This window comes from Lissotriton vulgaris, chromosome 6 (genome assembly GCF_964263255.1).
Source record: "Lissotriton vulgaris chromosome 6, aLisVul1.2, whole genome shotgun sequence".
In the NCBI taxonomy this organism is placed as follows: Eukaryota; Metazoa; Chordata; class Amphibia; order Caudata; family Salamandridae; genus Lissotriton; species Lissotriton vulgaris.
The window spans coordinates 445,313,839-445,602,196 of NC_141694.1; the positions used below are offsets into that span (position 1 = coordinate 445,313,839).

General features: G+C 44.0%; 1 protein-coding gene across 1 annotated transcript; it reads right to left on the reverse strand.

Annotated features, from left to right (window-relative positions):
* Positions 1 to 86,917: 86,917 nt before the first annotated feature.
* Positions 86,918 to 226,095, reverse strand: LGSN (lengsin, lens protein with glutamine synthetase domain). Its single transcript, XM_086926455.1, has 4 exons — positions 226,040 to 226,095; positions 186,337 to 187,216; positions 109,078 to 109,256; positions 86,918 to 92,526 (listed from the first exon to the last, which is right to left on the reverse strand). The coding sequence occupies exons 1-4, from the start codon at positions 226,067 to 226,069 to the stop codon at positions 91,339 to 91,341; spliced, it is 2,277 nt and encodes a 758-aa protein (XP_086782581.1). The 5' UTR covers positions 226,070 to 226,095; the 3' UTR covers positions 86,918 to 91,338.
* Between the last annotated feature and the right edge of the window lie 62,263 nt (positions 226,096 to 288,358).

The following is a 288,358-nucleotide window of genomic DNA, read 5'->3' on the forward strand; positions in this document are numbered from 1 at the left end:
CCTCTTACAATCCCCCAGTCAATATAGATAGAGTGCTGCATACACTCCTGGGCAGATTTACAAGCATCTTGCCCCTCTTTTTTGTTGTATTCTGTCTCATGTCTGGGTGTAATGCTGGCAAACAAGTAAAGCTGCAAATTGGAAATGAATTTTGAAAATGAGTCAGGTTTCTGCACTGTAATGTAGTGCTCATATACATGGGCTGTGTTATGTCACTCAAACTTTTTACTGTGGTAAATATGTTTTGGTAAAATGTATGGTTTTGTCCTTCCTCACTGTCTACCTCTCTCTGCTTATACTGTCCTCTCTCTTCTGATATTTCCACTCTTTCCATATTTTCACTTGTCTTTCTTGATAGTGCTGCTTCTTTTCAAACTGCTTTCTGTTTTTTTAGTCTCCTTCTATCGTCATTGTCTTTCCTATCCCCTAATGTTCCCCCTTCTTTTTATACTCCCTCTTCTGCCTTCTTAATCCTCTCTGTTTTATCATACCTCCTCTTAACAATGCCCCAGTCAATATAGATAGAGTGCTGCATAAACTCTTGGGCAGATGTACAAGCACCTTGGTCCTCTTGTTGTATTCTGTTTCATGTTTGGATGTACTGCTGGCAAAAAAATTAATACTGAAAATTGGAAATGTATTTAGAAAATGAGTCAGGTTTCTGCACTGCAATGTAGTGCTCATATACATGGGCTGTGTTCTGTCACTTAACCCTTTTACTGAGGTAAATGTGTTTTGGTAAAATGTATCATTTTAAAATTTCTATCCAGAATCACACTGAGTGTCTGTGTAAATTAAAGAATTATATTTGCACCTTTTTCTATTATCTCACCTGTCTCTCCTCACTTTCTACCTCTCTCTGCTTATACTGTTCTCTCTCTTCTGATATTTCCACTCTTTCCTTATTTTCACTTGTCTTTCTTGATAGTGCTGGTTCTTTCCAAACTGCCTTCTGCTTTTTTAGTCTCCTTCTATCATCATTGTCTTTCCTGTCCCCTAATGTTCCCCCTTCTTTTTATACTCCCTCTTCTGCCCTCTTAATTATCTCTGTTGAATCATACCTCCTCTTAACAATGCCCCAGTCAATATAGATAGAGTGCTGCATACACTCATGGGCAGATTTACAAGCACCTTGGGCCTCTTTCTTGTTGTATTCTGTATCATGTTTGAATGTAATGCTGGCAAAAAAGTAATGTTGTAAATTGGAAATGTATTTTGAAAATGAGTCAAGTTTCTGCACTGTAATGTAGTGCTCATATACATGGCTGTGTTCTGTCACTTAAACCTTTTACTGAGGTAAATGTGTTTTGGTAAAATGTATAGTTGTAACATTTCTGTCCAGAATCACACTGAGTGTCTTTGTAAATTAAAGAATTAAATTTGCACCTTCTCCAATAATCTCACCAGTCTTTCCTCACTGTCTACCTCTCTCTGCTTATACTGTCCTCTCTCTTCTGATATTTCCACTCTTTCCATATTTTCGCTCGTCTTTCTTGATAGTGCTGCTTCCTTTCAAACTGCCTTCAGTTTTTTTTAGTCTCCTTCTATCGTCATTGTCTTTCCTGTCCTCTAATGTTCCCCCTTCTTCTTATACTCCCTCTTCTGCCCTCTTAATCCTCTCTGTTTTATCATACATCCTCTTAACAATGATCCAGTCAATATAGATAGAGTGCTGCATACAGTCTTGGGCAGATTTACAAGCACCTTGCCCCTCTTTCTTGTTGTATTCTGTATCATGTTTCGATGTAATGCTCGCAAACAAGTAATGCTGCAAATTGGAACTGTATTTTGAAAATGAGTCCGGTTTCTGCACTGTAATGTAGTGCTCATATACATGGGCTGTGTTCTGTCACTTAACCCTTTTACTGAGGTAAATGTGTTTTGGTAAAATGTACCATTTTAAAATTTCTGTCCAGAATCACACTGAGTGTCTGTATAAATTAAAGAATTATATTTGCACCTTTTTCTATTATCTCACCTGTCTCTCCTCACTTTCTACCTCTCTCTGCTTATACTGTTCTCTCTCTTCTGATATTTCCATTCTTTCCTTATTTTCACTTGTCTTTCTTGATAGTGCTGGTTCTTTTCAAACTGCCTTTAGTTTTTTTGAATCTCCCTGTATCGTCATTGTCAAGTCAAGTCAAGTCAATAAACTTTATTCGGTTGTTCGTATTGACAACCATAAATGTATTTACATTACAATTAATAGAACACATATTCATTAAAAGGAGAGAGTTCAATTGTAATTAAAATCGCAGGAGTAAGAGCACTGGACTACATCAGACATTGAGAACGTTTAAAAATAGAATTCCTTTAACGAAAAATATAAATAACAATTCATATATCAGTGTTATTATCCTTCCATACTGTTTCTGAATTTAACTGCCAATTTTAAAAAACTACATATAAACAAAGTGTATTCACAATTTAACAGCTGGAGAAAATGTTGTGCAGGACGAAATTGTACAAAGTTAAATTTTTTCAAACAGGGTTTCAAATATAGCTTCCTTGGTATGTCATAAAAAGGACAAAAGAACAGAAAGTGTGCCAGGTCTTGCGGAGACTTATCGTCGCAGCCGCAAGCCGGCAACACTTGACCTCGATGAGAACCCCTAGGAACAGCCAACAAGAAATGAAACAGGTTGAACCTGAACCTTGTCAATAGGAAACGGTCATAACTAGACATTTGCCATGTCAGGTAGGGTTCCATGAGCAAAGTGCTTTTAATTAATATATGATTACGTACACTTTCTTTTTTTAATTCGCATGATTCCCTTTCCTGTTGTCTAGAGTCAAAAAAAGCATTCTTGACCGTGATAAGATCCATTTTAGTAATGGATTCCGGAAATAAGAAAAGTTCAGAGCGGCTTAGATCAGTAAAGCACTTATATAAGTACTTTAGCCAGGGAACCTCCTTCCTGTTATCCGATGTAAGTGCTTCTCCTAGAATAAGCTTGGTAAGTGGGATATTGTCATTTAACCAACAATTCATCCAGCATAACAAAGGATTCGCTGCAATTTTGTCACATACGTACGGAACCCCCAATTCCTCATGCACAGAAAAATTTGCTGTACCCCTGGGGACCCTTAAAATCTGTTTCAAAAAGATATTTTCAACTATCTGTAGTGCATCCAGAGGAACATATCCCCATATTTCACTGCCATAACATGCTGTGGTAACACTTTTGGCCTTGTAAAGTTGGAGTAGAGCGGCAACTGGGCTATTTCCCATTTTTCTGGAGAAATCCAATATGGCTGCATTAACCCTAGTAACATCTCCCTTCTTTTTTTGGATCACGGGTCCCCAATTTAGTTGACTATCAAAGAGGACCCCAAGGTAGGAGAATGTATGAGTTACAGGGATTTCTACTCCACCTACATTTTAGCGATTTGATTTTTTAAAGCCTTGACCAACCTTCATTATGTAGGATTTGGTGTTGTTAATACTTAATTCTCTTGACTTCATGAAAGAGTAGAAGGAATCTAATAGGATTTGAAGTCCGTTGGCCGTTCTAGATAAAAGGACTGCGTCATCCGCATATAGTAGAACCGGCAGTCCTTTTCGACCAATATACGGATAGTCTGTGTTAGTGCTTAAAAGGTGCTCTTCCAAGTCATTAATGTAGAGGTTAAAAAGGAACGGGCCAAAATGCACCCTTGTCGGACGCCCCGATACACTCCAAAATCTTTGGTCACTTTTAGGTCCTGGGTGTATCTGACATTCGCTTTAGTATCAGAGTGCATATCTTCTAAAAAATTAACTAGGTTTTTATCCACGCCCATTTTTTCCATGGCGCCCCAGAGCTTCTCCCGACTCACGCAATCGAAAGCCGAGGAAAGGTCCATGAACGCCATGTGAATCGTTCCTCTTCGGGCCTTGGTATACTTCCCAATGATAAGGTACAAATTTAAACATTGAGAAATAATGGAATGTCCAGGCCTGAAACCATACTGGATTGGGGATATTATATTGTTTTCCTCTGACCATCTGACCAATCTGTTTAAAATAACTCCTCCAACAACTTTTGCCACGGAGTTTATTAGTGATATTGGTCTATAGCAGGCAGGGCTGCTACGGTCTCCTTTCTTGAAAATGGGCACAATTGTAGATACCCCCCATGATTGTGGGCATCCACATAACACAGCAGCATTAAGTACTGCTGTAAGGACCGGCGCCCATAGTGCTATACATGATTTAAAGAGGTCAGGCGGAAGTCCGTTAGGTCCTGGGGCCTTGTTATTTGATAGACCATTAATTCCCTTTATTATTTCATCAATTGAGAAGCATAATGAAATTTCTCTACTTTTGATTGAGCTGTGTTCTGCCTGTGACTCAATATTTTTAAAAATAGAGCTGAAGTGGTTTATCCATTCTTCCTCTGGGATATTAGTGCCCACATTTGAAGTACTAGGACAATCGAATATAGGTTTATTGATAATCTCCCAGAACTTCGAGCTATTTTTTAATGTCTCAGGGTCTAACAGTGACTCCCATACACTTTTTTTGACTGCTCGCTTGCGGGCGGCAAGTGACTTCTTATATTCAGCCCGCAAGCCCCTGATGATCAGTGGATCTCGTGGTTTTGTTTTTAAGGCTTTCTTAAGCTCGCGGCTAGCCTTCGAACAATCACTGTCAAACCATTTCGGGTTACTATTTGAATTGATTTTCCCCTTAATAGGTATCGTTAAAAATGACTCCACCTTCTTGGCAATCTCCTTGAAAGATGTCAAGATTTGCAAAGGTGCTGATACAGGAGATGTGCATACCGTCAGTTCGTGATTACATACTACATTAATAGAGGTATAAAATTGATCGCAATCCACCATTGACCATTTTAGGCGACGCTTGCCATTAATGCATTTTATAAGGCCACGATCCTCTCGAGAGTCGCGCTTTCCAAGTAAACTCATGCCCATTGTAATGCATAAAGGGTTATGGTCGCTATAAATGCTCAAAAGGATCGAGAAATCCTCAATAATATTAACAAAGTCAGCCGAAAGAAGAATATGATCTATATAAGATCCTGTAGCATGGCCTTTAAAGGTAGGGGTTAAAAATATAGTTTGGTCAGGTACTGTCGACATTGCTGTAAATAGGTTGTTTTCATTCATTAGATCATTTAAACCTGTACCCCTCCGCGAGTGTTCAAAGTGAATTCCTTCCATACTATTGCAACCCATTTGTCCAACAGGTCTCACGCTAGGGTTCCCACATAAATGTGTATTAAAGTCACCCACTAGTATCTTAAGGCGTGGCAGTGAACTATCATTTGCCCTTAGGAAATCACGCAAGGACTCTATGTTACAATCTCCAGACTGATTCACAGCATTGTAAAAATTGAACAATACAAAATTAGTTTTACCCCTCTTAAGTTCTAGGATCTGGATATTATTGTTACCAGAGTAGTGTTCAGTTTTATGACATATGAGCGACAAGTTAACAAAGATAGCCAAACCCCCTTTAGCTCTTCCACTAGCAGATGGAGCTGCCGGAATTATAAAGCTCTGATATCCTTCAATATGTACGTTTCTCCCTACTACCCAAGTTTCTTGGAGACATATTATGGGATATTTTTTAACAAAGGACAACCAATCTTTGTCTTTCAGTTTGTCAAGGAGTCCAGCTATGTTCCACGATAATAATAATAGCCCCTCTTTACATTTTTGAGATCCACATTGAATTATGTCCATTTTCTCACGTGCAAGTGGGCTAGTAGGTATTAAAACAGAACTGTAACATTCCTGAACTGACCCAGAATTGTCCATGATGTGAGTTGGGAGAAGAGCTAAGTTTATATCATTATGTGGACCAGGATTATCATTTAGAAGGTTCTCAGCACCCAATACCGCAACATTACTACCTTGCGATTTTAAGACTTGGGTAACGTTCCCTAAGCCTGTGTCTTCTGGTAGGCGATCATTGGGGGCAGTGTTGGATAGTGTATCAAGTAGTCATTCTACCCCGTCCAACCCACCCTCAGCAGAAAAGACGTCATACCTATTGGAAGTGGGAATATTAAAGCAGTTATTGAGGTGGTTAGGGTATTGGTGATCTGTGTGGTGTGGTCGTAATGGTCGATCCCATCTGTCCCTACTATAGCCCCAGTTGTTAATTGGTTCGTCAAAACCCCATCCGTTTGTTGTTTCTGGCCATATTGGCCTAGAGTAGGTATGAATAGGCTTAGGATATGTCATGCTCCGTTGTTTTTTGCCAAAGAATTCCAAAGTAAGAGGAATGATGGTGCCTCTCCTGCGTTGCGGCGGTAGAATATTGGGAAGTATATTTGGTAAGACTGCAGAGTTTGCAAAGTTTATAATTATGCAGTCACCTTTAAAATTTTTTGGATTTTGTCCTATCCATGAGACCCTTCTGGCTGATTTGATATCTCTAGCTAGCTGTTGTTTCCCCCATGGGGCCAACCGCATATTACCCGATAGCCAATGCAGGGCTTTACTTGTTAGCGCCGTGGGGGATTCGGATTGATCTGGTGCTAGTGGGGGAGCATTTGCTAATACCAGCACTAAAGGTGCCGCATCTTCAATAAAGTGTAGTGTATCTTCTTCTACACTTGGTAGGGTTGTTTCAGGAGGGTGTGTGGGGTGGATCTCCCTTGGCAGTGAATGATTGGACGCAATAGTTGGGGTCTGTTCTAATTGATTTACCTGTATGGTGTTGGAAGTTGTACCTTCATCTGATCGAAATCCAAAGGCCTCTTTTACAGTAAAACCAAATTTTTAACTGTTCCTGATAAGATTGACACCTCTTCCATTATCTTCTTCTGATCTGCACCTAGCTTTTTTACATCTGCAGATAGCTTATCCAGTTTGGTCACTACTGGTTTAATTAAAGCTTTGAATTTGGTGTCAATTAAATCTGCTATCCTAGATATAAGTTCTTCATCCACATTTGACTTCTCATCATCTTCTACTTTCCTCCTACCTTTTTCCCTACTTCTCACTGGTGACGCGGCCCTCTTCCTCCCAGGACAAACTCCACCACGATGAAGTTGTGTTTTTCTACACTTTCTAATAGCTCGAGGAGCTGGGACTTGAGCAGGAGGGTCAGCATCATTATTTGTCTGCTCACTCTCTTGTACAGTTTGATCTTCTTCAAGATCAACTATCTGAGAGTCCGAGTCATTAACCGTGGCTGTGTCTTGTCCCTGTGCTATATTGATACTCATGTTTGAGGGACCGTTATCAAGTGTATCAGGATCTAAGATTACACTTCCCTCAGCCTGAGAAGGGATATCAATCCACGGTGATTCTGGTGATGGGCTTAAGGGGGATAAATTGGGGGAATGACTAAGACCTAAGGATTGTCTCCTATCGTTATTAATCTTTGACACAACCTGTACCAAGTAGTTTTCTATAGTATTACCCCCCACCACTAAATTCTTTTTTGGCATTCTTATTTAAACTGATATTAAATCCTAGACTTTAGCGGACTGGTGAACAGAGAGGGCACACAATATAACGATACAAAATGTTAAGGTTGAACGTCAATATCAAGGATTATTAGTCTTACTGCAACCATGTAGGTCTGGTTCAACAGGGGCAGAGTAACGTGTCCAGTCCAGTCTCAGCCTGTCTCGGACTGTCTAAGACTGTCCGCCCTTTGTCCGGGCTTCGTCCGGCGTCCCGCACACGCGTCCCGCTGTGCGTCTGTTGTACGTTTTTGTAGGAGGAGTAGGGGGCGGGAAGAGACTCCAGGTGCGCTACGATGCTCCTGCGTGGAACCCTGGGTCTCGCAGTCCCGGCCCCTGTTACAGCAGCCTTCCAAGTGTTTTCAAGGGCAAAATACTCCTTCTCCTGGCACTTTGTCAAAGCGGCTGGCGGACAGGAAGAATCTCACGCAGAGTCACAAACTCCTACACAGCTGCGAGCGGCTCCCGCGAAGCGGGGGCCACGAGCTGTTTTAACAGAGAGTCAGGCAATCAGGGAGGAGCACGGGGCGGGAAGAGACTCCAGGTGCGCTACGATGCTCCTGCGCGGAACCCTGGGTCTCGCAGTCCCGGCCCCTGTTACAGCAGCCTTCCAAGTGTTTTCAAGGGCAAAATACTCCTTCTCCTCGCACTTTGTCAAAGCGGCTGGCGGACAGGAAGAATCCCACGCAGAGTCACGAACTCCTACACAGCTGCGAGCGGCTGCCGCGAAGCGGGGGCCGCAAGCTGTTTTAACAGAGAGTCAGGCAATCAGGGAGGAGCAGGGGGCGGGAAGAGACTCCAGGTGCGCTACGATGCTCCTGCGCGGAACCCTGGGTCTCGCAGTCCCGGCCCCTGTTACAGCAGCCTTCCAAGTGTTTTCAAGGGCAAAATACTCCTTCTCCTCGCACTTTGTCAAAGCGGCTGGCGGACAGGAAGAATCCCACGCAGAGTCACGAACTCCTACACAGCTGCGAGCGGCTCCCGCGAAGCGGGGGCCGCGAGCTGTTTTAACAGAGAGTCAGGCAATCAGGGAGGAGCAGGGGGCGGGAAGAGACTCCAGGTGCGCTACGATGTTCCTGCGCGGAACCCTGGGTCTCGCAGTCCCGGCCCCTGTTACAGCAGCCTTCCAAGTGTTTTCAAGGGCAAAATACTCCTTCTCCTCGCACTTTGTCAAAGCGGCTGGCGGACAGGAAGAATCCCACGCAGAGTCACGAACTCCTACACAGCTGCGAGCGGCTCCCGCGAAGCGGGGGCCGCAAGCTGTTTTAACAGAGAGTCAGGCAATCAGGGAGGAGCAGGGGGCGGGAAGAGACTCCAGGTGCGCTACGATGCTCCTGCGCGGAGCCCTGGGTCTCGCAGTCCCGGCCCCTGTTACAGCAGCCTTCCAAGTGTTTTCAAGGGCAAAATACTCCTTCTCCTCACACTTTGTCAAAGCGGCTGGCGGACAGGAAGAATCCCACGCAGAGTCACGAACTCCTACACAGCTGCGAGCGGCGCCCGCGAAGCGGGGGCCGCGAGCTGTTTTAACAGAGAGTCAGGCAATCAGGGAGGAGCAGGGGGCGGGAAGAGACTCCAGGTGCGCTACGATGCTCCTGCGCGGAACCCAGGGTCTCGCAGTCCCGGCCCCTGTTACAGCAGCCTTCCAAGTGTTTTCAAGGGCAAAATACTCCTTCTCCTCGCACTTTGTCAAAGCGGCTGGCGGACAGGAAGAATCCCACGCAGAGTCGCGAACTCCTACACAGCTGCGAGCGGCACCCCTCCTCGTTAGAGTAATCAGTTCGCGTCGTGGAAAGCCTTCAGTAAGCATATCAGCAGGAGCGTCTCTGAACCCAACTCACGACTCCAGCTCCAAGAGCACCTCACGTCTCGAGTGGGTAATGGACATTTCCCGGTAACCGGTATCGTCATTGTTTTTCCTGTCCCCTAATGTTCCCCCTTCTTTTTATACTCCCTCTTCTGGCCCCTTAATCCTCTCTGTTTGATCAACCCCCTTCTCTTAACAATCCCCCAGTCAATATAGCTAGAGTGCTGCATACACACTTGGGCAGATTTACAAGCACCTTGGGCCTTTTTCTTGTTGTATTCTGTCTCATGTTTGGATGTAATGGTGGCAAAAAAGTAATGCTGCAAATTGGAAATTTATTTTGAAAATGAGTGAGGTTTCTGCACTGTAATGTAGTGCTCATATACATGGCTGTGTTCTGTCCCTTAAAACTTTTACTGAGGTAAATGTGTTTTGGTAAAATGTATAGTTTTACCATTTCTGTCCAGAATCACACTGAGTGTCTGTGTAAATTAATGAATTATATTTGCACCATTTTCTATAATATCACCTGTCTGTCCTTACTGTCTTCCTCTCTCTGCTTATACTGTCCTCTCTCTTCTGAAATGTCCACTCTTTCATTATTTTCAATTGTTTTTCTTGATAGTGCTGCTTCTTTTGAAACTGCCTTCTGTTTTTTTAGTCTCCCTGTATCGTCATTGTGTTTCCTGTCCCCTAATGTTCCCCCTTCTTTTTATACTCCCTCTTCTGCTCTCTTAATCCTCTCTGTTTTATTGTACCTCCTCTTAACAATGCCCCAGTCAATATAGATAGAGTGCTGCATACACTCTTAGGCAGATTTACAAGCACCGTGGGCCTCTTTCTTGTTGTATTCTGGCTCATGTTTGGATGTAATGCTGGCAAAAAAGTAATGCTGCAAATTGGAAATGTATTTTGAAAATGAGTCAGGTTTCTGCACTGTAATGTAGTGCTCATATACATGGCTGTGTTCTGTCACTTAAACCTTTTACTGAGGTAAATGTGTTTTGGTAAAATGTATAGTTTTAACATTTCTGTCCAGAATCACACTGAGTGTCTTTGTAAATTAAAGAATTAAATTTGCACCTTCTTCAATAATCGCACCGGTCTTTCCTCACTGTCTACCTCTCTCTGCTTATACTGTCTTCTCTCTTTTCAGATATTTCCATTCTTTCCATATTTTCGCTTGTCTTTCTTGATAGTGCTGCTTCCTTTCAAACTGCCTTCTGTTTTTTTAGTCTCCTTCTATCGTCATTGTCTTTCCTGTCCCCTAATGTTCCCCCTTCTTCTTGTACTCCCTCTTCTGCCCTCTTAATCCTCTCTGTTTTATCATACATCCTCTTAACAATGATCCAGTCAATATAGATAGAGTGCTGCATACACTCTTGGGCAGATTTACAAGCACCTTGCCCCTCTTTCTTATTGTATTCTGTATCATGTTTGGATGTAATGCTGGCAAACAAGTAATGCTGCAAATTGGAACTGTATTTTGAAAATGAGTCAGGTTTCTGCACTGTAATGTAGTGCTCATATACATGGGCTGTGTTATGTCACTTAAACGTTTTACTGTGGTAAATGCATTTTGGTAAAATGTATGGTTTGAAAATTTCTGTCCAGAATCACACTGAGTGTCTGTGTAAATTAAATAATTATATTTGCACCTTTTTCTATATTCTCTCCTGTATCTCCTCACTGTCTACCTCTCTCTGCTTATACTGTCTTCTCTCTTCTGATTTCCACTCTTTCCTTATTTTCCCTTGTCTTTCTTGATAGTGCTGCTTCTTTTCAAACTGCCTTCTGTTTTTTTTTAGTCTCCCTCTATCGTCATTGTCTTTCCTGTCCCTTAATGTTCCCCCTTCTTTTTATACTACCTGTTCTGCCCTCTTAATCCTCTCTGTTTTATCATACCTCCTCTTACAATCCCCCAGTCAATATAGATAGAGTGCTGCATACACTCTTGGGCAGATTTACAAGCACCTTGGGCCTCTTTCTTGTTGTATTCTGTATCATGTCTGGATGTAATGCTGGCAAACAAGTAATGCTGCAAATTGGAAATGTATTTTGAAAATGAGTCAGGTTTCTGCACTGTAATGTAGTGCTCATATACATGGGCTGTGTTATGTCACTCAAACGTTTTACTGTGGTAAATGTGTTTTGGTAAAATGTATAGTTTTAACATTTCTGTCCAGAATCACACTGAGTGTCTTTGTAAATTAAAGAATCAAATTTGCACCTTCTTCAATAATCTCACTGGTCTTTCCTCACTGTCTACCTCTCTCTGCTTATACTGTCCTCTCTCTTCTGATATTTCCACTCTTTACATATTTTCGATTGTCTTTCTTGATAGTGCTGCTTCCTTTCAAACTGCCTTCTGTTGTTTTTAGTCTCCTTCTATCGTCATTGTCTTTCCTGTCCCCTAATGTTCCCCCTTCTTCTTGTACTCCCTCTTCTGCCCTCTTAATCCTCTCTGTTTTATCATACATCCTCTTAACAATGATCCAGTCAATATAGATAGAGTGCTGCATACACTCTTGGGTAGATTTACAAGCACCTTGCCCCTCTTTCTTGTTGTATTCTGTATTATGTTTGGATGTAATGCTGGCAAACAAGTTATGCTGCAAATTGGAACTGTATTTTGAAAATGAGTCAGGTTTCTGCACTGTAATGTAATGCTCATATACATGGGCGGTGTTATGTCACTTAAACGTTTTACTGTGGTAAATGTGTTTTGGTAAAATGTATGGTTTTAAAATTACTGTCCAGAATCACACTGAGTGTCTGTGTAAATTAAATAATTATATTTGCACCTTTTTCAACAATCTCGCCTGTATCTCCTCACTGTCTACCTCTCTCTGCTTATACTGTCTTCTCTCTTCTGATTTCCACTCTTTCCTTATTTTCCCTTGTCTTTCTTGATAGTGCTGCTTCTTTTAAAACTGCCTTCTGGTTTTTTTAGTCTCCCTCTATCGTCATTGTCTTTCCTGTCCTCTAATGTTTCCCCTTCTTTTTATACTACCTGTTCTGCCCTCTTAATCCTCTCTGTTTTATCATACCTCCTCTTACAATCCCCCAGTCAATATAGATAGAGTGCTGCATACACTCCTGGGCAGATTTACAAGCACCTTGCCCCTCTTTCTTGTTGTATTCTGTCTCATGTCTGGATGTAATGCTGGCAAACAAGTAATGCTGCAAATTGGAAATGTATTTTGAAAATGAGTCAGGTTTCTGCACTGTAATGTAGTGCTCATATACATGGGCTGTGTTATGTCACTCAAACTTTATACAGTGGTAAATATGTTTTGGTCAAATGTATGGTTTTGTCCTTCCTCACTGTCTACCTCTCTCTGCTTATACTGTCCTCTCGCTTCTGATATTTCCACTCTTTCCATATTTTCACTTGTCTTTCTTGATAGTGCTGCTTCTTTTCAAACTGCTTTCTGTTTTTTTAGTCTCCTTCTATCGTCATTGTCTTTCCTGTCCCCTAATGTTCCCCCTTCTTTTTATACTCCCTCTTCTGCCCACTTAATCCTCTCTGTTTTATCATACCTCCTCTTAACAATGTCCCAGTCAATATAGATAGAGTGCTGCATAAACTCTTGGGCAGATGTACAAGCACCTTGGGCCTCTTTCTTGTTGTATTCTGTTTCATGTTTGGATGTACTGCTGGCAAAAAAAAATAATACTGCAAATTGGAAATGTATTTAGAAAATTAGTCAGGTTTCTGCACTGTAATGTAGTGCTCATATACATGGGCTGTGTTCTGTCACTTAACCCTTTTACTGAGGTAAATGTGTTTTGGTAAAATGTATCATTTTAAAATTTCTGTCCAGAATCACACTGAGTGTCTGTGTAAATTAAAGAGTTATATTTGCACCTTTTTCTATTATCTCACCTGTCTCTCCTCACTTTCTACCTCTCTCTGCTTAAACTGTTCTCTCTCTTCTGATATTTCCACTCTTTCCTTATTTTCACTTGTCTTTCTTGATAGTGCTGGTTCTTTTCAAACTGCCTTTTGTTTTTTTAAGTCTCCCTGTATCGTCATTGTCTTTCCTGTCCCCTAATGTTCCCCCTTCTTTTTATACTCCCTCTTCTGGCCTCTTAATCCTCTCTGTTTGATGATCCCCCTTCTCTTAACAATCCCCCAGTCAATATAGCTAGAGTGCTGCATACACACTTGGGCAGATTTACAAGCACCTTGGGCCTTTTTCTTGTTGTATTTTGTCTCATGTTTGGATGTAATGGTGGCAAAAAAAGTAATGCTGCAAATTGTAAATTTATTTTGAAAATGAGTCAGGTTTCTGCACTGTAATGTAGTGCTCATATACATGGCTGTGTTCTGTCACTTAAAACTTTTACTGAGGTAAATGTGTTTTGGTAAAATGTATAGTTTTACCTTTTCTGTCCAGAATCACACTGAGTGTCTTTGTAAATTAAAGAATTAAATTTGAACCTTCTTCAATAATCTCATCTGTCTGTCCTCACTCTCTACCTCTCTCTGCTTATACTGTCCTCTCTCTTCTGATATTTCCATTCTTTCCATATTTTCACTTGTCTTTCTTGATAGTGCTGCCTCCTTTCAAACTGCCTTTTTCTTTAGTCTTCTTCTATCGTCATTGTCTTTCCTGTCCCCTAATGTTCCCCCTTCTTTTTATACTCCCTCTTCTGCCCTCTTAATCATCTCTGTTTTATCATACCTCCTCTTAACAATGCCCCAGTCAATATAGATAGAGTGCTGCATACACTCTTGGGCAGATTTACAAGCACCCTGGGCCTCTTTCTTGTTGTATTCTGTATCATGTTTGGATGTAATGCTGGCAAAAAAGTAATGCTGTAAATTGGAAATGTATTTTGAAAATGAGTCAGGTTTCTGCACTGTAATGTAGTGCTCATATACATGGGCTATGTTCTGTCACTTATATGGCTGAGATACCCGCCACCCCCTCTCAACACAATCCCCAAGAATTGGGAAACCGGAAACAGTTCTTGAACTTTTGGAAGGCGGGAAGGGAGTTACCCTTCCCGGCCGTATTTATTAAAATATGAAACAAAATAAAACATTAAAATATCAGTTTCATATTATGTACAATTTCATTTCCACATTACGATGTTTGGCTAACCTTAACAGATCTCTAATACAAAGGTTCTCCTAGCCGAACTAACATCCTATAAAACATTTGACTTGAAATTGTACATCCTAACGTTAAGGGCCAACGGCAAGGTCGTAACCGGTGTCAGATCCCTAAACCAGAAATACCCCCCTCACTTGTGAGAGGAGGGACCGCACAGAGGCGTACCTCAAGTGCATCTACCAATTTCCCTTTGTACTTGACGGGGGCCCCAATAAACTCGACGCCATTTAACGGTCGTTCGAGGACTCGTGTGAGGTGTCTAAAAGGTAGCGTAAACCCCCTCCCGCACCCCACACAACTTACCCATCTGCCGTCGCAGATGTCCTGGCCCCGGGAAATTCCCCAGGAGGGGCCGTAGCCCCTCCTATCCAGGAAGGGGCCTTGACCACCTTTCCTTTCCTTCCGGCGGCCTCTCCTTAGACAGGACCGCCTCCCCGTTGAGGGGCCAATTGGCCACCTCCCCCGAGCGCTCCCATCCGTAATGGGTGACGCCCCCTCATAGGGATCTTCGAATTACTGCTCACCGATCATGACCTTACCGCCCGACCAAAATAAATACGACAATTCTACCTAAGTTACCAAGATTACAAAGCAAACATCACTTATTACCAAGCGTAAATACTGATCAATCCTTGTTCCAAATTACTTTATTTGCAAAACATACTGAAAATAACCAATCTTTAGTGCATCTTAAGAAATTTCACGATAATCATCACAACCTGTAAGAAAACAGAGAAAACAAAAAGATACTATATCAACTGTATTCACAACGAATCGCTGTCCTCAGGGGCTGGTGGGTGGGTCAAAATTGGCTCTTCGTTCCGTCTCGAGCTCACGTGCAGCGGGGAGGTGCAGCTTCAGAGCACAGGAACAAGAGGATGCTTTCTTGGCTTCCGCTCCTTTTATCCGTCTTCAGGGCGGGCGTAAACCCGCCCCCACCTGCCTCCGAGGGCGTGGCCGGCCGCGTCGGTGTCTAGGCCAGCCCACTCTAGGGCGGGAAAAAGGCGCGCCCCGGCTACGCCGCTTCGGGCATACCAGCCGAGACTCGCCTCACGCCCAAGATGGCTTCCCGGGGGGATCGTGGTACTCCACCATACGTTCGGGGGGACCGAATGGTCGCCCCTTTCCATATGGCTGAGATACCCGCCACCCCCTCTCAACACAATCCCCAAGAATTGGGAAACCGGAAACAGTTCTTGAACTTTTGGAAGGCGGGAAGGGAGTTACCCTTCCCGGCCGTATTTATTAAAATATGAAACAAAATAAAACATTAAAATATCAGTTTCATATTATGTACAATTTCATTTCCACATTACGATGTTTGGCTAACCTTAACAGATCTCTAATACAAAGGTTCTCCTAGCCGAACTAACATCCTATAAAACATTTGACTTGAAATTGTACATCCTAACGTTAAGGGCCAACGGCAAGGTCGTAACCGGTGTCAGATCCCTAAACCAGAAATACCCCCCTCACTTGTGAGAGGAGCGACCGCACAGAGGCGTACCTCAAGTGCATCTACCAATTTCCCTTTGTACTTGACGGGGGCCCCAATAAACTCGACGCCATTTAACGGTCGTTCGAGGACTCGTGTGAGGTGTCTAAAAGGTAGCGTAAACCCCCTCCCGCACCCCACACAACTTACCCATCTGCCGTCGCAGATGTCCTGGCCCTGGGAAATTCCCCAGGAGGGGCCGTAGCCCCTCCTATCCAGGAAGGGGCCTTGACCACCTTTCCTTTCCTTCCGGCGGCCTCTCCTTAGACAGGACCGCCTCCCCGTTGAGGGGCCAATTGGCCACCTCCCCCGAGCGCTCCCATCCGTAATGGGTGACGCCCCCTCATAGGGATCTTCGAATTACTGCTCACCGATCATGACCTTACCGCCACAGGCTGGATAGTTGACCGGCTATCCGGACCCCCCACAAAACACTCCTACCTAAAGGTCATGCTGTAAACTCCTTAACCAGGCTATGAAGTCTCCTATGAGTAACTCGTTCCCCACCCGGGACAAATGAACACCGTCCCCCAAATACATACTGTCCCCCTTGATACAACCATGCGAAACCGAATGCAGTGTATTTGAACGAAACAATCTACTCACTTTGTTATTTATCTTCCTTACTGAATGATTCAATGCAGTAACCGAAATAGCCCCCCGCCACACTTTCCGTGGGATCATATGGGACCATGCAATTGTGCACCCTGGAACTCTTCTTGCCAACCAACTTACTGTGGAAAGCATTGCCTCAAGAAGAAGTCGTCTACCAGTGGCCACCAGATCGTTACCCCCAAGATGGACTATGATTATAGACGGCGGTGACCTCGTCCGCTCTAACAAACCCTCAAAAAAGAACTGAAACTGGTCAATACAGAGCCCGCCCTTTCCGTAGAAGGACACCCTGTACCTGTATTCCCCAGCCACGTGACTCATATCACCTGCTTTGAATACGTCCGTGGCACGCCTCACATATGAGTGGCCCACGACCCACACCTCCTTATTCGCAGACGGTGATTTCTGACCGCTGGTCCCCAGGAGTCGGGTCGACTGTACAGTCCGCCCCGCTTCGTAAGCTTGCGTAACTGAAAATCAAACAGAGACAAGAAGCGTGAGTATATCATTACAGCTTCACAACATGTGCAACCGCACATACCTTTTATAACAGTTAGAGGACCAACGCCCCACACGTTTTACTTGCTCCACACTCAGACCCCTGGCTGTAGCCTCAGTAGCAGCCCCTATCCGAAAGGAATGGGTCCCGAACTCGCCGGGGTTCAAGCCCGCGGCCGAAATAGACATCGCAAGCACCCTCTGGAACTGAAACCTCGTCAGTGGGGTGGCGTCAGCGTGTCTCAAGAAGGTCCCCCCCCATGCTGCAACCCTCTGTGCCAAATATTCCTCTACGCATACCACAGGGCACATGGAAGACCCGGGGATCCTCTGAATGATTACGCAGTCCCCGATTGCTCCTTGATCGGATTTGGACCTAACAAATGAGACCGCCAACGACCCCCCCCTGACCTGAATGTGCTCCCGGCACAATCCCCCCATCGTATCCCGCTTGTTCTTTGCCACTTATTCGCTTATCCGCATAGCCCCATGGAATGCTAGTGCAAATGCGGCTCGGAACAATACCGCTTCATACTGGGATGAGCACGTTGCCGGGAGCACAGACAATAACCGGGTCAGCCTGTCCAAACCTATCGGGTGCCTCTCATCTACTCTGCGACCCTCAAGGCGTTGCCACCCACGTAGCGCTTTCTGCACAACGAAAGACGCTGTCGGGTCCTGGATCCCATGAGCCTTTGCCATAAAGGAAATGGCGGCCCGATGCCTCTGGGCCGTAGCTACTGATTTGCCTGCCTGATGTAAAGAGAGCAGGAATTTCACTACAAACTCTTCCTGACCCCAAAGCTCCCCCCTAGCAGTACCCAAAAAGGCCCAATAGGAACGGAACGCCCCTTCATATGCCTTCCTCGTCCTGGGTGCTAAACTCTCTCCCACGAGGTTTTGTAGTTCGGGGCACCGAGAGACCAGAGAGCTTCGGGAAAGGGTGCCGCCACCGGGTCCGCTGTGGGCAGAAAACCCCAGAAGGCCTGCATACGGAAATGAGAAAGCGCATCAGCCGCTTGGTTCATCACCCCCGGCACATGTCTTGCCCTAAATAGTACATTCAGTTGCATGCATAACAACACAATTTCCTTGAGCAGTCTCAGAATCAATTTGCATCGTGCTGCCTGACTATTGATACACTCCACCACGGTCATGTTATCAGACCAGAACACCACAGAGTGATCACGGAAATCCCCCGGCCACGTTTTCAGGGCCACCAATATAGGAAAAAGTTCGAGAAAAGCAATGTTACTCGTCAACCCGCACTCATGCCACCATGACGGCCATTTTTGAGCCGACCATTGTGTACCAAATATGGCGCCAAAACCCATACTCCCCGCCGAATCTGTCCAAAGCCCCAGCTCCTCGGAGGACACCGCTGGTTTGTTCCAGACAATTCGACCATTGAAATCCGCCAGAAATGCCAACCAAATGCGCATGTCCTGGCGAACCTCTGCCGAGAGTCTCGTGCGGTGATGTCCTTCCTTCAGGCCGACCATGGATTGTGCAATCGAGCGGGAAAAGGGGCGCGCCATCGGTATCACTCTTAGGGCAAAATTCAACTGACCCACCACCTGTTGCAATTGGTGCAGGTTTACTTTTGTTGCACGAATACATGTCTCAAGGGATAATCTGAATTTCAACACTTTTTCCTTGGGTAATCGAAAACAACCTTCCACCGAGTCGAGCTCGATCCCCAGAAACTCGATCAAGGTCGAGGGACCCACAGTCTTACCTGGCGCCAATGGCACACCAAATCTATTCATTAAGACACAAAATTCATGTAAAGCCTGTCCACACTCAGGATCCCCGGCTGCCCCCAAAAACAGAAAGTCATCGAGATAGTGCATAACATGTTGAAAACCTGTCTTCCTTGTGAACACCCACTGCAGAAAACAACTGAACTTCTCGAAATAGGCACATGAAATCGAGCACCCCATTGGCATACATCTATCCATGTAATAGCGACCCTGAAACATGAAACCAAGAAGACGCTGATCGTCTGGATGTACCGGGAGCAACCGGAACGCTGACTCGATGTCTGATTTTGCCATCAGCGCCCCGGGCCCCAGGCGATTCAACATGGCTACGGCCTCATCGAAAGATGCGTACCGCACTGAACACACTTCCGGGTCTATCGCGTCATTCACGGAAAGACCACGTGGGGCTGACAAGTTATGTATCAGCCGAAACTCACCCGGGTCCTTCTTGGGGACCACCCCAAGAGGGGAACAAACCAAGTTAGCAACAGGTGGCAAATCGAATGGACCGGCAACACGACCTCGAGTCACCTCCTTCCCAATCTTTACCTGTACCACCGCCGCGTGCTGCAAGACCGACAGTTGATTCTTACAGTTTGCTACACCCTGAAAATCCCTCACTGGGATGCGGAAACCATATGAGAACCCGTTTCGCAACACCCCAGCGGAAGCATGATCCGGGTATTCGCTGAGCCAAGGAATCATTGCCATGGTATCAATCGGGGTAGGTAAAGGCGCCCCTCGGACTATATCAGACCTGTTTGGCGCCTCCCTTACCACCGTTATCACCCGTTTTGGCTCTGCACAAGGACTCAGGATGGGATGGCTGCCCACACCCCCCACACTCATGTCTGAATTTGCATGACCCCTGGGGCCTCGTACATTTCCCCCTGTTAAAATTCCAACAGATCCCCCTTTTTCCTGTGTTGCCACTCGGCTTCGAGTGGTATTCATTACCTGCACCCGTCCGAAAGGGCGTCCCAGAGTTTTGGCGGGAAGATTCTACTCCGTTACTCCCTACCAATGGTACCTTCAACATTCCTGTACTCTCCATTTTTTGCCATGACACGGAGTCGTAACAATCCCAAGTCAACAAAGGGTTGTGTTCTTTAGCTTTTCTAAAAAGATTGTCATAGCAGAACCACTGATTGCCCCCATATGCCACAAAATACTCCATAATACGTGACTGATAAATGGGTAACTCGGTCAGCAACTCGGGCCTGCGCTCGCCCATGATGGAGGTAAATATGCCCCACGCTCTGCCCCAAGTACCAATGATCTCGTCAACCTTAAAGGCGGCCATTTTTGCGCGCCAAACACTCGGATGCATGAGCTCCTTTTGGCTCTTCACATGCTCTATCCCGTAATGGTCGGTAAGCAATGAAAACATGTTTACATACTTATCCGCCCAAATCAATTCCTTAATTTCTAGTGGGACATGCTGGGCAATCTTCTCCCTTCGAGAAGGTACAGACCCCTCCCCCGCAATCGGCAATGGCCGCTTACCTGAAGTAGACCCCGCGCTTGTCGCCGAACTTGGGCCTGCTGTACTTCCAGCCGCCAGAACCTGTGGGGGAACAGAAGATGTTGCCTTCGCAGCCTCCCTCGATTCCCGCAGTTGCCTCATTACTGCCCGGGCGTCGTCAGCCGTGGCGCCCTCGCTATCTTTTCCCAACCACGCTGCCAATTGTGCCGCTAACTCGGGGGGCATATCCTCCCTGTTCACGGGGGTGACCACCACAGGGATTGGATTCCCCTCTTTCGGCACCGGGATTGGCTCCTCACGTGGGGTATCGGGAACCGGGGTGTCTCCCCCAAGTGCTCCCCTTCTGGGCCTCTTGCTTTTTCCACCGGGGACTGCTCCCTGCAAAAGCAGTTTCGGTCCTCCCTCCCCGTCCTTAGCCTCCACCTTTTTCTTCAGATCGGCTATCTCCTTCATGAGCATGTGGAGCATCTGCTCGGTACCGACCCGCTTTCCGACTTTCTTGGGCATTCTCAGACGGGATATCTGCAAGACAAAAGAAAGATTACAACGCTCAAAATTGGCTCTTCGTTCCGTCTCGAGCTCACGTGCAGCGGGGAGGTGCAGCTTCAGAGCACAGGAACAAGAGGATGCTTTCTTGGCTTCCGCTCCTTTTATCCGTCTTCAGGGCGGGCGTAAACCCGCCCCCGCCTGCCTCCGAGGGCGTGGCCGGCCGCGTCGGTGTCTAGGCCAGCCCACTCTAGGGCGGGAAAAAGGCACGCCCCGGCTACGCCGCTTCGGGCATACCAGCCGAGACTCGCCTCCCGCCCAAGATGGTTTCCCGGGGGGATCGTGGTACTCCACCATACGTTCGGGGGGACCGAATGGTCGCCCCTTTCCAAACGTTTTACTGTGGTAAATGTGTTTTGGTAAAATGTATGGTTTTACAATTTCTGTCCAGAATCACACTGAGTTTCTGTGTAAATTAATTAATTATATTTGCACCATTTTCTATAATCTCACCTGTCTCTCCTTACTGTCTACCTCTCTCTGCTTATACTGTCCTCTCTTTTCTGAAATTTCCACTCTTTCATTATTTTCAATTGTTTTTCTTGACAGTGCTGCTTCTTTTGAAACTGCCTTCTGTTTTTTTTAGTCTCCCTGTATCGTCATTGTCTTTCCTGTCCCCTAATGTTCACCCTTCTTTTTATACTCCCTCTTCTGCCTTCCTAATCCTCTCTTTTTTATCATACCTCTGCTTAACAATTCCCCAGTCAATATAGATAGAGTGCTGCGTACACTCCCGGGCAGATTTACAAGCACCTTGGGCCTCTTTCTTGTTGTATTCTGTCTCATGTTTGGATGTAATGCTGGCAAAAAAGTAATGCTGCAAATTGGAAATGTATTTTGAAAATGAGTCAGGTTTTTGCACTGTAATGTAGTGCTCATATACATGGGCTGTGTTCTGTCGCTTAAACCTTTTACTGAGGTAAATGTGTTTTGGTAAAATGTATGGTTTTACCATTTCTGTCCAGAATCACACTGAGTGTCTGTGTAAATTAAAGAATTATATTTGCACCTTTTTCTATAATCTTACCTGTCTCTCCTCACTGTCTACCTCTCTCTGCTTATACTGTCTTCTCTCTTCTGATTTCCACTCTTTCCTTATTTTCCCTTGTCTTTCTTGATAGTGCTGCTTCTTTTCAAACTGCCTTCTGGTTTTTTAGTCTCCCTGTATCGTCATTGTCTTTCCTGTCCCCTAATGTTCCCCCTTCTTTTTATACTACCTGTTTTGCCCTCTTAATCCTCTCTTTTTTATCATACCTCCTCTTAACAATGCCCCAGTCAATAGAGATAGAGTGCTGCATACACTCTTGGGTAGATTTACAATCACCTTGGGCCTCTTTCTTGTTGTATTTTGTCTCATGTCTGGATGTAATGCTGGCAAACAAGTAATGCTGCAAATTGGAAATGTATTTTGAAAATGAGTCAGGTTTTTGCACTGTAATGTAGTGCTCATATACATGGGCTGTGTTCTGTCACTTAAACGTTTTACTGTGGTAAATGTGTTTTGGTAAAATGTATGGTTTTAAAATTTTTGTCCAGAAGAGTGTCTGTGTAAATTAAAGAAATATATTTACACCTTTTTTCTAATCTCACCTGTTTCTCCTCACTGTGTACCTCTCTCTGCTTAAACTGTCCTCTCTCTTCTGATATTTTCACTCTTTCCATATTTTCACTTGTCTTTCTTGATAGTGCTGCTTCTTTTCAAACAGCCTTCTGATTTTTTTGTCTCCCTCTATCGTCATTGTCTTTCCTGTCCCCTAATGTTCCCCCTTCTTTTTATACTCCCTCTTCTGCCTTCTTAATCCTCTCTGTTTTATCATACCTCCTCTTAACAATGCCTCAGTCAATATAGATAGAGTGCTGCATAAACTCTTGGGCGGATGTACAAGCACCTTGGTCCTCTTGTTGTATTCTGTTGCATGTTTGGATGTAATGCTGGCAAAAAAGTAATGCTGCAAATTGGAAATGTATTTTGGAAAGGGGCGACCACTCGGTCCCCCCGAACGTATGGTGGAGTACCCCGATCTCCCCGGGAAACCATTTTGGGCGGGAGGCGTTTCCCGGCTGGTATGCCCGAAGCGGCGTAGCTGGGGCGCGCCTTTTCCCGCCCAAGAGGGGGTTGTCCTAGACACCGACACCGCCAGCCACGCCCGGGAGGCGGATTGGAGGAGGGTCTACGCCCGCCCGAAGAAGGATAAAAGGAGCGACAAGCCAAGGAAGCATCCTCTTGTTCCTGTGCTCTGAAGCTGCACCTCCTCGTTGCACGTGAGCTCGAGACGGAACGAAGAGCCAATTTTGAAATTTGTAATTTCTCTTTTTTCTCTTTTAGCGCTAGAAGTCTTGTCTAGGACCTTTCATCTATCGTGAGGAAAATGCGGCAAAAGGGTCCCAAAGAAGGTTAGCACTGACCAAATGCTCCGTATGCTGGTGAAAGACATGGCGGAAGTGAAGAGGAAAATGGCGGCCAGGGACGGTACAGGACGGCCTAAAAAGAATCATCCCAGGGGCGGTCCCTGCCGGGAGAAGAAAGAGGGCCAGGAACGGGGCAAATGGAGACGAGGTTCCAGTTCCGGAGGCTCCCCCCGGCGAGCCCTCCCAGACCGGTGGAGGCTCCTGTGCCGGTTCCCGACGCGGGGCAGCCGATCCCTGTTGTAGTTACCCCTGTGAACGAAGGGGATATGCCACCGGAGTTGGCCGCCCAGCTGGCGGCATGGTTGGGCAGAAACAATGAGGGTTCCGTCGCTCCGGGGGTCACGGCCGAGGAGGCCAAACAATTAATGAGGCAGTTGCGGCAATCCCGAGATGCCGCAAAAGCACCTTGTCCTTTTGTTTCCCCGCAGGCTCCCGTGGGTCAACCAGGATCGGGCGTTGGTACGGCGGGATCTACAGTTACGGCGGCAGGTGCAGGTAAGCAGCCATTGCCGATGGTTGGGGAAGGATCGGTACCTTCAAGGAGGGAAAAAATTGTGCAGCAGAGTTTCTACATCCAAGTGTATGGCGAGCCAGGATGGCCGGTTTTAGGGTCGATGAATCGATAGGCAATTGGGGCAGAGCGTTCGGAATGTTCATTGCAATTATGGGGGAACATAGGCCCGAATTGTTGGGGGAATTGGCCGTGTATCAGACACGTATCATGGAATTTTATGAAACTTATGGAGGGAATCAATGGTTTTCTTATGATAATATATTTCGTAAATCCAAGGAACATGATTCATCCCTGACATGGGATTGTTTTGACTCCATTTCATGGCAAAAAATGGAAAAGCCAGGCATGGGGAAGTCACCATCATTGGGGGGTGAGGTGGTCGAGTATTCCCGCCATTCGTCAGGGGCGCCCTTTCGGGCAGGTCCAAGCAATGACCGGAACTCAAGGAATAGTGGCAGCTCAGGAAAAAAAGGGGTCTGCTGGGGTTTTAACAGAGGGAAATGTACTAGGCTACAGGGTTCTTGTAAGTTCAGGCACGAATGTTCGGGGTGTGGGCAGTCCTCCCATCCTGAGAATATGTGCAGAGCCAAGGCTAGTGATACGGGGAGTAGAGGAAGCGCCAAACAGGTCTGAAATAGCCCAAGGGGCGCCTCTACCGACCCCGGTTGATATCATGGCAATGGTCCCTTGGCTAAACGAATACCCAGATCATATCTCCGCTGGGGTGTTGCGAGATGGTTTCTCATATGGTTTCCGCATCCCGGCGGGGGATTTTCAGGGTGCAGCACATTGTAAGAATCAACTATCGGTGCAGCAGAACGCGGCGGTGGTACAAGCAAAGATTGGTAAAGAGGTGGCCCGAGGTCGGGTTGCTGGACCATATGACACCCCGCCAGTTACTAATTTTGTCTGTTCACCCCTGGGTGTAGTCCCCAAAAAAGATCCGGGGAATTCAGGTTGATACATAATTTGTCAGCTCCAAGGGGTCTTTCGGTGAACGATGCGATTGACCCGGGAGTTTGTTCTGTGCGATACGCATCTTTCGATGAGGCCGTCGCCATTTTGAATCGCCTAGGGCCCGGAGCGCTGATGGCTAAATCAGATATCGAGTCAGCGTTCCGGTTGCTCCCGGTACACCCAGATGAACAGCGTCTCCTTGGTTTCATGTTTCAGGGTCGCTATTACATGGATAAATGTATGCCAATGGGTTGCTCCATCTCTTGTGCGTATTTTGAGAGATTCAGTTGTTTTTTGCAATGGGCTTTCACAAGAACAACGGGGTTTACACATGTGATGCATTATCTTGATGATTTTCTATTCCTGGGGGCAGCCGGGGACATAGAGTGTGCACAAGCTTTGAATGAATTTTGTGATCTCATGAGACGCTTTGGCGTGCCATTGGCACCCGGTAAGACAGTGGGGCCGTCTACTTCGCTCGAGTTTCTTGGAATAGAGCTCGATTCCGAAGAGGGGTGCTTCCGCTTGCCCAAGGAAAAGGTGACGAAATTTAGGGCATCGCTTAAAACATGTATTAGCGAGACAAAAGTGAGATTGCATCAGTTACAGCAGGTTGTGGGTCAACTAAATTTTGCCCTGAAAGTAATCCCAATGGCGCGCCCATTTTCCTGCTCTATTGCTCAGGCCATGGTTGGCCTTAAGGAAGGTCACCACCGCACAAGGCTCTCGGCAGAGGTTCGCCAGGACATGCGCATATGGTTGGCATTCCTGGCGGATTTCAACGGTCGAGTGGTGTGGAGCAAGCCCGCGGTTTCCTCTGAGGAACTGGGGTTGTGGACGGACTCGGCAGGGAGTGTTGGATTTGGCGCAATTTTTGGTAATCATTGGTCAGCACAAACCTGGCCGGTATGGTGGCACGTGAATGGGCTCACAGGTAACATTGGGTTTCTAGAGCTGTTCCCTATTCTGGTGGCCCTGACAACATGGCCTGAGGGGTTTCGTGACCGCGCTGTGGTGTTTTGGTCGGATAATATGACCGTTGTTGAGTGTATCAATAGTCAGGCTGCCCGCTGCAGATGGATCTTGAGATTGCTGAAGGAAATTGTTCTGCTGTGTATGATATTTACAACAAGGGGTGGTGAGGGACAGAGTCTCTGAATTAAGCAGAAAGCTCTCACCCAGTCAAGAGATCAGGGCTAGATCCAACACCGTTTTTTAGCTCACTGCACCATCCCAGTTTCAGAACCTGGCTGTATGCAAATGTGTCTGTTCCTGTCCCAGTGCATGATGGAAACAGGGCAAACCAAACTACAAAAGCCAATTCTTACACTGGGAAGGAAACAAGCTCCCGGGGACCGGTTTCTGGCATTACAGCCGTCTTCGGCACTGCTCCATCAGGATTCAAGCAAGCCGGGCCGAAGAAGGCTGAAATGCCAGAAACCGGTCCCCGGTAGCTTGTCTCCTTTCTGGTGAAGAATTGGCTTGGTAGTTTAGTCTGCCCTGTTCCCATGATGCACTGGGCCAGGGACAGACTGATTTGCATATAGCCAGGTTCTGAGCTGGGATGGGGCAGTGAGATAAATAACGGTGATGGATCAAGCCCTGATCTTTGGACTGGGTAAGAGTGGTCTGTTTAACTCAGACACTCTGTTCATCACCACCCCCTTTTCTAAATCGTTTTTGGCCACTATAGGTGTGGCAGGGTATACTCAGACATGAGTCCCTTTCTCACTGCTCCATCAGGATTCAAGCAAGCCGGGCCGAAGAAGGCTGAAATGCCAGAAACCGGTCCCCGGTAGCTTGTCTCCTTTCTGGTGAAGAATTGGCTTGGTAGTTTAGTCTGCCCTGTTCCCATGATGCACTGGGCCAGGGACAGACTGATTTGCATATAGCCAGATTCTGAGCTGGGATGGGGCAGTGAGATAAATAACGGTGATGGGTCAAGCCCTGATCTTTGGACTGGGTAAGAGTGGTCTGTTTAACTCAGACACTCTGTTCATCACCACCCCTTTTTTTAAATCGTTTTTGGCCACTATAGGTGTGGCAGGGTATACTCAGACATGAGTCCCTTTCTCACTGCTCCATCAGGATTCAAGCAAGCCGGGCCGAAGAAGGCTGAAATGCCAGAAACCGGTCCCCGGTAGCTTGTCTCCTTTCTGGTGAAGAATTAGCTTGGTAGTTTAGTCTGCCCTGTTCCCATGATGCACTGGGCCAGGGACAGACTGATTTGCATATAGCCAGGTTCTGAGCTGGGATGGGGCAGTGAGATAAATAACGGTGATGGATCAAGCCCTGATCTTTGGACTGGGTAAGAGTGGTCTGTTTAACTCAGACACTCTGTTCATCACCACCCCCTTTTCTAAATCGTTTTTGGCCACTATAGGTGTGGCAGGGTATACTCAGACATGAGTCCCTTTCTCACTGCTCCATCAGGATTCAAGCAAGCCGGGCCGAAGAAGGCTGAAATGCCAGAAACCGGTCCCCGGTAGCTTGTCTCCTTTCTGGTGAAGAATTGGCTTGGTAGTTTAGTCTGCCCTGTTCCCATGATGCACTGGGCCAGGGACAGACTGATTTGCATATAGCCAGGTTCTGAGCTGGGATGGGGCAGTGAGATAAATAACGGTGATGGATCAAGCCCTGATCTTTGGACTGGGTAAGAGTGGTCTGTTTAACTCAGACACTCTGTTCATCACCACCCCCTTTTCTAAATCGTTTTTGGCCACTATAGGTGTGGCAGGGTATACTCAGACATGAGTCCCTTTCTCACTGCTCCATCAGGATTCAAGCAAGCCGGGCCGAAGAAGGCTGAAATGCCAGAAACCGGTCCCCGGTAGCTTGTCTCCTTTCTGGTGAAGAATTGGCTTGGTAGTTTAGTCTGCCCTGTTCCCATGATGCACTGGGCCAGGGACAGACTGATTTGCATATAGCCAGGTTCTGAGCTGGGATGGGGCAGTGAGATAAATAACGGTGATGGATCAAGCCCTGATCTTTGGACTGGGTAAGAGTGGTCTGTTTAACTCAGACACTCTGTTCATCACCACCCTCTTTTCTAAATCGTTTTTGGCCACTATAGGTGTGGCAGGGTATACTCAGACATGAGTCCCTTTCTCACTGCTCCATCAGGATTCAAGCAAGCCGGGCCGAAGAAGGCTGAAATGCCAGAAACCGGTCCCCGGTAGCTTGTCTCCTTTCTGGTGAAGAATTGGCTTGGTGGTTTAGTCTGCCCTGTTCCCATGATGCACTGGGCCAGGGACAGACTGATTTGCATATAGCCAGGTTCTGAGCTGGGATGGGGCAGTGAGATAAATAACGGTGATGGATCAAGCCCTGATCTTTGGACTGGGTAAGAGTGGTCTGTTTAACTCAGACACTCTGTTCATCACCACCCCCTTTTCTAAATCGTTTTTGGCCACTATAGGTGTGGCAGGGTATACTCAGACATGAGTCCCTTTCTCACTGCTCCATCAGGATTCAAGCAAGCCGGGCCGAAGAAGGCTGAAATGCCAGAAACCGGTCCCCGGTAGCTTGTCTCCTTTCTGGTGAAGAATTGGCTTGGTAGTTTAGTCTGCCCTGTTCCCATGATGCACTGGGCCAGGGACAGACTGATTTGCATATAGCCAGGTTCTGAGCTGGGATGGGGCAGTGAGATAAATAACGGTGATGGATCAAGCCCTGATCTTTGGACTGGGTAAGAGTGGTCTGTTTAACTCAGACACTCTGTTCATCACCACCCCCTTTTCTAAATCGTTTTTGGCCACTATAGGTGTGGCAGGGTATACTCAGACATGAGTCCCTTTCTCACTGCTCCATCAGGATTCAAGCAAGCCGGGCCGAAGAAGGCTGAAATGCCAGAAACCGGTCCCCGGTAGCTTGTCTCCTTTCTGGTGAAGAATTGGCTTGGTAGTTTAGTCTGCCCTGTTCCCATGATGCACTGGGCCAGGGACAGACTGATTTGCATATAGCCAGGTTCTGAGCTGGGATGGGGCAGTGAGATAAATAACGGTGATGGATCAAGCCCTGATCTTTGGACTGGGTAAGAGTGGTCTGTTTAACTCAGACACTCTGTTCATCACCACCCCCTTTTCTAAATCTGCTGTGTATGAGGCTGAACGTCCACTTTAGGGCAAGACATGTGCCAGGGGTGTTGAATCAGGCAGCTGACGCACTTTCTCGTTCCCGTATGCAGGCCTTCTGGGGTTTCCTACCCTCAGCGGACCCGGTGGCGGCACCATTTCCCGAAGCTCTCTGGTCTCTCGGTGCCCCGGACTACAAGACCTCGTGGGAGAGAGTCTAGCGCCCAGGACAAGGAAGGCATACGAAGGGGCATTCCGTTCCTATTGGTCCTTTTTGGGTTCTGCTGGGGGGGAGCTTTGGGGACAGGAGGAGTATGTACTGAAGTTTCTGTTATCCTTACGTCAGACAGGCAAATCAGTAGCCACGGCACAGAGGCACCGGGCCGCCATTTCTTTCATGGCACGGGCTCATGGTATCCAGGACCCCACAGCGTCTTTTGTGGTACAGAAGGCGCTGCGAGGATGGCAACGCCTTGAGGGTCGCAGAGTGGACGACAGGCACCCGATAGGTCTGGAAAGGTTGGCCCTGTTAATGTCCGTACTCCCTGCAACATGTTCATCTCAATCTGAGACAGTACTATTTCGAGCCGCTTTTTCATTAGCATTCCATAGGGCTATGCGGGTAAGCAAGCTGCTAGCAAGGATCAAGCAGGATACGGGGGGGACTGTGCCGAGAGCACATCCAAATCAAGGGGGAGACAATGTTAGTCTCGTTTGCCAGGTCCAAGACCGATCAGGGAGCGAACGGGGACTGTGTAGTAGTCCACCGGATTCCACCGGTCCTCTTGTTGTATTCTGTTTCATGTTTGGATGTAATGCTGGCAAAAAAGTAATGCTGCAAATTGGAAATGTATTTAATGCTGGCAAACAAGTAATGCTGCAAATTGGCAATGTATTTTGAAAATGAGTCAGGTTTCTGCTCTGTAATGTAGTGTTCATCTACATGGGTTTTTTTTCTGTCACTTAAACGTTTTACTGTGGTAAATGTGTTTTGGGAAAATGTATGGTTTTGTCTCTCCTCACTGTCTACCTCTCTCTGCTTATACTGTCCTCTCTCTTCTGATATTTCCACTCTTTCCATATTTTCACTTGTCTTTCTTGATAGTGCTGCTTCTTTTCAAACTGCCTTCTGTTGTTTTTAGTCACTCTCTATCGTCATTGTTTTTCCTGTCCCCAAATGTTCCCCCTTCTTTTTATACTCCCTCTTCTGCCCTCTTAATCCTCTGTATTTTATCATACCACTGCTTAACAATTCCCCAGTCAATATAGATAGAGTGCTGCGTACACTCTTGGGCAGATTTACAAGCACCTTGGGCCTCTTTCTTGTTGTATTCTGTCTCATGTTTGGATGTAATGCTGGCAAAAAAGTAATGCTGCAAATTGGAAATGTATTTTGAAAATGAGTCAGGTTTTTGCACTGTAATGTAGTGCTCATATACATGGGCTGTGTTCTGTCGCTTAAACCTTTTACTGAGGTAAATGTGTTTTGGTAAAATGTATGGTTTTAACATTTCTGTCCAGAATCACACTGAGTGTCTGTGTAAATTAAAGAATTATATTTGCACCTTTTTCTATAATCTTACCTGTCTCTCCTCACTGTCTACCTCTCTCTGCTTATACTGTCTTCTCTCTTCTGATTTCCACTCTTTCCTTATTTTCCCTTGTCTTTCTTGATAGTGCTGCTTCTTTTCAAACTGCCTTCTGGTTTTTTAGTCTCCCTGTATCGTCATTGTCTTTCCTGTCCCCTAATGTTCCCCTTCTTTTTATACTACCTGTTTTGCCCTCTTAATCCTCTCTGTTTTATCAAACCTCCTCTTACAATCCCCCAGTCAATATAGATAGAGTGCTGCATACACTCCTGGGCAGATTTACAAGCACCTTGCCCCTCTTTCTTGTTGTATTCTGTCTCATGTCTGGATGTAATGCTGGCAAACAAGTAAAGCTGCAAATTGGAAATGTATTTTGAAAATGAATCAGGTTTCTGCACTGTAATGTAGTGCTCATATACATGGGCTGTGTTCTGTCACTTAAACGTTTTACTGTGGTAAATTTGTTTTGGTAAAATGTATGGTTTTGTCTCTCCTCACTGTCTACCTCTCTCTGCTTATATGTCCTCTCCCTTCTGATATTTCCACTTTACTTATTTTCGCTTGTCTTTCTTGATCGTGCTGCTTCTTTCCAAACTGCCTTTTGTTTTTTTAGTCTCCCTCTATCGTCATTGTCTTTCTTGTCCCCTATTGTTCACCCTTCTTTTTATACTCCCTCTTCTGCCCTCTTAATCCTCTCTTTTTTATCATACCTCCTCTTAACAATGCCCCAGTCAATAGAGATAGAGTGCTGCATACACTCTTGGGTAGATTTACAATCACCTTGGGCCTCTTTCTTGTTGTATTTTGTCTCATGTCTGGATGTAATGCTGGCAAACAAGTAATGCTGCAAATTGGAAATGTATTTTGAAAATGAGTCAGGTTTTTGCACTGTAATGTAGTGCTCATATACATGGGCTGTGTTCTGTCACTTAAACGTTTTACTGTGATAAATGTGTTTTGGTAAAATGTATGGTTTTAAAATTTTTGTCCAGAATCGCACTGAGTGTCAGTGTAAATTAAAGAAATATATTTACACCTTTTTTCTAATCTCACCTGTTTCTCCTCACTGTGTACCTCTCTCTGCTTAAACTGTCCTCTCTCTTCTGATATTTTCACTCTTTCCATATTTTCACTTGTCTTTCTTGATAGTGCTGCTTCTTTTCAAACAGCCTTCTGATATTTTAGTCTCCCTCTATCGTCATTGTCTTTCCTGTCCCCTAATGTTCCCCCTTCTTTTTATACTCCCTCTTCTGCCTTCTTAATCCTCTCTGTTTTATCATACCTCCTCCTAACAATGCCTCAGTCAATATAGATAGAGTGCTGCATAAACTCTTGGGCGGATGTACAAGCACCTTGGTCCTCTTGTTGTATTCTGTTTCATGTTTGGATGTAATGCTGGCAAAAAAGTAATGCTGCAAATTGGAAATGTATTTAGAAAATTAGTCAGGTTTCTGCACTGTAATGTAGTGCTCATATACATGGGCTGTGTTCTGTCACTTAAACCTTTTACTTAGGTAAATGTGTTCTGGTAAAATGTATCGTTTTAAAATTTCTGTCCTGAATCACACTGAGTGTCTATGTAAATTGAAGAATTATATTTGCACCTTTTTCTATAATCTCACCTGTATCTCCTCACTTTCTACCTCTCTCTGCTTATACTGTCCTCTCTTTTCCGATATTTCCACTTTTTCCTTATTTTCACTTGTCTTTCTTGATTCTGCTAGTTCTTTTCAAACTGCCTTTTGTTTTTTTAGTCTCCCTGTATCGTCATTGTCTTTCCTGTCCCCTAATGTTCCTCCTTCTTTTTATACTCCCGTTCTGCCCTCTTAATCCTCTCTGTTTTATCATACATCCTCTTAACAATGCCTCAGTCAATATAGCTAGAGTGCTGCATACACTCTTGGGCAGATTTACAAGCACCTTGGGCTTCTTTCTTGTTGTATTCTGTCTCATGTTTGGATGTAATGCTGGCAAAAAAGTAATGCTGCAAATTGGAAATGTATTTAGAAAATTAGTCAGGTTTCTGCACTGTAATGAAGTGCTCATATACATGGGCTGTGTTCTTTCACTTAAACCTTTTACTGAGGTAAATGTGTTTTGGTAAAATGTATGGTTTTAACATGTCTGTCCAGAATCACACTGAGTGTCTGTGTAAATTAAAGAATTATATTTGCACCTTTTTCTATAATCTCACATGTCTCTCCTCGCTGTCTACCTCTTTCTGCTTATACTGTCCTCTCTCTTCTGATATTTCCACTTTCCTTATTTTCACCTGTCTTTCTTGATCGTGCTGCTTCTTTTCAAAATGCCTTCTGTTTTTTAGTCTCGTCATTGTCTTTCCTGTCCCCAAATGTTCACCCTTCTTTTTATACTCCCTCTTCTGCCTTCCTAATCCTCTCTTTTTTATCATACCTCCTCTTAACAATGCCCCAGTCAATAGAGATAGAGTGCTGAATTCACTCTTGGGTATATTTACAAGCACCTTGGGCCTCTTTCTTGTTGTATTCTGTCTCATGTCTGGATGTAATGCTGGCAAACAAAGTAATGCTGCAAATTGGCAATGTATTTTGAAAATGAGTCAGGTTTCTGCTCTGTAATGTAGTGTTCATCTACATGGGTTTTTTTTCTGTCACTTAAACGTTTTACTGTGGTAAATGTGTTTTGGGAAAATGTATGGTTTTGTCTCTCCTCACTGTCTACCTCTCTCTGCTTATACTGTCCTCTCTCTTCTGATATTTCCACTCTTTCCATATTTTCACTTGTCTTTCTTGATAGTGCTGCTTCTTTTCAAACTGCCTTCTGTTGTTTTTAGTCACTCTCTATCATCATTGTTTTTCCTGTCCCCAAATGTTCCCCCTTCTTTTTATACTCCCTCTTCTGCCCTCTTAATCCTCTCTATTTTATCATACCTCTGCTTAACAATTCCCCAGTCAATATAGATAGAGTGCTGCGTACACTCTTGGGCAGATTTACAAGCACCTTGGGCCTCTTTCTTGTTGTATTCTGTCTCATGTTTGGATGTAATGCTGGCAAAAAAGTAATGCTGCAAATTGGAAATGTATTTTGAAAATGAGTCAGGTTTTTGCACTGTAATGTAGTGCTCATATAGATGGGCTGTGTTCTGTCACTTAAACGTTTTACTGTGGTAAATGTGTTTTGGTAAAATGTATGGTTTTAAAAATGTTGTCCAGAATCGCACTGAGTGTCTGTATAAATTAAAGAATTATATTTGCACCTTTTCTATAATCTCACCTGTTTCTCCTCACTGTCTACCTCTCTCTGCTTATACTGTCCTCTCTCTTCTGATATTTCCACTCTTTCCATATTTTCACTTTTCTTTCTTGATAGTGCTGCTTCTTTTCAAACTGCCTACTGTTTTTTAGTCTTCCTCTATCGTCATTGTCGTTTTGTCCCTTAATGTTCCCCCTTCTTTTTATACTTCCTCTTCTACCCTGTTAATCCTCTCTGTTTTTTCATTCCTCCTCTTAACAATGCCCCAGTCAATATAGATAGAGTCCTGCATACACTCTTGGGCAGATTTACAAGCACCTTGGGCCTCTTACTTGTTATATTCAGTCTCATGTTTGGATGTAATGCTGGCAAAAAAGTAATGCTGCAAATTGGAAATGTATTTTGAAAATGAGTCATGTTTACGGACTGTAATGTAATGCTCATATACATGGGCTGTGCTTTGCCACTGAAACGATTTACTCTGGTAAATGTATTTTGGTAAAATGTATGGTTTTAAAATATCTGTCTAGAATCACACTAAGTGTCTGTGTAAATTAAAGAATAATATTTTCACCTTTTTCTATAATCTCACCTGTCTCTCCTCACAGTTACCTCTCTATGCTTATACTGTCCTCTCTTTTCTGATATTTTCACTCCTTCCTTATTTTCACTTGTCTTTGTTGATAGTGCAGCTTCTTTTCAAACTGCCTCCTATCTTCTTAGTGTAATCTCTGCTCTCTTTTTTAGAGTAATATAATAGTGTGTTTTATACATTTATTTTTCAAAAGTGATATATTTTTTTTATAGATTTTTTTTATCAATACTGAAAAAAAGTCATCATGCCCAGTAAGGCTAAGAAAACGAAACTACGAAAGAAAGCGGGTTATTTAAAGAGAAGTCATCATCAAGATTTACCACACGAAAAATGTGTTAAGAAGATGCAAAAATGTCCTGGTCAGAAAACTAAAAGTTTTCTACGAAGATTGGTAAACAGTAAGAGTAGTGTGCAGAAAGAAAAAAAAAATCTGTGTTTCTGCAAGCAAGAGAAAAGAGAAGAACCGTGTAGTATTATGTTCTGAAAAAAATGAGTATAGTACAAGGAGGAAAAACCCATACAAGGAAATACGGAAGAAGATGTACTATAATCGAGTTGTTTCAAATTTGACTAAGATTGTAAAGAATTGTAAAAGAAAAAGAGCATTTTACAAAAAGAAGAAATATATTGAACATGTTGTTGAGAAAGCTTTTGAATTGAAAAAAAAACTTTTAGTTTTAGTAATCAATAGAATTCAATCATTAGATAAGACAATCCATTTAATGAAGGCCAAAAGTAAGTGGAAATGACTAATTAACAAAAGTAATTTTTCAGAGTTTTTTGGGGTGAATGGAAACATAGTTCAAGTTCTGATCCTTTTTTAAGGAGGAGAGTTATTTTCAGAGTAATGAGTTGTTGCATGTGGTTGACACAACAGGTCATGCTTATGAGAAAGGGAAAATTGTTCCTAGAAATGAGGAAAAGTTGTTAGCTGATGAAGTTTTAGGGAGAAGTCCTAAAGCTCCAGTGTACACTTGGAATTGCAGTAGTATTTGTAGTGTATGGCAGGAATCTATTTATTTTTCACGCAATTTCTTATGTAACTATACTAAGAAAAGTGTTAAACAAAAGATTAAGTAAGCAAGTAAGTAAATTCTTTATTGCTTGATTAATAAAAATCGTTGCAATAGGTATAAAAGGTGCTTGTCTTGAGCACTGTTGCAAGGTACATAAAAATAGCAAAGGTAAAAGTAGTACATTTCATTACAGTCACATTCGTATAAAAACATTTAAAAATGTAGCAGTGTTGATAAATTTATGAGTAAATGTGAGCTAAAAGAAAGTTGTGATATTTTTAAATAGAGTAAAGTTGAAAGCCCAGGGATTCCTTTTAGGCACTGTCAGTGTGTGATTTCTGTGCTTGCTATAGCAGGAAGAAAGGGCACTGTCAAACATTCGCAAATAAAGGCTCATTTTCATGTTAAAGTTTTTCGCAGGTCAAAGATGTGGCAAAGAAAAAGGACACTGTCAAACATTCCCAGATGAGAGCTCTTTTCATGTTAGGGAATTTTTCGCAGGTCACAGTTATTCCGGATCATGGACTAACGGCTGGATTTAGTGCGGTATTTGCCAGTTTCATGAAACGAACCAGTCTGCAGGCTAGTTGAATGTCCTCCCCATTAAAGCATGCCAGCAATGCCTGTCTAAGAGTTCGCAAACGTCTTTGGTTCCACATCCATGTTACTTTTCTCCTTCGTTCACTGTCAAGGGCTTTGCAGCTGCATACCAAGTGCAAAACATCCTCTTTTGGATCTCCGCAGAGTCTGCACTTTGTGTTGGGTTCTGAGCATTTCCAGGGGGGGAAGATGTTCTTTTGATGGTATTACCCCTATTCTCAATTGCAAGAAGGATTCCTTCACCGCCCTTGAGAAGCCTGTGCCTAAATAGGCCTCCCCTGCTTCAGACCTTTTGTGGTAGTTATTTTTCTTGATAGACAGTTACCTGCCCCCGGTGGTAGTTATTTTTCTTGATAGACAGTTACCTGCCCCCAGTTTTATTTGGATCCAGGTTTCTGAATGCAATAAGATCAGTAAGTTCAACAGTTTGGGATCGGGGTCCCAGCTTGAAAGCTTAGACCAAAGTTTTCTTCTGTCTATGCTGTAGAATGCAGCTGAATAGTCGATGAAGCATAGCTGTTTTTTGTGATGAATTGTAGAGTCTACTAACAAGGAGAGGGCCAAAATGTTTGTTGATGTCCCTGTGTTTTTTTGGAATCCGGTCTGGTTAATGGGGATTAAGTTTTTCTTTGATGCCCAAGCTGTTAGTTCTTCTCGTTAAAGCCCCAAAAAATATTTGGCATCTATGCGAATAAGGGCAATGAGCCTATCATTTTTTGCTTCGCTCCTGTTGCCTTTTTCATGGATCGGGCGATAATTGATCCCATCCAAGAGCTCAGGAGTTGTTCGGCCGCCCAGATTTTAGTGAAGAAAGGGAGCATTTGCTCGGGCCAGTAATTTGGATCTTGCTTGTAGAGGGCGGGGGGAATTCCGTTTGGCCCCGAAGCTCCCTCTTTCCAGCCTTTCGCGATTCTCTTAATCTGTGTTGTTGAGCCCGGGAAATTGGTCTCCTTGGCTGGTGGTTTTTGGTCCTTCGTTTTCTCCTCCAAGATGTCTAGGCTTTGTATTATTTTGTCAGTTTTGTTGTTAAAGTGGTTGGATAGATGTTTTACCCAGGTCTCTTCCGTTATGTGGGAGTTTATTCCAGGGGCTTTAGGGCTCTCAATTTTATTAACTTAAATATCCCAGAATTTTCTGCGATTTTTGTGTGATTTCTTATTTTGCGAATTTCACAAAATAAGAAATCGCAAAAAAACGTTAATCTGATAATGCTGGAACAAAATGATGGAGTCACAGTCAGGAAGTGCACTTGTTTAACAGCACCTGCTGCCTGAACCACACCCAGTGGCAGTTCGAAGCTTGTCAGGCAGCTGAGCAGACCTGTTTCCCTGCAGCATGGAGCCTGAGAATTCACAAGGAGGTGCCTCTGGTGAAAAAAGGAAGAGGAAGGAAACATTTTCTGAGAAGGAGCTTGAACCACTGATTGAAGAAATGGCTTGCAACCATGATTTGGTGTTTGGTAAGCAAGCCTTGAAAGTTCCAGAAGCCAGAAAGAGAAAAAGTTGGCTTGAAGTTCAAGAAAACGTCAATTCTGTAGGAGTGACCCCAAGATCCATCGAAGAACTGAAGAAGCGATGGTATGACATGCGCCTGAGGTCCAAAGAAAAGCTTGCTGAGAGAATCAAAGAAGCAAGCAAGACTGGTGGGGGAACCTCAACTGCAGACCAGCCTACTCCTCATGAAGAGCTGGTTGAGGCAAAACTCTTGCATGAGAGAGTCAGTGGAGTTACAGACATTGACAGTTCTGAGCCTAGACATGGAGAAGTAGGTAAGAAGGATGCATGTTTGTTAGTTCATTTATGGGTCATGCATGTATTGTATGTTAGGAAAGGGTTTACTTACTTTCCCAATGTAGTGAGGATTTTTGTTTCTTTCTTTCTTTTAATTTAGAAATTATCCTCTACAACATTAGCATTTCTAGTCTTATTGAACAATAGATTTGGTTTTTCATATTTCTAAAATTGTAACTCTAAGATACACAGTTAGACTTGGCTGTCTCTAGTTGGTAGAGGTATAAACTTCTGACAAATAGGGACTCACCTCCTCTAGTCAGGGCAAGGGGATCACACACTTAGACAACCCCTGCTCACCCCATCGGTAGCTTGGCAAAGCAGATAGGCTTATCTCAGAGGCAGTGCATTAAGCATGTACAACCACATACAGTAATAAAGTGAAGACACTACAAATGGACACGACACAGTAGTATTATAAAAATACGAATGTTTATATAAGGCTTAGCACAAGACCAAATAGCGACAAAAATATACCACAATCTTAATAAATACTTTTGGAAGGAAAAATAATAGTTTAAGCTTAGTTTCTTCTTAGTACAAAGTCTTTAGTAACAAAAGGCAAGTCTTCTTCTTTAGATCACAGTTCTCGGCAACAATGTAACCCACACAGAAGTCACACGACGTCGAGGCAAAGTTAATCCAAAGGTTCGGCGTCGACTGCGAGGAGCGCTACGTCGAGCCCGGAGTCACACGGACCCCAACAACACAGTACCTTGGAAAAGTGAAGCACACGATGATCAGCGGCGTCAGGCTGTCCGGCGTCGCGTCTTCGGTGTCGATCAGGCCTTAGTCGTCGTCGATGTCGATGATGATGTTGCAAGAGTGAGCAGCGCTCACGGCGTCTAGAGGGCTCGGGGTCGAGGCGTCGGCAGAGGCTTCGCTGCTAGCGTCGATCGAGCCCGGCGGCCGGCGTCGAGGAAACGGGACACTGGAGCTTCCAGAGGTGCTGGATTCTCAGGTTCCAGCAGCAAGCACTTTTTAGCAAACGGTGAAGTCCTTTAGCCCTGTGACTTCAACAGGAGGCTGGCACTCTTCCAGCCCTTGGAGATTTCCTTGGCAAAGTTCGAGAGTACACACTCAGTTCCTCTCTCCTGGTTCCTTGGCAAAAATAAAGAAGCAATTGCAGGATTCCCCCCAGCAAACAGCACTCTGGCAGAAGGGGTAGGCAAGTCCTTGGATCAGCAGGTTTCTTGTCCTTGGTTCAGGGTTCCTTGTCAGAAGTGATCTAAAGTCTTGGTTCAGGGGCCCTTCTCTTATACCCCTTTTCGGCTTTGATCCCTTTGTCCATGCAGGGGAACTCCCCCTCATTCCGGGTCTGTTGTGGGTGTAGCCAGGCAGAGACACCTGGCCGATTCACGGTGCAGGGCTGGGTCCTCAGACGCCCAGCAGGAGGTGGGGCCAGTATTGTCACTGGCAGGAGCAGAGCTATCCGTCGCTCAGCAGGAGGTGGAGCCAGCATTGTATCGGGCAGGGCCGGTTATCAAGAGCTACTCTTCCCCTACTCTCAATGCAGATGTACCACTCACCCCACACTGACTCATTCAGAACTCTGGAGCCACCCAGCTCCTGTCACACACACACCAAACCAGCAGAAACCAGAAATAGTTAGACAAGAAAATAGTCACTTTCTAAAAGTGCTATTTTCAAACCCAGAGTCAAAAAACCATCCACCCAAATGGATGCGTTATCAAACTCTGAGTTCAGGGATACCAAACTCGACATTGCACCATGCTCCCCGAGCCCGCTAGGATCATACCATTAATAATCCCGGCAGCCCATTCTAACTAATGGAGAGCAGGCGACCTTACGATAGTGAAGTACGAATATGGTGGTAGTTCACTATTAGGACATGCCAACTTCGTCAGACTTGTCCTACCTTATACTTCCAACGCACCCTGCCCTCGGGCCTACCATAGGGGTGACTAATATGAAGTTAAGGGAAGGTTTGGAGCACTGGCAAGTAGGCGTACTTGCGCAGTACACGTAGGTCTTGCAATGACAGACCTGTAGACATACTTTTACTGGGCTGCTCGTGTGGGTGGCACAACACGTGCTGCAAGCCCACTAGCTCATTTGTATTTACAAGCCCCGGCACTCTGCGTGCACTAGACTAGGGGCTGACAGTAAACCAAATAAGCCAAGCATGGAATTCAATCAATACAGTAATTTAACATAGGGAGCACTTGCACCGCGGCACTGATCAGCAGTGGCACAGTGCCCAGAACGATATGCCAGCAAAACATCGTAAACAGAGGAGGCAAACAGAAAAAATGGAGGAGAGACTCAAGCCAATGATGTCAGGTCTAACATACACCAAAAAAGGCAAACAGTAATGGTTCAAAGCCATGGAGCATTTATTGAAAATTTACAGATAGGCACACAACAATCTCATATGTCTCTTTCTACATTCACAGCACATGTTGAACATCCAAGTGAGGAATTTGAAGGCCACTCTTCACAAGCACATGACTTTAAACCGGGTGAAGATAATTCAAATGAGGATGAGGATTCCAATCCAATAATGAGGTCCAAAAGAAGACATGTGGCCCCTTTACCACCATTTCAGGATGATGGTGAAGAACCTGAAGGGTCAAGAGAAATTGCCAATGAAACTTTGAATATTGCTGAACATGTTGAGCAAAGAAATGTTACCAGAAGAAAAACCTATACCTTAGATCAGTGGTTCCCAAACTTTTGACTCCTGAGGACCCCCATTGAGCCACAACTGGAAGCCGGGGACCCCCAAGCAATTTGTAGGATTTAAATTTCAAACATTAAAACAGTAATTCAGAAAAAATTAACATACGTGTGCACACAAAGCAAATACTCAAATTACTAATGATTTAGGGGCATATTTACAAGCCCCTATCACCATGGGAACATTACTTTTTGAGATGTACCTGTGGCAATAGGGGCTTTGCCTTATTTACAAGGCAACGTTAAGCCACTTAAAGTGGCTTAACGGTGCCTTGTAAATAAGACCCCCTTTCACCCAATGCTTAGCGTGAAAAGGGTGGGAAGTGGGTGTTGCGATGGGCGTTTCACCTGCAACACCCATTGATTTTGACGCCGCCCCTATTTACAAGGGCAGCATAAATGGGAAGCAGCGCCAACATTAAGATCAGGGAAAACCTGGTCTGAACTTGGCAAAACAACGGGAAATGCTTAATTTCTCTTTGTTTTTGCAAAACGCCTTGGATTGTTTATGTTCAGGAAGGTGATCCTTCCTGAACATCAACAACCTTTAAAAAATGACATTTTGTAACTTCCACGTGTGCTGCATTAAGCAGCACACATAGAAGTGACAAAATTACATTTCAAGATTGTTTATGTGCATGAAGGGGGACCTTCCTGTACATAAACAATCTTCCCCTGTTAAGTGTAGTGCCAGAGCTGGGGAAACACAGGGCTGCACCATATTCTTGTAAATATGGTGCAGCCCTGCGTTTCTGAAGTGGCGAAGTGTGCTGTTAAGCCAAGGAGGCTAGTGACACTATCCGCCACTTCTGTTGTATTTTATATTGAAAGAATTTGCAAGAAAACAAAAAAGGTTAATGGGAAGGTTGGTGCTGCATCTCCGCGACTTTTCAATGGTTGGCTTTATTTCGCAGTACCAGGCTCCTGCTCCTGCCCGGGCCAGACTGGAAATCCAAAGCAGCCCTGGCAAATGATTTCAGACCAGTGCCCATACAGTGCACACCAAGTGCAGTGATTGAGCCTGACCCCTACAAAGGGGTCTTTGGGAGGCTCTCCCCTTAAGAAATGTAGGAAATAATGGTGCATTCTACAACACATTTATCATTATATATTGAATTGTATTAGCTTTTAAAGAATAGTAAATGAAGACCTGACTATGCACAAGAATGCGACAATCTTTCTGGGGGTTCTTCAATGGTTCCCCCACTATCACCCTCCAACAGTGCCTCTCATCGCTCCATAGCCCCTCTGTCATATGTATTTCATTTTTTATAGCATTTCTCATACCATTGTAGGATGTCAGAGCAATTTACATCACACACATATAGAGACAGTGAATCATATGTGTCAATCGGTGTATAGAAAAAGGTACATAAGGCAAAGGGGACTACAAGGTGCAGAATTCACATGTCATTCATACTAGTAGGCATTTTTAAAGAGTGCTGGTCTGGAGAAGCACAAAGTTAGGATTCAGAACATAACACAGGGCTTAGCATTGGCTTTAACAATAAAAATGTATTTCAACACAAATAAACCTTGTTAGAAGCATCAGGATAATGAAAGACTGAGAAAAAACCTAAGTCACTAACTTGTACTTGCAGTTTGCAAGCAGCTGTTTGGTGACAGTTTCCATATAAAATACTGTTTTTGAAAATGCACAATACAAGCTGTTTGCAGTAGGCATATTAACCCTCTGTGCTACATTAGTTCAGTAAAAGCTGCCACTGGACAAAACTCTCATGTCTCTCCAGCAGGGACATTAATCACTGTTGTTATCTTGATGACACTTGTATTGTTCTTTGAACACAACTAATTAAAGAGATAATTTGCAGTGCTTTTAAAACTGCTGCCTGCGGACCCCCTGGGAATGTGTCAGGGACCCCTGGTGGTCCGCGGACCGCAGTTCGGGAAACACTGCCTTAGATTGTGCCAGGCCTAACAGGGGTGTTGTATCAGACATTCCTACTGTTTCTGAAGGTTTAGAGCAAAACATGTCGGTAGTACAGCAGAAGCAACATAAGGCTTTGAGGTCCATCAATAGACAGCTCGTCCAGTTAAATAGAAGCAATGCTGACATGGGGGAAGGGATGAGGCAAATAGCAGCCTCTGTGGATAGACTTCGGTTTGGCAATGGAGAAGTCAGAGGAAAACAGGGTCAGGGCTGCACGCAGACAAAATAGCAGAATGCTTGGGTACTGCACTGCAATAAATAGACTGTGAAGAGTCACAGCACAGTTCAGTAGGCGCAGTGTTTCCATGCAGCGCATGGTTAGTAAATGCACCCGGAATGTTGCAAAAGGGCTTGATAAGGTAACTACTGCTGTTGAATTGCTGAAGACCTCTAACTCTGGGGCACGTGGAATTTTTGAACCATTGGAAACGGAGGACACTACTAGTAGGAGCAGCAGCAACCCTACTCCAACTCCTAACATCAGTGAGCGCAGGAGTGGGAGACATGCCACCCCACATACAGCTGGTCAGAGCATTGCCGCAGGGCAGCGCTCCAGCAATAGACAGTGCCGGCAGTAATTTTGTAAACCTTTGGAAATGCTTCACAGAACATATTTTCAATAATATGTCGTACATTTATATACATGCAATGTCCTGTGCAGTAACAGGTTCTAGTTTGCAAATTGCAATGTCTTTTCAGTGTTTGCTTTCATAAAGTTAAACTTTTGAAATTTAAAAACTGTTGTCATGCTTTTCATTCATACCTAAAAGTAATTGTTTGTGATTTCTGCACGTCTTTCACGTCCTGATGCAGCTCCTACTCCTGCTGCACCTCTTCTTGGGGGTGGTATATCATCATTGTCTGAAGATTCTGGGTCACTTACATCACATTATGTTCCTTTTCTCATGGCCATGTTATGTAACATTGCACAGCTTGTGATAATTTTGCAGCACAATGATGGTTTGTACTGTAAAGATCCACCACTTTTGTGAATCCTACGAAACCTGCTTTTTAAAATTCCAAAAGTCCTTTCTATGACTCCACGTGTAGAACGGTGTGCCTTAATATATCTCCTTTCATGTACATTTGTAGGATTTAGGTAAGCGGTCAAAATGAAATCACGTACAGAATATGCACTATCACCTACATGAAAATATGAAAGAAGGGTTAATTGTAGGAATATTAGTGGTGATATTAGAGAATGAGGACATTTTGAAAGAAATATGCACTTACCAAGTAAAAATCCTTCTCCAAAATGCCCAGCACACAAACATCCATGCAATCCACTGTGCCTGAAGATGTAAGAGTCATGAGTGCTTCCAGGGTACTTTGCCACTATATCAGTGATTATGTACTTGGCATTACACACCATTTGAATATTCAAGGAATGATAACATTTCCTATTTCTATAAACATATTCTGTGGCAGCAGGAAGAGTGATGGCAATATGTGTTCCATCTATGCATCCAATCGCATGTGGAAAATGTGCAATTTGATAAAAATCCAATTTTGAATTTTGAATATCTTGTGGATTGCTGGAGAGGTAAATATAATGGTGAAGCCTGCTCATCATTGCTTCAATAAATACTCTGAAGAAACATGAAAAAGCACTCTGAGACACTCCACCAACCTCTGCAATGACCCTTTGAAATGATCCTGAAACCAGAAGATGCAGGGAGCACAGTACCTGTACATGTGTAGGTACTGAATGTGTTCTGTCCGTTTTATGCTCCAAAAAAGTCTTTAATTCAGCAATTAGGTCCAAAATGGTGTGTGGATGCAGTCTATATTTTTCAAAAATGTCTTCTTCAGTTTGCTGAAACAGCGTTATCCTCAGTCTGAAAATCCTCTCCTGCCTCTGTCTCCTCTGTGCAAGAGCTTGAATGCGCAGCCTCCTAGCAATCAGGTAAAGTCCAGCCATTGTGCTTTGATAAAATGCAGTTGGTACTTTCTTTTATACTTTCAACTTGATTACCACCTGCTTTATGTTAGTGTTATTAGCGATTTCTAAATTTGCGATTTTCAAGAATTCTCTAATTGCGATATTTTTATACATCTTTATGCGAATTCTTAAGTTGCGATTTCTTATTTGCGCTGATCGCTAACTACGAAACATGCAAATTAAGGAATCACAAAAATAATTTGCATACTTCGAGAAATCGCAATTAAGAACTCGCAAAAAGTGTGAATTCTTAATTTGCGATGCGAAAAATTACATACATCATGATTTTCTATTTTCTTGTCGCAAACAGGGAGTTTTTGCGATTCGCACCGTTTGCGACAAATAAAAAGCTTAATACATCTGGGCCCATATTTTTAAACGGAATATTACAGAAAACATCAATAATGGTATATATGCCGTGATTGGTTCTGAAAGATGTCCGGTGAAACAAAGAAAAGGACATTTCATTAATCACCGTAAAATGAGTTGTGAAACACCTGACAAAAGGGAATTTTACTATTTAGCTCTTTTGCAACTTTTCAAGCCATGGCGTTCAGAATTAGAAACACTTGGAGATTTTGAGAGCTATGAAGATTCCTTCAATGCTACTAAAGACACTAAAGAATATCCTGTTTTGCTAATTATTTGAAGATGTTGAATGATGAAATTGAGCAAGAAGCTGCAATTGCAGATGAGATTGCTAGAAACAGTTCTCAGGATAGTCAAACTTCTGCTTCATTAAGTCAGGATCCATTAGGAGAACCAATTATTCAAAATGAAGCAGCAACTGCTTTGGAAGAGGTGGAAACAGCAATGTATCAAGCTCTAGAAGATGTAAGAAACTTAGGAAACTTGGAAGAACAACTAAATGTTGAGCAGAAAGAAATATATGAGCAAGTGAGAGAGCGGATTAACGATGGTTTAATTCATAAGAAGAAAGAGTGCTGTTGCTCATCATTTGAACCTATCCGATTGTACATGAGTGAACAAGCTGGAACAGGAAAAAGTTTTCTTATAAAAGTAATTTCAACTTATCTACACAAAAGAACTGAGTCAATTTGCCTTGTGTTGTCACTGCTCCAACTGGGTTGGCGGACCACAATATTAAAGGAATTACTTTACATCGTTTATTAATGCTACCAGTAGAGCATGAAAACAAATTGGAATACCACAAGCTATCTGGAGAAGCTTGTTTTGAAGTTTCAAGAGTCTTGAAGAAAATTAAACTTCTCATTATTGATGAAGTAAGCATGGTATCAAACTTAATGCTTGCCTTTGTGCATTTAAGAATGCAGCAAGTTCTTAAAACAGAGTATGACGTGTTATTTGGAGGAAAACATGTCATAGTTTTTGGAGATCTACTACAACTTACTCCAGTAAAAGGACAACCAGTGTTTAAAACACTGACACATGAAGATGCCAAAAAGTCTTTGGGGAGTATTGGAAATTTTAACATTTAGTCATATTTTCAATATAAGGAACTTATTACAAATATGAGTCAGGCAAATGATGCAGATTATGGAAAAATTCTTCAAGATATAAGGATTGGAAAACTGACAGAACATAAAAAACAAGCATTACTGAAACAATTACTTCCCAATTTGTTTTCAAATGAAAATATTGTTCCTGAGAAAATATATATGGAAATTGCAGAAAATAACTCTGTAATCTGTTTAATGCCAACACTGCGTGAATGTTCAATATTCAATGAAGAAATGTTAAAGTTGGAAAATTAAGAAATTATAAAATTGGAAGCAATTGATAACATAGAACATAAAAAGGATCACTATTATTTTGACTGAAAAGTTGAAGAGGAAATTGGATTCTTTGGAGAAATCGATAAGTAAAACTGCTGGGTTAGAAAATAATCTATATGCATGTAAAAACTGTAGGATAATTTTACGACGTAATTTGAATGTGAAAAAAGGTTTAGTAAATGGAGCAATGGGTAAAATTGTTGATTTTGTTAATTATGTAAATAGTGATGGAATTGAATTTTGGAAACTCAAATTTGATGAAATTGCCGAAGTACAACTTAGTCGTTGTCCAGCACGTTTTTTGCTTGTAAAAGACTTGTATTTACGCAGAAAAAAGTTTCCAATTTGTTTTGCATCTGCGGTGATGATTCAGAAATCTAAAGGTTTAAGTGTAGATAGTGCTTTAATTAATATTGGAAGTACCGTGTTTAAAGAGGGTATGGCATATGTTGCTTTGTCCCGAGTAAGAACTTTATCTGGATTGTATTTGACTGATTTTGATGAGACAAAGGTTAGTGCAGATGTAAATTGTGTGAAAGAGTATAATAGATTAAGAAGAGAATATACACCCAATTTAGAATAAATATCCAGTGTTTGAAAAGTGTGTAGTAGGTAGAAAAAGAAGATTTGAGAATATCTGTAATGAAACTGTAGAGAAAGGAAAAAAAACAGATGAAGTTGCACCTGCAAGCAAAAAGAAAAAGGATAGTGTTGAAGAAAATGTTGGATATCGGTTTGAAAATAGTTGTGGTGTCAACTGCTATGCTAATGTAGTTGTTAATGTTTTCTTCTTTAAAGTTTGCAACAGCAAAGTGCTGAAAATCAGGAGAAAATATTCTCTTCATTGTTGTATTCTGTTTGTGAGAAATGTAGTAGTGATATAACTAAAAGTGTTTCTGATATTCGAAATGTTTTGGACATATGTTCTTGTTCTACTTAATTTACACAAAATATACAGCAAGATTATCAGGAATATTTTATGTTTATGCTTGGTGTCTTGGAAGAGGAAGGTATAGATATTGAAACCCTTTTTGGCCTTTCTTATATATGGGAACAAGAGTGTCAAAATTGTTTGTTTACATGTACCACTAACATAGACACTGAAACATTAATATATATGACTTTACCAGACTGTGAATCAGTGTCCTTTAATAAATTAGTTAGAGGAGCTATTCAAAACATGGAGTGTAGGCAATGTAAGTCAGAAATGTTATCAACATTATTTATACAAAGCTATGGACAGTATGTAATTTTAATGCTGCAATGTTGTAGAGCTGATGGAAGAAAATTGGAAACTTTATTTAAAAATGTTGTAGCTGCTCAAGTATCAATATCAGGAAGAACTTTTGTAGCTGTTGCAGTTATTTTTCATGATGGACCTTCGACAACATCTGGACACTACACTGTTTATTTAAGATGTCTGAAAGGTTGGACACATTGTAATGATACTCAATTAGTTTTTAAGCAACGTTTCCCTAAAGAGTTACCAAATTCTTACCAAATATTTTTAAAGCCTACATTTTAAGAGCTAAATTTTGGCCTTTCATGATTACTGCTGTTAAGGTACATTAATTTGGTGTTGTAGAGTATTTTCTAAGGGAGGGTGAGGAATTTGAAGGATCTTCCTCATGTTGATGTTGAAGCAGTGTAGGTGTATGAGGTCTTGTGTGATGTGGCTGCAGCAGGGGATATTGAAGATCAGTCAGTTGGAGGTGTTTTGGATTTGTTATAATCGTTGTAGTGGTTTGCTTGAAATTCCTGTGTAGAGTGTTTCAAGTGTGTAGTCTGTTGATAATGAGGGCCTGTGTCACTGTTCTTCTTGTCTTGGTTAAACTCCATTAGTAAATGTTGCAGAGCATGTCTAGTGTGTTATAGTAATATGAGGAGATGCTGTAGACTTGCTTTCACATGCAGAGCGAGGAGTTAAGGATGAATCATAAGTTGTGTACATGGTTAGTAGGTGTTGGAACTGTTTACAGCGTAGTTGTCCAGCAGAAGTCATCTGAAGGTGAATAGGTGGGCTTGAGGATGAGTATCTTCATGTTGTGCAACTTCAGATTTACAGAGCTGCTCCTTATCCACTTTGTGATATCTTTAATTATGTTGTGGAGGTTATTTGTTATGGTATGTGGTTCCTTGGTGAGGAACAGGATGAGCTGGGGATCGTCGACGTAAGAGATGATGTTGTGGTTGAGATGCAGAGCCACTTGTGTAAGGGTGGCTATGAAGATGTTGAATAGCGTTGGGTTGTCGGATCAGCACTGGTGGACGGTGCAAATGATATCAATGGTTTTGGATCAGAATACTGGAAGGCAAATGTTCAGAGTTACTTTTGATCATCTTTCAAAGTAAAAATTACAGACATTCTATTTGGCCATGAGGAAAAGTTTGTGAAACCTTTAACAACTTATTTCAAATTTTATCATGGACTAAAATTAATGATGGTGTTTTGTTATTTCTAGATTGTTTGACATATCTCATAGTTAGGTAAGAAATTGGTCTTAGAAAAAACATTTAAGATATTTTTTATTTCTATTTTTGAAATATTTATTGAGTTAGTTGTTTTTTTTAAGATAATCTTCTTGATTGTATGTTTTTTTGCCCACTGTTATGCGATGAGTACTATTGAACTCACTGTTTGTAGTGAAATTCAATATATTCTGAGAACAGCAAAAAAGACAAATTAAATGCTTTAGAAATGATTTTGTGTTGTATAAGATAAATTGTACCTGTATTTCTTTTTCTTCTTCAGATGGTAAATTTGCATTATTATTTTTTTTAATTTATTATTTTGAAGGTAAGTATAACTAACTATCAAAAATGATTGATGGGATGTACTTTTACAAAAGTAAAGTAACACGATGTCTATGGTGTACAAAAGTTTGTAAAGATGGTTGGAATCTTTGAAACACATTTGAAGAAATTTAAAAAACATATATAGTCAGTGTACTTGTCTTCTTTGTATTTAACTACAGCACATCAACTGCTTTGGAATTGGTAAGCTGAATAGATATTTTTTATTTTTTTTAGTACTGCATTTTTTTATAACATCCTTAGTTTATTTCTAAAATGATAAACAATGATTGGTTTAAAATGGAAGTTTTATAAGTACAAATTCTTATAAACACATTTAATTGATATAATCATATAAAGTACTTGAAAAAGGTTTCTGCATAATAGTTTTTAAAGGGCAAAATAGTTGATAAAGCTAGTTTTGTATTATCTATTAGGGAAAATGTTAAAATGAAGTGTTTATATTTTCCTGCAAGGTACAGCAACATAATCAAATTTATTCTGGATCAACTTCAGAAGAACATCGAAGACACTTTTGAAATTTCTAACAGTCTGATTGAGGACTTAAATGTACCTTTTGTGGACAGTAGCAATGAAGAGCAACCTATTGGTGCAGAAGATATAACCTGCGATTATTTGGATGAAAGTTTGGACAATCACTTCATTGAAGCATTAGATGATATTGACTTTAATGTCACAAGTTTTGAAATTGATGAAGAAGCAAATAAAATTCCTGATGAAATCATGCTAGATGTTCTATTACATTATGAATTGTTACAAGAATAAATTATGATTACAAATAAAAAATGGTTTGAGAGAGTCTTCTTGTACAATTGTAATCTCTGAGCTAGTAGCGAAGTTATTATGGTATAAACTGAGTCTTACAGCATAGAGTGCTTCAAACAAGTGTTTTATAGTTTTTATTTCCAAGTGTATATCCTTTGAGTTCTGGCAAAGTTTCTGTGATTGCTGATTTCGTATTGTACAGAGCTATTCAACAGAATGTCTTTTTGTATGCACTGTGGTAAAAAGGAAGCTATTTAAAATTCAGTAGGCACTCTCCTTGCAGTACTCTAATCATTCAGTCAGTACCCAAGTACTCATGCAGTGACCCAGGCCTTAACACATAGACTGGTACAAACCCCTCTCCAATATGCATGCAGTCCTCTAACGAACTACACACTCGTCTTTCACAATTTCAATTCCCCAGTCAGTATCTAAACACTCCAGCAAACAACCTGTCATTCCTCTTGCACTCCTCTAGTGACCCATTCAGCACCATGTACTAATCCATTCACTGTGCCAAAACCCAAACACTTATAAATTCACCCAGGCACTACCCTTGCAGTACTCTAATCAATCAGTCAGTACCCAAGTACTCATGCAGTGACCCTGGTCTTAGCACATAGACTGCTTCAAAGCCATATCCATTATACATGCAGTCCCCTAACCACCTACACACCTTTCTTTAACACCTTCAATTCTCCAGTCACTATCCATATACTACAGCAAATACCCTGTCACTACCCTTGCACTCCTCTAGTGACCCATTCAGCACATGTACTAATTGATTCACTGCGCCAAACCCCAACCACTTATAAATTCACCCAGGTACTCTTCTTGCAGTACTCTAAACATTCAGTCAGTACCCAAGTACTCATGCAGTGACCCAGGCCTTAGTACATAGATTGCTTCAAACCCCTATACACTATGCATGCAGTCCTCTAACCACCTACACACTTGTATTTCACACCTTCAATTCCCCAGTTAATATCCATAGACTCCAGCAAACACCCTGTCACTCCCTTTGCAATCCTCAAGTGACCCATTCAGCAACATGTACTATTCCATTCACTGCGCCAACACCCATCCACTTAGACTGCTACAAACCCCTCTCCAATACACATGCAGACCTCTAAGCACCTACACATTTGGCTTTCACGCCTTCAATTCCCCAGTCATTATCTAAACAATCCAGCAAACAACCTGGCACTCCTCTTGCACTCCTCTAGTGACCCATTCAGCACCATGTACTAATCCATTCACTGCATCACATCCAACCACTTATACATTCACCCAGGTACTCTCCTTGCAGTACTCTAATAATTCAGCCAGTACCCAAGTACTCATGTAGTGACCCAGGCCTTAGCACATTGACTACTTCAAATGCCTATCCACTACGCTTGCAGACCTCTAACCACCTACACACTTGTTTGTCACACCTTCAATTCCCCAGTCAGCATCCTATCCCAATCCCTTCACGCTCCCAAAAGGCTTTGTTTTTTTTGTCAGAACATTCTGTCCTCTAGTGACAGAATGTTCTAATAGCCTTATAGCCCTTCGAAGATGGGTAAACCACCATTAAAGTCTCTCTCCCTTGTTAAAGGCCCTCACCTTCAGCTCGTGGCCTATAACGGTGGAGAGAGCCTTTAATAGCCGGTATAGCCCTCTATGGTGGACTATAAGGTTACATTCTAACAGTGAAGCTGCTATACATTCAACCAGATAGTTTCCTTGCCGGTTTCTGATAATTGAGGCAGTACCAAAGTACTTATGAGGTAAAGTGGGCTTAGGGCATGGACTGTTTCAAACTCTTTTAGACAGTCTCCTTGCAGAATTTTAATCATTCACGGCCTCATTTATGAGATTTCTTGCGCCATTAGAACGTCACTTTTTGTGATGTTCTGTGGCACAGCTGTCAGCATAATATATTTAAGGTAGCTCTATGGCACTTTTTTTGGTGTACTGTTGCCTGATAAATATGAGACCCTTTAATACAGTGTTATGCGTTAAAGGGGTGTGCAATGGTTGTTGGTGGGGGTGTTTCTAGCAACAACCATGGCCTTTTGATGCTGTCCTACGTTTACAGTACAGAACATTTTGGGCCCTATGCTTATAATGCTGTGTCCATCCTTACAACTGTTTCAAACAGGTGCAGGGTTTTGACGCAGTATAAGCCAAAAAGTGTCTGATTGAAATATTATAAATATCACTTAGTCACTTTTAGGAGACGTTCCTGCACCAGAACATTCCCCATGTATGCAGGAAAGCCTCCTTTTGGCGCACAGCTTTACAATATGATGCAGCTTCCAAGTACATCAGATTGTGAATAGCATACATCATGGTTCATCTTTTGCACCACTGCTGCATCACAAATGTGATTCAACGGCTGTGTAAAAGAGACACAAGGGGGTTGTAAAACCACCCTTAATACATACAAATTCATTCACGCAGTTTCACTAATAGTGCAAATTGAAGCATAGACTTGTAACATATTTATATACATATGTTACATTTCAGTGCTTCGGAGGTAGTACTGTACACTATAGGTAAACACCCTATAGATTTATGCTGTACCACATCGTTATAGTTGTGCACTTTCATATTCATTCATTCATTTATGAACTAGACATTCACTATGACATACTTTTACACACAAACATAGAAATATAGTTCTTTTTTAGACCAGTAGAAGTATTTCTGAAAAGAACTGGGGGTTTTTCTTTTTTGTTTTGTAATTTTTTTATTTTTTTTAAATAAAAATTGTTTTTTTTGTAGCAACAAAAACTAGAAAAAATAGAACTTTTAACAAAAAAAACAGTAGACCTGAAACACAAAATTAAAAATAAAATAATTTTTTGGGGCATTTGTGCTGCTCCTCCCTCCTAACAATAAGGTCCACTGACTGCTACCCATAACATAAAAGTTAATTGCAAAACTTGCAGAGGAACATGATGTTGGCAAATTGAGGAACTGTCATTTGAGTGGGAGTGCTTCCTGATGGTGGTGGCGGTGCACTTGAGGTGCTCGGAACTGCAGGTGGTGGAAAATCCTGCAGACTGCGAGTCTTCTCTCTTGCGTAGTTGTGAGGATGCAAATTTTTAACGTGTTGGTCCATACTGGCCATCCCAAAAGAATATTTTTTATTTGGGTCCCCGCGAGAAAGAGTTGTACTGCAAATTTTGCAGGTCACCACTGGTGCGTTCAGTTTTTTTTGGTGTTCAGGAAAAGTGAAGAATTTCCAAATAAATGCCTCCTTCTTTTTCTTGGGAGGAGGTTCTGCCAGAAAGGTGTTGTTATCTGAAAAATCTTCAGAAGATTGTGGAGATTGTGCAGCCATAATACTCAAATAAACTTTCAGATTAGTTGAGCTACAATGAAAAGGTCCTACTCCTCCAAAAGTCAAAGTAGAATGAACAAAATGGGAGTGGTCCTTCAACAATTGCAGTAGGAAGTATTATGAACCAATGAAATCTCTTCTTTTCATGTCACATGACTGTACGGACTCTTACGGTGCGACGCACTTGCGGCGCACGGTCGTAAGATTTGTAATTACTTTAAAAAATAATATACGGTTCTTAAAAGATTTAAAAAAAACATTTTCTTCATTATCCCAGATAATGTCTACCTTTAAAATTTACAATAAATGCATAAATATATTGTTTTTAACATTATAAAACTTTTGGGATACGCGCACGGGGCGTCGTACGTAGTTGGCATCACGCGGTAGAGCCGATGCGCCACGTAACGTCAATAAGTATGCGTAACGTGTGCGTGGGTACGTGCAGAGAAAAATTTACAGTACAAACAACGGTGCGATTACGGGATGTGTACCGTGCTATTATCCCCCAAAAAAAGGAAGAACATTAAATTTTATTTTTATGTTTGTAAAAAAAAACGAATTAATAAAAAAATATTGTTGTATTTAATTTTGTTATTATTTTACAATTAAATATGAAATATAAATAAAACAAAATAACATGTAAATATTTTATATATAAATGTGGAAAATTAGTTAAAAAAAAAAAATAATACATTTAAGAATTATCATTTACAAAATCTTTGAAATTCACAGAAAAAAACACAGGTTTCGCACATGTTATAGTTACAAATTAGCATTTAAAAAACCTTTAAAATTCACAGAAAAAATCATAGGTTTCACCCATGTTATAGTTAAAAAGTAGCATTTAAAAAACCTTTGAAATTCACTGAAAAAATCATAGGTTTCACCCATGCTATAGTTAAAAATTAGCATTTAAAAAACCATTGAAATTCACTGAAAAAAACATAGGTTTCAGCCACATTATAATTAAAAATGAGCATTTAAAAAACCTTAGAAATTCACTGAAAAAAACCATAGGTTTCACCCGCGTTATAGTTAAAAATTAGCATTTAAAAAACCTTAAAAATTCACAGAAAAAAACATAGATTTCACACACGTTATAGTTAAAAATGAGCATTTAAAAAACCTTAGAAATTCACTGAAAAAAACATAGATTTCACACACGTTATAGGTAAAAATGAGCATTTAAAAAACCTTAGAAATTCACTGAAAAAACCATAGGTTTCAACCACGTTATAGTTAAAAATGAGCATTTAAAAAACCTTAGAAATTTACTGAAAAAACCATAGGTTTCAAACACGTTATAGTTAAAAATTAGCATTTAAAAAACTTAGAAATTCACTGAAAAACCATAGGTTTCACACATGTTATAGTTAGCTGGACATTTCACTCATACAAAACCATTGAAATTCCCCCGTTATAGTTACTATAACTCGCACGCCCGCAATGCACTGCTGCTGATGTCACATATTACATCACTCATGACATGGTCAGTGACATCACTCATGACATCACTGATGGCATCTCAAATGACATCACTGATTTTTAGATTTGTTTTTTTTAAACACGGTATGTTTTTTTTTAAATGATCCCCCTGGGGGACCAAATCGCGGGTGCAGAGTGATAAAGAAGGGTGGGGGGTTCCCAATACCCCCCACATTGCACCAGGGATCGCTGCCCTCCAGGGCAAAGCAACGCAGCCCCCTGGTGCATACTGGAGCCTCTTGATGGGCTAGTTGGCCCCCAGGGACCCCCAGTGTGCAAGGGGAATTAGTTCCCCCTCTGCAAATGCGCCAGGGGGCAGCGTTGCAGAGAGGTGTAAAAAAGGGTGTGGCCTCATTACACCTCTCTGAAATGCAGCCCACTGGCTTATATTGGCGGTTCAAGGTGGGCTAGTTGGCTAGTTGGCCCACAGGGACCTCCAGTATGCAAGGGGAATTAGCCCCTCCTCTGCAAACGCACCAGGGGGCTGCATTGCAGAGAGGTATAAAAAAGGGTGTGGCCTCATTACATCTCTCTGCAATGCAGTCCCCTGGCCTATACTGGAGGTTCCAGGTGGGCAAGTTGGCCCCCAGGGACCCCCAGTATGCAAGGGGAATTAGTTCCCCCTCTGCAAACACACCCGTGGGCTGCGTTGTAGAGAGGTGTAAAAAAGGGTGTGGCCTCATTACACCTCTCTGCAATGCAGCCCACTGGCTTATACTGGAGGTTTCAGGAGGGCAAGTTGGCCCACAGGGACCCCCAGTATGCAAGGGGAATCAGTTCCCCCTCTGCAAACACGCCCCGGGGCTGAGTTGTAGAGAGGTGTAAAAAAGGGTGTGGCCTCATTACACCTCTCTGCAATGCAGCCGACTGGCTTATACTGGAGGTTCCAGGTGGGCTAGTTGGCCCACAGGAACCCCCGGTGCAAGGGGAATTAGTTCCCCCTCTGCAAACGCACCAGGGGGCTGCATTGCAGAGAGGTGTAAAAAAGGGTGTGGCCTCATTACACCTCTCTGCAATGCAGCCCCCTGGCGCATACTGGAGGTTTACGGTGGGCTAGTTGGCCCCCAGAGACCCCCAGTATGCAAGGGGAATTAGTTCCCCCTCTGAAAACACGCCCGGGGGCTGCGTTGCAGAGAGGTGTAAAAAAGGGTGTGGCCTCATTACACCTCTCTGCAATGCAGCCCACTGGTGCATACTAGAGGTTCCAGGTGGGCTAGTTGGCCCCCGGGGACCTCTAGTATGCAAGGGGAATTAGTTCCCACTCTGCAAACGGCCCGGGGGCTGCGTTGCAGAGAGGTGTAAAAAAGGGTGTAACCTCATTACACCTCTCTGCAATGCAGCCCCCTGGCGCATACTGGAGGTTCCAGGTAGGCTAGTTGGCCCCCGAGAACCCCCAGTATGCAAGGGGAATTAGTTCCCCCTCTGCAAACAAGTCAGGGGGCTGCATTGCAGAGAGGTGTAAAAACTGATATCTTTCAATTTATATTAAAAATATGTAATGTAATTTAACAAATAATATATCTAGAAATAAATAATTTATAATAATGTAGTAATCAGTATAAAAAATATAACAAATATTACATTTAAAAATTATCATTTACAAAACCATTGAAATTCACTGAAAAAAACATAGGTTTCAGCCACGTTATAGTTAGGAATTAGCATTTAAAAAACCTTGCAAATTCACTGAAAAAACCATAGGTTTCACACCAGTTATAGTTAGCTGGTCATTTTACTCATACAAAACCTTTGAAATTCCCCCGTTATAATTAGCCCAGCTAATTATAACTCGCACGCCCGCAATGCACGGCTGATGACGTCACATTTTACATCACTCATTACATGGTCAGTGACATCACTCATATGTATATATATATTCTACTAGTGGTGTATAACCTACTGGCGGTCGACAGTAGGTAGTTATAGTTAGGAACTTGTTTCTGTTCAAAAAGTGTTTTTTCTTTTGCCAATATCTTTGACGCTGCTTGACGAATCTTCACGAAGTTTTCCAAAGAAAAGGTCCACTCAGGTCAGCTTCTGTCTTGAAAGTTTTGGGCTGATTTGTCAAGCACTGGATGAGAAAAAAGGGGGTCCCAATATGCGTTTACCCAATGTTAATTCCCATAGGATCTTTAAACACGGCTACAGCCTGGACTGCTGAACGGAATTACACCAAACTTGGGAAAAAGGTAGCTCTTGATCCAGACAGCGACTTTCTTTTAAATGGTGTAAATTTATTCAGTAATTGCTGAGAATTTTTTTTAAAAATGTACATATCTGAATACCGAGGAGGAGTCGTGACTAATCCCGAGCATGAGCTGACTTCTTATTGGCTGCCAACACTCCAAAGCAGAATGTGATGGCAGCCATCTTGTGACTTGGTAACCGAGTCACAAGAAAAAGGGGAAAAAAGGGAAAAATGAAGAAAAGGGACAGGTTAGAAACACCCTAACCCCCTAGCCTGCTTGTGTGGTCCCAAAGTGACTCCCAGGCCCAATAAAAGCATTTTTTTTATAATTTCATCCGAATTCATACTGGGTGAAGGAATCCGGGCAAAATTATTTTAAAAAAGGAACCAAGATCTCCTGCAATTTGGTTGTTTCAAGCCCCTCAGTGGGTCAGGTCCCGGGGGCAACTATCAATTAAGCTGTGGGGGCCCCCACAGCCCTGGGGACCACTACCTCCATGGGGCTTTGTTTATTATATTCAGGGGCATGTGGCCCCACGCAGCCCCAGGGACCGCCACCTCCCAGGGGCTTACATATATCTACATAAGGGTGGGGGGGCTCCTGCCTCACCACACTGCCCCGGGTATCACCACCTCCCTGCTTTGAAAATATAGGCTTTGAAAATGTAGGGAGGGGTGTACCTCCTGGAGCCCTGGGGAGCGCCACCCTCTAGGGCCGGCTCTTGCAAGGTCCCGGGTGACATTGCTGTTTGCTATCGCAGGGGGAGCACGGCTCCCACCCTGTCATAGCAAACTCTGCTTTGCTTCATAGCAGCGAGAGCAGGAAACCTGCTCTTGCTTCAACGAAGCAAAGCAAAATTACTATTGGGCAAGGGGAGCTGCATGTTAGCAGCTCCCCTTGCCCAAAAGCAATGCTGGCTCCCGCAGGAGGCGGGAAGCTGGCTGGGACTCTGGGGGCATTGTATTTTCCCCCACGGTCTCCAACACTATGAGCCGGCCCGAAAGATGGGGTCCCTGGGGCCAGAAGTGGCCTAGCAGGGGGGGCACACATCCCCCTCCCTTTATTTTAAAAATAGAAAGGCTGGGCCGCAGGGGATGGAGTCCCCAGGGCCAAAATTAGCCTAGGGAGAGGGCCCCCGTCATATAAAAATAATTTTAAAAGTGGCCAAACCCCGGGGGATGGGGTCCCTGAGGATAATAGTGGCCCAGGGAAGGGGGGGCCACCCGACTTCAATCCCCATCCCAGAGCACTTCAGGGAGCGCGTTTGCAGAGTGGTGGGCAATGGGAGCGTGGCCTGCTATGAGAACTTAGCAATTGTGCTGTGTGGGACTTACTGGAGGTAATACGAAGGGTATTTGGTCCCTGAAGATGTCCTTGGGGGCCACCTACCCCTCTTGCTACCTCCAGTAAGTCCCACACAGTGGTATTGCCATCTTCGGAGGCCATGGCCCCCTTTCTCCACCACTCTGCAAACGCACCTCCTGGCAGACCTCAGGATGAGGGATGTAGTCCAATTTACTCCTGAGGGAGTTTGGGGGCCAAGAAGACCTCCTGTAAGTTCTACAAAGTGGAATTCCTGAGCACTGGTCAGAGGCCCAGCACCCTTTCTCCACCACTCTGCAAACACGACTACTAGTCAAAGAAGTGTTTGCAATGTAATAGGTTTCACATTTGCGAGAATTAAAGCTATTTAAGTTGTAAATGTAAATGTTTTTTACTAACGTTTTTGGGAGTGGAGTGGATGGATGTACGTTGTGTGTAGTGGAATTATGTGGTATGTTGTGCAGTAAAATTATGTGGATAGAAAGTATGTGGTATTTACTGTATAGGAATTATGTAGAGTGGGATTATGTGTTATGGGGAGAAATTATGTGGAATGGTAGTCTGTGTTGTGGAGTTGTAACGTCAGGTTTAGTCTTCCTCGTTTCCATAGAAGCTCAACTATGAACTCAGTGAGACAAAAAAAGAAGGAATCACTGAGGAGCAGTTGTGGACATAGTCAGAGGTATGAGCAGGGCCACTGGAATTATGCTAATTTGGCTGTACCAACTTTCGAACAAATATACATTTTCTGAACTAGCCACAAAATTCATCATCTGCTCCCTAATCTGCAGATTTGAACAAAAAAAGCCTTGTTTCTAGCTCAAACGGCTCAAACGTTACCAAAAATGCAGCGACAAGTGTTACAGCATGGTGGAAGGCCATTTGCAAACATAGAATGGTCACCTGTTACTTATTGTGAAATGTGGGTGTTATATTGGTACTAATGGTGTGCAAGCCAGTCTTACTTCCTTCTGCGCCTCCTTTGCCTCTTTCTGCATTTCTGTTGCTTCTTTTTGCACATTTCTTCTTTTTCTGTACTTCTCTTGCCTCTTTCTGCATTTCTGTTGCTTCTTTTTGCACATTTCCTCTTTTTCTGTACTTCTCTTGCCTCTCTCTTGCCTCTTTCTGCATGTCTGTTGCCTCTTTCTGCACTTCTTTTGTCTTTTTTTCATTCTGTACCCCTCCTGTTACTTTCTCCTCTCTTTCTGTACCTCTCTTGTCTCTTTCTGTACCCTTTAGTGTCTTTATGCATTCTTTTGGCCTCTTTCTGCACCTCTGTTCCTTCTTTCTGCGCTTCTTTTGTTTCTTTCTGTACCTGTCTTGCTTCTTTCTGTACCCCTCTTGCCTCTCTCTCTACCCCTTCCCTCTTTCTGCACTTCTTTTGCTTCTTTCTGCACTTATCTTGCCTCTTTATGCACCTCTATTGCCTGTTTCTGCACCCCTCTTCCCTCTTTGTGCACCTCGCTTGCCTCTTTCTACACCTCTCTTTCTTCTTTCTGTACCACTTTGCCTCTTTTTGTACCTCTGTTTCTTCTTTCTTCAACATTGGTATATTTATACCTGAAAGGTGCCGAGTTTGACGTAAGTTTTGGACATAAGACGTCATTAAGGATGTCACTAAGAACTGGTTGTTCTTACAGCGCTCGGAGGAGTTCTATTACAAATCAAAACAAAGCAAGCGGGCCTTTCCCAGGTTGCTGGGGGTTTGGTGTGCCGAAAGAACTCGGTGTGCTCTCTAGGACTCTTAGGAAGTAGCTTCTGCTGTGTCATGGACTGCAGAGGCGAGTTACTGAAATATGGCTCTGATTATTATGCCATTATAAGGATTTTTATTGATTATAGCCGTATAGGGGCATAAGGTCACAATATTGATCGGGTTCCTAGATAAAACACATCGCCCACTCCACGGTTTTATGTCCATCAATTACTAAAAACTTAAGCAATAAAGATACATGTGTATTCCAACCCACCCCAAAATACATTTTGCATTTGAAATGGTGTATACGAAATACATGAAATTGATAATAGGTACTGTACGTCTTTAAGCAGTGTAATCATTCAAGAAATGTTGCATATATATTCAGTTGAACGATTTGCGAAAATACTACACATGAAATGTCTCTCAATGCAGAAAAGAAGGGCGAGACTATTTCATCACATATAAATACAGTTGCTGTAAAATGTGCTAGAGGCTGAGGTAATATTTTGTCTCTAGATCTACTAAAAATATAAGCTCTGTTCTTTATGAATAGTTCTACTTTAAGCAAAGTACGTGTGCCAGAAAAAAGGTAAATATTTTGGAATTTTGGAAAAAATAATTTCATGATGAGCGGGAGGAAAAAATAGTTCCAAACGTTTTTCAGTAGCTTTTGTTTATCAAAGCCGAAGGCCAAATTCAGAGTTCATGGGAACGCTGTGTGCTGGATTGTTTTCCAAAAAGTTATTGTTTCTGTTCAGGGGAGAACATCATTTCAGACAGACTTGCAAAGAATTGGTCTACATATTCAGGTGACAGTTCCACCAAGTTTGATAATGCTGTAACGTGGCAGTCGTGAGAATGATTGCTATCATCGATTTCAGGATCAGCAATGCTCACAGAGGGTCGTACCTGGGTGATGTTGCTTTCATTTCTTGCTTCACTGCCACCACCTAATCGTAGCGCAGGAGTCTCAACGAATGCCGTCATCAGGATTGATAACCGCTGGGGACAACACGATGCATGAGCCGTTACTGGACTTAGCAAAGTATCGATATCCATTCCTCTCCGCATAGCATGCATTCAAGCACAGGTAAGATGCATGTCTGCCATATAGGTCTGAATGAAAGAAACCAGGTCATATTCAGATCTCTTAGACGGGCTAGTCCAAGGACTTTAGTTATGCGGTCCCGGTAGCGTATTGCTAGGATCGTTTATTCCATCCTTGCCGGAGTCATGTCTGCGTTTTGGCTTGCCATATCGGAGCAGAAGCGTCAAAAATACAATTCCTGCTACGAGTCCCAAAAGTAGTGGTAGGCCGCCAAAGATCAAATGGACAAAATTGGGAAAGATGCCCAGGACTGCTTCGAAGGGTGTTAACAGTCTTAAATACATTCGAGATACCACTGGAATTCGACATATTTAGGATTTGGCTTAACATTTCTACGAAATGTACGGGGCAATTTGTTGATAAAAGTGTATGTATCTCTGCAGTTGTTCTTGCAACTTGGAGATAATACGTCTCTTTTGATGACGTGATGGGCACTGTTGTCTGTAAAAGCACAGACTTCATTTTGCTTAAAGTATCAATTTGTATAAAAGAGATATTCAACAGAGGCCAAATCGGAGCCTCTGAGTCTCCAGGGCCATTTGGATACAATGCTTGCATACAGCAAGTGACCATGGAACTGACGCTTAAGAGATATGCTTTCCCTGGCACCAAGCCACAACAGCTGTGGTCCGTTATTTGAACGTAACTCCTGTTAGAAAGTTGCCTAAAGAATGGTTCTATCTTTGTTGCAGGTGTGCCGTGCTGGTGGCATGAAAGGTTATTTGAAGTCCCCTTACAGGCCCCATGCAAGTTAATACCTTGGCACAAAAGTATACTGCTTAGTGATTGTTTACACTCATTACCACTAAGAAATACATTTTTGTTATTGTCACTATAACATGTGTGTGTATAAGGTAATTTCCATGATGACTTAATGTATCCTTTACCCAACTTTTCATACTGGCCTGCTGGTATATACTCTAGGCATTTTTTAAATTGGAAAGTTGTTATCGGAATTGTGATAATTCCGTGTATTATCCATTCAATGACAGGTCTTTCTGACATTGTCAATGATAATCTCTCAAGTTTTTCAATGCTCAGAATTGTATAGTCTGCTCCTTTCTGTGCCAAACTGATTTGTTTATCAGTAAGGTTAAAGATAGAAAACAATGACGTTGTGTTGATTAAACGTCATGGCACATAGCCTGAACGCAGGTTTTGCAACGTCCAGCCTAGCTGTACAATAGAACGTAATTGGGAATGGCCATGTTGTAACATTAGAAAGTCCTGGTCTATTATATCTATAGCAGATGATACAATACTGTCCAGTGAATATATTCTGGAGGACAGAGTCATTAACCCATTGTCCACAACAGAAAGTGATTTTTCCAAATTAATACGATCAATTTCTCGTATTTTCTCTGCTGTCTCAATTTGAGTAACTTTCCATGCCTCGTTGTAAGCAGCGTATATACTGGCCGCTATGAAACGTTTTTGACGCTGTTTGCGTGGTCCCATTATGAAATCGCGCAAGTCAGCACCTTCTTTAAGTAAAGATAAGTGTTGCTTAATTTCTGCCAGTGTGGATGTTTGTAGCCAATCAAGGCATAGTTTCCCTACACCTTATGTTGTTACTATCCCTGGATGTTGTTACTCTGGGAGTATCTAGGGTCTGGTCTGGTCATTTTTAACCCCTGTATTTTGTTCAGGAATCTGTCTTGACAGTTATTTGTGTCTGCAGGCCAGATTAACCTTTTTTTCCAATCAGGATGTGTTCTGTTTTCATGTAAAACTTGGGATACATCTATCTCAATATCTGTTGTTGCATTATCAGGTATTGGCTTTGGAATAGACGGTTTGTTAAGGTCTTTAATCTAGGCTAGGCCAAGACAGGTCGTCTGTCGAATTCTGTCATTCAAGAACATTATTTGTTCTGGGATCATGCAGGCTCAAAATAATGCTTCTAGGCCTTGTATCTGCCAATCTTTTGTACCCCAGATGGTTTTTGTTTCAATGTTGTTTTTCCAGAAATCAAAACCAAATATAATCATTTTTTCATAAAATGCTTCTGAATATATCAATTTAGTATTTGTCAGCATGGTTTCTGTCCCTGTTTTATCTAACAGTTTATAATAAAATGTTTCTGCATCACTTGTGTTAAACCCTGAGAAGTATTGGAATTTCTCATAGAATGTTTTTTAACTGCTTTTAGGTGGAGTAGCACAATGGTCCCATTGGTTATATTTAAAAACATTTCTAGGTTGAGCAGATTTATGCAAATAGTGGTCTGCATAATGTGTAAAACAATACATCTGTTCATAATTAGATGAACCTTGCGAATAATCATGTTCTGTAAATTTTGCTGACAAAACTAAATCTGGCATCATATTATTTATGCTTTCAAAGTCCCAATCATCAGAGAATGTACTTGGTTTTACAAAGTCACTTAATGAAACCTTAAACTGATGAGGATATTTCAAGAGTTTGACTGGTCCATATATTTCGTAATCTGTTTTGTCCCAAACTACCCCGCCGGGTATTGGAATGCCTGTGACATTCACTGTTGAGAGTTCTCTTTTCTTGATGTGAGATGACTTGTGTGGCTTCAGAACTAAGTTGATGTTCTGACTTGCTGTGTCCATTGTACTGTAAAAAAATTTCCTAAAATTAAAACTAAATTTAGACATAGTAGGAGTATAAGTACCCCTGATACAATCCAATGTTCAATCAACGGTGCATTTTGATATGCTTCTTTGAGTTGATGAAAGAGTTCTGTTGCTTTGTCTTTAAAAGTCTTTGTTGCTGGCATTACTTCAGGCTCGCTTTGATCTTCAGAAAAGTTATCAAAATTGATGAAGTAGCCAGACGCAGTTCTGTCAATTGTTGGAATTGTTTCTTCAATTTGCCTTTCATTAGCACATTCTGATGCTACATCATTGTAGGCTGGTGTTTCACGACGAACTGTTTCAATTTGGGTTTCAAGAGGCACAAGTTCCATGTCATTTCTGCATAGTCCTTTTTTATTCACTGCAGGTTTATCAAATGTGATTAGTCTTTCAGTTTGAACCTCTTGGATACTAGCAAATTTTGGTATTCTGCTATTTCTTGGGAGTCCACTGGGCCTACTACTTATTATTGGCCACATGATTGTGGTTTTACCAGGTCGATTGATACAACTCGGTTCTCCTTTTTACCAGCAAGGGGCGGTAGTACAACTGATCTTGTTCCGTTGATTGCTAAGACAGGTACTGCTTTTCTGTAAGAAGGCCCAAATTCCTTATTTACCGCTATTTTCTCTCTGACCAGATCCCCAATCTTTGGAATCCAGACAGGTCTTGCTGGGACAGGTGGTGTGTCTTCAGTGGTTGTTGGCTGTTGCTTTAACTTTATGTTGCTCAGGCCTTTTCTTGTTTCATTTAAGTCCTGTAAAACAGTCAAACGATCTTTGATGTCAAAGCATTTTTTCTTGTCTTCTACCACTGAAGCATGACTATCTAAGTCCTGAACATACATTCTAGTTCCGAACAATAGTTTGTACGGGCTGAAACCTTTTAGAGAATTTCTCGGCAAGGTAGTAAGACTACGTTGGACACTTGTTAAATGCTGGACCCACCCATCACCCGAACCTAATACCTTTGCCGTTATAGATTGCTTTATGTCTCGGTTTTTTCTTTCCACACCCCGTTTCCCTCAGGATGGAAGGGACAAGAGAACCGCAACCCAATTCCCATGTTGGTCATGGCCTCCTTATAAGCTCGAGAGCTAAAAGCAGGACCCTGGTCAGAATGAAGCATGGCAATTGCGTATGTGCCGATAAAGACTCGCCAATCTTTTATAACAGTTCTGGTGTCAGCCGAGCGCTGGGGCCACATTTTTAAGTGATTTTAGTCTTAAAAGGAATTAATAGGACGCTGGATTTTATGTATAGATAGCCTTATGCTACCTACAGAAATGGCCATGGCATTACTCCGGTTGGCTCGTTACTGCAGTCTCTGTTGCAGTCTGGACAGCTCTTCGCAAATTTATAATGTTGCAGGCTCATCCCCGGCCACCAGTATTCTGATTGTAATTCTGTCAGAGATTCCTTCATCTGTTTGTGCCTCGGACCCAATCCCATGTGTGCGTCTGCTATTAAAAAGATTCTCTGATTCGTGTTTGGAATTACCCTATCCCCCACTCCAGGCATTCAAGCAAAAGGAACAGAGTTTGCATCAATTATGTATGTATAATTGAGTGGATAGTTCACAGGTAGTGCTGCACAGTTGCCTTTTGAAGATGTTTTTACCGCCAGCATGGTTTCCCCGTCTATGTATTTTTCTGAACGCTTTTTTGTGGCTACGGAAGCCGGTTTACTTGCTTCCGCTGTGGCTGTATCAGCCAATGAATTCCCTGCAACGTGAACGCCATCACGTTGATGACTCAGAGTGTGTATCATATGGCCGAGATACCCGCCACCCCCTCTCAACACAATCCCCAAGAATTGGGAAACCGGAAACAGTTCTTGAACTTTTGGAAGGCGGGAAGGGAGTCACCCTTCCCGGCCGTATTTATTAAAATATGAAACAAAAGAAAACATTAAAATAACAGTTTCATATAATGTACAATTTCATTTCCACATTACGATGTTGGCTAACCTTAACAGATCTCTAATACAAAGGTTCTCCTAGCCGAACTAACATCCTACAAAACATTTGACTTGAAATTGTACATCCTAACGTTAAGGGCCAACGGCAAGGTCGTAACCGGTGTCAGATCCCTAAACCAGAAATACCCCCTCACTTGTGAGAGGGGCGACCGCACAGAGGCGTACCTCAAGTGCATTTACCAATTTCCCTTTGTACTTGACGGGGGCCCAAATAAACTCGACGCCATTTAACGGTCGTTCGAGGACTCGTGTGAGGTGTCTAAAAGGTAGCGTAAACCCCCTCCCGCACCCCACACAACTTACCCATCTGCCGTCGCAGATGTCCTGGCCCCGGGAAATTCCCCAGGAGGGGCCGTAGCCCCTCCTATCCAGGAAGGGGCCTTGACCACCTTTCCTTTCCTTCCGGCGGCCTCTCCTTAGACAGGACCGCCTCCCCGTTGAGGGGCCAATTGGCCACCTCCCCCGCGCACTCCCATCCGTAATGGGTGATGCCCCCTCATAGGGATCTTCCAATTACTGCTCACCGATCATGACCTTACCGCCACAGGCCGGATAGTTGACCGGCTATCCGGACCCCCCACAAAACACTCCTACCTAAAGGTCATGCTGTAAACTCCTTAACCATGCTATGAAGTCTCCTATGAGTAATTCGTTCCCCACCCGGGACAAATGAACACCGTCCCCCAAATACATACTGTCCCCTTTAATACAACCATGCGAAACAGAATGCAGTGTACTTGAACGAAACAATCTACTCATTTTATTATTAATTTTCCTTACTGAATGATTCAGCGCAGAAACAGAAATAGCCCCCCGCCACACTTTTCGTGGGATCATCTGGGACCATGCAATTGTGCACCCTGGAACTCTTCTCGCCAACCAACTTACCGTGGAAAGCATCGCCTCAAGAAGAAGTCGTCTACCAGTGGTCACCAAATCATTGCCCCCAAGATGTACTATGACTACAGACGGCGGTGACCTTGTCCGCCCTAACAAACCCTCGAAAAATGATCGAAACTGGTCAATACAGAGCCCGCCCTTTCCGTAGAAGGACACACTGTACCCGTATTCCCCAGCCACGTGAATCATGTCACCTGCTTTGAATACGTCCGCGGCACGCCTCACGTATGAGTGGCCCACGACCCACACCTCCTTTTTCACAGCCGGTAATGTCTGACCGCTGGCCCCCCGGTGTCGGGTCGACTGGACAGTCCGCCCCGCCTCGTAGGCTTGCGCAACTGAAAAACCAAACAAAAACAAGAAGCGTGAGTACATCGTTACAGCTTTACAACATGTGCAACCGTACATACCTCTTATAACAGTTCGAGGACCAACGCCCCACACGTTTTATTTGTTCAACATTCAGACCCCTGGCTGTAGCTTCCGTAGCAGCCCCTATCCGAAAGGAATGGGTCCCAAAGTCGCCGGGGTTCAAGCCCGCGGCAGAAATCGACATCGCAAGCACCCGCTGAAACTGAAACCTCGTCAGTGGGGTGGCGTCAGCGTGTCTTAACAAGGTCCCCCCCCATGCTGCCACCCTCTGCGCTAAATATGCTTCTACGCACCCAACAGGGCACATGGCAGACCCGGGGATCCTCTGGATGATTACGCAGTCCCCGATTGCATCCTGATCGGATTTGGACTTTACAAACGAGACCGTCATCGTCTCCTCTCTGACCTGAATGTGTTCCCGGCACAGTCCCCCCATCGTATCCTGCTTGTTCTTTGCCACTAATTCGCTTACCCGCATAGCCCCGTGGAATGCTAATGCAAATGCGGCTCGGAACAACACTGCTTCATACTGGGATGAACATGTTACCGGTAGCACGGATAATAACAGGGCCAACCTATCCAAACCTATCGGGTGCCTATCGTCTACTCTGCGACCCTCAAGGCGTTGCCACCCACGTAGCGCTTTCTGCACAACGAAAGACGCTGTTGGGTCCTGGATCCCATGAGCCCTTGCCATGAAGGAAATGGCGGCCCGATGCCTCTGGGCCGTAGCTACTGACTTGCCTGCGTGACGTAAAGAGAGCAGGAATCTTACTACAGACTCTTCCAGACCCCAAAGCTCCCTCCCGGCAGTACCCAAAAAGGCCCAATAGGAACGGAACGCCCCTTCATATGCCTTCCTCGTCCTGGGTGCTAAACTCTCTCCCACGAGGTCTTGTAGTTCGGGGCACCGAGAGACCAGAGAGCTTCGGGAAAGGGTGCCGCCACCGGGTCCGCTGTGGGCAGAAAACCCCAGAAGGCCTGCATACGGAAACGAGAGAGCGCATCAGCCGCTTGGTTCATCACCCCCGGCACGTGTCGCGCCCTAAACAGTACATTTAGTTGCATGCATAACAACACAATTTCCTTGAGTAGTCTCAGAATCAATTTGCAACGTGCTGCCTGACTATTGATACACTCAACCACGGTCATGTTATCAGACCAGAAAACCACAGAGTGACCCCTAAACCCTTCTGGCCATGTTTTCAAGGCCACCAGAATAGGGAACAGTTCGAGAAAAGCAATGTTACTCGTCAACCCGCACTCATGCCACCATGACGGCCATTTTTGAGCCGACCATCGTGTACCCAATATGGCGCCAAAACCCACACTCCCCGCCGAGTCTGTCCATAGCCCCAACTCCTCGGAAGACACTGCTGGTTTATTCCAGACAATTCGACCATTGAAATCCGCCAGGAATGCAATCCAAATGCGCATGTCCTGGCGAACCTCCGCCGAGAGTCTCGTACGATGATGTCCTTCCTTCAAGCCGACCATGGACTGTGCAATCGAGCGGGAAAAGGGGCGTGCCATCGGCATTACTCTTAGGGCAAAATTCAACTGACCTACCACCTGTTGCAATTGATGTAAGTTCACTTTCGTTGCACGAATACATGTCTCAAGGGATAACCTGAATTTTAACACCTTTTCTTTAGGTAAACGAAAACAACCTTCCACTGAGTCGAGCTCGATCCCCAGAAACTCGATCAAGGTCGAGGGACCAACCGTCTTACCTGGCGGCAATGGCACACCAAATTGATTCATTAGGACACAAAATTCATGTAAGGCCTGTCCACACTCAGAATCCCCGGCTGCCCCCAGAAACAGAAAGTCATCGAGATAGTGCATAACATGTTGAAAACCTGTCTTCCTCGTGAATACCCACTGCAGAAAACAACTGAATTTCTCGAAATAGGCACATGAAATCGAGCATCCCATTGGCATACATTTATCCATGTAATAGCGACCCTGAAACTGAAAACCAAGGAGACGCTGATCGTCTGGGTGTACCGGGAGCAACCGGAACGCTGACTCGATGTCCGATTTGGCCATCAGCGTCCCGGGCCCCAGGCGATTCAACATGGCAACGGCCTCATCGAAAGATGCGTACCGCACCGAACATACTTCCGGATCTATCGCGTCATTCACGGAAAGACCATGTGGGGCTGACAAATTGTGTATCAGCCGAAACTCACCCGGGTCCTTCTTGGGAACCACCCCTAGAGGAGAACACACAAAATTAGCAACTGGTGGCAAATCGAATGGACCGGCGACACGACCTCGAGTCACCTCTTTCCCAATCTTTACCTGCACCACCGCCGTGTGCTGTAAGACCGACATTTGATTCTTACAGTCCGGTACCCCCTGAAAATCCCCCACTGGGATGCGGAAACCATATGAAAACCCGTTCCGTAACACCCCAGCGGAAGCATGATCTGGGTATTCGCTGAGCCAAGGAATCATTGCCATGGTATCAATCGGGGTCGGTAAAGGCGCCCCTCGGACTATATTAGACCTGTTTGGCGCCTCCCTTACCACCGTTATCACCCGTTTTGGCTCTGCACATGGACTCAGGATGGGATGGCTGCCCGCACCCCTCACACTCATGTCTAAATTTGCATGACCCCTGGGGCCTGGTACATTTGCCCCTGTTAAAATTCCAACAGATCCCCCTTTTACCTGTGTTGCCACTCGGCTTCGTGTGGAACTCGTTACCTGTACCCGTCCGAAAGGGCGTCCCAGAGTTTTGGCGGGAGGATTCCCCCCCGTTACTCCCTACTAATGGCACCTTCAACATCCCTGTACTCTCCATTTTTTGCCAAGACACAGAGTCGTAACAATCCCAGGACAACAACGGGTCATGCTCTTTAGCTTTTCTAAACAGATTATCATAGCAGAACCACTGATTGCCCCCATATGCCACAGAATACTCCATAATACGTGACTGATAAATGGGTAACTCGGTCAACAACTCAGGTCTGCCCTCCCCCATGATGGAAGTAAAAATTCCCCACGCTCTGCCCCAAGTACCAATGGTCTCGTCGACCTTAAAGGCGGCCATTTTAGCGCGCCAAACACTCGGATGCATGAGCTCCTTTTGACTCTTTACATGCTCGATCTCGTAATGGTCGGTAAGCAATGAAAACATGTTAACATATTTATCCGCCCAAATCAATTCCTTGACTTCTAGTGGGACGTGCTGGGCAATCTTCTCCTTTCGAGAAGGTGCAGACTCCCCCCCCGCAATCGGCAATGGCCGCTTACCTGAAGTAGACCCCACGCTTGTCGCCGAACTTGGGCGTGCCGTACTTCCAACCGCTGGGCCCTGCAGGGGAACAGGAGATGGAGTCTTCGCAGCCTCCCTAGATTCCCGCAGTCGCCTCATCACTGCCCGGGCGTCGTCAGCCGTGGCGCCCTCGCTATCGTTTCCCAACCACGCTGCCAATTGCGCCGCTAACTCGGGGGGCATATCCTCCCTGTTCGCAGGGGTGACCACCACAGGGATTGGGTTCCCCTCCTTTGGCGCCGGGGTTGGCTCCTCTCGTGGCGCTTCGGGAACCGGGGTCTCCCCCCAAGTGCTCCCCTTCTGGGCCTCTTGCTCTTTCCACCGGGAATTGTTCCCTGTAAAGGCCGTTTCGGTCCTCCCTCCCCGTCCTTAGCCTCAACCTTTCTCTTTAGATCGGCTATCTCCTTCATGAGCATGCGGAGCATCTCCTCGGTACCGACCCGCTTTCCGACCTTCTTGGGCATTCTTAGACGGGATATCTGTAAGACAAAAAGAGGGATTACAACGCTCAAAATTGCTCTTCGTTCCGTCTCGAGCTCACGTGCAGCGGGGAGGTGCAGCTTCAGAGCACAGGAACAAGAGGATGCTTTGTTGGCTTCCGCTCCTTATATCCGTCTTCAGGGTGGGCGTGAACCCGCCCCCGCCTGCCTCCAAGGGCGTGGCCGGCCGTGTTGGTGTCTAGGCCAGCCCAATCTAGGGCGGGAAAAAGGCGCACCCCGGCTACGCCGCTTCGGGCATACCAGCCGAGACTCGCCTCCCGCCCAAGATGGCTTCCCGGGGGGATCGTGGTACTCGACCATACGTTCGGGGGGACCGATTGGTCGCCCCTTTCCACGTGAGTCTTTTGAAGTTCCTTCTGTAAAAGAACTACTTGTTTCCAAAGCATTTTATGCTGGATTGTGGCACCTGTGTCATCTTTGTAATCATTTTGAACCCAGTTCTGCAAATCATTATTGTAAGAATTGACGCAAAAATGCGAATCGCACACGATTAGTGTCGGGAATTCACGTTCGGCATTTTCAAGCGCCATCTTTAAAGATCTGGTTTCAGCTCGCTGAGCAGAACATTTTTCTCAGTGATTCAGTTTTTGTTATTTTCGGTCTGAATTTACCGCAGAGCCAGCGACCTTTATCAATCGCGCAGGCTGCATTGTAGGATTTATCATCTACATTGTAATGCTGTACAAATCTGTCTGTATAGATTATACAAGAGTACTGTTGGAGAGGCAGAATTTCGATTGGCAGAGGATATTCTTTTTCATATTTTAAATCATTCAGTTTTTTCATGTTCGGGACAAAATAGTATGTCACGTCTTCTGCAGCAAGAGAATTTTCCCACTGTATCCATTTCGGATCTAGTGCTACTGTTTTTAGATTTACTGGGCTGAATAGTGCCTCGAAGGCTGATTCTGCTGTGAAAACAGTTATTCTTTTGCCTTGGGCTAGGGCTCGTTCTCTTGCTACAGCAGTTTGAACTGCCTTTACAGTGTTTTCTGTAAGACTGAATGTTTTTTCTGCTTGGTGTACAAATGTTATTTATAAGCTATTGGTACCGTTTCTCCCTCATTAGAGGTCAGGTACGTGAATCCGCATCTTCCTGGGATGACCCGGATTACAAGGTTGCGTGTATTGTCACGTGTTTCTAATTTTGTTTTAGCTAACATGTCTGTTTGCAGTGATCTACAAAACTTCTGTGTGTTTTTGAGTCCAGTTGATTGGTTTAAAATCAGGTTTTATTAATTTGTAGAGAGGTTTAACTCTCTCTGCATAGTTTAAAATGTAAGTTCTTCCAAAATTCAGGAAGCCTAGAATCGATTGTAAGTTCTTCAGCGTTTTTGGTGCTTGGAGTACAGCGCATTTCTCTAAGAAGTTGTCTGCTAGGCTTTTGCCTTCACTTGATAATTTGTATCCTAAAAGTAGGACAGTTAGATGGGCAATTCCTGACTTTTTAAAGTTGAATTTGTAACCCTCTGCTGTGAACCCAAGTATTATGGTGTTCACTCTTTTCAAATGAGTATCCAAGTCGTCGTCTGTGAGATAGATGTCATCGACATAAGATAATGCCTCATCATCATACATTTGTAGTAACTCTGTTACTCTGGCTGAGAATAGTCCTGGGCTGTTCTTGAATCCATGTGGGAGCCTACAGAAATTTTTCTGTGACCCCATTATTGAGAAATTGGTCAGGTACCTGCTTTCCGGTGCAATATTTTGACAAAAGAACCCATATAATGTTGTTTTGTATTTTTTGCGAACTATGTTATTCATTAGTGCCGCACTGTGCAAATTTTGTACCGCAAATGTTTTGCAACATGAATTAAAGTGTCTGGAGTCCAAGACTAGACGATACGAATCGTCCGGTTTGGAGACAGGAAACAAAGGATTGTTCTTTTGAGAGATGCATGTTTCAATCACCCATTGGTATTCAAGTTGATCTAAAATCTCCCTGACTTGTTTTTTGCAGTTGGTTGACATTTTAACTGGATTTTGTGAGGAGGAGAGTCCTCATCCCATCCTACATGATTTTTATATAATGCAGGTGCTTGAGCTACTGCCCATTTCCTTGCATATATATATTTAGTGTGAATAGCAATATGATTTGAGAAGGCAGGCATAATCATATCTCCGCCATGAGGGCACTCCCTGACAAACTCTGGGGGCCAATCTTTCTTGGCTAACAGGATGTCATAGCCCTTTGAGAGGTTATCCCAAAACAGACCCCTTATTTTCCTATTCTTATCTCCCTCTACACGCAATGTTATTTTGTATTTTTTATGAGGTTCGCTAACTCTGGTATCTGTTTCTTCTTGAATGTATTCATTCGTGTCCACTGTCTCCAGATGACTCATCAGGATCTTGCGAGCTATGCTGATTTCTGCTGCGCTGTCTAGCATTGTCTGTGCCCACTCTCCGTTTTTCAGCTGTGTCCTCAGTATTCTCTGCATGTTCGATTACTCTAATACTGGCTACCTTCTTTCTTGGAAATTGTAATTTTTTACTTTGAGCAGGTTCCTTGTCTTTGGACTTGGTGTGCTCTTCCCTTGGTTGTGACCGTCCTCTTCTTTCCGATTTCTGCGAAAAAGATCGAGAGGGACGAGTATCAATACTTTGATATATATCAGGCTTTTTCAAGTTATCCCTATTTCTAAGGTTATATCTTTTCTCAGAGTGCTCCCTCTGGGGAGACTGGTGTTCTCGATTCAGAGTTCTTTCTCTCCGCCGAGGAGACCTTCCTCAGGACTGGAAAACTTTTTCTTTGGGAGTGGATTGTTTATTTCCATTCCAGCTCTTTTTAGGAGTGTTTAGATTATTTTTAATAAATACTTTTTCTGGAGTTTCAATTAATTGGGGTTTCACTGGTTTCCCACCCAAACTATCTCTACCTAATTCTTCATAGCATTTTTCTATGATTCTGGCAAGTTCAATTGGTTGATCTGTTATATCTGTTTCTTTCAATTTCTGACGGATCGCCACAGATGCTGCTTCTACTTTTATGTTGGTTAATAATATAGCCGAGACCTGCTTGAAGTCTTTCAGTAATTTCATACCAAGAGTTAAAGCAGGTTCTGGACCGTATTCATTCTGAATTTGTTTTAGCACATCCGGTATTACTGCCATGGACGGAACACCATGTGTTTTTGTGTAAATGGAAGCAAAGACTGTGCCCCAAGTGTCACAGTCCTCCACATGTGGTGCGACCCCCATTGAAAGGCAGATGGTCAGAATTCTGTGTTGCTCAATAGGGGTAGTATTTGGGAATACTGCCTCTATCTGAGTTATTTTTTGTGCTAGCCAGAATGGAATTTGTTCCCGTTTTGCGGGTGTTTTACCAAGACATGATTGTATGTTCTGTGGTGTAATTTTATTTGTGTTTCCCTGATGAGGGGTCAGCTGTTGAATGTTAACTGCTGGTTGGACTGTTGCAGTGCTCATTACATATTGGACTAACTGTCTGTGAATTTTAATTAGTACTTTTAGCTGTGCTAAAAGTTATTCTCTTGACATTTTATCAATGTCTGGATGTGGTGTGTAGCTGGCTAGAACCGGCCACGTTGCTCCTGGTCTACCTAGTGGACGGAGCCTGGTGATGTGATCATTATGTTTTAGGGCGCCTTTAAACCAGAGCAGGTGCTCTTGGTATTTGAATGGAATTTCAATCTCCTCGAAAGGAGCGTATTCATCCGGTGGTTCCTCTATTTTGTAATAGTGGAGCTCGTGTGTTGTAGCATTTGCCGCTGGAAAGTTTATCCATGAATAGAATACCTCGGTCTGCCGATACTCGTGTGCCTCTATCACGAAAATGACTGTACCACCTTGTGATGTCAGTCCGTTTTCTATAAGTTTTATAGTTATAGTTTGTCTTATGTTTGCCGGGATGACAATTGCACCTGATTCATTAATCCCTGTAACATCGAAACCCTGTTGATTCGCATCTACTGCGGTTTCATCGGTTTCTTTGTTTTCGCCATGTTCTGACATTTTTTAATGAAGGTTTGCAGAGCAGTTTTCAAGGAAACAAAGATTAGGTGCACAATATTTTGGAACACTGTATCCTTCAACATTGACTAAACCAAAAACTCTACTTAGGAATCTCTTCCTACTAAGTTCCGGCAGATTTTAACCTTTCACCCACTCCAGACGTCTATGGGAGTATTTACGGGAGAAAGGGTCTTTGTGAAAAAGCACGACTGAGTTACTCTAACGTCTTGCGTTAGTTTTATCGCCTTACCAAACGTTGGGCGCCATGTAGTGTAGTTCCTATTTTCCCTATAGGCCCTGCGCATTGGAATAACATAAAAAGCAGTGTAGACGTAGGACTGAGGCCTTCTAGGTCTCTACTGACTATGTTAGAATTAATTTAGGTTTGCGCCAGCTAGCTCAGAGGTCACTGGAAACTTTCTTGACTGAATAGGAAGTGATCAGCTTCCCTGGCTCAGACAAGAAGGGATTCACCTTCCGACAACCGCATAAACATGACAACTTTGCTCCCCAGAATAAGAGTCAATCTCTAGAGTCGTGTGAAAACAATAGACAATTATTTCACTCAGTCAGACGTGCGTTCTTAGTTTCACCAGAGTGCAGAGAAGTGAGAGAGTCAGGGTTTTCAATTAAGGGTATGATTTATTGAACAGTCTTCCTTCTCATGCAAGAGAAATGGATTGCCACAATTGAAATACTTAATATAAAGAAAATTATGTACAGTAAAAGGAGTATTATGAAATAATACTGTAAAAGCATTGATATGGTTTCTTAGCCATAAGATTGTTAAAATGAATAAAATATATACAATATATACATTCATATATACATTGGCTAATGACCTCAACTGGTGCTTCTAACTACGCCTACCCCGGTGTACCTGACCTACGCCTAATACGTGGGAGGGAGTAAGTAAGTAGTAGTTTAAGTTAAGTTGGTTTTGCCAAGAGTTTGATCCAAGAATTCTCTCTAAGGGTTTAGTCAGCACCGTACCTTTGGAGTAGAATGTAGGAGGTCTGGTATCTCCCTCTCAGGACCCGATATCCCAGTTACCCGCAAGGGTAGGCTGGAAACGCCAGAGCTGGATTTTCTCGGCAGTGGAAAAGACAGCGTCTTTCTCAGCGCGTCAAAAGAGGAGGGGCAGCGTCCGTGGGCTTCTCGCGTCTGCTAGGCTCTCTGCAAGGGGACAGCTGTTCTACTCCAGTATTCACCACCATGTGTTTGCTTAAGGCAATGTTGGTATATTTATACCTGAAAGGTGCCTAGTTTGACGTACGTTTTGGACATAAGACGTCAATAAGGATGTCACTAAGAACTGGTCGTTCTTACAGCGCTCGCAGGAGTTCTATTACAAATCAAAACAAAGCAAGCGGGGCTTTCCCAGGTTTCTGGGGGTTTGGTGTGTCGAAAGAACTTGGTGTGCTCTCTAGGAATCTTAGGAAGTAGCTTCTGCTGTGTCATGGACTGCAGAGGCGAGTTAATGAAATATGGCTCTGATTATTATGCCATTATAGGGATTTTTATTGATTATAGCCATATAGGGGCATAAGGTCACAATATTGATCGGGTTCCTAGATAAAACACATCGCCCACTCCACGGTTTTATGTCCATCAATTACTAAAAACTCAAGCAATAAAGATACATGAGTATTCCAACCCACCCCAAAATACATTTTGCATTTGAAATGGTGTATACGAAATACATGAAAATGATAATAGGTACTGTACGTCTTTAAGCAGTGTAATCATTCAAATAATTTTGCATATGTATTCAGTTGAACGATTTGCGAAAAGAAATTACACATGAAATGTCTCTCAATACAGAAAAGAAGGGTGAGACTATTTCATCACATATAAATACAGTTGCTGTAAAATGTGCTAGAGGCTGAGGTAATATTTTGTCTCTAGATCTACTAAAAATATAAGCTGGGGGTTTGGTGTGTCGAAAGAACTCGGTGTGCTCTCTAGGAATCTTAGGAAGTAGCTTCTGCTGTGTCATGGACTGCAGAGGCGAGTAACTGAAATATGGCTCTGATTATTCTGCCATTATAGGGATATTTATTGATTTTAGCCGTATAGGGGCATAAGGTCACAATATTGATCGGGTTCCTAGATAAAACACATCAGCTTCTTTGTACATCTCTCCTCCCCCTTTCTGCACCCCTCTTGTCTCTTTTTCCACCTCTGTTGGTTCTTTCTGCACCTCTTTTGCTTCGTTCTGTACTTCACTTGCCTATGTCTATACCCCTCTTGCCTCTTTCTGCACTTCTGTTGTTTCTTTCTGCACTTCTCTTGCCTCTTTCTGAACCTGTTGCTTCATTCTGCACTTTCTATGCTTCTTTTTGCATCTGCCTTGCTTCTTTCTGCATCGCTGTGGTCTCTTTCTGCACTTTTCTTCCCCCTTTCTGTATCTTTCTTGCCTATTTCTGCAACTCACTTCCCTGTTTCTGCAACACTCTTGACTCTTTCTGCACCCCTATTTTCTCTTTCTGCACCTCTCTTGCCTCTTTCTGCATCCCTGTTCCCTCTTTCTGCACTTTTCCTGCCTGTTTCTACACCTCTCTTCCCTCTTTTTGCACCACTCTTGCCTCTTTCTGCACCCTTCGTGCCTCTTTCAGCACTTCTGTTGCTTCTTTTTGCACGTCATTTGGTTCTGTCTGCACTGCTCTTGCCTCTTTCTGCATCCCTCTTGCCTCTTTGGGCACCTATTTTGCTTCCATCTTCACTCTTCTCTCCTCTTTCTGTATCACTCTTGCCTCTTTCTGCACTTCTGATGCTTCTTTCTGCACCTCTCTTGCTTCTTTCTGCAACTGACTTGCCTCTTTCAGCACCTCTGTTGCTTTTTTTCTGCAGATCTCTTGCCTGTTTCTACACCTCACTTGCCTGTTTCAGCACTGCTGTTGCTTTTTGCTGTAGATCTCTTGCCTCTTTCTGCACCCCTCTTGCTTCTTTCTGCATCCCTGTTCCCTCTTTCTGTACCTCTCTTGCCTCTTACTGTACCACTTTGCTTGCTCATTCTGCACCCTTTGCGCCTCCTACAGCACCTCTGTTACTTCTTTCTGCACTTCTTTTCCTTCTTTATGCACCCCTCCTGCCTCTTTCTGTATCTCTCTTGCCTCTTTGTGCACCCCTCCTACCTTTTTCTGTACCCTTCGTGCCTCTTTTTACACCTCTGTTGGTTCTTTTTGCACTGCTCTTGCTTCTTTCTGCACCTTACTTGCCTCTTTCTGCACTTCTCTTCATTCTTTCTGCACCCTTCCTGCCTCTTTCTGTACCTCTCTTGCCTCTTTGTGCACCTCTCCTACCTCTTTCTGCACCCGAATGCCTCTTTTTGCACTTCTGTTGGTTCTTTCTGCACCCCTTGAAATGGTACAAAAAGTTGGTGTAGCTGCCACCGTTTTCTACCGTTTGATGGCAGTAATCAGGCCTAACAAAGAATTCGACCACCTTCCCTGGTCTTTTTCTATCGGGTCTGGCCAGATCAGAAACAGCCTCATGCGCCAAAAAGTTGTTTAACAAGATCAGTATAGCACTTGGATGGGTTCTAAGACCCCTTTTACAAATCTATTCTGCCCAATCTATACCAGTAGCTACTTAAGGGGCAGGAATATGGGGTGTGGTTGACCCGATCACTCTTCAAAGAGAAGAGACTCATTTTTGTTGGAAAATTCTGTTGGCCCCTGACACAACATCCAGCTTTATCTGCCACAATGAATTAGGATGCAAATTTGCGAGTGATCTTATCCATACCTGCTGGCTCTTCTGTTGTTGTCCATCTGAAACTAACAAGATATAATTTTGGGTTGTCTGACATGTGAAAAGGGACCTTGTATTTCTTGGATAGTGTATATTAAAAAAGCCCTGGAATCAATTGGCATAGCAGATTTAGGAGAATGCCATGGGAGGGTGTTGGCAGAAAGCAAGTGCTAGTCCTACTGATAGAACAAGCTTAAGAAGAGAGGTAAAGAGCTGAAGACCAGAAATCTATTGTCAAGTTTTATTTATATCCTAATCCTGGGATTATCACCACTGATTATTTGCCGAAAAACCAAAAGATGGAAAAGATCCTTATTGTTAAGTTTTCGGGCTCGTACTGTGAAATATTCACTTTGTTTCCCAGCAGGACATCAATCCAAACTTGATACAAGAGTATGTCCGTGTGGCAAATTGCACAAACAAACAATGTTACACTTTCTCTTTTTCTGTGAATATTATGTAATGTATAGATAAACACACCAGTTTTTTAGGTCTAGGAATTTGTGGCTTTGCTTACAAACTTATCACTGCTTATTAGCCTTGTCAGGTAGTGAAACATGCTATCACATGACCCAATTTCTTCAAGCAGCCGCTCAGTTCAGAAGATCGATGCTTTTAGACTAATTTATATAGACTAATTTATATATCGCTTTTCAGCTTGATGTATGCGTGATTTAATGCATTTTATTAACTGTCTTTTATGATGCTATATGTATTTTATTGCTATTTGCACTTGTTTTGTATGAACAATGATGAATCTGAATCACTCAGGATCTCCTATATCTTATAAAAACATGGATAATTTCTGAAATGGCATCCAGCATTGCCACAGCTATCCCAGTAGGATACAGAGATGCACACTGAGGCCACCTGCACTGACCAGGAGAAGGACTTGCAATCATATGCAAAGAACATCTGCACTGCAATCATCCAAAAAGCAACAGGTTACATGAAGTACTTGCACTTCAAGCTACAGACATCAGCAACATACACTCAAAATGGAACCCTAGCATACTGACCACTGGGACCCAGAGCGACTTTCACAGACAACATTGCCGGCTTGCTGCCTTCATAATTGACTCCTGTAATTATATACTACTAGGACACTTCAACTTCCATGTTGAAGACAAGAGCAACCCCAAAACTACCGAACTCCTTGAGAGCCTAGAGAACCTGGGACTGACACAAAATATAACTGGATCAACATTCTCCGCTGGACACACCCTTGACCCAATCTTCACCACCTTTAACAACATTGGAATTACAACAACCAGGCCGCTCACCTGGACTGACCATGCCATCATCCAATTCCTCATCTGCATTCCCCACACAACGAGACCTGCCACCACAAATAGTCAATCAAAGCTGGAGCAGCATCCAGGACTCCAGCAGGTTAGACACCCTGTGCCTAAATCAACCAATCTCCACCAACAACCTAAAAAGTGACGTCAAATACCTGGATGATTGGATCACAAAATGTGCAGATAAAAAACAGAAGCAGGCTTGCTGGTACACTCCACGTGACAAAACAACACTGCAAACAACTGTAAAAAAAAAGTGGATACTAAGCCATATGGAAAATTACAAAATGCTGTAAAAAACAGTCCTCAGACGTTTCCACCAACAAATCACTAAAAGAAAGCCCTAATAGAGCACACAGACAGCAGGCCAAAGTTGGAAAAAAAATCTTCATGATCATCAAAGACTTCACTTCACACTCCGTCATAGCTAACTGATTTATCCTCTCACGACAACTATGTGACAACCACTAAGAATTCTTCAGTGACAAAGTGAAAGCCATATACAACAACTTCGACCCACAATTGAACTCCTACATCCTCACCTCCAGCCTACCCAAAAGCCTCCATGGGATAGCCCTGACAGCTTGGAAAATACTCACCACTGAGGAAACAGCCAGTTTCATGTTAACCATCCCCTCCGTGGCACCTATAGACCCCTCTCCACACTACATCTATAACATGGGAGCAGCCCCATCAGCAAAGTCCTCAACTGCATCATGAACATCTCCATAGCTTCTGAGAGGTTCCCAGAGGCATAGACACATATGATGGTCAAACCACTGCTAAAGAAGCCCTTTCCAGACTCTTTGTAATGTGCAAACTACCGCCCAACCTCCATTCTACCCTACTTGGCCAAAGCAATGGAAAGAGACATATACAAGCAACTCTCTCACCAACTCAACTCACACCAGCCCCTAGACTAAACAAAATCAGTTTTTCAGCCAAACCACAGCACCAAGACTGCTCTTATCACAGCAACCAACGATGATCCTAGAACTGTAGAAACAAAGCAGCCTTTTACTACTCAATCTCTCTGGAGCCTCAACAACTGGATCAGTTCCTTTGTCGGAGTAAGAACACACAGAGTCAACGTGCCACCCTAAATATCAAAAGCCAAGGAACTCATATGTGGAGTCCCCCAAGGATCATCCCTAAGCCTTATAGTATTCAACATCTACATGATTGCACAAGCGGACCTCATCAGATCCTACAACATCATCATGCTCTCCTATGCAGACAATACACAACTGATGCTCTACCTGTCAGACAAGACCTCTACAACAAAAAATAACTTTGCAACATGCATGACTGCGGTAACCACATGGCTGAAGACCAACTGCCTCAAACTGAACATGGACAAATCTGAAGTGGTGATCTTCATAGGGAAAGCTATGGGGGTGGGCCGTGGGCGAGGAGGGCGAGGACTACCATTACCAGCGGCCTTAGCGGCTGGAAGCCGCCGATGGTTAAAGCGCGCCAGGAGGCGCATAAATTTCAGCGTCACCCCCGCGTCGCGGGAGAAGCCCGGGACAAGGGCGGGACCGTTTTTCGACCGTTAGTGACCGGGAGAGGCCGGGACACCCCTCTTGGTTTGTGAACTTGTGCTTTTCAAGTCCGTAATGCAATATAGATTTTAAATAGTTATCAGTGTAATTCAAATTTATAGCAATCTTTGTATTTAGGATATAGAGTATCTTTTATTAGTACTTCTTTTTTGTGTATTTTTTAAGTATTGTATTCTTTGGCGTCTGGTGACATTATAGTACTGGTGTCCATAACACTTACAATACTTACTCCTGTAACCATAGTGGTAAATAATGGGGAAGAATAATCCTGCGATATCTGCTCGTGTCCCAAAACAAAGAGTAGCTTTAAATCCTCCGCTACCCAGTCCGACAGCAATCGACCGATGCAGAAACCATCGGGGTGGTGGCTTGTGCCATTGAAAATACAGAACGGCGCCTTTCGCTACCTGCTGGTTCCCTTACCCCCCTGCCTCCTACCAATACATCAATGTTTACTATTAACTCCCAGGACTCGATATTGGCCCCATCCTTTGCTGCTCTCCCAGGGGTTCATCATATTTCAACAATTCAGGATATTGCTCCCACGATAGGCAATGTATCTCCTGAACCCTTGCCCTTCTTAACAAGGTTATCATTGACCCCCACTATTTTCCTAAACGAGGTTATTCCTGACCCTCCACTTCAGGCAGACGATCTTATAGGAAATGTGGGTTGTTCAATCTCTGTCTCTGCTTCACCGTTGAGTGTAAACAGTGATAGTCCGCGTGTAACAACCAGAGGGCAGAAGGCTAGGCGCAAATCTAAACATATTAATAAGGAAGGCCTAACTGCAAAAAGTGCTAAAGGGAATGCAGGTGGCAATAAACAAAAGAAAGCTGCTGTTAAATCCAATGCAACGAAAGGGAAGAAAGTTAACAATAATCAATCAGAGATTGTATCCACTTTAACTAGTGTTAGAGGCCCACCAGCTGATGCATGCTTTTGGGAAAGAATGGAGACTCTCTTAATGACACTCCTAGAACCCATTAGCATAAAGGTTACGAATATTGAGATAAGGATGACCAATCTGGAGGAGAAATTATTAGGAACCAGCAGCCTAATCAGGACAAAATAACTCCTATAGTACCCCAAACTATTCTCACTGTCGCTAATGGAAATCCAAATAATACTTCAAGGGTGCTAGTAAATCAGAGTCAAACTAAAAAATAAGTGGTTAAGGGGCGATTGGAATCCAATAAACATAGGGGGGAATCCGGAAATAATGTACCTGGCTCGTCTAGCAAAATCCCACCGGTTGCCAAGGAAATTCCAATCCTAAATAGAGGAGCTGAGGACAAAAGAGAGGCCAACATAAACTCAAACCTCCCTATTTTAAACTTGCCTCCTGAAGCGACGCCTTATACAGTGGTCTTAGCTAATGTCCCTTCTCTAGCTTCCAATGTCTTTGAACATTGGTCTACTTTAAGGAACAAATCTCTCCACTATCTATCAGCTAAAACTGGGTTTAACAACTCCCTCTTCTCGGAATTCAAAATGGTTAGAAGGGTGAGCTGGCTGGATACATCAAATAAATCTGTAAGTGGGGACTGTGTAATTCTTACATTCTGGTCACCACTATTGTTTCGTAAAATAATTGAGAGGGGTTGGTCTGGGTCAATTGACCCCAACTTTGTTAACATTCTCCCTCTCTGCTTTTTCTACCGTCCACCCCGATTAAGTGGGTGCCTACTTCCCCCCTGCCCATCCCTAATACAGGATGGATTATGGGCTGGAAGATATAGCATCCCAACTTCTAATCCTTTTGACATCTTAAACGGACTAGAAAGTAATGATTGACTACGGCCAGATACCCCAATGCCAAGACTTTTAGCTGCTAAAACGGACACTATCTATCCTATTACCAATGGGGAAAGGGCAATGATAGATGGGGGAAATACTCCAATAAAAACATCAATATGGTAGAGTGTGTGGATCATATAGGAAGTCAAGAGGTCATAGAAGCAGGATTAGAGGCTGAAGGGGAGATCAGGATTACTCCTTCAATAGTTGCCCCAGTTACCTCTTCGGTAGTGCCGTTGATATTTAAATTTTCCTTGTGGAATGTTGCTGGCATTAGATATAAACTTTTGAACCCAGTGTGGGGGGATTTTGTCGAGACCCAAGATGTGCTCTGTCTCCAAGAAACATGGAGTCTAGAACTGGTCCATCTAAACGGTTTCCAGACCTTCCATACTTCAGCTGTCAACGTTCTCCATGGAAGAGCTAAGGGTGGACTGAGTATGCATCTGTCAAATAAATTGAAAATAACAAGAGTAATAGAGCCGGTAGCAGATATTTATTTCCAGCTTCTGATATTGGTTCTTGCTCCGGATACCCTGTTAGCTCTTCTGAACTTTTACAATAATATCCCCATTAGTGAAGTATCTAGTGTTTTAAGTAAATTGGCGAAAACACTGTCTTTGCATGATAAAACGTTTAGACATGATCTGATGATCCTCTTTTTTGGGGATTTTAATTGTACTTTGTGTAGCATGTCAGAGGATGTTAGGTGTGGAATGTCTTGGGATGATGCTTTGTCCCATATGCACTTAAATCACTCTTTTCAGGGGGATCAGTTTAATAACTTACTCGCTAAGTTTGATTTGGGATTTGCTAATGAAGTTTGCACTATCCCATCTTCTCCGCATCCTACCTTCCACGGAAGGGGTTGTGCATCTACTATCGATTACGCTATAGTATCAAATAAGTATTTTAAAAGAATTTATTCCTACAAGGTTTCCGATGTTGCATTAAGTGACCATTTCCCGCTCTGTGTGGCCATCTTGCTCCCAAAATCGTCCATCTAAAAGAACACTAAAATAATGGATGGTATAGATAAAGAACTTACTATTGGTAGTACAAACGGTTACTCATTGAAATGGGCTATGGTGGACCAGCCGGTAATACTTGAATTAGTGGTTGGCAAATTTAGATCTGAGTTAGCAACTTGCCTAAGGGAAGATTCTACTCTTGAGATGCTTCTTGCCTCCTTCCTGACTATCTCTAATGAAAATAGGACCTCCCTTAAAAGACAGATTAAAAACAGTACACAAAAAGGAGTTTGGTTTGACTCTAGTTGCACTAGAGCTTATTCACTTCTAAAAAAGTAATTACATAATAAACCTAGATGTGTTGAGGAAGTTAGCAGACTTACAAAAGAGTACAAAACAGCTTTAAGAGATAGAAAGAATTCTTTGAAAAAGAAGCTTGGGAAGCCCTGCACCTAGCCTCCTCCAGGAATTATAGTGCAGGTTTCTGGAAGGCTATTAGAACTCCCTTTCTTAGGGAAGAGGTTGGCCCGAGGTTGGAAATAGCCATTCCCGAATCAGACTGGTGTAGCCACTTCTCTAAAGTATACGAGGGCAAGGGAGGGCCAAGTTCCTAAACCATTGTTACTGCACAGTCCGCATCAAGGAACTTGTCGTTCACTCTGGAGGAAGTAGAAAAAGCACTGCATGCAAGCCAGGGTGGAAAGGCCCCTGGTCCGGACGGTGTTCCTATAGACATTTTTAGGGCTACCCCCGGCCTGTGGGGCCCCCTCCTCGTTCCGGTGCTTAATGCTAGCTGTATTTCGGAATTTTTACCTACCTGGGTAGAGTCTGTAATAGTGCCCATTTATAAAAAAGGGGATAGGCACGACCCGGGCTGTTATAGACCCATCTCTCTTTTAGATTCTTTTACAAAAATAGCGGGTCGGATATTTTTGGATCAGCTCCTGGATTGTAGATCCCCCATATGTTGCCGGCCGCCCAATCCCTGCACTTTTGTACGCTGACGACGCTGTGCTAATGTCACGTACTCACGTGGGACTCCAATGTGTGGTGGATAGTTTTTTCCTCTTCAATAAGGAGTTGGGTTTGAGAGTTAATACATCTAAAACTTTTACAATGCACTGCGGCAAGTGCTATAAACCTAAGAAAGCCATTTTTATTGCAGGCCAGAAGCTGGAATCAACTAAGCCATTCTCATACCTGGGTATACTGTTCACTCAGAGTGACTCTTGAACGCAGGCAGTGATGGTGAAAAAACTTGCGTTGGTTCGCTCGACTGCGGCCCTCAGAGTTTCTCAAAGAAACTGGGCACCAGACCCCCAGTGGAGCTAATTAAGATCTACCAAGCTAAATGTGTGTCTGGTGCAACCTATGGTAGTGGAGTGTGGGGCTTTGCTGACCCTACACCTATCCAGGTGGTGGAAAAATCCTTCCTAAAGTTTATCCTTGCAGTTCCCAAGAGCACCCCGAACTATAACTGCCATGCAGAATTGGGTCTTGCTTTTATATCTGACCTAATCAAGCTAGAGCCAGTGCTATTATGGCATACGCTATGGACAAAAGACGAAACTAAGCTTAACAGGGTTATTTTGACAGATATCTTAAAACTAGAGGGAGCTATGAGGATACCATGGCTGAATTATGTACGAACATTTTTAACAGATATGGGAAAGTTAGAGTATTTCCAAAATCCGCCTACCTTTTCAGCCATCTCACGTAAGGAACTTAGGAGGGAGGGACAGATTTTTTGGATTCTTTAAGAGTTACATCTGAGTTTTTAAAACCCACTGTCCTGCATCACTAAATGATTTTATCAACTTTTAATATACAGCCCTATTTGATGTATGTCCCAAATAAATATGATAGATTTCTTTTGTCCTGCTTTAGATCTGGAATTTTCCACAGACTTGTTAGATATCCGACAGTAAATAACTGGTTGCATGAATTATCTCCCTGTCCATGTGATAATGTATCCCCCCACAGTACATTACATGTAGTCCTTTTCTGTAAATTTTACGACGTAATTAGACATAATATTTTATTGCCTTTATTGAGAGATATGGGCCATTGGCAGTGTCCTGCGGCTATGATTAGCCTTCAATACTTGGACAACCATCTATGTGTTGCGACAATGACTCTGTATCTGAGAAATGTGATGTGCACTAGAAAGAGTATGCTCTTATGGTGCACTGTGCAAATTCTGATATCATGGATGTTGAAGCACCTTATTTTTTGTACATCACTGCCTCTGTACGCCATTGTGATTATATAATGAATTAATGATTCTTTTTTAAATGGAATGTTTTTTATGTACACTTTTATGATTGCTTTTTAACAATCGAATCAAGTTTAATTTGATTTGATTTGATTTGAGTACAAAAATGTAAAGCAATTGTAAACAGGGCAACCCAAAGTCTTCCTGGGGCCCAAAAAATCCTTAAAATAGCCCTGTCATCAAGTTTGAATCTTGTCTAGAAATACCAAATATTCTTATTTACCAGTATCTTTGTATGTTCAAAATGAATTTGGTGAGCATCCTTGCTAATCTACCTTGACTACTGGGAGTTTTGCTACTTGTCCTATAGACCTTTGTGTTTCTTTTCTAATGAAAAACAAATGAAATATTAGTGGATTTGCTAAATCTTAGTTAACATTTGCATTCCAGTCTACTGTTCCTAAATAATCCTGTTTGTCGTTCCTTACGAAAGACGAAAAGCATGTCATATATTTGAGAATAGTGCCTGAATTGAGAGTATCAAGATGTGGAGATAAATGTAAATGTAATCATGCTGGCATTGACACACAAAATGTTTATTTGGAAGGCAAGATATTAATAGGGACAAAGGAGAAACACTATCACATCTGTGGGCAACGTCCCTCCCCTTCCTGGAACTAAATCCTACCATGAAAACAATACGATTGGAATCTTTGGGTCTTTTTTTTTTTTTAAAAAGACACAGCTTATATATTTATATATAAGCTTATAAGCACTGCTTATATATTTTATAGTGGTGATAAAAATAAACATATAAATAACACCTATAAATTAAAACAATACTTCTTTAGTTACGATTCATGAATATTCATGTGTTTTTGCAATAAGGAATAAAAACGTTTGTAAACATTAAGCACAGAGTAAGACCTATTTAAAAGGTAGCATAGAATTCGCTATATTTTCTAATTATTCCAATCTGGCAAAACGTGTTCGCATTACATTATTTGTAATCGTTGGATATTTGGTATACCTTTTATTGTTGTTGTTTTTTCAACCATATCTATTTTCAGCGACTTACATAGCCGTGTGTCATAAAGCTCAACTCTTTAAAACACCTCAAAATAACTTTTATAAACTTTCCACAAATAGCATTTTAAACATGTTTTTATTTGCATTTCTGGGCAAGATATTTATCCACTCTCCAAGCAAAGGTTTCTCTTATGTTTTATCAGTGGCGTAGCTAGGAGGTTCCCCCGGGCAGCACGAGTTTTGGGGGCAGAGGCCACCCCTTGCTCTTACCTACCGTCTCAGGGTGGCAATAGCAAACGCTCCTCAATGCGTTTGCCGCAGGGTGGCAAACTGAGAAATCTCTCGCCAGCAGGGGCGGCAAACGCAGCGAACGTCACGGGCGGCCAGGGGGCTAGCTACGCCACTGTGTTTAATTTCAGAAACACCACACGCATCGTTAAAATAAACAAAAAAATGCAATCTTGTTAACATAATGAATACCATAGTTTTAAACTCAAACTAACATTTTCAAAATTAACTTTACCTCCAAACATGCATTTTCGAAAATCTCCATGTTTAAATCCTGAATATAAGTGACTTCACTGGTGTATCTATTTTCATATCATTTGCATGAAATCTTCTTTGACAGGCATGCTATAATTGCATATCTCTATTTCTCTTCTTTAGTTTTATAGCATTCCTTCTTTCCAGACAATCCTTGGGTATAGACGAAAGTACTCATTCAAGTTGCAAACTAAAACCGTTTACATACATGATTTCTATAAATATAAATTAAATACCATTTCTTACTTCCCGAAAGTAATTATGAATTGTTTTCAAAATGCTTCGTGATTTTGTCGGCACTGGTATGGTCTACCTGTTTCATGATTTAATATAACTTCCCTTTGGTGTTAATGATGGCAATTTGCTTGGAAATAATGCATAGTCATCAGAGTAGAATTAAGTGACAAGAAAATTATGCAGTTTAATATGTCTCTTCATTTTGGCATACATTATGTATGGTCTCCTGTTCCACACTTTAAAAATCAGACGTAAATTCCATGTGTATAACATTCTGCCTGCCAAAATTGGCAAAACTTTGTAAACCAGCCCTCCTATTGACTACCTAAAATTCCAGTAAATTGGATTTGCAGAGTGGCAAATCACTGAAAAATAGAAATGCATGCGAAGAGCCACTAGGTTAACATTCTCAAATAAATGTTTCTAAATGCCATTTTTCCATCAGTATTTTCCCTCATTATGAGTGACCTATTAATCCAGACGGGGCAGGTAACATTAGTTACCGGCCAATTGGAAGTACATTTGTTGAAACACAACAAATCTCTTAACTTTCATCCAGAAATGTCTGCAGCTAGAAGCAGGGTGAACGCCCGGCCAAAAAAGAGGAATTACCACGGGAACTGGACCCAGAATTACTGATTCCCCCATAATTCTTCATTTGTGCAACTCTTAATGAGCTGGATTTTGCTCAACCCTCCAGGGTTACGGGTACCCACGGTATCTGTCCGTATGACATAGCGGAAAATCCAGCTCATTTACCTGGCCACTCATAATGAGGGCCTATGTTGTCATGAGGGACAATAAACAAGTTGCACGAAACTGTCAATAGATGTAGTGTTAGTTAGATAGATAGAACTATGCACACTTGAAAATGTAAGATTTGCTGAACTTCCTGGTGTAAGCAAGTTTCTCCTAAACGGATCTTTAAACTGCAGATAATCTGAGTTTTTCCTTTTTTTTCATATGAAAAAAACATGTTTCTTATGCAAATTTCCCTTCCTACACGCATTGAGGAAAAATATGGATTCTCCATTCACTTTGCTCACTTTCCGCACTATTATGCTTGATTCATTCAACTGTAACTTCGAAAGCCCAATAATTGAGGGGGAAAGTTACATATTTTAGAGAATGCCCATTAAGCTTTAAAGTGTGGGCATTCACCTTATTTGATGCCATCTATGATGGTAAACCATCCTCAGGCGTGGCAGAATGTCTGTTCTAAATGCTTAAGTGACAGAGCCACATGCAAGAATTGCGTTGCGATTCAATAGTCAATTTTCCACTTGCAGTAGCTGACCCACGCTAGGAAACCCTTTATACATAAAGGAATACGGAGAGAGACCCATGAGTTCCTTTCTCTTGTATTTAGTACCGTCATAGAAGATTTCTCAATAGAGAATGCACTCCATATACTCCTAGAATGTAATTAAGAACATAGGTTTATGGAGAGAGGTGGGTGGTGCTCTTGCCTCTAAAGTTAAACATTGAGTTTTGAAAATAAGGTTATGTCACAGTAATTGGTTTTACAGCAATGCACACTTAAGTGGTTCAGTTCTGACTAACCGCTATAGGCATCTTTAGAATTGGTGAAGGAATGTGTTAAATTTGATGACGTTGAGTGAGTTTAAGTCTAATTATAATGTCGTCAAATTATTTGGCCTCCTCTTATGATCTTTGTTACCGTCAACTGACCATAAATCTTTAATGCTGGAAGAATAACAAGAAATAATGTTATAGGGGCTGAAGAGATACACATTATTTAACAGCGCCCAGCACTGACCAGTTGCATATGTTCAACGCTCCTTTTGATAGCATTGTGCTCTGGTTATGTCACCTGTAGAAAATCTCAGACCTGGGACCTGATTTAGAGGTTTGGCGGACATGACACACTGTCACAAATATGACATATATTAGGTCTGCCACATGACAAGTGCATTATATACTATGGCACTTGTAATATGGCGGACTGGATATCGGTCACATTGTGACGAATAACCCTTCCAACACACTCTCAATCAGGCCCTTCAGTCCCATCATTCATTTGTGCTGTGGTTTAGTTCGTTGAAGTGTTCAGACTCCATCACATCCACCGTCCTGCCCCACAATTAAGACAAAGTGGTCTCTGTTTTTGTGCTAAATCGTACTCAAGGCTGGCCACTAGACCAGGGAACCATTTGATAATTATGTTAAACAACAAAGTAAACAAAGTCAGTTAATGTGATACTAAGGGGGTGATTTGGGTGGCAGGCAGATGGTGGTGATCTGCCAGCCATCGTACAGTGATTTACCCCCATCATATAATAATGGCGGGGGTTTTGCGGTGGACGCAAAGTGTGTCCACCGCTTTTCTGGCAGTCGGCAATCATTCTGATTGCCGGTTGGGCAGACTTGGGCCACAATATGTTGGCAGTGCCTAGCAGACACCGCCATCCATGTTATGATGAGTGCGGTGGAAGGCCTTCCATGGAAAGGCTGGCGGGGGTGTGCTTTGGGGCCCGTTGCGGGCCCCCGGTGGGTGTGGTGTGTTATTGGGGGTACCCATGACACCCCCTCCATTTTCATGCACAAGGTGGCAGATATCACGCTGTGACTGCCACCTTGTGCATGGAAATTCACACCATGGCACTTTGGCACGGCGGCGGGTGCTGCTTACAGCAGCACCTGCTGCAATGTCAAATATGCGGAATGCGACTGCTAGGGTGGCAGTCACATCCTAATTAGCAGTGCAGGACTGCCGTACGTCTCGCGGCCGGTCTCGGCACCACGAGGAGGGCGGGCGGACTAAAGTCCGCCCGCCATCCTAATCACCCCCTCAGTTGTGAAAGAAATTGCTGGACTATGAGGTCAACCCTATGTTTTGCATTACCTTCTACCTGCACAACTCTCTATAACTCAGAGACTAGAACCTGGTAGTTCAACGACTTGGCGGCTGAAACCAAATAAAAAAGAATTTTAAAAAACAACATTGTCCAGTCAGCGTTGTTTTCAAATATGGATCTTTGGCTTTGGCTTCTGAAAGGATATTCCCTGCAACTCCAGGTATGGAAAATCAGCTTCCTAAACTGAATGCCATATTCATTATGAAGTTGATTGAAGCTTTTCATGTAACGTCTCTACAATTGGAAGCTTAGGGAAAGGCTTGAATATTTATAGCACATTTAGGTCAAGGTAGGTTTATTAATTATCTGTGTCAAGATGCTTTGAGCTGAGTGTACCTTTTTCTCAGTGTTGTTACCTCAGTTATATTGACTTCACTATTAGTTTGGTATTTCGTCCTCTTTAATTTTAGAGATTGATTGGCATATTTAGATTAACTTTGTGATTATTGGTCTATTTACCTCGATCTTTTAAAAAGATTATGTCATGACTTGTAGTTTTTGAGATGGAGATATGGTTGATAGCTATATTAGTTACAGAGTACGGAATGTGAGCAATGAAAAAGTGCTGCTTTGTTAACTGCCACTGCATTCCACGACAACACATACAATCCTTAACAAATCGTTTTCATTGCACAATATGCATTTTTACTTTTGCCTTTTAGGTATGTATTAGGTGTGGGGCTCCACATCAAGAAAGCGTTCCTCAAACGAACGTGCTATTCTCACATAGCAGGCATCTTATCTAAAAATGTGAGGGTACCTGCTCAATATTTTTCAAATGAAAAACTATAAATAAAATACATGAAAATTGTAAAAATTAAATGAAATACTCAAGGAACTTATTCCTTTCTGTGTCTGATTCCTCCGTCTCCAGTTCATACTGCTTCATGGCAATAAAGTAGCTGACAAAACCCTCACCAAAAGCTTCTTTTATACAAGTGTCTTCCTTTAGAGCAACAAGGGCATCTTCAAGACTCAATGGAATGGTAGGAGATTTCAACTCTGTCGGGACAGGGCTTGCACCATCAAAGGCATTAAGCCCTTTTCTGATTCCATCCAAACCTGCAGCGATGGTGGCAGCAAGCACCAAATAGGGGTTAGCTGTTGCTGAACCCAAATTATTGTCTATATGAGGGCCATTAGATCCATGAAATTTAATATTGTATGAGGAGCTGTTGTCATTGGTTCCCCACTTTACATGTGCAACCTCTTGGGACTCCTTTCCATCTTTGGAAAAACGCTTTCGGCAACTGACACCAGGAGCCACTAAGCAACTTAAAGCTGGTGAATGCAGTAATAACCCAGACAGCCAATTCTTTCCAATGTCTGTCAGCTCTAGGGTCCCACTGTGGAATAGATTTCTCCTCCCACTTCTGTCCCACAGGCTGTGCGACAGAACGCCAGAATTATAGAAACCCGTCTCAGTAAAAAAGCTTGCAATGTAACCATTTTTCTTGGCCAGCTCTTTAACACCTGTCCTGAAACTGAAGGCATTATCTGCCACTCGTAAGCCAAACTCTGGTCTAAAGGAGATTTCCACCTGGCCTGGTCCAGTTGAGGAAGAAAAACTCTCAATGTTAGCACCAATGTGATACATGCCATCAATTAGCTGCTGGATATAAGGTTGGTCATGATCATTTAATAAGGTAGCAGCAGGTAAGAAAATGGTTTTCGAATTTATAACCTCAGCAACACCATAAATGCAGAATTCGTAGCTGAAGGCTGAGTATAGTGATAACCCACTCTCCTGAAGTTGGCTCAGCTGCCTCTTGACGATGTGCCGGGGTGAGGTCAAAAGAGGGTTACCAGAGATGGAATAGGAATCACATATCACTCTGGCCATTTTCTCAGCCCACGGGATCACTCTGAAAGTTGACAAATCAGGCAGCAGGACGATATCACTGTTGTAGTTTGTTGCACTTATGTAGTCAACTTCATTATCCTTGGGATTCAAGGTTAGTTCCAGATAGCTTCGAGGCATGAAAACTCCATGAAATACTTTTTCCTAAACAAAGCATAAAAGTAATGAATGCAGATAAATATTTGATGGTAGGCCTTCACTCTCTGATATGTTAACTGAATACAAATAGTTCATCAACATCACCATTTCAATAGAAAGATGTACAACTCTCTTTAAGACAGATAATTATATAAACCATTTAAAAATATTGTAGAGGTCCTAACACACTCCTCCACTTCCTTGGGGCATACATTCTGTTGTCAACTAGGAACCCAACACATAATTGAGTGAACAAACATAAGGTCAATTAAGAAGGGATTGTAAAACTATGAGGAAGATTATTAGTACGTTTCTGATGCCTTGCCCATTCGTCCTGTATCATTAATTGAAATGATGATGCACCAAAATCAATTGAATCAATTAACACCAAAATAAAACACGTTACACACCACATGACTAGGAAAAAATCTTCAGCTCCCGTCTAGGGAGCTGCAAAAGGAGGTCATCACCTGCATATCATCATGAATTGATTATTGCAATGGGCTACGCAGGAAACTGCCCTATCACATCTTCAAAGGATTCAAAACATTGTTATACATAAACGTGCTGGCTTAAATAATGTGGTGAGATTTAAATGTTTGCAAACATTTACACAAACGTGTGGATAAACACATGATCAGTGTTCTATAGTCTTTACAACTCCTATTTGATAGAGTATTTCTACTCATATAATACCTTGGAATAACTAAAGTCAGACTGCGTTTTTTTTTTACAAGTACTGTGTAGCTCCTTAAGATTCTTAGATCCCAAACTCTTGATTGACTTCCCTATGCCACTTCGTTGATTTGCAAGCCACCTGGGGCCATGTTTCCCAAAGGGTCGGGTCACTTTTGCACCACGCAATTGGGTGCCGAAGCGACGCAACCCTTAAAATGTGATTTATCAAGCCATGCAAGGCCACCTTATGTGGCTCTGAGCGGCTCGATAAATTCAGAGTAACGCAATGCAAATCGCTGCATTGCATTACTCTGCCGGTGTCGAAAGCCGCTGAAAAATCAAGCAAAACCAGTACCGCCTTGCCTTTATCAAGTGTCTCCTTAACAGCGTCCGAAATCTCCAGGAATGCTGTCTCCGCACTAAGGTTCTGGCAGAAGCCTGATTGGCTAGAGTGGAAGAGGTTATTAGTTTCCGCAAAATTGTAGATTACTGAGTGGACATGTTTCTCAATGGTTTTGGCAAAAAAGGGCAACAGAGAAATAGGTCTGTAGTTGGTGAGCAAGGTAGGATCAGCCATTGGTTTTTTTAATGAAGGAATGATTTTAGCACAATTCCAAACGGCCGGGACCTTACCGCACAAAAGTGACGTATTCATCACCCTGTTGGCTGTAGGATTCAAAATCTCAGCCTTCTCTGCTAAAAATTTAGCCGGACAAGGATCGACCGGCGATCCTGATTTCAAGCCCTTCATGATTGTCAAAGAAGCCTCCAGAGACAGAGGGGGAAAGGAGAGAAGGGAAGCCTTGTCTTTGCCATACTGAGGGAAAATCCGAGGGGAAGTCGTGGAATCGGTCACCTCAAGGGTGTCAAAAAAGGATTGAATGGTTATTATCTTGGAGTAGAAGAAGTTAGCTAATTTATTCGTCCAATCCAAGGACGGGGGGATACCCTCATCATGGCCTTTGGGGAGGAAATCGTTTAACTATTTTAAAAATTGCTTTAGCCTGGTTTCCTGCGGACTCAATCTTGAATGCAAAAAAGCTCTTTTTGGCTGACTGTATCTTTTTAGGATGAAGTCTGATGGCCTCTTTATAGCTCTTTATATCCTTTGTGTCAAAGTCCCTCCTCCAGACTCACTCCAGATGCTTACAGTCCTTACAGCACTGGCGCAAAGTGTCATTGAACCACAGGGCTGAGGATCTGGTATTTTTTGAAAGGCTCAGTATCGGTGGTGCAAGGGCCATAGCTGCTTGCGCAATCCAAATTCCAAGGGCCTCAGCATTCTCATCAACATTGCCTGATAAAGATAACGGGTGAAGATCAAGTTCGTGTTTAAGGGCAGTTGAGGATATCTTGGTAAAAGGTATGGAGGTGCAGGCTGGTCGCTTAACCGAAGCAGAGGGCACATTTGTATTTTTTAACAATTTAAAACCCAACAGGTAGTGATCAGACCACGGGAGTGGAAGGGGCGTTTCTGTCAAAATTGTACAGTTAGAAAAAATGTGGTCAAGAGTATGACCTCTTTTGTGGGTGTGGGCAAAGACCTGCGGAGTGAGATTAAGCGCATCCAAGGCTTCTCTCAGTAGGATAGACTCCGAAATTTCCTGTTTGTCCATGTATATATTAAAATCGCCTAATACCAAAAATTGTTGAAACCTAGAGGCCACTGGTGCAATAGCCTCACATAGGGAATTCAGAAAGGCCCCTGTATGCCCAGGGTGTCTATGCACTAGAACTTCTGCTAGACATTGGTGAGGAGACAGAGTAGCTTTAAAACAAAGACATTCTGCTCCGCCAATTCCTTCTAGAGGGATACAAGAAGTCACTATAGCAGTTTTGCAAATGATGGCTATCCCCCCTTCTCTAGTTCAAGGACGATCTTTCCAAAGGATCGAGTAACCCTGGGGGAGTGCTGTAGCAATGGTGGGATTTCTGGTGTCCGTCAACCAGGTTTCTGTTAAAAAAGGATGTCAGGATGCGACTCATCTAGCAAGTCATAAATATGCAGGTCGTTTTTATTTCATGAGCGGCAGTTTAATAGTGAAGCTTTAATGAATTTTTAATTTAGTGGCAGATGGGCCTGCTGCGGCCCGGCCTTCTCATGACTGTAAGAAAAAGAGCATCCAGTCGGGGACAGGTCAGCAGCTTCCCAATGGCAAACCTGACACCGCAAAGGACCCCTATGCGACTCAAGATCTAACCTATTATCGCACTTTTGACTGTGGCCCAGGCCCCAAAGCGTCTCCCTATCGTAGGCCAGTACCTTGTTAAAATGTAGTGCGAAACTGGTAGAGTTCCCAGCCCCAGTCACCTCCGGGTCGCGGACGGGCGCAGACGGGCTTGCCTTTGGCGCGCCCGCTGCGCAGACGGATCTCCATCTATTTAAAGGGCTGTCCCGAGGCGGAAATGGCGTGGCGGGGGGGGGAGCTGCATCCCTCCACAACAATCGTCGCTAAGAGACCGCGGTGGACCGGGGACCGGCTGGGGGAATCATGGACACAAAAGGCAAGTGCAGCATAACACTAAATAAAAATATATCAAGTTTTAAAATCACACAGAGAGACCCTCACTCTAACAGCAGCCTGTAATGTCAAGCAGCTTAGTTACTCTTACTCTCACTCAAACTCACTCCCTTTGGCACACTCATACTCACTTACTGATACTCAAGCGCACATGTTATCACTGATGACCTTTCACTGACATTCACTGTCATACATATGCTTATGCATACAATCAAACATATAAAAGCTCCCTGCCACTGTTAGACCTGACATCCTTGGTGTGGTTCCCCTGACTTTTTGCCTCAACCTCCTGTTTTTTTGATGCTGTGCCGGATTTCATTTCTGATGGCTTAAATGCTTTGAGCACTTTGCCACTACTGATCAGTGTCAAAGTGCAAGGGCTTCCTGTGTAAATTGTTAAAATGATTAGCTATATTAATTTACTGATAAACCCCAAGTAAAGTGCACTGAATGTGCAAGGGCCCGGAAATCAAATGCTACTAGTGGGCCTGCAGGACTATTTGTGCCACCTACATGAGTAGCCCTGAAAAGATGTCTCATGTCTGCCACTGCAGTGCCTGTGCACAGTTTGTTAACCTCGATGTCGACCTGGCAAGTGCACCCACTTGACAGGCCATAACGTTCCCTTTACATACATGTTAGTCACCCCTAAGGTAGGACCAAGGTACCTCTGTGGGCAGGGTGCAGTGTGTGTGAAAGGTAGAACATGCCCTGATGTGTGTGGCATGTCCTAATAGTGAATTACTCCCAATTTTATTTTCACTATTGTAAGGCGATCTATTACCATAGGATAGAATGGGAAGATTGCTTATAACATCTTATAAGCATCACTGTCCCTGGGAGCCAGATAGGAAAATAACGTTTAGTATGCCTGAACTCAGAATGTTAAAATGCATGTTTTAGTGAGGGTGATTTGTACATTCTATGTTTAAAAATACCACGTTAAGAAAGTAGGTATTTTCTTGCTTAGCCATCCAGTGTGCCCCTGCTAGGATGTGTATTGACTGTCTGGCTTTAGAGTGACAGGGTCTGGGGATGTGCAGTGGCTCTAGAACGTCTGAATGAGTCAGTGCTAGGCTGAATAGGCCTGGTCTACATTTGGAGTGGTGGGAGAAGTAACACCTGCACCTGAATAGGGCCGTGCCTGCCTTCCACAATGATGGCTCTGCCTCCCTGTGGTGTGTCTGGAGCCATGGCTCACACTGACAATGGAGGTTGTTGTACACTTGCATAGTGGCCCTCAGAACCTTTTTGGACTGGGCTCAGAGCCCTGTGCTAGGAGAGGACAAAGAGAGTTACTATAAAAAAAGATAGGCCCAGACCCCAGGCTTTTAGATCATCCCTGGATTCAAGAGGACCCTTTTCCAAGGAGAACTGTTTGAGAGACTGAGGAGAAGTACTGCCCCTTTGCTGTGCGCTGTGTGGGGTTGGCCTGCAGGTGCTGTTTCTGCCAGGGAAATGAGAAGGTCTTTGCAGTGTACTATGTCCCCTACTTGAAGAAGATCTCCAAGGGCCTGTGTGTGCTGGCCTCCTGTTCTGAAGTCTCAGGGACACAAAGACCTCACCCAGCTCCCCTGAACTTTGCTGCTGTGAGATCTGACCTGCCAGGAGGTACCTGTGCCAGTATTAGACCTCAGTAGGTTGTTGCTGCTGTTTGGGAGCTGAAAGAGAGAGGAATTTGAAGAACTACAAAAATAATGCATCAATCTTCTTGTGGGTGTTTTTCTGACGCATTTCCACGGCACGAGAAGAATTTCCAGGTATTGCTGTGCTGCTATAAAAACCGATGCAGTACTTGTTGCCACTTTCAGAATCGCTGCATCGAGGTGTCGCGACAGAAGAAAACCGACGCAGCTCCTCTCGCCGAATCGATTACGGAAGCATCCCAGATTTCTATGCATCACACCTGTGCAACAAGTTTTCCCGACGCCTCACCTGCGAACTGGAGCCATCACAAAGAATCGACGCATCATTTCCCCCTACAGACCGGATTTGACACATCACTTCGCCTGCGTGCAGCAGAACCGTCGCATCACCTCCCCAAGGTCTCAGGAACCTACGTATCCCTTTGTTTTTGACGCTTCTTCACTCTGCAGCTGTTTGGCCTTGTGAATTTTGACACAACTAGAGGTACTTTGTGTAAAAGTCACGCATCCATAGTTTTCTACGGTACAAGTTCTTGAAACATTTTGAGAGTCATATTATTAACTGTGTATGTTGGATTTTTGCAGTTTTGGTCTTCTTAAGTTTGGATATATATTTTAATTTTCTAAACTGGCGTAGTGTCCATTTGTGGTGTTATCACTATGTAACTGTGAGTGTTGGTACAAACACTTTACACATTGCCTTTGGGATAACCCTGTCTGCTCGTGCCAAGCTACCAAGGGGGTGAGCAGGTGTTATCTAAAATGTGTATCCCCCTTACCCTGACTAGAAGCTATGGTCCCTATTTGAACAAAGGTAACTACTCTACCAACTAGAGACCTCCATTTTTAACAGCCACATAAACACACTCACCCACAACCATGCCATTCCAACCGAGGGGTTAATTACGATGTTGTTAGGAAAGCATTCCAACCTAATCAGTTCCGGTATGCTTTCAGAATGATTTGGATAAGAGGAGTCCAACTGAACAATTTTGATGCATCTAGATGCTTCTGGATGCAATTTGGTCGGCCTCCCATTGACTTCAATGGGAGCCTGTGTTCCGAATGAGAATACAGGCTCCCATTGCCAAAAGGGGTGGTTGGGAGTACCTTGTACCCTGTGGTGGGTACCCCATGGTGCCTGCCGCAATGTGACTGTGCATGCATGGGTGGGGGGGTCCCTTGGGTACATCCACAGGCCGGATTCGGAAGGCCTCGTGTGATGGGGGGTCTGCTACGAGCCCCCAAAGGCAGATTACAACAGTTGAAATATTTTGGAGCAACCGATTCGGAAAGTCTGTCCGAATCTGACACCGTAGTCGCTTGGCTGGAAAGGCGCTCCGTAGACCGCTATAATTGTGCTCCCTCCGACTCAGTTACTTCCAATTCCTTTCGGAATGGCGTCCGACAGTTTGATTGCTTCCAAACCATCATAAGCGCTCATTGGGAAAAGTGTCCATGTCTGTCGGAAAGGTGGGTTCCGAATCGGATTCAGACTAATCGAATGCCATTCGGAGCCTTTCCGAATGACATCAAAATCGACCCCTAAATGTACTCTATTTCTATTACACTAATGGTGAAAAATATAACACTATTCACTATTGGTATAATAAAAATTGTCAGCAAAGAATTAGAGTAGAGCCACAACCAAGACTCAAAGAGACGAGTTGCCCATTGGCTCCTGGCACTGATTTTGCCACCTCTGAATTCAGGGAGCACACAGGCACTACCAAGGGTCGCAAGGGGCAAGTCATGGGTTGCAACGGCAGCCTCTGGTGACCTGTAAATGACGTCAGTGGTTACGGAGCATGCTTTTGGAGCTAAGAAGTGCTCAAATGTAGGAGGTCTTGACTAGAGTCAGACTGGGACAGAAAATAGGCTCGGCACTAAATTAAAGTGGTCTTGATTAGCGAATCAGATAGAAAAAAAATTGCTGCAGTTGCAGATCATGGTCATTTTGTACATGTAGTGGCATGCTGTCCATGCGTTCTACAAAGTACGGGAGACAGCATGCATTTGCTCTTGCTGCAGGCAATATTTGTGGGTAGGGAAATCAACTGTAAAAATGGACCCACCAGAAAAAATACATGCTCACAAACAGCCAAAAACCAGCCCATACACTATCATGTCAGGCCAGCCATTCAGGCACTGCCAGATTGTCCTATTAGCCAGTCCAACCTTGGTCTTAACAGAGAAGCCTGAGTTCCACTTTGAGAGCTCAAATTGCCTGCTTGATTGAAATACTAAAAAGACTTTCAGACCAAATAAGCATAGTGTGAGAGCCCCACTGAGCCTGTGAGCAGGTAAAACATGCAAAAACAGTACTACCGCTTTTTAATTACTTTCATGGAAGGGTTTTTTGTGGAGTTTTAATTGCAAGATGAGAGGACCATGCAGAACCCATATTTGTATTTGTACTTATATAGCGCATAAATCTCCCGTGGATCTCAGAGTGCTTGCAGATGCACAGAAGAAGGAACAGGTAGCCAGACAACTAGAAAATCCAGGTTTTTAGGTTTCTTCAGAACCTCTGGTGGTTGAGTTCAGTCCTGATGTGTGGGGGCAATGCGTTCCAAGTTTCTGGGGCTATTTTAGAGAAAGACCTGTCGTCGTTTCTAACTACATTTTGGGAACAGTTAGAAGAAACTTGCTAGTGGATCGGAGGGTTCTGATCGGACAATAGTTTATGAGTTTTTTTCTAGGTCTTTTGGTCCTTGTCCATTGATGGTTTGGTGGACTAGGCAGTATAGTTTGAAGTTAATGCGTTTCTTTATAGGGAGTAAGTGCAATGCCCCAAGGCTGGGCACAGAGATGGTGCGGGGGGAGCTCAAGTACCATTCTGGCCACGGTGTTTTGCAGAACCTGAAGTTTTGCCAGGAGACTGTTGTTGATGGAAGCAAGTAATGCATCGTCATAGTCCATACGGCTTACAATTAGACCTTGGACTAAGGGCATGCGGGCCGGAAGGGGGATCCATTTAAAAATCTTCTTAAGGCTGCGCATCAGTCCAAAGCTGGTGTGCACTATCTTGTTGACATGGTCAGCCATGGACAGTTTGTTGTCAATTGTCACCCCCAGGTTCTGAACTGAGGTATTGGGAGAGGGGCATGGTCCCAATGTTGTTGGCCACTATCCGTCTGTCCAGTGTTTATTGAACGTTTCCAAAAAGCATGATCTTTGTTTTACCAGCATTAAGCATCGAAAAGTTGTTGGTCATCCAGTCCTTAATTGAGATCATGCACTTTTGGAATCTCAGTTTAGCATCCCTGGGGTCTGGGCCTAGGGTAATCAGTAGCTGTGTGTTGTCTGCATAGGACACGGTTTCAAAACCGTGTGCCCTGATTACCCGTGCCAGAGGGGATACGTATAAGTTAAAGAGTGTGGGGCTCAGCTCAGTATTGAGCCCTGGGGTACACCTTTATCGTTTTCTTGGTTATTCGAGTTGAAAGCGCAGATTTGGACCTTTGAGCGCTGATTAGGGAGGTAGCTTTTGATTCAGAGTAAGGCTGGACCTTTGACACCAATCTCATTCAGGCGTTCTAAGAGAATATGGTGTGAGATGGTGTCAAAGGCAGCTGACAGGTCAGACAAGATCAGTAAGGCGGTGTGTTTTGTATTGAGGGTCATCCTGATGTTGTCCACGATCTCGAGTAGAGCTGTTTCAGTACTATGAAACGCTCTGAATCCCAATTGGGATGGATCAAGCAGCTGGTTTGCCTCTAGATGTTTGCATAATTGCTTATTTATTAATGATTCAGTGATCTTACCGAACATTGGGAGAAGTGAGATTGGGCAGTAGTTGGAAAGTTGTTTGGGATCGGCAGAGAGTTTTTTTAGGATTGGTCTATTAATGGCCTCCTTCCAGTGGGGGGGAACAGAGGAATGGGACAATGAAAGATTAAGAATTTTCGTGAGGTTGGGGATCAGGACACGAGCAATTTTTGCTAGAATTTGAGAAGAGGCTGGGTATACAAAAGTTCTCATTTATCTGTATTGGAATGTATCTTTATTCAGTTGTTGAAAATTGAAAATTAATTCTGTAAAATATGCCCAGTACAAGCTATAACCTACTAATTTGGAAACCACATTGCGCTCTATTGGATACAAGTCATGGGCAAGACACGCTTTTGTGAGAAGGGCAGAGGACCCTTGCAAAACTATAATTATCCAACATAAGGGCAAAAGGTAATCACATGCAGAAAACATACTTCTAGTATCAGCCATTGAAAGGCACCTTGTCCGAGATGGAGCTTTTCATCTCGACTGCTTGGTTCACCAAGGATCATCTGCTGGATGGAGGTTTGGCCCATCGACAGATGCTCTCCTCAATATGCACTCTAAATACAAAAAAAACTGTCCTTCTTCAAATTGCAATGGTTACTTGTGAGCTACCCATAGTGAGTATTGGCTCCCAATTTGTCTTCTGGTCCAGTTTCTGCTCCCTGTCCGTCAGTTCCAAGACAGCCATAACCAAACTAAGAAAATAAAAAGCCTAGAAAAACTAAAAAGGCACAATTCCCAAATGGCACAGCTTCTTGGTGGTTGAAATCCACATTCTCTGCAATTACGTACCCTGTCCACATTTTCTATCACTTCCTTAGGTGGCCTACTCAGACGAGATTTGCATAACATAAAATATTATTAAAGGCTTAAATGCCCATGTCAATTTTCTCATTTGTTGTTCTTTATGCACCTTTTAAGTCTATTACACATTGATGAGGCATACTCAAACCAAGATTCTCATAAAACAAAATATTCCTAATGTTATGCATGGAATTGATGGCCTGCCAATTTGTCTTTTTTTTCCCCTGCAACAGCTATCCCTTTATTGATATTTCCCCATTCGGCTGTTGGTTGTGTATATTGTTGGAGAAAGTCATATAGAAGGCAGCAATAAATAAAACTTGAAATCTTAAATGAGTTTTAAAAACTCCAGGTCATACTTATGGCCAAGTCAGCCAGTGCAGGGCGGCAAGTCATCTTATTGTGCTGCACTGCATGACAGGGAAAGGGCAAAATGCACCATATTTAAAATAATGCATCAATCACTGTCCTTTTACATGCACTAGTGCCTTTTTGGCAGCCTAGATCCAATGCAGGCACCCTTACACCATGGTATGAGTGTGCCTGCATTGCATGTAGGATTGTTTTTGTGAAGGAAGGGGTACCTTACTGCACAAACACACTCCTGGGAGGCATATTCCTCTTTCTTTGTGTGCTGCTAAATGCAGCACACATAGAAAAAGAAAGAAAGGAGGAGAAATAGAGATATTTCTCCTGGTTACTCCTTCCCTACGAAGGTTTAAAATTTGGCTCATGCCCAGGTTTACTGGTTCTTGTAAATATGGGGATGCTTCAAAATCCAAGAGAGTTGCATGGGAACACCCACGCAACGCTCATGGAATGCCTTGCCAGGACAGTGTAACGCAACCCAGCAATTTGCACTGTGTTGCATTACTCCAGATTTTTGAAGCCACTCAGAGCCACGCAAAGTGGCTTTGAGTGGCTTAAAAAATCTGACTTAGAGGCTTGACTTAGGCGTGTACTATCTTGTGTGGTGCAAATTGGATGCAATCCGCACATAGATATGCCCCGCTTTTTTTGTAGAATACTACAACATACTGGAAATCACATGAAGAGATGGATCGCTGGATTTAATCACCGGGTCAACTTAAAAGGGGTACCCGATCCCACAATGGGAATTCCTCGCCTTCACACTGTCGCGCTGTGCTGCAGCCATTTGCACCCCCGGCTCACAGACACCAGTGAACTCCTCTCCCAGACCAGCTGAGCCAAACGGAGAACGTGGGCAGAACGGAGGACTCTACACAGCCGGGTCCCAGCACAATTTTGGGGATTACTTGAGGTTTCGCCGCCATAGGCAGAGACATCAGAGCTTTCACGTATGGTGGCCGAGGAGTGATCAGAGCGGGAAGCGCTTTGCACCGGAACCCCGGAGGACCCCTGATTACCTGTAGCCGGCAGTAATGGACTGGGCGGGTGTTCTAAGGCCCGCGACAAAGCATGACCGTCCCGTAGAGGGAGCAGAGCCCGGAGATGCACCTCTCCTGGAGCCCCTGCTCCCTGGTCCTGTAATGGCTTCCACCCCAGAGCGCTCTCCATTAAACACCCCGCCCAGCTGACTAGAGCTAACCCCCCAAGAACCTGCAGCCTCCACAACAGGTCATCTGTGACCTACAACATTAAGCTGGGTGCCCTGATTCAGAAAAAGGGCCCTGGGATGCAACACGCATGGAGCCCCGGCTGCCTTACTCTGTAATGGCAGCCAAATTCAGATGCCTGACCAGAAGTTGGCAAGGAAACACACAGCCCAACTAACTACAGTTAACCCCCCAAGAACCTGAAACCGCTGCAACAGGTCATCTGTGACCTACAACATTAAGCTGGGAGCCTTGAATCTGATCTAGGGCCCTGGGATGCTGCATACATGGAGCCCCGGCTGCCTGACCCCAGAATGGCCGCCAAATTCAGTCGCCCGACCAGAAGCTGGCAACTCTACTCCACCAGAAGTCCTCTGGTTACCGAAGCCCCCTGTAGGGGGGCGGCTGAGACCCCAGATGTCAATGAGGCTGTACTGAATCAAAAGTTAAGCCCCTGAGAGGCAGCACTCTAGGATCCTCTGCTGCCTGACCCCTCAATGGCCGGCAATTTCTGTTACACCATAGGAATGCAGACAGCTTTCTAGAAACCAAAGTCCCCCAGCAGCCTGGACCCTCCTATCATCGGAAGTAGTGTCTTTTGCGTCTCTCAACAACAACTAGGCGGCCCTGAGGAGGGAGAGGAACCCTGAGACCTGACTCCACCTAAGCCTTCGCTGCCTGATTCAGCAATGACCAACAGGATTTTCACCTTCGGCTAATCCCATTAATCTCTCACGACTAACTCTGGGAATCCTCAAAGATCTAGCTTGAGGGCTCTGATCCAAAGCCCCTCCAATGAGCTAAACACTGCAACAAAGACTCTCAGGTTAGTGTAAACAGCCTCTAAGATACCAGACTATCGCCGTCGCTCTAACCGGGTTCTCGGAGAAGCCGTACTCCACCTGACCTCCACTCCCCTCTCTGGTCTCCCCCCACTGGAGGGTAACTCTTTGAGCTCCCCATCCCCCTCCCCCCACCTGGTCTCTTCACACTAGAAACTTACCTTTGAGCTCCTCAACTCCCCCAGTCTAGTTCACACTCTCCCCTTCACTCGACAGCCTCTCCTTCACACCCTTGAAAGTGTAACCCCCCTCATAACCCGGACATAATGTCAAAGGCCTCGCATATGGCTATCGCCCCTCGATCACCAAAGTATCTGACACCCCACGGTCCGAGCTCATTCGCGATCTCCTTCCCCCTACCTCTCTGGCAAAGCAAATAGACACTTCAAACCTAGACTGATTAGACAGCACCCCGAAACACTTTTAGTAGACTCCTTCTACTGCTCATCTAAAGGGCAGATCAAAACGGACCTCATCTTCCACACTGAAAGACCTGACCCCTGGGTCAACATCCTGAACAAACATCTTCACATCTCCAAAACCACCATCACATCCCATAGCTGCAAACTGACGTCCTCTCTCCCGAATCACAAGACGCTGAATAGTAATATCTCCTTAACCATTTACTCAAATGGCACTGTCCTGATACAAGCTAACAATGATAACCTCAAGGTTTATGATGCCCTATTCCTATCGCTAAAAAAGGCTCCCTTGCACAACACGCGATCAGACTGGTCTCCTCCTACCTACCAGCGAGTCCTCCATGGCAGATGAGACACCAGAACCATCTCACACCCCTCCTGAGATCCCCATCCCCACCCTATAGTGACTCCGCCCACAATGCTGCACCTCTGACCATGAATACCCTCCCCACGGGAAGACGACCCCCCACCTCTGCCCCCATTCGCCTCCCAACCTGCCAGCCAGGAGCGAGCCGCACTCCCAAGCCCAATCTCCCTCCAGCTCCCCCATACCCCCAAGCCAATGGAGGCCTAACCCTCATCATGAGCCATTACTACCCCTGCTCAGAACTCCTTCCAGAGTCATACCAGACACCTTCCCCCCCAATAGCCAGCATGTTTGCGACCCTCCGCCCTCGTGCCACAGCCGCCCATAGAACACCCTACTCTTACCTATCCCGAGCACACCAAGGCATCGCCTTCTAATGGGGCCCATGCCCCGCCCTGGCCTTCAACCAACAGATCGGTCACAGAAAATCACTCTGATAGACCAAGAAGAGCAAAAAATGCACTTTCCTTTCAAGCAGCGGCACACCTAGCCTCAACCTATGACTCTCCACCTAACTCCTCCCCCAAATCTTTGATCCAAGTAATCACGGGAGTCAGAAGAGATCACCTTCCCCCGAAAATCCCTAGACCCCCAGCCCACCTAACCTCTCTTCCCAGAGCCCCATCTAATAAGAATCCAAACATAGAAGGGTCCCCCATTAACTGCATACTTCTAAACTGCAGATCGGCCTCTAAACACGCAGCTGAATTAGCAGAAGCCATCCTCTCCCATGACATAGACATTGCATTCATCACAGATACCTGGCTCAACAATCTCTTTTACCCCAACATGGACATGCTGGTGCCTCTGAGATTCACTATGATCAACAAAGACCGACAAGAGCAAATGGGAGGGGGTATAGCTATCATTCACAAAAACAGCATCTCCATCACAGAAATTACATCCTGCCTATATAGCACCTTTGAGTGTCTCTCAGTCAATATCAAGACATGTGAAAACAGGCCAGCAATCTCCCATCTCCTTTACCATCCCCCTTGCAATTCCTCTGAATTCAGGGAACACCTCTCTGACTTAATTGCACATTGTGCTCTCGGTAACTCAAATAAAATAATTCTAGGTGACCTCAATCTAAGATGGAATGAATCTAAAAACCCACTCATTGAATCCCTAAACAACGTCCTACTAGAAAACAATTTGACCCAACACTGCTCAGAAGAAACTCACCACAGACGAAGCAACAAAATCACCATTGACCATATCCTTCCCGTAGACTGGTCCGACCATCACCTCATCCTTTTCGGCAGTATCCAAATGATTGCCATCTTTTTCAATGACAAAATTGCCAAGATCAACCTTGCATTTGGCCCAAATCTCATCCCCTCCGCCGTGACCAAGGTGTCTGAATCAAACAACTGCGCCTCCTTAAACCCCCGAAACAATGGTCCTCCTTCACTCTCATTCAGGAAGCAGAGATAATCAACCTAATCTCCATGGCTAAACCCTCATCCCACGCCCTGGATCAACTTCCCCCTCAAGTGACCAAGGACATGAAGCTCGTCCTAGCTCCGCTATGGTGCAAGATCATCAACAGCTCACTGAGCTCAGAAGTCCTTCCGGATTGCCTCAAAGTTGGCCAAGTCACACCACTGCTGTAAAAGACTGGGCTAGACACTGATGATTTTAACAACGTTAAACCGGTATCAAACTTACCCCTTCTGTCCAAAATCCTGGAAAGATGTGTACTCCCTCAGCTAACCCAACACCTGGACAACATCAATTTCCTAGACCCCCACCAATCTGGCTTCAGAAAGGGCTGCAGCACTGAAACTGCAATACTTAATGTCATAGACGATCTTCACAAATCACTGGACTCGGACCAATGCTGCCTTCTCATCCTCCTAGACCTATCGGCTGCATTCGATACCGTCGATCACAAATTGCTCATCAAGACTCTACAAGAAAGGGCAGGTTTAGAAAGCACAGTACTCCACTGGTTCTCTTCCTTTCTCCACAGCAGCTCACTAAGAATAAAAATTAAAACATTTGAGTCCGACCTCCACCCCGTTAACAGGGGTGTTCCAAGGATCAGTGCTCTCCCCTCAGCTTTTCAACATCTACATCGAACCCCTTACCTCCCTACTCAGGAAATCCAACATCCCTTTCCACCTAAATGCGGATGACACACAACTCTATCTGGAAACCTCTTCCATTGCTGACATCCAGAGACTCAACGCCACGCTCAGAGAGGTACAAGACTGTCTCTCAAACAATCACCTAAAACTCAACCAAGAGAAAACGGAAATACTCCTCATCTCCAATAAAGATGAAAACCCACAAATTGCGGAATGGCTCAAAGCTATCGACGCCCTCAATGGCAACTTCATCCTGGCGGATTCGGTAAAATCTCTAGGTATCACCTTTGACCCGCAACTAAACATGAAAAAACATATCTCAAAATCCGCAAAAAGTACCTTCCTCAATCTGAAATTACTGTACACAATCAAACCCTTCCTCCCACCCAAAGACCTTCAACAAGCCACCCAAGCACTAGTGCTCTCCAGAATTGATTACGGGATTGCAGCCCTGACTGGGACATCAAAATCTCACCTCACCCTCCTGAAAACAACTTTAAATGCAGCAGCTAGAATGGTCACTGGGACTAAGAAATTTGATCACATCTCCCCTGCACTCAAAGAACTCAAATGGCTCCCAATTGAATTGAGAGCCAACTTCAGAACAGCCTGCCTCACCCACAAAGCCCTGCACACAGGCAAACGGGAATACCTGGCTGCCAATCTCAAAAAGGCTGGCCAGTCCAGAAACCTCAGGAGCTCCAATACTAGTCATCCCACTGAAATCTCGTAAGTAGATTACCGCGACAAAATCGTTTGCCGGAAGCGCCCCCAAAATCTGGGACTCCATCCCCCCCACATCAGAACAATACCCTTATTTCCCAAATTCAAAAATCTGCTCAAAATCTTCTTCCTCAACGGCTCTCGAGCGAACCGATAGAAGCCAAGGATGCACTCCAGCTTGCACTCTTTCTAACTTTATATTTTGACCAGTGACACTGACTCAGATCAAGAAAATCTTCCTGGACTCTTGTCCGGTGTGAACAAAGCAGCCTTTGGGGGCGCCCTGTTTGGACTTCATCCCCCTCGCCCGCCCTCACAACTGCACCTTTGTTCGTCCTATTCTCTGCTTGATCCACTTGTTTGACTACACTCTGTACTGCATACTTGCTCACAATTTACTTGTTGTAAAGCGCTCTGATACCCTCGGGTCCAGCTAGCGCTATATAAAACGCCTAAAATAAAAAATAAATAAATAGTCATTCCAATATTGGTGCAATTTTTCTCACCAATTTCCCTGTGACCTGTTCAAAAGCAATATCTGACTAGCGCAAAAACACAATTTTCACTGAATAGCATGTTTATGTATTAATGTATTTCATTTATTTATTTACCCTCAGGGGACACTTCCACCAAGAATACCATGGGTTAGCAAATGAGAGCAATAGAGGCCAATGTCTGTCCGAATTTGATTGCACCTGGACCAGTGAAATGCGATTTAATTTGCTCCCTAAAATGTAATAAATATTTGATCAATATTAACCCCTTCGATGCTCGAGACGGAACGGTTCCGTCATGAGCCCGTTGGCTCATTAGAACCTTCAGCACAGCACGAGAATTCGCGCCGCGCTGAAGGTGTTAAGAGGACGTATGAAAACTATTTTATACCAATGTAGTTAGAGTAAGAATTGTATAACTATGCAGCTTATACTTTATGTAATATGGTAGTTATTTTTTCCAACAATTTCTAATACAATGGCTGCGGTGCACAGTAATAATGCAAATGATCAATCTACGCAATTCAACATGTTTAACATGCTTAGTAGTGATTAGCTCATTTTCTCTCCAGGCAACAAGTTACACAATACAATAAACTAGAATCTTACTTGGAAAAAACGTGCAGGAATGGTCTTAGATCTCGAAACGCCATGAAGATCTGTTGCTTCAAATCGAACAAAATTTATATCTTCTTTAGCAATCTGCTGCTTGATGTGTTCAATCTGTGGTATTAGATGAATTGACTGTTGAAATCCAGGGATGTTTCCAATTGTGTTTTTGCCACTGTCTGTAAATTGATAAAGAGTTGGTAAGAGCTGAGGGACTTTCCTTTGGAATGTACAATATATTGTTTGAACTGTTCTTACCATCACCAGGGCTGCTTCTCCATTAGGGCAAAAGGGCCTTTCCTTTCTCCCTGCTATTAGCCATGAATCCCATATTTCAAATATAAGTAAACTCACTAGTTTATTCTGTTCCCAATGCCCTGACCATGGAAACTCTTTCTGTTGTTCCGGGTCAGGTGGTGTCTTTCAGGGTGGACCAATGCTGAATTGTATTGACTATATTGAACATGGAAAATGCATTTGAAGTGCACTTGTCTGGGTGGATGGTTGTTATGGTATGTCCAGTTGGGCATGCGCATTTTAAGCCTCTCAAGTCCACGCTGTATGAGGAGATGAGGAGAACACAGATGCAGCTCCCCAGTCTCCTATGGAACTTAGGATTTGCCAAACCAATCTTGGTGCTGCTCTCGTGATGTTTACTATTATAAACAGCATGACCGCAGCATACGAATTGGCTTTAGAGGTTATCCTCTACTCCCATGGCCCGGGCTCAAACAGCAATGCGGGGGCAGGAGAATTGCACAACTTGTCCAATAACTATGTGGCTTTGTTTTGGAGCCACACAGTGATTGGCCATTTGCCTGTGACAGTCTCCTCTCTCTGGCCGAGTGCTCCCACCCTTTGCACTGCACAGCTGACAACACTGTGCGAGTAGTGAGGGAGTGAAAAATGAGAGCACTGCTGTCGAGAGAAACACCTAATGACAACTGTATGCGTGGGGCATGCATAATTAGTTATACAGAATGTCCGGACTGACTGCAGCATGTAAGTTAAGAGTGTTTGGCAACATCCGAAGCAGTTAACATTGTTTGTTTTCCTGGGTGACCATTCTGTCTCCTACGTTAATTTTACTCAGCTACTGGTCAATAAAGCAAAATAAACAAAAATACTGGCACTAGAAGACAAGAAAGAAAGGAAATGCTTCTTGCCTGTCTTCTAGTGGCAATGTTTTTGTTAATTTTGCTTTATTGATGAGAGACAGTTCACTCCACAGACAGGCACTTTTTATGTCCCGCCACTTTCAAAAATCACCATCCGCCAATTACTGTCACCCCATAAAACAGAACCGGAGTGTGCATGCTGGGTTCTTGCAGAGCTATGAGAAGTCATGATACACAATAGCTTATGAATACCTATTTTTAACATAATGTTAAAATGATTTGTTTGAATGAATATATAAATTCACAAAAAAAACTAAGGTTATAGGGATGTTATAGTTAGAAAACAGAATTAAAAAAGCCTTAGAAATTCACTGAGAAAACCCAAAGGTTACAGGGAAATTATAGTTAGGCTCATATTTCGCTCGTACAAAACCAGTAAAATTCAGCAATTATAGTTACCTGAGCTAAAAATTACTTATGTCTCCACAATGCACTGCTTATGACTCACATATTACATCACTTATGACATGGTAATGACATCACTCATGACATTACTGAAGACATATCAAATGACATCCAGTGAGTGTTTCTAAAATGTGTCTGAGACTTAAAGATATTACTAAGCGGGGCGTGGTCTGTCGAGCAGCGGAATGGCCGCTCTCTGAGTGCGCTCCGCCGGCTGAGTTTGTAATCCTTTCATCATCCTTGCACACTGTGTCGCAGCGAAACCATAGAAGACATCCCTAACTGGCAGACCTGCTGAGGACCAAAGCAGGTGAAAATCCGAATCCAGTACGTGCACTGAGGCGGTAGAAATGGAGGAGCTGTCTGCTGTCTGCGTGGCCCATATTCGCTGTAAGAGTAGTGGGCGGCCACTCTGCAAATCGAGCCCGAGGCTGCTGTGGAGATACGGGCCTTGCGGCAGAAGCGCAAGAGCCCTGCAGGACTAACCTCGCCACTGCAGCTGAGTGCGACGTGGCAGAAACACAGTGAGGTGGTTGATCTTTGTGGTGCTGCATTCACTCGCCACTGGTGTACGATCTTCACCACGGAGAGGGAGACCTTCGGTGCAACTGAGTCGGCCTGCCACCGTCATTTTCAGAAATCTGTCGTCGGAGGAGAGGTGGCGGCCGGTACACAGCGGGGGCTTTTCTAGGCACCCTTGACTCCTGCTCCTCGCTGATGAGCCTTGCAGAGGGCTTTATGGAGCTGCGGAGCACGCTGCAGTAAGTGCGTGTCTGTCATCCCACCCGATCCCCTGACTGCGGGAGTACTATTGTAGCTGCTGTGAGAGCGGAGCCATCTTGGGAGGTCTGCATAAGGAGTGAGGCACGCGGAGGCATATCCCCGGGGAGTCCCTTGGTGCCCCTGGCCGTTCCCTTTGAACACTGTGATCTGACTAGCGTTTTGGGTTGCCAAGGCACTGCGGTCTCAGGAGTGGCGGATGTGTGATTGCCCTACCGCCTGATTCTTTTCATTGATGGGTTTTGGTCACTACTGGTGCAAGCACAGGGCTACACTGTACGGACCTTGACGCACCTTGCCAGTGAAACCTCCAGAGGAGATAGGGCGCTTATGGGATCTCTTGGTTGCTTGAGTGGTGCTGGCTGCACCTCCCTGCGCTACTGCTTCTGTTCCCTGGTGCGACCTTGTCGGAGCCCCCCTTGGAGCCCTGAGCTGTGCAACTTCTTGCTGACCTGCCTCCCATACTATGCCTGGTTGGCACTAGTGCTCTAGAAAATCGTGGGCAGACAAGTGGGTACAGATAAAAAGAGGCACTGGAGAGTGGAGAAGATCCTGAGCTGGGCCTAAGCTGCACTGCACGTCTCAAGTTGTGATAATTGCAGGGAGAGAGATCTGTGGCTAGGACTCCCATCGACTTAGTTGAGGCCGAGAGGCCTGTTTAAGCCTCTGCAACATATTATTTGATCATTTCGACATGGGCAAAGAAGATGCCAAACAACCGAAGCTCAATTTTGATAAACGCTCCACGTGTCAAACTGAGCCAACCACTGACACACAGGTAGATGAGCAGTCAGAGATGCACTCTGAAAACTGGGGTGAGGACTTGCGCACCCTCATGCTGGAAATGCGCTCCAGCTTAAGAAATATCAATTCCAAATTGGACACCCTGACTACGCAGTAGGACTCAGTCAAGGTCCAAGTCACTGTACATGAAACTCGCCTGGATGTCCTGGAAAACCAGCAAACCAAATTTCACGAATTTCAAGTGGAGACTAATGAACAGCTGTTGCATATAGATAAACTTCCAGGAGTCATCCGTGCCAAGAATGACGATTTGGAAGCGAGGTAACGTAGAAATAACTTGCGCATAACTGGCATTCGGGAGACCACTGCCATTTCCAAGATGGAAACCTATGTCACAGACCTTCTACATGCACCATTTGACCCTCATCTGTCTCCTGTCTTCGTGGTGGAAAGAGCCCACAGGTCTCTAGGTCAGAAACCTCGGTGGGGCACCGCCTAGACCGATATTAGCCAAACTGCTGAATTATCAAGACCGGGATAATATTTTGGGAATGGCGAGGGACAAAGGTCAGCTGTCCCATCGGGGTAACAGCATATCGTTGTATCCCGACTTTACCCCGGCTGTACAGGCAGCGAGGTACAATTTCCTACCAGCCAAGCGGATACTTCTACAGGTGCAAATCCCCCACTCCTTGCTATACGCTGCCAAACTGAAAGTTTCATATGATGGTACTGCGCACTACTTCACTAATGCCAAATCTGCCCTGAAATTCGCCAAAGACATCGGGGGAAGGAAAGGCAGGATCCCAGTGGAACAACAACCTCGGCGACTGGCCAGCTTAGCGATAATGACTGATTAATGATGCAGACTATACCGCCTTGAGTGCCCCTACAACTAGAAGACAAACTGTATGGTAATTCATATCTATGTGGCGATAGGTTGTTGAAATATACATCATCCAGTTAGTTGATCTGCCTGGGGATGTTGGGGTGGATTTGCAACGTACACTGCAGAACTCCCAGCCACCCTGTTAACCCAGGGGTGATTGCTAGTGCCACTACGCCCCTATAGGAAGTTTCCCTTTCATTTCAAGAAGACTGTTATGTTTTAGTTTACATGGTGGGGATATTCTGCAACCTGATTGGGGGGTTGGAGTGGGTGGTAGGTGGTGGTGAGGGTTGTTTGTTTGTTTGATGCTAGTACACATATAGGATGCTTGTCACAGTACACACCATGTCCTTTGATATTTATGCTCACCGAGTGCCTAATCCACACTGAAGAATTTTGTATAGACACGCACACGCAAAACCACTGAACTTGCTAACTTGGAACATCAGAGGGTTAAATGATGGCCGTAAGTCAAGGCTTGTACACGCTTATTTATCCAGACATAACATTGACGTTTGTTTGTTGCAGGAAACACATTTAAACGCTGCACCGTCTCAGAGGTTACGACATCACAGATGGGGGCACATATACTCGTCCATTTACTCTAATTATGCCAGAGGGGTAGCTGTGCTAGTTCATCAGGGGATAGACTGGCCCGAGAGGGAAGTGCATAGAGACCCTGATGGGAGGTTTGTCATTATATGTGGAATGTTGGGGGACTTTCCCTGGTGATTGCAGTGATTTATGGTCCACATACTGACTCCCCTATTTCTTCCAGGATGTATGGTCCAGAATTAAGGCAACAGGTTATGACACTGTACTGTGGGGTGGAGATATTAATGCTATACTGGATGACACCATGGACAGGAAGGGGGTGGCTCGCTCCTTACACCCGGCTCCGGGCGCAGCTTTGCCTTCCATGGTTGCAGATGGGAACCAAGTAGTCATATGGTGCAACAGGCATCCCTCGGTGAGGGAAGGTACGTGTATACATATCATCACTGTGCGTGATCCCACCTGGACTTTTGGTTGGTCTCTAGGGACGCTGCATCCTGGACTATAGACATCTCGCACTTGCCGCGCACACTGTCAGACCACACCCCATGCTTGCTGCAAATATCACTCCTGGGGTCACTCCCCCATGCGTTTACCTGGCGACTCCCGCCATACGCTATGTTGGATGAGGCCTTTAAGGAGGAGATAAGGGGGGATATCACTGACTACTTTGTTAACAATGTGGGATCTGTGGATACTGAAGCATCCCTTTGGGAAGCTTTTAAGGTGGTGATTAGGGGTCAGTGCATTGTGAGGCAGGCAGGGGTGCTGAAGGCAATTCGGGGCACGCTCTACTCCTTGGGGACTTAGATTAAGATACTAGAAGACACTTTTTACTCCACAAACGATCCCCATACTGCGCAGAAATTGAAATCTCTACTGTTAGACTATGATTAGGATGCACAGAGCGAAACGAAAGTCCTAGGCAAATATGCTGAGGCCCGTAGATATGGCGAGGGGCAACATTTGTCCACGAGAGACGTAATCCTTAGGGCTACATGGTTAGAGGTCACGTGGGAGTGTTTGACGAGTTCTCAGCATTCTATAGTTGTACATGACCACTCAGGGGGCATGTACGGAGGAGCTGACATCGTTCCTCGACTCACTGGCACTGGTCTGGTTTAACAATGCCCATAGAGAATATATGGACCTCCCATTTACAGTGGAGGATGTAGCTCAGGTTATTAAAATCCTGCCCTTGGGTAAGGCTCCTGGACCTGATGGCCTGACTATGTCATTCTATAAAACCTATGTTGAGGAGTTGGCACCTAGGTTACTTGCAGTTTATGACGAGGCGCTGAAGGATGGGGTGCTGCCTCAGTCTTCTCACTCTTTTAAAAACTGGGAAACGAGAGGAGAAGCTGGACTCCTACCATCCACTCTCTATGATCAATGTAGATGTTAAAATCTTGGCAACACTGATTGCTAATAGATTGCAGGCACTCCTGCCAAAAATAGCGCTACCGGATCAGTCGAGATTTATTCCGGGGAGATCGACGTCTCACAATTTACGCACAATCTTTTCAGTACTGCACTACTTACACCCGGATGAAAAGGCTGCAGTGGTGTTTTTGGATGCCACCAAGGCATTTGACACGCTTGAGTGGCTCTACCTCTTTTCCATTCTTGGGCACATGGGACTCAGTCCGCTTTTTATAAACCGCATCAAACTGCTGTACACTTCACCCACGGCGCATGTTCTTACGGGGCACTAGAAAGGGGTGCCCACTGTCCCCCCTGCTATTTGCGATTATGATGGAGCCCCTGGCTGCCCGTGTCCGTCAAATGTAAATGTAAATGTATTGGCATTTATATAGCGCACTACTTACCCGTAGGGTCCCAAGGCGCTTCGACCGCTGCGAAACCCTTCCTGGCTTCCCTGAGAGATGGTCCCTTAATGGGTATCTCCAGGGTGAGACCAGGCATCCCCGGCGGTCTGGTGGGGCCGTTAGTGAAGATGAGGCAAGCTAATGCCCAGAGTTGCCGAGTGTGATCGCTGATCAGAGTGGGCACCGAGGCGAGAGAATTATCGAGTCCGCTGACCCTGGTCCAGAAACCTGCCGCGCCGGGAATCGAACCCTGGTCCCGGGCCGTCCTCTGCTCTCGGGTCTGCCGCCTCTAACCAGTGAGCCACACTACTTCACTTCACTATGTCAACACCTTACTGCACAGGGTATTGGTTTCAGCTCTCGCAGTTTGCTCATTTCTTTATATCCAGTCGATGTCACGCTATACATTATAAACCCTGAAGAAAATTTGGATTCGCTGCTGAGGGAGTTCATACGTTTAGGTGGACTTTGGGGTGTATTTATAAATTGGGCTAAGTCTGTAATATTCCCATTAACAGATGGTTTCCCCGCAGGTGATGTCGGAATTCCCCTTGAGCTGGAAGGCTGTTGAGGTCAAATATTTGGGGGTCTGGATCAGTCGAGATACGCAGGAGGTGTGGAGATTAAACTATGGCCGAACTATTGTGTGGCTGGAAGACAAGATGAAAGTGTGGGCCAAGCTGCCACTGTCGGTAGCTGGCAGGATTGCACTGGCCAAAATGGTTATTTTGCCCAAATGTTTATATTTGTTTGTTAGTATACTGATCCCACTCACCAGACACTTTTTCAGTACCCTTAAATCACACCTGATCACACTGGTGTGGGCTGGGAAACAGGTTAGAGCTTCTTGGGATCTACTGACTCTCCCATTGCGACAGGGTGGACTGGGAGCCCCTGACATGCAGCTCTATGCTCTATGTGCTCAAGCACAATTTTTGCACTACTGGGTGCACCCTACCCCCTTCCAGCCGCATGTGGCAGTCGAGACAGACTTAATGGCCCCCATCCCATTTAAAGTTGCGCTGTACCAAAAGGCATGCTGCCCTGGAAGTGACATAGACTCAGCTGGAACCCTGTGCTGGTCATGGGATGAACTGCGAAAAAGGACGGGGATCCCGTTGTTATATGCCCCTTCCGTTCCCCTCTCACAAAATCCAATGATGCCTTGCATACAAGACAGTATGAGTAAGACCTTAGCTCAGAAAATGAGTCTACAGACATTTGAGGACCTATACCCTGGAGGTGAATTTAGACCCCCTCCTGTGGCACCCGAGGGACAAGTGCTGCCGTTTACTGAAATCTTTTTATTTCATAAAATACGCACGGCGTGCCGTGGCCTCTGGGATGGGTTCCCGAAGGCGCCTCCAACCCTGCCTGCTTTAGAAAACATGTTGAAATTCCCCTCTTTCCGTAAGCTAGTTACACGCCTTTACACCCGTAAGCAAGACACTGCTGCAATTGTAAAGCCAAATTCATTTAAGTATTGGAATGACAAACTAGACACGCCGCAGACTGAAGCCCAATGGGAATATTGTTGTGTTACTGTCTGAATTGGTCTGTGAGTGGACGCGTGAGATTCTGAGTGGGCTGTGTGTGGGTGCATGAGTGGGTTACCAGCTGAGCAGTGAAGTGTGTGCTTTTTAAAGGGGGATAACACAGGCCCAAGCACCAAAGCGGCAGAAGGGGCTTGTGTTACGTGCCTAACTATTCTCCACTGCTCCAACCAGGATTCAAATCGGTGGCTCCCTGGTTACAGATACTGATCTCTGCAGTGCTTTAACTAACAGAGGTTTCACAAAGTACAATAGTGCAATTCCTACTGATTAATTTAACTTGCATTGGTTTTACTTTTAAACTGTATTATTTTATACGTACATACCTGAAGGTGAAAGACCTCCAAAAGTTACAGATTATTTTTTGCCATGCCTTTTACCCTGCCCCCATTGTGCACAGCATCACAGTCCCCTTAATTTTTTAATGCACTTTGACAGCTGGGAGGGGGCCCATGTAGGCCAACCCTACAGGCTGATTCAGCCCTAGGGACGCCATCCCCTAGGGCCAAGGCATGTCTCTTGAGTACCCCCCAGGGAACTCGTGTGTAACATGGGGACTGCAGGGTGGAGTCTCAAGGCCCCTGAGTCTCATCGGGCTCCCTGCCTCCTGCGGGAGCCGGCATTGCTATCACACAAAGGGAGCTGTTGAAAATGTATTTCCCTGTATGCAAGAGCAAAAGTCTTATCTCCTTCCCTGCCCACATGTCTGAGGGCAGGGAATGAGGTGAAACCTCCACTTTCAGTGGACAGGAGCACTTTGGCAGCTCCCACCCACTGCAAACTGAGTGTTTGCTTTTCCTTAGTGGAAACTGTTAGCCCCACCAAGCAAAATCAAACAGCTAAGTCTTGGGGGTGGACACTCCAGGACATATCATGAGTCTGCCCTGGGGGATGATGGTCTCCAGGGTCATATCTGGCTCCAGGAGGGGGACTGCTTGTCCCCCCTCCTTTCTTGTTCACAGGCCAGCCTGGAGTGGCAGTGTATCCCGGGCCATATATAGCCCCTCCCATTCTTTACACTTTTTTGGCCCTGGGGAGGTGAGGGTCCCTGGGGCCCAGGGAGGTCTACGGGCCCCCAATTTTGTTCTATTTAGGCCCAGAGAGGTGGTGGTCCCTAGGGCTCAGTGATGTCTGCCTGGCTCCTCAACAATATTTCTTTAGCCCCGGGCAGGTGGTGGTCCTGGCAGCTTATACAGCCTCAGAAGGGGAAGCCTGTGCAGCCTCCTTCTTTTTTATAAATAATGCCCTGGGGAGTTGGTGGTCCCCAGGGCTTCAAGAGCCTAAGGGGGGGCCCATGCACCCCCTCATTTTTTAAACAAAATGCCCCAGTTCTTGGCCCCCAGGAGCTCTATTCAAAACTAGCGTGGGAGCCCATGCTTGTTTTTGGGTGTTTTTTTGCTGTGGATTTACATCTATATCACACTTTCATGGGCAAAAATCATAATCCTTGTTTGCCTTGCTGGGGTTCCAATGGGACTCCATGACCAGAGCTAAGGTGTTAGGGCATAATCTACCCTGCCCCTTTTTCTTTTTTAAACATTTTTTGTGGTACTCAGATAAAGTCAAGTCCCAAGATGGCTGCCAACACTTTCTGGTTGAAGTGTTGCCAACCAATCAAATTTGAGCACAGAGACTGTTGGATCCTAAAAGAATCCATATCCCTATATATACAAATTTAGATTTCTTTTTAATAAGTCAAGAACTAATGAACTGATTTACACCAAATAGCAAAAAAAGGGTTCTTTCAAGACCAAGAGCACCCTTTCTGCCAAATGTGGTGTAATTCCATCCAGATTGTAGTTGTGTCTAAATCTCTTCGAAATGAACATAGGAAAAACACTTTTTTTACTTCAAATTTTTCTTGGCCCCCGCTTGACAGATCTCCCTGAAACTCTCCATGCACAGCAAGAGTCAACATGGAGTTTTATTGGAACATTTCATGAAGATTTGTCACACTGTGCCAAAGATACGGGCAAGCCAAAACAACTTTTCATGTGGAAAGATGGTCCTAACTATAACTACCTACTATATATATATAGCGGACTGCGTTTCCGCCAGTGAACAAGGGTACTTGGTATCCGAAAAGCGTCTGACGGTGGTGGTTAATCTAATAAATCTGATATAGACCTGCTAAACCACAGTATCTTTGTTGTCCATTTCCCGCTTTTGTTTGCGAGTACGGCCGGGAGCGCAGATAATAGTGCGGGGGTACTACAAGCCTATATATATATATATATATATATATATATATATATTTATATATATAAACAGCTTCTGAACACCAACCAGCTGCACACACGAGTGGGTGCACACAAAACGGGGGTGTGCCCGTGTCTTTAAATTACGCTCCAAATATCCCAGGATTATCGGTCCTGGGACAAAGGTTTTAATGCAAGAACCAACAGTTGCTGTTGGTTCTTGCATTAAAACCTTTGTGGAACCTCCCCTGTGTGTGCTACTTTCCTAAAGGACCGATAATCCTGGGATATTTGGAGCATAATATAATATATATATATATATATATATATATATATATATATATATATATATATATATATATATATTCACTGAAAAAAACATAGGTTTCAGGGACATTATAGATAGTTGGACATTTCACTTATACAAAACCATAGAAATGTTGCCGTTATAGTTAGTTGAGCTAACTAGAACTCGCTCCCCCACAACGCACTGCTGATGATGTCACATATTACATCATTCATGACATGGTCAGTGACATCACTGATGACATCAACGATGACATCTCAAATGACATCACTGATGACATCACTGATGACATCATCCAGTGACTGTGTGTTTCAGTAAAGTTTAAATATGTTTTATATATATATATATATGCCGAGATGTATTAAAGAATGAGTGGGTGTATAAGTGTCTGGATGGAGGATTTAGTAGGTGCGTGACTGACTGTACTAGTGAATGATTAAATGTATCTTACTGAATGCATGGGTTATTGACTAAACTTTGTGAATGTCTGTATCAGTCTATCTATTTCTGTGTAAGCTGCTGCATTGGTTGGTGAGTAGAGACATGAGTTTCTATATGGGTTATTGATTGGTTGCGTGAGTATTTGTATGTATGCCTGAGTGTGTGTATGGGTGGATCGGAGGTGTGTGACTCTGTGCATTGGCGTGTGAGTGCTTCATTCACTTGGTGTATGGGTTCAAGAGTGCATGTGGAAACAGCTGTATGAGTGGGTGAGTGTACGTATAGGGTGTGTTGGTGAGTGAATGCATATCTCAGTGTTACATGTTCAAGTAACTACATATGTAAAACACAGTGCATGTGAGAGTTTGAGTATATATATGACTATATATGAGAGCCAGTGATTGTGAGAGTAGCTGTATTTGATCAGTGTGTCCTGCATCAGTGATTATATAAGAGAGTAATTATATGTTAGTATCTGCATGAATAAGTGAGGTTGTGTGTGTATAACTGTATAGGTGAGTAAATAGAAGTGTGATTAAATCTTTGCATGACTGACTAGGTGTTTGAGTAACTCTAGATGAGTGGTGGTGTGTAAGTGTTTGTATAGCTGTATGAGTGCCTATTATAGTGTTGTATTGATGAGTCACTGCATCTATGAGTGATTGTATCGGTAAATGAGTAGATGTGTGTGTAGACCTAGGAATCAGTGAGTGCGTACGTAGTAACTGTCATTGGTGTCTCAATTTTTTTCAAAAATGGTAGTCTGTATTTTAGAGTGGATGTATCAAAGGATTTATTAAGGTATGAGGAGATGCATCAGATTTTCACCTGGATGATGTCATCAGTGATGTCATCAGTGATGTCACTGATCATGTCATGAATGATGTAATATGTGACATCATCAGAAGTGTATTGCGGGGGCGCAAGTTATAATTAGCTCAACTAACTATAACGGTGGAATGGCTTTGGTTTTGTATGAGTGAAATGTCCAACTAACTATAACGTCCCTGAAACCTATGTTTTTTTCAGTGAATTTCAAACGTTTTTTAAATGCTAATTTCTAACTATAAAGTCCCTGAAACCTATGTTTTTTTTCAGTGAATTTCAATGTTTTTTTAAATGCTAATTTCTAATTATAATCTTCTTTAAACCTATAGTTTTTACAGTGATTTTAAATTATCACCCTATTCTCAACCTAATGAAAACAGGCGATATTCCCAGTTTTGCAGCAATGGCTTCCGCAAAAAAAATGTAGCCACAAATGAGAGCAACAACTAACGGTAATAATATGCAGAGTAGACGTTCCCGTGCAAAAATGACACAAAAACACCACTTCCCAATACTTTCAATGAGCAGCCAAATCTGGGGGGCGATCCAAAAACTAGCAATAAGCTGCGTTAGCAGTAGGAATCTAACATTAGCCTTTTACTGGTGTAAACCAGGACGACTACCTACAGGGTGAAAGGGAGCCCAGCCCAGAATTACATCTGAAGACCAACACTTGTCATAGAGTTACTGATCATGCAGCGCCGACACCCATGAAGTTCACAGCACCCACTCAGGATGTCCCCCCCCCCCGGACCACCCCCCTCCCTACTACCACCGAAGCAGCACAGAACAGGACAGCGGACCTTCCAAAAACAGCATGGACCCTCAGCAACACAATACTTGAATGTTGGCAGATGTGGCAACCAAGTATGTGCGAAGCACGCAAGTCACCCATCAATAATAAGGCACGCAATACCAAGTGTAGCGTTGATGTGCTGGACATACCTCACTATGCAGAGCACAAACCTCTCCATGTGTACATATACTGCTGGTGCTTGTAGTGTTGTGGACAATAGACGCAACCATGTTACCTCAGGTAGAGGGGAAGATCTCGGTCATGTAGCTGTGGTGTCCCCCCTGGAAGCGGAAGCGGAGTGGGCTGGTCCAACGTACGCCACTCTAGCATAGGAGTATAAATAAACAAGCTGGGGTTCTGGGCGTGGTTCACTTGTGTGAACATCAACGAGTCTGCCAGAGCAACGACCCTCACCTTGCCATGTGGCTGCTGCCATGACCCTGGGCCACCTCAACACAAGCCCCCTGCGAACCCAGCGGCACAGCACTGCAGATTTATGTCTGTACAGACTACTACCTTCGATGTACACTGCGGGCAGCAGGCCTCACAATTCAGATAGCGTGGCGATTGCAGATGATGCAGTCCAGTACCAAGACACATTGCTCCTAGTGCGGCCCCCTGGACCACGCATCATTGCAGGGTGCACACACGCTGAGTGCTTCAGGTGTCACTAACTCAGTGCACCATAAGTCATCACCACGTGGCCTTATTAAGGCAGAATTCAATAGACAAAAGACATTGCTCCTAGTGCGTCCCACCCCCGACCACGCATCATCGCAGGGTACGTACAAGCTGAGCGCCAAAGGTACCTCTAGCTCAGTGGGCCAGAAGTCAGAGCCACGTGGCCTTATTAAGGCAGTATTCATTAGACAAAAGACATTGCTCACAGTGGGGCCCACCCGAACGACGCATCAACACAGGGTACGCACACGCTGAGTGCTTGAAGTGTCCCTAACTCACTGCACCATAAGTCATCGCCACATGGCCTTATTAAGGCAGAATTCAATAGACAAAAGGCATTGCTCCCAGTGTAGCTCGCCTAGACCACGCATCATCGCAGGGTGCCCATAAGCTTGTTGCTTCAGGTGCCACTAACTCAGTGTACCACTTATCATCACTGGCTGCACACATGCTGAATTGTCAATACTGTGCAGCTCTACTCAACGCCACATGGCTGTGGGCCCTTGCTCCCCACTGCCTTCTGTCTACACTGCAGTCATCAGAGCTCATAATTAAAATTGACTTTTCATTCAGTAATTACAGAGTGGAGTAGGCAACTACATACAACGGTCCTAAAACCTACATAATATCATTTTAGTATCCTTGCTTCAAGAACTTTTTTTATAACAATTATAGCATAATCACAGGGTGCACACACACTGAGTGCTTCAGGAGCCACTAACTCAGTGTAGCACAACACATGGACCCTTTATGATACACTATTTTGTTATTTTCAACAAAATAGATTACTGCATGCACTTGAAAAAGAAAAGATAATTCCTAGAAATTTTGAACAAGTAATAGCTGAACTTCAAGTGAGAGGGACCCAGGCTCCAGTGTTTAAATGGATTGTAGCAGTATTTGTAGTATACGTCAACAATCTATTGATATTTTACTAAATTTCTTAAGACAATATGGAAAAAAAGTAAAACAGAAGATTAAGCTATTACTAGAACCAGATCCTTCCAAAGTGAGAAAACATACAGTGTTGCAAGGTCATTCTCTGGCTTGTCTTTCTAGGAAAGACCGGGCGTACGTGCTCTATGCATTTTGAGCGTTGCGCGCACCTCATGCACTGTGGCCGGCACAGTCACACCGCCATAGTGATGGCCCGTCCACACACCTCATGTTTTGTATGCCCTGCTGCACTTCAGTGTAGGCCTGAGCCATGCAACAGTGGGGGCCTACCGCCACATGCGTGGCCTCACTGATCACTGAGTTAGTAGCTCAATTAAATATAACAGCCAAATTTCTCTGGTGTTGTACGAGTGAAATGTCCAACTAACTATAACATCCCTGAAACCTAAATTTTTTTTAGTGAATTTCTATGGTTTTATAAATGCTAATTTCTAACTACAATGCTCTTCAAACCTATATTGTTTTAAAGTAAATTTTAAAAAGACGTGCATACTTTTTGTAGTGAAATATTTACTGTAACAGTAGTCTGTTATAAGTTATAATTTAACAATGTTTAACACTAAGGGAGGAGCTTCGCGGGCAACCAAGATGGCCGCGTAAGCTCGGAGCTCCGCGGACCTTCCGATCCTCCGCAACTATCCTGCCCGTAATCCTGATCCACGAGGGTGGATACTCGTTGCTGAGGGCCCCCTGAGGCGAGCACCGTTTTCAGATCTCAAATCGGTGTCTCCTACGCGGAGCTACGTCGAGTGGGACTCCGTGCCAGCTCGGTGCCATTGTCTCTGCGGACTCCGCCGCTACGCCTTGCCGATCTGTGGAGTGCCAGCCTGCTTTCGTCAACGGAGAAGTGTACTGGACAGTGGTGCTATTTGGACGGAGGGGCACACCTGGTTCGGTTTCCCATTGCCGTCCCGTAGATCACTTCGGGTCTCTGGGCTTGGACTTGCCTGGCATAGCCCTTTGTTCTCTGGGTCCTAACATGGCGGGCAAGGGGGACCTCGACAAGCCATCTAACAGAGGAGTGCACAGTAAATCGCAACAACAGCAGCAGAATCGGATTGAGCGCTACACTCAGCCGAAAACACCGCCTGTTACTGGTCCCTCTGCCAAGGGCATTCCACACTCGGGCTCGCCAGACGGCTCTGAGCCCACTTTGACCGACATTTTGGGAGCCATTACAAGTTTCCGGGCGGACATGCAGCAACAACATGAAGTCCTCACGCACAAGGTGGATGGCATGGCCGTTGATCTGTCCCTCATCAGAGCCGATTTGGGCAAAACCAATGACAGGGTTAAGAATCTGGACATCAAGACGGCCAGTCTTACGGAAGACGTTTCGGATTTGCAAACGGAGGTCCGGAACCTGCAGAGGACAGCGGAGCACTTCGCGAGGCGGCTGGATGATTTCGAAAGCCGGGCCAGGCGGCAGAACGTCCGTATTGTCGGCGTACCGGAGGGTTCGGAGGAGGCGGCGACGGACCTCCTCGTTGAAGAATTGATCAGGACTCATCTGGCCCCGCCTGGCCTCAGCAACTTTTTCTCGGTGGAACGTGCCCACCGGGTACCGGGTGGCCCGCCGAAGACTGGCGTGGCACCTAGACCCATCGTGGCCCGGCTGCTTAACTTCCGCGACAGGGATGCTGTCCTGCAGGCTTCCAGGCGATACGGACCACTTAAATTTCAAAACGCTGATGTCCATTTCTACCCAGATTTCACTAGGACGGTTCAGCGACAGCGCTAAAGCTATTCTGGGGTGAAGCGACGACTACGGGACCTAGGCCTCAAGTACTCTATGATGTTCCCCGCTAAGCTCCGGATCGAATACGAGGGCCGTGCCCTGTTCTTCGACTTCGCTGAGAACGTCAGTGACTGGCTGGACACTCTACCACCGCGCCGAGAAGCACAGGAGTACCATGAGGGTGGCGCTGCTGGCGGCTCGGACCTATGAGACTTGGTTCTGTAACGGGTGACTAATTGATTCTCTTGCTTGCCTCAGTGGCTGTCTAATGCTGCTTTTAGATGCCGTACTATCTTTCCTGTCAGTACATGGAGGGTGGCGGGAGGTGTTCGCGGAGATTCCTTACTCCTCTGGGTGTCTTTTTGTAGAGTAGTTATGGGGCGACAGGCACACTGCTGGTTGGGGGGGCTTTTTAGTCATATGCAGGGGTGCAGGGTGGGGGGTGCAATTTTGCGAGTTTTGTTGATTGTTTGTTCTATCTCTTTTTCTTCCTTGAGGCAATGGACTGTGTGTTCTACTGTACAATGGACGTTTGGGTTGGATGGAGTCGGGTGGGGCGGGTGGTTCGGGGATGGGGGGTAGGAAATTAAAAGTGCTTAGCTGGAATGTCAATGGATTAGGTGATCGGGTTAAGAGAGGGGTGGTGCTCCAGTTGATAAAAAGGAACATGCCTGATATAGTGTTACTGCAGGAAACGCACTTAGTGGGTCACTCTTGTAGGGCCCTGAATCGCAAGGGTTACAAAATGGTCGCCCACTCTGGGTTCTCCTCGGGCTCCCGGGGGGCGGGCATCCTTGTACGTGCGTCCCTTCCTCTTGAGATAGACGTCACCCTGCTAGATGATAGGGGACGCTACGCAGCTGTGGCGGGAAGGTGGGAGGGGCGTTCCCTGGCCCTGCTATCGGTTTATGTTCCCCCTGGCCTCCAATCTAGCACCTTCCGGGACCTTGGTGGCGCCATTTTGTCCCTGCCTTCGGGCCTGTTGATCCTAGGGGGTGATTTCAATTCAGTCTGCTCCGGCGCTCTAGACCGTCAGCCACCGAGAGACCTCCCGGGTTCCCAAACGTGGCTGCCGACCTTCCTTGACTCTATGGGTCTGGTGGATTGTTGGCGGCTATTACATCCGGCGCTTCGCCAGTTTTCATTCCTCTCCGGTGCCCATGGAAGCCTGTCCCGCCTGGATTATGTCCTCACCCTGGCGGCGCAATCGCCTGCCGTCTCTGAGGCGCGTTTTTTGGCGAGGGGCGTTTCCGATCACTCGCCGCTGTGGATCTCATTTGATTTTGGTGTCCTTTTGTCCAGCCGCCCGGCGGCGGTAAATCCCTGGTATTTCCGCAACCATAACACGCGAGCACTTTTGGCCAAGGCCATCGACCTATATTTTACAGAAAATACTGGCTCAGTGGGCTCTGCGGTCACCCTTTGGGAGGCCTTCAAAACGGTGTTGCGGGGTGAAGCCCTGGCTCTCATCGCGGCGGCTAAACGGACTCGAGATGCGGATCTCCTGCAGGTTGAGGAGGAGGTCTTGGATCTCGAGTCCCGTCTGGGGCCCGAGCCCGAACCCTCTCTCCTGCATGAACTCTCTCTGAAACAATCGGAGTACCACGATCTCGCCACGAACGCAGCTCTGATTTTAGCGAAGGAGCAGCAAGGCCGCATCTATGATGTCGGGGACAAGGCCGGTAAATTGCTGGCCTGGCTGGACAGGCGGGAAATGGCAAGCCGGGTGGTCCCGGAGATCCTGTGTGAGGACGGAGTGGTGGTTACTGATCCGAGTGCCATCGCCGAGTCTTTTGCTGACTATTTCCGGGGGGTCTATACCTCCGGCTCGGATCGCTCCGAGGCTGACTCAGCTGAATTCCTCTCGGCGATAGACCTTCCTTGCCTCTCTGAGGAGGATAGGGTAGACATTGACCGGGATATCACGGCCGACGAGATCGCCCTGGCGATCCGCGCACTGCGTGCGGGCAAAGCAACCGGACCCAATGGTATACCGGTTGAACTATACAAGATCCGGCCGGACGTGATCTCCCCTCACTTGAAGGATATGTTCCTCCGTGCCCGTGAGGATGGTGTCTTCCCCCTGGACCAGCGACTGGCCACTATAGTGGTTATTCACAAGGATGGCAAGCCGCGGGATGTTTGTAGGTCCTACCGCCCTATTTCTCTCCTCAATGCTGAACCCAAGATCCTGGCCAAACTGTTGGCTAATCGATTGATCGGGGTTATTAGTGACCTGGTGCACCCGGACCAGTCCGGTTTTATACCCCGCCGCAATACTGCCCTTAACCTGAGACGCTTGCACGGGGTTATGGCCAGAGTTCACGCCATTACGGAACCGGCGGTGCTGGCCTCCCTTGATGCCACAATGGCCTTTGATTCCTTGGAATGGAATTATTTGTGGGCAGTGTTGACGAAACTTGGATTTGGACCGGGTTTCCTGGGCTGGGTGCAACTCCTTTATGCCAGCCCCCTGGCTGCTGTTACGGTGAACGGTCGTATGTCTGCCCCCTTCGCGCTTCAACGCGGCACCAGACAGGGCTGTCCCTTGTCTCCGCTCCTGTTTGCGCTGGCTCTAGAGCCCCTCGCGGCGATGCTGCGCTCGCACCCTGACTTGCATGGGATCTCCTGGTCCCCGGGCTTTGAGGACAGGGTCTCCCTGTATGCAGACGACATCCTGCTCTACCTCACCTCCCCTTGCAAGTCGCTTATTGTGGCGTGTGATGTGCTCAGGCTGTTTGGGCGCTACTCCGGCCTGATTATTAACTGGGCCAAATCCTCCCTTTACATCCTCAAGGGTGACACGCCGCGCCTCCCTAGAGGTTGCAACATCCAACTGGCGGGACAAGGCTTTAAGTACTTGGGGATTTACATTTCACACAACCCTAAGGCAAGGTACGACCACAACTTGCTCCCCCCGCTCCACCGACTGCGGCGGGATGTGGAGAGTTGGCGTAAGCTCCCTCTCTCGTTGCTGGGCCGTGCGGCGTTATTTAAAATGATGTCCCTGCCCAGGTTCCTGTATGCCTTGCAGAACACTCAGGACCTTGTCCCGGCCCGCTACTTCAGGGAGGTTGAGAGCCTGCAGCGTGCCCTTCTTTGGGATGGACGACCTCGTGTCGCTGTCCGGAAGCTTACCATCCCATGGTATGATGGGGGCATTGCGTTACCAGACGTGCGGAGATACTACTGGGCCTCTCAACTCACCGCTATTAATCATGGTTTTTACGGTCCCGTGGACAGCCCTGGCTATGCCATGGACCGCTGGCTTTTACACGGAGGCAATTACTATCGCGCCCTGTATTCTAGATCCTTCGATCGGAACCTCACGGGCCCGACCAAGGCGGCGGTCCATACGTGGCGAACGGTCACTAAGATACAGGGCTGGCAGGGCAGACTGACGAGATTTACCCCTCTCTTTGATTCCGACATTTTGGGCAAGCTTTGGCACACCAAGGGCTTTGAGAAGTGGGACCTCATAGGCATCTCGAGGGTTGAGGACATGCTTTCCAGGGGGGTGGTTAAGACTTTCCCACAGCTGCAGGCGGAGTATAAAGTAAGTGGAACGGAGTTCTTCCGCTACGCCCAGCTGCAACACGCAATAACCGCCGCCAGGCCGGAGGAGGGTGACATCCCCGAGAGCTCGCCTTTGGAGGACAGGGTGCTGGACGGGCATATGCCGGATAGTGCCATCTCTCTGTCCTACAAGAAGCTGATAAACGTTCAGGTGGACCTCCTCCAGCACTTGCGGGAGCAGTGGGTGGCCGATGGGTTGGAACTGGACGATGAGGACTGGCAGAGTGCTGTGTCCTCCCCTAAGGAGGTCGCCATTTCCTCACGTCTGAGGCTGGTCCAGTTTAAAATTCTTCACCGAGTATATGTCACCGGCCCCAGGCTTGTGCATATGGGCTTCTCGCCGGATGGCCTCTGTCGTCGTGGCTGCGGAGCCCTTGCCACCTTTCTGCATATATTGTGGGAGTGTCCCGTTATTGCCCCTTACTGGGAGAAGGTCCATAGAGTGATGCGGGAGGTGACTGGAGTTGAGTTAGCTGCGGAGGCGCGCAGGTGCCTCCTAAATGTTTGGGAGCCTAATGACTATGATACGGCGCAGACCCGATGGGCTACACTGGGCAATATGGTCGCTAAACGGGACATAGCACAGAGGTGGGGTTCCAATATGGCCCCCCTGGTGGTACAATGGAAGGCCAACATGGACTGGTGTATGTTGCGCGAAAAGACTGTGTATACTGCCAGGGGGCGGCCTCAGACATGGAACAAGGTATGGGGAGCCTGGAACGCCTACAGAGGGGACTTGTGCCTACCACCTGCACCGTTGCCACGGGATGAACGCTTGTCGCCATAGACGTTGACAACAGCTGTGTTACTCTTGTACTGATTCTCCTGTTCTTCCTCCCCCCCCCGCTCTTTGCTACATTCTGTCTCAGTTCTTTCTACAGCTTTACTAGCCTCTGCCGCCTCCTACCGACTCATGGTCTTTTCCTTCCATTGCCTTTTCCGCGCCCTCGGGCGCTTTCGTTTATGTTACTGTGTGTAAAAATAAAAAACAACCTGCATTGTTCTGACATGAATCGCTAGGCACTATGACCGTTCTGATACTTTGCTGCCTTGCCTCCGGGATGTTAGGCTGAATAGCTGTGTGCTTTCTTACAATAAAGGTTTTAAAAAATTAAAAAAAAAAAAAAAACAATGTTTAACACTTAATTAGCAGTAATTAACATATTAGTGTGGAAAAAGTGTGACGCAGCAGCTATGATACCTGATATCGAACTACAGCATTCACAGTTCGATTCCTGCCTCCAGCGGCATGTTAGCACGCCACTATGTCACTGTGGGCAACACCTTGCTTAATCTTCGCGACACCCCCGAGTGCCAACACACCTTTCCGGGGGTAGCTGTACACTTTACAAATGCTAGCATTTTCAAATTTAAAACCATAGTGATGACAAATATTAGCACATATTTTTTTTCTTCTATTGTGAACAATATTTTTTTTCATGTCTTCTTTTACAATTATGACAATTAATGGCTGTTTTTAGTCATAAGAATGGAAATGACATGGTTTGCCAGGTAACAGTTTTAAAGCTAACCAACGTATGTACCTATTAAGGACCTTATACGTGTTAGGATCGAAATCAAAACCTTAACCGCTTCACATTTTATAACTTTTCCCAACATGTGCACAAGAACTTTAAACGTGACATCTAAATGGGCGGAGCCGCATCTTCCTTCCACAGACTACTTAATAACCAAAAAGTATATAAACCACACCTGTTGTTCGATTAGTTTTGTTTTTGTGAGTTATTTACCTGTGTCGATTCTGTGATGCAGGTTCCCTTTTCTAGCGTCGGATTCTTGTTTTGCAGCAACAGAGCATATTCCAGAGTTGTAAGTTGTTTGATTATGGCATAGTAGATATTTATAATACATAGCTATTTGTCAATATTTAAACATTTGTATTTAGAAAAAAGTGTTATTTTCTGTAACGTCAGCACCAATGTTCCCTCTAATTTTTTTCCTCTGTGTGCGCTAGTGTAAGGTCTTTGTGCGCTGCAACCGAGGCTATGTGCGCCAGTAACCAGACCGCGCATTTGGGTGCAGCGCCAAATATCACTCCAAACTTTTGCATAAAAAAATGAAAAACAGTGCATTTCCTCACATACAGATCAACGTGAACGGTGTTAAGGCCTGTTTGAAACCGTCCCACATAGCAATTTGAAAACTTGGCAGGTATGTTGCTGCATTACTTTTCTTGATAGAGCTGAGCTGTGGGGTGATTGTTTGCATTTGTTCAAGTTTTCATGTTAGTTTCAGCTCATGATGGGTGCTGCAATTAACATGAAAACTTTAAAAAATGCAGGAAAAATAAAATTATAATAAAGTTATAATAATTTTACTTTTCGCAGTTCAGGGCTGGGTTAGGGTAGGACCGCATCAAGCTTTCGATTAACGCATTTTAATGCTGGTGTCCGCATCACTGTATTAAAATGCATTAGTCACGTATTCTAGCGCCCCTCTGACAATACTGCACACTGCTAGGGAGATGCGATCGCACCGGGAGCTGACTTCGAGTGGGGTGACATGCTTGCAAGTATATTATGTTTCTAAAAGCACTTGCTACCTCCTTTCTGGTCTCCAGAACTTTTAGGCAACAATAAAAATGTCGTGATAACTCCGGTGATTAATGTCCTAGAGAGAGATGGAGTTTTGTCAAGTGGAAATTGCGACTCATGGAAAGGTTTCCCTCTCGATTGCTGGCGGTATTGGTGGTGGTATCACGGATGTGCAGGATAGGAATTGGATAGGAATTTTGTGTTTGAGTATATTGGAATTATGTGGAGAGGGATTATGTGATTGTGTCAAGCTGTAGGATTATGTGGAATTGTATTTTTTGTTGTTGGGTGTTATGTAGTGGAGTTTAATTTTGCATTGTGCTGTTGAGTTTTGTGGTATAATGTTGCATTTTATGTTGTGTTTTGGATATATGTGGTGTGTTGCGGAATTGTGTGGAATTTATTTGTGTGAAGTTGAATAGTGTGGCATTTAACAGGGTGGCATTGAGTGAAATGTTGTTGGGTGGAATTATGTGGCTTGGTGTGGAGTGCATTTATGTGGGTTGTTGTGTGGCATAGAGTGTATTATCTGGGGTGTGTTTATGTGGTATTGAGTATGGTGTAATTAGGTGGAGTTGAATTATGTGGTGTTAAGTGGTAATATGTGGAGTGTAAGTGTGGCGTGAGCATTGTGCCTGTGTGAATGCATGGGTGAGCATTGTGCCTGTATGAGTGCAGAGTGAACATTTTGCTTGTGTGAATGCCTGTGTGGTGCAGGGGGAGCATTGTTCCTGTGTGGATGCCTGGTGGGCATTGTGCCTGGTTGAGTGCAGGATCAGAGATGAGCCTGTGGGATTGCAGGGTGAGAGACATGCCTGTGAGTGTAATGTGAGAGGTGTGCCTGTGACTGCAGAATAAGGTGTGCTTGGTTGAGTGCAAGCTGAATAGAAGCTTTGCTGTATCTTTGTGAGTTTGTTGTGAGAAGGGTGTTTATGCGTGAATGTCTGCTGTAGTTGTCAGTGTTGAATAAATAGGTATTTTTGCAAGGCTTACAATACATGCACTCTTAAATGCTCAGAGTGCTGGCATGAAAACACAAATCAGATGTCATTACTCAGCCTGTATAACTGTGCACTTGGGAGAATGGTTAGTGTAGGAGAGTAGGGTCTGCTATCCTATGGTCACCCCAAATTTTTGCTTTTTGCTTCACTGGTTTCTGACTTAATGTGGCTGTGGGCCTGCTAATCAGACCCACAGCCTGTTGTTCTCTCTCTAAATTACTGCCAATGCACTCTAGGTGCATTACGAATTGGAACTGGTTCACCTTATGAGCCCCTGTAATAGTGCACCCTAGGTGCCCAGGGCATAGGTGTATCCAAGGCCTACCAGGGGCTGCAGCACGTATTGTGCCACCCCTGGCCTGGCCTCCATATTTGACACAACTGGCTGATCACTCAGCTGGGGTAAGTCGGTGTAACCACCTCTTACTTAGGTACAGTATGTCTGTGCCTAACCCTAAACTGGACACATATGTTCCTATCAGCCACTCCTATGGAAGGCCTCATCAATCCTGGAGGCAGAGTGCTTGGAAATATGTGAGATGGTGCTCTGGCATGAGCTGAGCCTGTCTGCAGCTGTCGGGAACCACTCCCTAAGCTGTTCCGGGATATTGCCATACCATATACTCTTAAGTGCATTATAATCCTCGCGGTTAAATGCTATCTTTGGTTTGGCTTTATCAAAACATGTCGAGTAAGGTGTCATACGAATTGGAATACTATCCCCTCGCCAATTCTGGCGACGGGGATAGCATTCCACCCTTCTAGAGGGATACGACATGTGTGTAACCCTAACCCCGGTTAAAGTTAAACAGAGCCTCAGCTTCACAAAATGGACGCTGCCACCACAGACACAAGTCTGGCCTCCTGCTGCTGACCGAAACTCGGCAGATGGTGGCCTGGACAAAGGGTTTCCTGCCTTGGGAGGTGCGAGCACCACCCCAGACAGGATTTTGTGTATTGGGTAGGACAGGGCTGAATAGAATCAGACATGCCCGGGGCACACAAGGTGTCCCCGTGCATAGGCCAGCCCAAACCGGTTCTGGGGCCTTCCAGCCCCAGTCCTGGCGCGGAGCTGGACAAAGGAAAGGGGGTGTAACCGCCCCCCTTCCTGGTTCCTCCCAGAGGAGGGACCTAGTAGGTGATCCACCCCCTAGATTGGAATAAGAGGGGGAGCAGTGCCATTGCACAGCAGATCATCCCGAAATCAACTTAAAACTAAGAAGAAGACTGGACTTCGACATTCTGCTGCACAGAAGACTGAAGAAGAATCTCCCTTGTGGCCAAGGAGTGACCACCCTGTGAACACAGGTACCAACCAGCAACTCGACGTCTGCTTTGCCGCCGCCTCCCGCCGGAGACCGAGCCCAGAGCCCGACAAGAACCAGACTCCCAGACCTCTCAGAGCCCGATCCACAGTCCCTGCGAAGAAGGGACCCGTGGAGGCACCGAGTGACGTGGGACCGGACCTCTTGAAAGACACCCGAAAAGCTGACTGCGCAGCTTCTGAGGCATCCTCGACGTTGTGCTTTGGGGATTGAGAACCCCCACCACCGAGCAGCCCTTGCACCGAAGATCAGCCCTCCAGCATCTCCACGATCTGCGTGGGGCCCTTTTGCATTGTGCCACTCGACGCGCCATCCCGGCCACTAGCCACGCGGCCAGCGGCCATCTTGGCGACGAACCCGAAGATTTAAACAGCAGGTCTGGTTGCTCCAGACCTACCCAAGCTCCTGTGAAAAGGAGCACCCGCTCTGACCTTGCTGGTCCGAGTGAACAGCATCTTTCAACTTCTGCGTGGCTTGCATTTGCCAAGGCCTGTTTGCTCCGGTCAGGTCGCCGACACCGCCAACAGCGAGAAGCCTACGTGGGACAGCTCGTGACCGACTCCTGGACGTCCTCGACCCCGGGTATCCACGTGGCTGCAGGAAGAAGCTACCCGACAACGCCTGTTTGCACCCGACATCACCTGGTTCCACTCTGGTTCCACGGCAGTCACTGGCTAGTGACTTTGAACACTGTCCCCTCTGCTTTCAGGTCTTCACATCTATAGATCCACCCTTGGATCCACCGGAACTCTTCTCATCGAGCCGCCTGCAGCATCTCCTGCTCCAAGCACCATCGACCAGCGTGACGAAACCCGACACATCTTCGACCCTGTGCACCCGCTTCCTGTGGGTGAGGTAACTCAGCTCCGCCGGTGCTCCTGCACTGGTACACATCCCAAGGGCCTGTGTTTTAAGTTTCAGCTCCGTAGGTCACTCGGAAGGTTCCTAACTTTCTAACTTTGTGCTTTTTACGCACCATAGACTTTGTATTGAGAAGTGCGTGCACTTTGAACACTGCACCCGAGTCCCGTGGGCCTTTCCCGACTTAGTTAACTCCAGTCTCGAATAGCTCCAGCGATTCCCAAGGCCCTAGGCCTCTTCACTTTCCTCCTGGTATCTCTTATACCACTTTCTTAGTATATGGTTTAGGTGGCCCCTAGGGCTCATCCATATTGTGCAACTTTTGTGTATTTTAAACTGTCTTGTGATTTAACGCTTGTGCTTCTGTGCTCATAAAGAGTCCAGGGGATTTTAATAGTTAATAAATCAATATATATTTTCAATATATATCTGTGTGGTGTCCCTTTCATTTGGTATTCAAGGGGGTTGTGTATGGTATAACAGCTGGCTTCACATGCCTTTCAGAGTTTAGCCTAAGACTGCTTTGTCCACGTTACCACTAGGATAACTGGTCTACAAGGTTGAATTACAACCATCATCATAAGGGTTGCTTGGCATGATACAAAGTGATCACTAAGAAGTTAGTGAGCATTATATATCAGGCCAACTTCTCACATTGGTGAGCAGCGGATTGGGATCTGAGCTTGCTGTTGTTTTACCATTACAATCTTTGAGATTATCATTTGAAAGATCATACAGGTACCTGCTAGGTACATATAAAACAAGACTAGTATACTTAAGTTCTACTGAACTTAGTTGTTGTAGAGCAAAGGGAGTAGCACACCCTAGCTACAACTACTAGATAGGTTTAGTAGGTAAACACCAGTGTAGGTAGATTGCAACACATCCACCCACACTAGAGCAATGTCTGGAGCAGAGGGGTCCAGTGGACTTACTCCTGTTGAGAGTGACCCTCCAAGGGCACCATCCAAATTTGCTATTTTTTCCTTTAAGGAATTAAGACAGCTTTGTGTCTTAAGGGGTCTGAAGACAGGGCCTTCCCCTACTACAGACCACCTAAGAGAGCTCTTAGATCAGTCTGAGACTCTAAAGCCCTCTAAAGCAAACCCCACAGGGGATGCTGAAGGAGGCCATCCTTCAGAGGATGACACTGTAGACACCCCTGCCCCTATCATCCTGGTAGATGAGGAGGCCTCCACCACTGGAGCTCCTCAGGTAGATGTAGAGGAAGAAGAAGAGGAGGAGGAGGTGGAGAGCAGTGAGTCAGATGATGACAGAGATAGTCAGGTGCTGGTCAGTAGACTGAACCAGGCTAACTTAAGTCAACTTGGGAATGAATCAGGTAACAACCCATTCAGACCCTCAGGTGGACTTAACCAGAGCCATAGGAGGAGGAGGCATCACTCAGGTGAATCCAATACCTCCCATGTCTCTAGAGGCTCTCATGGTCACTCCAGAAAGGAGATGACTAGCCCTCAGAGAAGGGAACATGAGGCCAAGATGAGAGAGGCTGAGCTTAGGATCCAGAGGCAAGAATTAGAGGTTGCCCTGGCTAAGGAGAAACTTGCTAGAGCAAGACAGCCTAGAGAGAGTGGGGTAATAGAACCCACTGGTGGCAGCAATATCCACAAGGATAAAGACAGGTCTTTTGATAATAGAAACCTGAGTAAGATTGTGCCCCCCTACAAAGCTGGGGATGACATCCATAAATGGATTACTGCAATGGAGAGAGCCTGCAGAGTACAGCAGATCCCTCAGGAGCAGTGGGCAGCAATCTTGTGGCTCTCCTTTGAAGGTAGAGGCCGAGACAGACTCCTCACAGTTAGTGATGGGGATTCTAGAAACTACCTGGTCCTGAAGAGTGCTCTGATTGATGGGTTAGGCTTAACCACTGAACAGTACAGGTTAATGTTCAGAGATACCCAGAAGACACAGACTCAGGACTGGTCTGAATTTGTTGAGTGTGCCACTAAGGCTCTGGAGGGATGGTTGCTGGGAAGCAAGGTTACAGACTATGAAGGATTGTATAATTTGCTGATGAGAGAACAAATTTTAAATAATTGTCAGAACCAGCAGTTGCATCAACATTTGGTTGACTCAGATTTGACCTCTCCCCAAGAATTGGGAAAGAGGGCAGATAAATGGGTAAGAACCAGAGTTAAGCAAAAGAACCAGAACCAGAACCAGGGTGGTGACCAGAAGAAAACAGACCAGAAGGGTGGGGAGCAGAAAACTAAAGACCAGAAGTCTTCAACAGGGCCCCAAACTGAGACAGAGGGTGGGTCCCAAACTTCCAAGAAGAAGAAGAAAGAAGGTCAGAAGAAACCCTGGTGTAAAACTTGTAAGAACACCTCTCACTGGACAAGTGAGTGTAAAAAGGGTGGAGCCCCCAGCACTGCAGCCCCTAAGGCACCTGCACCCACTAGTACAGTTAGCAGTGTTGGTCCTCAAGCCAAGGGTTTAGTGGGAATCACTTTGGGAACTGAAGGAGATTCTGACCTAGTCAGAACTCTTACACAGGCTGTTCTGGTTTGTGAAGGGGACCTGGATTTGGTCCCTGACATAAGTCCCAGTAATCTGGGCAAATACAGACAGACGCCTTTGATTAACAACAAAGTGGCTCAAGCTTACAGGGACACATGTGCCAGTGTCACTATGGTGACACCTAACTTTGTGGACCCTGGACAATACATGCCAGGCGATGATTACCTGGTGACCAATGCCAGCAATGTCACTACTACACATAGTGTGGCACTTGTTAACTTTTCCTGGGGAGGGGTAACTGGCCTAAAGAAAGTTGTGGTTAGTGCTGATCTCCCAGTAGAATGTTTGTTGGGCAATGACCTGGAGAACTCTCTATGGTCAGAAGTTGAGTACAGGACTCATGCAGAGATGTTAGGGATATCATCACATGTCCTTGCTGTGACCAGGTCACAGGCCAAAAAGTGCCTCTCTGAACCTCAGGTCTTGGATCCTGGAACAATGGACCAAGTACCTCCCAAGAAGAAGAACAGGAGGGTTAAGGCTGCGCCTTCCCAACTGCCTACAAGTGAGGATCAGGCTTCACAGGAAACTGATCTTGAGACCCCTGAAGGAACTGTCCCTGAAGAACTTGAACCTGATCAGGTTGAGTTTCTGGGGACAGGGGGACCTTCTAGGGCAGACTTGGGGCAGGCTCAGTTAACCTGTCCTTCTCTTGAACCCCTCAGACAGCAGGCTGCTGCTGAGGCTGCTGGGAATGCTCAAGGTGCCCATAAAGTATATTGGGACGATGGACTCCTTTATTCAGAGGCTAGAGACCCCAAGCCTGGTGCTACCAGGAGGTTGGTTATACCTCTGCAATTTAGGGGCTTCCTACTCACCTTGGCCCATGATATTCCTTTAGCAGGACACCTAGGCCAGAACAAGACTTGGGACAGGCTTGTCCCTCACTTTCACTGGCCTCACATGTCTGAAGACACCAAGGAGTTTTGTCGCTCCTGTGAAACCTGCCAAGCCAGTGGTAAAGCAGGTGGAACAACAAAGGCCCCCCTGATACCACTACCGGTGGTGGGGGTTCCCTTTGAAAGAGTGGGGATTGATATTGTTGGACCAATGGATCCCCCTACAGCATCTGGGCACAGATTCATACTGGTGGTAGTGGATCATGCCACCAGGTACCCAGAGGCAATTCCCCTTAGGACCACAACAGCTCCTGTTGTGGCCAGGGCCCTACTTGGAGTTTTCTCCAGAGTGGGGTTTCCTAAGGAGGTAATATCAGATAGAGGTACCAACTTCATGTCTGGATATTTGACAGCTATGTGGAAGGAATGTGGTGTCAACTACAAGTTCACCACTCCTTATCACCCACAATGCAATGGGCTTGTTGAAAGATTTAACAAGACCCTAAAGGGCATGATTAAAGGATTACCTGAAAAGCTCAGGCGAAGATGGGACATCCTTCTGCCCTGCCTTTTGTTCGCTTACAGAGAGGTCCCTCAAAAGGGGGTTGGCTTCAGCCCCTTTGAATTGTTGTTTGGGCACCCTGTAAGAGGACCCCTGTGTCTTGTGAAGGAAGGATGGGAGTTACCTCTCAAAAAGCCTAAACAGGACATAGTGGACTATGTACTTGGTCTCCGCTCCAGGATGGCAGAGTACATGGAAAAGGCATCTAAAAACCTTGAGGCTAGCCAAGAATTACAAAAAGCTTGGCATGACCAAAAGGCTGTCCTTGTTGAATTTCAGCCTGGACAGAAGGTATGGGTGTTGGAGCCAGTGGCCCCAGCAGCACTCCAAGACAAGTGGTCTGGACCCCATACAATTCTGGAAAAGAAGGGAGAGGTTACCTACTTGGTGGACCTAGGAACTCCCAGGAGCCCCCACAGGGTGCTCCATGTGAACAGATTGAAGGCATATGTCAGCAGGGCAGACATGGGCTTGCTCATGGCTACAGATGAGGGACAGGAGGAAGAGAGTGACCCTCTCCCAGACCTGCTCACTCAGAACCCTGAGGATGGCTCAGTTGATGGTGTGGCCTTAGGTGGCAGCCTCACTGAACATCAACAACATGACTGCAGACAAGTTCTACAGGCATACAGGCATATGTTCTCATTGACACCCAGTCAGACTAACTGGTGTACACATGTGGTGGACACTGGTGACAGTCTTCCTGTAAAAAGCAAAATTTACAGGCAACCTGACCACGTCAGGGACTGTATAAAGACTGAGGTGCAAAAGATGCTGGAATTAGGTGTCATTGAGCCTTCAGAGAGCCCCTGGGCTAGCCCAGTGGTTCTGGTCCCCAAACCTCACACCAAAGATGGCAAGAGAGAGATGAGGTTCTGTGTGGATTACAGAGGACTCAATGCTGTCACCAGGACAGATGCACACCCTATTCCGAGGGCAGATGAGCTCATTGACAAGTTGGCTTCTGCCAAATATTTGAGCACATTTGACTTAACAGCTGGCTACTGGCAAATCAGGTTAGCTGAGGAGTCTAAAGCCAAGACAGCATTTTCTACCCCTAGTGGGCATTATCAGTTTGTGGTGATGCCCTTTGGTTTGAAAAATGCACCTGCCACCTTCCAAAGGTTGGTGAACCAAGTCCTCACTGGGTTGGATGACTTTTGTGCAGCTTATCTGGACGATATTGCTGTCTTTAGCTCCACCTGGGAGGATCACCTGATCCACCTGAAGGAAGTGCTTGAGGCTCTGCAGAAGGCAGGCCTCACTATCAAGGCAACAAAGTGCCAGATAGGGCAGAGCAAGGTTGTATACCTGGGCCACCTTGTAGGTGGAGGCCAAGTTCAACCACTGGAGAGTAAGATCCAGACCATCAAGGACTGGTCCCCTCCAACTACCCAGACTCAGGTCAGAGCTTTCTTGGGCCTGACTGGGTACTACAGGAAGTTTGTTAAGAACTATGGGTCCATTGTGACTCCTCTTAATGATCTGACATCCAAGAAGATGCCCAAAAAGGTTCAGTGGACAGAAATCTGTCAAAAGGCATTTGATGACCTGAAGAAGGCCATGTGCTCTGCACCTATCCTGAAGAGTCCTGACTACTCAAGAGAGTTCATTGTCCAAACAGATGCTTCTGAGTTGGGAGTGGGAGCAGTGCTTTCACAGCTTAATGTAGATGGCCAGGACCAGCCCATTGCTTTCATTAGCAGAAGGCTGACCCCCAGAGAGAAACGTTGGTCAGCTATAGAGAGGGAGGCCTTTGCTGTGGTGTGGGCCCTGAAGAAGTTGAGACCATACTTATTTGGCACTCACTTCAAGATTCAGACCGACCATAAGCCCCTCCTATGGCTTAATCAGATGAAGGGTGAAAACCCCAAACTACTCAGGTGGTCCATTTCCCTACAGGGGATGGACTTTACAGTGGAGCACCGCCCAGGGACTGACCATGGCAACGCAGATGGTCTCTCCAGGTACTTCCACTTAGAACATGAAGACACAACTGGTCAAGGTTAGTCTAATGTCCCTGCGTTTGGGGGGGGGTTATGTAGGAGAGTAGGGTCTGCTATCCTATGGTCACCCCAAATTTTTGCTTTTTGCTTCACTGGTTTCTGACTTAATGTGGCTGTGGGCCTGCTAATCAGACCCACAGCCTGTTGTTCTCTCTCTAAATTACTGCCAATGCACTCTAGGTGCATTACGAATTGGAACTGGTTCACCTTATGAGCCCCTGTAATAGTGCACCCTAGGTGCCCAGGGCATAGGTGTATCCAAGGCCTACCAGGGGCTGCAGCACGTATTGTGCCACCCCTGGCCTGGCCTCCATATTTGACACAACTGGCTGATCACTCAGCTGGGGTAAGTCGGTGTAACCACCTCTTACTTAGGTACAGTATGTCTGTGCCTAACCCTAAACTGGACACATATGTTCCTATCAGCCACTCCTATGGAAGGCCTCATCAATCCTGGAGGCAGAGTGCTTGGAAATATGTGAGATGGTGCTCTGGCATGAGCTGAGCCTGTCTGCAGCTGTCGGGAACCACTCCCTAAGCTGTTCCGGGATATTGCCATACCATATACTCTTAAGTGCATTATAATCCTCGCGGTTAAATGCTATCTTTGGTTTGGCTTTATCAAAACATGTCGAGTAAGGTGTCATACGAATTGGAATACTATCCCCTCGCCAATTCTGGCGACGGGGATAGCATTCCACCCTTCTAGAGGGATACGACATGTGTGTAACCCTAACCCCGGTTAAAGTTAAACAGAGCCTCAGCTTCACAAAATGGACGCTGCCACCACAGACACAAGTCTGGCCTCCTGCTGCTGACCGAAACTCGGCAGATGGTGGCCTGGACAAAGGGTTTCCTGCCTTGGGAGGTGCGAGCACCACCCCAGACAGGATTTTGTGTATTGGGTAGGACAGGGCTGAATAGAATCAGACATGCCCGGGGCACACAAGGTGTCCCCGTGCATAGGCCAGCCCAAACCGGTTCTGGGGCCTTCCAGCCCCAGTCCTGGCGCGGAGCTGGACAAAGGAAAGGGGGTGTAACCGCCCCCCTTCCTGGTTCCTCCCAGAGGAGGGACCTAGTAGGTGATCCACCCCCTAGATTGGAATAAGAGGGGGAGCAGTGCCATTGCACAGCAGATCATCCCGAAATCAACTTAAAACTAAGAAGAAGACTGGACTTCGACATTCTGCTGCACAGAAGACTGAAGAAGAATCTCCCTTGTGGCCAAGGAGTGACCACCCTGTGAACACAGGTACCAACCAGCAACTCGACGTCTGCTTTGCCGCCGCCTCCCGCCGGAGACCGAGCCCAGAGCCCGACAAGAACCAGACTCCCAGACCTCTCAGAGCCCGATCCACAGTCCCTGCGAAGAAGGGACCCGTGGAGGCACCGAGTGACGTGGGACCGGACCTCTTGAAAGACACCCGAAAAGCTGACTGCGCAGCTTCTGAGGCATCCTCGACGTTGTGCTTTGGGGATTGAGAACCCCCACCACCGAGCAGCCCTTGCACCGAATATCAGCCCTCCAGCATCTCCACGATCTGCGTGGGGCCCTTTTGCATTGTGCCACTCGACGCGCCATCCCGGCCACTAGCCACGCGGCCAGCGGCCATCTTGGCGACGAACCCGAAGATTTAAACAGCAGGTCTGGTTGCTCCAGACCTACCCAAGCTCCTGTGAAAAGGAGCACCCGCTCTGACCTTGCTGGTCCGAGTGAACAGCATCTTTCAACTTCTGCGTGGCTTGCATTTGCCAAGGCCTGTTTGCTCCGGTCAGGTCGCCGACACCGCCAACAGCGAGAAGCCTACGTGGGACAGCTCGTGACCGACTCCTGGACGTCCTCGACCCCGGGTATCCACGTGGCTGCAGGAAGAAGCTACCCGACAACGCCTGTTTGCACCCGACATCACCTGGTTCCACTCTGGTTCCACGGCAGTCACTGGCTAGTGACTTTGAACACTGTCCCCTCTGCTTTCAGGTCTTCACATCTATAGATCCACCCTTGGATCCACCGGAACTCTTCTCATCGAGCCGCCTGCAGCATCTCCTGCTCCAAGCACCATCGACCAGCGTGACGAAACCCGACACATCTTCGACCCTGTGCACCCGCTTCCTGTGGGTGAGGTAACTCAGCTCCGCCGGTGCTCCTGCACTGGTACACATCCCAAGGGCCTGTGTTTTAAGTTTCAGCTCCGTAGGTCACTCGGAAGGTTCCTAACTTTCTAACTTTGTGCTTTTTACGCACCATAGACTTTGTATTGAGAAGTGCGTGCACTTTGAACACTGCACCCGAGTCCCGTGGGCCTTTCCCGACTTAGTTAACTCCAGTCTCGAATAGCTCCAGCGATTCCCAAGGCCCTAGGCCTCTTCACTTTCCTCCTGGTATCTCTTATACCACTTTCTTAGTATATGGTTTAGGTGGCCCCTAGGGCTCATCCATATTGTGCAACTTTTGTGTATTTTAAACTGTCTTGTGATTTAACGCTTGTGCTTCTGTGCTCATAAAGAGTCCAGGGGATTTTAATAGTTAATAAATCAATATATATTTTCAATATATATCTGTGTGGTGTCCCTTTCATTTGGTATTCAAGGGGGTTGTGTATGGTATAACAGCTGGCTTCACATGCCTTTCAGAGTTTAGCCTAAGACTGCTTTGTCCACGTTACCACTAGGATAACTGGTCTACAAGGTTGAATTACAACCATCATCATAAGGGTTGCTTGGCATGATACAAAGTGATCACTAAGAAGTTAGTGAGCATTATATATCAGGCCAACTTCTCACAGTTAGGTTCTCATTACCACTAAGAATAAAGCACAGATGCAGTAAACTTCTATCTTGAAACTAGGCTTTTATTATGCTGGGGAAGCAGCACTGCAGATCTGCATTAATTAGGCTATGTTTTGCATTTCTTAGCCTTTCGCCTTCCCACAGCTCGATGACTCCCCTGCATGTGTTAGATTTCCCAGCTTTCAAAGACTGCTCCATGATGCCCTTTCGCGAGATACCTGTTGATAAGCCGATTTGGGACTAGCCAGTAAACTTGGAGCCATTGACCAAGATGCCAGCCTTCGCTCCGCCCCTGTCTCTCGAGCCTGCCCGGGGTACAATTCCACAGCAACGGTGCTAGTCATAAAATTATCTGCAATTAAGAATGCTTCTGGTTTCTTAACAGCGCCAAATGCAAAGGGCCCCCGTCGCCGTGCGCATTATTACAGAATTATCTGCAATGGAATAATGGAATATATAATGTGATGGTTCTAGTGATTTAGGCTTGGTGGCCCTTACGAACAGCAAAAGCAAATGTTGCTGTTTATAACGTCTTCGTTGTTAACCCGTGTGCTTTAAAAACAATTCTCAGCTGCACATACCGCTTAAGGCAGATAACCGTTCTTTTGACCTGCCCTCATTTATAATGCACAAGATCACTCACTGATGAATGGGGCGACCTAGAACTAGAACCATTTCCCATCATCACTAAAATTGTGAATATATGTTCAAATGTTATTTTCCAGTGACTTGGATTGAGATCATTGATTAAGCAGGCTAATTGCTTGGACACCACTTGGGTGAAGAAACGCTATATTAAACTAATAAAGAGTTCAGTGAAACCAAAATGTGCAGTAGCCTATGTTCGCAGCAGCAGCATTTCAATAGAAAAGCAACACCACAATTAAAAATACAGATAAAAAAAAGTCGGTAATATATATTTCCTAGATGTTGTTTGGCATTCGGAATAGTCATCTGGCATTCGGAACAGTCTTCATTGCTGCATATGTAGAAGCGGAAAACATTGTATCCAACAGTTGGGTTAAAACGCCTTCAGAATAACGAAGGAGTGAAGAGCGCCTTTCTTAATGTTTTCATGTTAATGGCAGCGCCCTTCATTAGCTGCCATTAACATGAACACTTTAAAAAAAAAAAAGACGCACAATCACCTGGCAACTCAGCTCAATTGAGAGAAGAAATGCAGCAAGTCTAGAAACACAGCGTGTGTTTAGGTGATTCTAAAAGCACACGCTGGGTTTGGTGCTGCATTTCTTTCGTTTTCTAGACTGTGACTGTGAGGCACATTGGTTGCTTTTCTTTGAAGCATTCATGTTAATCGCAGCTTCTGAAGGACTCTGCCATTAACACAAATACTTAAACAAAAGCAAACAATGAGCCCCACAGTCGCACTCTAGAAAACAAAAGAAATTTAGCAAGTGCTCGCTCCGTGGGAGGGAGCACTTGCTAAATTGCTCTTCCTCTGAAAGTTTGTAAATGCCCGTTTTTCACGCTGCAGTGGCGGCGCTAATGGTCTCAGGGATGTGTGTGCGCGCCACACACACAGCACTGCGCGCTCGGGGGCACTGGTGTGCGCGCCCGCTCAGGCGCGCGGGTTCGAGGGAACACTGGTCAGCACCTTATTTTTAGAAACAGACAGAATACAGCAAACATTGCTCCTTTTATAGCTCCTTTGAGCTCATATACTAAGACTTTGTATATTATAATATTGACACTATACTTGACCTCAGAGGTGTTGCTGATTCGTCTGCGCAAAGACTAAACATTTATATGTAACGTCACCAGCTTCTGGTTGTTAGTCTGTATAATATTAACAGTCATTATGATCTCAGAGGAGTTTATGACCCGTCGTCGCGAGATGAAAGATCCTGGAGAAAAGAAGCTCTGAACATATTCACCATAGGAAAGTATTTTGTTATTGATCTTGTTTTGTATTCATAACTTTATTTTCATTTTCCTTTTTGTGTGACAACAGAGTCATTCTTTATTGTGTAATTGAGTGTCAGATTGTCACAGAACAGGAATTGGAGATTTGTTGGCACCAGGACTAAACCATCTGAAATACAGCTTACTGACCTTTATAACTTACTTGATCAGATTTTTTTTCAGTGAGAATATTTTTCAAAATTGCACTCTAAACAAAGGTAGTTAGCATAGATATTTTCTTAGTGAATACCTTTGATAAACCCTACATTTCTGTATGATATTTTGCAATTTCTATTTTACTCAGTTGCCGTTCCTATTCACCCTCTCCCATTAGGATATATAGGACCAGTAGTGTATATTATTATAGAACTATCCTACATATTCTTAAAAGAGTATGTGATTTGTTAGCGGAGCAGTGAGCGACCTCTAAGCACTTCGACAGAACGTTTCTGAATTCTACAGAATAGAAATTGCACAAAATGATAAAACGTTCATTTCTATTTAATATGAAGTCATTTGTGTTTAACTGTTTTTTACTTGTTATTGTTCTTCGGACATGAGATGATGCAGTGCGGGAGTGTTTCTTGTAGCACTTCTTTTCTCTTTTATCTAAAAGTAATTCATGCCTTTTTATATTATCAAGAATATGGGGAAAAACTTTTACAAACTATAGCAGAAAAAAAGGGAGGGTGTGCCCATGCTTCAGTGATATTTTATGAATTGCGTTTTTATTTGCCACCCCTTTGATATATACAGCGTCAGTTTCTGAAGAAATTGTATTTGTAACTGCTTAACAAACACTGTTTGACACCTAGACTAAAGTTTTTGCTGCGCAACCACACCCCGTCAGAAAATTAAACACCACATTATAAGTAAATAGTGCTCCTGGAAAGTATCCCACCCGCAAACTTGATAAAAAGAAGACCGCAAGACACTCTGTTATTTTTCCGCTATGATTTGTACACCCGTCGCCAACTATATAAATGGCCCTTAAAATATGTAAAAAACTATTTTTACCTTCACAATCCCTGTCCACCACCTTGTGACCACTGTATAGAGTTAATAGTGTTGCTACCTTCCCCTCTACTACTTTGTTTTCCCATAATCCTTTGAAATGCATCACAAAATGGCTCACAACAGTGAACCGTTCCCACCCAATGAGGAGCAAACTTGTACTCCGAACACTTTATTCAATAAAATGTCCATGGTGTTCTGCAAAAGGGGAGGGAATAGCTGCCATCACTTCTACTTTTTATGCTTCACAGCCAATGAACATTAAGCTTAGGAAGGTCCTGCATGGAACACGTTACCCGATGAGATGTCCCTAATACTCCATGGAGGGGGAAAGAATCGCTGACAATACTTCTACTTTCAATGGTTTAAAGCCAATCAACATTAAGCTTGGGAAGGTCCGACTTGGAACACGTCAGATAATCAGATGTCTCTCCTACTCCGCGAAGGGGAAGGGAATGGCTGGCAACAGTTCTTATTTCAATGGTTTGCAGCCAATAAACATTAAGCTCGTTGTTGGAACACCTCAGCCAATTAAACATTATTTTTTTTCCACGCAAAGGGACAGAACACGCTCTCCCACATAACATTAAATTTCCTGTAACAAAGTGACACTATCCGTGATAAAAGTGAACACCGCATTATAAGAAAACATTACTCCGCATTATATTAAAGGAAGGCCGCTATACGGTGCATTGTTGCTTTCCCGATATGATTTCCACAGCCTACTGAAAATTGCAGCAATATAGCGCATCGTTGTTTTGCGGAAGTGATTTCCACAGCCTACGCAACATTCACACTACCTGTGGGTGCACCCTACAAACTGCTTGTCGCAATGTGGCTCATTGTTTTCCCAACAGGCTTTCTAGAGCCTACGCAACCTTGCCGCAATACCACGCACCGTTGTTCTGCGAACGTGATTGCCATGGCCAATGCAACATTCAAACTCCCTCCCTCTGCACCTGTACAGACTGCTTAAAGTAACTCCACGGTGTTCCTACTATACCCTCTTGAACACCTTTTCTCTTTCTTTCCCCTACTCCTTTCAACGGAGTCACAAAATGGCTGCCAACACTTCCTAGTTTCAACTCTTCACAGCCAATGTGCCGCAAGCTCGTGTTCGTAACCCCTCAGCCAAACAGATGCCAGAATTCTCAAATATCGATATCTGTAAAATGTAATTTTTCTCAAAAACTACTGAACAGATTTACACCATTTAAACAAAAGCTTGCTTTTTGGACCAAGAACTTTCTCCCTGCCAAATTTGGCGTAATTCCATTCAGCAGTTTGACCTGTAGCCTTGTCTAAAGTTTCCTATGGCAATTGCATTGAGAAAACACATTTTGAGACCCCCCTTTTTTCTCAGCCCCCGCTTGACCACTCACCCCCAAACTTTCAAGCTAGGAGCTGATCGAAAAAGGGAAACTTTTTGGAACATTTTGTAAAGATGGTGACCACCAGTAGGTAATATATATATATATATATATATACTATCAGCCCGCCCCAGCGTTGCCTGGGGCAGAAGGGGGCTGGGGGCTGCATTTTTACCCCGGGGCAGAAGGTGGCTGGGGCAGCATGTTCTCCGTTTCCCCCCCCCCGCCGCCGCCGCCGCCCGCCCCGCCTCCCGCCTCCCGCCCGGACTTGAATTAATTTAAGAAGTAGCAGCCCCCCCACCCCGTCTCGCCTCCCGCCTCCCGCCCGGACTCCTTAAATATTAAAGGCCGTGCTGGGCACCCGCCGACTCCCTCCCCCCTCCTGCCTCCCGCCCGGACTCCTTAAACATTAAAGGCCGCGCTGGGCACCCGCCGACTCCCTCCCGCCTCCCGCCTCAGCAACGTACCTCTCACTGCCACTGCTCCTCAGGTTCTCGCAGCTCCTACCGGCGCTGTTCTCTTCCTGGTTCTGGTCAACGCAGCTCCTCCCCTCATTTCGTCTGCTCTTCCTGGTTTGGGGAAACGCCGCTCCTCCCCTCACGCAGACGTTGCGGCCGGCGCTAGTTGCAAGGGACTACTTTTTTAAATTTATTAATATTTTAAAAAACGTTTTATTTTTATTTTTATGTAGCCTATGTCCTTCTGCTTGCCCTGAGGTTTTCTAAGATGTCTTGGGTGTGTGGATTGGCGCTGTAGTTCCCGAGTTTACCTTGCCTAAAGGTGCAAGTTCTCTCTTTATAATGGTAGTATATATATATATATATATATATATATATATATATATATATATATATATATATATATATATATATATATATATATATATATATATATATATGCGACAATCCCTGCTTTCTCTCGCCTGGAGCCCAGTCCCGGATACCCTCGGCGCAGAAGAAGAAGAGAGGAGACCCAAATGCAGGTGAGCAGTGTGTTTATTCAGTAAGGAAAGCGGTACACCTCAGCATAACGTTTCGGCCTTCCCAGAGGCCTTGGTCACATGACGCATGCAAGGGAGGAGGCAACATTTAAAGTGCAAATGCCAATTAAGATGTGAAACCATTGGTTGAATGTGGTCACATGAAAGGTGCTCTCAGTAATAGACAAAGAAAACATTTTAGCGTTTGCTTCTATTTACATCACAGGATAATCCCTTATGTGATTCAAAAATGAAACTTTTTGAAATTCTGCAAACCATAAATTATGTCAACAAAGTGAAAATGCAAAGTGCTATCAACCTTATACGTTGTAAAATTTCTAATCATGGGATAATCCCCTGATTTAAGAAGTGCAGACTCGATAATGTGCAAAAGGTCACATAAAGTGCAAATAGTGTCATGTAAACAACATGGGATTTTCAATAAATAACAATTATTCCTCATCAACATCACAATGTTAAAATCAGAAAAAATATTATAAAAATATTGAACTCATATATATACACATTAATAATTAATATATATACACTCATTATACACTATATGCACTGGATGAGAAATCAGGAAATCCATACATTTGAATGCATAAATGCATTAACTGGTCCCTGAATTCGCAGCATCCTGACTCAAAAATATTGCACATGCCCGCACTAAAAATGGTTAGACCTAAATCTCTTACTGAAAGTGCTTGGCATCTGCACTTATGTTCTTATAATTAACCACTTAAAGCTAGGATAAGTTACGTGGTTATGCCTGTGATGTCAGGGACGTGGAGATTATCCAAGCATTCATCGATGAACATAAGCAGGAGCCATTTATTTGGTTAGGAGTTGGATTGAGCTGTATTCTGCCAAGTGAGTGTCATGAGTGTGTGCTTTGGGGGCGTGGCTTGGCACCCGACGAGTATGGCGGCGTCCTGGTGAGGCTCTCTGGACTGGAGTGGAGGTTTTGTGCATATGTACTCTCCATCGTGAAACCACACATCATAATACTTTCCGGAAGACCTGCTGACCATGATGAGACACATCTTGTATTATTTCAACTTTCCCAAACGCTGAAATAGCCAAGTAAGCTTCTCCACAGGACGCGGAGATATTGCGGCCGCCATTTTGTTTCCCAGAACGAGCCCATAAATTGTGATTATGGTTCTTACTCCTCCTTTACATGAATAGCCCGTCCTCTAATCCTGTTTCTTTTCATCAATTTGAGAATTTTGGTAGTGATGTGATTATGACCGCCATTTTGAAAAGCGCGCTAAGCTAAAAATGGTGAGCATTTGAATTTCCTCCCAAAATAAACCTATATTTCTTGTTCTGCACACATCCGTTCAATGCTCAATGCCCTGTTATGGACTTTCTTTGTCTTCGACTCCCATTATCTTCCATGCTATTTTTCTTTTTGCTCCACTAGCATGAAGTAAGTGACTTTTTGAGAATTGTACTATTACAATGCTACAGTGACTCCCAAAGCTAACACTCTCATAGGTTAAATGATCATATTTTAATACAATCATCATCTAGGCTGCACAGTCGTGCTTAAGCTTCATTCTTCCTTCTGGCTTGAATTTGCTCCTTGGTCTGCTGCATACTTTTTCAAGGCTGCCCAGATCATCTCTCAGGACTCCTTTCCCCACACTGACTCCAAGTTGATGGGAAGATCAAAAGATTCCCTTTACACAGCGTGTAAGCCAAAACACTCTCTTATCAAGAATTAAAAGCTTTTTACTGAATTTTCTAAACTGGAGGATTTAGGACTAATCCCTAACATAACCATGGATCTTGCTCAAGCACCCCCAGGGAAGTCCAACGTGAAACATCTAAAAAAGGACCCACCTTCGTCACCCAAACCAGCCTCACCTGTTTCAATGGAACTGTTACTACAGGAAATAAGAGCTCTTAGACCCTTTGTTGAGGAAACCAACTCTGAATTACAGACCCTCTTGGACAGCTGGTCTCAACTTTAAACAAGACTTAAAGTAGTAGAGCAAAATATCTCTTCAATTAAAAATACCACTAACAATGTTCATCTTCTCCAATCTCAAGTATCAGTACTTCAAAAGCAGGTTGAAGACCTCAAAAATTGAAATAGGGGAAACAACAAATGTATTTATGGCTTGGTGGAAGGGGCGGAAGGTACAGACTCCCTCAGTTTCTTTAAATCTTTCCTTACTAAAATTCTGCATATGCCAGAGGACGCTGTGCTTGACATACAATGCGCACTGGGGTGCCTCCCTTACAATATTTCACTCTAGCAGCGACCAAGAGGAGTCATCCTTTCTTTTCTAGAATATACCGATCTGTTAAAAGTATTGACAGCAGTCAAAGCTATTCAAAGGATTTCTTGGTCAGGTTCAACATTGTTTTTCACACAAGATTATGCCAAAGCCACTGAAGCCAGACGTAAAGCCTTCCTAAATATGAGACCGGATCTCTGCTCAATGGGAGCTAGATATAGTCTTTTCCACCCTTGTTTATTCAAAGTCACATACAATAATAGAACAACAACTTACAAGGATCCAATACGACTACAAAGTTTCATTAACATGCATAAGACAGATCATATGGACTCTTCAGGATCTTCTTTCGCATGTCACTTGACTTTTACAAATTCTTTATATGAGTTTTCATTACTTTCTTTATTGCAGGTTACATGATGTTATTCTCACTCATATGATGGTTTTTGATATTTTGCAGGTCTAGAGTTTAATGTTGTTTTTGTAAGTTCCTGTTTGTTTTACGTTATTTAAATTTTCTCTTGCTCATTATTTAATTCATTTCTTAACATTAAACATGTTATTCTTCACTTCCAAAGCTAACTTTACGTTGTGGAGTAATCCTCCCCCGGTATCCGTCTAGTCACTCTTGGATGTTTCGTCTGCTCCATGTGGCTCCATCCCTCCCCACATTTATGTTCTTTCTATGTAGGTATGTTTTTTGTATTTTTTTTCTGTTTCTCCTTACACTTTCTTACCTTTTCCTCTCTTGGTGTCTCTAATATGTCCATTTTTTCCTATTCATTTATCTTTATAAATATTACTGTCATTACATATATGACCTCCCTTATTCCTCTTTTCATTCACATTTTGTCTAATACGTTATCTCTTTTAGATATCTTCCTGCTTTGTCCTTATTCTTGGCATAGAGTAATAGCTTCCTTTATTTCTTCTTTATCTCATGTTTGGCTTGTTCACTTATTTGTTATTACTGCTTATTCATACTTTTTGCTGTTATCTAAATGAATTGGATTTTTGTTTAATATTTTTATGCTTTCTTACTCTCTTTGATATTTTATGCCATTAAAACTAGTCTCCTGGAACGTTAGGGGTTTAAATTCTCCTATCAAAAGACAGAGAGTTTTAACTCATCTAGCTAAATTGGATGCTGATATTGTATTTCTTTAAGAAACCTATCTCACAGATGTTGAGTCAATAAAATTGAAAAGGGGCTGTGTGGGGGAAGTATAATTTTCTCAGGGTGATAGTACACGTAATGTTGTAATGATACTCTGTCGTAAATCGCTTCCAGTTAAATTTATATCACAGGATTCGAATGCAGATGGGCGATGGCTTAATGTTAGACTATTATTGAAAGATGCTCCAGTCTCTTTGCCTAATGTCTATGCTCCCACTGGTGGTGATTCATTTTTTTGGCCCGCATTTGCTAAACAAATTGCTCTTTGTATCGAAGAAAATTTTATACTAGCGGGTGATTGTAATCAGATTTTAGACTTGTTCATAGATAGAAATTCCAAGGTTTATTTTGTCCCTAATAAGCCCCACAAGCCTTTTGTCCATACTATCACTCAACATTAACTTTTAGCTGCATGGAGGTTATGTAATCCCACGACCAGGAAATACACTTTTTATTCCCCAGCTCACCACACTCAATCACGTATAGATTACATTTTTGTCTCTCAAAATATTTTGCTGGCCCTTACAACAGCAGAATTTGGTCCTATTCTGTTGTCTGATCATGTCCCTGTTTCAATTATCCTCAATATGATATGCAAGGCAGATGCTCCTAGAAAATGGCATTTTAATAACACTCTTCTTTAAGATCCGGTATTTACCTTTTCCTTCACCACCTTTTTAATGATTATTTTATGTTAAACCAAAATGAGTCCTTGTCTTTTTCAAATTTGTGGGATACTTTCAAGGCCTCAGCAAGGGATTTCATTATTGGATTTATAGCCAAAAAAATTAAAAATGCATGTAAACATATCAACAATCTCTTCCAAGACATAAAGAGACTGGAGCACTCATATTATACCTCTCACTCGAAAGATTATCTAACAGCTCTCATGGATGCTAAACTTCAATTTAACAAAAATTCAACAGATAATGCTTCACTTTACTTATTAAAATTTAGTACAACATTTTATGGAGCCCAAAATAAAGCAGGGAAAATTTTGGCTAACTGCTTAAAAGTATGGCACAACACACCTAGGGGGTCATTAGGATGACGGGCGGACTTTGTCCGCCTGCCATCCTATCGTAACTGGGGACCGCCCGCCATAAGGACGGGGGTCCCGTGACTGGTATTAGGATGTGCCCACCACAGTGGCGGGCACATCCTGCATTGTCAGCATTGTGGTGGGTGGAGCACTCAGCACCGCCCGCCACAATGCTAAAAATGGAATGCAGCATTTGCATATACAAAGCGGCAGGCACCGTGCGGTGCCTGCCGCCTTGTATATACAAAGGCAGGGGTGTACCACAGGTACCCCCCGTGTGCACCCCTCACATCACCTTCACTATGGGGGTCCGCAGGGGGCCTTCAGAGTGAAATCTGCATGCCTTTCTGTGGCGGCATCGCCGCCGCGGAAAGGCATTCCAAAATGCCCATCATAATATGGCTGGCGGTGTCTATTAGACACCACCACCATATTAAACTTTTTCCACCCCGGCCGCAAGGTGACCGGGGTGGAAAAGCGGAGGTCGGTCTTTCCGTCCGCCTAGGTCCCCTCCGCCATACTAATATGGCGGTGGGGAATATAAGTGTGGATGTCGGGCGGATTGTCCCTGCCAGGCTGGCGGTGGCTACCACCAGCCAGGTGGGGGCAATCCGGTCGACATCGTAATGGGCCCCTAAATATTGAATCTATCTATGATGACCATTCCGTCTAAAATTCAAAGACGCAGTGATTTTAAATTAATTTTCTCTTTTTTACAAATCCCTGTATATTTTCGAAACACATTCTTCAGATCATTCCTTGTCACAATTTATCTCTAATATCCAAAAACCCCAACATGGCCTTCCAGATTCGTCTTCCTTAGAATCGGAGTTAACACAGCAGGAACTCCTAGGTGCTCTTCAACATCTTAAAAAAGATAAACCACCAGGTCAAGACGGTTTCACCATTGAATTCTATCTTCATTTTTCCGACCTTTTACTACCCAAATTAAATTCCCTGTTACATTCGTTTTGCTCCACAAATGGATCTGATGGCCCTTTTTCAAAAGTGCACATCTGCCTCATTCCCAAGAACAGTAAAGACTCAAATTACTGTGAAAACTACAGACCCATTTCCATGTTACATTGATTATAAAATCTTTTCCAAAGCGCTCGCCCTTTGCTTGGATTCTTACCTACCAAATGTATTAGGTAAAGAGCAATCAGGCTTTGTTAAGTGGGACTTATAACAGATAACACACAACTCTTTTTTAACGTTTTATCAAAATCTTCCCATTTAAAACAACCCCTTGCAGCTATAGCACTAGACGTGGAAAAAGTGTTTGATAGAGCGGAGTGGCCTTACTTATTTATACCCTTAGATGGTTTAGATTTGGCCCTAAATGTTTCTCTTTAATCTCTCTCCTTTATTCCAATACTCGCGCTGCTGTTGGCGCCAATGGATTAATTTCCACATTCTATGATTTGGGAAGAGGTGTACATCAGGGTTGTCCCTTGTCACCCTTCCTTGTTAATCTGGCTTTCATTTCTCTCCAAATTACGCCACAATCCAAATATACATGGTTTCCAAACATCAACCTCTCACATTAAACATGCAGCTTATGCTGACGACATTTTGCTTTTTATGTCAAGACCAGAACATTAAATTCTGGCTTTTTTAGCAGAAGTGTAGTCTTTTTCTCTTATCTCTGTATTACAAATTAAATAATGATAAATGTGAGATATTGCCCTTAACCAAGTACACTTTTAAATCGGACTTTACCCAATCCAATTTCAAGTGGAGCCCTAATCATATTAGGTTTTTAGGATTACACTTTACTTCTTCAATTTCGGATACCATAACAATATGTATGAACAATTATATCCAAAAGATTTCAGAATTAGCAACCAAATGGCATCCTCCTTATTTATCCTGGTGGGGTCGTTTAGACACTATAAAGATGATGTTTTCCCCTATAGTAATATATACAATTTCCAATATTCCAGTCCCTATTCCTGCTAAATTATTTAAAAAGATCAATTCTATTTTCTCTTCCTTTTTGTGGAATAATAAAAAAAAACGAATTTCTATATCAAAATTATCCCACCCTAAAAAGTGAAGGAGGGGTCAACTTTAATAACTTCCCGGCATATCAAAAATCATTCCTTTTACGTCAAGCTTCATTTTGGCTGCTTGATTCCACAGAGGATTATCCCTTATGGACCGCTATTGAACATTCATACATATCTCCCTTTTCCTTTCATGAATATCTTTCCTTTTCACGTAAACCACAATCACTTTCCACTCCCATAATCAATTTTACCTCCAAACTTTTGGAGTCTAACTCTTTTTCAGCACAGGGTCATTTGTATTCCTTCCTTAATTAAAGAATTTGGCACAACAAAAATCTGCTTGTTCGTAATAAACCTTTTTTTTGGGAGACCTGAAGACAAAAGGAACTAATTTGGGTTCATCAACTATTCTCGCAAAAGGAATTTTTATCATTTTCTTTACTTCGTCAGTCATTTGGTTTGCCTGCCTCTTTCATTCATAAATATAACCTCCTTAAAAAAGCTGTTAGATGCGTATACTAACACCAATACCGTACATGTTAACACTAACATTCCTGACACTTCTCAACGTTTCCACACTTTGTTACGCACCAGGGCCAAAGCATCCACCATATATAGCTAAGTCTAAAATTGAGGAAGCTTGGGAACATTATCTCATAATCTCTTGGCCACTAACACGCTGGAATTGCATCTGGACTAAAATCAATGTCTTTCAGAGCAGCTAACTCAACGCAAACATTGTTTTTTGTATATAATAGACTCCTATTTACCCTGAATACCTTAAGCAAAAGGTTTTCGGCTGTATTGGATATTTGCTGGACATGTTCATCCCCAAATGCTGATTTATATCATATGCTCTTCTCCTGTTCACATGTACATAATTTCTGGAAACAAGTATGATCCCAAATTAATCTAATTTTCAGAACTAAATTCCCTTGCTCTTTCATCCATATATTTTTTGTAAGTCTCTCATCTATTTGGAAAATAGTTACCTCTAATGTCAGAATTATTGATTTGTTACTAGGGGTTGCTTTTCAGCAAATTACTATAAACTGGAAAAACTTCACAAAAATTTCTCTACAAGGCATTGTGGTACGCTGTGTGCCATAATCATAGGTTAAATGTGTACAAAAAAATTGCCAACTTCACCTTACTTGACACCTCTCAATTGAGGAAAACAAACCAGTATTACTGTATGGTCTGTTTGGTATATTTACTTAATACCTTTTTGCTTTTTATTTCATTATATTCAAAAAAGTTTAGGTACAAAAAAGACACTTAAATACATTCAACAATTCCAACATAAATTTTCAAAGCAAATTACATTCCACATTGCATATATAAACAACACATTAATTACATTACATATATAGACACCATATTCATTTGGATCAACAATTAGACTCACATAAATGATATCTAACTAAACAGAGGACAAAGTGAACATTTAGATACTATTATTCAACAAGTAGCAAATTAGTGCATATTAAATTTGTCAAAGTCATTAAATGTACTGCAAATTAATGCATTCCTGTTTCAAAATCCGACGTGTTTCGAACCCATTCCTGTCATTTTAAGGGTTCTCATCAGGGCTCTGTCTCTTTTATTTATCTACAGGATATATGTAAAAAAGAAAAAATGAGATTCTATTTTAGTATTTGGATAGAATTCTTGTCAATCACCTCTCTACCATTCGCGGAATGACGAAACCAGTACCTGAATAGTTGCTGGTCGTATGCTCTAGTATTCACTTTCTAGATCGTGTGTTTCTTTATCTATAATGTAAAGTATCATTATCAGGATTTTTATTTTCTTTGAGAGCTCGGGAGTTCGTATGCAAAAGCATTGCTACACAGCCTACCTTTTACAATCTTTGTCTTCGTGTTTGCATCCTTATCGATTTTTTCCTAATATTTACGATTACTGTGAAGAAATGGAAGCATTTAGTTTAATAGAAGTTTTTCCATTAAGTTTGTTTGTCTGCTAGTTCTCCTATAAAGGCGATTTTAAAGGCATACCTCTTTTTGCTTCAGCGCCTTCATGCTCGGGGTGCTGCACGTCTCAAATTTATTTTATACAATGGAAGGAGTGGTCCTCGTGTTCCTACAAATTATTCAAAGACAAACGGGGGAGAGTTCTATCACCCGTGTGCACTCATTTTATATAAGTGTTTCCGCATTGCTTCTAAATCGGTTAGGCATACCTGCTTTCTTTAGATGCGCGGACCCGCGCTGTATTTAAAAAAACATCTTGTTTTACTTCGCAATTGCAGTGTTCCCCTCCATCGCTGGTCTCCTGTGATTACACGGAAACACAAATTAAGGGGGTCATTATGATTGCGGATTTTCCGCATCCTCGGGGCCGGCGGAAGCCACCGCCGGCCCCGAGGATGCGGAAAATCCGCAGCGGACTGACCAAAGACCCACCGCCAGATTAGGATGGCTGGTGGGTCCTGGTTTCCGTCCGCAGCTTTTCCGCCGCGGTCGGATTACAACCGCGGCGGAAAAGCTCTAATATGGTGATGGTGTCTTCCAGACACCGTCCACCATATTAGGATGGCTAGTAAAGTATGCTTTTCCGCGGCAGGTTTTCCGCCGCGGAAAAGCATACGGAACTTCACTGCGGGGGCCCGTTGCGGGCCCCCTAGGTGAAGGGGGGGGTGGGGGGTGCACATGGGGGGTACCTATGGTACCCCCCTGCATTTGCATGCAGAAAGCGGTAGGCACCGCGCGGTGCCTGCCTCTTTCTGCATGCAAATGCAATGCGTGCATTTTTAACATTGCCGCTGGTGCAGCTTGAAGCTGCACCCGCGGCAATGTTAAAAATAGAGGATGTGACCGCCAAGGTGGCGGTCACATCCTAATTGCACAGGAGGGAACTCCGCATGCCATGCGGAGGTTCCCTCCTGCTCTGGGGTCGCGGACGGACGCAAGTCCGTCCGCGATCCTAATCGACCCCATAGTGTTTGATGCATGTAACTTAGTATCTATTCGCATAAATGTATTGCGCATCTTACCTCTTTGTTGTGTATGCCGAGTATAAATCTGCTGTGTCCATTGACCTCGCGGCCATCTTGTAACGTGTTATTTATATGCATGCCTACAATGGATGGGAGCCATCTTGGAACGGACTAGTTTCTAAGTTTGATGGGGGCCATCTTGGAACGGACTAATTTCCAAGTTTGCTTGTGTGTTGTATTGCTGTACCCACGTTTTATTATTCAGTATTCCAGTAATACCCCATACTTTTCAATGTACATATGGCAGTCTACAGAAGTTGATTTATCAGATTAGTTCGGGGGTCAGTCATTCATTATAATCGCGAAACCTCAGACAATGTATTCAGCCCGGTTAAAGCGCTGTTATCATAGGTTAGACACATCCTTTGTTTACCCTCTTCATATGGCAACGAAACGCTTAGAATTATGGTTGCCTGTTACATTGTTTATTGATGCAAGTGCCTAAAATGTTTTTCAGTTACAACCGTCCCAACAAGAAGTTTCTAAACCACCTTGAACCCCCCAACTGTTCCTACAGTTTGATCCCTCAATGAAAACTATGTATTCTTTATATTGCTTTACCTTCTGTAGCTTTATAAATTAATAAAATTCATGTAAAAGTGTTATAGTAAAATTTGCAATGTAATGACTTGAACATGGGGGGGTCATTAGGATGGCGGGTGGACTTTGTCCACCCACCATCCTATTGTGAAATGGGACCATCCGCCATAAGGATGGGGGTCCCTTGGGGGCCATTAGGATGCGCCCCCCACAGTGGGGTGCATCCTGCATTCCTGACATTGTGGCGTGCGGTGCACTCAGCACCGCCTGCCAAAATGCCAGGAAGGCATGTTGTGCACTTCCATGCTCAATATGGCCGGCACCGCACGGTGCCTGCTATGTTGTGCAAGGAACTGCCCCCATGTGTACCCCCCAGCCCCCCAGAGTCCAGGGTCTTTACGTCCACCGTGGGAAAATGGTGGCGGGTGGGGACGGATCTCGGGCGGATTGCCACCACCATGCGGGCGGTGGCGATCTGCCCGAGATCCTAATGGGCCCCTAAATATCTAGTACTGTATAATGACATCTCCTTTCTCTTCAATACATTTTTTTTCTTAAACTGAAAAAAAATTAGTGTATGTTTTGGATCTGAGTGTTGAAATAAAGTGTGATGCATGGTTTGGGAGATATGTAACTTAAGAGTAATTTGCTTCATTCGAAAGCCATGGGACCCTGAGCAGACACAATCAACATAAGCAACTTAAATTGATCTCACTACTGCTACGGCTATGGAGAGCCTCAATTTCTTAATTTAACAGCAGAAATGGCAGGTTGTTTTGCATACTAAGCAATATGTTTTAGTACCACTTCAAAGTTTTTAAGCACCACAATGGAATATTCGGACATGGAAACCTTTCTTCCTTCTGAGGAAATAAAGTCATATAAACCGGTGTTAAAAATTGCAAAAGTGCTATATAAGTTAACATTGACATAAAACTTTGTTATCAAATTCTTATGCCATTTATTTAACGGCTCTCTCAGATATTTTCATGGCCTAATATCCGGCAAATGGAAAATATAGGCACATGATTTCATGCTGCACAATTATTTGCCGTCTGTGCATTAAGTGTATTGGTCACATAATTTTCCTAAAGGCAGATGCAAGATTTGCTGATGCAAAAGAACACTTCTGGAAGATTCTCCGGTACTGAAATGTTCCATTGTTCCCGTTCAGCACACTTGTAAAATCTGAATATTAACTAATTACTTTTAAAAACCTTGTTATAATTCGCGGTTTGGTACCCTTTGCCCCAAATTGTATGGAGCTTCTGGCCCCACATTCTCCTGAAAGAGTTTGACTCCAGTTAAAATAGTTGGTGGTATTTATGTCTCAACTGCAAACTAAATCACCTCTAGGCACTCACAGTTCAGGAAGAGTTTCAGTGACCTGCTTAATATCACACAGGTTAAGGAACAGGGGTGCATGGATTTAAAGTGAGATCTCCTTCTTATTATAACTACTAGGCAACTTACACTAGACCTCATCTGAATGAGACAGTACTTGTTTACCATGTAATTATATGAGTGCAACACACCATGTGGACTGTTGTTCTATTAACTATAGGATATCTGTATTTTTCTGCTAGGTCACCCCCCAAATTTGACCTTAAGCTGGCCCCAATTTTATTCGTGGGTTTTAGACTCCTGTATATGTGCTCTGACCCCGAACCATGGAGAAATTTGTTAATCCATGATTGTCATATTTACATTTCCGATAGAACCTTAGTATGTGTTGCAGAATAACACCCATGGCATGAATTGTTAACTGTCACCTGTGGACTTCAGCACATCTTGTGCCATCCACTAGTTTGGCAAAAGAAAAGAGGGCTTCATGTCTCCCCTGTGTAGATAGACTGCTGCAGTGTACACCTGCAAAGTGACCTGTTAAACTATCTAAGTTTAACAGGTAAAAAACTCTCTTTTAAATAGTAATCTGTGACCGCTGTGTCAGCCGTCTACCCGACAAGGTAAGGTGCATGGAATTTAATATTGGGATATGTAGAAGATTAATGTTACCATGTCCCTAGAAGGATAAGGCCCTAAAAGCTAATTTCACTGTGGCAGACCTAACTGTCCTATGAAAATGCTAATGCTGTATCTCGGGAATGGGACCATCTAGAAAAATATTGAACCCCCTATTTTTAATAGTGAATACAAATTCAATGGTTCAGTCACATTTTTAATAAATAATAAAGAAAATAAATGTATAATTAAAAAAAACCTTTTCCCAGCTTGGAGTTCCAGTAAGATAGTTTGCATTTGCTCTCCAGCTTCTCCCAGCCTGTGTGCGGCCTTGAATAGCTGTGAAATGTGACCCAGTAGCAAACAATTAGCCTACTTGAGTGGGGAGAAATGACTCCTCTGAACTTCGTAGGATATTCAGAGTTGAGGCTGTGGGCATTCTGTAACACCACACTGTGAAATCCTGCTTGACAAGTCTGTTGAGCCCCATGTAACACTTGGGGCACATGTGAAAGGGACAACACAGAATGCCAGGACAATTCTTGTGGTACACCTATCTGATTTCTAAAGAGCCCTTCTTTTGTCCTAACAGACTTCTGTCTTTGGGTTTGTTGTGGGTACAGTGTCTATGTCAAACTGGATTTTATTGCCAGGTGTGGGAGGACACAGGTGATTTCCTTATGACACTCTCCTGCACAAACCTCCAGCCCTAAGAGATCACGTTTAGTGTGGCCGAAGATTTTCACCATCTTGAAAATGCCCTGACACATGGCTATTTGGTCCTGTTTGCAGCAAGGGCAACAGGAACTAGTGAATGAATGGGTAAGCTTTTACCCCATTTGTTAGGGAGTGCCCAGATGGAGAATGTAATTAACTAAATAAAACCAAAGTGTGAAAAGTCCAAAAAGGGAAACTGAAGAGATAAGTTTTAAAAGTTTTAAGTAGAAATTGCAGCAAGAAAAAGTTAAGTGCAAGTGGTAGTCAATCGTAATGGCAGACTTGGACCAAGGAGCAACTTCAGGTTGATCATGATGAAGAGCAGGTCATATAAACCAACCAGGATCACCCTGGTCAAAGAACTTACCTTCTGACTTAGTCTGTTAAGTCCCTGTCCACTACAGCGGAATACTTCTAAAACCCCTCACGACCTCAGGGAGGCTCTTAGAGACTCACAGGTTGTCAGGCACAGGCCAACATCATGGTCAAGTCCAGGAATCTTCCAGCTTGTTGTGTCCCTGTATCCACACAGGAGATCAGCCAGATGACACTTTGATTCTACTTATTTGTCCTGGGTACAAGAGGGAAGAAGTCTAGTCCTTCAGGACTGCTCTCAGGTCACAGACATCAGACCCAGTCCTCTTTTGATCTTCTTCAGGACCAAAAAGAGTTCTGAAGAGGGTGGGTGGAGGTGGCACATTTATGTCTAGCACCAGTTAGTGGGTGGGGTTGCTCCTGGGAACACCCTAACCGATGGAGTCAACCCTACCCACCTTTTCAGTAGTTCTTATTTGCCTTACTGCATACAGGCCCTAAATGCCATGTGTCTGTCAACCACTAACTTCTTCGATCCTGCAGGGATGAGGTGGACATCTGAGATGAGCAATGGAGTATTAGGGCCATGCAAAGTAGGCTTGCAGGCCCTATATTGTTAGGGTACATGGTGGAAGTCCTCGGAGTCACTAAACTTGGGCTCCGAGGCCTGGGAGTGTGTGTAGGGGAGTGTTTTAAGGAAATTGCCAGAACCCTTCTACATCTATTACCACAATCCAGGCACTGAACTCACGACAAACCCAAAGACAGAAGTCTAATGGGACAAAAGCAGGACCCTTCAGCTACCAGCTAGGGAGTATACAAGGTTACTTTGGCATCAGTCCTCTTCCATTCAAGTGTGCCAAAGGGTAACAGGTGGCTCAACATACCTGTCGGATAGGATTTTACACTCTAGGGTCACAAATGATGCCTGCAGACTCCATCCTGCGCATTCTTTTGAGCTCAGAGGAATATGTTCTGCCCATTCATGTCAGACTACTGGTTGTCAGAGGATGCATGTCATACCTTGCTCATACCTACTCAAGCCTACGCACAGACTGAGGGTTGGCAGAGGTGTATGCTAACTACATTTTTGGCAGCTCAGGCAGGTAAAAGGTAACTTTCTGAAATGTACTTTTTATTAGTATCTATAGAAAATCAAAGTTCACCATTGCACTGGATTTTTTATACCAGTTAAAATAGTTTCTTTATTTTTTTACTGGTCCCATTCCTAAGATACATAATCATTATTTTAATTTGTCACTTGGTATTCTACATAGAAAAGCAAGGCCTGCCACAGTGAAAACAGCTTTTAGGGCCTTGTCACTGCAGATTCATGGTAACATGAAATTTCTACATATCCCACTTTTAAATACCATGCACACTACTTTGTGGCTTATATGGCTTACCCAGGGATGACTGACTAATATATAATAAGGAGGATTAAAGAGGCTTTTATGTATCAGAAGAAACGGTTATTTTAAAAGGCCACATTGCAGGTTTTACATTGCAGCAGTCATGCTACACATGGGTAGGTGTGTAGCCTTGTTTGCAACACCACATAAAAGGACTGCACAATGCGTGCTGCAGTCCACAAGTGGCATTTTACTTCCAGTCACTGGGCATATTTTCTATACTATATACTACGGATTTACAGGCAAGTTAAATGTGCCAATTAGGAATTGTCCAATTCTACCATTTTTAAAGGGGAAACACATGCATTCTACTCTTAGGGGCCCATTAGGATGGGGGGCGGATTGCCCCCGCCAGGCTGGCGGTAGATTTTCCGCCCCGGTCACCTTGCGACCCGGGCGGAAAAGGTCCAATATGGTAGTGGTGTCTAATAGACACAGCCAGCCATATTAACAAGGGCTTTTTCAGATGCATTTCCGTCTAGTCCTTCAGGACTGCTGCAGTGTACACCTGCAAAGTGACCTGTTAAACTATCTAAGTTTAACAGGTAAAAAACTCTCTTTTAAATAGTAATCTGTGACCGCTGTGTCAGCCGTCTACCCGACAAGGTAAGGTGCATGGAATTTAATATTGGGATATGTAGAAGATTAATGTTACCATGTCCCTACAAGGATAAGGCCCTAAAAGCAAATTTCACTGTGGCAGACCTAACTGTCCTATGAAAATGCTAATGCTGTATCTCGGGAATGGGACCATCTAGAAAAATATTGAACCCCCTTATTTTTAATAGTGAATACAAATTCAATGGTTCAGTCACATTTTTAATAAATAATAAAGAAAATAAATGTATAATTAAAAAAAACCTTTTCCCAGCTTGGAGTTCCAGTAAGATAGTTTGCATTTGCTCTCCAGCTTCTCCCAGCCTGTGTGCAGGCTTGAATAGCTGTGAAATGTGACCCAGTAGCAAACAATTAGCCTACTTGAGTGGGGAGAAATGACTCCTCTGAACTTCGTAGGATATTCAGAGTTGAGGCTGTGGGCATTCTGTAACACCACACTGTGAAATCCTGCTTGACAAGTCTGTTGAGCCCCATGTAACACTTGGGGTACATGTGAAAGGGACAACACAGAATGCCAGGACAATTCTTGTGGTACACCTATCTGATTTCTAAAGAGCCCTTCTTTTGTCCTAACAGACTTCTGTCTTTGGGTTTGTTGTGGGTACAGTGTCTATGTCAAACTGGATTTTATTGCCAGGTGTGGGAGGACACAGGTGATTTCCTTATGACACTCTCCTGCACAAACCTCCAGCCCTAAGAGATCACGTTTAGTGTGGCCGAAGATTTTCACCATCTTGAAAATGCCCTGACACATGGCTATTTGGTCCTGTTTGCAGCAAGGGCAACAGGAACTAGTGAATGAATGGGTAAGCTTTTACCCCATTTGTTAGGGAGTGCCCAGATGGAGAATGTAATTAACTAAATAAAACCAAAGTGTGAAAAGTCCAAAAAGGGAAACTGAAGAGATAAGTTTTAAAAGTTTTAAGTAGAAATTGCAGCAAGAAAAAGTTAAGTGCAAGTGGTAGTCAATCGTAATGGCAGACTTGGACCAAGGAGCAACTTCAGGTTGATCATGATGAAGAGCAGGTCATATAAACCAACCAGGATCACCCTGGTCAAAGAACTTACCTTCTGACTTAGTCTGTTAAGTCCCTATCCACTACAGCGGAATACTTCTAAAACCCCTCACGACCTCAGGGAGGCTCTTAGAGACTCACAGGTTGTCAGGCACAGGCCAACATCATGGTCAAGTCCAGGAATCTTCCAGCTTGTTGTGTCCCTGTATCCACACAGGAGATCAGCCAGATGACACTTTGATTCTACTTATTTGTCCTGGGTACAAGAGGGAAGAAGTCTAGTCCTTCAGGACTGCTCTCAGGTCACAGACATCAGACCCAGTCCTCTTTTGATCTTCTTCAGGACCAAAAAGAGTTCTGAAGAGGGTGGGTGGAGGTGGCACATTTATGTCTAGCACCAGTTAGTGGGTGGGGTTGCTCCTGGGAACACCCTAACCAATGGAGTCAACCCTACCCACCTTTTCAGTAGTTCTTATTTGCCTTACTGCATACAGGCCCTAAATGCCATGTGTCTGTCAACCACTAACTTCTTCGATCCTGCAGGGATGAGGTGGACATCTGAGATGAGCAATGGAGTATTAGGGCCATGCAAAGTAGGCTTGCAGGCCCTATATTGTTAGGGTACATGGTGGAAGTCCTCGGAGTCACTAAACTTGGGCTCCGAGGCCTGGAAGTGTGTGTAGGGGAGTGTTTTAAGGAAATTGCCAGAACCCTTCTACATCTATTACCAAAATCCAGGCACTGAACTCACGACAAACCAAAAGACAGAAGTCTATTGGGACAAAAGCAGGACCCTTCAGCTACCAGCTAGGGAGTATACAAGGTTACTTTGGCATCAGTCCTCTTCCATTCAAGTGTGCCAAAGGGTAACAGGTGGCTCAACATACCTGTCGGATAGGATTTTACACTCTAGGGTCACAAATGATGCCTGCAGACTCCATCCTGCGCATTCTTTTGAGCTCAGAGGAATATGTTCTGCCCATTCATGTCAGACTATTGGTTGTCAGAGGATGCATGTCATACCTTGCTCATACCTACTTAAGCCTACGCACAGACTGAGGGTTGGCAGAGGTGTATGCTAACTACATTTTTGGCAGCTCAGGCAGGTAAAAGGTAACTTTCTGAAATGTACTTTTTATTAGTATCTATAGAAAATCAAAGTTCACCATTGCACTGGATTTTTTATACCAGTTAAAATAGTTTCTTTATTTTTTTACTGGTCCCATTCCTAAGATACATAATCATTATTTTAATTTGTCACTTGGTATTCTACATAGAAAAGCAAGGCCTGCCACAGTGAAAACAGCTTTTAGGGCCTTGTCACTGCAGATTCATGGTAACATGAAATTTCTACATATCCCACTTTTAAATACCATGCACACTACTTTGTGGCTTATATGGCTTACCCAGGGATGACTGACTAATATATAATAAGGAGGATTAAAGAGGCTTTTATGTATTAGAAACGGTTATTTTAAAAGGCCACATTGCAGGTTTTACATTGCAGCAGTCATGCTACACATGGGTAGGTGTGTAGCCTTGTTTACAACACCACATAAAAGGACTGCACAATGCGTGCTGCAGTCCACAAGTGGCATTTAACTTCCAGTCACTGGGCATATTTTCTATACTATATACTACGGATTTACAGGCAAGTTAAATGTGCCAATTAGGAATTGTCCAATTCTACAATTTTTAAAGGGGAAACACATGCATTCTACTCTTAGGGGCCCATTAGGATGGGGGGCGGATTGCCCCCGCCAGGCTGGCGGTAGATTTTCCGCCCCGGTCACCTTGCGACCCGGGCGGAAAAGGTCCAGTATGGTAGCGGTGTCTAATAGACACAGCCAGCCATATTAACAAGGGCTTTTTCAGATGCCTTTCCGTGGCGGCATGCGATCTTCACTTTGGGGATCCCGGTGAGATGGGTAGGCTTGACTGGCCCTAACAGGAGCAGTAGAAACCTCAAACTTTATGGATTCTCCCTTGATGTCAGACCCACCGGGTACTGTTGACACCCTATAACCCTAACCCTTAGGCAAGAGCAGTGTCATACAGGTAGTACAACTTATGTGCTGTATTTAAACTGATACTAATCATTAGGTCATGTTTTGTAGATTGTAGTTTTTTACTAGGTCCTGAAGAATCGCAGTCAATGTACTAGAAGCGAGAAACATGTTGACCACATCATTTGCACTTTAGCCAAGGTCCACTCTGGGAAACCAAAGTCCCCATGAGCACCGTCTATCCTTGATTTTACTTGTGGCAGAGGACCACCAGAATAAAATTGCTTTCCGGTACCTTGTGCCACATTTTATCCTCGCCCACACTATTTACTCTGTCCTGGCCCCTCAGCCCCACTTAACCCATAGGCAGTTGGATAAAAGATCTCCGATAAAGAGCCCCTCTTTGAGGTGAGCCCGTTGGGCATTGCACCTCCTGCCCAACAAGGAGCATTGCCGATGATGAAGCATGATGCTCGCAAGGGTGTGTGAGGCCATTATATCCAACCAATTGGATACCCAGGGGTTGTCTTCCATTGAGCACTAACCCTTTTTCCCTAGTGACCCTTTCCTTCTTCCTTCCCTAAAGAACAGCCCGGTCATCTCTTTTGTTGTCCCCTGTGGGCCCCCAGAATGAAGAGGTGGGGGTGCACACGGGGGGTACCTGTGGTATCCCCCTGCATTTGCTTAAACAAACCGACAGGCAACGCGCGGTGCCTGCCGCTTTGTTTATGCAAATAAATACGAACATTTTTAGCATTGTGGCGGGCGGTGCCGAGAGCACCGCCCGCCACAATGCTAAAAATGTAGGATGCGCCCGCCACAGTGGCGGGTGCATCCTAATACCCCCACGGGACCCCCGCTCTTATGGCGGGCGGTTCCAATAACCAATAGGATGGTGGGAGGACTAAGTTCGCCCGTCATCCTAATGAGCCCGTTAGTTCGCATGGGTAAAGAACACACAGTTTTAAACTCAGCAAGGTAGATAGGTAAACATCTGGGGTGACCACCAGGCAGAAAAAGGCATATTTCCTAAACCTGTCAATCTTAGAAAAAAGTCCACAGTGTACCCAGTCGGTGCTGTTTGAACACTTTACATCCGTTTAAAATGTGCCTCATCTTGACCGCTTGTAGTGTGGTTTTATGCACCCTCTAGCACTCTAGGGCCCCACTATTTCAAGGTCTTCAAAGTCTTTAGTGATTAAGCACAAGTTATACTTTTGTGTGCCAAATTATGGCAATTAACTTTACCAACTCTTGCCCTGCGACAAATATATTGAAAGCTACTTGAGGGAAATAACATGTAATATAATGCAGGGATTTCTTCTCTTGTTAATGCAATCCGACCCAGAAATATTATGGGCAGCTAGTATAGTTTTATTGTGGAAATATGTTACTGGTGTTGTTAAGGAAAGTCCTATTTATGGTAATGGGCATGCACCCCTGCCATGAGTTAACAACTGTACTGATGTCTGGATCCCTAATCCTGATTTTTGTTGTCATAGACAAACAGGGATCATTTTTGTGTGCCTTGGCATAGGCGTGTTTCACGGATTGCGGTCTTGTTTGACCAGGAAGGGTGCCCAAAGTGCTACCCTCATAGTGGTGGAAGATTACTTCCTTCTCCAGATGTTACACAGCACGGACAAAGTGGCAGCAGCATACCTTGTAGTGATCAGAAGTAGTGAACAGGATCTTTTTAACCTCTGTCATTGGAGGGAGGCCTACAGGCTTCCTTGGCCTACAACAGGTTGAAACGAAGGGCTGCACTGTGCAGGAGTGGTGCACTTGTGCTGGAGGTATGTTTGCCTGAGGAGGGTGCCATACAGAGATAATGCAGTACTGGTTAATGTATGCATGATGGTGTTGAGACAGAATATCGAGTAGGAAATGTCGAGTTACACAAATATCGAGTTGGAAATATTGTTATTCAGAAATATTGACAGTAAGAATATCGTGGTCAAGAATATCGAATTTAAGGTAAGAAATATAGTTTTTAAAAATATAGATGTCATTATTATTGTTTGCAAAAATAAAGTTGTTTAAGATATTGTTTTTTTAATTAGTGTTATGTATTTTAGTTTATGTTTCAACTGTATGTGATGTATTTTTTTGGTATAAGCATTGTTTATATTTTTTAACATAGGTTTTATATTTTTAGTAGTTATCAATTTTAATTTAATTAAGTTTAGCATTTTTTAGCTCTGTGGCGAGTTTTGGGTTTATAAGGGAATAGGGTGGGTAGTATTTTAATTATAATAAATTAATGATTAATTTTTATGTATTGAATTTAGATTTTCTGTGTATTTGTAATTAATTATTAATAGGTTGTTCATTTATTTTAGTTAATTCGTTGATCATTAATTATGGAAATTGTGTAACTTTTTTAGGTGCAGGTTGTGGGGTTTATAGCGGTAACGAGTAGGAAGTAATATATTTTTGATAGTTTCATAAGTAGTTGGTAATTCATATTAATTAAATGATTAAAAATTAATTGTGTAATTATTTTAGGTGCAGGTTTTGGGGTTTATATGGGTAAAGGGTGGGAAAGGTGGAAAGTAATTTATCTTCAATTAATTAATAATTAGTTGTTAATTTATATTAACTAATTAATTGATCATTAATTATGGTAATTGTGTAATTTGTTTAACTGTGGGTTGTGGGGTGTATGGGGTAAAGGGTGGGAAATAATTTATTTGTAATTATTAATGATTAGTATTTAATTAATATTGATTAATTAATTGAAAATTAAATATGGAATTTGTGTAATTAATTTAAGGTGTGGGTTATTGGGTTTAAAGGGGCAAAGTGTGGCATGTAATGTATATTTAATTAATTAATAATTGTTTGATCATTAATGCTCATTAATTAATTGATATGTAATTTTTTTGTGTGTGCGTTTTAAATTTTTTAAGGATAAAGGGTAGGGAGTAAATTCATTTTACTTACTTTATAATTAGGTATTACAAAGTATTCGGGTTTTAATTGAAAAGACATTTTAATTATGTATTTTTTTTTACATTTTAATTTTACCAGTGGTTTGTGGGGATTATAGGAGTAAAGAGCAGGAAGCTTATAGATTTTTATGAGTTTTAATTTGTTTTTTAATTAATAATATTTCTTTAATTGGTAATTAATTATGATAATTATGTAAGTACATTTTTAATAAAACTATGTGGTGTTAAAGGGTAGGAAAAAAAGTAAATTTATGTAATAATTAATGATTTTGATTCTAAATAATTTCTAATTAAAAATGTTTATTTTATTTAATTTTCTATTTATAGGCATTTGTCATATGCATTTAACATTATAATATATTATTTAATTTGTGATATTAAATATATTAGCATTTTTTGTTCTATTTCTTTAGTTTTAAAAATATTTTTGTTGTTAATATTTTGTTTTTTTTTACTTTTGAACTGAATGGAGTGAGAATATTAATTGTTACCCCTTTGCAATCCAACATTTTCTGTACTGTTGCACTGATTGAAGTGGGGATAGTACATTTTATCCTGCAACTATCCAACATTTTCCCTACTGTTGAATTCACTGGAATGGGAATAGTAAGTTTTACCCCTACGCAATTCAGTACTTTCCCTACTGTTGCACTTACTGGAGTGGAATTAATAAGTTTTACCCCTCGGCTATATAGCCCTTTCCCTACTGTGTTACTCATTGAAGTAGAAATAGTAATTTTTACCTATAAGCAATCCAACACTTTCCCTTCAGTTGCACTGACTGGAGTGGGAATAGTAAGTTTTACCTCTCTTCTACCCAACACTTTCCCTACTGTTGCACTGACTGAAGTGGTATATTTAAGTTTAAAGATTTTAAAATAGTTTAATGTTTTAATCTTATAACAGAATTTTTTTAAGTAGATTTAATGTTATTGAATATAAATATTTACATATAATATATATGTGTATATTTAAATTTGTGTTTATTAATTGTTTTAAAGTTAATATGTATATACATATATTGATTATTAAGTGTGTGTTTAATTTTATTTGAATTAAGTTGACTTGTTATATTTGTTAACATTTATATTAAAACCACTTTATTTTATTGTTATTAATTTTATTATTTAATATATTTATTATTTATTATTTTCTTGTGTGTGTATATATATATATATATATATTCACTGAAAAAACCATAGGTTTCACACCAGTTATAGTTAGGAATTAGCATTTAAAAAACCTATTAAATTCACTGAAAAAACCAGAGGTTTCACACCAGTTATAGTTAGCTGGAAATTTTACTGTCATAAAACCATTGAAATTCCCACGTTATAGTTAGTCGGACTCACTATAACTTGCGCGTACAATGCACTGCTGATGACATCACATATTACATCACTCATGACATGGTCAGTGACATCACTCATGACATCACTGATGACACCATCCTTGTGACACAGTGACAGACCTCCTTTCAGTGTAATGTAACCCTTGAAACACATTTTCAAAAATAGAAACTAATATTTTAAAAAAAGTGAATATACCCATACCAGTTACAACAACCAATTCAGTAATTTTACTATCTATATACAAATTCACACATTCACCAACAATTTTATGTATTCACTCATACATATACTCACTCATCATATGTAGTGATACCCCTATTCATCCTGTTACACACCGACAGTCATCAAAAAGTTACTCACACACATACTCACACATGCAAATAAACTAATAAACATCCATTTATTTGCATATACAGATTTACACACACTACCACCTTACTTCTAAGGAAACTTACACATATTTACCTTCTTAAACAATCACTTATAGAAACACATACTTATTTAAACAGGAATTCTTTCAATCTCTCACTCTAACATATACTTACTTATATACATTAATGCTCATATATACAAGTTTAAAACATATGTAGTTACTCATAAAGACACTAGTGAGACAGGCATTCACTCACTAACACACATATACACACTCATCCACCCATACAGTCCTGCACATATGCTGTCTTCAAAACACATACAAACAGTAAGTCAGTCATCAACCCATGCAGCCACTTATACACAAAGTGAAACACTGATACATATATTACAAAATTAAAAAATTACTCGTTAATATATGTATTCACTAAGATACAGTTAATAAGGCAGTTAACCAATCAATTCTTTTAAAAAAACATCCATTTACACACTTATTTAACCATTTATTCTTCCATCGTCCTTTACAAATACATATATAAAACATATTTATTTTTCAAAAAGACACACATTCACTGGATGGTGTCATCAGTGATGTCATGAGTGATGTCACTGACCATGTCATGAGTGATGTAATATGTGATGTCATCAGCAGTGCATTGTACGCGCAAGTTATAGTGAGTTCGACTAACTATAACGTGGGAATTTCAATGGTTTTATGACAGTAAAATTTCAAGCTAACTATAACTGGTGTGAAACCTCTGGTTTTTTCAGTGAATTTAATAGGTTTTTTAAATGCTAATTCCTAACTATAACTGGTGTGAAACCTATGGTTTTTTCAGTGAATTTCATAGGTTTTTTTAATGCTGGTACATTCTGTCATTGGGCTACAGTCTGCTACATCTGGCTGATATTTGGGCAATTTTTTTTTGTCTCTGGTGGCCATCTTTTGGCTACATTGGGCTATATTTGGCTACATTGGGCTACGTTTGGGCACTAACATATATATAGCCCAATGTATCCCAATATATATTTTTTCAAAGTTAATTTTCGTAAAAACAACTTAAAAATAGGGCTTCCAGTCCATACAATTTTTCCCATTTTTTTTTATTTATTCATTTTTTTTTTTTTGGGGGGGGGGGGAGGGGAGCGCTCCCGGAGCGCGCCCTGGGGAGCGCCCCGGAAAGCGCAATTGTATGAAGCGCCCCGGGGCGTGCACCGGGGAGCGTCCCGTAAGCGCCAATATCGCGAACGAAAACATAATCGTGACGTATCGCGTAGCTGCGTATGTGTGAAACGCACGACGTAAGCGCACCGACGCGCTTACGCTACGCGACCCGGGGCACGCCCCAGGGCGCGTAGCGTAAGCGCGTCGGGTCATGTGCCCTAAAAATAACACTTTTGATTGGTTCATAACAGTTTTGGTTTCATAATGATAAAACCCCTAGTCATGTGACCTAAAATTAACACTTCTCATTGGTTCAGGATATTTTTTTTTTCCAAATGAGGAAAGCCCCCACCTTTTTTCCTTATTCTACCTTTTTGCTTTGAGAGAGGAAGACCTTTACTTTTATCTATAGAAAATGGCTACATTAGCTGCAGCTGCTGGATCTTCTGGACCACCACCACCACCACCACCACCACCACCACAAGGACCTCCTCAACTTCACAGTGGTGGAGATCCAGAACAGGAGGAGGATGAGGACGAAGAGGACAGTAGATTCGTCCCAGAGGACAACATAACATACAAACCAAAAGAGCACATCATTTGGCAATTTTTTTCTATCCCGAGTGACAAAAAAAAAGTGAATGCACCTAAAGCAACCTGCCTTATCTGTCATCAGGAGATGTCAAGGGGGAATCCCAACAAGAAGTACTCCTTTGGCAACCACACAATGATTAGGCATATGCTAAGAAAACATCCCAACAACTATTCTAGGGCAGAGGTCAGGGAACTGGCCAAAAACCCTGTACAATCTTCTGCCAGCACCTCCAAAACTACTGTTCCCACCCCATCAGGACCGGAAGTTAGGGAGACATGCTCCATCATACAAACCAACTTTTCAAATTTTAAAATGGTTTGTAAATTTTGTGGTCAAACGATTTGCTATGGTGAGCAATGCATCAAATGCCCTTTTATGGCCCCCAAATTAAACCTAGGGGGTCAGGGGGGGTCTACCCTGCCCCCTTATGGTCAATTCCCCCCTTTGTTTTTGACACCTCTTGTGTCTCGATTTTACCGAGACACAAGATGGCGGCCGCTCCGGTCTGTTTCGAATGTTTTCAGACACCCGACAGCCAATCAGCTTTCCGTGCGCACCTCACGTGGCGCGACCGGAGCGCTCGCCGGTGCGCGCACCGGGGCGCGCTTACGGATATATATATTTTTTTAAACTTAAATTACTCAAATTCTACTGGAGCACATATCTTGAGACATAGCAAAGGCACATCGGGCTACCAGTCCCTACAATTTTGCCAAGTTTGGTGGAAATCCATTCATCTGTTCGGGCTAAAAGTGAAATCGACCGCCCTATGGAAATTAACATGGAGAAAACGCGTTTTGGGACCCCCCTTTTATCTCGGCCCCCGCTTGACGAATCCCCCCCAAACTTTCTGGGAAGGACCGGAGCTCGACGAGGCCATTTTCAGGAAATTTTCAGGCAGATTCGTCAACCGGCTCCAAAGTTATTCCAAATAGAATTTTGAGATTTAACATTGAAAAAAATCCTAACTATAACTACCTACTGGCGACCGCCAGTAGGTAATATATATATATATATATATATATATATATATATATACATATATATATATATACACAAGAATATATACTATACCGCAATTGTCCTTGGAGTAATCATGTATTATGGTATATACGGGTACTACACGGTAATTATGGACCCTGCTAAATTTCACTGCTGAACGGAGTCTCTCCTCTAAAAAAAGAGCTGGTTGTGCTATTTTGTATCTTATCTAAAAGGGGTATTTTCTCTTTTTTTCACTTTGTTCACATTTAGAAAATTTGTATAAATTTCTGCCAGTGACATTAACTGATACAGAAGCCAAAACGTTGCTCTGAGCTTTAAAGAGAAATGTTGTTTATGTCTATGATTTATTGTGTTTACACCTTTAAATAGTGGGTTGAGAAAAAACGCGGGTCATGTGACCAAGAACAACTTGTTGTTCGAAACGCGTTATCTCTTGACTTTTGTGCCAGCCGAATAAAGAACTTTTCGGATGAACTGCGGGCTTGTCTGGATTCATTGAAGTGGATTCTGTCTTTGCATATATATATATATATATATATATATATATATATATATATATACACATGAATTGTACGATAATCCGCTTTTCGGATCATAGATGAAGTGCACGCAAGGAGGATATATTTTCAGTATTTATTCCGCAACAAAAACACCCGACAGACGCATTTCGGCTACACGCCTTTGTCAATGTCGGTGGAGAAAAGTTTCAAACCATATTTATAAACAAAACACTTCATGCCGTGAAAAAAATGCGTGTTGCTAGATCAGTGGTGGAAATCGTTGAGGGACAAACTTGTAGTTACCTTAATGGTGCAAACACGGGGGCCCTTTTGTAGTTCATGGTAAGTGTACTAAAATTCAATTATGCTCCACATTGAATTCATTAGGTTAGTTTCTATATACATATGTACAGTTGCTATTTACATATATATACATCTTGTAAACAATAATAGACCACATTGATAACGGTGAGTTGAATATTGCAATATAGCGTATCCCATTATCTAAATGAGTGCAAACATCTTGTTATGAATATTAATTAATGCACACAAATAGGTGGGAGCCCTAAATACAACTCATGTCAATCAAGCCCTGGATGGGCATTGGCTTTGTCTCTATGCCTCCTCACTAGCCTCCTTGTTCTATATTCGGCACCCGCTAGAGTCATGTATATCTGTTTCCCTATGTCCTCATCTTCCACCTGTGCAGACTGTTCTTGGAAGTACAAAGTTAGTGGATGTATCTCAACTTAACTTATGTGTACCCAAAGTTCTTCTTCGTTGTTTAGTCCTGTGGGGCTCTTGGACTGCATCTGTATAATATATTAAGACTCCAACTTCCGTATTTGTTTTACTCTATCCCCTCCTCTTTCATCTTTGGGGATGCAGTCCATACAGAAGTATCTTAGTAGTTCAGGATTGGACTTGTGATGTTCCTGAAAATGTCGTGCTACGGGATATACCATATCACGATTTTTTATAGCTCCCCTATGCTCGAGTACTCTCTTTTTAGCTTGATGGATTGTGCTCCCTATATAGTTCAACCCACAGGGGCAGGTAAGGCAGTACACTGCGAACTCGGTGTTACAGTTCATCAGTTTATTTATTTTTCTTTTTGTTGTTCTGCCAGGGATCGTGTACTCCTTTACCTTTTGCCCATTCCTACATGCTTTGCAATTCATGCATGGGAAATATCCTGTTATCACGTCCTTCTTTTTGGGAAACTTAGGGAAGTGGCTTCTCACTAGATGGGTACCTATTGCCAGCCCTCTCCTATAGGTAATCAGGGGCACTTCTGGGAGTTCTTTTCCTATGATCTAATCTAACTTTAAAACTCTATAGTTTTTACGAAAGATCTGAGTAATCTCTGGGTATTGTGCTGAGTAGTCCGTAATCATTCTCAGCTCATCTTTGGACTTGTTTTCCTTGCTCTTTGTCTCCCCTAAGATTAAGTTCCTCCTCTCTAATTGTTCACTTTTCCTTTCGGTAGCTTTGAGTGTGCCTTCTTTGTAGCCCCTCTCTCTGAGTCTTTGGAAAGTTTCGCCCTTTGCTTTTAGAAACTTGCTATTTACTGTGCAGTTTCTTTTCATACGTACTAGTTCACCAAATGGAATCCCTTTAATTACATTCTCTGGATGGAAACTTTTCGCATGGAGCGTGCTATTCCCTGCTGTAGGTTTACGGTATAGGGCTGTCTGCAGATTCCCATCCTCGATATATACTCTTAAATCCAAATAGGATACCTCTCTATCACTTATACATTCAGTGAATTGCAGCTTGCAGTCATTGTTGTTAAGGGCCACTAAATAGTTTTCAACATCTTTCCGAGATCCTTTCCAAATAATAAAAAGATCGTCAATGTACCGCGCCCACAGCATAATGTGCTCCAGCCATTTTTCATTCTCGCCTGCCCATACCACGTGCTTCTCCCACCAGCCCACGAACAAGTTCGCATAACTGGGGGAGAAGCACAATCCCATTGATGTCCCCTGTTCCTGTCTAAAGAGCTCTCCTGAAAACAAGAAAATGTTATTTTTGAGGCAAAATGCAATGTGTTCCATTAACATGCAGTTCTGTTCATAATACTTTGCTTCACGTTTCATTAGAAAAAATTCTGTTGCCTGGAGGCCCTTATCATGTTGGATACTAGTATATAGGCTTGTGACGTCTAGCGTCACGAGAAGCATGTCTGGTTCCCACTCGATGCCAGCTATTAGCTTAAAAAAATCCTTGGTGTCTGGAACTAAGGTCTCGGACCCATGGGTTCAGAAAGCAATCGATGTATAATGATGCTTTTTCAAATAGACTAAAAAATATATATATATGTCACGAAGGATTCCTTGTTAAAGAGAACCGGAGGCACACAGCGGGGAATGCCGGAAGGAATTTATTAGAACAGGAGCAATGGCATGACGGGTTTCGGTCTGTGCCTTCATCAGATGCCTACTCCATCACAACAAGTCTCGCCAAATCACCAGCAAATATGGTTTCAATCGTTCCTCCATTGGTGGATGTTCAGGTGGGCGAAGGAAAAGTCACAAACAGCAGTGCAGTCGCGAGTGCAGACTGCAAGTACCAGCATGCACCTCTCACGGCTTGCAGGTAAGTCACTCCCCTCCAGTCTCTGTATTCTTGAACGGGCCCTGAACAGAATATGAACGTGGTTTGCAGTCCTTGGCAGGCTTGTGCTAGTGAATTAACTAACCCTCCTGGGTCCCCAACGCTTCAACCGCATATGTCCAAAGTCAGTATTTAGCCTGGAAAAGTGAATTGAATAATCACAGTTCTTACGTGAAGTCACAAACTGCCTTGTGTGCAGCGGCGCCTTGCTGAATTTGGATGCGGTGGATTTGAGCCTTTCCAATACCTTGGATTGCGAAAAGAAGTTGCCGAAGCTGTCCTTGTGGCTCTCACCCTAATTGAAGCGGGTACCTCCAACGCGCCCAGGACTAGCGCAGAATATTTGTCACAAAGGATTCCTTGTTAAAGAGAACTGGGGGCACACAGCGGGGAATGCCGGAAGAAATTTATTAGCACAGGAGCAATGGCATGACGCGTTTCGGTCTTTGCCTTCACCAGATGCCTACTCCATCACAACAAGTCTCGCCAAATCACCAGCAAATATGGTTTCAATCATTCCTCCATTGGTGGATGTTCAGGTGGGCGGAGGAAAAGTCACAAACAGCACTACAGTCGCGTGTGCAGACTGCAAGTACCAGCATGCACCTCTCATGGCTTGCAGGTAAGTCACTCCCCTCCAGTCTCTGTATCCTTGAACGGTCCCTGAACAGAATATGAACGTGGTTTGCAGTCCTTGGCAGGCTTGTGCTAGTGAATTAACTAACCCTTCCGGGTCCCCAACGCTTCAACCACATATGTCCAAAGTCAGTATTTAGCCTGGAAAAGTGAATTGAATAATCACAGTTCTTACGTGAAGTCACAAACTGCCTTGTGTGCAGCGGCGCCTTGCTGAATTTGGATGCGGTGGATTCGAGCCTTTCCAATACCGTGGATTGCGAAAAGAAGTTGCCAAAGCTGTCCTTGTGGCTCTCACCCTAATTGAAGCGGGTACCTCCAACGCGCCCAGGACTAGCGCAGAATATTTATCACGAAGGGTTCCTTGTTAAAGAGAACCGGAGGCACACAGTGGGGAATGCCGGAAGGTATTTATTAGCACAGGAGCAATGGCATATAGAAAAACTAAAGGGGGTGATGGACGGAGCATTGACAATACAAACACTCAGCCCCAGTCGACTGATCTGAGTTTAATCCATCACCGTTCTTTAGCTCACTCCACCACCCCAGTTCAGACATGGCCATATGCAAATCAGTCTGACCCAGTGCCTCATGGGAACAGTCCAGCCCAAACTGCCAAGCCATGTCTTCCCTGGACCGGTTTCTGGCATTCCAGCCATCTTCAGCCGGGCTTGCTTGAATCCAGTGGCAAAGTGAGCAAGGCACTCCCGTCTGAGCATACCCTGCCAACTTAGGGCAAACAAAGAAAAACCAAAGGGGGTGATGGACGGAGCGTTGACAATACAAACACTCACCCCCAGTAAACTGATCTGGGTTTAATCCATCACTGTTCTTTAGCTCACTCCACCACCCCAGTTCAGACATGGCCATATGCAAATCAGTCTGACCCTGTGCCTCATGGGAACAGTACAGCCCGAACTGCCAAGCCATGTCTTCCCTGGACCGGAATCAAGCTTCCCAGGACCGGTTTCTGGCATTCCAGCCGTCTTCAGCCGGGCTTGCTTGAATCCAGTGGCAAAGTGAGCAAGGGACTCGCGTCTGAGCATACCCTGCCAACTTAGGGCGAACAAAGAAAAACCAAAGGGGGTAATGGACGGAGAGTTGACAATACAAACACTCACCCCCAGTCAACTGATCTTGCCAAGTTTCATAGAAATCCATTCAGCCGTTCGAGCTAAAAGTGAGTCCAACCGCCCTATGGAAAACTCAATGCTAAAAACACGTTTTGGGACCCCCCTTTTTTCTCGGCCCCCGCTTGACGAAACCCTCCCAAACTTTCAGGGGACGCTCAGAAACACAATGTGCCATTTTCCTGAAAATTTCAGCCAATTCCATCCATCAACGCCAAAGTTATTCAACATAGAATTTTCAGAAATCCCTATTCAAAAAAATCCTAACTATATATACCTACTGGCGACCGCCAGTAGGTTATATATGTATATATATATATATATATATATATATATATATATATATATATATATATATATATATATATATACATTTCTATGGCAAAATGAAACCCCTCATTTTGTTCCTTTTCAAATTAAATGTATTAAGTGTTACCACTTTATTCCAATCAAGATGACTTCAGGTGTGCCATACTTTTGTCATAAGTAAGACTGTTAGCGTTCTAGTTGTTCTTTAGAACACTCTGGGACATTCTGTCATTGGGCTATAGTTGGGCTACATCTGGCTGATATTTGGGCTACATGTGGGCTCTTTTGTCTCTGGTGGCCATCTTGGGAGACTGCATATCAGAATTTTTTTAATGAAATATAAGAGGATTTGAGAAGTCACTCAAAATGTGCCCTAATTTTTCTTTCTTCAGCACTAATCATAATTTCTATGGCAAAATGAACCCCCTCATTTTGTTCCTTTGAAAATTAGATGTTTTAAGTGTTAACACTTTATTCCAATCAAGATGACTTCAGGTGTGCCATACTTTTGTCATAAGTAAGACTGTTAGTGCTCTAGTTGTTCTTTAGAACACTCTGGGACATTCTGTCACTGGGCTATAGTTGGGCTACATCTGGCTGATATTTGGGCTACATTTGTTTTTTTTTGTCTCTGGTGGCCATCTTTGGGCTACATTGGGCTACATTGGGCTACATTGGGCTACATTTGGGCTCTAACATATATATAGCCCAATGTAGCTCAATATATATTTTTCAAAGTTAATTTTCGTAAAAACCACTGGAGCATATATCTTGAGATATAGCAAAGGCGCATCGGGCTACCAGTCCCTACAATTTTGCCAAGTTTTGTGGAAATCCATTCAGCCGTTCGAGCTAAAAGTGAGTCCAACCGCCCTATGGAAAACTCAATGTTAAAAACACGTTTTGGGACCCCCCTTTTTTCTCAGCCCCCGCTTGACGAAACCCCTCTCAAACTTTCAGGGGACGCTCAGGAAACAAAATGTGCCATTTTCCTGAAAATTTCAGCCAATTCTGTCCATCAACGCCAATGTTATTCAACATAGAATTTTCAGAAATCCCTATTCAAAAAAATCCTAACTATATATACCTACTGGCGACTGCCAGTAGGATGGATATATATATATATATATATATATATATATATATATATATATATATATATATATATATATATATATATATATATATATATATATATATATATATATATATTTATATATATATATATATATGTGTGTGTATATATATATATATATATATATATATATATCCACCGGAAGCAGGGTTGCACATTCGAAGGATGCCACTCGAGGAAAATCATTCTTATAAATTTATTGTCAGCCTGCAAGCAGAGAATACATCAGCCACTATCATCCAAGTTCATATGCCGGACGCGTTTCGGGAACTTCCTCTCCCTTCTTCTGCAGCGTTTAAATGGCAGAAACTGTAAGCACAGTATATATATATATAAATCGACATTTTGTACAACTATATTTTTAACATCAATATTCTTTTCCAATATTTTTTAACTTTCCTGTTTAAGTATAGAGAGTCAATATTTTTGCATTATATATTTTTTCAGTGATATTTTTTACTTCTAGATTTTGTAAATCAATATTTTGTCGGTGAACTGAGTGTGCAGAATAAGTGCATTTGCTGGTTGTATGTGCACCATTTTAGTTGTAGGCATGTTAAATGTACATGCTGAATGTATGTGTACCTCTGAGTGGTATAGTAAATGAAGTATGCAGTGCACGCATATGTTGTATGCATGCACTGGGCGTATGTGTGTGTTTGTGGATGGTGCAATACATGAAAGACCATGAGTTCTGTTTTGGGACACCCAAGCCTGCATAGTGAAACTTAGAGTGAAGGTAGAGAGATCTCCCAAATAGATTTATAGATTGCTGCATTGCTGTAAGCTGGGGGGTAACACATTGGGGAGGGGAGGACCAGGCCTTCCCTCTACACTTCAAAAGATGCTCTTTGATTAAGTGAGAGGTCACAAGGAATGGGCCTGGGCACATCTCAGGAAGGAGATGGAGCTGATAAGAGAATCATAAAGAGTAGGGCTGGGAGCTCTCGGAAAACCGTTTGAAATACATATCACTATGGCTGACATCCAGTGTGAACTCTAGTCATTCCCAAGACCTGTGTTGTGGGACTAAGCTTCAGAGACACTCCTGCTGTGACAGACTGCTTTTGAAGAGGAAGAGGGAACAAAGAAGTAAATACTTCAAAAGAAGCAGCACCCAACAAAAAACTTGAAAGCCTCATTCCCTAATTCACTTTTGAGTCAGAAAATGGGCTATAAATTGGGGAGTTGAGATCCCAAATTTATAATCTGCCCAGCACCAGACAGTCAGTGTGAGGAGGGGAAGCTCTGTAAGACTACTGCCTCTGGCCAGGACTGCTAGTCTCCCTGCTCAGTGAGGGGACATCACCCGGGGATTCTAAAATCACCTGCCCTGGAGCCTGAGCACTAGCGCCTGCCTGCATGCCAGGACCAGTGTGCCCTGTGAGGAAGAGCAGAGCTTTGGAGGGAGCAAGGTCCAATGGAGAGCTCTGTCAAGTGGACTCCCTGTACGAGATATAAGGAGGCAGCTGCTTCACTGATTGGGTTGCTTTCCATGTGCCGATCTGAGTCAGTGACCTATGTATGCCAGGAGAGGGCCGCAATGAAGACAGCTGTGGAAAAGACTTTGGTGCAGTACGGACTGAAGTCTTGTGCAGTAAAGTTGCATTGAGCCCGTATGTCAGGAGAAGCCACCGTGGAAAAGACTGCTGTGCAGTAAGGGCTGAAACCTGCGATGTAATGTTGTTGAAAGCCTGTATTCCAGGAAGGGCTGCAGTGGTACAGACTTTTGTGCAGTAAGTGCCAAAGCCTTGTACTGCAGTTGTGCAGCAACCCTGTGTGCCAGAAGGGTCTGCCGGCGAAGCAAGTGCCATGTTGAACAGGCCAGAGCCTCTAGACTGCAAGCATTGGTGACCCGTAGGTTACAAGGACCAACAAGGATTGCAACTGGTTGACCCCCCATTGAAGAAGTGAGAACACCATGGGACCATCATCACCCTAGTTCAGGATCAAGGACTAGAACATCAAAATCACCCTTCCCATCAGGAGTTTGGAGACACTCACCCCGCAAGAGGAGTGCAAAAAACCTCTGATTGCTGCCAGAGCATGATTGCTTGGGAGAGAGAGCCTGCTCCTGCTGCTAGGTCCACGTGCAGCTGACTCATCTGACCGGAACCTGAGCTGATGCAAGCCCTTGCTGGATGGGGTGAACTACCCACTGCATGAGGTGTGAGCTACACTCCTACCAGACCGAGTAAGACTTGTTTTGAGCCTATCGGCCCAATGGGAACTCGCTTCTGCGAGCGCTGTGGTGCTAGGACACTTTTGACTTGAATTTAAGACTTGCGTGGACTCTTGAGACAAGGACTGCTAGTAGGGCATTCCTTGGGTGTGAAAGGGAAATAACCTTTATCGCTAACACAAGGAGGGAGTGGGGCAGGGAATTGCCACTAAAACACTAGAGCCCCGACCTCAAGGGGAATTGTGTTACTGTTTGTGAATGTTATATTTTTCGTTTGTGTGGTTAATAGAAAAAAAATAATATTTATTTTTATTCATAAAATTGAGTATTTATCTAGACATTGATTTATTAGTGTGGTTGTAGGCATTTTTAGTTGGGAGCCCATGTTCACTAATCTGTGTGCCTCCCTAGAAAGCATTGGATTACTCATCCATATTTACCACTGAAAGTCAAATCCAGAAGGTGGTACTTGGCCCAGTTGCTCAGATTTCATAGCAGACATGCCTTGGGACATCAGGAGTTAAAGTCCTCAACCGTACCATTGGCCCCAGTAGCCTCTGTGTTTCATGTGGATCTCTGAAATGGGTTCTGACAGGTGTGATTGAACAATCCTTAAAAATATTCCTCAAGGGTTCCTTTGATATGCTGGATAACTTAGGCTTCCTTATGTTTCTGATTATGGCAGAGGAAAGCCAATGGTTAGATACAGCCTGTTGAAATAATTACTATTCCTTGGAAATTCAGTATTTAAGATGAATTGAGAAACAATGTAAACTGACTTTGAATTTTCTAATTCTCTATTTTATATTAGAAATATGTAAATTATTTTGTGATTCTTGTCATTATCAGAGGTTTAATAATACTTTTATGAAGTGTATGGAAATATCTCATTGGGTTATGTATGGATTAATATAGATAAATCACTAAGAGGTTGATTACTATGTCTGTCAGAGTTGCCTCCGACCGATAGCGTCTCAGTCTTGGGACAGACCGACCTCCGGTTCCGACTGCTTGATTACAATGTGACTGAACACTTTTCAGTTGGATACTCGCTTTTCTCTGAGGGAGTTTGTGTCACAGCCGTTTACTGGCTGTAATGCAAGCTCTTATAGAGAAATGGGGTGTATGTAAAACACTGCATCCTGTGGCAGGCACTGCATGGTGCCAGCCACACAGTGCATGGTTTTACAGGGGAAACCCTGGGTTCCCGCTCGACCAGCAACCATAAGACGCAGAGGTGATGGGGCCCAGCTAGGAGCCACCTAAGTGGCTTTCTGGCATCCTTTCTGTGTCAGACAGGCTGGCACGGAACGGCTAAGAGAAACTGATATCGTAATCTCAAAGGTAGAAACCCCCTCCATAGTGGATTAAGGTGTAGTTCCAAGTGACAAGAAGACTCCAAGAGCCGGTCGGAAGCGAGTCATAATGACTGGCCAATTTACATTCTGGCCACTGACATCGTAATCGGGCGGTTGCACTGCAAACCGACCATGTCGGTCAGAAAGCCTCCAATTGCGTTTGGAAAGCTTCCAACTATCGGTCGGAGGCTTTCTGACCAACATCATAATTGGCCCCTAAATATGTTTCATTTGCATGAACATGCATTTCACTAGTATTATTGCAAATGCTGCCAAGGTGTTCAGGTGATTTGGCACATGTTCTTTACAAGTACAGTGCTTTAAAGGTGGCATTGAGATTGGATAAAGTCATATTAAAATGTCAGGGATAGATGTCAAATTCTTTGAAAGGCCTACAGATTAGTTTAGTTTTGTACATGAATATATGGATGGAACTCTTTTTAAATATAAAAATCTGAAAAGGGATGCTTTTCATTTTGATTTTGATAGGGTGACATGTCTCATTTTGCAAATGAAGCACATTTATTAGTAAAGTACAATATATAATGTTAAATAACATGTGCACACATAACGCAAAAACTTGACGAAAGAGATTATAATGAATTAAGTTAGCTTAAATATGAATGCCTTTTAAAATCTCACCTTTACAAGTAAGGTTAAGAGACCTGTTCACGCATTTATGCAGTTGCTTTGCACAAGATTTTTTTTTCCCACTGAAGACTCTGCATTTTTCCAAATGCCTACTGTTAACTAGTGAGTAGGTATTTGTTGTGTATTAGACAACTGATAGTGAGGTTGTTATAAGATAAAATGATGAGTAGAAGACGAGGTGTAGCATATGTAGAATGCTTTATTCTTTAGATGGTAGATATCAAGGGGGGACCCCACCAGGAGCAGCTCACTTGCTGCTCAGCCCGCCTCTAACTGATCCTCACACTCACACACAAGCATTCCAACACTCCATTCTCACGCACACCAACATTCCACTAACATTCTACATATGGCTGAGCAGCAAGACCTACAAGAAGTCAACTACAGAGGTTCTCACTGAGAGGAAAGTAAGATACCAGGAAGCACAACTTGTGGGAAAAGCTGTCAGAACCACAAGATTCTGTCCATTAACAAACCAAGGACCTAGCCATCGTAAAGATGTGTGAAACTGGGGAGTTTACATGTGACAGGGTCCACCATGCGAGCGCAGAGAATTCCAAGATGGCTGACAGTGCAAAACCAAATGTACAAGAGTACAAGAAGGCAGTGCACTAGATGGTGGAGGTGATTCACACATGTTTCACGTATCAGCGGTCGAAGGAAGGGACAGTCAACCTGAAGAGACCACAGAACGGCTGTGGACGGGGGAGATGCGGGGGGGCAGAAGGAAAGAATCTGCAACATGAGGCCATCAGTGAGGAATCTCAATCCAGGAGAGCAGATCCAGTTCCAGTAGGAAGGCCCAATATCCAAGAGGAAGAAGTTGGTGTGGAGATCCTAGTGAGGCTTTGGGAGAGGAGCCATGGATCAACCTTCGAGCCGCAGCTTAAGGCAACTGCTTCACTCCCTTATCTTTGCATGTCTAAGGGTCTGGATGGTGGGCTGAAGGAGAAAAGGGTATCATCCTCTCCATATCTGGGTTTTCCACCGGTGAGCGCTGAAAGTGAAGCACAGTTCAAAGCACAACCTTCTTATATTGAATCACGAAGTAAATCATGATGGTGTTGGTGACAGGTTTATTTTGCCCTGATATAGAGTAGTCATATCAGGTTCTTCTTTATCTTCCCAAGGGCCCACTGGTAATTCTTGCGAAGAAAAGAAGGCAAGCACAGCAAATGGGAGGCGTGATAAACAGACCGGAGACGACCTCCCATGGGACGATAGTTTGTTTGTGTGAACCATTGATACTCTTTAAGCAAAGATCCTGGAATTAAGGAGAAATAAAAGACATACTTACCATATACATTGGGTGTCTTCTGCTGCCTGTCTATCCCAATTTACAGTGGTGTTAGAAGTGGGATAGACAGCCTTAATGGTGTCCCAGCAGACAATGATAGAAGACAATGTGAAACAACTTGCTGAGGGTCATGAAAGAACAGACCACATGCATTACAGTGAACCAACAAGCCCAGGACCCAGCCATCCTGAAACTCAGTGATGCTCTCGTAAGTGCAAAGGTACATCCCAATGTTACCAGCTCAGTACTGCAAAAATACAACCAGGCGAGGATCATGACTTCTTTACCAATTGTGAACGGATTGCCTCCACAGAAGCATGTCCGAGGAACATTCTTTTGAGTGATATGTAAAGGCCAACTTAATACGGCTAACAATCAGTTTCAACTAGGAATACTTATACCAAGATAATAATGTATAACCAGGTATCCATTTGTAAGTAATAATTTTTGTGAAAAATTAACTTTTGCATTATTCTGCACTATAAATATATAGTAAAATGCTGTACACTGTTTCTTCATAATTGGTTTTCAGCTACACCTAAAATTTGAAAAATAGTGTACATTATTGTTTCCTATTTATCTTAGAAATTGCATTATAACCATCATTCTCTGCTTTCTATTACCATCAAGCGTGATCCTTCAAAAAGTTAACATGCATTGCAAGAACTTATCATTGAAAATAATTACCAGCTTGGCCTGTGGATGGAGTCGTTGGAGAGTCATATTTCACATGTACTGCAGAACCTGGTTTGTCACTAGGAGCTGGTTGCTTCTCAAACGAAGGTTTAATGCATGTGCCCTCTGGGGATTGCATTAGCTCGGATCCAGCACATGTCTGGCTGGGGATGGACTTGCTTTGATGCTTTTCATCTTGGTCTCGTGTAGTCTGGATTTTCTGCTGCTCTCCTTCACGATGTGGCCGGAAGGTCTCGAAGGATCCAACGGTTTTATTAATATGTTTTCCATTTGTCTTTGGCAGCAGTATGACGGTGGATGGCACGCTGGATCTGTTGCTGTCTCTGCTCTGAGTTGCAATCATAGAGCTTTCTCGAAAATGGTCTTTAAGCTCCGCTATCGTTTGTTTTGAAATTCCAGGGCCAATTGGCTGTACTTTTTCATGCATTTCTCTTTGCAATGTTTGATTGTTGTCTTTGCTGTCTTTTTCATTTTTGTGAGAATCACCCTGCACAATGCATTTTAAGTCCCATGATGTATCATCTTTGCTGTGCGCCTGAATGCCACTGAGTTTATTTTTATCACTTTCTATTTCCTCCCCGGTACTAGACATCACTTTGTTTGGGCTGGTGGTTACGACAATGATGTGCTTTCCTTTTTGCTCTTGATTAGAGTTGTTCTGGGTTTTCTGAAGAGCAACGTCCTCTTTGCTGTCTAAAGTATATGTTCTTTGATTGTAAGACTGGTCTAATGTGCTAGGCAGATTATTCCATTCAATTTGCTCCCATTCAAACAAAGGTAGATTCTTTCCAGTAACCTTAACTCCTCTTCTCCTTTTTCTTACTGATATCCAGCCTCCGTCTGTTTCATCATAGGTACTCTCAGGTATTTTCTGTAATCATTAAGGAAAAAACTGTATTAACTATTACATCAAAGAACATTGCAGAGCGTAGGTCTGTTATTATGTAAAACAAAGTTTTTATGAGTGGTGCCATCGAAAGTGCCTTTCAGGTGAAAATGTGAAAAATGAATAAAACAAATCAATTCATGTATTGACTGCAATACATGGTATTTTGAATTAGAAAGATCAAATGTCATGCTAAAGTGATGTTATTAACATAAAATTAAATATCTCCTTTGATCTGTTCTTAAAAGTGTTATACCCTTGAGCCCATCATGCTAGAATTCTGTTTAACAGAAAATGCATCTCTACATGGGGGGAATCATATGAAGCCTACGGAAGCTATTTCCAGGAAGTAGAATGGGCATAAATAATGATAAAGATCGGGATTTTGAACATGCACTGTGCCTGGTATCAGTTTTATGGTCCCCAAGAGAGGTGGGGTATGTTTTTGCTAGGGATCATTGGATCCAGTTTTATATTGGTTCAGCTACGCCTCGGGGGACAGAGCTGAAATTTAGCTCTGCTGTTGCACAGGTTGCGCTGCATAATTCACAACTACTATTAGACGTGTTGGTTCCCACTCTCGCGCATTTTGCGAGTCCCAGAGACAGACACAGAGGGCAGACTGGAAATAACTTGTAGACATCCATATTTAACCTACATTATCCTGGAACAGTGAGCCAGAGGACAGAGAGTCTTGGCGGCTAGGGAACATGAGAACCAACAGAATTTCTGTTATGACTAATGTAGCCAGTGCTTAGTGGGGAAATGGTAAATATTGACACTGACACTGAAAAACAGTGTGAAGAGGAGGAAACATCCCTTTTCAGCTTAACAGCAAGCCAGAAATCATCAAATACAGGAGAATGGGACCATTGATTGTCTTAAAGAGAACAAATTATTGTCTTAAAAGCTTCCCCTTTCCCAGGGGCATCCTCAAGGGAGCCCAAATCAAGGTGATAACGACAACAGGAGACTGCCAATGTGCAGTCAACAATATTCTGCAACTTAACATCAAGCACAGACTCCTACACAGAAGCAGATTCTTGGGCAATATTTCCTCAACTGAAATCTTATCATCCAGACTTTGAATATGAAATCTGAATCTATGATGTCCTCACCGATGACTTGCCCCCTAAATAGCTGATGCTGGAGAACCTGAAATAAAAGCCATAGTCAGGAAAATGGAATCCAGTTTAGCTACAATCAATGGCAAAATCATCTCTCTATCTCAGTGTTTAAATCTCATCAAAGGCAGGACAGATAGTTATGTAGTCTGAACTTATATCGATAAAAGGTGGATCTTGAATTGAGACAATGACAATAAACCAATCAGTGAGAAATTGATGAAGATGGAAAAGGTGATTGGGATCAAACGAGCCAAGAATGGACACCTGGAAATGTGATTAGCAATTGGGAAGATGGAACTTTTCATTTAAGAGCTACTAACATCTAGGGTCAGGCACAAAAAACTCTATTTTGTTTGTGTTGGAATAAGCACAGTGCAAAGCAATCCAGGCCAGTCTCTAAGCCCGACTATCACCAGGTTGTTGAATTAATAAGACAGATAAATAGCACTAAAACTGGTGAGGAAAATGATAATTTGGAATATGAAGGGCATACAATCTCTTTGTAGCTTGACTTTATCGCAACAGTGCAGGAAGCAAAGTTCTCTTTTGCTTGCAAAAAGTGTTTTTGAAAGCTAAAGATTAAACATGCATTATTTGTTTATTTTCACACAAGCCTCTGCACATCCACCTCATAGAAACTGACGAAGGACTATATTAGCCTATTAGTCACCTAAAATAGAAAAGGGACTTCTCTACTTCTCTATACAGTAGCCGCATTTCTGCTTCCAATAGGCCAGCTATCTTGGAAGAGGTCCCCACTGTAGATACTCCTGATTTACATGACTTCTTCACCCGCATGGATAATCCCAAGACAACAAGATCAACGTCATTTTGTCCTCTGGAGGAAACAATTTGTTCAGAATAAGCTATCCTCCTAACCTATCCATAAATGCCATAAAAAATCTCAAACATAGAATCCTCTACCTAAATAAAGAAACTCTCATCACAGACCCCTACTTCTGCCACAACTAGGGCATTGCATTGAATGACCTCATTATCATGACCAATTGGCGTGTGCATTGGAGGAAAGTGTTTACCGCTCTACTCAATACCACTACCATGAAGAAAGTACCACACAGAAACTCACTATCGTACATTGTCCTCTGTACAATGTGGAAGCCACCATCTCCATCTACAACAATGGCACTGTGCTCAGTCAATCTTCAGATCACAACCTAGAACTCTTTGTTATTATTTTCTCCCACCTCAAGAACAAATTAGACTCAGCCACTGCGCTGCCCTCCCCCTCACATCTCCCCACTGACTCTTCCACATGTGACATCATCATCTCCAGAACATCCATGGGTTTAATTTGCATACATCAAACCCCTTCCTCAACTGATACAATTGGCAGTGAGTTACTACAAAAACACTAATTCAACACCCCCTCCCATCCCTCTCAGTAACCCTGTACCAAAACCCCTATTACACAGAATAGTACATGGTCCACTCCCTATCAACCAGCCAATACCAAGACTCCAACAGAGGTTATCACCTACAACTGCCCCCCCAATCAGTCTGAATTTACTAGTTCTCCCGATCTAAGAGCTTCCATCAGTCAGGAACTCTTTAAGAGCCATGCCACTCATTTTATGCTTGAGACCATACAATCAGAATTACTGCAATTAGGGCTTATATCCTTAAACTAGTGCATATCACTTCCAACCTGGATTATTCTAGGTCCTTACAGGTGACTCACTGCCACAATCACATCATCCTTATGCCCAGTTGCCACTCTGGTCCCTGCCCTGACAATACCTGGGTCTCAAAATCCAGATGGAGTCACAAACTGAACCATGCCCTCAACTCCTGACCCAATAGACTAGTCAGGCAGCCATTGAATACTGATATCCTCTACCTCCTTGCCACCTATAACCATGCTATGACTGTCCAAGCGATACCTACTGGTAAATTATAGACTATTACCTCTCACCCTCCTAGGAATCCCACCCTAGCTCTAGATACATTCATAACATGAACATCAAACAAGTTTCAATCTCACATAACTGGGAAGGGTTCACCAACAGCACCTGGCCACTTTCCTCTTCGCCGCTGACCTTTTGGGAGTCTCCAAGTGGACTTCATTAATATGGCCCAGACGGAGAAGTACAAGCATGTGCTGGTAATAGTGTGTATGTTCAGCAAATAGACTGAGGCATATCTAGCAAAAAACTGTGATGCACCAACTATTGACAAATGCGTTTTTAAAGAACTTATCTTGTGTTTTGGGCTATCAGCACTTTTGAGCTCAGACAATGGACCGGCATTCATTTCCCATTTGATAGGGGGAATATGCAAAGGGCTGGGGTTACACAAAAACTGCTTTGTGCCTACCACCCACTGGCAGCAGGAGCCGTGGAGAATAAAAATGGGGTGTTGAAAAACAAAATAGGGAACATTTGTGCATCCACTGAACTATCATGGGTATACACGCTTCCATTGGCTCTGTTGGCAATGAGGAGTACCACAGACAGAGTGACCAAGTTGAGCCCCCATGAAATTTTTTTAGGCCGCCCAATGAACATTCCAGGCCACATATCCACTGCTGCACTGTCAATATCAGATGATTTACTTTTGTTCTATTGTAAGAAATTAACAGAGAGATTGTGTTATCTTCATCTCCAGGTCCTGCAGGCTCTTCCAGAAGCAGCAACACCACCAGCCCATGACCTGCAGCCAGGCGACTGGGTTTGGTTAAAAGCCAACACCAGATGACACTGCCTTCAGCCAAGGTTCAAAGGCCCTTACCGGGTTCTCCTGACAACAGCAACTGCAATCAAGTGTGAGGGGCTGACCTCCTGGATCGACAGCTCCCACATCAAGAAAGCACCAGGGCCGGAGCAAGAATGACAGGCCCCAACAGCACCACCAGCTGCATCAGAGGAACAACCTTCGCTACAGCAACACAGCAACAGCAAGTAACTCCTAAAAGAGGCAGATCCCTGCTGCGTGTCATCGCTGGACCAGGAAAAAGTAGCATACCAGGCCTCTTGATATCGTATTTTCAAGGATCTTCATGTTTTCTTCAAGTGACTGGTGACATCACGTACTGATGACCTCTGACGGTACTCCACAGGAGCACCAATGGTTTCTATAGAAAATGGTGCTGGTGCCTGCCTCAATAGGAGTGCAGGACCTGCTAGTTAGATACAAAGACTAACTGCTTTGCCCTGGTACTTCAAAGTTTTCCAATTCAAAGAACTTCTGGCAATGGCTAAGACAATGCCAAGAACAAGGAAAGTGGCCAGCTGTGCTGACAGCAATACTGTCCCCAGTCCCAGGAATAATAATACCAGCACTTGTTTTAATATTTGCAAAAGACATTGAAATACGGTTACTTAATGGCAAGGTGGGAGATGGGAACAACTCAAAGATAATAGTTGGGGAGCTTAAAATGAACACCACAAAGCAAGACATCATGATATAGGTTGAAGTTAAAGGAGAAGGGGAAGGAGAAAGAGAAGTATGGGATGAGTACCAGAGAAATACATATGTGGAAATGCTCAAAATGTATGTAAGCATTATGAACATATCTGGGTGTTATATTTGTACACATTTTCCAACAGATACAGGAGATAGCATGAGATACCATGCGATACCCTTCTATAAGTATGTGGAATGTGTTTTGATGAAGAACATGTTCCTTAGACAGCACAACATGTCCATAGTGGTGGGACCTCGTAGGAACGGTGAAGTTTCTACTGGGCAAAAAAAAGCAATTCCTAGGACAAAGAGGGTACCATGCATGAACATGCAACCAACAAAAAGGTACCAGCTGATGCTAGAACTTTTGACACAACATCTAAGAATAAGTAGTGGAAGGATAGGGCAGAGTGGGACAACTTGGGAAAGGAAAAGATAAAAGATAGCAAGGTTCAGGACAGAGCAACAGCTTACTGCCCCATCCTACGTCCAGAATGACAAGGCAAGGCCCCTTAAGCAACAAGCTGTACATGTAGGGTTACCCAGAGAACCAGGCACAAAACAACAGTTAGTAAAGGAAAGGAAGAATGGAAGAAGAAATGCATGTTTGGGTGCAGTTTAAAGGAATTGGCAGGGATTGAACAAGGACAAAAGGAATGTGACAGGAGGAACAATGAACCCCTAGGAAGTTCCGACTAAACAAACAGTTAAGAAAGTACACCTCTTTTTGTAGGTGAAAGGAACTGCTTGCATGTCGCTAAGATTTGACGGGGCAGGGAACGTCTCAGCGGTCATCACCTAGGTTAGTGGGATATATAGAGGATTGTTCTTTGTTTGTGGTCAGTAGGCATATTTCTATCTGCCCCAGGATGGTACAGCAGCTCCTACCTTGCTTCCATCCTGCCCCGAATTACCCATTTCATAAACCTAATACAGGTTGAACACCAGGGGCACTGCCCATGAAGAGCTAGAAGGACAGCAGAATGGGAAGATGACATAATGACAAGATTTGGAGTGATGGTACCTGGTGCAGGCATAGTATACACAACATTGAGGATATATCAGCTAGCAAGGATGATTGAGAATTTGGCAGACTCAATAGCAGCAGCCTTAGGAAAGATCGCTGAGGAGCTTACCGCCATGAGGGCTGTGGTATAACAGAAAAGGTTTTTGTTAGACATCATCCAGACAAAGGAGGGTGGAGTTTGTCACATCATTTACCAAACTTGCTGTTCTTATATCCTTGATAATAGCCATAACATTAACAATGATCAATAAAATAAATAAAGTTAAGGATGAAGCACACAACATACACACAGGAAGCATGGCATGATTATAGAGCTGGGGATCATGGATATTGGAGGTGAATATAGTGGGGATAGTAGCAGTGATCACCCTTTGCATAATGATCCAAGTTTGCCCTGCACTTTTTTCAGCTTTGGCATTCAGCTGCGCACGCTGTGTGCCAAAACATAAAAATATGAACACCACAAATTCAGGACTGACCGAATAGGATGTAGTGATTTGGTATAAGATGGGGAATTGTGGAAACCATCTTTGTGAATTGATACCAAAGGTCTAATCTACAGGCCTGCAAAACGTTGACATAAAATCATTAGACGAATGCTTGTACTTTTTCATGGCGCAGAAAGAGAGATGCTCTCCCTGCGCAAGGTTTGATCAAGAACCACATTCAAAAAGTACAAGATGCTAGCTTAGCCACAAGCTCTTCAACATACCATATTTAGAAGAAACACTGCTACGTGCTAGATATTGTAATCATTTCTATGGAAAAACACTAAGCCTGGTACATTTCATTAGACTGGACAGTCCCAAAAGTATCACGTACTCAGAACACATGTGCAGCAACGGTTTATTTCAGACCATAAAAGGTATCATGCAGCTTAGGCCTCCTCTGACTGGATAAATATTTAATTCTTAATCTGTATTACATGAATTATGATGTTTCTTTCCTTCTGCAGTTTTTATTGATGAAAGCTTTCAGAAACTTACCATCTTCAGACACTCAGTGGCTTTGTTGACTGTCTCTGTGCTGCACGTATTGCGTTATCTTATTGACCTATAATACATTCTATTCATCTTATGTGCTGACAGAGAGTTGGTATTATCTGTTTAATTTTTTGTTTTAGGCTTCTACACTTCTACTATCCCCATCAAAATATCCCTTAAATGCATGTTACTCAATCGAGGCTTAGCTGTGAATCACACGGCTAACATAGCTGATCTTATACTTAACCTTGACCTTGATATCCTTATACTCACTGAAACGTGGCTGAATGAATCCTCATCCCAGATTTATGACATAATAGTCCCATCCAGTCATGACATCATCAGACTAGACCACTCAGGACGCTCTGGGGGTTGACTAAGTCCATAATATCCATGAAATACACACATTCTCTATCACTGCCCTCCTGTGAACACCTTAGAATCAACTTCCAGATCAATGAAAACTTTATGTGCTCTCTTCACACAATTTACCACCCGCCTGGCAATAACCACATATTCATGGAACAGATCATGAAGACCAGCTCCTCAAATTATGAATAGTGTAACAACTAAAGTTCCCTTGGCAAATTTAACATTAATTTGAACAATTCCCGTGACCCTCTGGTGAACAGTTTAAAATCATTCCTCCAAGACCTCAACTTTATCCAATCATGCAACAGCCCTACCCATAATAAAGGTGCCCTTGTTATATGTTGTGTTATGATTCTTTAATGTTTTATATATCACTCGTGTCCTCAAAGGTGTCTTGCGCTGCAATGCGGGATGGTGGTCAGTAAACAAGCAAGATACAATGTGGCATCTGGATGAAAAGAGAAACGTTTTCAATGCTTTTCTGAAATGTAAAAGGGGCTGGGAGTTTTTCAATTCAAAAGAAAGAGAGTTCCTTAATTTTTCTGTACGAGTTTCAAAGCTTTTTCCACCCCAACGGGCAAGTCTCAATTTTGGCACCTCAATATTTTTTAAACCTGACGAAGGTAAGGGTCTGGGAGGTGTGTATCAGTGAAAGGACTGCCTAAGGGCAACTGGTCCAATGTTATGTAGTGTCTTAAAGGTGGTGCACAAAGCCTTGACCTTTGGTTCAAGGCCATCACTCCCCCCAGCAGATCCGCCTTTCAGCTGGACCAATCCAGCACTGAGCCCTCTCCTGAGCAGGGTGCGGGCCAACAGCCCGTCTCTGCACCGCAAGTCTCACCTTGCCTGCAGTTCTTCCATTTTGAAGGGTATTATTTTCCCCTTGTTCCTCATTGTTGCTCCTCTCTGTTTGCCTCTGTATTTTATGGTATTCTGTGTGTGTTTTGTTTTTCCCCACGTTTCCCGCTTCACCTGGTCAGTTTCTTCCCACTGATGCTGCCTCTGTGGCCCCACCCCCAATGCAGCCCACTTCCACCTCCCCACCTCTGCTCCCGCCCCCTCCTCTACATATGACTACTGCTGAGTGGGCGTGTAGCGGACACGTGCAGCGGGCGCACATAAGGCAAGCCCATCTGCACCCATCCATAACCCAACCGCAACCAGCGCCAGGAACCCTGGTTCTCCCAGAACCCACACCTACGACTCAACCACCCTCCATGCACTCAATCCCGGAAAATACACCGACTGCGCAAGATCCTCGCTGACCACCACCCATGGGCAGTTCTCGTGCAGACCCTGCCGCAGATCCTTCACCATCAAAAAAGTTCCAACAGCCGCCGAAGGACCTCCTGCCGCATGCAACACTGAAACCCCGACCTGCATGCTCCTCAGCATATGCTCCCTGCACCGACACTCCATCAAAATCTGGGACTTAATTGACACCCTCTCGCCCAATGTTGCCTTCCTCACGGAAACCTGGACCAACGCCGCCACCGGCCCCGACATCACCACGGCCATCCCCAGCGGCTACAAGATACAGAGAAAGGAACACCTCCACTGCCCAAAAGGAGGACTTACCATCTCACACAAGACCCCCCTCCAACTCTCCACATGCAACACGAGTGATCCCTACTCCAACACTGAACACCTCCACTTCCATATCCAGACCAGACCCAGGACCGCGCTGCACTGCACACTCATCTACAGACCACCAGGACCTCGCACACAGCCAGCCACTACCATTGCCGAGCTCGCCGCTTCCCACACCAATACCTCCATGGACTACATTCTACTCAGGGACCTGAACTTTCACCTAAAAAACAGGAATAACCGAGACTCCACCACTCTCCTCGACAACCTCCCAATCTAGGACTGAAACAGCTCATCAAAACGCCCACCCAAAGAGCAGGTCACACCCTCGACCCCATCTTCGTAGGAGGAAAAAAACATCCGCTTCAGCCACACCACCCAGCCCATCTGGACAGACCACCACTGCATCCACTTCACCTTCAACACCACCAACACACCCAAGCCTGCCCGATGCCCACCACGACAGAATTGGACCACGGTCACAGAGGAGCACTTCGTCATCACCCTCCGCCAAGACCCCCCCAGCGCCACGACCGACACCAACTCCGCAGCCAGGTAATTTCACTGCTGGGTCTCCTGCTGCGCTAACAAGCTGGCACCCCTCCGCCACCCCACTAATCTACACACTCTCAAGGCCACCTGGTTCACCACAGAACTTCAAGAAGCTAGACGATCCTGCAGACGCCTAGAGAAAACGTAACAAGACTAAAAAATCACGGAAGCACAGAAGCACAGAACGACCACAAGAGTGCCCTGAAGGAATACCACCATAAGAGACATCAAACAGACCTTCATAAGAGACAAATTCCATTCCAACGCAACCAACATCAAGGAGCTGTTCAACAGCATACAGCAGTTCACAAAACCCACCTGCGAAGCCACGGACGTCACACCTTCCCAGGAACTTTGCAACAAGCTCGGCTCCTACTTCCATTTGAAGATAAAGGCCCTCTATGACAACTTCAGCGAAAAAGCACTGGACACCAGCCCCCTACCCACCGACGCTGATAATCCGACCATCATGTCCTGGGATCTTGCGACCGTCGATCGCATCACCACAACCATGAAGAAAACTCACTCAGTAGCCCCAATGGATCCCTGCCCACCACACATCTTCCACAGGTCCACTGCGGCCATCGCATCCAAACTTGCACGGACAATCATTCAACGCCTCCCTCAGATCCGGCATCTGCCAAGACAACTGGAAACGGGCAGAAGGTGAAACCCCTCCTCAAAAAACCAACGGCCGACCCAACTGACCTGAAAAACCACTGGCCCATTTCTCTCCTCCCCTTCATGGCCAAAGTTACAGAGAGACTTGTGAACGCCCAGCTAACTGCCTTCATTGAAGAGAACTCCATCCTAGATGCCTCCTAGTCTGGATTCCGCAGCAACCACAGCACCAAGACCGCCCTCCTTGCCGCCACAGATGACATCAGCAAATTGCTAGACCAAGGACACACTGCGGCCCTAATCCTTCTAGACCTCTCAGCAGCCTTCGACACCATCTCACATCGCAGGCTCGCAGCCAGAATCCATGACACAGGACACAAGGAGCCGCCTTCAACTGGATCCAATCCTTTCTCACCAGCAGAACCAAGAGGATTCGACTCCCTCCCTTCATCTCTGAACCCACGGAAATCAAGTGTGGAGTACCCCAAGGATCGTCACTCAGTCCCACGCTCTTCAACATCTACATGGCCCATCTCGCCGTCTTCGTCAGACAGCATGGGCGTAGCATCGTATCCTACGCCGATGATACCCAGCTCATCCTTTCGCTCGCGAAGAATCCCGAAGACACCAGACTCTGCATTCATGAAGGAATGAAGGAATGAAGAGCGTGGCCACCTAGATGAAAGACAACTGCTTGAAGCTCAACTCAGAGAAGACCAAGGCCCTCATCCACGGGACCCTGCACCTCCACCTGGGACAACACCTGGTGGCCATTCACCCTCGGGAACCCATCCACGCCTAGAGACCACGCTCAGAACCTCTGCATCATCCTTGACTTCTCTGTGGACCTTCGCAGTGGACCTGTGGAAGATGTGTGGTGGGCAGGGATCATGAACCACCAGATCAACGCCATTGTTCCACTAACTTCAACTGCTTTCGCATCCTCCGAAAGACCTTCAAATGGATCCCCCCAGACTGCAGAAGAACCATCACCCATGCACTCATAACCAGCCGACTGGACTAAGGCAACTCCCTCTATGCTGGAATCAAGAGGAATCTTCTACACAAACTCCAAACCATCCAGAATGCCGCAGCCAGACTCGTTCTCACGACACCATGCCATGAGCACATGACCCACCATCTACAAAACCTCCACTGGCTCCCCGTCGAGAAGAGGGTCACCTTCAAACTCCTCACCTCTGCCTACAAGTCCCTCAACAACATCGGACCCAAATACCTCAACCACAGAGGATCCTTGCACATACCCAAGAGGAACCTCTGTGCCGCTGAACTCGCCCTGGCAGAGGTGCCCTGCATTAGTGTAATCTCCTGGTTCCTCAGGATCGGGTACTTAACGCACACCTCCCTAATAACCTTGTTAGTGCAATGAAACAGTACAGACCTGTTGGGTTGCTTAAACCAGGTTTAATAACTCAAAGTACTGCCAGAGCGTAACAGCACCGCAGTGGTCCATGCAGAGTTGAGTTCACCCCGTGTAGGTCCGAGACCTATCCGTCAAACCGTCCTCTGCACGAATGCCGGTCCCGGCATTCACCAACAGAGGGTACAGTGCTAAGCAGTGGCCGACAATGCCACTCGAACACTCTTGTAGGGCGTTAACTTGACTTAGGTTTCTACTCCTTATATCCTCCTCCGCATTAGTGTCGGTCCTGACAATCTCCAACGGAGGGCAAGATATGTAAACAAAAGGGCTCGCTCTGTTCCTGCTCGTTTACCCTCGAGCGGGGACGGTAACAACCAACGTAAAACAATTAAGGTGTCAGCACGCTCAGTAAACCTTCGAGCAGGGACTGGTGCAAACTAGGCAGTACTGTTCTGTGACCTGCACACTCGATATCCTCGAGCGGGGACTGGTGCCACTTATGCAGCACAGTTCTGAGTTCTGCTCGCTCGATAACCCTCGAGCGGGGACTGGTGCCACTTATGCAGCACGGTAACCCTCGAGCAGGGACTGGGGCAGCTTGGAGACAAAGAGCGCAATGCTCGCTCGATTACCCTCGAGCGGGGACTGCAGCTCCAAGCGCTGGGTCCAAACAACGGATAACCGGACCCGTAGCCTGTAGGTCGCGGCCGCTTCTCTTACTTAGCTACTCCGGGTAACAACGAAGAAAATCCAGAAATCAAGGTCTCACCTTGTCAGAGGCTCAGGCGCTGTGTTCCGAAACCACGAACACTGAATATCCGACGCCGTACTCGGCGTCCATGGTCCGTTTTATGTCGGCGAGAACTGCGCATGCTCCATACGTTGCCCTCTGGGTATTGTAGTTCTTGGCGAAGCTTTCTTGGGGTTTGTAGTTTTTTATGAACGGAACGCTCGCACAGGTTCCTAACACGTAGTGTGGACGATCCGGTTTGTGTCCTAACAATTAGCAGGAACTGAACCTGCGGGAAAGCTCTCTCCTACATCGCAGCCAAGACTTGGAACGAGCTCCCTGCGAACATCAGATGTTCCCCAACCCTGCCCACCTTCAGGAAGGACCTCAATACCTGGCTCTTCCACTGATCGGGAGCCGCTCCCCCCCCCAAGTGACTTGAGTCCCTCACCAGTGAGTATCGGCTTTACAAACCCCTGATTGATTGATTGATTGATTGATTGATTGAATGCAATCCTTTTCCTCACAAGCAGCGAGTGCAATTGGTTCAGTGCTACGGATGCTGAATGAGATTTGGGGAAGCTGAAAATGTGATGGACCGCAGCATTTAGTTCTAATAATCACAAAAGAAAACACCATTGAAATAGTATCCATCCTACCTTGTTACTGAACTGACCAACCTTGCATCACCTTCTTTATATCTGAAAGACCTGTTAACTCTAGGGTCCAACCTTTGAAAGCCAAATGCTGTGTGAGAGACACATGTAACATCAACCCAATCACAATGTCTGCTATTAATAAACACACCCTGCTCCTTATCTCTAACATGCATGACGCTCATGACTTTACTGATCACTACATTACTTCCACGTAAAAAATCATGGATTCCCTTGATCCTAAACATTTAAGAGAGAGGCCCATCCAAAGGATCCAACCGCAACCTTAAAGAGGAATGCTGATGGCTTAGACATGCTGAAAGAGCACCTTCTCAAACCTAAAAACTGATATGATAAAAATGGGGAAAAGCAACAGGAGTAGTGTTTCCCGCAGATCCAGATCTACTCAACAGATCCCTGACCACCCTCTGACCGCCGGACTTAGATGGCACTCAGTCGATTCCTTCATGGTGCCCTTACTGGGAGAAGACAGTGGATCCCCCGACCCTGCCTATTTTAATCACCTAACCAGCCGAAACGGGGCTCCGTGCCCGCGTTTTCCAACGACCCGCCGAGCGCACCAAATCACTTGGAAAAGCCATTGGAGCGGCTCCTCCATACTTTTCCAGCCTCCGCCTTGCCTTGACCTAGACGAAGCTGCATCCTCGCACTAATTCCGACCCTCACACGATACCCATCTCCGGACCTAGCTACCGAACCATCCCTACATATCCCTCTGATCATTGTTGTCTTCCTGGCCTCAACAGGGCTCTGTTTTTGCACCTGTACCCCTCTTCAAAATCCTTTGGATCCTGCAACTAGATACTCTACACTACACGACGAATCAACCTACGTCCCTTACCATAACAGGGATCCGTTTCTGGGCCAGCATCATCACTCACTTCTGTTAATCGGCAACCCGGTCCTGATGAAGATCCTAAATCAATAGGATCGAAACGCCGTCGACCCGCAATACAGCGCAACTTATGGCGCATTACCTTCTCCGATTCTCAAACTAACAGCAATTACCCATTCATCAAAGAGGAACCAACTTTTTTTGTATATAGTGTTTTCATTTTTTCTTTCTGCGCCTATCGTTCTCACCCATATGTCACTCGCGCCGTCACCGTTTGTCTCACTATCACGTAGTGCACAAAGCCCCCTTGGGTTGCCACCGCATTATATGCCTCAAGTGCGGTTCTCCAAACTATTGTTTTGACTGTTTTGCAAATATTGCCTTTTAATATATGATGCTATATGCACTTTTAAAAACTAAAAAATGTGAGTCTCTCTTCCTTTATGTCCAGATCCTTTGTAATGTCTTGTACATGCAAATATATCTGTTGTTTAAGTGAATCCAATTGAGATATTGTTGTTTTATACATATGATAAAAATGGAGCACCTACAATAGGCACATTATGTAAATGTGTGGCGTATTTGTATAGCCCAAACAGTGACCCGGAGGCATCCCGGTGCTTGTACTCCTACCACAAGGGAACCCCTCCTGGCTTTTCCTTGTGGGGTGTCCACTCCTGGGTATCCCATGGTGAAACCAGGCATCCCTTGTGTATCAGGGGGCCTTTGTGGAGACTAAGCAAGCTATTGCCCAGAGTTGCAGCTTGGGACCCATGCTTAGAATCGGCACTGAGGCGAGAATATCCGGTCAGAGGAATTTAAGCCCGAAACCCGCCGAGGCGGGAATCGAACCCTGGTCCCTGGCCAGCGTTCTGCATCAAGGTCTGCCGCTCTAAGCATTGAGCCACACTTCTCCACTTCACATTAGAAATTCCAAAGCTGCTTTCTTTCATAACCAACTTGATATGGCAATCAATTTCCCCCAAAAACGGTTTGGAATTGTCAAAAACTAAATAATCTGGAAAAAGAATGCAGCCTCTGAAAATCCAACCTAAATGTGAAACGTTTGCCTCCTTTCTTGCTGAGAAAACTATGCTAATCACCACTGAGATACAGAATGCCTTAGAACTCCTACTGTGTCTAGCCCCCTCAAACCCTTTCCCTCATGTTCAGGAATATTGCCCAGATACCTCTCCCCGGGAACCTAAAAACAATGCTAAAAACCACTTTAAAGCCTTTGAGGAAACTTACATCTAACTTCTCTGAAATACTACAACCACTTCAATGAACCCCTTTCTTCCAAACTCCTCAATGAGTACATTCCCCTCCTACTCCCATTATGGACTAGGATTATAAATGCCTCACTTACCCAAAACTTCTTACCTGACTGCCTAAAAAGTGGTCAGGTTACTCCTATCTTATAAAAACCCAAGTCAGACCAGTCTGACCCCAACAACTATCGCCCCCATCTCCAACATCTCAACTTTGGCCAAACTTTTAGACACATCTGTGCACCTATCTTCACAATCACATTGAGAAATTTCAACTACTCAAGCAATGTCAACATGGTTGAAGACCAGGCCATAGCATAAAAACCGCCCTGGTCCACATTGTTGATGATGCTCTATGATCACTCGGTCAGATTGAATTCTGCTATTAATACTATTAGACCTGTCAGCAGCGTTTGACAATCATGAAACCCTTCTGAATTTATTAGAACTCAGATGGGTCTCTCCGGTGCCATCTTAAAATAGTTTTAAAATGGTTTGCCTCATTTCTACACAACAGATCTCAGCCGATTCTAATTAACTACACTGTCAGATCAGTCGCCAGTCAGGCTATGCATCTCCAAAGGCTCCAGTCTCTCTCCGACACTGTTCAACCTGTACATGGAGCTCCTGGCCAAACTTCTCAAACTCTCTCACATCTCCTACCACATTTATGCAGATAATACTCAACTCTACATGAAAATCGCTTCTCCCAATTGGCATCAGCATCCTCAATATCACCTTTACTAAAACTCAACATTGGCTGACTTCTAACCACTTACCGCCTTAACGCCTTCACAGCGGAATTTCTTCTAATATCATCACCCAGGATCGCACCTAGCATCAAGACTGGCTCCCATATCTTACTGCTTTGCACTGTACCCCATGCATCATTTAATCAGCCAAACACCTAGGAATAATCTTGGACAATGCCCTTGCCATGCAAAATCACATCAGTGTCGCAACCAGAGGAACTAACCACTAACTTTAAGCATTAAGGAAATTAAAACCTTTCCTTCCCATCTCAAAACTGTGGTCTAAGCATATGTGTTATCTAAATGAGGCTATGGTAGTGCCACCCTAATGGGCTTCCCGAAAAGCAAACTTGCACCACTGAAGGCTACCTTGAACACAGCTGCTTCTCTTCTTCTATTCTTCCTGCCACTCCAGTCAATTACAACCTCCATCAATCTACACTTCCATCACCATCAAAACCTGTAATCCCCTACCCTAGAGATGCAAATTACTTCAAATGAAATCCAGGTAATCCTTGGTCTTGCCTGCTACTGCCCTCCCACTGACTTTTCCACAAAGCTCACTTTCCCCACCTTCCTCTTCCACCACCCTACAGGCAGGTCTGCACCAAAATAAACTCTGCCAAGCTTAACAAACCATTGCTTTCCTATTCTCGTCCAACATGCAAATGTGCCTTTTTTCACTAGCATTCAAGAAGCAATTGCCCACTGGGACCCTCTTCCATCACTAGTCACACTCACCCTTAATACCACTATAACTCAATATACTCCCTGAAACATACCACTCCAAACTTTCATTCAACTTCTTCAAGTTCTCATTAACTCCTTCAACCTCCCACTACATCCAGATTCCAAGATCATTAGCCTTTTGCCTTTCTCCACCTAAACATCCCAATTGCAGTTTCGTCACATTGCATCAAAATGTCACCCTCTGACACCATACACCTCCAATCAAAAATCATCCTATACCACTGATCCTCTAGCATAACCCTTTCAACTTACCTGAAACACACAAAAAATCATTAAAGAGAGTTTCAAGCCCCATTCTTGGCCCTTTCTTCTTAATTGAGCATATCAGCATTTAGATATCACCCACATGAATAGACGTACCCACTGTCTGTTACGCAGACATTGTTCTATCCAAGCAAATCGCTAAAGTGAAAGAGAGAAGAATTTGAGATGAAGAATGCCAAGGATCGTGCATAATAATGGTTAAAATTGTTGGAGGAATCAACTCAAAAGAAGCAGAAAGGAATGCAGACAGTGCTATAAGTGCTGACTAATTTAATTCACTTGATTTGTGTTTTAGTAATTATAGAATAACAGGGGGGAAGATGTTAAATGTTTTTATACCTATAAATTCTTGTGCATCATTATCAATGTACGGGGTCAATTTTTATCCTCAATTACACATATGTATACTAATTAAGTACTGCTGCTTTTGGAACCAAATCTCTATGATGTGTAGAAAGGCATGTTTTTGACTTTGCTTCAGAGAGAGATTAAGACGGCCGGGCTCTGCTCGGCTGAGGCATTCACCACCAATTCCTTTTGCCTGTTTGTTTGTTGTGGGTAACGGCCGGGCCTCGCTCTGCCGAGCGATTTACCCTCGCTGCTTTTCTGTCTGGCCGGGCTCAGCTCCGCTGGGCAGGACTACGACTCCCAGCTGCCCCAGCCAGGACGCTGCCACAGCTGTAATCATCGTGCGCTAGGTGGCGCTTAAAGCTCAGCGAGCACTCGAGGACCCTGGGCTGCTTCAGAGAGGGATTACGCTGGCCGGGCTCTGCTCCACTGAGGAGTTCACCACCAATTCCTTTTGCCTGTTTGTTTGTTGTGGGTAACGGCCGGGCCTCGCTCCGCCGAGCGATTTACCCTCACTGCTTTTCTGTCTGGCCGGGCTCAGCTCCGCCGGGCAGGACTACGACTCCCAGCTGCCCCAGCCAGGACGCTGCCACACCTGTAATCATCGTGCGCCAGGAGGGGCTTAAAGCTCAGCGAGCACTCGAGGACCCTGGGCTGCTTCAGAGAGGGATTACGCCGGCCAGGCTCTGCTCCGCTGAGGCGTTCACCACCAATTCCTTTTGCCTGTTTGTTTGTTGTGGGTAACGGCTGGGCTTCGCTCCGCCGACCGATTTACCCTCACTGCTTTTCTGTCTGGCCAGGCTCAGCCCTGCCGGGCAGGACTAAGACTCCCAGCTGCCCCAGCCAGGACGCTGCCACACCTGTAATCATCGTGCGCCAGGAGGCGCTTAAAGCTCAGCGAGTAATCTCGTCCTGCCTGGCTAAGCCCGGGCAAAGGGCGGGCTGGTTGTGGCCAGAGGAGGCCGGGCTGGGCCACCCCCCTTGACCCCCCTGAAAAGGTACTTTGTATTGACCTTATCCTACTGAATTGATATCATGACCCCACCATTTGCTGATTTGACGGTCTAGGACGACCCGAATACTAGACTACAAACTTGTATGTACTGATGAGAAGGGAAGGAACTAATTTACTTGTATACTGTGATCCACAACAGGAAGAGCACATATACTAGCTTCCCCGTGGAAGGCCAGCACCAGTGGATAGTGTAGCAAGTGTAAATACTTGCATCCCCTCTGATTTTTACAATGTCTAAACCACCGAAAACGCGCTCGGCCACAAGTAAAGCACACTTACCTTGTACACCTGATTCAGCAGGCTTAGAGCCAAATGTAGTCCTGTTTCGTAAGTTAAAACCCACTGCCATTGACTTGATGCTGAGGAAAGTCTCAGGGGAGATTGAGCGTATGGAGAGGAGCCTGCCCACCTCCCCAATACCTATCCTAGTTACACCCACACAACCTAGGGATCTAAATACATCAGAAATTTTTCACATTGAGATACTGGGAGACTCATCTAAGGGTATCCCCTGTGCCCAGTTGGTAGCAGAGACAGGGACAGACACCACCAGGGACAGTAATAAAGGCACACGCAAAACACCCAAGCAACGGGGCGGTAGAAAGGGCCAACCTAGAAAAAACAAACCAAATGCACATCGTCTAAAAGATAATAAGGATGTGACTACTGTGGAAGTAGCACCATCCCACTCAGGCCCACCTGTATGGATGGAGAAGTAATTGGAGACCTAAACAAACACCTCGAATCCCTTATTATAAGCCAGCTAAAACTAATCATCAGCAGGATTGATAAAATCGCAAATGAACTGAGTAAACAGGGAAAGTTAAAGGGTCCCACAAGTAGTAATGTAATCCCAGACTCTACTCAATCAACCGCTACGCCAGTTGGTCAAATGGTGGGTAAAAACAATTGTGTCAGTAATATGCAATGTACCATTGCACAAGTACATGATCTTCCAGAAGGGGGAATAATCAAAAGGAGAACAACAAGAACATAGATAAGGCTCAACAACACATATGTACGCAAACGGGGCAAACAGGGATTTCCATAACCCAGATCTATCTCAAATAAATCAAATAGGTTACCCACCGAATGATAGACCAGAAAACTTCCGACCACACATAAACCTGCCCCCTGAAGCATGCCCTTACGTTATTGTCTTAGCTGGGGTACCTGAACTTAGGGCTGCTGAGAAAGAATCACACTCAGAACTGAAAAACAAGATCATCAAATGGCTGAATATACATAGGCCTTAAAAAGATGGGGAATGTGGGGAGATTCTTCACGTAAGACGAGCTAATTGGCTAAGTGGGAGAAGAAAAGACATTACAGGGGATTGTATTGTGGTGAATTTTAGGGACACCAATTTAGTGGAATATATCAGTGTAACCCTAACAGGAATCAGACCAGTACCATATGCACCTTACCATTGGGATATTTCTATCCAAGGAGACGGTTCTTTCATACTCAGACCTATTCTAACCGTCGCATAGGAAGGGCACCAGCCAGACAAGGGGACAGAGTGCATGACCAAATAGGTCATTTTTTACCAAACCTAGATTACCCACAGTGGTCAAACAGATTCAGTCCGCTACAATCTCTCGAGGAAAACAACTGACTACCCCCACTAGGAAATAGCCCAGAAAGGGTGGGCACAAGTGATGGAACTGAACACAATGAAAAGGGGACTAGGGAAAGTCACGAAGCAGAGAGACCGGAAGAACCCCAAATAACAACTGGAGGATAGGGTGACTATGGGGTGACGCAGCTAAGAAAGTCTGAACTTAAGCTAAATGACCAGGATCTCAATGTAGGAAAATCAACTAGGGCAGGGCTTCTTCTACTGTCTTGGAATATAGCGGAACTGGGGGGTAAATTTGAAAATGAGGATTGGAGGAAGTACATCTGCGGCTTCCACATAATAGCTCTACAGGAGATGTGGGCGATTGATTGCTCACCCTACCAGTTAGAGGGTTATAAATGTTTTTTTGTCCCAGCCCAAGAGGGCAGACCGGGCAGAGCAAAGGGAGGGTTAGCCTTGTATGTAGATCTTGATTTAAAAGACACATGGACACAACCACCCTGGACCTCACATACTCTCCAGGCAGCGCTATTCCAAGGGCAAGGACTGAGGTTGTTGATATTAGATTTCTACAACTCAGGGCCTGTAGGTGGGAATAATATAGTTATTCAGGACTAAACCAGGAAACTGAGCAAAGGAAAGGCGGTGGGGAACCAATTGTCCTGGTTATGGGGGATTTTAACTGTCACCTCTGTCCAAAACTTTTCCCTGTAAGCCCGGACTGGTCATCCTGCCCGATAGAAAGCTGACCGCATTTTGACCATAATAAGGAGGGCACTTCATTTATGAAACTACTAGACACCTATGCCCTCACACATACAATAGATTTGGTGATTCCGGGACAAGATGGTACTCTTGTACCTACATTTAAAGGCAGAGGTTGTTCATCTATTATTGATTTTATGATAATATCTACCTTTGCTAAGGAACAGGTTAAAGAGGTGAGAACGGACTGGAGTCCTTTTAGTGACCACAACCCCCTAATTCTCAAAATTATTTACAATGGTCTCTCAGTAAGGAATGATCTGGCAGACACCGAGGTGCGGCCAACGGATCAGGGGAGACGATTAAAGTGGTCAAAAATCAATGCCCAAAATCAATATTACTTAGAACCCACAGTGCAGGGAAGTGAGGTGGTCTTAGCGTTTGAGTCCTTAACCACTCTGGTTGATACTTTACTGAAAACTAAAGGACCCATAAAGGAGTCAACTCAACCACGATGGTTCGACACCAGTTGCTCTCAGGCAACTGAGAGACCTAAAATGCTGTCTTAAAACTGTTCCGAGAGACAAACATAAAATAGCCCTCTGCAGACATATTTACAAAACTAAGGTCAAACAAAGGAAGACCACGCTTCAAACAGAAGTATGGGCTGACCTGAGGGAAGCAGGCGAAAACAGGGATTACAATGAATTTTGGAAAATTATCAATAGGCCGTGCTTTCAAGACAGTAGTGCACCTGTAATTAGTACCAATATACATGTGACTGTTTGCACACAGTTTAAAAGTTTACTTGTGAAATGCCTGATGTGGCCCTGAATATAATTTAAATAAATAACTATTAACTAGTTACAGAATTACCCATCAATTTAATCATTAATTAACAACTGAAAACTAATTAACAATATGTTTTTAATTATTTATAACTGAATTAATGTCCCATCCTACACCCCTACAAATGCAATAACGCACAACAAAAAAATAAAGTAATATTACTAATAAACACACTACAATAAAATTTTAACCCTCAAATAATTTACATAATTAATAATGAACTAAAAAAATGATTAAAAATAATAAACAAATTAATATTAAATAAAAAATATTTCTAATTTAATTAACATCCCACTCTATCCCCCTAAAAACCCAACAACACACTATGACACTATAAAATACTAATAACATTTTAAAAAAAGCTACATTAATTAAAATTATAAACTATATTTCTAACATTATTGACAATTATACCAACAATACAAACAACTAAAATTAACATTTTAATTAAAACATATTAAAATAATTACAATTTATATTGTTTACAATTATATTACTGAAAAGAAATATTAAAAACAATCATATTCTTGAAAACAATATTATTTAGCAAAAACAATTTTGACAAAGATATTCTATAACACAATATTTTGTAATCACTATTAATTTTTAACAATATTTATCTTTTCCAATCTTTCAAATTTGATATTTTCTCTAAAGACCTGATCTGAGAGACTCCAAGGGTCAGTTGGCTGACCTCCTGACTGAGCTACAGGGACACAATAAGCTCCCGAGGTACCTTTGAAACTGCCCAATCGACCTGCTGCACTGGACCCACTTGGACTTGCAACTAACCTTACTGAGCACTGTTGCCTTCTGTTGGAGTGAGTTCCTGATCCCCAAAAAGTGCTTCCCCAGGTCCTGGAACTTTGCCTGGTATCAGTTGATCTCCTCCTAGGAAGAAAGGTGAAATATTGAAGTATTGAGCTCTTCTCAACCAGGTACAGGCCCATTCGCACCGAGACTCTGTTGTCCATGAAGACCGCCTATGTAAAGGTCTGGTGAACCTGATTTTCTGCACTACAGAGATGCCAGCAATGAAGGCAATGCGAGAGCTGAACTTTGTGCTACAGCAATAACAGCCTGTGGTGACCAACAACACAAAGCTTAAGCGACAACCAGCTGTGATGCCCAACCAGCTCTTTGGGGTACAGCGATGACAGCCCGTGATGCCTAGCCTGCTCTTTGCACCACAGCGGTGATCATCTGTGATGCTCTCTCTGCTCTGCATGACCCCATCCATAGCAAACTGAACTCTTTTGGCCAGACTTTGAATAGGTAATTTTTTTCAAGTGGACTAAGATGGTTCCTAAATTTGGCCCACACTTCACACTTCATCACGGTCAGCCTAAACTTGTGCCTTTCCCCCTGGTCTAGCATGACCAGATGACCACGAGGGGCACTTTTTGCCTTTATACGCTATACCTAACTAAAACTTTGAAATTAAATATCTCTGGGTCTAATAATTGGATTTTTGTCATTTAATGTATTAAGTTATACTCTATTTTCTAAATTGGTTAAGGATTTTATTGTGTTGTATTTTCACTTCATTTCTGTTTGTGTACACTAAATACTTTACACATTACCTCTAAGTTAAGCCTGACTGTTTTTGTGCCAAGCTACCAGAAGGTTAAGCACAGGTTAATTTAGCGGATTTTGTAGTACACACTAACAAGTATTGTGCTTGCTGCTTGTGTAGGGTTTCCATCCCCATCTCAACCAATAACCCAATTTCCTACAAGAATCAAAACCCTTCACTCGCAAAATGAGGATTACACCTAGTGGAATAGATACCCCCACATGAAATAACAAACGGGCCCACTGTTCTCATCCTACGTTCAGTAAAATATGCATTTTCCACATTACCAAGAACCAGGACATGCTGTTACAATCCCACCTGTACTGACGGAGCCACCCGGTCCATCCAGACATGCATGCATGCATGCACGCACGGACCCTGGGGGCGGGACTGTCCTCAGGGATAAATAAACGGGCGCAAGACCGCTCGTGGTCTTCGGCCCCTAACTGACAGATAGTCTCTGCGTGTCTCTGTGGTAACAAGTTAGGCCCCACTCTGCAGCCTAGGTTGACCCTCCCCTCCTGTCTTCTACAGTACATTGGCGACGAGGGTGGGATCTCCCATGCCTCGCCCCCTGCAGAGAGGATGAGCACAGCCGTGCCCGTCCCACACCTGCTGAGTTTGCGCCCCCGGCGCTCAAGCTCGCGGCAGGAGGAGAGTCGCTGCGGGTGCTCACCCCGCTGCTCCTACCTGGCGGCTTACCTACCACCGTGGTACTGTCTCCACCCCTGCCTGGCGCTAAGGTGGGCCACCCCCTCCCTTGAGGGAGTATTTTGGCGTGAAAATTATCAACGGTCGGCGCTTGCGGCGCCTCAACGCATGCCCACGTGGTAAAAAAAAAATACCTCAGAGGCCGCTCGCTCCACACCGTAGACCTTCACGGTGCCTCTAACACGTCAGAGCACCACGCCTGCCGCACACCTTGTCCCTCGGGGGGACAGGTCGGCCACCACGGTATCAGAGGCACGGGGCTTCCATTCAGGCCTAGTGCGCAAACCTGCCCTCACCACAGCGCGTTGCCAGCCGACCCACTCACCAAACTGCAGCGACAGCGTCTCGTGGCCAGCCTCGCCACATGGGCAAACAAGGAAAATCGAACGTCGCGCAACGCGGCCCCATCCTCTAAGGGCCAGCCACTCCTTGCATGTTCCACAGCGGCCAACCCCCAGCCACTAAGGGTACAGAACCAGATCAGAGCACATAAAGGACCCAGCTCACGTCCAGCCACCCTCATGCAGCCTACCTCACGCTGCACGTGTGTCTAAACAGGAGATCAACAGGTGCATCACTACGCCAGCCTTGAAGGATTGCCTTGGAAGGACCCACTAGACACTCTGTGGCCGAACATCAAGCGTATCAACATGGGAAAATACTCCCACGGATGGCGGACCAGCGCACTCAGGGCTACCTCGCATAACCACGTGCAAGAGCACCAAGCAGGATGAACCAAACACCGGCCACAGAAGACGGCGGTGCCCACCGTACAGCCAGCCAGACCACTGAACGTCGGGGCAGCAGAGCTCGGCATGCCTGCACCTGGTCTAGATGCAATCAACGCGCCTGTCGCCCCCCCCCCCCCCCCCCCCGGTCATGGCATGGCTGCCCCTCTCCGGCCTTTCAGTGAACTGTCAGACCCTTTTACGGTGGCGGCGAGATGGCGCCTGTGGATCGGTCGTCTCAATCACTATTTCGTGGGTGTCAGATAGACGGACGGGAACGTTAAACTTTCACTTCTGATGTGCTATGGGGGCGATGAGCTCTACCAGCTTTCTGAGACACTGCCGGACAGGGGAGATGCCAACGATTATGATGCCATAGTTGCTGCCCTAAATCACCCCTTTGACCCCCGCTTCCATCCTGATTATGAATGGTTCAAGCTGCGTCAAGCACGCCAGGGAGAGACGGAATCCATCGACTCCTTCTACGCGAGACTCAGGAAGCTTGCGATGGCCTGCGAATTGCCGGATCAACAGCTGGAAATACGTGCGCAGCTTATACAATGGTGCAGATCAGTACAGCTCAGACGCCTCATACTCAGACAGCCGCGCATCACACTTGATGAGATACTTGTTCTAGCAAGATCGCACAAGCTCTCCAATGCATGAGCCGACGAAATGCAGGCTGCCCTGAACCGACCTGGAGTAACAGCTCAGACCCGGTCATTAAGGAGGAACAGGTTGATGTAATTCGCAGGCGGCCACAAATGCCGAGAAGGAGCACCACGACAAAGCCAACCCCGTGTGTGGCAACTGCGGGATTGAACACTCAGTCGGTGGAGGTGCTTCGCAAAAGGCAAAACATGCTCAAACTGTGGAAAGCTTAACCACTTCGCAAAAGTGTGCCGCAGCAGTGGCAATCGCCGGCTTGGGTATAGCATGAGAGGCGCAACCCAAGCTGTACATCAACTGTCGCTCGAAGATCCTGGACCCTGCAGTGACACATCGTGGTCCGCATTTCACCTGGAAGATGACGATGATGATGTCTTCTTCGTCTCATTCGTGGGCAGGGAAGGCTCAGGAAGACGACCACCGCCGATGTGCCAAGTCACCATTGCTAGCTCTCCAATTCAGGCGCTGATCAACACAGGAGCATAGTGAATGTGATGGACAGAATCCAGTATGACAAGCTCTCTCAACGTCCACCCCTTGCTCCATCAAAGGCCAAGATATACACATATGACAGCGATGACCCGCTTCCCCTCCGAGGAGTCATGGAAGAGGTGGTTGCCTGCAACGGCCAGGAAGTGAAGACAAGGTTCCATGTGAGCGGAGGGAAGTGCGGAACCCTACTCAGCTGCCACATGGCAGAAGACCTCCAATTGTTTTTTTTTTTGCAAATCAAGTACACAAACTTCACGCCAACATAATGTTAAAGGACTTTCCCGCACTCTACAAGGGGCTCGGACTTCTAAATGGAAAAACCTTCAAACTCCATATAGACCACACGGTACGACGAACAGCGCTATGGCACAGGAGGGTGCCATTCCACCTGCGGCCACAAGTGGAAGAAGAGTTGCGGAAACTCGAAGAACTCGGCGTCATTGAAAGTGTCAGGACCGACGCCGTGGGTCTCCCCTCTTGTCGTCTCGCCCAAACCAAAGTAACCTGGTGCCATACGTCTATGTGTAGACATGCGCCTCCGAAACAAGGCAATCAAGAGAGAAAGGCATTTAACGCCCACGATGGACGATATCGTAGCGTACTTGAATGGGGCTCTGTGGTTTTCAAAGTTGGACCTTCATGCAGGCTACCACCAGCTCAAGCTGCATCCCGACAGCAGAAATATCACCACCTTTTCGACACATGTCGGGCTCCGACGCTACAAACGCTTGAGCTTTGGCATATCCTCAGCTGCAGAGGTTTTTCAGAATGCCATAAAGGAAACACTTTCTGGGCTGCCAGGAGTCATAAATCTAAGCAACGACATTTTCATCTTCTCCAAGACTCTCGAGGAGCACCACGTCCACCTCCGGGCCACCTTGCATCGCCTAGCTGATCATGGGCTCACACTTCATCGAGCAAAATGCTCTTTTTACCAAGAATTATTAGAGTTCTTTGGGTATATCTTTTCGAGGGACGGACTGCAGGTCGATCCGAAGAAAGCAGAGGCGATCAGATTCTCACCGAAGCCAACATCAGCAACTGAGGTCAGAAGCTTCCTTGGAATGGCCACATATTGTGGCCTCTTCATCCAGAACCTGGCGTCCCTTTCTGAGCCCCTGCGCGTCCGGACCAAGACAGGATACCCATGGATGTGGTCGGAGAAAGAAGACGAAGCGTTTATGGCTGTCAAGGATGCGTTGATCGATGACAAGATCATGGCCTACTTTAGACCCCACCGACGCACCAAAGTTGTCGTGGATGCAAGCCCAGTAGGGCTTGGGGCCATCCTCATGCAGGAAACGGAAGCACATGAATGGGTGCCCACAACTTACGCCAGTCGGGCACTGACCGCCACAGAAATGAGATATGCCCAGATCGAAAGGGAGGCTCTGGCCATTAAATGGGTATGCCAGCATTTTCATTTATACTTATACGGCCATGAATTCAAAGTCGTCATGGACCACAAACCCCTGGTGCCGCTGTTCGCAGGGACGACGAGACTTGCCCCGCCGCGCATAGAGAAGTGGGCCATCCAGCTACAAACATACCGATTTGAGGTCATTTTCCGCCCCGGAGCCGAAAACCCAGCGGACTTCCTGTCAAGCCACCCAAGAGCAATGTCCCACACTCCGGACCGAGAAGAGTTGGAGGAGGTCGAGGAATTTGTTAAAATGATATCGTAAGAGGTGTGCCCAGCAGCCCACACGCTAGAAGACATCGGGAAAGCCACTGAGGAAGTGAAATGTCTCAGCCGGGTGAAGACCACACTAGTGAACCGCAGCTGGAGAAACTTCCTTGATGGGGCTAGCGCCCTCACGACTGCTGAACAGGTGTTCAGGCAGCAATCTGGAGGGCCCAAAGTGAACTTAGCATAGGACCCCATGGTGTAGTCCTCCGCTGCGCAGCCATCGTGATCCCGTCAAGCCTCCAAGAAGAAGTTGTGCGGCTTGCCCATCAAGGCCACCAAGGAGCAACTGAAACAAAGGCACGTTTGCACAGGAAGGTGTGGTTCCCCGGCCTCGACTCTGCTGTGGAAGATGAAGTTCGCAACTGCCACTCATGCACAATTACAAGTCAAGACCCCGCGACACATCCAGCTATCACCGAAGACCCCTGCCACATCCCGTGGTCCAAACTGAGCATTGACTTCAGTTCTTTCTCGGATGGACGACACACCCTAGTGATAATTGATTCCCATTCGCGCTTCCCGGTGGTGGCGGTGGTACTCTCAACAGCTTTCGCACATGTCAAAGTGGCGCCGGAGAAAGTATTTGCAATGATGGGCCTCCCTGATGAAATACGGTCAGACAATGGCCCACCCTTTCAGGGCAAGGACTTCCAAACTTTCCTGGCGGCAAGAGGCATCCGCCGCAGAAAAATCGCCCCACAGTGGCTTTAGGCAAATGGTGAGGTCGAGAGATTCATGCGAACAATGAACATAGCCCTGCAGATCGGAGTTGGAAAAGGGGAAGGGGCGGAGGAGTGCCTGTCTCAGTTCCTGGGCGCGTACAGACAAACGCCTCATTGCACCACGAAGTGCACTCCAGCGCATCTGCTTTTTCGAACGGTACCAAGAGACTGCGTGCCAACAGGCCCCTCGTGGCGCCCACTAGTACACAGCCAACATGCCACTCAAGAAAGGAGACGACGCCCCAATGAAAGAGCCAGTCGGGCCCGAAGATCTCAGCCAAGGTCCTTGGTGGTCGGAGATAAAGTTGTTCTCAAGACCAGACACCCCAACTGGAAATATCATACCGTCTATGAACCCGAGATATGGGAAATCGTGAACGTCCAAGGTACCATGATATCTGCGACCCGTGGCACGAGAGGAGTGACAAGAAATGTGTCATGGTTCAAACGTGTACCAAAAGAAGGGAGTGCCGCACAGCAGATGTCAGAGGAGGTGGAGTGTGAAGACTGGGACAGAAGGAACAACGAGACACCGACAAGCCAGCGCACAGAGGAAGTACCCCTGCCGAGACCTGAAGCAGAGCAGAATATCCACCGGGATAGGCCCCCCGAAGAGACCGGAAATCCACCAAGCCAGTCTGAAGAGGCGGGACCGGCCAAGAGGCCCCGGTGCCAGAAGTACAACCTCCGACCCAACCTAACTCCCAATCAGAGACTAAAAGACTATGAGTGGGGTCTCTGCGCAACAGCTGAATCCCCGTAGGTTGGACTGTTGATCCGTGAGTTTGGAGGGATGAACTGACGGAGCCACCCGGCTCGTCCAGACACGCATACATGCATGCACGCACCCTGGGGGCGGGACCGCCCTCAGGGATAAATAAGCGGCCGCGAGTCCGCTCGTGGTCTTCGGACCCTAACTGACAGATAGTCTCTGCGTGTCTCTGTGGTATCAAGTTAGCCCCACTCTGTGGCCTAGGTTGACCCTCCACACCTGTCTTCTGCAGCACACCACCCAGCTGAGTACACACCTGGCACATATTCTCACTGATTCCTCATAACCAAGGCCAAACACATTTTATGCAAAGTAGCTCACGTTTACACAACGCACATAGCAAAATACGCAAACCATCACTTTTAACCCCTTCGATGCTCATGACGGAATGGTTCCGTCATGAGCATCGGTGCTCCTGTGCTCAAGACGGAACCATTCCGTCATGAGGAGTGGGGCACGAATTCCCTCTGATACAGGCACCAGAGATTTATTTTCCTCTGCCAATGCCTCTGGAGCTGGGGAAGAGCTTCCCCAGCTCCCAAGGCACCCCCCCCCCCTGTTTCCGTGAAATGACGATAAAAACGCATGTCGCGCTGACATCATTTCACATAAACCGTAACTGAAATGAGCCTTTAGGCTCATTTCAGTTTCACTTTCTACGTGCTCAGGGGGCTATCTCAGCCCCCTGAGCTCGTAGAAAGACTGGAGGGATATCATTGGAAAGGGGAGAATCTCCCCTTTCCAATGGTACCTCTCTCCTGTTCATCCATGCTTGGGGATCTCTCCAGGAGGGTGTTTCCCAAGCAGGGTTCCACCCACTAAGACAGAAGGAAGGGAAGGGCGGTCCCTTGAGCACGGGTTTTTTGCCATATTTGTTTAGGGTGGGGACTGCCCAGAACGGGCACATGCATGCCCCCACCACCCACCACAATTAAAGCCTTTCAGCCCTCCTGGGGGGCGGATGGGGCAGTAGCCCCCAATCTGCCCCCCAAGGGGGCAAAAAGCCCACTAGAAGCAAGGAATTTTTCTGGGGGCAATTTGAATTAGGGTGAGGGCTGCCCAAAACGGGCATGCCCATGCCCACCCCCACACAAATTACAGTCTTTATGCCCCCCTGGGAGGCAGATAGGAGCTCCAGCTCCCAATCTGCCCCCCCCATGGAGGGCAGAAAGCCAACTTGAAACCAGGGATTTTTTTGGGCAATTACACTTAGGGGTGAAGGCTGCCGAAAAGAGGAATGCCAATGCCCCCACCCTCCCCTGCAAAAATGACAGCATTTCTGTCTCCCCTGGTGGGCAGATGGGGGCAGTAGCCCCCAATCTGCCCCCCAGAGGGGCAAAAAGCCCACTAGATGCTGGGGATTTTTTTTGCCAATTTCAATCAGGGGTGGGGGGTGCCCAAAACAGGCACACCAATGCCCCACCTTGCCCACAAAAATGTCAGTCTTTCTGCCCCTCTGGGGGGCATATGTGAGCAATCAACCCCAATCAGCCACCCGGGGGTGGCAAAAAGCCCACTAGAAACCAGGGATTTCTTTATTCGTGTAGGGGTGGGGGCCTGCCCAAAATGGGTATGACAATACCCCCATCACCCATTCTGAGAAATTCCAGTCTTTTCCCCCCCCCAGGGGGACAGATGGGGCAGTGGCCCCTGATGTGCCCCCTTTGGGGGGCTGAAAGCCGACTAGGCGCCTGCGATTACGCCGGCTTTTTTATGGGTGGGGGGGTTGCCCAGAATGGACATACCAATGTCCCCACTCCCACAAAAATAGCCACAGTCTTTCTTCCCGCATCTTGGGGGCATACCGTCGGCAACCACCCCCTGATTTCCCACCAGGGCGACAGAAAGCCCACTAGGCACAGATTATTTTTTAGCAATGTGCCTACCTGTGGAATTTGGGTCCTAGCACAGCTGGCACATGGGAAACCTAGCAAACCTGAACATTTTTGAAAACTAGACACCGAGGGGAATCCAGGGTGGGGCAATTTGGCTAGCTCTCACCAGGTTTGTTACCCAGAATCCCAGAACTTCAAATGTTGTCCCAAAACTGACCATTTTTTTGCAAAGTGCCTAGCTGTAGAATTTAAACCCTTGCTCTGCTGGCACCTAAGGAAACTTAGCAAACTTATATATATTTGAAAACTAGAAACCCAGGGAAATATAGGATGGGGTGACTTGTCTGGATCTCACCATGTTCCGTTACCCAGAATCCCTTGCAAACCTAAACATTTGTCAAAACAAACACATTTTTCTCATATTTCTGTGGTGGAAAGTTCTGGAATCTGAGTGGATCCACAAAATTCCACTCAACCCGCACTCCCCAAAGCCTTCCAAGAAAAATAACACCTCACTTGTGTGGGTGGGTCAGGTACCCGAGACAAGTAAGTGCCCAAAACCTATTGAGGCGACATCAAAATTACTTATCACAGACAACCTGGTTTTGCAAGTAGAGTCCCATGAGTTTTTGGCCCCGAAGTCGACAGCTATCTAGGGAAACCTACAAAACCCACACATTTCTGAAAACTAGACAACCAGGGGAGTTCAGCAAGATATGGCTTGCGTGGGTCGCAAAACATTTCCCTACCCAGAATTTCCTGCAAACCTGAAATTTAGCTAAAGAAAATTCTTTTTTCTTAAATTTCTGTGTGGGAAAGAATCTGCGAGGATCCACAAATTTTCTACCACCCAGCATTCCACTAGGTCTCCTGATAAAAATAATACCTTACTGGCGTAGGTGGATCAAGTACCCGCGACAGGCAAAGGCCTAAAACCTATTGAGGTGACATCAAAATTACCTATCCCAAAACAACCTGGTTTTGCACTGGAGTCTCCTGAATTTTTGGCCCCGGGCTCAGCGGCCATCTAGGGAAACCGACCAAACCCACACATTTCTGAAAACTAGATACCCGGGGAGTCCAGCAAGGTATGGCTTGCAAGGGTCACCTAACATTTTCCTACCCAGAATCCCCTGCAAACCTCCAATGTATCTGAAAAAAATCTATATTTTGTTCCCATTTCAGAAATACATAGGTTTCTTTCATACAGATTTTTCCATGTATACATTTTCCTAGAATAATTGCTATATACCCAGTACATAATAACAAGCACTGGCGTTGCCAATAGGTCTCGCAGTAGGAAAGTTGGAGCTATTGGTTTTGTAAATGACATTTTATATTTATGTTTTGTGATTTACAATGCCAATACTTTTAACTTTAGCAAATGTGACACTTTTAGCATTTGTAATGCCACATGTTTTGTATTGACGTGACTTAGATGTATTGATATTACAAATAAAAATGGCTTTTAATTTTTTTAAATAATTAATACTTAAATAAAAGTGATTGTAATTTATAATGGCAGGAGGCAACATATTTTTGCGACTCAACTCCGCCTACACAGTTAGTCCAATTCAGCTCTTAACTCCACCCTTGGTACCTGGACTTACATAATCATCATCATGTACTCACTATAAAGCACTCCAGAGAAATCCTCAAAAACGACCTATGACATAGGGAGCGACTGAAGAGAGGGTCGTAAGTAGAGAGAAAGGGAAGAGACAGTGACAGGACGGGGACACATAGCCTGCATGTGTGAGAGGGCACAGGAATAGTAGAAGAGAGAAGGGAACACAACAGAAAAGGGGCCCATGAGAGTGTAAAAAGCAGTAACGAGTTGCTGGAGGAGAAAGGGTGCACCATTGCCTGATGGAGAAGGCTGACATCACATGCCATAAGTCGAACTAGCCTTGAACAAGACCGACCTACATCTTCACCCTCCCCAGGTCATGAAACGAGTACCAACGGCTTACTCGATGCTTATGCACAAAGAGAGTAATTGCTGAATGTATTTGATATTTATTTCAAGTGGTTAGTTTTAACTCCATGGGCGTTTAAAAAAACAACAAAAAAACACAATAGTGTACGTAGCTTTTCGTGCCACTTTGCTGTGCTGAATTAACGAGTTGCCCTTTTCAGGAGGCAGCGCTATAAACTTTTTTAGTGCACATGAGTTATGCGTGTGTGACAGAGAGTTTCCTCGGTTTGCGCCGGCTGTCAGTCTGAGGTTCCTACCGCTTCCTGGGAAGGTACAACTAGATTTACACATTTTTAATAAACTTGACATTTTTATATGAAACAGTGTCCAGTGTCAAGACTGTGGGGTGCATGGAAGGGAAGGTTGAGATTTTCTTTACTCTAACATGAGTTATACAGTGTCGGATGGTTTTTGACAGAGAGTGAGTGATACAAAAGGGATCCGATCCGTTCTTGTTTCAAAATATAAATACCATCTATCTACCTCACCACACCTGACTGTCTATATACGGTTCAGTGACCATTCATCCTCTAATTCATCTAGGGAGCCTCGAGGACAGGGAACGTGGGAACAAGTTCCATCAGTCACGTGGGTTAGTTTGGAGGGCCGCAAGATCTGCAGATAGGGAGCATTGCCTTCAGAGAGTACCATTGCCCTAGAATACACATCACCCACACCTTCTCCTGCCAGGTGCCACAGAAACCCCTTTTTGGATTACCTGACAGAGACCTCTCTCTGTCCCCAAAATCTGAATGCACCAAGGCCTGTGGATTGATCGTGCACTGCAACAGCACAGAGGGAAGAGTGTTTGTTGAGGCAGATTGTGGCTTCCGGACAGTTCCCTGAGTACTTCAGAGAAGGGAATGTTTGTTCAGGTTTCACCCCCCTCTGGCCTGGGCGTTCCTGTAAAGTCTTGAGAGAAGAAGGAGACGCAAGTTGGGCGGGAGTTGGGGTTTTGAGAAGGTAATTAACAGGCTGAAGCTGGTGAAAATATACAGCGGGTGTAGTTGCCATTTGTAAAGTATGGAAATGCCTGCTGGGCAGTGGCAGGCGGGTGCAGCGAAGGCCAGCAACAAACGACAGGGGAAAAAGCTGATGACCCAAAATAGTGGTCAAGGTATTGAAAACGCAGCCCCCCTGCTACCACCCTGGAACAATTGGCCTAACCGAGAGCACGGCTTGCAGTTATTTAGCGTATACGGCCATCCTTTCCACCACCCAAAATTTTAATTTTATAAATTATTCAGACTCTCACCTTTGTCACACAACTTTCACGTAGATCCTGCCTGTTTAGGGCTCATTTTACTCGCGCAGACCTCGTCGAAACGACAAGGGAAAACATTACTTTACCCACTGGTATTTATATTGCGATGCTATAGGTACCCGACAAATCACTTTTCATTACAAGAGCGCCAGGAGAAGTAAAAAAAAAAAACGTACAAGTGGGGATTTACATTACACAATAATTACATTTTACTTAAGTACAATGGCATTTTACTTATTAAGGCACAGGGAGGGTTATATACCTAGAATCACGCAAATTTTCACACAAGTGCCAACAAGGCTGGGATTGGATCCTAAATCCTTGTGTTCCAAATTAAGCAGTTCAGCTGCGATAGCAGCAGGAGTTTCACAATTGTGCTTTGTGTGATGTCTGCCTGTGGCCTTGTCCACTTTATCACTGCTTTAAGAAAAGAGTTATTTTCCACTCTTTTGACGAACAGGGTGAGCCTGTGAGTGCATTTTATTGAGTAGTTTTACAAAGTGTTAAACTTCACCTCGGAGTGATGGAAGAGAAACAAAAAAAAATTAAGTCATGAAAGTTGGAAACGCAATGAGAGTTCAGCCTGGTGGTTAGGATGGGCCCAGATCTGAAATACTTCTGTCGCTTCCTCGATAGTTTTAGTAAGTGTTAGACTTAATTAAAAGCTTGTGTTAAAAGCTGAAAGGAAAGGGGGAGATGTGGCCAGAGCTGACTTCTTGCGACTTGGGGAGCGAGGTTCGAGTCCTAGCGTCATATCAACATTATGTGATCCTGGGCACATCCCGATGCCTAACAAAACAAGACAGAGGGAAGGCAGAGAAGGGGAGGGGGGAGGAGAAATGCGACACGGCGGGCAGGGGAGCGGGCCGAGCGGGGAGAGCGGCGATGAGGGTGTGAAGCAGCAGGGGCCTATGAAGTGAAGCTAAGCTTCACTTCAAAGGTGTGGGAGGAGTGCTGCTACGGCCTGGGGGAAGCTGGCTGGGGAGGGGGAGTTTATGGCCCAAAAGCGCGTGCCTGTGCCACGTGAACTCGAAGAAAACCGCATGGAAAAAAAAATGTGGTTTCACAAGTATTTTGAGCACTTGAATTCTCGCCATTTCCCATTCCTTCGGAATGGAAAAGGCGAGACCTAAAAAACTATTGCAAGACGCTGCTCAGTTATTGGCTCTGGGTTTGTCGGGTTTTAGGTGAACCTACAAGTCCTATGTATCCTCACAACCAGAAAGGTCCACCTGATGTAACGGTATATTGCTTTCAAACAGCTGGCATAATTAGGTGAAAACGTTGTCACAAATGGCTGTTTTTTTCAACTAATTTTCAATATTTCTTGTAGTTAACTGTTAGTTTCTAAAAGAAACCTTGAAGAATCTACACAAATGACCCCTTGCTGAATCGAAAATGTTTTATACATTTCAAAAATGTATAGCTTTCCAGGATCCATTATTGCTTTCATGCCCATTTCTACCACTAACTGGAAGGAGGTTGAAAGCACAAAAAAATAGCAAAAACAGGCTATGTCACAAAAAATGCCAAACCTGTGTCAAACATTTTGGTTTTCTGACAAAAGTCTGTTTGTCCCTGAAAGCTGGAAAGGTGGTGATTTCAGCACCATAACCCCTTTTTTGATACCATTTGCAGGGAAAAAAACAGACGCTTTCATCTGTAGTTTTTTGGCATTTTTTCCAAAAAAACTAAATGTAGCTGTATTTATTTCTGGGTCCACTCCAGGGAATCCAAAAACCCTGGGTACCTTTAGAATCCCTATGATGTTGGGAAAAAGAACGTAAATTTGACTTGGATACCTTATGTGGTCAAAAAGTTACAGGGGCCTAAGCGCAAACTACCCCAAATAGCCCAAAAAAAGGCTTATCACAGGTTGAGGGGGGGAGGCCTAGCAGCGAAGGGGTTACATTTTCAATATAGCATCCATGTAGCACAACTGACCACACCAATCACACAGCTGCCAGAACCGGAGCACCATAAGCACCACACTCATGAAAGAATGCAAATATCATAAAACGAACAGCCTATGCAGAAGCACGCCCATTTTTGTCTATAATCTGAGAACGTTTGTCAAGAAATTGCGGGGCATGTACACAGCAATAACTGTCAATAAAATAATATCTGTCGAACAATGATCTCCAAAAATACGCTACAACATTCAGAATGAGAGGCATAAGCACACAACTTTTCGAAGCTGTATGTCAGATGGCAGGGATAGTAAAAGCTGTAATACTGATTGTAGAAACAATCGCTGAAATAGCACAATTTCTTCAATTTCATGAAAAGTCCGAGAATAACAAGTAAAATCGCAGCTATAAACAGAACTTTCCTCTGTCCCTGCCCTGCACGCACCATCCTCAGAATTCGCTTCAGAATGTGCGCTTTAAAGCATGCGTGTCACCCAACCCAACAAAGCGTGCACCATTTGAGTCGGTCTAGCCCCATGACCGACAGCGAGACTTGAGAGCTATGATGTGGAATAGAGCTAACAAATCCTTTGCCATGAACCAACGCTGACAGTGGCTTTTCTTTTTCGACATGTCACAGACGCTTGAGGAAGATAACCTTTCTTTGGTACCGCAGAAATATACCGAAGAAGGGTGGCAGGTGTCAAGTACTCAGTCTTACACATGGTCTTGACAGCACAGCCAGACAGGAAGGACACAGAGCACAGAGTACTCAGGACATCTAGTGAGTATGCATCAGATGAAAAATTGCTGAACAGGTGGAAACCAAACTACATGCATAGCTGTCTAACTAATTTTAAACAAATGTTCGTACCCTCACTGTTAAGGTATAAAAATGCACTGCTTATGTGTCTAACTCATAGCACAAAACAAAGTTCCCTAAAACATAGCAGGCCATAATGTTCTGGGGCCGCTTTTCTATTACAAAGCAGACAGTCAGACAGGCCATTCTCCCTTGAGGGACGTAGGCAGTCTCAGTTCCTGACGTGGTCTCCCTCCAGGAAGAGAAGATAGCTCATACTCGTGGCTCGACACTCACAAGTGTTACAACCCCACCATACCTGCACATTCTACACAGAGGAAAGTTCTGTCTCTCGCTGAAAACTTCCACAAATGCTCATTTCGTGAATCAGGGTTCGCCCTTTGGGCACAAAGAAAGCTCATTTTGCTAACTTAAATTGAATTTAGAGCTCAAGTGGATTGTGACTGGTTCATAATCTCTGCTGTTTAGTAATAAATAACTAAGAATATAGGCAGTCTTGTGAGTTAAGTCAGACTCCTTCTGTCTTCAGAGACTGCACTCATAACATTTGAGCGTAAACAGGTCCAATATAAAAGTCTACCACAATGACTGCAGTCTTTGTTTTGTTCCAAGGTCGCTCAATATTGCATAATACAGATGATGGGGTAAGAAGTTGCTTTAGATGTGACATCATTTAAGGATGCTTTAGGAAGAGAACCAAGGGGCAAATTTACAAGCCCCATTCGCCGCGAGTGCATCACGTTGCGTGACGCACCGGTGGCGCAGCCTTCTAAGGAATATTTACAAGCACAGGTAAAGTCACACCCTGCGTGACTTAACCTGTGCTTGTAAATATCACCCCTGTTCAAGCAACACTTTGCGTGTTAGGGGCGGGACATGGGTGTTGCTGTGAATGTTCCCACACAACAACCATGTCCACTGATGCATTTCCAGATTTACGAGAATTCGTAAACCTGGAAATGCGTCAATTTGCTGCGCCACCGTAGGGGGGGAGTAGCCAAGCGAAACGAGGAGAAATTTTTAATTTCTCCTCGTTTTTTTCTCTTTCAATGCATGCTGCATTCTACAGCATACATTGAAGGAGAAAAATGCCTGCAGTGATTGCTTTTGTGCAGGAAGGGGCCCCTTCCTTCACAAAAACAATCTCCCCATGGCGCAGGCATCCTTGCACCATGGTGCAAGTGTGCCTGCGCCGACGCATGGCATCTGTTTCTGCACCAGCGCAGGGGAGAGCACAGGAATGCGACATATCATTGTAGATATGTTGCATTCCTGTGCTCTGAAAGTGCCGCAGCGTGGCGCAGCCAAAGGGCTTGCGGTGCCACACTGCTGCACTTTCTTGTAGATCTGCCCCAAGTGCATAAAAACTTAAGGGGCAGATCTACAAAAAAGTGCCGCAGCTTGGCACCGCAAGCCCTTTGGCTGCGCCACGCAGCGGCACTTTCAGAGCACAGGAATGCGACATATCTACAATGATATGTCGCATTCCTGTGTTCTCCCCTGCACTTGCGCAGAAACAGCTGCCATGCGTTGGCACAGGCACCCTTGCACCATTGTTCAAGGATGCCTGCGCCATGGGGAGATTGTTTTTGTGAAGGAAGGGGCCCCTTCCTGTACAAAATCAATCACTGCAGGCATTTTCCTCTTTCAATGTGTGCTGTCTAATTCAGCACGCATTGAAATAGGAAAAAAACGAGGAGAAATAAAAAAATTCTCCTCTTTTGCTTGGCTACGCCACCCCTATGGTGGTGCAGCAAACTGACGCATTTCGAGGTTAGCGATTTCTCATAAATCTGGAAATGCATCAGTGGACGTGGGTGTTTCGTGGGATCACCCACAGCAAAACCCATGTCCCGCCCTACACGCAAAGTGTTGCAATATGTACAAGCACAGGTTAAGTCACGCAGGGTGCTTATAAATATCACTTAGCAGGCTGCGCCACCGGTGTGTCGCGCAACGTGAGTCACCAGCGGCGAATGGGGCTTGTAAATCTGCCCCTAAGTGTATGAACTATCCTGAAAACGAACCATCCTTCTGGTATGGAACAGCTATATGAAACCTTAACAGAGTTTAGCCAGATCTATTTTTAGCAAGCAGCGCTATACACAAGCCAGAAATAAATTAAATAGAAACTTGATCACTACCCATGAAAGATCGAATTGGGTTTCTCCAAAAATATATAGAATAATTTTGTAATCTATAAATATTCATTCAAATAAAACGTGCATTATGCTACCTCGTGGTGGTCTATGTTCTCAATTTCCAAACTGACTTCTAAACCTGTTTCTATAAATAGCATAGCAGAATGAACAGAAAATCGTCCACCGTGGTATTCGGTTCTATCCATGCTAAAACCGTCAACCTCATGTTGCTTTAGCCTTTCCCGCGCCTGCCTATCAGGCTCTCGACAGCATTCTGACCTGCCGAGGACTTTTAATTCTCTTAGATTCTTTAGAATAGTAACTAAAGGCGCTCCCTGGGCGAGGGCCAGTGGATAAAATCCCACGAAGCTTTCAGGGCGGTAAATCAAAGCAAAGTCTCATTTTGCAAGAAGCAGTGATTATTGAACAGCATTACATAGGATTGCCCTGTCCTACACTCTGGAAGCCTCCTTATCTCTCACTCACCAGCCCGTTACTCACTGCTGGCTCTGGGGTATGCATGCACTGTCTAGATACGAGTCTTAATCAGCGTCACAGAAACACAAGACTTAAAACGCGGAAGCCACCAGCTGAGCTACGATCCGTCGGGAGTAATAGGAGAAGCTGCAGCCGCTCTCACCTGAGCTGCACTGTCCTTCACACTGTCCATCACCGGAACATGTCGCTTCAGGATAATTTTCGATTGGCAGAAATAAAGAAGGTCGAATATTTATAAGTCTCATCTACAATAATGATGAGTTCGAAATCGGCCGATATTTTCCAGAAGCTCCTGCTGGGGGCGAGCGTTCGAAATGGCATTCAATGTGTTTTGTCCGTGGGCAAAAAGTTCAGCAATGAAAGGGCCGCGCGAAATCTGCCCATGCAGGGTTCACGCCGACTGCCGGGCACCAAGAACAAAAGAACGGAGAATGCTTCTGCTCTTACATAAAAGGATCTGCTTTGTTTCCTAATCAATGAGTTGTATCTAGAAAAAAAAGACAGCTGTTGTTTGCATTTTCAACGAGCACTTGATGTGTTGATGTGACAGATATTACTAATAGCCATTTGTGAGACACAAAGAGGGATTGCGACCGACAGTGTCTTTTAAAAGCATTATATGTGGATGCCAAAATGGCGCGTTTGAGTAATAAACAGCTCGGCTGTTAGACACACAGGCATAGCTGCTATTGAATATCATATTTCACAGTTGTGAGTCTTAAACCTCCTATTTCCAATTTGGACTGTTCTCGGTGCCTTTTAGCACATCTCACCCTGACTTATTCCAGTAGTAGTTGCTTGCTGACAATAGTTAATATAGCTGACTTTATTTCAACCTTTCTTGATGTGCCAGAGTATGTGATGGGTTTTCCTCAAACAATACGTGAGACTTTAATGTCTGTTTATTAAATCAGTGAGTTTTTTATTTCAGTTTGTCTACATTTAGTGTTTCTTGTGAGCTGTATCCTCTATGGTGAAATTATTATTTACTGATCGCGAGAGAAGTGTGCTGAGCTGCCCAGCTGCCGAGTTGCCTAGGGTGTCTAAGGCAGGGGCGGCTGGTGACATTTGAAAGTGGTGAGGCGTAAACTAATTTGCATATTGCACTGCAGCGATCGAGCGCAGCGAGCGAGCCCGAACCACCTTGCATCCATCCATACATCATTCATGCATCCACCCATCTATCCACCCACCCACCCTGCATCCATACATCATTCATTCATGCATCCACCCATCCATCCATCATGCATCCACCCATCATGCATGCATGCATCCATACATCATTCATACATCCACCCACCCATCTTGCATCCATACATCATTCATTCATGCACCCACCCATCCACCCATCCATCCTTCATGCATCCACCCATCATGCATGCATCCATGCATCCACCCATCCATCCACCCACCCACCCTGCATACATCATTCATTCATGCATCCACCCATCCATCCATCATGCATCCGCCCATCATGCATGTATGCATCCATACATCATTCATGCATCCACCCATCCATCCACCCAACCATCCTGCATCCATACATCATTCATTCATGCACCCACCCATCCATCATGCATCCACCCATCATGCATGCATCCATCCATACATCATTCATGCATCCACCCATCCATCCACCCACCCATCCTGCATCCATACATCATTCATTCATGCACCCATCCATCCATCCATCCACCCATCCATCCATCCATCATGCATCCACCCATCATGCAAGCATCCATCCATACATCATTCATGCATCCATCCATCCATCCACCCATCCATCCATCATTCATGCACCCACCCATCCACCCATCCATCCATCATGCATCCACCCATCATGCATGCATCCATGCATCCATCCATACATCATTCATGCATCCATCCATCCATCCACCCATCCATCCATCATGCATCCACCCATCATGCATGCATCCACCCATCCATCCACCCAGCCTGCACCCATACATCATTCATTCATGCATCCACCCATCCACCCACCCATCCATCCTGCATCCATCATTCATGCATCCATCCACCCATCATGCATGCATCCATCCATGCACCCATCCACCCACCCATCCACCGAACAATCATTAATGCACCCACCCTGCATCCATCCATCATTCATGTATTTTTATGACCATATAAACATAAATTATGGACTCTAACAAGCCTTTAGGATCGACGTTGAAGGATGTGCCAGTTTACATATTACATCACCCCTACCTTTTTATGCTGGAAACCTTCTACCGCCCATGTATTTGCCATCCTGTAAGCCTTAGGTATGTACTATACAAATTCACATACAAACATACGCCAACATGCATGCAATAATAAATGCATATATCATGCTATTCCGCCTCTACCGTTTGTTAACATTTTGAAATTTTATAACCTTAGTTCAAAGAGTACATTATATTTGTGGTGACAGACGTTAACTCATTTTCTGGAAAAATGTTTATAAAATGAAATCTGTTGAAGGCTGTTGTTGCAACTATCAAAAAAGAAATTCTGAGAATTTTTACATTTCCAAAACCCCATGCCGTGAAATAAACGGGTGACCTGGAATAGACGCATACATTTCTGCAGCAGATGCTTTAACACACTGAACTATCTCAAGTCATTTGTGCAAGCTAGTTTACTGGAACACCGAAAAACACACACTCTTACCTTTACCTTGCTGCCGGTCCCGCACATGTCACAGGCTCACAGCGCCCCTGGCCAATCCTGGCGCCAGGGGCACAGGTACCCTCTCGCCCATAGCACGCCCATTAGGGCTCCTGATGGGCATGCGCAACGCCGCCAAAACACAAGTGTGCATGCGTGGGCACGGGTAAAAATTCACCCTCCGTCCCCACGCATGCGTACTTGTGTTGCCGTCTGTACAATCATGTCAATGAATCAACATGACGCCCGCCCGGCGGTCTGACGTCTTGTTGATTCATTGACATGATTGTCATGAGGGAGCTGCGGGCGGTGTCGGGCAGGGGGGGCTACGCCCCCACGCCCCAATGGACGAACCGCGCCTGGTCTAAGGTGCCGCGTACTGCGAGCTGGGGGAAAGGCGGGGGTACAACCAGAGCCAGGGGGGGTGTGCGGTGAGCCTGCAGCAAGTCCGCCGGTGAACCTGCCTGCTCGTGACCCTGTCTGCCGTGATCCTGCCTGCCCGCTTCCGAGGAGACGGAAGACGCTAGGCGCAGGAGCCGCGGGAGATTCAAACCTGCCACGTGTAACACACAGGGCAGCGGGCGGTAGCGGCAGCAGCATCAGCGGCAGCGGCAGTGAGGAGCCGAGAGCCACGTGGAGTCGCGGGAGACACAAGACACGGGAGATACAAGCCAGGGCCGTGGGATCACACCCAGCCGCTTTCCTGCTTTGTTGCGAGGAGACGAGAGCAGCGGGAGACACTAGCCAACAGCGTGTGGAGGTGAGCGGGGCAGGCGGCTGTAGCAGCGAACAGCCGCGAGTGATACAAGCCGGAGTGGTGTAAACAGCGAGGCTCCATTTGCAGCTTTTGCTTCGTGGGAAATAATTCCTCCGAGCCCTCACAAGAAACGGTGAGGCTTGATCACTTTGCTTACTTTTTCAGTGCCACGCGCAGTTTAAAGTGCTTTATTGCTGTGACTTCTCCTTACCATATTGCAATGGTGTGAGCCAAAAAGCCAGATTAGAAGCACACCCCACTACCAACTCGACATAAATGTTGCCACTATTACAACACAAAAAAAAACCAGGCACGTTGAAAAATAAAAGACCAACACTGAATTTTCTAGGTCTGTTAAATACGCCAATCTTCCCCTGGTGTTCTTGACAGTAACTTTAGTTACTCCCTCCCATTATTGGGTGAGTGCATGGTCACTCAGATACAGTTTTCCATCAAGAGCAAGAAGATCAACTTATGTTCACGGCTAGAAGTATATGCGTGACCGAAGGAGTGCTAATACATAAAACTTGAAATGAGATCAGGAAAAGTTCATCAAGTGTTGGCAGGCAAAAACAAAAAAAACCTAAAAAAGCACTCGAGGAAGGCTCTCCGACAAACCAAACAAGGAAGCCTCCCAGCTCAAGAGAGAGGCTGGTCTCAGCACCGACCCCTGAAACAACAACACTGAGTCCAAGAAGGAAAACCGGAATATATAAATTCCTTTATTTAAAGGATCGTATGGCGGTGATTTATGCACCAACAGCCGAGGCCTCCAAATTGCCAAGCCCCATCATTCCAGTTAGCTCAGTTGTTCCATTGGCACAAGTCCCGTCTAAAACCAATGACGTCTAACAGGGACTCAACTCCCACAGAACCAAATGACACATCAACGTCTGAATAAGTCGGTAACAGTAACAGCACAAGTGCGCCAAACAAACACAAGGGAAACAACAAGAAACACAGCAAACAAGGGAAGTACAGAGGACTGCTTGCTAAAGTCAAAACAAAGGAACTCAAGCAGTAGTATAAAACCCGGGGACATAGCAACGGAGGGAATTACAACCGTAAAGGATCCCTCAAAGGAAGTAATGGAGAAAATATTAAAACTCAGTAAATCATCCAAGCCGCTAGTACAAGAGGAGGAACCCTGGCTAAAATCATTTTCCTTATCTAATGATCCCAACTTTTTAGAAATCATGGAAACACTAACCCAGAAAAAAGAACACCAAGGGAACGCCGTACTAGCAGCGTCTGGTAATAAAGCTCAACAGAGTAGCCTGGGAATGGTGGTTTCTACTCCACGAAGCCCCTTGGCTAATAAAGACCAACAACGACTTGTACTATACTATAGCGGAGGTACTCCAACTAAATTGAATCACTCGAATCTCTCAGCACCTATAACAATTTCCTCCGTTAGTACGATGGACCACGAACCAGAGGATTTACGAAAGACCCAAGAACAACAGCCAAGCCCTCAATGGAGCCAGTCCTTGCTAGGCACCCTAGATCAAGCGATAAGGGTGCTGAATTATCAATCCGACAAAATGGAGGTCCAAATAGACCTCATAAACCTAATCGCTGGCCGCATCTCAGGCAATAATTCCAAGATGGACTTACAAACGTCACTTCTAACCAACAGGGGGAAATCGGAGCTTCATAATTATAAAGACAAACAACAGTCTAACTGCGGCTGTGGGAGCATAATCGAGAAATTGACAAGTCTTCCGGACATTTTAAATGACAAGGAAACGCAAAACAATCTGGACTCGCCGGTAATTTTAAAATGCAATAACTTAATAACAAATTTAATAAGCAAAGCAAAAGACGCCTTAGAGCAAGCGGTACCTGATGAGCAAATGGAAATAATAGATAATTCAATGAAAGTAACACAGTCCTCCAGCAAGTCCATGACCGACGTAAAACCAACAAAAAGGCAAAGATATGGGCAAGGAAGGCTAAGCTCAAATACAAAAAGCAACAAAGCATAGACTCAGGGAAAAACTTTTCAATATTTAAAATGAAAACTCCCCGTGGGGACAAAAGCAAAACACTGAATACGTCTCTACGTGGAGAGGTACTAATCAACGCATTACAACGGAAGTATACTTCAGACTCCATCCCAATGGAAGGAAGCCCTGTCTCTGGTGTAACCATTATCCCTCCCCTTCAAAAAAGCAAGACGATCCAACCCTCCCCCATAGATCAAGGTCGTTGAGAGACAAAAGAAACAATTTAAAAGTAGGCAGGAAACGCGACATGATAAAACTGAGAAATCCGAACCAACTAAAGGTTAGACCATACAGGATCATGTCAAACGATAGAGACACTCACCCCCGGGGATAACATGCATCAAAAAAGCGCAACAGGAGAGGATTCCCCACACGGGACAAAGGGTAGCAAAACACAGTATACAACCAGAACACAGGAAGATTTAAAAAATAAAAGGCACCAGGAAAAAATAACATCCGAAACCTAAACCGAGCTAAGTCCCTTGAAAGTTACAATAATTGGCAAGGACCGCAGATGCACGCTACCTTTCAGGGAAGCAGTCCTCTAACCAACAAGGATAAGGAAAACCAGCACTCGAGGAATAACAGAGGAAAAAAACGAGGAGGTGAACGAAGAACGAGAGCAACTAGAAGCACATGATAGGTGCAACTTATTCAGAATTCAGAATTCTGCAGCCTTTAAAGATGATATTTCACAATCGCCTGAAGGCCAGCCTTTTCGGACAGAGGTATTTGAATCAAAATTGACATTTGTGCCCGAATATCCCACAAAAGGAAGGCAGGATATCCTTAATTGAGGGAACCTGTTAAAATTGCTCAAGGAAATTCCAGAACTAAAAGGGATAACCTCCCAGGACTTAATAGCCATTGAATTTCAACAAAAAAGACAAAATCTGGAAACTGAGGAATCCGTGACAACCTGGGCTCCAAAGGACCTGGTGGACAAGATATATTCTGCAAGACCAAGATTTGGAGCATGGAAAATTACTTTGATGCTACATAAACGTCCAAGGTATCCCTATCCCCTACTAGACAGTCTAAGAAATCAAAAAAGGAAGATAAAGACGGGAAATGCCAGAGCACATGTTCTCGAGGTACTCGCGCCTCCACACCAGCATCTTCAATCAGTGGGAATAGGGTTAACACATTAGTAAGTACGCAACACATGGGACGTCGTACAATGGACAGGATGGATTGGTCATGGGTACCAATGACATTAAGCAAAAAACATACCCAACGAAGATCCAAATATTCCTACGGTAGCGGAGACGCAGGACCAAACTCAGAAGGAAAAAAGGCCGCACAGTGTCTCGTTTTGTTCTTGGAATGTTCATGGTTTTCAAGAAATGGCCCAGGACCATGAAAAACAAACCTTTTTTCAGCAACAAGATATAATCCTGCTCCAGGAAACATGGAAATTGACGCCCACTTCTATCCCAGGATTTAAAGAACATCACATTTTCGCAGAAAGATTTTCACCTTTTGGGCATCCACGAGGCGGATTATCAATATAAGTAGCCCAAAAGTACGATTGGCAAACAGAAGAACAGCACGCGGGGGTTAACTGGGCTCGAGTGATTAAAATTTGCGATAGGTCCCCATCAAAGATTCAAAAGTGTCAGCTTCTAGTGATTAATGTCTACATCCACCCAGAGAGGAAGACCCAGAAAGAAAATTATTCAACCTTAATGTCCCTGATAAAAGCAATGCAAAGATCCTATGCGCAATGCCCAACGTTCATCTCCGGAGACTTCAATTGCAACCTCAAAATTAAAAACCAGGTTGAAGGGAGGTCGCAAGCGATCAGTGGTGGACGAAAAATAACAAATATATTAGGAGACTTGGGATTGACAATTTTGAATGGCGAAACAAAGGGCGACATACCAGCAGCAGTCACATATTCAAGTGGCAAGGCTCACTCAACAATAGACTTCACAATTAATAGTAATGAGTTACTTTCCAGTATTGAAACATTTCAAATCGATCAACGCATAGAAAGCGATCACTTTCCCCAAATAACAAGAGTGAACATTTCTCTCACTTTGGCTCAAAGAATGAACTCTCTTATACAACACGCCGATAAGTTCAACCTAAAAAAACTAAAATGGCGAGGAGGTGGGTTGAAAAGTATCCAGAACACATCAAGGGATCACATGAGTAAGTTAGGGCCTCAGTTAGAGGAAGATTGCGTAATCAACTGGGAACAGTTGGCCCAGGTCCTTATTCATAAATTTCCAGCAGTGTCGGGTAATCAAAGAAGATGTAACACCAGGAAGGAACCATAGTTCAACTTTGACCTACGAAATCAAAAGAGAAGGGTCGCAAGAGCAGTTAGATCACAGGGGCGGGCAAAAAGAATTGGAAAAAGCCCAAATAATAGCAAACTAACAGAAGAAAGGAATGTATACAGGAAGATGTTGAGGATCTCCAAGACTGCACATAAGGAAACCATCTGGAATACATTATTGTGCGCAGGTAAATTGCCAAATAGTAGGGACTTCTGGGGCATTACAAACAACTTGACTAAAGGAGCAAGTCTCCAACAAGAGGCAGGAATTGGAGAAGAAACGTGGGTTCAACATGTGCGAAACTTGTACTGCAACACAGACTTAAGCACCATTGAAGGTCCCCGGGGGATGGAGTCAGAAGTGGGAAAAAGAAAAAGAAACCTGAGTTTTGATAACAGAGAAAACGAAGAACGTGAACAAGAGATTGGAGGCAACGAACTAAATCCATTAATCACCAAAAAACAACTGTGGGGCATAATATTAAAATTAAAGATAGAAGAAGCAGCAGGTCCAAATGGGCTGCCGAACGCGCTTTTTAAGAACGACCCAGACTTTTGGTCAGAGATCTTAACGCCTCTTTTCAATTACATATGCATACATACAGATGTCCCTGTCTCTTGGAAAGGGAATATAATACACCCGATATTTAAACAGGAAGACCATCGCAACCCAGCAAATTATAGGTTGATATCCTTAATTGATGTTGAGGCCAAACTTTATTCTTCTTGTCTTCTAGTACAGCTGCGAGACTGGATTGACGACAAAAATCGAATTCCTAAGTTCCAAACAGGATTCAGGCAAAGGATGGGAACCAAAACAAATGTGGCTATTTTGTCTCTCTTAACGGAAAAAGCAGTAAATAAGGGAACACGGTTGTACGCATGTTTCATTGACATAAAAGCAGCTTTTGACCGAGTGAGCAGAGAGTACTTGTGGGCAAAGTTAAACACATGGGGACTGCCCAGTCAACTACTAAAGGCAATAGTTGCCCTTCATAACGACACATGGTCAAGAGTGAAATTAGGCGATGGATGTAGTACAACTTCGAGTATTACAAGGCTTAAAACAAGGATGCGTGTTAGCACTAAGCCTATTTAATCTGTTCCTCTCAGATATCGGCAAAGTTATGGAAGCTGCTGATTGTCATCCACCGATTATGGGCCAAGAAGCCAGCCAACACATTACAATACGCGGATGACATAGTAGTGCTAAGCCAAACACCAGTAGGCCTACAAAGAGCAATAAATAAATTATCGTCCTATTTGAACCGGGAAAAATTAGAATTAAATAAAGCAAAAACAAAAGTTGTTTGCTTAGTTGATCCAAAAAAAACCAAGTTTAAATGGACGGCGAATGGGGCAACAGTGGAAGAGCAAGGGTCCTATAAATACCTCGGTATAACAATAGGGCAAGGCTTAACATGTAAGGAGCACCACATAAGGAGCACAAATCGGCAATAAAAGCCAAAGCGCAATCGCAAATTTTTGCATATCGATTATTAAAATCAAAACTGGATTGCCCGAATTACAACCACCTACTAAAGGTGATGGCTGCTCAAATTTTTCCCACCCTGTCTTATGGTTTAGTTACCCGGTGCAGCAAGGAGGATGACTTACTAAATGACCTTCAGACAAAGATCTACAAGGACATTTTTAACCTGCCAAAATCTGCCTCCCCATCGCAAGTGCGGCTCGAATTTGGCCTTCAACATCAAAAATTCCGGAGCATGAGCGCCTTCGTGAAGCTTTGCCAAAACTTTTGTTCCGCGAACCCAGGCACCATGGACAGCCTATGCTGGGATGAAATCACGTACCAGGTGGACAATGAAATACAGAGCACCTGGGGAAAATACTTGAAAACCTGTTTGGCAGACCTTGATTTGGAAACAGTATGGGAAACCAGGGCAGACAAAGCAAGTATTAGTAGAGCAGCCAATTAGGAAGCAAAAAGGAAATCCTTTCTGGAGGACAAAAATACAATCTCAAAACGTTGGCACGGGTGGACCATCATTACCTCCTATAAATCACTTAAACAGCAAGTATATTTATTATCACATTTTAGTGGGTATTTAAAAAAGAGTTATACAGACTATTGAATGGGCCAGCAGGTCTCAAAAGATTTACTGCCACTCTGGAAACACAAACACCGAACAGAGCAGTGTCGACTATGTGGATATAAAACTGAATCTTTACCCCACCTATTATGCGCATGCCCAGCAGTCACGGACCTGAGGAGACAGTATTTAAAACACATCTTCAATGAACTGAATATTCGTACATGCAGACACGCAGTGACAAGTTGTTTGGGAGGCTCCTCTGTAATTCTGGCCTGCCGGGGATTAAAATTCCTAGCAGAGGCAAGAAAACGCATATGGCAAGCCGAGCAGGAGGAAAACAGAGGAGAATGTTCCCACACGCCCGGTCCCCACGGGCCGACTATGCCACACATGGACTGAATGTAAAACTGATTAAGAGCTCGCTTAGACGGCAGGATCACAGTAGCCGGCCTAGTTCCAAATGTTAACTGTTTTATTTATAACATTTTATATGTTAGACATTTACATGGACCAAAGTTATAAAACTAATGGGTCATTTTAATGTTGCCTGATATTAATTGTCTTTGTACAGTCATTTTTTTATTTTATGGGAAGATTGTAAAGATTTTAATTAATCATACAATAAACTTAATTATTATTTACTTTAACATACTTTGCAAGAAAATGTCAAATAATATAGTGCATTACACTTTTCACGGCCTAAGACAGTGGACAGGCTCGAAAGAAAACAGAAAGAAGCACTGGCAAATTCAGTAGGCTTGGCTTTCTTATGGTACATGCACACCTGCCAACATATAGCGCTAAGCAGTCAGCACTACAGAAAAATGCATAAGTAATATCACCTCATCATTAGTCAACAAGACATTACTACCAAGTCTGCTATTTTATTAGGATGTTGCACTTAGTATAAGAAAATTCATTTTTGTGTATGTTCATCCCCACAGTTTTTGACTTATGCTGCAGTTTTTTTTAACTCCGAGAGTGCACTGAGGCATGCTAACCATACCTCTGTACCAGTGTTCTGACCCTTACAAAGTGTTTGCTGAATTGGCTATACCTAATTGGCAAGTACTGACTTGCTTATAAGTACCTAGTATGTGGTACCCTGGGCATTTAAGGCAGAGTGTCCACCTAGGGCTGCAGCACTGTTTGTGCCACCCTGAAGGTGACAAAAGACAAAATGGCTCACAGCCTGCCACTGTAGATGAGAAGAACAGTGTTTAAGATTCTAGCTTGACTTTGCCATTTAAAACCAATGGCAAAGCCATCACTCCCTTAACCCTAAATTCAAGTCTCCCCTAAGAAAGGTCTAAGGAGCTCTATGTCAGGGAGCTATATATTTTGTTTAGGGAGCCATATATAGTTCCATATATCTTAAGAGCAACACTTTGAAATTGTAGTTTTGCTGGGGAAGAGTTAGTAGCCCAATTGGCTAACAGAGGCGTATCAATTGGCACCCCAATCTGGCTAACTTCTGAATGGGCTACCTAAATGGGTACAGCTTCAAACTAGTGTTTACAGATTTAATTCTACTTGTCTCTTACTGCCTTGTGTTGTGATTAGTAGACTTGTTAAATGAAATAATTGCATTTTATCCATTATTTTTAGATTTATTCAATTAAATGCTTACGTTTTATCCATGAATATTAGATTTGTTATATGAAATGATTATGTTTTATTCATGATAGATGAAGGTGTCTGGCGGACACATCACGCACCGTTTCTTTTGTAACACTTTTAATTAAATGAAACAATAAACCATTTATTCAACAGGGTACTGTAAGATATCAAATTAGTTGTGGCAAAGAAACCCAACCTGATGCCCAGGTTGAGGTTATTGTGACAATTAAGGTTAAGTAACTTTTAGAAAGTTGCCACTTTGTTCCTAGTTAGTCCAGCGGCCTCACAAAGGCCCAAGCACACAGACAACATTTTGCCTGAATGGGGAGACATGTGAATGACTTTGTGGCTAAGAAACAAAGGCAGTTGCACAGAGTGAAGTTTTACCTCCTCAACCAGGAAAGCCACTTGGTATGTTAGCTCAAAAGGCTAGCTTCAAAGGGAAGCTGCATTTGAAGGTCATTTGTGTCAACACTCCTGAGCAAGATGCCTTTTTTTCCTGAAGACAAGTTGAAGACCGGGACAGAGAGGGAACGCCCATCCACAAATTGGTTTCCAGTGGGCATGTAGCTCACAGGTAGTCACACTTCTACGATTGGCTACAAAGCTACGGATTATCAGGAAATGGTCTAGGCATTTTGAGAGTGTCTTGAATAGTGTTCTCTGGAACAGCCAGATGCCACATATTGCAGGAAACATGTCACTAGAAGGTAAGGTACCCAGTATCTCATTGGCTAGTGACTGCATTGGACCCTCAGGGCACTTTCCTGGGATAAATAGGGGACGCTTGGCGCCCTGCTTGCCAGATCACTTTGGATTTAAAGAAAAATCTGAAGAAGGACTGCCCTGTTGTGCTTGAAACTGCAGGAAGAGAGGTTGCACCTTTGGGAGAGCTGTACCTGCTGCATTTTATACTAGTAAAGTTTGGAATATGCCTGCAGGTCCTGACCCAGGGAAAAGTGGATTGCCAACTCCAGAGCAAAGCAGTGACTCCAAGGATCAGGTGGACGATCCCCCGGAACCAGCTCCAGGGACACAAGAGCTGAAGAAGCACAAACTGGCAAGTTGGTAGCCACTGCAGAAGTGTTGTCACTACCTGTCTCTGGGTGCACAAAGTGACCAATCCTCAATGGGCAAAAGTTGCACCTGAACCTGCTAGACCCAGTAGTGCCATTAAAGCCCGTATTTGTCAACCAAGAGGGACGCAGGCCCCCACCATAGGATTTTGCCCCAACTGTGATCCAAGGAGACCAGTAGCCCTGCATCAGCTTGCCAGCTACTGCAACAAAGACTGAGTACACCCCTGTCAACCGCACCTTAACCAGAGCATCCTTGAGCATCATTTCACCTGTATCCTCTTATAAGGACCACTCCATTACAGGTTATGGCAGTCATCCTGTAAAGATGGGAACTTGCCGTAAAAATGCTCTGGTGGCCAGGTAACTGTCCAAAGTATCTCTTCTGGCCCTTAGACCGCCATCCTGTTGGGTTGGAGTGTCATACTAACTCTTTCAAATGTTTCAAAAGTTTACAAACTTTTTGTTGGCAATGCATGTTTCTGGTTGCATTTAAAAGTATTTATATCCTAAACAATCTGTATCTCTGGCACGCTCCAGTGAATTTTGATGATCAAGGTCTCTAAAAATGTATAAAAATAGGCATTATTTGTATAAATTGTTGTGATGTCTCTTTCTTGTTGTGTGACTCTCTAATTACATTGCTTGTTTTTGTTAAATCTTTTACGCTAAGGTCCTTTGTCAAGCCTTTCTGCTCAAAGCCACAGCTACCCAGGGTTGTGCAAAGAGGATACAAACATGCCTGACTGGACCCATGACAGTTTTGCCACTGTGTTCCATTATAAGGCGCCACCTCTTATAATATACCCAAATCTTTCCACTTAGCATGTTCCTGTTCTACTTGGAACTATGCATGCACATTTAGGTATTCAATATTAACACAAGAGAATGTTCATTCATCTTACTATAATCATTTCATTAATTTTCAGGTGTTTGTTTAGGTTTTTTCAACATTCTTTAATTCATATTCTTGAAACATGTCTAATTATTCTATTGTCTTACCCTTTACTCTATGATTTTATTACAAGAGCAGAGGCCTATATTATGTTTTTATAGCTTTCTACTTTTATAATAGTAAGCCATGAACCACAAAAAACTATACTACCCAGCGAACCCGGGGGTCACAAGCTATAGGTTGAGGGGAAGTGAAGCCAGCAGTCAGTTATAAGATTAGCCTGTATGCATCAGTCACAAAGATCTAAAAGCCTCTTTTCTGGCTGCTTAGCGATGAGTTAAGTACTCCATGATATGTTTGTTATTGAACATCTAATGGTGTTTGGGCTTAAATGAGCTGTTTCCCATGGTTTTAGGTCCCACGTCCTTTGTTTCTGCATATTTATATAGATTATTGGGCATTGTTTTTGCTTTCCTACTCCTTGAGCTCCCACTACTGGCACAACATATTTCATGCACCGATATTGGACTATGACATGCAGAATACAATCAGGGCATGGCATAAACAGGAAAAATGAAAATGACAAATTACATGAAGTGGAAATTCTGATTTCTAAAACTTGAATTTCAGTATTCATACACATATATGTTGTATTTCGTTTTCATGTACATTGAGTTTGAGCTGCTATTTTTCATGTGATTCTGAAGTTGAAGGGGAAATATTGGTAAAACAAACCTATATTCTTTCCTCAATACTTCTGTTTTAAAGTTCATGGTTTAACATATTGGCTCATGGGCTTGCGCAACCGTCGCAAACCTGACCCTCACTTGCAGGTAGTAGCAAACCGCAAACATTCCATTCTGAAGGTGCACTCTCTTTTGGTGAGAATCTCTATCGTCAGAAAAAAATCAGAATTGAACTGAAAGAGGTAAATGTTTTTTAAATCTAAACATTTATTTTCATAAGGTCCAGGAGACCCCTACAGAATGAATTTCTGACTCTATCGGTGAAGTGATTAGCGGTTCTAACCACCCTAAGACATTGCCATTCAGTCAATATTTTGACCCTCAGTAGTATAGAGGTAATATCATCTTCATATATTTTCTATTTTAGATACCCCTTTTTGGATTATACGTGATCATTTATTTGAATACACCTCTTGAATGCAGGTGCATAAATGACAATGTCATCAACGTATTTATATTCACAAAGGCACTGGGTTTTATATTGACAGGGAATACTTGCGCTCTGCATAAGTTTCTGACAGCTTGTCAGGTTAGAAAAAACGTTAACGGTGGTGCCACAGGAAAAGGGAAACCCTCTGAACCCTTTACAAGGTATCGTAAACAACACCTAGACTATATGCAAACAATTTCCTATGCACACAACATATCAATTCAGGTACAAAGTATTATGAACAGGCATCTATTAGGCTGAGTCCTAGAAAATAATATTTCACTTCTTCTTTTTGAGCAATTTTTGTCGTTTATTGCTCAAGAGACCTTACGCCAGCCGACACGTGTTTCGTCAGAGTGCAGATTGCTCTGACTCTTCAGGGCTGGAAATAAAACAAAATATACAAAGTGTTGTGATTCTTGTCACACAGTTCACTATACTATGTGGCTTGACATCTACAAGGCAACATTTAAAAAGAGAAATCTCCTTGTAATCATACAAACAAAATTGTGAATATATGTCCATTGAATTTGCGAAAGTAGAGGTTTGAAGAACACAACGGGTCCTATTAGTTAAGAAAACATACACACATGAACCCCATTTCGTCACTTAGTTATGTATTACAGGATTATCCTGATTGCACATTGCACTCTTATATGTGACATGCACATGCTTGGAAAAGTGAAAGAAACGTGACTGCAAACACGACGCATCGCTGTACAACAAAAATTTTGGTATTGTCCAAAATTTCATTTTTATTTTATACATACATTGAAGAGAGAAAGGAAAACGCATTGGAGATTGCTACGGACAGTTCTTATAGTCGATTGGTCTTAAGATGTTTTTGAAAAAATTGATAAACATTGTGCTCGGTGAGGGTAAAATTTACAGGTGAGTGTGAAATTCATTGCTTTCGCCATGAGAAGCCGTAAAGAAAAGTCCCTCCACCTCTATAGTTGTGCGCAAAGAATAGGCATGTTAAAAAAGTCCGAATGTCCCTGGACCTGGAATAGAGACAATGTATGATAGAGACTATACCTGCGCACTCTATTTCCGGTTGAGCACAGATGGGAAAACCGGAAAGAAATTATTCAAAGTACCGCATACGCGGGAACACTTCCTCTTCCGCATTCGACAATGCACCTTTGAAACAAGAAAGCCGGACTCGCAGCTGGGCAAAACACAAGGTATTTATCTAAGATTCTGGGACAAACACACGGGGACGAACGTTCGGAGGACCTTGGATACTGTTCATTACATTGTCTCTATTCCAGGTCCAGGGACATTCGTACTTTTTTTGGGACACACAAACACGGCTTCAGATGATCCTCTCGCTCACATTGGAGCGGTCTTAAATAGTAAGCACTTAACTCAATTTTAAACATTTGCCACGTTACAGTCAATTTTACAAGCGTGAAACCATGGTTATTATATCGGTGGAAATATTTACATGTTCTTGCAGAAACTGACGAATGGATCTTATCGATCATTTCTATTCTGCTCATGCGTCCCTAGATACGGCAACTCTTTGATTATTACGGACCTACAAAGGTGAGCTGCATTTTAAACAATTGTTTTTTAACCCCTTTCACGGGTTCAAAGTGTGATACTTTCTATAAATTGTAAGCTCGGTACAAATATTGATTGGGCTAAACCAGATCTGTCAGACACTCAAGACTTTTTAGAAGTAGGTCTCTCATGCGACTTTAAACCCTAACATGATGCAGTATCAGATAGGCTTTTGTTAGTAGAATGAAGGCATAGACATCGTCCTGTTTCACAGGGGAGCATCACAATAATAGAGACAATGTTCCGAAATAGTTAATCACTGTCTTTCTGTACCATTATTGTTACCATACAATCTTTATAATTTCAATGAGAACTAGTTCTATAGTTTCTTAACAGATTCGACCAATAACTGGTTTGGCGGCTAAGTATTTTCCAGATGTATATGCACTCAATCACATTGACTCTTTAAATTCCACTCTTCCCTTCTTTTATATTTCTCTGCTATTCTGGTACACGTGACTGCGGGTCTCTGTTCACGTTACTGAAGATACGAGGGAAGAATAGCTACAACTATTGAACGTACAAGATACCCTTACCGGGTTGGAATTATCACCGGTCAAGTGGTAAATGGAGTAGCAAACACTTCATAAACTCATAAAACGACTGTATCAGCTCCAAATCTCAACCATTACAAAAATTCAAGCCTACCATCATATATTTTTTTATTAGGAATTACAACATACGCCATCATTTCAAGAAAGGTATGTGTTGGCATGAATACTGGCATTAACATGCCTATTCTTTGCGCACAACTATAGAGGTGGAGGGACTTTTCTTTACGGCTTCTCACGGCGAAAGCAATTAATTTCACACTCACCTGTAAATTTTACCCTCACGGAGCACAATGTTTATCAATTTTTTCAAAAACATCTTAAGACCAATAGACTATAAGAACTGTCCGTAGCAATCTCCAATGCGTTTTCCTTTCTCTCTTCAATGTATGTATAAAATAAAAATGACATTTTGGACAATACCAAAATCTTTGTTGTACGGCGATGCGTCGTGTTTGCAGTCACGTTTCTTTCACTTTTCCAAGCATGTGCATGTCACATATAAGAGTGCAATGTGCAATCAGGATAATCCTGTAATACATAACTAAGTGACAAAATGGGGTTCATGTGTGTATGTTTTCTTAACTAATAGGACCCGTTGTGTTCTTCAAACCTCTACTTTCGCAAATTCAATGGACATATATTCACAATTTTGTTTGTATGATTACAAGGAGATTTCTCTTCTTAAATGTTGCCTTGTAGATGTCAAGCCACATAGTATAGTGAACTGTGCGACAAGAATCACAACACTTTGTATATTTTGTTTTATTTCCAGCCCTGAAGAGTCAGAGCCATCTGCACTCTGACAAAACACGTGTCGGCTGGCGTAAGGTCTCTTGAGCAATAAACGACAAAAATTGCTCAAAAAGAAGAAGTGAAATATTATTTTCTAGGACTCAACCTAATAGATGCCTGTTCATAATACTTTGTACCTGAATTGATATGTTGTGTGCATAGGAAATTGTTTGTCATCAAAGCATTTGTTTCATTGCAACATGATAATTCAGCATTCTCAATTATATTCATGTTTTATTGTAGCACAGCTTGAATTACTTTTCCAGATATTGTTTATAAATAATAAAAAAGTCTTAATAATTTTTCAGTTATTGTTTTTAAATAGTAAACGATGTTTCACATAATATAATTTGGTGAAAGGTTAGAGAGGCTTCATTATTGTTTATTCTGAAGACATTCAACAATGTGCAGACAGGGGATTTGATTCACAACAACTCAGTATAAAGTATAACAATATATTTGAGGAGTTCTCATTCACAACTGCAGAGTCTCCACACTTGTACTACAGATTTTAGTGCTAAATGTGGGATGGTCATAAGGGAGTGGGTAAAAAAAAGTGGCAAAGGTGGTCTGATTAGGACAGAGTAAGTGGAGTGCAAGGAGGGTCAAGAAGTTCGTTTAGGGTGGGGCGTCACCCACCCAAACAAGACTAAGTAAATTGCATTACTGGCGCTTTTGTAGTAGGTTTACACTCAGAGTTCATAAATCCCAAAATTAATAAACTTACTACGAAGTGCAAACTTACTTGAAAGTATAACTTACCTATGTGAATCAGGCATTTTGTAACCTGGAAGAAAGCATTATTAAATAGAGAAGAAATTTGATCCAGGAATTGAGACTGAGTGTCATCTAGGTGTCAACTTCTGTCCTTGCTGAAGGCTACAAGGAAGGGTTGTATGACGCGATATCGCAGACATAGATATCGCGCGCATTTACATCGGGGCTTTTAAATCGAAACAGCGACAACATCGGCAATTTAAACATTGCGCGTTGTTGCGCCGCTAATGCGGCCTTTTAATTGGGTCGTGTGTTACATTGCCGACATTACATCGCACGACATAACAACGCGATGTTTGTGCCCTACAGCTGTCCCACTGTAAACACATAGTTAAAAAAAAAAAAGATCATTAAAACGACAACTTTGCTTTTATTTTAAACAGTACACTTTATGAGCCATATCGTCACTGGTCTGAGGGCTCATAAACTGCTTCAAGAAAAGGTATTTCTGCTTAACAAAGGTGTAAACGCCTGTGAAAGTGTTCTAGAAAATAATTGGGAACAGCCTTCCGAGGCGCTTTGTGCCAAGGGCTGATGTGTCTGCACCTCTGTGTCAAAGCGCTGCAGGGTGCTTCACCATGCTTTGCCTCGCTGACACCTGGAAGGAATTGCGATGTCATTTACAAGTGGGTCTGAAAATGTGAAAATGGGTGTACATGTGTGCTCTATATCCTCGGTGCCACTGCGGGTATGCAGAACCCGTCGTTTGGACCCCGTTTTGGAGCCCGTTTGGCGTGACACTCTGCATTATGAATAAATCCTTGTTTCTGCTTTTATTGTTGGGAAAGCCCGTTTTGAACCCGTTTCTGTAGCGTTCAAATGCCACCTTAACATCGCATGCGTTGTAATTGCATGCGATGTTAATGGCCTCGCAGCGTCATAGAATGCATGGTAATGTGGCAGTAATCCTGCTTTTGGCAATTTCAAAGGTGTCCAATACCAATCATGCAAAGTTTTGAAAAGGCAACATTTCAAACATGCATTTTGACTACTCTTGTCAACAGCTTTCAATACAGCGGACCAGACATCTTCTTTAATAGTATTGAGTACACGTTCCTGCCATTTCTCACGAGGAGCTTCAAGTAATGGTTACGAATATAAATGATCAGGTAGAATACCATACAGACCTAACATCACTCCTTTATTTCATCTCCAAATAAGAAGATATTCCAATATTGACAAGGAATCTAATACCCAGGGTAGAGGACCCTCACAGAGCCTAAGGCAGTGCTGTAGTTGCAAGTGTTGTGAAGTCTGGTGTAATGGGAGACCAAACTCCTCACGTGTTTTAATATCTCTCGACTTCCAACTGGAGCAATGAAACGCATGATCATTTTTCTGAATACTCTTATTACCTCAAAGGGGAGTTTTCCTAGTGAAAATGATGAGCAACTCATAAAAGATGATGTGCTCAATGCCATGATTGGTATGTGGCTTGTATCAGCGGGTGCGGAGGGGAAGATCGTGGTTTACGAGTTCATACAGAAAATCAAGGCCATTATTTCAATAAAGTAGAAAATGCGGATTTGCAAAATTGTGGAGGGTCAATCGTACCTGGAAGTAGATAAATTAATTATGAGAGATGTAGGGCTAAAGAATACTGTTCCAAAGATGGTAAAACCAGACCGCCGTGGGAGCAGGGAGCCATTAATTTGGAAGCACCTACACAAGGACGCATAGATCCCCAGACAAAAGAACAAATACGGGCACCTACTCGATGCAGTATAGATAAAGGAAATACAATCTGAATCATTCCAAGTACAGAAGTAAAGCAGGATAAAGTGACCATCCTAACGGACTGCACTTTTCCCCAAATGGAAAAACCTAAGAGAGACCATTTAGCAAAATCGGTTTCAATTTGTGTTATAAGGGAAAAGAGGTTGTCTGTGAGGATCCCTAACAGACCCCGATTGATAGAAATTTCCCAGATATTTTAATTCAACAATTTCCAGCAGAAAAGGTATCCATCAATTGATGCCTTTGCAAAACCAGAAGAAAGCGGGAGAGTCTCACTTTTATCCCAGTTAACTTTATAACTGGAATGGACTGCAAAGCCATCAATAATCTCAAGTAAAGCAGATAAAGAGTGAGGCAGATCTTTTAAAGTAAGGAGAATATCATCAGCATATAATAATAATTTAGATTCACCTCCCGCTATAGATATACCCTGAATCCGAGGTGAGTGGTGAATAAGTGAGGCAAGGGGTTCTATGGCAAGAAGAAATAAAAGAGGAGAAAGGGGACAACCTTGGTGAGTACCCCTTTGGATTGGAAAAGAGTCTGAAAGGAATCCACCACAATTGACCTGAGCTACTAGGTTATCATATAGAAGGTGATCCTTGGAAATTAAATGATCCCCTTGAGAGTGCCTCAAGGACAGACAGGCACACGAGGGCCCCTTAGAGCAGGCCAGCTACAGGATCTCTCAGCCTGATATGTCAGGAGCCCTAGTGAGCAAGATTTTATGAATTTTGCTGTAAGAGGAGTAGTGGGATCTCCCGGAGCTGAGAGGATCGTTTGGGTTAAAGAGGAACATTGAACCTGGTTCCCTGGGAGTGACCTTCTGGTGAGGTCCTGAAACTATGGTAATGCTATCTGGTGTGGGAGCGGGATGCTCCACAGCATGAATGGTGTGGCGAGTATGCCAATAGTTCCCCTGCGCTGCACTGCTAGGGTTCTACCTGGACCCTGAATGGGGTTCAAGGACGGGTCATGAGAGATACACCTGGTATTGTTACCCATGGATAGTGTTGCTAACACTAACTGGCTTTCTGATAACAGTGGATACATCCAGCTGACTGGTAGAGAGGACCACCATTGGGGGTTTCCCCGTAGTGAGCCCTTTCTGTTACCACTTAGTGCTCTGTGCAGGGATCCTTACGGACCCTCACGATGGTAAAAGACAAAGGGAATTGATTAACCCAGACAAATACAATTCTTAACTATGCACATCCGGTACCCCCCCGGGGGCTGGAGCCCAGGGGTCCCCTCAAGATGGCAGCGGTGAATCACTTGTACAAGTGGGGGAGTCAACACCTTCCTTAATAGATGTGATGGCGGCGATTCAGAACTCAAGAGACAAAATGGTTCATAAAATTGACTCTGTCGGCATAGACATCAATTTATTGTAAGCAGACTTTTAAAAAGTCTCTGAACCTGTGACTGCCAGGAACAAGATGTATGTGCTTTACGGACTAAGGTTGATACCCTCTGTGGTGCCCTCCTTCATCTCCAGCAACAGGTAGGCTTCTTAGATAATCGTATTGAGGATTCAGAGGGGAGGTCCTGCAGAAACAATCTGCTGGATTTCCATACCAGGCGGAGCGGCCATCAGCCAAACTTTTCCTGGAGGACTAGATTACCAATACACTGACCCCTAAGAGTCTGTCAAAATTTGTCAATGTTGAATGGGCTCACAGGAACCTTGTAATGCCACCCAGGTGTCCTACTTAAACATAATCTGAAATGTAGTCTCCTTTTTCCAGCAAAACTGTGAGTAGAGTGCCAGGGAAACTTGTTCTTTTTCTCGGTAGAAGAGGGTAGCAATTGCTTGGACTCCATGGGGGTGGTCTTGCGATCAGCTGGTATCCTCAACTGAATCGACCCAACCATCTGTAGTCGTCCATTCAGGCCGAGGCCAGCGCTGACAGGGACAATGGAGGGACGGGATGCTAAGGAGGGGAATGAGAGGATTAGAGTTTGTCCTGATGGAACTTTGCAAGTCACAGAGGTGATCCCTTACACTGATGAGGCCTCAGAGGAGCAACAGGATGACAAGGTTCTCACTGAATGTTATTTAGCAGGGCCCTGATAGCTGGCTGTATACTGTGTGGTAATGCCCACCTTATGGCTAAAGGAGTAGTGGGATATGAGCCAGGAAGTGGCTACTGGCGCAGCAGATGGTGATGTAGCACTTTTCTCTTGTTACATCATGTGATGCGTTCCCAATGAATTCACAAATGTTTTGAAATTGTTCTATATAAGTGATTTTTATATTTCTAGGTGTTTGCCTGATGTTGACAGGGTTGTTCACCCCTAGGGGTGGATAGCTGTGAGATGGGATTGGAGAGCTTCAGCCTCGCTTCCCTCCCGGAGATTTTGCTGCTTGCTTAACACAAGTTTGGGAGGATGTGGGAAGGGTGGTTTCAGGTTATCTTGTTGTTCTATTCCAATATTATTGGGTTATGGAGCGGAAGTCGCTGATTCCCAGCAGACTTGCCATGTGGTGGATCCAGGCGGGTGATATATAATTTTACTTGGGACGCTGGAGTTTTGGGACTTTTTTCATTAGTCTATGCTTCTATTCTAGGTTGTCGAGGGCAGCATCCCCCTATATGGGTGCCATGGTAGTCTTGGCAGAGGACTTTAACTGTGTGATGGATGGACTGTTAGATCGTGAGCCTCCCCCAAGCCCATACAAAACCTCGACTGACTGGGGCACTTCGAGATATGATTGAGGGTTTGAGTGACACCCTTGGCATTGCCAATTTTCCTGCCATACTCCGGCAAAGGGTACATTTAGCTGAATAGATTATTGTTCACTCACTGTGGACATGCTGCCCATGGTTGTGGATGTTACTTAAGGAAGGGGATAGAACGGGCACTTTATCGGTGCAATTGATTTGATGTGAAGCACCTGAGACTCCTTCCTGCAGTTATATATGGATACAGGGGAACTGGCACATATGCAACACGCGAGTAATGGAATATTCTGTACCCACCTTAGTAAGGTATACACTGAACGACTGCTTCTCCAACCCAACAGAAGACAAGAGTTTTTAGCAGCTTTTGAACTTCAGGGCCTTGATTCAGACACAGCAAAAACCGTAGATGCTCCAATCTATAAATATGAGATTATTTCAGTTATCTGCAACTTACAACCCACAAAACCCTAGGCGCGGACGGATTGCCTGCAGAATGTTATCATAAATTTGCAGAAACGGTGGCTGATAAGCTACTGGAGATTTATAATGGAGCTCAGGACATCAGATCTGTGCTGGCCTCTATGCGGGAGGCTCTTGTGGTCATCATATCCAAGCCAGGTAATTACCCTAAATCTGCTTCTTTGTATAGACCCATATCTCTTCAAAATATAGATATAAAGATTCTAAGTGGTGTATTGGCAGCTCGTCTTCTTCCCCTCTTACCTTGCATTATCCATTCAGACGAGTCAGGATTTATTCCAAGCAGTAGCACAGATCATAGTTTAAGGTGCCTGACCCATGTGTTCCACAGCTTCTGACAGGCAATTTTGCTTTGGCACACTAGAATATATAGCAAGCCTTTGACTCTATGAACTGGTCTTATTTATGGCAAGTGCTTCGGAAAATAGGGCTATGTTATGTTATATTAATTACCTCTTATAACGTGCATGACTCACCCAGGGGCATCTCAGCGTTTACTTAGGCGATAAACTGAGGAGGAAAAATCAGGTACCAGAGCTGAAGCAATATTTTAAAAAAGGAAAGCCTTCAGTAATTTCCTAAATACAAGATAGGAGGTGGACTTTAGCAGAGCTTCTGGTAGGGAGTTCCAGTACTTCGGGGCGATGTATGAAAAGGCTTTGCCCCCTGAACGCGTCCGCCAGATACGCATATTCATCAGCAGGGCCTTTCAATTAGATCTCAAATTACGGCAGGAGGACTGCTTGCAAAGTTTGTTTTGCAAGTATTCCGGGCCTGTTCCGTTGATGGCTTTAAAGGTGAAACAGCAAATCTTAAAAAAAGACCTCTTCTTCACTGGAAGCCAGTGGAGCTCTTTTAACAAGGGGAGTGATGGCGAGCCCGGGGGATGGTTTAAAACCATCCTTACTGCCGTATTTTGGATGACGTGGAGTTTTGCTATCGGGGTCTCACCAACTTCGACCAGTAAAGCATTCCCATAGTCCAGTCGGCTCACCACCATCGCCTGGACTACCGTAATAATAGCAAGAGCCCATGATGTTTCTGACATTATCCTTCATAGACAGTTTGTCATCCAATTGTATTCCCAGGCTCTTTACTGATGTTGAGGGGGTAGGAGCCATCCCTAACTGGGCAGGCCACCAATCGGCCAGATTCAGATCCTGCGCTTTTCCCAGAAACATCAGCTCTGTTTTTTCTCGATTAAGTTGGAGGCAGGATTCTGCCATCCAATTTGAGATAGCCAACATTCCCGGCGAGAAGCGCGCTCTCTCCTTCTCTAGATTTGCTCCGATGGGGAAGACCAATTGAATGTCGTCCGCATATGAAACACATAATGTCGAACGATCTTGGCCAACGGGGCCATGTACACATTAAAGAGGGTAGGGCTCAGACATGAGCCCTGCGGGACTCCCTTATCTAGCTGGAATTTTTTAGACCTAAAAGGGCCCATCATGACCAATTGCTTCCTGTCGGCCAGAAAACTTGTTAGCCATTTCAACGCAAGGTCCCCAACACCACATTCCTGTAGCATCTCCACAAGCAGGCGATGGGAGACAGTATTGAATGCTGCGTAGAGGTCCAAGAGAATGAGCATTGCGGATCCTCCCTTGTCAAGGGTCAATCTTATTGAGTCTGTGACTGCCAGTAAGGCAGTCTCGGTACTAAAGCCTGGTCGAAAGCCTGACTGTGAAGGTTCCAAGATGTTATTTGTCTCCAAATAGTGGCTCAATTGTTTGTTTATGTGGGTTTCCAGTATCTTGCTCAACAAAGGTAACAGAGATATCGGTCTGTAGTTGTTCAAGACCTTTGGGTCTGCTGTCTGTTTTTTAAGAATTGGGCGGACATGGGCTTCCTTCCACGCTGTTGGGATAAAGCCCTTAGAAATAGAGGAGTTAAAAATCTCCTGAATTGGAGGGGCACAGATGGTTGCAAGCAAAGCCATAGTGTTTGGAGGACAAATGTCACTCGGGGACTCTGATTTTGATGCTTGAAGTTTGCGACTTTATTCAGTGGGTTCGCTTGCTCTACTCTGCACCCTATGCTAGGGTACTATAAGAAAGAGTAGTCGTCGAACCATTTTGATTGTATCGAGGCATGCTTCAAGGATGTCCCCTGTCACAGCTCTTATTTGCAGAAGCCATGGAGCCCTAGCAGAGACCATGAGGTGCAAGATGCGTCCATGGGGTATATCACTAGGAGATACTAATAACTAAGTTTCCCTATACGCTGGCTACATCTTGGTCTATCTTCAGCCACCAATATTCTCAGTACCCCTTCTAATAAGGAAAATGCAAATGCTCTGGGAAATCTTGTGTCTCCGTATTAGTCCTGATAAATCAAAAATGTTTCCCCAGGGGATACTGATCTGTATACCATTGGACAGGCTGCCACGAGTGACTTCTGATTTTCATTATTTGGGAGTTCGGCTGGCCCACCCTGCCCAGACATTTCTTGCTCTCAATATTGAAAGAGTGGTGGAGGGGATACATGCCTCAATTAGATTTTAGAAGGCATTTCCCTTATCTCTGATGGGCAGAATAGCAATTTTTAAAATGATAATATTGCTGTGCTATCTGTATGCCTTACTGAATACATTATTTGCAAACCCCAGACACTACTTTCATACCCGGGATAGTTTAAGAGTAGAAGGGTAAAACTGGCTAGCTTTCAGAGACATTGGTGTCAGGGGGGACTAGAGATCGTTTATTTAGAATCATATTATATGGCAGCCCAACTGCAACACACAGTTCATTGGATTGATGACGCAGATAATTGGGAGAAATGGTTTTGAATGGGTACTCATGGGGTACAGTCCTTACCAGCCCTCCTGATGTCAGGACTCCGTGTCTCACCATCATTCCCCTATATTATACAACAGGTGAGCCTGTGTGGGAGGGTGTTTTTCCAAAGGGTTATCGGAAAGAGCCGCATACATGCATGACATGCCCATATGGGTGGTAAAGCCCCACTCAAGCATAGCTGATTCTATGTCGGTGCAGCAGTGGAGAGATGGGGGCTGTAATGTTATAGGGGATCTCTATGTTAGTCAGCGCTTTATTACCCGAAAGGAGGCAAGTACTTTTTTCTCTTTGGGAATGGATCAATATCTTCAATATATGAGGTTCTCCAGAACAGCTAGGAAGGTGAGGCCATCCTTCCCAGAGGAACAGATGTGGCCAAAACTCTAGTGGCTCTGTTAGAAATGGCTCAGGGCCATTGAATAATATCTCACTTTTATCAGGCCCTTCGATTTACTGCAGGGGAGTTCAGTGTGCAAGCCAGACGAGATTTTCTTTGAGGAGAACCCTTATCAGCAAGGGAGTGGGTGAAGAGCCATGAGGGAGCTTGGAAAATATGTTCTAATGTACATCTCAAGTTGCTACAATATAATATCGTACATCAGACTTATCTCACTCCGCCAATGTTCCATGCTACTTATGGTACTCGCCCAGTTAGTTGTACACATTGGGGGACTCCGGCGGCAGATTTTTTGCATGTTGTGTGGTCCTGTTCCTCTCTGATCTCCTACTGCGATCCATTACTGCTTTTGTTGGGGGTGGCCAGGGGCTGGGACATCCTGCTAGTAATCAAGTAAGTAAACAAAAGAAGGGGGTTCCCCGTGGGTAGCTTTAGGATATGGGCAGGTCGTAGGGGGAAGAAACCAATGTGAATAGAAAAAAAGGACACCCTGCCTCGGGATATAAAGGCCCTAACTAGAGGGTCCAACAAATATATATGAAGGGGTGATTAACCTAGGAGTTGACACTACACTCAACAATCACATGGTCAAACCAAATAGACTCTACAGATCATGTTAGAAATATATATATTTTTATTTTTTTTGGGATAACAAGGATATAAAAGGTAAATATAACTTTCGTATCATAAATACATTTAGATCATAAAAAAGACATACATAGATATGGGGGCAACAACGAAAGGGAAGATAGGGCTACATTAAGACCTACCCAGTACCAGCCACACTTCAAACACACTATCTCACTTACTTCAATCTCTTCTCACTCTATCTCATCTTATACCATTCACCATTCATTCTTCCATTCATTCTTCTAATCCTGGCGAGTACAACACATAGGTGGTTAATGTGTTGTAAGGATCGGGGTGTTGGTCCAGGTAGATGGTTTTAACTACGGGTAGTTAGGACAATGACCGTATTCCTGGAGACACAAGCCGACGCGCGTTTCGGTGACAGGCCAATGAGGCCACACCTTCGTCAGGGCTAGGGGCACTATACTGGGAGGGATACAAGGGTAAAATCTGAAAGATAGAGAGCAGAACAAATTTCATTTTACTTTTATATATATACATATAGTGCACATTGGACAGTTCTGTGTTACCAACATATACTTATCATGGTTCTGGTCCAATATAACATTTCAGACATATATAAGAGATTAATGTGATTCTAGTACAACATTTTATCCATATATTGGATATTGGAACGATGTTCCTACTGTTGACCTTTTGATTGCTGTGCAATGTCAAAACTCTCTAGAGACACTCCCTGAAATAGATTCCCTATTGCGTGGAATCTAGATAGGCATAATGATAACCTAGACTGAATGAACCATCGAGCATAATTCATACCACAATTAATCTCCACTTACATGCAGGTATATAAACCTCTTTTTTGTACATGTTCTTTTTGTACATGTTCTATACCCGCATTTCTCTCTCTTGCACACACATGACCATATAGTTAAAATGAAGCCCAAGGTCCTAGACAGGCAAGTTGTTATGCTTATCATTGGTTAATTAGTGTGGGTCTCAGCTAGAGACCAAACCACTCATTTTTTGTCATATATAGGGAGAGTTATTAGCTTATTTTGTCAGACATATATCCTAATATTTTACCTGTATGGGTATTTATCTCTGTTGTTTAGAGATAACAGGCGTCTGATGGCAGCGTGTTACACAGGAGCGCCACTGTTTCTAGTTTTCATAGACAGGACTCCAGAGCGATACGGATCCTGTAGTGGGGGTAGATCAACATCCTTATACATCAAAACACTAGCAGGATAGGGTCAAATCTAATGAGATCAGTTTTCAAGTGTTCGCCTATACCATTGTCGGTCTCTGGGCTGATCTCAATTAGTTATTGTTTAGATATCAAATACAATTTTCTAAACTTCCGATGCTCTTAGGAGGGTTCGTGGCTATCCGGCAAGGTCTCTAAAAGGGAATTAGATGGTCGACACCTTCCTGATAGATTTTTTTATAAATAAGACACAGTAAAACGCTGTAAATGTCTAAAATACATACCGGAATAACCGGCACGTCAGCGCTGTGTTTTTTTCAATGCCAAGGGGTCACATGGGTTCATAATAATGGTTGGCAGATAGCGAGCCTGTGGGCGGAAGAGGAATTTGGTCATTACTAATGTACCCGGCCCTTTTCGATATAACCATACACGCACTTCAAAGCAATTACCTTCTATGAGTCAGACAAATTTTTCTCAACGGGGTTCCAATGGCTTCTCTACTTTATTAACTTCTACTGTGGAACACGGGCCGATGCAGTGCCTTCTCTACTCGGTAAACTGCCACCGCGGAAGACGGGCTGAGGCAGAGCCTAAATGCGGGATAGTAAGGAAAAGGGGGTAGTTTATGTTTATCTAATAAGTGCAAACTTCCTGATCTCCAAAGGTCTCTATCTACGGAACTTACCTTTTTCTTGAGGACTGTCTCGTTCGGATGGGGTTCCGCCGACCGCGTCTGCCGGCCTACTGCTGGAGACTGGATTCTCACCTGTTGATTTCAGCGTCCTGTTTAAATAGCGCCATATTCGCGCCTCCCGAGGTGCTGGGCCAGCTGTGTAGGAAATGCATGGTCATAGATGACGGACTGTCCCTCCCTTCTCGGACTTAGTCGCCATCTTGTGTAAACCAGTGGGGCGCTGGTGCACTGCTATTCGGCCCTTCTTTTTAAAATAAAGCGTTCGAGGTAATGTGGCAGCCATTTTTGTTAAACCGGCAATAGGCTGTCGTCATCTTATGAGATCCTCTTGTGAAAACTGGTTGTAATTAACTTATATTCGCTATGCGGCAATATTGCAGTCATATTGTGTAAAATTGGCTACAGGCTCTCAGGTGTTATCGATGTACCAGAAGGTTATTCTGGCATATTAATGATCCATCTTCTGTATACAGACCCAGATTCAGTCTCATCAAACGACTAGGAAGCCAACTTCATTTCTCTGAGGTCCCTAGTGGTGCTACCCTAATTGCTCCCATATTATAGGTAAGGCCATGCTCATATCTGTAGGAAGTATGACAATTTTGCTAACTATTCTCATTCTATATATATTTTTTTTACATTAGATATGCCACAGTATTATTACAGAAATGCCTGATGCCAAGGACACTCCTCATTAAGTCCTTTTACCACAGCATTCAGGTAAAAAATCCAAAAAACCTCCAGTTTTTTTCGGAGGCATATCGGGTCAGTTCATGGGTTGGCTTTTATCTTTTCCAAGATAAACCAGCGGATTTCCACATCTTTATGGTCCTTTTCAAGCCAGTGAGCCACTATAGGGGCTGCCATTTTTCGATTTCTGATGTTGGACTTATGCTCCCCTATCCGTACCCGGCATTCTCTACCTGTTTCTCCCACATATGGGAGATTGCACGGGCACAATATTAAGTAAACGATGTTGCTGGTGCGACAATTAGTCAAGGTGGCATTGCGGATGACCGAAATCGTGCGGGTGTTGGTATTCACAGTGTCACCCACAATGGCCTGAGGGAAAATATGGCATGTCCCACATTTGTGGTTGCCATATATTGGGTCCATTCCTGTTATTGTGGTCTGTTTGTTCACCGGTGTTTCTTGTATCTTTCCCCTTACTAGATGGTTTTTTAGGTTAGGGTTTTTTTTTAAGGCAAAAATGGGGCGCTTTAGGTGTGTTTTCTCATTTTCCAGATTTAAAATATGCCAGCTCGAGTTTATGGCTTGCCTGATCTTATGGTTCATTTCGGAGTGACAAGTCACGCATACTAATTGATTTAGTTTCTCCGATTCTTTTTCCATGAACATAGCTTCCCTGTTGGTATATCTGGCTCGTTTGAAGGACTCTTTAATCAGTCTCGGTGGGTACCCCCGGACTCGTAGTTTTTCTTGAAGTATGTCTGCTTGGGTCAGGAAATCCTGTAGGTCGGTGCAGTTCCTTCTAATACGAAGGAACTGACTATAAGGGATACTATCCCTCTGACTGCGTGGATGGAAGCTAGCATATTGAAGCAAGGTGTTTTGAGCTGTCGGTTTAGTATACAGAGATACTTTGATGATGTTATCCTGATGTTCGATCCAAATGTCTAGAAATTCTATTCTAGACCTGCTAATGTGACTGGTAAATTTCAAATTGGTGTCCGCCACATTCAGCCACTCAATGAATTCACCGAGTTGGTCTTCTGCCCCCCTCCAGATGAAAAAGATGTCGTCAATGAACCGTTTCCAGCTCATGACGTTTTCGAAGAAGGGGGCCATCTCATTGAAGACATTCGTTCTTTCAAATTCCTCCATATACAGCCAGGCTATGCTAGGGACACAACTCGCTCCCATACTGACACCAGAGGCCTGTCTATATAGGGTGTTGTCAAATTCAAAGTAGTTCTCAAATAGGACTACTTTGAGGCATTGTAGGATGAATTCAGAGTTGGTTATGTTGGTATTCCTGGAGAGTACAGTTTCAATAGCCTCATATGCTCCTCTTTGAGGGATATTAGAGTATAATGCTTCCACGTCGAGAGTGACCATTATTTCAGAATTTTCGTGGAATGGGATGCCTTCCACTTGCTGGATAAAGTGTCCTGTGTCCCGTACGTACGATTCCAATTCTGTCACCATTGGATTTAGAAATATATCGATGTACTTTGATAATGGCTCGGTGGCAGAGCCAATGGTAGAGACTATTGGTCGCATGGGGGGATCTATACTATTCTTATGGGTTTTTGGTAACCCATATATGATAGGTATTTTGGTGTTGGATGGAGTGAGATACTCAGCCTCGGCTTCACAGATGTGATTTTGGTTGACCGCTTTTTGAACCATTGTCAATATACGTTTTTTCAGAACGTTTTCGGGGTTCCGAGTGACCCGGATGTAGTGGCCTGAGGAAGAAAGCAATTCATTCATTCTTCGTTTGTAGTCAGTGGTATCAAGTAATGTGATCCCACCACCTTTATCACAAGGTTTAATTGTGATATTTTTGTTTGATTCCAATTCCTTCAGAGCTTTATTTTCTGAGATGGATAGGTTTGCTTTCGGTATGGGCACATATTTGGTCATTTTGTTGATTTTATGCATGACGGTTTTTTCAAAAATGTTTACCTCTGGTCCCACCATTTCCAAAGAGGGTGTAAATGAGGATGGGGGTTTGCAACCAGATCTATTGTTTTCATTGTTGGTGGGAGGTGCTTCCAGGAAAAACTTCTGGAGGCGGACTTTCCTGAAAAATAGCTGTAAATCTCTGTTCAATTCGAACTTGTTAAAGTTGGTGGACGGTACGAATGATAGGCCCCTAGATAAAAGTTGGATGGCCTTGGGATCTATGGTTTCATTGGATAAATTGAACACAGGGAGACCCCTTATGTTCGCCTGTACTGATGATGGCGGGTCTGCACATACATCTGCGGTTGTCCGCGACCCTGATGGTAATTCCTCGTTTGTGGGGTTCTCGATGGGGGACGGGTGTTGCCCCGGCGATTCCCTAAAAAACGATTTTGTTGGTAATTGCGGTCATATCCTCCATTTCTATTTCCCCTGTTGGAGTTATGCCCTTGGTTGGGATTGTGTCCCTGCTCATAGCTGGGGTCATATTCTTCGGGGGTATCCCCTTCGGAGTCGGTCGTTTCAGAGAAGGTGGTGACTTTCCTTCCTTGGCCCCATCTGGGTGCCTGTCCTCGGGGGGCATTTTCTTCTTGGGTGGTATAGAAATTGGTCCCCAGGTAGGGGTAGGCCCTTTCCTGTGAGAACATTCGAATGTCCTTTCTTAGTTTTTCGGTTTTTCTTTTAAGCAGGTAATCAGAAAAGGATTCCAACTCAAATTGGATTTCTTCAAGCTTCCTTTTCCCCTCATCTACTGAATCCCCCTCTTTAAGTTTGTCTCTTCTAATTCTCGAATTTCTTTTTCAAGGATCTCCATTACGGTCCGAGCCGTTTCCACAATCAACATCATCCAGTCCCTGGAGCAACGGTTGGAAATAAGGGCCCATCGCTCCAGGAACTGTCTGATTTCAATGAACATCCCAGGGATATTTCGGACTCTGAGTCCGATGGGGATAGTACCCGCTCGTAGATAGTCGAGCATGAATTTTGCATGTAGTTCTGTTCTTTTTGATTTTTTGCGGAGATTCAGCAATTTGTTCCAATCTCCGTTAAGTCCTTTTGGTACAGAAAAATCTTGATTGCCATCCGCTGGGAGACCAAGCATTTTAGCAAAATCATCATCCGTAAAGCCGAATGTTTTTATAGTGTCCATTCAATAAGGACTAAGTATCGGTCAAGTGTGCATCACTTTCAAACAACCATTCATACTATCTTTACACTCTCTGTTGGTCCATTCAGCCAAAGAACCCGAACAACCCCCACAGCTCAAGGCTGTGAGTCAAGTAAACAAAAGAAGGGGGTTCCCCGTGGGTAGCTTTAGGATATGGGCAGGTCGTAGGGGGAAGAAACCAATGTGAATAGAAAAAAAGGACACCCTGCCTCGGGATATAAAGGCCCTAACTAGAGGGTCCAACAAATATATATGAAGGGGTGATTAACCTAGGAGTTGACACTACACACAACAATCACATGGTCAAACCAAATAGACTCTACAGATCATGTTAGAAATATATATATATATTTTTTTGGGGGATAACAATGATATAAAAGGTAAATATAACTTTCGTATCACAAATACATTTAGATCATAAAAAAGACATACATAGATATGGGGGCAACAACGAAAGGGAAGATAGGGCTACATTAAGACCTACCCAGTACCAGCCACACTTCAAACACACTATCTAACTTACTTCAATCTCTTCTCACTCTATCTCATCTTATACCATTCACCATTCATTCTTCCATTCATTCTTCTAATCCTGGCGAGTACAACACATAGGTGGTTAATGTGTTGTAAGGATCGGGGTGTTGGTCCAGGTAGATGGTTTTAACTACGGGTCCTGATGTAGTTAGGACAATGACCGTATTCCTGGAGACACAAGCCGACGCGCGTTTCGGTAACAGGCCAATGAGGCCACACCTTCGTCAGGGCTAGGGGCAGTATACTGGGAGGGACACAAGGGTAAAATCTGAAAGATAGAGAGCAGAACAAATTTCATTTTACTTTTATATATATACATATAGTGCTCATTGGACAGTTCTGTGTTACCAACATATACTTATCATGGTTCTGGTCCAATATAACATTTTAGACATATATAAGAGATTAATGTGATTCTAATACAACATTTTATCCATATATTGGATATTGGAACGATGTTCCTACTGTTGACCTTTTGATTGCTGTGCAATGTCAAAACTCTCTAGAGACACTCCCTGAAATAGATTCCCTATTGCGTGGAATCTAGATAGGCATGATGATATCCTAGACTGAATGAACCATCGAGCATAATTCATACCACAATTAATCTCCACTTACATGCAGGTATATAAACCTCTTTTTTGTACATGTTCTTTTTGTACATGTTCTATACCCGCATTTCTCTCTCTTGCACACACATGACCATATAGTTAAAATGAAGCCCAAGGTCCTAGACAGGCAAGTTGTTATGCTTATCATTGGTTAATTAGTGTGGGTCTCAGCTAGAGACCAAACCACTCATTTTTTGTCATATATAGGGAGAGTTATTAGCTTATTTTGTCAGACATATATCCTAATATTTTACCTGTATGGGTATTTATCTCTGTTGTTTAGAGATAACAGGCGTCTGAGGGTAGCGTGTTACACAGGAGCGCCACTGTTTCTAGTTTTCATAGACAGGACTCCAGAGCGATACGGATCCTGTAGTGGGGGTAGATCAACATCCTTATACATCAAAACACTAGCAGGATAGGGTCAAATCTAATGAGATCAGTTTTCAAGTGTTCGCCTATACCATTGTCGGTCTCTGGGCTGATCTCAATTAGTTATTGTTTAGATATCAAATACAATTTTCTAAACTTCCGATGCTCTTAGGAGGGTTCGTGGCTATCCGGCAAGGTCTCTAAAAGGGAATTAGATGGTCGACACCTTCCTGATAGATTTTTTTATAAATAAGACACAGTAAAACGCTGTAAATGTCTAAAATACATACCGGAATAACCGGCACGTCAGCGCTGTGTTTTTTTCAATGCCAAGGGGTCACATGGGTTCATAATAATGGTTGGCAGATAGCGAGCCTGTGGGCGGAAGAGGAATTTGGTCATTACTAATGTACCCGGCCCTTTTCGATATAACCATACACGCACTTCAAAGCAATTACCTTCTATGAGTCAGACAAATTTTTCTCAACGGGGTTCCAATGGCTTCTCTACTTTATTAACTTCTACTGTGGAACACGGGCCGATGCAGTGCCTTTTCTACTCGGTAAACTGCCACCGCGGAAGGTATAAGATGAGATAGAGTGAGAAGAGATTGAAGTAAGTGAGATAGTGTGTTTGAAGTGTGGCTGGTACTGGGTAGGTCTTAATGTAGCCCTATCTTCCCTTTCGTTGTTGCCCCCATATCTATGTATGTCTTTTTTATGATCTAAATGTATTTGTGATACGAAAGTTATATTTACCTTTTATATCCTTGTTATCCCAAAAAAAATATATATATATATATATTTCTAACATGATCTGTAGAGTCTATTTGGTTTGACCATGTGATTGTTGTGTGTAGTGTCAACTCCTAGGTTAATCACCCCTTCATATATATTTGTTGGACCCTCTAGTTAGGGCCTTTATATCCCGAGGCAGGGTGTCCTTTTTTTCTATTCACATTAGTAATCAAGTAAGTACTACTGGAATTGCTCCCATCACCTGGGACAAGAAGGTTAAGCAGAAAATGTGTTTTCCTTGGGTAGGTCCAGCAAAATGACACATTGCTATAGCACAGTGCAGTCCCTTGACCCCCACTACTGCGGCAAGGATGGGGGATGTCTGTGAGTGGGTCACTCCAGAGAGGGTCCGGATGCATTCTGTATGAAGCGATGAAAAATTGGATGATGATCTATCGTCCTGGTCGGGTATTTCTCGGCAATGCGAGAGAGTGATTGATGGTGTTTTATTAGTGTAGCATGACTTTGTGGTCAATGTTCTTACGTCCATATGTATGTATGTGGAAAACTACAGTAACTGGCAACGGTTATCAAACGTAGGAGCCACTTGTATCTACTTATAGTGCCCTGTTAGTTATATAACGTAGATACACATGGATGTGAGATGTTACTGTGTGGGGGGGGTATTGTATTGTTTTTGTATTTAATCGAGAGATATGCAGACTGTAAATGTTTTTCCATAATTTCTAATGTACTGAAATATTTTGGGTGCAGCTGTGCTCTATGATTTTACAAGCTGATAATATCTGCTTTAAGAGTTCTCTAATGCGAATCCAACATTGCTACCCCACATCTAATTCTATGAGACTCATTTGTACTTCGCTCATATGTGACATTACCTAATATTTTTTCTTGAGGAAGGATGGGGAAATGGGGTTGTTGAAATCATTAAAGGACTCCTTAGAATATATTTTGACTGTATTATTTGAAAATCAATAAAAAAATCTTTAAAAAAATATATATATCCTTGTTGGCTCACAGGTCAGGGTGCTTTATATATAAAAAGTGGCACACTATATATATGTGACCTCACCATGACTGGAGGCGTCAAAGCTATTTCCCCTGTGGAGGTCTAGAAAAGAGTTTTCAGTTGGAGAAGTGTGGCTCAGTGGTTAGAGGCGGCAGACCCGGAAGCTGAGATCGGCCCGGGACCAGGGTACAATTCCCAACGCGGCAGGGTCTTGGGTCAAAGTCCACGGACTCGATAATTCTCGCCTCGGCGCCTACTCTAACCTTGGGCTCCACTGTGCAACTCTGGGCAATAGCTTGCTTAATCTTCACAACGGCCCCTTCAACGCAGGGGATGCCTGGTCTCACCTTGGAGGTGCCCAGGAGGGACCATCTCACAGGGAAAGCCAGGGCGGGTTCCTCAGCGGTATACAGCGCCGGGACACCCCGGTGTGGGTAGCTGTGCGCTTTACAAGTATACCACATTTACATTTACATTTACATAGATAGGACTAGCTGGCATCAAAACATTTATTTCGCATTTCTGTCTGGGAAAATACTAGAAAATAATTCCACTTCGTTTTCAGAATCTGATTCAATGATGAAATCAGAATTTTGGTAATGTTAGCGGAAAAGTTACTTTATAAAAATGCACTTTAGGCTACCTCATCCAGAACATGCTTAAAACAGTGCTGCTGCTGGTAATATCTTACCTGGATGGAGTTAAAGAGATTACTCTCCAGAGTTCAGTAGTTTGGCCTCTGGGTCAAGGAAGGAAATGGTTATGTCAACAACTTGCCACTCAGTAGGAATTGCCCATCTGGGTACAGGACTGCCAGCAGAACAAAGGACAGCCTTAAGACTTCTCATTTTGACATGCTGAGCCCAAAGGGGTATGACAGAATCTGATCACATTCATTCCCAGAGTCCTCCTAGACCCTATGACTCCAAAGCAGCAGGAGGGCGAACTAGGTCTGACTGTAAGAGAGTGAATAAGAGTTCATATAAGTGGGAGAGTGGCTAGAGGCCTGCTTAGAGCTCTTGCAGATGCATGAAGGTCTCAGCAGACTTCTTTGAATTTTTACTGTAAAGCAAAGGGAAAGTATTGCAAAAGGAGGTGGGCCTATGGGGAGAAAGTAAACAGGATAGGATAGTAATACATTTACAATCACTGGTTAGTGTACAAGACAAGATTAGCAACCCACCACCGCCTCCCCGTTCTTAAAGATCCACCTGAAGAAGAAGGATCTGCTGGCAGATGTAAGACTCCTGGCTTCCGCATGGCATGCTGGATCTGCTCACCATTGGTCAGGTGACTGATGTCTTGTTTGCCTACTCCAGGAAGAAAAAAAAGCAGTAGTCTGCTAACTCCAATAATGCCCAAATGACCACAGAGAAGTGGGCCTTGAAAGAGCCCAGGCTGGAGAGGCACCAAGGGACTGATTACAATGTTGGGCGAAAAGCATCCTCCCGACACTCAGATTCTCCTCGACAGTCTCCGGGCCCTTCAGACTGACTCTTTCGGTTCACATCAAATTTGCTTCCTTTTTTTCCAACACCCTGAGGATTCTAAAGGTACCCATGCTTTGTGGATTCCCCTGGAGGGGACCCAGAAATTAGCCAAAATACAGCTTAATTTAAAAAAAAAAAATTTTAAATAAGAAAAAAGTGTTGCAGAAGAAAGCGTCTGTTTTTCCCCTGCAAATGGTATTAGCAAAGGGTTTGTGGTGATGTAATTACCATCCTCTCAGCTTTCAGGGACAGGTCGACTTTTGTCAGACAACCAACATTTTCTGCACTGTTTTGGCATTTTATTGGGACATAGCCTATTTTTGCTATTTTTTGTGCTTTTAACCTTCTTCCAGTTAGTGGAAGAAATGGCGGTGAAAGTAATATTGGATCCTGGATGGTTTACATTTAAATCTGTCAAACAATATGATACTAAAACATATTTTAGATACCAACTTGGTAATGAGTTTCTCCATGTTTAAAGAAGGTGGAAAAAGAAACAATGAAATCTGAATGTTCTGGTATCAATGGCTAGCTAACAAGTTTGTGACACTATCAAATATGCATTCCAGCAACCACGCAGAAGTAAAACAGTCTGTGCCATTTAGAAGTTAACAATCCAGAACCTTGACACCATGGAAGAAAGGAAGTATTACATGGAATTAGATTAAATAGGCCAACAATTACTGATGCATGACCTCAGCTGGAGCCAGACACCCTGCCCTCAGAATAGGAATCCAACATCAATAGCACATCCTGTCCACATCATAGGAGTATAAAAATTTGAGGCCACAATACTATTCCTGACACCGTGGCAGTATGTGGTCCCATGCCACAACCACCATTAAGTGGTATGCTAAACAAAACTTCTTTTAACTATGAGGAGTCACATCAACACCTTCCTAAACATCAATTGAAGATTTAGCCAAAGTGAATGGAGACCAGTAAGCTATTAATATGGAAATCAATGTATTCATCAATAAAAATGAAATCTCATCCTTATTAATAGAATCAGCCATTCCGAAGTCCGCATCAACCTCAGTTCACAAATATGTAGTCAAGCAGGCCTTGAGGCCTTGGCTCGGGATTACTGATTGATAGGTCACTGGTTGTAGGGTGCGTAGGTGGCATGCAGACACTCGGGTAGGAAACTCTTGATCAATCACACAGATAGGCGCAGCAACATTACAATGCTCAGGGGAGAGTGCCCCAATAAAGCACACATGGGCAGAGGGGGTATGCGCTCTCCTAAAAACACCATAAAAAGTAAGATGCCACATGAGGTAGGAACACATAGCCAATAAAGACCTAGCACACGTAGTGATCATGCGCTCCCCATGCCGAACATCTGGACACATTATCTACTGGCCACACTGTGTCCACACAAGGTTAAGACACAACTGTAGTAATCATTTGACTATTAATTAATTACTTCAAAGATAGCAACCAACATTCTTCATCATATATGGTACACCAGAAACTTTTATAACTTGCCGTGTTTTGTATAAAAGAGAGACATATACTGATTGTAAATTGTGACAGTCTTAAGACCTCAAGCCTGTATCTGTTCTCCAGGCCGTAATGTTCATTTAAAAAAACTGCTCCTGTGTTGCCAAATGTAGGAAGGTGGAATCTGACTACATGGTTTCCCCCACTTTTTTCCTAGTCTTTTGATGGTTTTTGACTTAGTTTGGCTGGGATCCTGCTATCCAGGGTCCCAGCCTATCTGCTTTCCTCTCTAAATCGATTCCATGTACTTTAGCTACACTCCAATTTGGTTACTGGGGTGCCCTTATGAGTCCCTAGTATATGTTACCTTAGGTATCAAGGGCATAGGTACCCCCGAGGCCTACCAGGGGCTCAATCAAGTATTATGTCACCCCTGGGAAGCCTTCCCAAATGACACCACAGGTCTGCTATTGTAGCTTGGGTAAGGTGGTGCATGCACCCCTTACTAAGATATAGGTTACCTAGATCTACCTTTAATCACAGACACACATAAACCTATCAGTCACTCCTATGGCAGGCCTTATCAATCCTGAAGGCAGAGTGCTTGGTTTTGTGTGAGAGGGTGCCCATGCATGAGCAGGACCCTTCTACAGCTTTCGAAATCTATTCTCTGAGGCTGTTCTGTGATGCAGCCAGACCATATACTCTTAAGTGCATTATAACCTTGCATTAAATGCTAACTTTGGAATGACTGCATCGAAACATGTTGTATTTGGTGTCAAACACTTTGGAATTTACCCCCACCAGACCTGGCGGTGGGGGAATAATTCCACCCTTCTATAGGGAGACACATGTACACACTGGTCTGACTGTGAATTAGTTTAAATGAGACCCAGCATCACAAAATGGATGCTACAGCCACAGACATGCATCTGACCTCCTGCTGCTGGATGAAACTCCGGCAGGGAGGCCTGGACAATAGATTTTCTATCACAGGAAGGTGAAACCACCTCCCAGGCAGGCTTTAGTGTATTGGGGCAGGGTGAGGCACTCAGAGAGAGTGCCAGAAAGTCTGCACTGGGGGGCACATTTGGTGTCCCTGTGCATAGTCCAGTTCAAACCGGTAGCAAGGGTACTCAGCCCCTGCTCTGGTGCAAAACTGGACAAAGGAAAATGGGTATAACCACACCTCTTTCCAAACCTTCCCATAGGTTTGTCCCCAGAGTATGTCCAACCCCTTTTCTTAGTATAAGTAAGGGACCCCTGGCAACAGTACTTTAGATTACACCTGGACGAAACTCTGAAACTGAATCCTGGAACTTCGACGCTCTACTTAAGACTAGAGAACGGAAGAATCTCCCTTGGGATCACGAATTGACTCCCATGTTCGAACAGGCACCAACAAAGCATTTGCTGGTTTGCATCTTTGAAGCTCCCACCTGAGTCCTAAGTACCTGCAGCTCGGGAAGAGGATTTCAAGACTTCTCTAAGGCTGACCCGAGTTCCCAGCAAAGCTGAGACCCACAGCCCTCACGAGTGACGTGAAACTAGAACCCTGGACACCATGCACATTTGCTAAGTGCATTGACTTTGTAATATTTCCTGAAGATATGCTTTGGGTTACTTGTAGCCCAAGCCCCAAGCATCACATGCACCAAAGACTGTGGGCCTACACTCCACGAGTATTCCGTGAGCTCGCTTCTTACATTTCCACTTGAGGCTCCTTCACGATCCCTGGTCAGTTGACTGGTGGGTCCCCACAAAGGTAACTCTACTTTTCCTTGGGCTTCCCTGCTTGCTCCAGATATGCCCTGACTCCCTACCAAGTAGTGAGTCTCTCAGACCTTGCTGGCCTGCACCAAAGCCTATCTCTGCTTTCCATGTGGGTTGCTGTTCCCAAGGCTTGTTGGGTCCAATCCGGGCACCGACATGGCAGCACTCAACATCTTTTATAGCACAGCTTGAATACAGCTCCTGGTTGTCGTCAATGTCTCCAGGACCTCGTGACTGAAGAGTCAAGCTTCACCTTCTTCACCTGAAATCACACCACATCGCTGGGCATTCGACTATCATGCCCCTGGTCACTGGCAAGTGACCCAGACTCTGTCCCCTCTGCTTAAAGGTTCTTCACATTTCCTATCCAGGCTTGGATCCATCCAGACACTTTCCTCTTTGACGGCAGCAGCACTTTGCAGCAGATCGCCATTGAAAACTACGACAAAACCCGACACGAAAAGACACCTATGCACCTGGCCTCCCTGGGTGAGGTAACTTGAGTACTCCGGTGCTCCCGTGGGTGTTGACTCTAGAACCTCCTAGTTCTAAATGTACACAGTCAAAATATCGAGTTGTAAATATCGACCTACACAAATATCGAGTTAGAAATATCGAAGGTAAAGAATATCGATGTCAAGAATATCGTGGGATAGAATATCGACCCTAAGGTAAGTAATATCGATTTTTTTTTATATCGATGTAAGTAATATAGAAATCAGTAATATCGATATCAAATATATCGATGTTAGTAATTTCGATGTTACTAATATCGATATTTGTACTATTGTTATGTATTTTAGTATGTATTTAATATGTATGTGTTATATGTTTTTTGTTAAGTATTTTACTTGTTTTAAGTTATATGTGAACTATTTTCATATATTTATCATGTTATTTTTAAGTCAATTTTATGTTTTAGTACCGGAGCGGGTTGTGGGTTTATAGGGAAATAGGGTGGGAATTAATTTAATTATATTGAATTAATTATTACTTTTTAGGAATTATAAATGAATTTTAGTTAATTTTTGCGTTTAACTTCTGTAGTGGGTAGTGGGTTAATAATTTTAATTGGTAATTAATTGATTTATTTGGTAATTAATATTAGTAATTGGTAATTAATTTATTTAATTGGTAGTTAATTTTTGTAATTGGTAGTTAATGTTTGTAATTGGTAATTAATATATTTGATGTGTAATACATTTTTGTAATTGGTAATTAATTTATTTAATTGGTAATTCAATTATTTTTTATTGGAAATTATTTGTAAATAATTTGTAATTCATTTGTTATGAAAAGTATTTTTTGGCATACAAATATTGTTATTGTTTAATGTTTTTTAATTGGTAATTAATTATTAATAATATTTGTTTTGTTTTTACATTATTTTATTGCTTAATATTTATTATTTGGTAACTATTATTTATTAATTGATATTTATTGTTAATTTATTGTTAATTATTTATTCAAATCTACTTTTTTCTTTATTATTAATGTTTTTTTAAATGATGTTTAGTTATTTAAAATATTAAAACATTAATAAATTTAAATATAAAAATTATTTCTAAGTATGTTTTATTTAATTTGTATGGTATCCAACGCTTTCCCTACTGTTGCACTCTCTGGAGTTGGAATTGTAATTTTTACCCCTAGGCTATCCAACGCTTTTCCTACTGTTCCACTGTCTGGAGTTGGAATAGTAATTTTTACTATTCGGTAACTATTATATATTAATTGATATTTATTGTTAATTTATTGTAAATTATTTATTCAAATCTACTTTTTCTTTAATATTATTGGGTTTTTTAAATGATGCTAAGTTATTTAAAATATTAAAACATTAATAAATTTAAATATAAAAATTATTTCTAAGTATGTTTTATTTAATTTGTATGGTATCCAATGCTTTCCCTACTGTTGCACTCTCTGGAGTTTGAATAGTAATTTTTACCCCTACGCTATCCAACGCTTTACCTACTGTTGCACTCTCTGGAGTGGGAATAGTAATTTTTACCCCTACGCTATCTAACGCTTTCCCTACTGTTTCACTTTCTGGAGTTGGAATATTAATTTTTACCCTTACGCTATCCAACGCTTTCCCTACTGTTGCACTCTCTGGAGTTGGAAGAGTAATTTTTAGCCCTACGCTATCCAACGCTTTCCCTACTGTTGCACACTCTGGAGTGGGAATAGTAATTTTTACCCCTACGCTAGCCAACGCTTTCCCTACTGTTGCACTCTCTGGAGTGGGAATAGTAATTTTTACCCCTACGCTATCCAGCACTTTCCCTACTGTTTCACTCTCTGGAATGGGAATAGTAATTTTTACCCCTACGCTATCCAATGCATTCCCTACTGTTGCACTCTCTGGAGTTGGAATTGTAATTTTTACCCCTACGCTATCCAACGCTTTCCCTACTGTTGCACTCTCTGGAGTGGGAATAGTAATTTTTACCCACCCGCTATCCAATGCTTTCTCTACAGTTGCACTCTCTGGAGTTGGAATAGTAATTTTTAACCCTACGCTATCCAGCGCTTTCCCTACTGTTGCACTCACTGGATTTGGAATAGTAATTTTTTTACCCCTACGCTATCCAGCGCTTTCCCTACTGTTTCACTCTCTGGAGTTTGAATAGTGATTTTTATCCCTTCGCTATCCAGCGCTTTCCCTACTGTTTCACTCTCTGGAGTTGGAATAGTAATTTTTACTCCTACGCTATCCAATGTTATATCTCTATGCAATACAATGTTTTCCCTAATTTTGCATTTTCTGGAGTGGGAATAGTAATTCTACATTTTACGCTAGCCAATGTTTTTAATACTGTAGATTTTTTGGGACTTTAAATAGTAGTTTTATTTATTATTTAGAATGAATTTAGATAATGTATTATGTTATTAATTTTAAAAATATTGAAAGTATATTTAGTTTTTGTAATTTATTAAAAATAATTATTTACTTTTGTATGTAATTATTCTATTTTCTGGAGATCTATTTGTAATTTATAGTATTTTTAAATAATTTATAATAATTATAGTAATTATTAAAATGTATTATTAAGTAAATATATAATATAAATTTTACATATGTGTTTAATTAATGTTATATTATTATATATCTATTATTTATTAATTTTAAACATCACTAAATATTTTTAACAATGTTTATTTTATTTATAAGTATTATTTACTTTTTTTACACATTATATTTTAACAGATATAAAACTATATATTTAATTACGATATTTTTAACATCAATATTTTTCTTTCGATATTTTTGTACTTATCATGTTGTAGATAGGATGTCAATATACTTGCCTTCGATATTCCAGCCTCGATGTTTCTGTAGGTCGATATTTTATCTGTCGATATTCTGTCATAGATCCAGTTCTAAAAGGTTTTGCTCCAAGTCCTCCTCAAAGAGTCCTTTATCTTTAATTTTCCAACTGCCCATAGAAGTTAATGGTAGTTCGCAGCTGTGTTTAGACACTGCATGTGTCCCCTGTGTCACTACCTTGGGTGGTTCCTGGTGGCCCCAGCAGTTCTTAAGGCTCTGGGCCTTGTATCTATGCAAGTCTTGGTTCTTATACTACTTTATGATGTATGGTTTGGTACGCCCCTAGGGCTTAAAGTATATTGTGCTAATTTACAGTGTGCTATTAAGTTTACTGAATATATTCTTGCCTCTTGTCTTCTGTTTCTAAAGGATTTTGTACTCAAGCAACAATTGTATGGCCTGACTTACACATGTGGTTAGAGTAAGTTAATACGCACATATTGCGTTAGTGGCAACTTACAACAAAAAGCTGGTCTGAGGCCTTTTCATGAACTTCCATTCAATCCCAGTGCAAGTTGTTCCTGTACAACATCTGTCCTTCCCATGTGGGTGCCTGTTCCGGGATCAACCCATGTTCCCTATGTAATTTCCAACAGCAACATACCACTGCAAATATCACAACTTTGAAATGTACATTTGAAGATGACAATGTAAAGGGTAAGTGTGGGCTAAAAATCCATTCTGCTTGCGGAATTTGCGAATTTTTGACAATTTCACGGTCCGCAAATCGCGCAAAATTGTCAAAGAATACGCAATTCGCGAGTTGGCGGATTTGTTTTTGCTTGGTCGCGCTTCAAAAATACAATCTTGCGCGCGCGGCGTTGACTTACCGTGATTCTGAGTTCGACGAGTTGTTTTCCTCCCAGTTTACGTGCGCTGCGCCATTTTCGATCTTGCTGCGTGATTGCGCTAGACTTTTCGACCGCAAGTACGTCATGGCATGATCGCGCAAGACTTTTCGACCGCGAGTACGTCATAGCATCCCGCCATCACGTAGATGCACCACGCAGCTGACATCCGGCGGGAGATTTGAGCAGCTCACGTTCCAGAAATAGCAAAAATTCCAATTCTGCACAAGAAATCTATCGCTGTCAGCATAAACCTTCTGAAATTGATGATTTGGAACAGAATAACTTTTCATTTATATTTTGAATCAATACAATTGATCACCCCCGGAGTGCCTCATTAGGGGATGTATTAGCAGTTCCTGCATACACAACCTGTCAATGCATCCAAGAAAGCGCATGATTGGTTATATTTCCACGGATAATAGCAGTAATATAGTTAGGGCCATGTCTGATGGTGGCTATTTCAGAGTGCCGTGTTTGGCGCACAGTATTAACATTGTTGTTCAAGATTTCTTGAAAAAAGAAAACACAGTCAGCAAGCTACTGACCACCTGCCGAAGAATCTGCACACATTTCAGCCATTCTTTTAAGGCCCGGAAGCAGGTGAGGATCATTCAACGTGTCCGTAGAGTGCCGGTCAGAGGACTCATCCAGGAGGTGGCCACACTCTGAAACTCAACCTTCTACATGCTTGAGCGTCTGTTTGAGCAGTGCTTGGAAATCAATGAGTATGTCTTTAACACACGGGGTGCTTTCATGAAAGACATGAGGCTAGAGGTGGAGGAATGGGACCTAGTTAAAAGCCTGACAGACATGCTTCGTTCTTTTGAGGTCTTCATGCATGAAGTTAGTAGGGAGGACTGTACTTTGGGCAAAGCTATCCCATTGTTGCGTATGCTAGAGCACCAACTGAAGGCGGTATCTTCAACGTTCAAAGATGATGCTGATAAGCAAGACGCATATCAGTTGGCGGAGAGCTTATTAACCCGCCTACTTGACAATGCAAGGCTTAGAGGAATACATTGTGAACAACATTACATTTGTGCCACTATTCTGGATCCACGGTACAAAAAGGCACTGGCCAGCAATACATTAATTCCTTTTAATGAAGCAGATGTTTCAAAGTACAAACATTGGCTAGATCCGTCAGCCACTCGGTTCAAAATAGAGCCGCAGGAAATTGAAGGAACAGACACAAGTACTACTGAATCAGCTGGCCATCCGGCGTCAAGGTCTACTTCTGTGGCCAATGGCAGTCACTTTCCCTCAGAGCTGCTACTGACACCAGCAACCGTATCATCATCATCACCTGCACCAGGCCCAGCAATAATATTGTCGGAAGCGGATTGGAATACTCATCAAGGGTTTGCTTGTTCCAGTGTTGATGCAAAGGCCACAGATGGTACTCAAAGTGGAGCACCCCTGCATGACCTTAAGTGGATGGTGCAGGCCTATCTGGATGACCCAACAGAGGTCTTCATTGATCATAACCCATTGCTATATTGGTAAGGGGAAAGGGGTCAATGGCCACTGATCACCAAGCTGGCTCTAAATTATTTGTCCTGCCCACTCGCAAGCGTGTCTTCTGAACGTGTTTTTAGTGCTTCTGGTGCCATTGTATTTTCAAAAAAGACCTGCTTCTCGCCCAAAAATATGCAGAGGTTAACAATGATCAAGATGAATCAGCACTTCATACCACCAGATTACAAAATACGTGAATCCACGCAGGAAGAAGAGGACACCAACTTAGGTGACGGAAGTTCTTCTCTGTTAGCTGATCAACTCCCGTTTCAATCCACAGAGTTTGAGGACAAGCTTTACTTCCCTGACACCTAGGCCTGAAATACTGACTTTCTTTTTTTTCGTCTTTTATTCACTTTTTTTCCTGTGTGTATTTCTTTGTTTTGCAACTTTTACCACAACAAAACTCACAACAAATCCATCAGCAGCACTGTCTTCATCTTATTTCCTTTTTGAAGGTGTCGCTGTCTGCATTCTTGAAGTTCACAAGTTCAGACAACTCAGTCATGCTCCTCTATCCTCCTCCACCAGACTCCCCCTATCCATTTCCCCCAAGGCAGATGGCTGGATTACGCAGAATCAAGAAACTGTTGTTACATAGACGAGTCCCCTCAAAAGAAGTGGGACTGGAATTACTGACTATGCTGACTGTTGCTCCTGAAATTGGTACACGAGAGGCTGACCTGTGGCCCTTCAGATGCTGACAAAAAGTGGAACAGGTAATGTATGAATGAATGGTGAGATGCCATGCACTGGACAACACTGGCTGTCTGGCTCTGACGAAAGCAATTGCTGTTTGTTTGTTGTGCATGAAATGAATCCTATGTGTTCTGTTATTATTTAATCTTTTACACACTAAATGCTCAAGTCTAGTAGTGGTTTTAACTTGTTTAATGCAAATTGTACTTCTACTGCAGGGGCAACTACGTTGTATTTTTTAATATGGAAAATGTCCTGGGACTCACTGTGTGTAGACTGTGACTGCATGAACAACATTGAGTTTGCCAATACCATGATGATGATGATGAGTCTTGATGATCAAAGTTACATAATATCTTTACAGTCACTCACTGGAATGGATCATCATCGTTGGTTTACGGAAGAACTATGGCCATTTCATGAGTGGCAAACAGGTAAACAAGTCAACAACAACCACAGCAGAACTACATGTCTGTCTAGTCTGTGTCAAGAGGTATGCTACATGGAGGTTGGTTCACTCAGTGGTGCCTGCCTTGACAGTCTGCATGGCCCTGGCCTGCTGTGTGCTAATTCATATCCTGGAAACAGAGACTCAGAGTAGGCACTTTAGAAATGATGCATGTATGTAATACCGTCTCCTCTAAAAGTGAAAGTGTTATTTTTGAACTACACACTGTACCTTATATTTTTCATACGGGGTGTCTTATTATCCATCCCCTTTCTGTTTTTCCATCTACAATTACAGGCCGGCACTTACCCTGTGCGATGGGAAACACATTACTTACCATAGCAATCCACAATTCCGCATTCGCCAGGCAGGCAGTGGACAGTGTGGTCCCCAAGATTGATCGACGGAGCGCCCGATGGAATGGAGGAGTACCGCGAATAAGAGGAATAGCTGGATGCATGCAACTTCCCAATTTGACTAGGACAACTACAACATACAGTTACAGTATCCACTTCACTTGTCCTTAGTTTTTTAAATAATGTTATTGTTGCTTGTGAACTTCTATGAGTGTGCGACTCGGTGCGTTTGCTCTCTGCTTCAAATTCATCCCTACAGCTATTTTATAACTTTCTTTTCTATTTGTAAAACTAGTGTAATGTACTACTAAGTGTTTATTCTCTCTGAGGACAGATATGCAAGTGAAACTGCATAATCCTTGCAGCCCTGTACTGTCTAATTGTTTAGTACTAGTTAGTAAGTTGTAGTATAAGTAGTACTACTTTTCACTAACCTAACCGTCCACTTAGCAAACAACTTCATGCATGCACTTCCTTTAAGTCCCTTAAAAGATTTGAATATGGTTGTATTATAGATTTGTTTTTCTTCATTTGTTGTTTCTCCATGCTGTGTTTTCTTTTTCTCTCTCCAAAAAACTTTCCCAAAAACCCCCATTCCCATCCATTTTTCAAACCCTAACCCTCTTCCCCCGGGCTGTGTGGTTTTCATTGAGGTGTGTGAGTAGATTACAGCAATAATTCCACACGCTTGCTGGGGAGGATAAGGTCAAAGCAATAGAAAATCAATTTTAAGGCAGGTGAAGGAATCCGAGGATATATTCCTATTCTGCTTGACACACACCCGTGAGTATTTATAAATCATTTCAGAATTTCATGTCCGCCATCGAGTGGATTCATCAACAACAACCTCCTCCTACATGTGACGAAAGATTACACTGCTGTGTCCTTCAGTACTAGTTCTTGTAGTAGCCGTAATCCACGCAAGTACTAGTTAACTAAACTTTTGATTGAATACTTTAGCATTGCTTAGGCTACAATTTCATTAATGGCACTGTTCTTGTGTACTGTACTATCGTACTGTTCTAACGCTCCTCTCAGGCCACTCAATGTCTCATTTCCTTTTTTTTCATATGATGCTACTGCCAGTGTGTACCACTACTACTACCACCACAACGATGCCATTTCATCCATCCAGGATTCAATTGCCAACCTTAACCGCCATTTGCCATGCAGCCAGCCCTGTGCCTAGCCCTATTTTCAAACACTAATGACAGGTAAGATAAGCATTTTGTAGTAGGAAGAATAATGGAGAAGGAGGAGAGGAGAGACTGACGGTAGTACTAGTAAAGTACTAGGACAATTGAATTCACTGACTCTGTCAGTGGCACTTTTATAGAAATTTGGGTGATTACTTAGACAATTAGAATCAAGGAGCCAGTTAAGTTTCAGGAAAACAAATGTACAGTTGAGTTAACCCCACCCTGCCTCCCCCACAAAACATAAAATGGGTATGCTATGTTTCAGTAGAAAATAAATAATTATTTTGTCCCTAACAAAAATAAACTATCCCGCAAGCCCCAACCCACCACCCTCCATAACCCCAACCAATGTCCATGAAATCAAAAGTCCAAAAACCCGAACGCCCAATTTCCACCCCCCCCAAAAGTCTTGAAAAAAGGGGCAAGGGACAGTCTCTCTCCATCATCTACTTCCGCCGGCAGTATCCTGTGGCCAGATGGTCGCAGAGCTCTCGACGGAGGGCCTTGAGCAGGGCTTTCTACCTCGACAGTTAGGCCACCTGCTGCTCAAGGTAGGCCACTCTCAGGGACAAACGGTACATCCTTGCCTTGCAGGCACTGTAGGGGCAGCTGTTGTTGTCGCTGCTCGGCGGCGGCGGGTGGCTGCCAGACCACGGCGCTCTACCGCTGGAGGATTGCACTGACCGTATGACCCAGGGGAAGCGGAGGAGGATGCAGCTGGTGTCGACTGCGATTCCTCCTCCTCCTGGGCCACCAGCCACCGATATTCGGCGACAATTGCCTCCAGCTTCCGGCGCCTGGCCCGGATAGCCAACTCCTTCCGAGTTAGTTTAGAAGAAGGAGTATCTAGATGAAGAAAAAGAAAAATACTGTAACCAAGTCCAATACTCTAAGATTAACCCAAAATAATGCAACAGAAAGTTGTGTTACAGTAGTACTAGCAACTTGCAAGCACAGTACATAACATTTGTGTGGCATGTATCTATCGAACCTCCAACTTCGTCAGCCTCTGCTCTAACATTAGTGGGAGTATCAGGAATTCTACTAGCACTATATGGACTCACTACATTAGACTCAGACAGTACACCAGTCTTCTTCTCTCTTGTTTTGCGAAATTAGTACGTAAACTTGTGGGAGTCGACATAGTGCCAGCGCAGTCAGCTTGCACCCAAGAAAAACAGACGCAAGCCATGATGACGCAGACTTGCGTTACTGTTACCAGTCCAGTACATGCAGGTGGTGAAGCTCTTACTTTTCTATTACGGGTGACACTGGCCATACTCTGTTACAAGGGCTACTGCTCAATTAATTTAACTTTCACCCTGCCCTGCCCCTGACTACTACAAGTGGAAAATGAAGAAGATAATATGATCATCTATCCCTTCACAGGATATTTACTTATTTAAGGGATGACTTTATGTGCTTTGTTTTATTGATTGAGTGAACACCGATAGGCCATACATGAATGACAGAGTTGAAAAAAAATTATTAACAGAGGTAGTGAGTGGTCCCCGTAATCGCCAGAGGAAGGCACTGAGTTGTTGTGACTTGACTTGATAATGTGAACCATACAATAGATACACAATATATGCTGTGCTTGAAAACTACTGTTAGTCAAGGGAGTATTATGAAGAATTACAACTTCTACTTTCCTCGGCTTTGCTACTCTGGCACGGACGTGCGGTGCTACATGCTCTCCAAAGTAACACTCTTAGTCTTCATCAAGTGACCGTCTACTTTGTCTACTCTACATACACCTATGCTGTCTATGAGGAAGATACCATCCAGGCATCCATCCATTCAAAGTAAATGTCAATCATTCTTCTTAATGGACAACCCTTACTTTTTCTCACCGAAAAACACCCTTTTAATTGTTTTTTGAAAGCTGCCAGCCATGCATCCATGCTTGACTTGCATTTGAATTTGCACCAAAGGATGTATTGCGCACACATACATTTTCTGTTTCACCCACCCAGGTAGTCCTCTTTTATTTCTCCTTCCACCCATCCTTGCTTCAGCCTTCAACCGGCCATGCATCAGATTCACAGCCAACTGTGCCTGCATTCAAAAACACGTATCAATCTTAGCCAGTCATTAATTTAACTTACTCGTCCTTCCTTACACTCTTCTTTCCCTTTTTGTTCATCCCATCCATCAAGTTCATCTCTGATCTGATTTGGCTTCTCGATAAAACTTTCACAGCTGAGTTGAAGTCAAATTTAGAGTTGGCCATTGGTTACTCGTCAACTCCTGCCGCTAATGGTATTGCTAATGCCAAGTCAAGGGTGACTGTCTTCAGTTCTAAGTTCTACCTAGTTGACAAAAACGTAGTTCTAAATTTGTAAATTTTCTTAACAGTAAAGTGTACTTACTTGTATTGTACAACATATACACCCCTGCAGCGAGCCTACTCTGCATTCTCAATAAGGAAGGAATATAATAACGGAAGCTTACCACTGCCCGCCACCACCTTGGCATCCCCCACAGCAGTTCCTGCTGGCACCGCAAACGCCCCTGGAGTGACCGCCTCCCGCTGGCCCCGGCACTGGTGGTTGGCTGTGCCAATAGTGTTACGCCTAGAAAATACTTGTGAAATTTTTAGATGCCATACACCTCTCTTTATTTTGTCTAGGAATAAAAAAATATGTTACTAAACAAATTTAATTATTTGTGACTCTCTAGTCTAAACTAAAAATTCCCATTTCGAAAGGGTAGGGTGTTTTTTTTATGCTTAGCCATGATAAGAAGCTACACTTTTTGGTACAACTGATGAATGCTTGCTTTTTAAAACGCACCATTTTTCTCATAACAGACAGAAGCTTCCCTTCTACGAGTATGAACAAGAGCAAGATGTTACTCTGAGTCGTCATCATCACCACCAAGACTATAAGTTCCAACCAGGTGAGGGGTCTCCCACAATTAATGTGTAAAATCAGCCACTGCTCAGTTTGAAAGACTTCACCGTTTACCTTAAATGAATGAATTTGATTGTAATACATTTTTTTATATAATGCACAATTGAAATGTAATGTACTGACTACTGAGTACACACAGAGCTAGTTGTTTTACTTTGAATAAAGCTTTAAAACTTACATAAACTCTGTGCAATTTGAAAGCATGATTCCGTGACCCTGAGAGGTCGGGAGTGGACTCTGACTCCGTAGTCTTATGTTCTGGGTTGTATAATCATTGGGGATCATCACTGCATTCAGGAGCTAAATAATGACTCTGACACACTAGCTAGTCTCAGTATAAGGAGATTGGGGTTCAAATTTTGTTAGGACTGAGGTATGTGGAAACTGGAAAGTCTAACTGCGCCTATTATCAGCAATGCCCTGTCCATAGTTCTGTATTTGCAGAATGGTCCCTGGTAACAGTAGTAGTATGTCCTCATATCAAATCAAAAAGTAAACTAGTATCTTATTCTTGGTGGCCACTGACATTTTATTGTTGGGAATTGTCAAAGCATAAACATTAAAAATACTTCAATAGACATTATCGACAACCCAGAGGACTGCACTCAGTGCCTAGAGCTATTGCTGAATAGGAGTTTTCTTTAACACCTTTTGCCAACTGGCAAGCTTAGCTAGCTACACAGATAGACTAATAATAATAATCTAGTAGTAGCACAGAGAGTCATAGTAGAGGCAGGATAAGAATTTAGAAACAGTCTAGAAGAAGATCAAAGAAGATTTAGGAAAAAATAGAATTATGAGGAAAGTTTGGAATAATTAGGTGCTGTAAAAGATAGGGAAGTGTAAATAATAATATTAACAGGAAAACTTACTGGGGCCAGCAGAGGAGCCCTCGGCAGACCTATCCTGGCCTTGCTGTTCCTGTTCCGCCGGCGCTGCTACCTCCTCCTCTGTCCTCTTGCCCCTGGGGGGAACTGACGTACAACATGAAAGAAAGACACAAACATGGATGATTGTTGTCAGCCAAATCAAACATTTAAAAAAAACAATAACAAATTATTTCGGGGAAATGGACAACAATTGCACTAAATTTATTGACCTATCTGATGTGGTCTACTGGGATATTAGTATTGTTGGATTTGCGGACCGTCTACTTGGAAAGTTATGTATCTCACTAAACCAACTACAAAAAGGTTCTACTAGGACTGGCAGGCAGCACTCCGCAGCACGCGAAGTGACAAACACAGTCCGTCATGATTGCAGACCAGTAAAAAGTTTTCTACTAAATAACCAGTTATAATATACTCAAACTATCAATCCACCACCACTATCTCTTCTTAGTGGCAGCAGGAGTACAAAGGAAGGACTGGACTTGAGTCTCTAGTGTCTAGCATTACACACTTCTGTAAAGTACACTCATACATAATCATACAGGCCAAATGAGCACAAAATTGAAAACAAGTAAGCATAGTAGCACCGCCAGTGAGAATGCGAGCACCTGCAATCACAGAAGCTTTTGAAACATAATTTACCTGCAATGTAATTGGCAGCATTCAAATATTTGCAATATCATTCATAACACCGAGCAGGAGAAAACAAAGTAGTGATCAAATAGCTACTAGTACTCACCAAGCCCAGGAATCTCCACACCAAGCAGGTCGAGCAGGTTGTGTTCCCGGTCCAGGATGTCGGACCAGCGGTGCGTCGCCTGGTTGTAGGTGCGCCGGTCTCCAGACTCCTGATACATGGCCCGGCACACCTTCCCCCATAGCTGGCGATGCTCCCGGAGCCCGTATCCGGTACCGGGCCTGCCGCCTGCCGCAACGGTCTTGGGGAGTTGGCGCTGGACAAAGAAAACCAGTGCGGCCACCTCCACTGCGCTAAAAATCTTCCGGGCAGTTACTGCCTCCCCCCTTAAGCACCTGCAAGCGCACAAATTCGCGGATTTTGCGGACCGCAAATTCGCTTTTGCACAAATTCGCGTACCGCGCATTTGCAAATTTCGCCCATACTTAGTAAAGGATCCTGAAACAAAATGACAAGAAAATCTTTATAATTTCACATCTACAATTTGACTCAAATTACAAGTTAGGAGGACACATATAGTTAGCGCAACCAAAATACATCTTTCTCAATAGACACAGGAGTCAATATAGGGAAACTCTGATCCTCAAACATCTTTGCCTTGGACTATCCTGAACTGACCCTTCCTACTAAATACCCATTCTAAACTGGTATGTTCCCTCTTTCACAAGTTGTCTGGACATTGGATGTCACAATATGTAAGGATATTACTCATACTTCGAAGAAGAAGGGGTCAATAACATCTTCACGTAAGTCAATTCCTTACTCTTCACCGCTGTCATCTTCACTGAGCATTTCAACATCCTCACCCAGTGTTTCTTCACGGTCTCTGTGATGATTGGGATGTTCTGTCATAGGGCAATGTTATGCAGCAGGCAACCGTGATTTGACACCCCTTATCAGGTGAGTAGAAGAGGACTCAACAAGTCTTGTTCAGACACCTTAGCCCGGCCTTCAGAAGCCCAAAAGTCCACTCCACTGTCCTCCATGTTTGTCCATGGGCCTCATTGAAGGGGACTTTACATGACGTTGTCGGATTCCTCAGCGGTACCAACAACCATGGTTGGTTAGGATATGCAATGTCTCCTACATGGAAGCAATACATTGATAGATTAATATCATATCAGGCCATTGTACATTCATAAACATGGAAAAAGCAACTGATCCTCAAGTCATATTGTACTTACCAGCAAACCAGGACCTCTCAGGTCCAAGTTTTAACTTTTGCAGGGTTATGGTGCTGTTCCATAGTACAAAGGATTCATGTGGCGACCCAGGAAAGCGGACACACACACACTTGAGATGTATAAACCTGGTAATCAGACAACTTGCACATTGATGGAATGGATGTTCTTCTGATTGCGGTAGACGTATGCCCTGGCTTGTGGTGGCACCATGGCAATATGTGTGCCATCAATTGCTCCAACCACATGTGGTAGGCCAACCAAATCATAGAAATCTCCCTTCACATTGGCCAAATCTTGAACTCTTGGAAACTGGATGAAGCTGTTGATGTGTCTCATCATTGAAGCAAGGACTTTTTGTAACACACCACTGAATGTTGGCTGTGGCGTGCCTCCACATACAACCCAGTGTATTAAAACAGCCAGTGGTCACAAAAAAGCAGGACTGCCTTGAGTTTCACTATTGGTGTTATTGCTGTTGTGTTCCTATTGCGAGGAATGAGATCAGGTGCAGGATGCCGACATATTACAAATGTGAGTAGGTAATGTAGGCCCTATTCCTGCTAACATGGAATAGTAAGCACTTATGAGACAGTTCTTGTTTCAGATTGCACATTGGGAAGTTGGTGCAGAGAAAATATGATCACGAGAATCCGAACCAAAAGGATTGGAAATATGTGTAAAATGGCATCATTCCGTATCTGAAATGTGTTTCAATTGCAAAATGCAATTAATTCCATGTAGAAAGTAGCAGATTGTTCTGTAGCCTCAGACCTTCCCTAATGTTCATCTAAGCCAGTCTGTGCCAACCAACATGAATTGTCATGTCAGACTGCAACTACATTGATTGAAACACACAGGAATATGTCCACATTGGTGGCAGAGTTGAATGTAGCCCAAATGACATGTAGGTGTCCTACATTAAGTCCAGATGAGAAAGCAATGATGTTGAGAAAAGTGATACTTAACAGGACAATTGCACATGCAAGGTTCCATCACATAGATGAAGGGGTATCCCACCTTGATAAGTCAATATCAAGCCCAAAGCATGTCCCTTTTGATATGTGGAAATGTTTGTGCTCTGTATTGAAGTGGTTTAGGAATGTATCCAGGCCTATGAATTTACAAATACTGTCAAAGCTATTTGTTATGCAGAGAAATAAAAGTAGAAAAGAGACAAACGGCACACATGATATGGGAGCTAGCAGGGGGATTTTCTAGACTGTGAGCTAAAGGTTTGTGGAATTCTTCCCTACAGGCATGAGATACTGATGATTAAGAAGCCAGTCTTGAGGGCCTTGAAGCTGGAGTACCATGAAGACTCGGACAGTGTTTTCTGGGCAAAATTCATGTTCAGATCTCTTCTCCCAGATACCCTCAAACTGTTGCATGTCTTTAAAGCATCAGCTGGGCAAGGTGAAGGTGACAGCAGCCATGTTGGCACTGAAGAATATGGGCAGTGTGCTCCAGGTGCAGACACCACCAACACTGAGGGAGCCAGTCCCACGGAGGGTGAGAAGACTGGCGCAGAGGCCAGGAGCAACTCATCATCAGCTTCGGAGGCCTCCACAGATGACGAGTCCCTAGTGATGGTGGAACCTACTGCTACAGTTTCACCTGGATCGTTGTCCACCACCGACATTTCTATTGCCCCCTCAATTGGCTATAGCCACTCCCCCAAAAAAGGGAGGGGCTTCACCTTCACGGCAAACACCTCCTTCCCTGCCTCTGTCTCCCAGGCTGGGCTCAATGAGAAGGCCCAACAACCACAGACAGCACCTCCACAGCAGACATATCCACACACACACACACACACATACTGTACACAAAACCCCACACTCACCCACACAACAGACACCCAGTAAAAAACACAAACCAAAACATACACCACATACACCAGACCCTCGGGCACCCACCACAGCTTCAACAGACAAATGCTCAACAGACACTGCCACTTCCTCTACCTCCCAGCCCCAACTCCCTTCAGAACACCCTACCCATTTTCCAAAGGAAGATATGATGTTTGCCCTGGCCCTAACCCCTCCCTCATCCCAGTCCACCTGACCCAAAGGTCTTGACACCTTTTTCACACCCCAACCCTCGCCTCCCAAATCCAAACACACCCTTTCCAAATCCAAACCCACCCCTTCTAAATCCAAACACACCCCTCCCAAACTCACCCCTCACAAAGCCAGGGACCGCTCAGCTCCCCAAGTCAGATCATTGCAGTGACTGTTCTATGTCCTATATATGAACTTCCAGAGGAGGTTTATTTTGGTAGTGTAAATAGGAGGCACATTATGGGCATGCAAACCAGACTTTGACATTTCGGGCCTAGTACCTTGATGTTAAATTATTTTAGAGTGACTCTCACTGAATATATGATAGAGTAATCTCATACGTATTATAATATTTTGATTAGAGAATACCTTTGTCCTGGCCTTTTTGGATTGTTAATAATTGGTTAATTAATATTTTTTTCTGCTAATGTGTATGCCATGTACTTACTCTCATTTGTGACAGTGGCAAGCACAGGTTGTATATTTTAGATATGTTTTTAAATGCATACATTAGTGTTGTACATTTGTGATGGACATATTAATTTTGGCGCAAGCATTCCTTGTGTTACAGGAAACTTAGATCAAATGCATATGTGTTTGTGTTATTGTGACTGCATAATGTATGTGTGTTTATTTTACCATGATGTGTCAATATTATGCACAAATGCATTACACAGGAAACCTGACCTTTAACAGTTAAATTACATCTAATGTTTGTCATTAAATGCAAAGATTAAGGGAACATGTGACCTTCATACATCTCTGACATGTTTGCAGTTTAGAGGTACGATTGTTTGTACATTCTGGGTATACCCACGTGTAGCATGTTGTAGTGCAATTGCTACATTATTGCTATTATTATTGAGTAGGTCCTATTGGGTATATTGCTCATGTTTATGATATGGTAGTTCAGTGAAAAGTCTTGCACACACCTGTAAGGGCACATTTCTATTTTTGATTGCTGTGACTTTTTGTGTAGGTGCTCATTGCTATGAAGGCAGTTAGTATCAGATTGGTGGGTGTTACTTATATCTCAAGGTGTGTTTTTAAACATTTTTCTAAGTATGACATTTCAGACATACGCTTTGCACATCATTGCAATATTGCTTGCAAGTTTTCTTAAGCATGTGCGAGTCCAGTGGTAATGTACAGCTACAATTCTGAGGATAGCAGTAAAAATAGTGACTTACCTTCTATTCCGGCAATGACAGGGTTGATTTTCGTCTTGGTTCAGGAACAACCGCAGGACTTATACAGTAGGATTCATGGTGGCAGGAAATGAGAACATTAGAAAAAAAGTTACATTTTGGAATACTTCCCTCCCAATCTGCCAACTAAGGTGTGGCAGCTTAGCCGCCACAGTTAGGTTGGCACAAGGTGCGGCTGTCCCAAACCCCAGCTGATCCCCCTCACTCTCCTCCTTACAGACAATCACACTGAGTAGGGGCGGAGCAGGAGATTTAAGCAACCGCAGCACGGGAAGCTTCCCTTAGGCATTACTCGCTACCGCTAGAACGCTGCTCAGGCACATTCATCGCAATTACTAGAAACTTATTTGAAAACCTTTTAAAAATAGTTTGTGAATTGAATAACAAATGTACCTGTATTTTTAAAAATTGTACGCGGCGCAGAGGTGCGTCTGTTCCGAGACCCCAGCTGATCCCTCTCACGCCTCTCCTTACAGCCAATCACGCTGAGTAGGGGCGGAACTGGGGGCGGGGCCACGAGATTTAAGCAACAGCAGCAGGGGAAACTTCCCTTAGGCAGTACTCGCTACAGCTAGAACGCTGCTCAGGCACGCTCATCTCAATTACTGGAAACTTATTTTAAATCCTTTTAAAAATTGTGTGTGAATTGAACAACAAATGTATCTGTATTTTTAATAATTGTACACAGCACACAGGTGCGGCTGTTCCGAGTCATCCTGAGCTGTGAAGAATCTGCCCATAAACTTTGGTTTTCCTTGCGCCCTGACGAAGGAACCTTGGATATATTGTCCTTTTCCGAAACGCGCGTCGGCGCTTTGTTATGTTTTTGTTTGTATCTTCTGCCTTAGGTTTTTTGGTTCTGTGATTATGATATTGTCTTTTTGTAGTGTATGACATTGTGACTGGTTGAGAGGATGTTTGAATGTGTGAGTTTGATTGGGGGTTATTTGCCATGTTTATTTGATTAATTGCATTGTATATATATATATATGTAATGTCTTTTATGAATCTGTGCTCTTTGATGGACTTGAAAAAATACATTTATATGTTTTGCTTATAATTGTTTCTGTGTGGGACAATGATGTTATATTAAAACTGATGGATATATTACCTTCTGTTATATAAGCTTCTAGGAGAGGTTTTTCTATTTTTTTTTAATGAGCGGCTGGTCCGAGATCCCAGCTGATCCCCCTCACTCCCCTCCTTACAGCCAATCACACTGAGTAGGGGTGGAACTGGGGGCGGGCCAGGAGATTTAAGCAACTGCAGCGCGGGAAATTTCCCTTAAGCATTACTCGCTACTGCTAAAACGCTGCTCAGGCACGCTCATCGCAATTACTGGAAACTTATTTTAAAACCTTCAAAAAATTGTGTGTGAATTGAATAACGAATTTACCTGTATTTTTAAAAAGTGTACGTGGTGCACAGGTGCGGCTGTTCCGAGACCCCAGCCGATCCCCTCACTCCCCTTCTTACAGCCAATCACGCTGAGTAGGGGCAGAACTGGGGACGGGGCCAGGAGATTTATGCAGCACGCAGCGCGGGAGCGCAGCGGACGAGCGCAATGGGCACGCCAGTGGCGCGCCAAATACAAGCCCGTCTGGGCCCATCCGCCCCCTTCCGGGACCAGGGACTAGTCACTATGCCGGTCCCCTCATTTACTCCTCTGAATCCCTCAAAAAGCTGCATTTGACTCATCCCAGACTCACCCGCAAAATATGCAGACTTACCACTAAGATGGAAATCTACACTGAACGTAGCTCATTCCCAGAAATACGACGACAACTTAACCCTGCCACGCAACCCCTATAAGCCTGGTCCAACCCAGTCCCCCTTCCCTAGTTATTTTCTACCTCAATACCCGTTCCCTTGTCAAGCACCAATTAGACATCTTTCTCCTTCTAGTTATGGACAATCCAGATATTCTTCTACTGACTGAAACCTGGCTGAGATCCGACTCCTCCCCTGACATACTGGCAGCGCTATCCCCAGACTATTACATCATTCATGTCAACCGCCTACCTGGCAAACCTGGAGGGGGAGTCGCAGCAATTATACACGTCAATCTCAAATTCAATGCCTTGACCTGTCTTAACCTCCCTGAGTCAGAGAACCTAGTAATCAAATTGAAACCTACCTATGACACTTTTCTCTGTGTACTAGTCTATAGGCCATATTTTCCCTTATTTTTGAGCAAACTGATCGCCAACCTTGTCATTGACCACGCTAAAGTACTTCTGGTGGGCGACTTCAATTACTGGTTCAATGACCCTCTTGAAAGCCTACACTCTACTGAACTGACCTGCCTCCTCACTAACCTGAACTTCACTCAACAGGTCTACTCTCCCACCCATTAAAAAGGCCACATCCTGGATCAAATCTGGACTAACAGACTGACTATAACTGCCCCCAACACGCTCCCTTGTATATGGTCTGACCATTACTTAATTAAATTTACGTTAGCTCATACTACCATCAGGAAAACTCAGACGGTCGCTGGTGGACTGGTCAGGAAATGGAACACCTTGGACAGGAAGGAATTTCTTGACAGGCTGACCAGAACCGCTCACCTCACCCTGAAATCAACATATCTGAAGCTAATCTCTCTAGCTGGCTGCTTGCAGCTAGTAATTTGCATGCCCCCCTTAAGAAAGTTAAACTTGCCTGCCACGCAGACGCCCAGAGACGGTTCTCTACCGAACTCAAATCACACAAATTGACCTTACGCCAACTAGAGCAGCAGTGGCAACGTAACTATGCCCCAGAAATGAAGCTTCAGTATATCACAGCACGCAAAATACATGAAGGCCATTCTTTGGGCCAAAGCCACCAACTTCTCCTCACGTATCCTTAATTCAAATAAAAGCTCCAAAGAAATTTTCACTATCATGAATGAACTGTCCAACCCAGCCAGAGTCTTCCCTAAGGCTACCCCCACTCAAGCTCTGTGCGACTCACTTAATGATTATTTTATTGTCAAAATCTCGACCATGAAAGCCAGTATCCCTAAACACTCCAATACGATTCCCCCGCTCTCCATAAAAACAAATGTACAATCAACAGTTTTCCTACCATCAGCACGGAGACCTTCCAGGAGCTCTTAGCTAAGGTCAAGTAAGGAGCCCCCACTCACAGCTGCCCTCCTCACATACTGAAAAATTGCCTCTCCGGCCCTCCCAGTTCCTGCCCTTACCCTCATTAATGACTCTCTTATGCCCAGCCACGTCCCTACAGCTTTTAAAGAGGTCACCCCTTTTTAGCCTTTTTAGCGAAAGTCTTAGAGGGCACACGTTGCTAGATGCCTCTCTAACTTCTTAGGATAGTCCAATTATCTCGAGCCTCATCAGGTGGGTTTCCATCCTGCCCACTTGACAGAAACAGTAATATTAGCTGTACTGGACACCCTCCAAGACTGCGCAGATAGGAGTTCCCCTGCCAGCTGGCTAAACTCCTTCCTGGAGGACAGGTCTCAGGCCGTCCGTTTAAATAAGATGTTGGCCTACAAACAGAGAATTACGTGAGGTGCCCCGCAAGTCTCCTCCCTGTTCCCCCCCCCCTATTCAATCTCTATATCCTCCCCCTGATTCAGTCCCTCAGAGACAGGAAGGTGAATGCCTTCAGTTACGCAGATGACCTCCAACTGGTCTTTACGATCGATAACACTAACAGATCAATCACTGATTTTCAGACCACCATAAGGCACATTCAACTATGAATGGACCAAAACCACCTCAAGCTGAAACCTGGAAAGACTTAGCTGTTACTTACAGGAGACAGTCACAAGTTCTGGGGCCCGCTTTACTGGCCTTCAGAGATGGGATCCCCACCTTCTCCCTCCTCCTCTGCAAAAACACTTGGAGTCACACTAAACAGCGATCCCTCACTTAAAACACAAGTAGGTCTGGTAGTCTTCAAATGCTTCTTCTAACTACGAAAAATTAGGATGATCCGCTGCCTTCTCACGCAGGAAGCCCTGACCCAGGTTGTGATAGCTACTCTCCTGTCACACCTGGATTACGCCAATTCCGTCTATCTGGGCATGCCTCTCTACCTGCTAAAACGGTTGCAGTTGGTCCAGAACCATGTGACAAGACTGATTCTACGACAACCCATATGGCAACCAGTTACTCCCCTGTTAAGGAAACTACACTGGCTCCCCATTCCTCAGTGCTGTACATTCAAAACTGGATGCCTGATCTTTAAATCTCTGCACAGCAAAAGTCCATAATTTATCAACAACTTGATACTCAGGCACACCCCCTCCCGCAACTTACGCTCAGCTCACCTCTCACTCCTCCACACCCCCTCATTTAGGCGGAAACACCTAGAAGGTTGCAGATTTGCTACTCTCGCCTCTAGACTTTGGAACTCCTTCCCCCTGGAGATCCGAGCCTGCTCTAATCTTATGAAATTCAGAAGATCCCTCAAACCCTTGCTTTTTGAGCAAGCCTAC

What these genes read in the sequence shown, in the direction of transcription:
- LGSN (XM_086926455.1), bottom strand. Translation starts at nt 226,069, where the DNA reads ATGGACAGTGTGAAGGACAGTGCAGCTCAG. An exon ending in TGAAGGACAGTGCAGCTCAG is followed by an intron (nt 187,217 to 226,039) that starts GTGAGAGCGGCT and finishes TAATGATTACAG; the next exon opens with AAAATACCTGAGAGTACCTA. An exon ending in TTCCTGCACGTTTTTTCCAA is followed by an intron (nt 92,527 to 109,077) that starts GTAAGATTCTAG and finishes TGCTTTGTTTAG; the next exon opens with GAAAAAGTATTTCATGGAGT.